The sequence below is a fragment of the Aquarana catesbeiana genome, linkage group LG03, assembly GCF_042186555.1.
Source record: "Aquarana catesbeiana isolate 2022-GZ linkage group LG03, ASM4218655v1, whole genome shotgun sequence".
In the NCBI taxonomy this organism is placed as follows: Eukaryota; Metazoa; Chordata; class Amphibia; order Anura; family Ranidae; genus Aquarana; species Aquarana catesbeiana.
This window is the reverse complement of record NC_133326.1, coordinates 190595329-190797627: the sequence shown is the minus strand read 5'-3', so window position 1 is coordinate 190797627 and position 202299 is coordinate 190595329. Positions and strand designations below refer to the sequence as shown.

At 43.3% G+C, this 202299-nt stretch overlaps 1 protein-coding gene across 3 annotated transcripts; it reads right to left on the bottom strand.

Moving 5' to 3' along the window:
* Positions 1 to 24859: 24859 nt before the first annotated feature.
* LOC141131876 (pendrin-like) lies at positions 24860 to 173265 on the bottom strand. 3 transcript variants are annotated; one of them, XM_073619663.1, is made up of 21 exons: positions 173061 to 173265; positions 115278 to 115429; positions 112908 to 113047; positions 104812 to 104922; positions 103971 to 104149; positions 84181 to 84345; positions 76650 to 76802; positions 71824 to 71906; positions 66291 to 66438; positions 66032 to 66145; positions 65772 to 65849; positions 65139 to 65234; positions 57644 to 57750; positions 56469 to 56538; positions 53068 to 53160; positions 52884 to 52979; positions 52541 to 52756; positions 40810 to 40864; positions 36937 to 37079; positions 36072 to 36164; positions 24860 to 32663 (listed from the first exon to the last, which is right to left on the bottom strand). In XM_073619663.1, exons 1-21 carry the CDS (start codon positions 173226 to 173228, stop codon positions 32604 to 32606), a joined length of 2520 nt encoding a protein of 839 aa, XP_073475764.1. In that variant the 5' UTR covers positions 173229 to 173265; the 3' UTR covers positions 24860 to 32603. The 3 variants fall into 3 exon arrangements, with proteins under 3 accessions (XP_073475764.1, XP_073475766.1, XP_073475765.1); XM_073619665.1 differs by lacking the exon at positions 173061 to 173265 and adding an exon at positions 126108 to 126441; XM_073619664.1 differs by lacking the exon at positions 36072 to 36164.
* Positions 173266 to 202299: the final 29034 nt, after the last annotated feature.

Below are 202299 nucleotides of genomic sequence, written 5' to 3'. Positions count from 1 at the left end.
CTTCCGTACTAGGAGTGTGGGCGTCCAAACTTCCGTACTAGGAGTGTGGGCGTCCAAACTTCCGTACTAGGAGTGTCAGCACCCAAACTGCTGAGGCTTGAGTGTGGGCGTCCAAACTTCCGTACTAGGAGTGTGGGCGTCCAAACTTCCGTACTAGGAGTGTGGGCGTCCAAACTTCCGTACTAGGAGTGTCAGCACCCAAACTGCTGAGGCTTGAGTGTGGGCGTCCAAACTTCCGTACTAGGAGTGTGGGCGTCCAAACTTCAGTACTAGGAGTGTGGGCGTCCAAACTTCCGTACTAGGAGTGTGGGCGTCCAAACTTCCGTACTAGGAGTGTGGGCGTCCAAACTTCCGTACTAGGAGTGTGGGCGTCCAAACTTCCGTACTAGGAGTGTGGGCGTCCAAACTTCCGTACTAGGAGTGTGGGCGTCCAAACTTCCGTACTAGGAGTGTGGGCGTCCAAACTTCCGTACTAGGAGTGTGGGCGTCCAAACTTCCGTACTAGGAGTGTCAGCACCCAAACTGCTGAGGCTTGAGTGTGGGCGTCCAAACTTCCGTACTAGGAGTGTGGGCGTCCAAACTTCCGTACTAGGAGTGTGGGCGTCCAAACTTCCGTACTAGGAGTGTGGGCGTCCAAACTTCCGTACTAGGAGTGTGGGCGTCCAAACTTCCGTACTAGGAGTGTGGGCGTCCAAACTTCCGTACTAGGAGTGTCAGCACCCAAACTGCTGAGGCTTGAGTGTGGGCGTCCAAACTTCCGTACTAGGAGTGTGGGCGTCCAAACTTCCGTACTAGGAGTGTGGGCGTCCAAACTTCCGTACTAGGAGTGTGGGCGTCCAAACTTCCGTACTAGGAGTGTGGGCGTCCAAACTTCCGTACTAGGAGTGTGGGCGTCCAAACTTCCGTACTAGGAGTGTGGGCGTCCAAACTTCCGTACTAGGAGTGTGGGCGTCCAAACTTCCGTACTAGGAGTGTGGGCGTCCAAACTTCCGTACTAGGAGTGTGGGCGTCCAAACTTCCGTACTAGGAGTGTGGGCGTCCAAACTTCCGTACTAGGACAGTGGGCGTCCAAACTTCCGTACTAGGAGTGTGGGCCTCCAAACTGACATACTAGGAGTGTCGGTGCCCAAACGGCTGGTAATGGGGGGGGACCACCCCGTTTTTTTCAACGATTTTTATTTATATTGCTGGGATCCGACAATACACCCAAACTGATGAGGCTTGAGTGTGGGCGTCCAAACTTCCGTACTAGGAGTGTGGGCGTCCAAACTTCAGTACTAGGAGTGTGGGCGTCCAAACTTCCGTACTAGGAGTGTGGGCGTCCAAACTTCCGTACTAGGAGTGTGGGCGTCCAAACTTCCGTACTAGGAGTGTGGGCGTCCAAACTTCCGTACTAGGAGTGTGGGCGTCCAAACTTCCGTACTAGGAGTGTGGGCGTCCAAACTTCCGTACTAGGAGTGTGGGCGTCCAAACTTCCGTACTAGGAGTGTGGGCGTCCAAACTTCCGTACTAGGAGTGTGGGCGTCCAAACTTCCGTACTAGGAGTGTGGGCATCCAAACTTCCGTACTAGGAGTGTGGGCGTCCAAACTTCCGTACTAGGAGTGTCAGCACCCAAACTGCTGAGGCTTGAGTGTGGGCGTCCAAACTTCAGTACTAGGAGTGTGGGCGTCCAAACTTCCGTACTAGGAGTGTGGGCGTCCAAACTTCCGTACTAGGAGTGTGGGCGTCCAAACTTCCGTACTAGGAGTGTGGGCGTCCAAACTTCCGTACTAGGAGTGTGGGCGTCCAAACTTCCGTACTAGGAGTGTGGGCGTCCAAACTTCCGTACTAGGAGTGTGGGCGTCCAAACTTCCGTACTAGGAGTGTGGGCGTCCAAACTTCCGTACTAGGAGTGTGGGCGTCCAAACTTCCGTACTAGGAGTGTCAGCACCCAAACTGCTGAGGCTTGAGTGTGGGCGTCCAAACTTCCGTACTAGGAGTGTGGGCGTCCAAACTTCCGTACTAGGAGTGTGGGCGTCCAAACTTCCGTACTAGGAGTGTGGGCGTCCAAACTTCCGTACTAGGAGTGTGGGCGTCCAAACTTCCGTACTAGGAGTGTGGGCGTCCAAACTTCCGTACTAGGAGTGTGGGCGTCCAAACTTCCGTACTAGGAGTGTGGGCGTCCAAACTTCCGTACTAGGAGTGTGGGCGTCCAAACTTCCGTACTAGGAGTGTGGGCGTCCAAACTTCCGTACTAGGACAGTGGGCATCCAAACTTCCGTACTAGGACAGTGGGCGTCCAAACTTCCGTACTAGGAGTGTGGGCCTCCAAACTGACATACTAGGAGTGTCGGTGCCCAAACGGCTGGTAATGGGGGGGGACCAACCCGTCTTTTTCAACGATTTTTATTTATATTGCTGGGATCCGACAATACATTACAGCCGTGAGTAGTTTTAGATTACATTTTTTCCTTTAGAAATGTAATTTTGCTGTGGTATTGTTATAAACATGGGAAAGATGCGCTACTTTACAGGCAGACTAAGTAGACCCCCCAGGCACAATATTTAAAGCAATTTAATTTTTATTGTTTCACTTTAAGCATTATTAAAATCACTGCTCCCGAAAAAAAATGTCCATTTTTAAAACTTTTTTTTTGTATTGATACATGTCCACAAACACTTTTTATGGCAATCGCTTGCATATAAGCCTTTAAAATGAGCACTTAATTTTTCACGTTCGCGTCCCATAGACTTTAACAGTGTGGGCATGTTCGCACAAATTTTTTGCCTGTTCGTATGTTCTGCTGCGAACCGAATCGGGGGGTGTTCGGCTCATCCCTAGTGTGGAGGTCCTTTAGATCTGTTTTTTTAATGCAAACTACATCTCTATGGCAGTGAGGATGAATTAGAATAGAAAAAATGTAAGTAGTCGTTTGTTTTATCTTCAAACAATGTTAAAAGACTCTGCTAATAATTTCTGTGGAGAGTTTCTTGTCTTTCAGATCTATTGAAAGCGTGCAGATCCATGCGGCTAGAAATTCTCGTTTGCAATTGAATTACAGAAGTACAAGATGTCTATATATTTTGCCTGAAAATGTTTGCTAGTATGGGAGTATAAGATGTCCTGGATAGATAAACAAATAAGTAATTTGTGATGATACCACTCAAAAATTAATGACAAGGGCCTTCAGAATATTTTGATTTTATTTTCATTACATTATATTTATCTTAAAACCAGAGAAAAGCATTTAAACGCCATAATCATCATCGAACTATCTCTATATACAGTATGTAACATCAGTGGTGAGATGCTACACAATAGCTATGTATAGCTAACTTAGGGTGACTTGAGTATTTATATTTATGATACTCAGCCTGGGTAGAATAGCATAAACTGAGGATATAAAACTTTGGGTTCTCCCTAAATTTCTAAGCGGGTTGGGTTAAATGAATAACTCTAGTTGTAATTTATATTTTGTTGAATCAGCTGTTTAGAATATGCTGAAGAACTTTCTTAGTCTCGGTTCATACTAATGTAGTGCAGGAAATCGCATGTGATTGGGAAAGGAATCGCACCGCATTCCTGTTCAAATCACATGCCATTCTTTGAAGTGCGATTTGAGCCCATTCATTTTGTATGGCCCAAATCACACCCACACGGATAAGTTGCATGTACCTGAGGGGCGTGGCCTGGACATGGCTGAGTGAGGCAGCTTTTCTTTGGAGCTCCCGGCCTGTCCCGAAAAACCCCGGCTAAATACACCTCGCCAGAGGCATGCTATCGACCAAACGACACAGGACAAGAGCATCTACCCGGGATACACCCGTTGGAAGGAGCCCAGGAGAAATCCGTCACTATTTCCAGCAATTACAAGGCGCATCTCCGGAAGCCACTGTAACCGCGCCGCGAGGCCTAACACGTGGTGGGAAGCAGAAGGCCTCTAGACAGAGTGGACCACCAGTTCCATCTTACTCCCGGGACACTATTAACACAACCCCAGGATATTGGCGGAGGTCCTACGAGGGGCACGATGGCATCCCCACAACCCCCTGAACCCATTATGCTCGATCAGGACATTCGGGCCCTGCTTCAGGCCCTCCCTACCCGCTCCGACATTGAGGCGCTCATCCTCAAGTTGGAAGAGACCCACCGGAGGGATATGCAGGAAGTGCGAGGTGAGGTGGCTACATTGGCGGATTGAATGTCCACAGGCGAAGCCTCGGTGTCCTCTTTAGAGGGAAGAGTAGCAGCGCTCGAGCAAGAGAGAGATCTACACCGAGGCTCCGCCGTTGCCTTACAGCTGCACCTGGAGGACATCGAGGACCGGAGCCGCAGGAACAATCTGCGGCTCCGGGGGATCCTGGAAGAAACAACGGTGGAGAACCTGGGAGAGACGGTCAAGGACATATTCCGCACTGTACTGGATGACCCTGAACTCAACATCGAGCTAGACAGAGTGCATAGAGCTCTGGGCCCCAGATCTGAAGACCCGAGCAGACCGCGAGACGTAGTATGCAGACTGCACCGCTACACTCAAAAGGAGACTATCCTCCGCCGAGCCTGGGAATACGGGGAGGTGGAGGTGGGAGGCCAGCAGGCAAGAATACTGCCAGACTTATCGAGGGCCACACTGAGACGCAGAGCCCTCCTCCGCCCTCTCCTGGATCTCGCTAAGCAAAAAGGCTTGACATATAGATGGGGATACCCGTTGTCAGTAACGTTCCGCAATGACACAGGCTCGTTCTCCCTGCAAAGAGCCGCGGACCTCCCGGCTCTCTTCAGGTTCATGGAAGCAGAACCAATACAAGTACCAGACTGGCTCCAGTTCCTACCACGTCCACAAGGCCGATCGGGCCCCCTCAGGCAGTGTGGACCCCTCCCTCCTCGCCACCAAAGGAACAGAAGGAGACGCAGGACGGCTTCAGAGGGAGAACCGCGTGAGTAGGCCTGTGGCCACCCCTTCCCTATCCAGCTTTACTTACTCAGGACAGATCGAGAGGAACTTAATCCCCCGCACACAAGGAATTGTAACTTGGGCACTTTCATCGGTTAGAGGGGGAGAGAATCAGACAAACTTTACCTTTACTTCCCCCCTACCCAATCTCCCCCCCCCTCCCTCCAGCCTCAGTGAGCATACCGGGCCTGAGAGGGGTCAGGGCTGAGAGCCGGAAGATCCCCGGAAATGCTAGAGGGGGAAAATCAAAGATTGATATCTAACGGCATCGCTCCTCCCCTGGACATAAGCCGCAGCAGAACTTGCAAGACTTAGGGCACGGAACCTTTCCTCTCCTGTCCACTGAAACTGGTCCTATCCCGCCAACCTGAACAAGCTCATCTAAGACGCTCAGAACCAATTTCCCTTGTAAGGGTTGGAAACCATGCAAACTGTACAGACGCAGAATGTTGTGTGACATGGGAAACACAGGGGATGAGACCCCACCAACACTCACTACTTCACGCCTTGCATTTGGGGGAAGGCATACCATGGAACTACCAAGGTGACAGGAGCCATGCACAGTAAGAGGTCCCAGTATCAATCAGCGGTTTCTGATATTTATCATACCGCTAGTACACAAGCCGGTATTTCAGATCTGATGCCTGGTGTTATGGGGGGGGGAGGGGGGATCCCCCATATGTTAACCAGTTGTAGGTTATTGACCACGAGTAAGCTTGATCATTCTATTATGGCCCTGTGCGGGACTGAACACCCACGAACTTGATGTCTTGTCCTGTACATAGAACGGATGAGCTCAAGCTGGCTAGGCGCCTTACCATACAGTTCACTCTCAGTACACTCCATTTGGTTCAATTATCTTACATGCCGCTGGATGGGGAGGGAAATGTCTCTTACCTTATTGCACTTACTGAGTTACTATGTTTATTCAACTAGGTTCTTTGGGCTCTAGATATGAGAGCTCCACTGTATCACACTTCAATTTTCCTTTTTTTTTTTTTGTTTTTTTGTAGTTTTGTGTTGTTATACCGTGCCTCTTATAATGGTTATGTTTAGAACGCTAGTCCGTCTGCAATGTTATGACTTATTAGACTGATATGTAGCTGCTAATGGCACTATGCACACATATAAAAACAAAAGGAAAAAAAAAAAAAAAAAACATAGATAGCCGGGGGATGGAGGGGGAGGTCCGGGAGCTCACTCCCCGGCCCTGTCTATCCTCTGTCCCACATAGGACAACGCTCCAGTCCCGGTATATAGTCTGGGGAGCGTAATAGCCTCATTGGCTAATTTAGTATTCGCACTAAGCTGTACTATCTAGTGACAGCCTTTCAATTTTCTTCTCCACTCTTTCTTAAGCTCACTTTGTTTTTTCTTACCTAACCTGCTCTTTACCCCCCTTACTCACCCCTTACTCTCCCCCCCCCCCTCAACTCCCCACCCCTTTTTTGTGACTCAGAACTGAAACATCAACAAACCCACTACCCACGATCATGACCCCCATAAACATAAACTCTCACAATGTTAAGGGACTAAACACGCCTGAGAAAAGACGCATGCTAACTAATGATATGAGACGCATGGGGGCTGATATTGTTTTTTTGCAGGAAACCCACTTCAGGGAAGGTTCTCTACCGACTCTCCAGAATAAATTTTATCCGGTAGTATACCACTCAAAGTACACAGAAGCTAATCTAGAGGGGTCTCCATTCTAATCTCATCTAAAATCCCATGGTCACTCACGGAAGTAAAGTATGACAGGGAAGGCAGATACCTCTTTGTAAAGGGGAAGATAGGAGACTCAAAAGTAACTTTAGCTAACCTGTACGTTCCCAACACACAACAGGACAGATTCCTCAAATGACACCTAGACCTACTATCGCAATTCATAGACGGACACTTGATTCTGGGAGGAGACCTTAATGTTCCCCTCATCCCTATGGAGGATACTTCCACTGGAACCTCCTCGACCTCACGAGATCTACGAAAGCGTATCGGTACGACGTTACACAATTCACAACTGATCGACGCCTGGCGCCTTTTCCACCCGGGGGAAAAGGACTACACTTTCTTTTCTAAACCACACCAGACATACTCCAGGATCAATTATTTCCTGATCCCCCACAGGGACTTACAAGCAATTAAAGAGACCTCTATAGGTTCAATTACATGGTCGGACCATGCCCCGATTACACTACGATATGTTCTACCAGACTTGAGGTCGACACAGAGACCACCATGGAGACTAAATGAGGGACTACTGAAAGACCCAGAAGTTCTAGCCGATGTAACTAAAGAAATAGGACACTATTTCACCACTAATTCTACCCCTGACTGTGACACAGGACTAGTGTGGGAGGCGCACAAAACCGTTATTAGGGGGATACTCATCAAACACGGCTCATGACTCAAACAGCAAAGAGTTGCACAATTGAACACTTTGCTACACAAATTAGACACACTAGAGGTACGCCATAAACAGACACCCACCAGACAACTGGAAATAGAGTTAGACACGGTCCGTACACAGATCACCGACCTACTACGTTATAAAGCGAAAGCGGCAATACAAGTCAGCAAAAGAAAACATTACGAATCGGGTAACAAATGCGGGAAACTGTTAGCCCAATCATTAAGAGATCAGAAAAGGGCCTCATATATACCCCACATTATGTCCCCTAAGGGCCAAAAAGCCTCTCTGCCACAGCACATTGTTCAGGAATTTAGCTCCTTCTATTCATCTCTATACAATCTAAAGGAGACACAAACTCCCCTTGAAAAAACGACAGAATACATAACATCCTCCCTTATGTCGACCCTCCCTGACGAAGCAAAATCATTACTAGAAGACCCCATCACGTTGAACGAGCTGCAAATCGCTTTAAAAAATTCTAAATCGGGTAAAGCGCCAGGCCCGGATGGGCTCACAATACCTTACTATAAGACCCTTCTCCCCTCCCTCGGTCAACACATGGTTAGACTTTATAACAATCTAGGCTCAGGGGGAAAGTTTCATAAATCCACACTACAGGCACAAATCTCCGTTATACTTAAAGAGGGCAAAGATCCAGGCCAATGCGGCTCCTATTGCCCGATCTCTCTTTTAAACACGGACCTAAAACTTTTCACAAAGATCATCGCCACCAGATTGCAGCACCACCTCACCTCACTAATTCACCTAGATCAAGTTGGATTCGTCCCAACCAGGGAAGCTAGGGACAATACGATTAAGGTCCTTAACCTACTTCATATAGCTAACAGTTCTAAATCTCCATGCATTTTTTTAGGCACAGACGCCAAAAAAGCGTTCGACCGGGTCAGCTGGAGGTTCATGTTTGCAACGCTGAAACACATAGGACTAGGTGATAAAATGATACATTGGATCTCCGCAGTTTATTCAGACCCAACGGCTAGGGTAAGAGCGAACGGGGTAATCTCGGAAGCTTTCGCAATTTCTAATGGGACCCGTCAAGGCTGCCCCTTATCACCACTGCTCTTTGCATTATCCCTAGAACCTTTCCTGTGCCACATTAGATTAAACCCAGACATTTCAGGAGTAGAAGTGAATAAAAAACTATTTAAAGTCTCTGCATACGCGGATGACTTGATGTTCTCCCTCACGAACCCAACCATCTCTCTACCCAACCTTATGAAAGAATTTCAAATTTATGGTCAACTAGCCAATCTGAAAATTAACTTTAGTAAGTCCGAAGCGATGGGACTAGGAATTCCACAACCACAACTCATACAACTCCAAAATAGTTTCCACCTGAAATGGACCACTACAGCTTTAAAATACCTTGGTACACACATACCCCCGATTTTCTCCCAATTGTTTAAGCTTAACTTCCCTCCCCTATTAAAAAAAGTGCAACAAATGCTAGATAAATGGAATGGGGGGCTTCACTCATGGTTTGGACGTTGCAATATCCTCAAGATGACAATCCTACCCAAATTCCTGTACCTTCTACAGACCATCCCAATACATATACCAGTAGACTATTTCAACCAAATACGATCAATATTTATCAAATTCCTCTGGGCAGGGAAAAAACCACGACTACACAGGAAGACCCTTTCGTTGCCCAAACGTTACGGAGGACTGGCAATGCCTGAACTCCAGACCTACTATAGAGCAACACACCTAGGAAGACTCATTGACTGGTGCCGACATACAACCACCAAACTATGGACGCAACTGGAACAAGCGCAATGCGCGACCCCTATACATAGGATCCCATGGTGTTACACTGCACTCCCAACAGACCTTAAACGCCACCCGTTAATAGGGAACACGGCACGCATCTGCGCACATCTGATTGGCTCGTCCTCACTCTTTTCCCGTGATTCACCACTCAGGCCCATACTGGGAAACCCTTTATTCGATCCAGGAATGGGTGATGGGAGGTTTCAGGAACTGAGGGAAGCGGGACTATACCAAGCCTCACATTTCAGTGGGGGAGGTAGGTGGAAGACCATCATAGAGTTGTCCGATCCAGAGGGACAGTTCCGTCTGGATTTTTGGAGATCATTACAGCTCCACCACTTCCTCAGTAGTATGTCATCCCCCCAATGATACTGATCAATCCCTTACACCTATGGAAGATCTATGCTCGGGTACAGAGCCCTTACTACACTCGCTCTCTCTAACCTATAGTATGCTAATCACTCCAACAGAAGATTATAAATTACGGGGCCTCTCCAAATGGGAGAAAGAACTAAATTGTCAGTTTTCCACCAACAAAAAACAAAACATCCTACAGTTCACCCACAAATCCTCCTTATGCACCAAGATCCAAGAAACGAACTATAAAAACCTTACTCATTGGTACAAAACCCCAGCATTGCTTAGCACAATATACCCCTCGTCATCAGATGTATGCTGGAGATGTCAAGAGGGAAAAGGCATGCTTCTCCATATTTTCTGGTCCTGTCCTAAGGTCCAGGACTTCTGGAGAGAAGTCCGCCAGTTAACGCAAAAATTCACAGACCGGGTTGTTCCAGAAGACCCGACGTACTTCCTATTGCATGCCAATGACACCCCCGCAAAGGCATACAAGAAATCTGTGGTACGTCACTTGCTAGATGCGGCGAAAACTTGCATCCCAATCCTTTGGAAATCCACCCACTCACCAACCATAACCCTCTGGCTCCAAAAAGTGGAGGAAATAAATCAGATGGAGGATTTAATCCTCACAAGCCAAAACAGACAGGAAATATACACCAAAACTTGGCAGTTATGGAATATGTTCAAGTATTCAGAAGAAGGTCAGGCACTCCGAGGCAGATGAGGGTATTATACATTCTGTTCCTAGGAGCAATCGCAGTTAGATGCAGGCAAATACACATACTTGTGAATCACTATTCAAATTCCCTACCCCCCACCCCCACCCCCCATGTGTACACCCCCCCCCCCGCTCTTACCTCCCCCCCCCTTTCCTTTCTAACTATATCTATTCCCACTCCAACTTACTAATCTGTTCTTCGTTTCATCAGATTCTCTCTTTTTTCTTTTAAAATAATAAAATAAATGGGGAGCCGCTCAACCCGGGATTAAGTTTCACTACGGTACTGAAACCACGTACAAGACACACTGACAGACGGAGGATTAGAGGAAAGGATGTGATAGATAGTTTCATAATTGATTGCCATTAACTGGGAAATAGATCTGAAACTAGGCGGTAGTAAAACCTGTCGATCACCACCATTGTGAAATCTTCCTGTGCCTCCAAAAATTTATAGAAAAGTGATGTTATGTTTTCCATTTTATACCAGTATACGGCATACACTGTTCCAATACCTATGTATGTGTTGTTGTTGACTACAGTCATATATTGATGTATGTCCCGGTGAACTGGTTTTCTTATATAAATAAACAATTAAAAAAAAAAAAAAGGTGCATGTACATTTTTTTGCCACACTGGAATCCGATTTAGCCAATTGCATTGCTTTCTGTGACCCATTTTTAGGGTGTCGTTAACATTCACAGCTGTCCGCAATTATGTTGCGGTGCAGGAAACGCAGCAAGACTTAGGCTGGGTTCACACTGGTGCGACACGACAGCCGTCCTACTTTGGATCCGACTTTGCCCTGCGACATGAAGCCGGCATGTGTCCGACTTTCAATGAACGGGGATCCGACTTGGATCCCCGCCAATGCCGGCACTGTGTTTGGTATGAATCTTTAGGGGGGAACTCCGCGCCAAATTTTAAATAAAAAACCGGCATGGGTTCCCCCTCCAGAGGCATACCAGGCCCTTGGGTCTGGTATGGACCTTGAGGGGAACCCCCTACGCCGAAAAAACGGCGTGGGGGGTCGCCCCCAATCCATACCAGACCCTTATCCGAGCACGCAGCCCGGCCGGACAGGAATGGGAGTGGGGACGAGCGAGCGCCCCCCCCCCCTCCTGAACCGTACCAGGCCGCATGCCCTCAACATGGGGGGTGGTGCCTTGGGGGAGGGGGGCGCGCTGCGGCCCCCCCCACCCCAAAGCACCTTGTCCCCATGTCGATGAGGACAAGGGCCTCTTCCCGACAACCCTGGCCGTTGGTTGTCGGGGTCTGCGGGCGGGGGGCTTATCGGAATCCGGGAGCCCCCTTTAATAAGGGAGCCCCCAGATCCCGGCCCCCCACCCTATGTGAATGAGTATGGGGTACAGCGTACCCCTACCCATTCACCTAGGAAAAAAGTGTCAATTTAAAAAAAAACACTACACAGATTTTTAAAGCATTTTATTAGACAGCTCCGGGGGTCTTCTTCCGACTTCGGGGGTCTCTCTGGTTCTTCTCCACGCTCTCCGGATCTTCTGCCGGGCTCCTCCGCTCTCTTCTGCTCTTTTGCCGCTCTTTTGCTAAAGCGGAGGAGCCCGGTCTTCAATCTTCTGCCTTCTGCCCTCTTCTCCTGATGTTGACACGACGCTCTCTGGGGCTAGAATGCTCTCTGTGCGCTCTGCTCTGACTTATATAGGCGGTGACCCCGCCCCCTTATGCCGTCACAGTCCCTGGGCATGCTGGGACTGTGACGGCATAAGGGGGCGTGGTCATCGGGTGATGACCACGCCCCCTAAAACGTCACAGTCCCAGCATGCCCAGGGACTGTGACGGCATAAGGGGGCGGGGTCACCGCCTATATAAGTCAGAGCAGAGCGCACAGAGAGCATTCTAGCCCCAGAGAGCGTCGTGTCAACATCAGGAGAAGAGGGCAGAAGGCAGAAGGCAGAAGGCAGAAGATTGAAGACCGGGCTCCTCCGCTTTAGCAAAAGAGCGGCAAAAGAGCAGAAGAGAGCGGAGGAGCCCGGCAGAAGATCCGGAGAGCGTGGAGAAGAACCGGAGAGACCCCCGAAGTCGGAAGAAGACCCCCGGAGCTGTCTAATAAAATGCTTTAAAAATCTGTGTAGTGTTTTTTTTTTAAATTGACACTTTTCCTAGGTGAATGGGTAGGGGTACGCTGTACCCCATACTCATTCACATAGGGTGGGGGGCCGGGATCTGGGGGCTCCCTTATTAAAGGGGGCTCCCGGATTCCGATAAGCCCCCCGCCCGCAGACCCCGACAACCAACGGCCAGGGTTGTCGGGAAGAGGCCCTTGTCCTCATCAACATGGGGACAAGGTGCTTTGGGGTGGGGGGCCGCAGCGCGCCCCCTCCCCCAAAGCACCAACCCCCCATGTTGAGGGCATGCGGCCTGGTACGGCTCAGGAGGGGGGGGGGCGCTCGCTCGTCCCCACCCCCATTCCTGTCCGGCCGGGCTGCGTGCTCGGATAAGGGTCTGGTATGGATTGGGGGGGACCCCCACGCCGTTTTTATCGGCGTAGGGGGTTCCCCTCAAGGTCCATACCAGACCCAAGGGCCTGGTATGCTCCTGGAGGGGGAACCCATGCCGGTTTTTTATTTAAAATTTGGCGCGGAGTTCCCCCTCAAGAACATCTGAGCACAAGTCGCGTGCCAAAGTCGGATCATGCAAGACGGCAATCCGACTTTGATCCGACTTCAATGATAGTCAATAGACTGAAGTAGGATCAAAGTCGGACCAAAGTAGTACAGGGAGCATTTCTAAAGTCGGAACGACTTGTGTCGGACCAGTTAGGACGGCTCCCATAGGGAAACATTAAATTTCACACGTCATGCGACATGAGCTCCCAATGTCGGAGCGTTTGTCGGACCAGTGTGAACCCAGCCTGAATGGTTAAGATTGTGAAAAAAGATTCTACTGTTGTTTCTTCTGGAAAGATGACTGGATAATACTAATGGTAAGCTGACAAAACCATCTTATGATCATGTTCAGTTGAAGTATATATTGAATGATCTGAGTAACTGCTCTATTAAAGGCTGTGAGATGAAAAGGGTATATAGCAAATGAAAAAAGCAAATCACTGCTAGCAGAAGTTTCATTTTGAACTTGTAATGAAGTTTGCTGAAGTGAAATAATTGGCTTTTAAAGATGATCCCCTGAGCCTGGGGTTGGAAAGGATCCTGGACATGTGGACTGGACCTCCTAGAGCAGCATAGGTGTGCACAGCCCGGTGGCGTATAATCCATGTGTGCAGGGTGTTCACTGCACATGGGCCCCGGGCCCTGACCCACCCTGCACGCATGGGTGACATGATGGGGATGATCGGTGCCCTGGGTGCCGCATCATTGAAGGTGGTGGGGTGGGTGCTGCTACTGAGAGGATAAGTGACAGCGGTATGACTGCTACTGTGGCCGGGCTGGCACACCTGGAGGGATGCTGGGGATCCCAGTGCAGTGACAGCTCAGACAAGTAATCTCAAAGCCATAACAAAGGAAGACTTCCACATCTGACTTCCTCTGCTGGGCTCTGCAGTAGATGAGTCCGGCAGAGCCTGAGCCTGTCAGAGGAGTGAGCCAGTGTTAATTTTGTCGACTAAAACATTTTAGTCGACTAAATACTATTTTAGTCGACTAAAATACGACTAAAACAATTGAGATGACTAAAATACGACTAAAACTAAAATGTAATTTTAGTAAAAAGACTAAAATGGGACTCAAACTAAAATGGCATTTTAGTCAAAAGACTAATACTAAAACTAAATTGAAATTTGACTTCAAAATTAACACTGGTCTTTAGTGCATGTTCATACCTCAATACCTTAAATAATAACATATGAGATTTTTCACTCCAGCAGTATATAATGAGTTTGGAAATTGTAGAGAAATGTTAACTAATGCATTACAATTTAATTACACCCATTCGATTTTAGACGACTAAAATGAGTTTTAGTCGACTAAAATGTGCAGAGGATCAGGATTCCATCAGGAATCCAGATGGATCAATTAGCCAGGTAAAGAGCACTAGTGCCCCCTCCCCCACTGCCCCCCAATCTGCCCCCACTAAGCACCAGGACCCCCATCTCTCCCTACTAAGCACACATGTACAGTATCTCACAAAAGTGAGTACAACCCTCACATTTTTGTAAATATTTTAGTATATCATTTCATGTGACAACACTGAAGAAATGACACTTTGCTACAATGTAAAGTAGTGAGTGTACAGCTTGTATAACAGTGTAAATTTTCTGTCCCCCGCGACTACATGGCAAATGAGGTTCAATGTAGAAAAATGTAAAATAATGCATTTGGGTGGCAAAAATATGAATGCAATCTATACACTGGGGGGAGAACCTCTGGGGGAATCTAGGATGGAAAAGGACTTGGGGGTCCTAGTGGATGATAGGCTCAGCAATGGCATGCAATGCCAAGCTGCTGCTAATAAAGCAAACAGAATATTGGCATGCATTAAAAGGGGGATCAACTGCAGAGATAAAACGATAATTCTCCCGCTCTACAAGACTCTGGTCCGGCCGCACCTGGAGTATGCTGTCCAGTTCTGGGCACCAGTCCTCAGGAGGGACGTACTGGAAATGGAGCGAGTACAAAGAAGGGCAACAAAGCTAATAAAGGGTCTGGAGGATCTTAGTTATGAGGAAAGGTTGCGAGCACTGAACTTATTCTCTCTGGAGAAGAGACGCTTGAGAGGGGATATTATTTCAATTTACAAATACTGTACTGGTGACCCCACAATAGGGATAAAACTTTTTCGCAGAAGAGAGTTTAATAAGACTCGTGGCCACTCATTACAATTAGAAGAAAAGAGGTTTAACCTTAAACTACGTAGAGGGTTCTTTACTGTAAGAGCGGCAAGGATGTGGAATTCCCTTCCACAGGCGGTGGTCTCAGCGGGGAGCATTGATAGCTTCAAGAAACTATTAGATAATCACCTGAATGACCGCAATATACAGGGATATGTAATGTAATACTGACACATAATCACACACATAGGTTGGACTTGATGGACTTGTGTCTTTTTTCAACCTCACCTACTATGTAACTATACTATGTAACTATGTAACTATGTAACTATGTAACACACAGCCATTAATGTCTAAACCGCTGGCAACAAAAGTGAGTACACCCCTAAGTGAAAATGTCCAAATTGAGCCCAAAGTGTCAATATTTTGTGTGTCCACCATTATTTTCCAGCACTGCCTTAACCATCTTGGGCATGGAGTTTACCAGAGCTTCACAGGTTGCCACTGGAGTCCTCTTCCACTCCTCCATGACGACATCACGGAGCTGGTGGATGTTGGAGACCTTGCCCTCCTCCACCTTTCGTTTGAGGATGCCCCACAGATGCTCAATAGGGTTTAGGTCTGGAGACATTCTTGGCCAGTCCATCACCTTTATCCTCAGCTTCTTCAGCAAGGCAGTGGTGATCTTGGAGGTGTGTTTGGAGTCATTATCATGTTGGAATACTGCCCTGCGGCCCAGTCTCTGAAGGGCGGGGATCATGCTCTGCTTCAGTATGTCACAGAACATTTTGGCATTCATGGTTCCCTCAATGAACTGTAGTTCCCCAGTGTCGGCAGCACTCATGCAGCCCCAGACCATGACACTCCCACCACCATGCTTGACTGTAGGCAAGACACACTTGTTATTGTTCTCCTCACCTGGTTGCCGCCACACACGCTTGACACCATCTGAACCAAATAAGTTTATCTTGGTCTCATCAGACCACAGGACATGGTTCCAGTAATCCATGTCGTTAGTCTGCTTGTCTTCAGCAAACTGTTTGGGGCCTTTCTTGTACATCATCTTTAGAAGAGGCTTCCTTCGGGGCAACAGCCATGCAGACCAATTTGATGCAGTGTGCGTCATAAATTCTGAGCACTGACAGGCTGACACCCCCACCCCTTCAACCTGTGCAGCAATGCTGGCAGCACTCATACATCTATTTCCCAAAGACAACCTCTGGATATGACGCTGAGCACATGCACTCAACATCTTTGGTCGAGCATGGTGAGGCCTGTTCTGAGTGGAACCTGTCCTGTAAAACCGCTGTATGGTCCTAGCCACCGTGCTGCAGCTCAGTTTCAGGGTCTTGGCAATCTTCTTATAGCCTTGGCCATCTTTATGTAGAGCAACAATTCTTTTTTTTCAGGTTCCTCAGAGAGTTCTTTGCCAGGAGGTGCCATGTTGAACTTCCAGTGACCAGTAAGAGTGTGAGAGCGATAACACCAAATTTAACACACCTGCTCCCCATTAACACCTGAGACCTTGTAACACTAACAAGTCACATGACTCCGGGAAGGGGAAATGGCTAATTGGGCCCAATTTGGACATTTTCACTTAGGGGTGTACTCACTTTTGTTGCCAGTGGTTTAGACATTAATGGCTGTGTGTTGAGTTATTTTGAGGGGACAGCAAATTTACACTGTTATACTGTTAAACTGTACACTCACTACTTTACATTGTAGAAAAGTGTAATTTCTTCAGTGTTGTCACATGAAAAGATAGAATAAAATATTTACATAAATGTAAGGGGTGTACTCACTTTTGTGAGATACTGTATTTGTGGATTGTTGTATAGTCATTGTTTGACCAATGAACGTCTCCCTACAGTTAAGTATATGTGTTCCCTTGGAAACATACACCATATTACCAAAAGTATTGGGACGCCTGCCTTCACACGCACATTAACCTCAATGGCATCTCAGTCTTAGTTTGTAGTATTCAATATTGAGTTGGCCCACCCTTTGCATCTATAACAGCTTCAACTCTTCTAAGAAGGCTGTCCACAAGGTTTACGAGTGTGTCTATTGGAATGTTTGACCATTCTTCCAGAAGCGCATTTGTGAGGTCAGGCGCTGATGTTGGATGAGAAGGCCTGGATCGCAGTCTCCACTCTAATTCATTCCAAGGGTGTTCTATCGGGTGGAGGTCAGGAGGACTCTGTGCAGGCCAGTCAAGTTCCTCCAGCCCAAACTCACTCATCCATGTCTTTATGGACCTTGGTTTGTGCACTGGTTCAAACCATTTGGTGGAGGGAGGATTATGGTGTGGGGTTATTTTTCAGGAGTTGGGCTTGTCCCCTTAGTTCCAGTGAAGGGAACTCTTAAGTAGTCAGCATACCAAGACATTTTGGACAATTTCATGCCCCGAACTTTGTGCAAACAGTTTGGGGATGGTCCCTTCCTGTTTCAACATGACAGTGCACAAAACAAGGTCTTTAACCACTAGGCGTCCGTGCTATAGCCGAAAGACGGCTATAGCGCGGACACCAATTGCCGGGAGGGCGTCCCTGGACGTCCTCCTGTTCACTTCCGCGTTGCGCGCTCCCGCAGGTGCGCATCGGGGAAGTTTTGTGCTGCCCGTGTCCCTCGGACACAGCCAGTCACAGATCGCCGTAAACGGCCAATGACAGCGGTCGTTTACAGTGCGATCGCTCTGCCAATGAGAGAGGATCTCATATGTAAACATATGAGATCATCTCTCATCGCCGGCTCTCCCTCCTCACACAGAGACAGCGTGTGAGGAGGGAGAGCGAACCGCTGCGGCGGTAAGTAAACAGAAAAAAAACAAACGGAAAAAAAAGTGTCAGCACTGTTATCTGTCCTGCCATCTGCCCCTGCCATCTGTCCTGCCATCTGTGCTGCCATCTGCCTCTGCCATCTGTCCTGCCATCTGCCCCTGCCATCTGCCCTGCCATCTGTCCCTGCTGTCATGTCCCTGCCATCTGTCCCCACTGCCATCTGTCCCCAGTGCCACATAGTGCCATCTGTCATCAGTGTCACGTGTCATCAGTGCCACATATCAGTGCCATCTGTCATCAGTGTCATCAGTGCCACGTGTCAGTGCCATCTGTCATCAGTGTCATCAGTGCCACGTATTAGTGCCATCTGTCATCAGTGCCACGTATTAGTGCCATCTGTCATCAGTGCCACGTGTCATCAGTGCCACATATTAGTGCCATCTTTTATCAGTGCCATTTGTCATCAGCGCCACGTGTCATCAGTGCCACATATTAGTGCCATCTGTCAGTGCCATGTATTAGTGCCATTTGTCATCAGTGCCATGTATTAGTGCCATCTGTCATCAGTGCCACGTATCACTGCCATTTGTCATCAGTGTCACGTGTCATTGTCCTGGTTCTCCAGGGCCTTCAAAAGTGTAATAGGTAGCCAACAAGTTAGATGTGTAATTTATGCTCCTAGAACACCTGATGTTGCTCTCTGCATGTTGGGACTCTGTATGTGGCCAGGCTGTGAAAAAGTCCCACACATGTGGTATCGTAATACTCAGGAGGATTAGCAGAATGTATTTTGGGGTGTCATTTGTGGTATACAAATGCCATGTGAGCGAAATAACCTATTACAATGACAATTTTGTGGGGAAAAAAAAAAAAAATCTTCATTTTGCAAAGAATTGTGGGAAAAAATGACAACATCAAAAACCTCCCCATGCATCTAACTAAATACCTTGGAATGTCTACTTTCAAAAAAGGGGTCATTTGGGGGGTATTAGTACTTTCCTGACTTGTTCGGGTCGCAAGAAATGAGATAAGCCACCAGTACGTCAGGTGTTATCAATTTTTTATGATTTGCACCACAGCTTGTAGACTCTTTAACTTTCACACAGACCAAATAATATCCACTAATTTGGGTTATTTTTACCAAAGATATGTAGCAGTATAAATTGTTGCCAAAATGTATGAAGAAAAATTACTAATTTGCAAAATTTTATCACAGAAACAAAGAAAAATGCGTTTTTTTTTCAAAATTTTTGGTCTTTTTTCATTTATAGCGCAAAAAATAAAAAACCCAGAGGTCATCAAATACCACCAAAATAAAGCTCTATTTGTATGAAAAAAAGGACAAAAAATTCATTTGGGTACAGTATTACATGACTGAGTAATTGTCATTCAAAGTGTGAGAGCGCTGAAAGCTGAAAATTGGTCTGGTCACGAGAGGGGTTTAAGTGCCCAGTTGTCAAGTGGTTAAAGACTAGACACGTGCAATTTGTTTTGTTCCAAATTCTTTTTCATACGAAATTCAGTATATTCGTTTATTCGGATGCTTCTTTTGACGAATGCTTAGGAAAAGGAATTTTCAGAAAGAACGTAAATACTAAAGAACGAAAATACGAAAAACGATTGAACATACGAGTTAATAATTTAATTATAATAGAAAATACAAAAAACTTTTAACTATAATTATAGTTTTTATTATTATTATAAACTATAGGTATTGGAATTTCCTTTCAAATTTGGCTAAAGTAACTGTTAGCGAACGTAATGAATACGAATGCATCCGAAATTACGAATTATCTGAAGTAACGAATGCTGCATCTAAATGAATGGAACTAAACGAATACGAATGCATCCCAAGTTACGAATAATCCGAAGCATTGAATGCCGATCATAACAAATGACCTGATAAACAAAAAAACAAAAATGAAAATAAACAGATTTTTCAGTAGTGCACATGTCTAATAAAGACATGAATGAGCGAGTTTGGGGTGGATGAACTTGACTTGGCTGCACAGAGTCCTGACCTCAACCTGACGAAACACCTTTGGGATGAATTAAAATGGAGACTGCGAGCCAGGCCTTCTCGTCCAACATCAGTGCCTGACCTCACAAATTCGCTTCTGGAAGAATAGTCAAACATTCCCATAGACACACTCCTAAATCTTGTGGACAGCCTTCCCAGAAAAGTTGAAGCTCTTATAGCTGCAAAAGGTGGGTCAACTCAATATTGAACCCTACGGACTTATGCCCCGTACACACGGTCGGATTTTCCGATGGAAAATGTCCGATCGGAGCGTGTTGTCGGATATTCCGACCGTGTGTGGGCTCCATCGGACATTTTCCATCGGATTTTCTGACACACAAAGTTGGAGAGCAGGAGATAAAATTTTCCGACAACAAAATCCGTTGTCGGAAATTCCGATCGTGTGTACACAAATCCAACGGACAAAGTGCCACGCATGCTCAGAATAAATAAAGAGATGAAAGCTATTGGCCACTGCCCCGTTTATAGTCCCGACGTACGTGTTTTACGTCACCGCGTTTAAAACGATCGGATTTTCCGACAACTTTGTGTGACCGTGTGTATGCAAGACAAGTTTGAGCCCACATCCGTCGGAAAAAATCCATGGATTTTGTTGTCGGAATGTCTGAACAAAGTCCGACCGTGTGTACAGGGCATAAGACTGGGATGCCATTAAAGTTCATATGAGTGTAAAGGCAGGCGTCCTAATACTTTTGGTAATATAGTGTATATCCTTTTTTTTTTTTACAAATAGGCATCTGACTGCCACAGCACCATTCAGCTCTGTGCAGCCACATGCTAAAGAAGTTAAAATATAAATGCGACAGCGCTGCATCAGTACATGACAAATGCACAATAAATAATAATAATAATGCTGTGAAAAACTTAATAAGCTGAAAATGTAAGTCCAATGATAAAGTGATAATAATACTGTGCAAAACTTACTGTGCTAAAATAAAAGTCCTATAATAAAGTGATGATTTCCTCTATTGTCACACAGAGAGATCCAAAGTATTTCTTTACTTAACACAACCTCCATGTGTATAGTGCTCCCGACACCATATGCAGTAGTTGCTCACCTCCTTGCAAGACCCTGAGGGGGTCAAACACACCTTGCACTATGTGCAGTAATCCTTTCAGGAAAAACTCCACTGCTCCTTGCTGACTTCTAGTTTGACCTTCAAAAACCCAGATAATGGTACAGAACTGATAGAGATTCCTTTCACTGAGCTAGTTCCAACTCAGATCCAATTCAATCCACAGTGGCCATCGATGGTTGCAACAGTACATGGAAAAAAGGAAAGTGCCTCCAATAGTGCAGTATCCTAGAGATTATAAATGAGCCTCTCCACCCCAGCAAGTATACAACTCACATTTATTTAAAAAGTTAAAAGCATATATGATACATCATAAGATCTTACTCGTTTGTGATAAGGTTCCACCAACAGGCTCCACCTCTTATCCAAAAGTGGGTCTAAGTTTGGAGATGGAAGTAAATTTTAACGGGGGTCAAAAGTTAACAGGCAGTGTGTTTGGTTGTCAGAATATGCTTTTCACATTGATTAAATTTACAGGAAGTGCTTTGTCAGTAGATTTGCATTACATACAAATTATGCTGTTAACATATCTCATTTTGATTGTAAGCTCTTCATAATTTACATGAAAATAAGGGATTCTTCCAGCACATTTCTAAAAATAAACAGGTAAATAACGATAGATATGAGGACAACACAAAATGATGGCAATACCATTCAATATGAAAGTTTGAAAAGTGGTATTGACATAATAGTATATAGCAAATAATTAATAAACCCCCAACTATTATGATTTGTAAAAAAAGAAAAAAGAAATTTTGTTTCAGAAAAATAGGTGCCTGTGGGATGCCAGCTATAAACTATTCCCAGCTCCCATGATCTTCCACTGTGAAACTAGAAAATGTGTGTTATTGCTGTAGAGGTTTTCGCTTCTAATACTCTAATAAAAGAACAGCAGTATGCAGCTCACTGCTATTGCCATTTTATGCCTTGTGACAGGACATTTAACATATAATAATTGTCCGACTCATAGAGAAAAACAAGCAGTTCTGTCAAGTTGTACATAAAATGGCATATGAATTCTAAACTTTCACTAGGGCAGATAAAAGTATATATATTTTATATCATTTTGAAATGCAATTTTCAATATGTAAAAATATGCAGCTTTATTTAAAATAAAAAATAATGAGAGATTACATCACTAAGGGAGCTAGGGAGGAGGTGGAATCTTTATAGGTAACGCTCCAAAGGGATGAAGCTAAGGGGAAAATAATACTGGGAGTATGCTATAGGCCCCCTAACCTGAGGGAGGAGGGGAAGAGGGACCTTCTATCATAATTTGGATTAGCAGCAAGGGTGGGAAGTGTTATCATAATGGGGGATTTTAATTATCCAGACATAGACTGGACAGAGGGAACCACGCATTCGTCTAAGGCTCGCCAGTTAGTAAATGTCTTGCAGGACAATTTCATGGGTCAGATGGTAGATGCACCAACTAGAAATAAAGCGTTACTAGATCTACTGATTACCAACAATACAGACCTGAGCACAGATGTGGAAATACGGGGCAAATTAGGAAACAGCGATCACAGGTCAATAAGCTTCAGTATAAATCACACAAACAGGAAACATAAGGGAAATACAAAGACACTGAATTTCAAAAGAGCCAACTTCCCTAAACTATGAACCTTGTTAGAAGATATAAATTGGGATAAAATCTTAGGAACAAAGAACACGGAGGAGAGATGGGTTCGCTTTAAGAGCATATTAAATAAGGGCATTAGCCAGTGCATCCCATTGGGTAATAAATTTAAAAGTCCTGGATGGCTTCATGCCAATGTAAAAATGCATATAAAAGCAAAAGAGAAAGTATTCAAAAAATACAAGGTTGAGGGATCATCATCAACATGCAAACTTTATAAAGAATGCAACAAGAAATGTAAGGGTGTAATAAGGACGGCTAAGAGAACACGAAAGACATATCGTGGAGGAGAGCAAAAATAATTCCAAGAAATTCTTTAAGTATGTAAACAGTAAAAAAAAGGGAGGACAGACCATATTGGCACCATAAAGAATGAGGAAGGACATCTGGATGGGGAGATGGCGAAGGTATTGAATTTATTCTTCTCCTCAGTCTTCACAAGGGAATCGGGGGGCTTCAGTAACCAAAACTGCAGTGTTTATCCTCGTGACACATCACAGGAAGCACCCTCATGGTTAACAGAGGACATAATTAGACTTGGGAAACTTAACATTAATAAATCACCGGGACCAGATGACTTGCACCCGAGGGTACTTAGGGAACTCAGTCAAATAATTGCCAGACCAGTGTTCCTAATATTTACTGACAGTCTACTGACTGGAATGGTACCAGCGGATTGGAGAAAACCCAATGTAGCACCAATATTTAAAAAGGGCCCAAAATACATCCCTGGGAATTACAGATCAGTTAGCCTAACATCAATAGCATGCAAGCTCTTGGAGGGGATGATAATGGACTATATACAAGATTTTAGTAACGAGAACTGTATCATTAGCAGTAATCAGCATGCATTCATGAAGAATTGTTTTTGCCAAACCAATCTATTAACCTTCTATGAGGAGGTGATTTGCCACCTAGATAATGGAAGGCCCGTAGACGTGGTGTATCTGGATTTTGCAAAAGCATTTGACACAGTTCCCCATAAACGTTTACTATACAAAATAAGGTCCATTGGCTCGGACCATAGGGTGAGTACATGGATTAAATATTGGCTCCAAGGGGAGTTCAGAGGGTGGTGATAAATGGGGAATACTCAGAATGGTCAGGGGTGGGTGGTAGGGTCCCACAGGGTTCTGTGCTGGGACCAATCCTATATAATTTGTTCATAAACGGCCTGGAGGACGGGGTAAATAGTTCAATCTCTGTATTTGCGGACGATACTAAGGGCAATAACTTCTCCGCAGGATGTGGAAACCTTGCGAAAACATCTGAACAAATTAATGGGGTGGGCAACTACATGGCAAATGAGATTTAATGTAGAAAAATGTAAAATAATGCATTTGGGTGGCAAAAATATGAATGCAATCTATACAGTCGGGGGAAAACCTCTGGGGGAATCTAGGATGGAAAAAGGCCTGGGGGTCCTAGTAGATGATAGGCTCAGCAATGGCATGCAATGCCAAGTTGCTGCTAACAAAGCAAACAGAATATTGGCATTCATTATAAAAGGGATTAATTCCAGGGATAAAGCGATAATTCTCCCACTCTACAAGACTCTGGTCCGGCCTCACCTGGAGTATGCTGTCCAGTTCTGGGCACCAGTCCTCAGGAAGACTGTACTGGAAATGGAGCAAGTACAAAGAAGAGCAACAAAGCTAATAAAGGGTCTGGAGGACATTAGTTATGAAGAAAGGTTGCGAGCACTGAGCGAGCACTCTCTGGAGAAGAGACGCTTGAGAGGGGATATGAAACAATTTACAAATACTATACTGGTGACCCCACAATAGGGATAAAACTTTTTTGCGGAAGGGAATTTAAGACACATGGCCACTCATTAAAATTAGAACAAAAGAGGTTTAAACTTAAACTACGTAGAGGGTTCTTTAATGTAAGAGTGACAAGGATGTGGAATTCCCTTCCACAGGCGGTGGTCTCAGCGGGGGGCATTGATTAGTTTAAAAAAACTATTAGATAAGCACCTGAGCGACTGCAACATACAGGGATATACAATGTTATACCAACATATAATCACACACATAGGTTGGACTTGATGGACTTGTGTCTTTTTTCAACCTCACCTACTATGTAACTATATGTCACTGTCCTATGGGCTTCCAATAGAGACTACAAGTGACCATTTCAACATATATTACACTTGGCATGGTCCATTGTTCACATCAGGAAACCTGCCCTAAAAAATGACATAGTAAAATATAAATTGCAATTATTTATAATACAGGGTGCTTTAGCAAGGTGAATTTAGTCTAGGGTTATATCTGTTTTAAGTGGAGACCATTTGTAATAATGACAATAAAGATAAAATGACTAACAAGACAAAGAATTGTTAAAAAATACCAGCTTTTATTATAGGCATATATTTTTGTACAATATAGGTTTTTCCATTTTGTGATTAGCAGCCATCAACAATCTAAAGAATTCCACAGTTGAGCAAAATATTCAAGTATAATTTGCAAAAATATTAAGCCATCACATAAGTCTAGATACACGAATCTGCAGCAACCCATGACCTATGTAACTACCTAGAATTTTAAATTTTCTGCTTTTCAACCATGGAAAATGAATTATAGATCAATATCAGAATTATCATCAGTCTACAAGGTCATTGACTCGCTGCCTGTCCCCAAAGTCTGCATAAAGCTTGAGGTGAAATTACAGACTGTTGAATGGAATAATGAAAGCTTTCACCGTTTGGTAAGAGATTTTTAGCCATGTTATTGTGGTAACAACAATACCTCCCCAATTGGACCTCATTTTGAAACACTGTAGGGAATGCTACAGAATATCTACAAAACAGAAGCAAGAAGTAATTTGCAATTAAGTTTGGTAAAATCCTTGCAGCTTACTTAACTGACCAAAAGCATTCTTTCCCCTCAACTAATCTGCAGTTTCTCAAATATAAGTGTCCAATGCCAAACTGCCCAAAAGTGTCCAAATCTTACCAACTGAGCAACTAAAAATGTTGTTCTAAGTACATCCATAAATTATTCAAAATATAAATAAAATAATTATTTTATGTAATCTTAGTGATCAATTGGTCTCAACATCAAAGGTTGGATTGCTATTCTTTGACCACATTGTGGGCTACAGTTCACTTGACTTGTTATATACTGTGTAACCAATTCAAGGTTACGGCCTTTGTGGTGTAATCTCTGTTCCAGAAAGTTAAGCCGGCCATAGATGGATCAAAATTTGTCCGCTTCCTACTGAATTTCAATCCATGTATGGGCAGGCTGGGTGTACTGAAGTCAATCTATCGATTGACTTCAGTACACCCAGCCTGTCAGGTTTTTTTTGTTCCATCACTGTTGGCCGCTATAGCTGCTGCTAGTGATCATTGTATGCTGAGGGTTGAGAAACCTCTTGCTTTCAAAATACAATAGTTTAGCGGGAAAGATTTCCCCATCAACACAGTCAGTGGTTGAAGGAAAGAAAATTGCATGTATGGCCTGCCTTAAAGAAGTTGTAAACCCCCAAGGTTTTTCACCTTAATGCATTCTATGCATTAAGGTGAAAAACCTCCTGTGCTGCAGCTGCCACCCAGACCCCCCTTTTTCTTACCTGAGCCAGTTTTTTTGCAGCGACAGGGACAAGCACAGCAGCTCCAGCCGCTTCCTCGGTCCTCATTGGATAGATTGAGAGCAGCGGGAGCCATTGGCTCCGCTGCTGTCAATCAAATCCAATGAGGACCGAGCCAGGAGGCGGGGCCGAGTCCTGCTGTCTGTGTCAATGGACGCAGCAGCAGGACTCAGGAGCGTGCTCGCACGAGTGCCCCCATGAAAAGCAGCTCTCCGTGGGGGCACTCGAGAAGAAGAGCCAGGAGCGCCACCGGGGGGACCCCAGAAGAGGAGGATCGGGGTCACTCTGTGCAAAACCCTTGCACAGTGGAGGTAAGTATAACATGTTTGTTATTTTAACCACTTGCTTACCGAGCACTTAAACCCCCCTCCTATCCAGACCAATTTTTAGCTTTCAGCGCTAACGCATTTTGAATGACAATTGCGCGGTCATACAACGCTGTACCCAAATGAAATTTTTATCATTTTTTTCCCACAAATAGAGCTTTCTTTTAGTGGTATTTGATCACCTCTGCGGTTTTTACTTTTTGTTAAAAAAATTTAAAAACCTGAATTTTTTTTAAAAAAAAAAATTTTTTTTTTTATATTTTGTTATAAAAAAATTTTAACGGGTAATTTTTCTCCTTCATTGATGTACGTTGATGAGGCGGCAGTGATGGGCACTGATGGGTGGCAGTGATGGGCACTGATGGGTGGCAGTGATGGGCAGCACTGACAGGTGGCACTGATTGGCACTACAGGTGGGCATTGGTAGGTGGCACTTGTGAGCATTGATAGGTGGCACTTGTTGGCATTGATAGGTGGCACTGTGGGCACTGTTAGGTGGCACTGTGGGCACTGTTAGGTGGCACTGTGGGCACTGTTAGGTGGCACTGTTAAGTGGCACTTTTGGGTGGCACTGATGAGAATGTTTTGTGCTCTTACTTTGGGACTGATGTCCCTGGCATCTGAGCCGGTCGATCGGCTTTTTTCTTTACTCGCGCTGTCAGCGCGAGTAAAAAAAAAACCGATTACCGATCTTCCTGTTTACATCATGTGATCAGCTGTCATTGGCTGACAGCTGATCACATGGTAAGGGGCCGGGACCGGCCCCTTACTCAGATCGGTGATCAGCCGAGTCTCAGTGACTCGGTGATCACACCGCGCCCGGCGCGCGCCCTGTAGGGCGCGCGCAGGGAGCGTGCACAGGGGAGGCCGTCATATGACGGCCTCCCGGGAATGTAGGTCCGCGCTGTGGCCGTCATTCGGCCATAGCGCGGATGTCAAGTGGTTAAAAAAAAGAAACCTTTACAATCACTTTAATGTTGGCTAAATAAGGGCACAATGAGGAGTAGATGTCTAAGAGGTAGTTCAATATATATCACCAAATAGGATGCATCTATAGAAAGCTTTCCTATACACCACATACACAAACATGTTTTGAAGTAAAGAGACCCTGTCACCAACCTAAAAAAGTGCAGGTAAAAGCACTGGAAAAATCAGTTATTTAAATGTTTACTACCAGTGTTTCTACATAAATTATTTATATTGACTTGTAATGTGCCTCTAAATTTGCTAAGGAATTTGACTACACTAGAAAGTCTACCCCCCCCCCATGTCATAGCCCTCGCCTCTTCTGGCAGTTTCTAAGTATTCTTTGTGCTGACCCAGCTCCTCCTCTCCACCTAACCTTTTATGTAGGAGTGATGCGGAGAAGCATAGCGAAGTGAGATGTGAGTGACAGCTCTGAGTCTGCAAGGGCTGCTGACATCACATCCAAGATGGTGGTGCCCAGCAGCAGGTTGGGGCTTTTGGATGTCTATAAAAGGAAGCTTTTCATAGGTAATTTGCATGCCAAAATACCTAAAATGCATATATAATATTATGGTAAGATTGTTCTTGAAATGGATGGTCTGACAATAGAGTCTCTTTAGTCAATACATTACCTGTAAATTTTAAGTTTATAGTGTACATTTCAAAGCCACTTTCTGTTAGGTAATCACAACGTAAACCAATGCATTATACGTGATTCATTATTGTGGTGTAAAAATTAAATAGCCAATGATATTACTGTATTACAAAAAAAAAAAAACATTTATGCTGAACCAAAGCACTCTCATGCATCGACCTCCAACAGAAAATATCTTGTGGGTCAGTATAATGGGAATATAATTTTCAGCATAAGATAGCAAAACAATAAGAACAAACACATACTGTACATCAAATTCCTCTATTCATGCCACATGGCATTCTGAGATGGTACAAGCACCATCTCAGAATGCCTCCCTGCGCCACACTGTGTATGTATCAAGGCATCAGTGTCCATAAAAATACTTCTTTATTTACTGCATTATGAACATACCATACTGTATATACAAATACCTGAAAACAAGTCATTGCTACCATATACTTTACACAATATAATTCACATTACATATACAGTGCCTTGCAAAAGTAATCACCCCCCTTGGCATTTTTCGTGTTTTGTTGCCTCACAACCTGGAATCAACATGGATTGTTTGAAGATTTGCATAATTTACAGAACATGCCCACAACTTTGAAGATTTTTTTTTTATTATTATTGTGAAGCAAACAACAAATAGGACAAAATAACAGAAAAAAAATCAATGTGTGTTACTATTCACTCCCCTAAAGTCAATACTTTGTAGAGCCACCTTTTTGCCTATCACAGCTCCAAATCGCTTTGGATAAGTCTCTATGAGCTTGCCACATCTTACCACTGGGATTTTTGCCCATTCCTCCTTGCAAAACTGCTGGGTTTTGACTAGGCCATTGCAACACATTTATGTTTCCCCTTAAACTACTTAAGTGTTGCTTTAGCAGTGTGTTTGGGGTTTGGGGTCATTGTCCTGCTGGAAGGTGAACCTCCGTCCTAGCCTCAAATCACACACATAACAAAAACATCCCCACAGTATGATGTTGCCACTGCCATGTTTCACTGTGGGGATGGTGTTCTTTGGGTGATGTGATGTGTTGGGTTTGCGCCAGACATAGCGTTTTCTTTGATGGCCAAAAAGTTAAATTTTAGTCTCATCAGACCAGAGCACCTTCCTCCATACATTTTGGGAGTCTCCCACATGCCTTTTCGCAAACTCAAAGCCTGCCATTTTGTTTTTTGCTAAAATGAATGGCTTTCTTCTGGCCACTCTGCCATAAAGCCCAACTCTATGGAGCGTATGGCTTATTGTCGTCCTATGTACAGATATTCCAGTCTCTGCTGTGGAACTCTGCAGCTCCTCCAGGGTTACCTTAGGTCTCTGTGCTGCCTCTCTGATTAATGCCCTCCTTGCCCGGTCCGTGTGTTTTGGTGTGCGGCCATCTCTTGGCAGGTTTGCTGTTGTGCCATGTGGATATTTGGATTTCCATTTGGATATGACAGATTTGATGGTGCCCCTAGGGATAATCAAAGATTTGGATATTTTTTTATAACCTAACCCTGACTTGTACTTCTCAACAACATTGTCCCTTACTTGTTTGGAGAGTTCCTTGGTCTTCATGGCAGTGTTTGGTTAGTGGTGCCTCTTGCTTAGGTGTTGCAGCCTCTGGGGCCTTTCAAAAAGGTGTGTATATGTAATGACAGATCATGTGACACTTAGATTGCACACAGGTGGACATCATTTCACTAATTATGTGACTTCTGAAGGTAATTGGTTGCACAAGAGCTTTTTATGGGCTTCATAACAAAGGGTGTGAATACATACGCACATGCCAATTATCATTTTTTTATTTCTGAAAAATAGTTTTATGTATATATTTTTCTAATTTTACTTCACCAACTTAGACTATTGTGTTCTGATCCATCACATATAATTCAGATTAAAAACATTGAACTAAAGGCTGTAATGTAACAAAATAGGTAAAAAGCCAAGGGGGTGAATACTTTTTCAAGGCACTGTATAATCCCCTAAAACCAATTACATTTGTATACTATATAGCTAAATTATATAATTTATTCCTTTCTCAGTGCTTAATATTAGGCATAATAGGCGCTGGCTGTGCAAAACACTGCAGATTACACAACATATTAAAATTATACAATACGCCTAAACATACAGATATAACATTATCTCCAGTTTCCATTGACACACAATATAATTCACCAAAAAGGAGCTAGGGTAATATATTTCCATAACACAGTATTCATTTCGAGTTCTAATGATTGATCCCAGGTACATTATAGTGAATTGCCAGCACACACTATAATACACAGAGAAAAAATAATGACAAGTAAAGTTGTAAGGCTCAGGTACAATCTAGTGTTACAATTTACTAGCTGTAACAGGGATGTATCTGACTTTGGACCACTCAAGTTGCTGGACTCAGTAGTGGTTGAATCCACTGCATCCCATGTAATGATGACCCTAATCTCATAACCTAATATATAGTATAGCCTGTTATATAGCCTGTTATATTGCTTTACTTCTCTTGGCTGGCCCTCTGTGGGAAGTTATATAGAAGAAAGAAAAAAACGGGGATGCGCTTAACCCACCATTAAAAAAACCTTCACCATAACTGACGATAGCTGCATGGTACCTGCACATCCCTATGAGTAAGGCTGGATTCACACCTATGCATGTTTAGTGCTTTTTGCATATTTGCACCATATAACATGGTTTCCTATGGAACATGTTCTGTAGTGCAAATCTGCAAAATGCAAAAAGCACTAAAAATGCATAGGTGTGAATATAGCCTAGGTCATACACTTGTCTTTTTGACTTCAGTATATATATATATATATATATATAAAATTTTACTTTATATATACATCTAATAAACATGAAGTTTTAGGCTGTAGTGGGTTTGATGCAAAGGTTAAGTGCATCCCCGTTTTTTGCTTTTGAACCTCTCAACTAAATATGCAAGTCTAAATATATCATATATATCTATATCTAGATATATCTAGATATATCTAGATATAGATATAGATCTATCTATCTATCTATCTATCTATCTATCTATCTATCTATCTATCTATCTATCTATCTATCTATCTATCTATCTATCTATCTATCTATAACATATACATACAAAAGTAAGTACTCTTTGTTTGGAACATATCTAGATACCTCTACAAGTGTCAACAATAATACAGAATACATGTAAGACGTACTGTGTCATTGCGTTAATACTAAATAGTCCATGGTGCCTGCACAAAGCTTTAAAGCCAATATGCAATTGCCCACAATTCCTGTTTTTTTTGGACACTGCCCCCAACCCCAATTTCCTGCACATTTTTACTGTTCCATCACCATGATGTGTGGCCTTGCTGCCCAACAGGAAGCTGTGCAAACATGGACAAGGTCATCCAGTTCTTAAAAAAGTTAGGATTTCCATTTTAGTGTGGACCATGATTGGGGTACTTGAGGCACTCCAAGAAGATATCCAAATTAGGTTCCTGAATTATAGTACTGCAGCCTATTAGAATGACAGGTTGACAGGTTTACTTTAACATCCATTAATGTTTGCAATGTGTTTTTGTGGAAGGACCCCATTTAATCAATGTGAATTATAAAATACAGCATGTATTTTTTTATGTGCACGGCTAGTTTAAATGAAGCCAATAAAAATATAATTTTTGCCATAATCTGCAAAAGTGAGGTACATTGTGTCAGTTAGACTTGAGAGTAGTCAGATATGCAGACATGATCTAACCACCTTCAAGAAAAAGGAAAAGAGGTAGGAACAGACATGCAAGCTCACCTTGGTCAAGCTTATAGTGTATCTCTACAGAGAATGGAGGGGTGAGGGGCGAGGAGAAGACAACAGAATGGTTGGTCGGGGCACCACAGACATCTAACGTCTATGGGTAACTTTCCCAGGTGAAAACCCAGATGCCCATGTTGCATTATTTCTGCTCAGATTGTAACTTCACCTCCAACATTGCAGTTCTATTTTGTTTAGTTTATATCTATGTATCACAATTCTGAAACCAAAACACATCTAATTTTATATTTTCCATTTATGGTGAGCTTGCTCTACACTGCACAGTCAAAAATGTTTCAATAACCTAACACATTTCCACAGGCTAGCTATTCTTGGTCCCCTGTACTATGTCATCAGCGAGGTCTATACATAAACATTATTGCTTTACTAGGCTTAGCACACTTTGGTCAAGACCAAAAATAAAAAATGGCACATGCCAAGGCCGCTTCTTAGTCCCAGTCCAGCTAATTTTAAGCTGGAACTAACTAAGCCTGATTTAGTAGCCAGGAGAATTCTGCAAAAAACCTGAGGTTTGTGGTATGTTGCCTGTAGGTTTTTCATACTGTATATATTTCCTGAGATGTATGACCAACAAAATTTATTTTCACTGTGGTTTCGTAAGAGCTTATTGCACATGACTTTTAAATTGATGTATTCCAGCTTCTATAACAGTAGCATTAATTTCCATAACCCACACTCTGTGGATTTTCATTGATATATTACTGATTGCTGCATACTGGTCCTTATTTTTAGATTGCAAAATCTTCTTAGGTTGCAAATCTTCTTTTAGCTTCTGTTGTTGGGATATAAATTGGAGAGATTGCCACCACTGGAGTCTTCGAGTTTCTGTTTTGTAAGAAATAAATAATCAAATATAATAATTAATCATGCACTATAAAAAGGTTATTCAGGCAGTGTAATGAACAATACTAAAGTAAATAGTGCAGTAGGGCAAAGAAAGCAGCCTGATGACTTTTTAATATTTTCTGATCAGTAAAAATGTTTTCTGTTTGAGTGCTTTGTGCTACCATGCTGCTCTTCCGAACAAGCCTTTCAAGTGTATGAGAAACCAAAACTTTTGTTTTTGACCCCTGTTACAGGAGATCTCTCTATAGTGAGGGAATTTTCACTCTTCAGTTGTTGACAGAGCATGTTAACTCTTTGGAAGATTTTCTATCACCTTTTTTCCTTTTGTGACAACTCAAACATTTTGGAATTCCCATCACTTTCAGTACCAGAAAGTGGTCACCACAGGACAAATACAGAGGGTGAATCTCCCCAGTGGAGATGCAGACACCAACAAAGACCAAAAAGGCTCTACCCTTCCAAATTTCTATCCAACCCAAAAGTAAAGGGGTTTTACGCAGACTTTAAAAAACAATTACCGGTAATCATTACATTTTAAAAGCATGGTACACAAATACGGTGTGCAAGTTTTTCTAGCATTAGTTAAGTGTAGGTCAAAAATTGTACAATCACTACCACAACCACTGTGGGGAAAATGACACATAAGGTTAATAGAGAAATTTCTCTGCTCCCCTTTAAGTTTAAATCAAAGTATATCTAAAATTCTGATTAAGCAAGTAGAACCCGAACACCCACCCTGTTTGGGGAAATGGGAAGAGGAAATAGGCCCCGCTTAGAAATGAGGAACACAGGAAAAAAAAAATCTTAACGATAGCTTGTTTTTCCTCAAGTGACACTAGGACAGTGGAAATGTGCTATAAACTATTGGCAAGATGGTACGTGACCCCTCAGAGAGCGCATAGACTCGGGGCTGATGGCTCTCCAACTTGATGGAGAGGCTGTAACACCCCGGGGACCTTTTGCGCATCTGTGGTGGGAATACATAAAGATACAATCTTATTGGGAGGGAATTATAGAAGCGGTTTATAAAATAACAGAAGAACGTATTCAGAAGGATCCCTGGAAATGTCTATCCCACATTACGAGAAAAACGGTTTCCCAATATAAGAACACCTTAGTCCCATATCTCCTAAATGCAGCTAAAAGCTTGATTCCGAGTCTATGGAGAACCCAAGAAGCCCCGAAGATGGAGTGGGTAGCAAGGGTGGAATGGGTGAGATCCATAGAGGAAACAATACACACAGTAGAGGATTTACTGGAGGTATACCATAATATATGGGGAGAATGGATGGAGTTCAAAAAATCCTGTGGATATATGTCCATAATGGAGGCTTAGGGGGATCGGGGGGGGGGGTGAGAGGAGAGAGGGGGGGGATTGTATGGGAGGTGGTAATAAATTTATTATGGGAGGTGGTTTATGAATAAACGTTTGAGACAGGAGACCCCTAGGAGAACTACTGTTAGGGAGATCGTGGAGCGGACTGGATTGCTACCATTTGCTAATAAGGCTGTTATCGCTCAGCCCTGAGGTGAGAGGCTGGGGGAGTTACATCTTTACATACACTTAAGATTGATTGCTGGCACCGGGAATCTTTGATGAACCAATTTTTCACTTGTTTCAATCAAGATTGTCACAATTTGGATTGTATCGTCTATGGGATCCCCTTTCTTTGAGGACACTTATATTTCACTATTTAAGCACATTTATTGGACTTATACTGGATCCTAACTATTATTCCATAATTTTTTCTGCACATTTATGAAGTGTTGCATGTTACTACACCTATTTGTAATTTGTATTTATATTGATGTTGCAGTTTGCACTTTTTGCACTTTACTTTTGATACTTAGTGTATACCTATAGGGTGTATAATTTTTAGTCTCAGTTTATTTATGTTACTATTTATTTGCACAAAATATCATTAATTTTGGGTAGGCACCTGATTTATTTGCTGGGCTTTTAGAAATTAATTTGTATCAGAAGATATTTTCTCCCGGGTATTATATATCTCCCTTTGTGAGGCTCCATTAATGGTCATTTTGGGAATAGGATATTTCAGATCCATTTATTGAAGTAACAATGATTTGCTTTTATCCTTGATTACACAATATGATGGAAGATTAATGGTGAAAACACAATTATTAATTGGAAGTTCTGTTATTGGATTTTCATTTATATTTAGTTGTTTTACATTTTAATTGATTTGATTGAGCGCCGCTTATTCTATTAATTTACTAATCGTCTTTAAAACTGCAGTGCTTTTTTCCCACAGATTTACTGTATCTAAAAGTTCTGCAGTCTTTGCACTAGAGAAAGTTTGCATCTGATGGTGGAAAAAAGACTTATCTACCAAACGAGTCATTTTCATCTAAACCTGAGACTTTTAATGCCTAGTCAGCTTTACTATTGGGGCATGGGGCCCATGTTTACCATGTTTATATCCCACAATAGAGTGGGGTAGCAAGCAGGTTTAATAGATGGTATGCAGGTCTGTATGAGCATGGAGGGGGTCATAGCCCTGTGCAAGTACCAACTGTTAAAAACATTTTAAAAAAATTAAAATGTCAGGTGTTTCCCCTGCTTGAGTGGATTAGCCCCCTTGCCTTGCAATGTTTCGGTTCATATAAAATGCCCATTACCTGCATGAAGTCTGTACAACAACCAGTCAAAGATTTGTGCTTACTGTGTTTACTTACTGCCTAATATATCCCACCCACTTTCAGATGCCATCGTAATGAGATAACCAATGCTTTTCACATAACCTGTTAGTGGTAGTAAAATTATGGCTGATCGGTGTAAATTCTCCCAGTGTTTCTGTTGCTTTCCTACCAAATCAAAGCAGTAGATTTACGTGCTTCTGACCAAACTGGTTCTATAGTGTGTTCGACAGAGGCGCTAGATGAAGATTTTTGTATGTACCCTAAATTATGTAACACATTCAGAGGAAGTGAGATCACTTTGTAAAGGCTACAGAGAAATGGTGTATATGAGAAGTCCCCAAGACTAAGAAGAAGTCAAAAATATAAATTCTAGGTAAATGATGTTGGCTATAATTGTTCTAATAAAAGTAAGTGGTGCTAACGATTTTGTGTTTTATTTACATTTGGCCCATTTCTGTTGTCCTGCAGGGTGATACTAAGCATTCTTTATCCTACATGGATACTTTTCAGATTGTGAAGCTGGTCCTGATTTTACCCTCTAAGATAAGAGTTAGGCATTATTACTGCATCAGCCCCACCGGCAGTGGTGGTCAAGCACTGCAACATGCAGGTTCATACTGGAACAAATTGCTGGCATATGGGCAGATAGCTCTATTCCCATCATTCTGGGGGCAGTATCTGCCCTTTTTAAGGCCATACTAGCTTTAGGATTAATGAAAAGATCACCTCTTCCTGACGATTTAACTTGATCTGTGCTGTCTTGTACCCTGTCAGTTCTTTCATTTCCACCAACTGGTCAGAGTCCTGCATGCATAATGTCTAGAAAGGTGGGAAAAAAAAGAAAACTATTTTTTTTTTTTTTTTTTTTTTTACAGATTGGATACATAACAACTTGCATACATCTCAGCTACATGATCTCATTAAATTTAGTCAGTTCAGGAACCACCCTCCTCCTCCTTCAGGATGACTCCTTCCTGTTCCAACATGACTGCGCACCAGTGCACAAAGCAAGGTCCATAGAGACATGGATTAGCGAGTCTGGCGTGGAGGAACTTGACTGGCCTGCACAGAGTCCTGACCTCAACCCGATAGAACACCTTTGGAATGAATTAGAGCGGAGACTGCGAGCCAGGTCTTCTCGTCCAACATCAGTGCCTGACCTCACAAATGTCTTCTGGAAGAATGGTCAAACATTCCCATAGACACAAGCCTAAACCTTGTGGACAGCCTTCCCAGAAGAGTTGAAGCTGTTATAGCTGCAAAGAGTGGGCCAACTCAATATTAAACCCTATGGACTAAGAATGGGATGCCATTAAAGTTCATGTGTGTGTAAAGGCAGGCGCCCCAATACTTTTGACAATATAGTATATATATACACTTACGTGTGTGTGTTCCCATTTTTAAACACTCCTAACCTAAGAAAAGATGTTCGCTTAGTAGAAAAATCAAAAGTAAAGTCAATGTAATCTGCTATGCTGTACAAAAATTATAAATGTATGACCACTAAATTCAACATTTTCCTACTCTAAAATTATAATAATTTCAAATAAACACACAATCATGTGTACAGAATATTTGGAAAATATCATACCAGATCAAGTAGACCATTGCTACGGGGACGCTTCTTTTGCTTCTGTATGTGTAGAACAGCATCATGAATTGTCAGGAAACAAATGTCTGGTTTTATAGTGTCTTGGAAGAAACCACATGATTCCAGTTGTCCAAATACTTTGTCTGCGCAGAGTAAAATATGTCACATTAAACAGATAGCTTAATCTATTCACATTAGGGTTGATTTGCTAAAAGCATGTGCAAATGCTTCAGAACTTAGTAAATGAGCAGAAGCTCTGCTGACTTCCATCATCCAATCATGTGCAAACAAAAATGCTGTTTTTTAAATTTTCCTTGCACATGATTGGGTATGCTTTGCAAAGTGAAGCTTTACCTTATTTACTACTCTCTGGAGAAACTGCACACGGAGAGTGTAACTGCACTTTGTAAAGTGCACAGCCTATTTGCCTTTAGTAATTCAACCCCTTTATGTCAGCAATTCTCAACCAGGGTTCTGTAAAACCCTAGGGTTCCTCCAGAGGTTGCTGGGGGTTCCTTGAGCTGTGGCTAATTAACAATCCCCTTTGATAGTGCCTCCATAGTTTCAGGACCAACACCACTTGGCAGAGCCATTTGCATGACACCAATGATCCTTTTAGTTGTCTGTAAATGTGGCATTCTGACCACCACTGTAAGGAGGCTTTTTTCCCACTAACCACCAATGAATTGCTTTAACAGGGATTCCCTGACACCTGAAAACCATTTCAAGGGTTCCTCTAGGTAAGATAGGTTGAGAAAGGCTGGGCCATGTTGCATTCTTCAGTAAAATGTAATTAAAAAAATACACACAGTTATGCATACTTATATAAAATAATATAAAAAATATATTTTTATAAATATAAAATAAAAAAATAAAAAAAAACGATTCAAAATGGAAGAAAAAGCTGCTTGTTGGGAAGAGATTTTCTTCTCTTTCGTCTTCTTATGTTTTACACATGTTCCTCTGTTTTGCAGAAGATTAGCAGTATGAGGATTTCCATGCATATAAATAGAACTATTTATTTTATTTATATATTATTTCCCCTGATTATCTTAAGCATTATTGTTGTTGCAGGGCACAGATGTCTGCACATCAGGTCAGTTTTTCAAAACAGCTCCCCCCCCCAGCCTTCCAAATCCAGAGCACTGTGGTATACAACTATCAACCCAATTTATGGATGACAATCTTTCCCTACTCCTCAGAGTTCCTCAGCCATACCATTGAGCAGTGAGCTCAACTATCATAGTGACGCAGCGGCGTAGCGTGGGGGGGTGTGGAGGGGGCTGTGGCCCCGAGCGCGACATTTAGGGGGGGTGAAAATTTGCACCAGTGTAAATCACTACTGGATGCCTCCTCCTAATTTTATTTCCTGTGTCCCCCATGATCCCCATGATCAGTGTCCGGCGCCCTGTGATTGGGCGTATGGGGGTCATGTGTGGTGTGGGGCTGGCCTGTCCATGATCGTGGTTGCGCCAGACACTAAACATGGTGGCCAGAGCGCGGGGGAGACAAGTAATGAAAAGCCGCCGCGGCCGCTGTCTTCACCTCCTCCTATCCTCCAGATTCCGGACGGATCATGCAGGACAGGAAGGTGAGGATGAACACAGACTGTGGAGAGGCAGGGCAGAGAGAGAGAGAGAGTTACTGTAGGCAGGACAGTATAGGGGTCAGTGTAGAGGTTAGTGTAGTGGTCAGTGCAGTAGAGTGGTCAGTGTAGAGGACAGTGTAGTAGAGTGGTCTGTGTAGTGTAGTGGTTAGTGTAGTGGACAGTTTAGCGGACAGTGTAGTATAGTGGTTAGTGTAGTGTACAGTCAGTATAGTGGTCAGTGTAGTATAGTGGTTAGTGTAGTGTACAGTATAGTGGTCAGTGCAGTGTAGCGGTCAGTGTAGTATAGCGGTCAGTGTAGTATAGTGGTCAGTGTAGTATAGTGAACAGTATAGTGGTCAGTGCAGTGGAGTGGTCAGTGTAGTGTAGTGGACAGTATAGTGGTCAGGGTAGTGTAGTGGACAGTATAGTGGTCAGGGTAGTGTAGTAGACAGTATAGTAGTCCGTGCAGTGGACAATATAGTATGGTGGTCAGTGTAGTGTAGTGGACAGTATAGTGGTTAGTGTAGTGTAGTGGACAGTAAAGTGGTCAGTGTAGTGTAGTGTATAGTATAGTGGTCAGTGCAGTGTAGTGGACAGTATAGTATAGTGATCAGTGTAGTGTAGTGGACAGTATAGTGATCATTGTAATATAGTGGTCAGTGTACTGTAGTTTAGTGGACAGTATAGTTGTCAGTGTAGTGTAGTGGACAGTATAGTGGTCAGTGTAGTGTAGTGGACAGTATAGTGGTCAGTATAGTATAGTGGTCAGTGTAATGTAGTGTAGTGGACAGAAGAGTGGTCAGTGTAGTGTAGTGTAGTGGACAGTATAGTGGTCAGTGTAGTGTAGTGGACAGTATAGTGGTCAGTGTAGTATAGTGGTCAGTGTAGTGGACAGTATAGTATAGTGGTCAGTGTATTTCTCAAGTGTAGTGAAGAGTATAGTCGTCAGTGTAGTGGACAGTATAGTATAGTGGTCAGTATAGTTCTCAGTGTAGTTGGCAGTATAGTACAGTGGTCAGTGTACTGGACAGTATAGTATAGTGGTCAGTGTAGTTCTCAGTGTAGTGTAGTGGTCAGTGTAGTGGACAGTATAGTAGTCAGTGTAGTGGACAGTATAGTGGTCAGTGTAGTGTAGTGGTCAGTGTAGTATAGTATAGTGGTTAGTGTAGTGTAGTGGACAGTATAGTGGTTAGTGTAGTGTAGTGGACAGTATAGTGGTCAGTGTAGTGTAGTGGTCAGTATAGTGGACAGTATAATATAGTGGTCAGTGTAGTGTGTAATGGTCAGTAAAATAATCAGGTTGGTCATTGTTGAAATCAAGTAGGTTAGTGTAATGGTCAGTATACAAATCAGGTAGGTCTGTGTTGAAATCAGGTTGGTCAGTACTATTGTATTTGAAGGGACTCGGGGAGTACTAAAAGTTTGCAGGTTAGGGGCGCAAATTACTTGCCTTGCCCCAGTTGTTGACAACCCACGCTACGCCACTGCAGTGACGGGCTAGTAGGTTCATATACAGTATATTTAAATATAATTCTTCTTTTTAGTTCAGTATGCTTGTGTTTCACCTTTTTTCTGTTTCTAAAATGAAAATTCATCAAAATTCATTTCATAGAAAGGTTGGAATTTTAAAGTGAATACATGTAACTATGCTCTTCAAACTGGACTGATGTTAAAGCGGTAGTAAAAAAAAAAAAATCTTCCAAGCCCCCAGCAAATGTAATAGCATAATGTGCTAGTATGCATCACATACTAGCACGTTATGAAAGACTTACCTGTAAAATTAAGCCCTCCAGCTGTGAGCTGTCACTGCTGACAGGGCTTCCATCTTCACCCAGTCTTGCTTCCGGGTTCACGGGCTTTGCTTTTTGAATGGCTGAGCCGCGATGATGTCACTGGGACTCGGCACAGCTCTTTTAATAGATGGCATGCCCTCCATTGAGAGCAGAGTGTGTGTGCACCAGTGACCTAACCGGTTGTTCATTGGAATATCTCCTATAACAAAGCTTACCTGTAGGTAAAGTTGCAAAGCAGACTTTACTACCACTTTAAATGTCTAACCCATAAGAGAAGAGAATTGTTCTTATAGGCATATATGTTGATTCACAATGTTATGTAGTTGCTGTGCAATAATCATATTTCTAGATTTTATTATTTGGGACTAGTTACATCCTTGTAAATGAAAAACCGAAAACTTCAAGCCAAGTTAATAATTGTTGGATAAATTATAACTAAGAAAAAAGCAGTAAAAAAAAAAATCACTAAGAACCAAGCAACAGTCAACTTACCCTCACATCCTGCAATATATACATCTACATCAATCCTTTGGAATTCTTTATAAAGCTAAAACACAGAAGAAATTTCCATGGAATAAAGATTATTAAAAAAACAAAAAAAAACATGCAGAACACTCACAACTGAAAGTGGATTTAAACCCTTACAGACCACTTTGTGCTACAGGTAAGCCTATAATAAAGCTTACCTGTAGCTACCCCGCATATCTCCTAAACCTGAACGGTTTAGGAGATATCCCTGTATTTGCATGTGCCAACGTCATCGGCACATGCGTACTGAAACAAACTGAAGCAATGGCACGTGCTGTGTTAGCCTGTGTGTAAATATATTGTGAACTGAAAAAAAATATTATAATAAAAATGGAGTTTATATTTTTGATATTAGTAGGCATTATAAAGAGAAGTTCCTTCTTATTATATTTATATCCTGAAAAAGATTCAAGCAAAACACATTCTTAAATGAGAAGTATGGGAATCAAAAAAAAAAAAGCTGTGATGCTGCAGCTGTCCTACGTCGGCTTTAATGCCGCGTACACACGGTCGGACTTTTCGTCTACAAAAGTCCAACGGACGCTGACGGACTAAAGCTGGCTGGTAATCCGATCGTGTGTGGGCTTCTCCGGACTTTCAACGGACTTTTTCAGCCTCAAATCCGACGGACTTTAGATTTGAAACATGCTTCAAATCTTTCCGACGGACTCGAGTCCGGTCGAAAAATCCGCTCGTCTGTATGCTAGTCTGACGGACAAAAACCCACGCTAGGGCAGCTATTGGCTACTGGCTATCAACTTCCTTATTTTAGTCCGGTGTACGTCATCACGTAAGAATTCGACGGACTTTTGTGTGATCGTGTGTAGACAAGTCTGTTCGTTAGAAAGTCCACCGCAAGTCCGCCGCAAGTCCGTCGAAAGTCCGTCGAAAGTCTGTCGGACAGGCTGTCGGACTTTTGTAGCTGAAAAGTCCGACCGTGTGTACGCCCCATTAGACTGAGAACTGAGAATCACAAGACCACTGATCGCTCGGCTCTCGGACTTCTCAGAGTGGGGAGCAGTGACTGTCAGATAGAAGTGCATGGTACTGTTAAGTATAGAGCACTAGTGAGGCAGCAACGATGCCCCACACTGTATAAGAAAAGACAATTGGTGCACCCTAGTGATTTAAACATCGGCAAGAGAGGTCTGACACTGCTAGAGTATACAATACACATTGGGTTATCACAGTTTTCCAGGGAGATGGCAGTCCAAGAAACAGAAAATAGTAACTGTTCAAAAATATGTAAAAAAAAAAACGCAAATAGTGCATCTTTAATAAAGTTAAAAACAATGGTTCCTCCCACATGCTAGGGAAGTGTTTTTAGCTTGTGTGTGGCCTATGGTTGGTGTAACTAGACTGCCATGGCCAATGGTCAGGCTGTAGACCAGGTACTGTCCTCTTGCTCTCAGTGGAAATTTAATTGCCAGCAACCCCCAAGAGATCAGGGACGTGCGGTGAGGTCAGTGGCTGGTGAGGCACTGTTGTAAACGGCGTTGTAAGTTAACACATGTAAGTTAACGCTGCGAACGTTAGACCCCTTTCACACTGGGGCAGTGTTCAGGCGTTTTAGCGCTAGAAATAGCTGGAGCGGTGCACTTGCAGGACGTTAGAAAAAGTCCTGCAAGCAGCATCTTTGGGGAGGTTTATGAGCGGTGTATACACCGCTCCCAGACCACCCCTGGCCATTGGAATAAATGGGCAGCGCTTCTGAAGTAGCTGAAAACCGCTTCGGAATCGCCACAACACTGGCGCTTTCAACCCCTTTTTAACCCCTTCTTGGGGGTTAAAAGTGCCTCGCTACCACCCGAATAGCGGCACCAAAGCGCCGCCATAACAGTGGTAAAGCGCCACTAAAACGAGCGGTGCTTTACCGCTAACACTCAGGCGGCTACAGTATGAAAGCAGCCCTAGAGTGAGAGCAATAATTCTAGCACTAGACCTCCTCTGTAACTCTACATAATGTAAGTTTCGCCTATGGAGATTTCTAAGTACTGAAGTTTGGCGCCATTCCATAAGTGTGAGCAATTTTAAAGCGTGACATGTTAGGTATCTATTTACTCAACGTAACATCATCTTTCACATTATACAAAAAAAAAAAATTGGGCTAACTTTAGTGTTTTTTTTTTTATTCACATTTGAAAAAATTGCTGCACAAATACCGTGTGACATAAAAAGTTGCAATGACCACCATTTTTTTCTCTAGGGTGTCTTCTAAAAAAATATATATATATTATGTTATGTTTGGGACTTCTGAGTAACTTTTTAGCAAAAAAAATTATGATTTTTACATGTAGCAGAGAAGTGTCGGAATTGGCCTGGGTGGCAAGGGGTTAATTGCCATAAGTAAATAATATACAAATAATTATATATTGTTTTTAAGATAATTTACTATATTTTCAAAATCTGTACTCAAGCAGGTGGCTTAATGGACAAATTACTGAAATTTGAAGTTATACCTTCAAACAAGTAATTTCACAGTAAATAGATAAATAATGCATGATTATGTTATAACATATAGCATAATAATATTTGATTTAGCTTAATTTAAAAAAGTACATTTTCAGCAGCAGCAGATTCTTCATCTTAGCTGTGTGAGAAAAACATAGGATTATGGGTAAATCTTATACCCATAAACCCATGTTTTTTCCTTGTAGTTAAAGCGATTGTATACCCTCAAATGAAAGAAGAAAAAACAAAACCTGTAAGGCAAAGGCAAAATGAGCTAATATGCACCGCATACTAGCTCACTATGAAATACTTACCTTAGAACTAAGCGTCAGCATCGCATCCCGGTCACTGCCGAGGAAGCTGACATTTTCCCCTCTGTGCTTCTTCTGGGTTTGCGGCTCCGGTGCGCGGGAGTCCTCCATTTTGGCAAGTTCCGGCACGATATGCCGGACCTTCAATGCGCATGCACTGCTGATGGTGAGGGTGAATATCTCCATGTAGGTTTAGAAGATATTCATTTTACCTACAGGTAAGCCTTATTATAGGCTTACCTGTAGGTAAAAATGTAAAAAAAAAGGGGGGTATACAACCTCTTTAAGGTGGCTGGGCTAGAAGGGAGCATTTGTCTTTTAGACACAAATCATTTTTCTATGACACTGCAGTCAGAGGAGAGCCTCCACTGCAGCATTTTTATTGGACAGCTTGCTGAGCTTGGACCAATAGTGCTTTAAATTACCATTGGTCCAAGGCTCCAAGCTGTCCATTAGACTCAGTGCTTCTGATAAGAAGTCAGAGGCACTGTGAACTCATCCTCTCAGTCTGCTGCAAACAGCGTGTGCCACCTTGTATTTAAACTGGCCGTGCTGTATGTAGCTCCTGACAGGAGCCCCGTATTTTAGAAACCATAGGTGCCAGAAGCACCACATTTTGATCAGTGGCGAGGTAAGACTTTGTCTACCTACCCCCCTAAATTTGGGGGGCTCTGCCTCACCTGACTGCACGTCCCTGCAAGAGATGGTATGGCAGCAGCGCCTTCCAAAGCTGTGAAGTTGTAGAAAGAAAATCGTTCTGGGCCTGTGTGAAGTTGCAAAGCACTAGGCAATGTGTATTGGGGTTTCCCTTTTTGTCTAGCCTCCACTGGGATATGTTACTAATGTATTTAGAGCATGCTGGGGCATAATAACAAGGTGTTAAAAAAATAATAATGCTCTTCTGCATAGTAACCAGCCTAAATACCCCTAAAGATACTCATTCTTGTGAATAGTTTATATACAGTACATACAGTATAGTAAACTGTATATACTGTAGAAACATGTGCACTCATACAACCCTAATTCCAAAAACGTTTAAAATCTACATAAAAACCGAACGCAACGATTTGCAAATCTCATAAACCCATATTTTATTCACAATAGAAAATATATCAAATGATTAAACTTGGAAAATGTACCATTTGAGGAAAAAACATAAGGTCATTTTGGAATTGATGGCAGTAACACTTCTCAAAAAAGTTGTGACAGGGCCATGTTTACCATAATGTAGCATCCCCTCTTCTTTTAACAATACTCTGTAAACATCTGGGAATGCTTGCCCATTCTCGCCCAATTTCAGATTTTAAGTGCTCAATAGTTTCTGGGTCTTCTTTGTAATATTTTTTGTTTCAGGATGCGCCAAATTATTTCAATTGGTGGTCTAGACCAGTGTTTCTCAACTCCAGTCCTCAAGGCACCAACAGGTCGTCATGTTTTCAGGCTTTCCTTTATTTTGCACTGGTGATTTGATCAGTTTCAGTGCATTAGTACCACAGCCGTTTCATCTGAAGGAAATCCTGAAAACATGACCTGTTGGAGTGCCTTGAGGACTGGAGTTGAGAAACACTGGTCTAGACCACAGGCAGGCCAAAAACTAAAACAATTTTGTGCTCAGATTATGTCAAATTACAAAGAGCAGCTAGCACAAAGTTTTTTTATGCCAAACTCACAAATAATTTAAGGCAAAATAGGGCAGCACTATATCATAGTTATCCTATCCAATCTAACTATTTAATTCTTAGATTTATATTTGATAAGATTATTATAATATAGCTCTGCACTACTTTGCCTTATAATATCTGCAGGCAGGCCAGTACTGCAGGCAGACCAGTTAAAGAGGAAGTAAACCCATCCATTTAACCATTTCAAATAAGTTACATTTCCGGCACGTGCCAAGAATGTAACCCTCCCATTGGTTGTGCTCTCAACCAGACTGCCAAACCATCCAATGGCTGGTGTCATAACTGATCACATGTGCAGCATGGCAGTTGTAGATTAAACAAAGCCCAAGATGGCAGCTTCCTTGGCTGAAAACGGTAGGAAGGTTTACTTCCACTTTAAACTCCCAGACTCTTCTACTACAAAGCCATGCTGTTGTGATGTAGTATGCAGTTTAGCATTGTCCTGCTAAAGTATGCAAGGCCTTCTCCGAAAAAGACATCTGAATGGGGGCACATGCTGCTCTAAATCCTGGATATATCTTTCAGCATTGATGGTGCGTTTCCCAATGTGCCAGCTGCCTATCCATATGCACTAATGCTCCCCCATACCATCAGAGATGCAGGTTTTTAAACTGAAAGCCAACAAGTTGGAAGGTCCACCCTCATCTCATTAGTCAGAAGGTGCCCATGGTTGCCAGAAAGAATGTCAAATTTCGATTCATCTGACCACAACAGTTTTCCACTTTGCAAAAGATCATTTTAAATGAGCTTTGGCCCAAAGAAGATGGTGGCGTTTCTAAATCATGTTCAGATATGACTTCTTCTTTGCATGTTAGAGCTTTTCCTTGCATTTTTGGATGACACAGTGAACTGTGTTCACAGACAGTGATTTTTGGAAATATTCCTGAGCCCATGCAGTGATGTCCAATACAGAATCATGCCTGTTATTAATGCATTGCCGTCTGAGGTCCAGGAGATGACAGGCATCCAATATTGTATTTCGACCTTGTCCTTTGCGCACAGAGATTTCTCCAGATTCTCTGAATCTTTTGATGATTTTATATACTGTAGATGATAATACACTATATTTAAAGTCTTTGTCATTCCACAGAGAGGAACATTATTCTGAAATTGCTCGACAATTTTTAGACACAGCTTTTCAGAGGTTGGGGAACCTCTGCCCATCTTTACTGCTGAGGCACTCTGACTCTTTAACCACTTGACCTCGAAGGAAGATTTACCCCCTTCATGACCAGGTCATGTTTTGTGATACGGAACTACTTTACTTTAACTGACAATTGCTTTCTTTTGGTGGTGTTTGATCACCACTGTGCTATAAAACAAAAAAAGATCGACAATTTTGAAAAAAAAAAACAATATTTTTTACTTTCTGCTCTAAAACATATCCAATAAAAAATGTCAAATAAAAATCTAATTTCTTCATAAGTTTAGGCCAATATGTATTCTGCTACATGTTTTGGAAAAAAAATCCCAATGAGCATATATTGATTGGTTTACGTGAACATTATAGCGCCTACAAAATATTGGAAATATTTATGGAATTATTATATATTTTTTTAATAGTAGTAATGGTGGCGATTAGCAACTTATAGTGGGACTGCGATACTGTGATGTTGCAGCCAACAGTTGGAGGTTAACTGACACTTTGAAGGAATCAGTGACATTAATACAGTTATCAGGGCTAATATGCACTGTCACTGTACTAATGACACTGGCTGGGAAGGGGTTAAACATCTAGGGTGATGAAAGGGTTAACTGTGTGTCTAGCCAGTGTTTTTGTGTACTGTTAGGTTCTTTTACTGAGGGAAGAACCGGGTGGGCGCTTCCTCCTTCTGAGTAGATGTTCAGGAACATCCTGCAGAAAGAGCGAGATCGCGCGCGCATGCCCGCGCAGCAGTGCGATCCTGATGCGCTCATGTCACCTGGACACGGCGCATCTCCGATCGGCAGGAGGGCTCTGTGATTGGCCCTCCTGATCACATGAAGGCTGTGTCACAGCCATCATGTGACGTAAATAGAGAGCCGGTTGCTAGGCGATCGGCTCTCCTCTCCTCACATGGAAGTTGTCAGTAAGGAGAAAAGTGCGGATTGCTTCACCCAGCCGGTGATCAGTGAGTATGAGTTATTTTTACAGCTTTTTACAAACCAATCACCGGCCCAGTGTCCCCACACATGTCCCCAAAATAGTGTCCCCAAAACACTGTCACCACACTCCTGTCCCCCACATATGTAACAGTCAAATCATGTCCAAATGATCATCTGCACACATATGTCCGAATTTTGTGGGTTTAACCAATTTTGTTTTTTTGTACAATTCTCCTTTAAGGGGGCATGGTCAGGGGTTTGTCCTATACCTGCATACTTTTGCTGATAGGTGTCCCTCATTCCCATGCCAAAAAGTTGGGAGGTATGCATTCCTGTGTGATTCAGCCCGTAAATCTAATCTTACCATTATAACTGAGTGAAAGTGAAATTATGGGTTGTCACCAAAACAGAATTGGAGGGGAACTCTTCCAATTGGGACTTTGGTGACAACCAGGGATTCCCTCACTTTTAGGAATTTCCTCTTCCTGTTGTGCATATGGAGCAGTAAGTGAAGGAAAATCTGCCCAATGGTGGCACACACACACACACACACTTGTGGGGTCAGATAGAGTGTCATGCAGGCATAAGGTTTCAAGGAACTGTAAGACAGTAAATTATATATTTGAAACAGCAGTTAAGAATGTAATATGGAATATTCTCTGCCTCTGTTTTCCCTAAATTACTTCTTCCCATTTTTAATAAAGTTGCAGACAAGATATTTTCTTTGTATTGCCAGAAGATGCCTTTAAGTCATTATATTTTAATAACAGGCTTAGTCTAAAGCTGACTATAGATTGAATGAATATTAGCCGGTTCAGCAGGGACCAGCCGAGATTCGATCCATCTATGGGCAGATTGTACCCAAGTTGATTCCATCGAGCGACCTGGGTACAAACAGCATGTCAGATTTTTAGCATGCGATTATTGCCAGCGGCTATAGCCACTAGCAGTAATCACTGTGTTCTCCCACCAGGGACAGCTTTCTGCGCATGCTATAAATACGTGTTAGTAGTATATCCCAGTGGGGGCTTGAAAAAGGTGAGGAAACCTCACCAAAGCCCTAACAGTATTTGCTTTCTACAGCCCAATAGCTCAGGAAGACACTGCTGCCATACTATTTTTGGCCAGTAGCTGGCAATTTGAGAGCAGGAGGACAGTGCTGAATACTGGCCAGAGCAGGCTGGTTACACCAATCAGAAGTCATGTAAAGCCAAAAACACTTCCCTAGCATGTCAATGAAACCATTGATTTTAACTTTTTTTTTTTAAAGATTGTTACATTTAATGTACAACTTGCTTTCTCTTTTGCTTTTTGAGCAGTGTGAAGCTTCCCATTTGCTGATTCTTGGACTGTCATCTCCCAGGGCAAAAGTGACGAGCCAATGTGTATTGTAATTATAGCAACGCCATACCTCCAGCTTAAAGTGTCACTAAACCCATATCATAAAAAACTATCATGCTGTTCATACTCAGTCACTATGAGATTTGTTTTCTGTATTTTTCAAAAAAACTGGTTGATCCTGCTGCTCTCTATCTCCACCTTCTGTTCATGTCCCCAATTCAGCTAGGGATTTTACAGCTGTAGTGGCAACTCTGCTCAGTTTTCAGTGAGTTTCTATGCTGAGCATTTCCTCCCTATCGCATCTGAGCAACCCATGTGACTATAGAGTCACACATGTGGACGTATACACAGTGGTAAATGACAGCCCACTCCCTACTTCCTCCTCCGTGCCCACTAACCAGCTAAACACAATGAGGGCGAAATATTACATATAGATTAATGGAGGCTTCACCTCCCTCTTAATCTAAGACACAGGCTGGAGGGGCGTGACATCCTGTGACTGGCAGAAATCCACCCACACCATGTTATTGCCAAAAAATAATAAAGTTTTGATTATATATATATATATATATATCTATCAATTTAAAACAGTTTATTAATATTAATTATTTATTTTGACTCTGTATTCCAAAGGCTGTTTTTTTATTTTGAACATGTGACCAGCAGCAGGGGACTAGAAGCTCCTCCTGCTCATTTTTCCCTGCAGACAGGCTGGGAAATAGCTGGGTCATGTGACAGCTGTATATCGATTAGGAAAAATGTACCTGGATTTTTTTTTTCTATTAAAATAAATTACAGTGCCATCTTCCAGATACAGAAAGGGAAAGGGTAAAGTAAATTAAACAGTGTGGGGTTTATTTACCAAAACTGGAGAGTGCAAAAATCTGGTGCAGCTGTGTATGGTAGCCAATCAGTTTCCAACTTCAGCTTGTTCAATTAAGGTTTTACAATAAGCCTCTGTTCACATCGGGCCAATTTGACATGCGATTTGACATGTCTTTGTGGCGCTGCACAGATTCCAAAAGGTCCTTCCTGCACTACTTTTGGTGAGTTTTCAATAGACATCTGTGCATGAGCCCGCACAGATGTCTTTCAAATCGCCAACGAAATCGCACTGAAATGCGGGTTTGAAATCGTGCGGGTTTAGCTGAACTCGCAAGATTTCAAACCCGCCCTCAGTGTGAATGAGGGCTTAAGCCTGGAAGTTGATTGGTTTCAATGGAGAGCTGCAGTAGATTTTGCAATCTCAAGTTTTAGTAAATCCCCCTGTGTGTTTAGTAACACTTTAATGACTGTCTAAATGCCAATATCCAGGTGAAATTGGGAGGAGTCTATGTGTGTTGTAAAATCATGCAACACCCCCAGCAAGCTAAATCCTGTCTTTACCTTCTTATTTCTAGAAGAAACATTGTCCTGCATAAAACCGTTAATGATTATTTGCAATATGCACTTGTGTTGCACACATTGCAATAGCTGATATTTTAAAAAAGCTTAAAGCGGAGGTCCGCCCACCCTATGAAAAATTAAGAGTCACCGGTAAGGCTTCACAGGCCGGTTCTCTACTGCGCATGCGAGAAGCACGCTGCGCTTTCTAATTTGCCCAGCGCCGGAGGAAGGAGGAGGAGGGCTGAGCTTTGCCGCGGCACCATCTCCAGACATGGGGAAGGGGACCACTTAAAAACAGGTCCCTGTCCCCAATCCCCCCTCCCCCCCCTCCCCTGAAAGATGCCAAATATAGCACCGGAGGGGGGGGATGAATAAGCAGAAGCTCCACTTATGGGTGGAACTCCACTTTAATACTATAACTGCTTAATGATACAGCTTCAGTGACTAGGTATCTAGTGTCCAGCACAAAAATTCTAATGTTTTTAAACCTCATTCAATAATTTAGTTTGGTCTAAAGTATTATGTTGCACATTGCATGTTATCAGGGTTTTGTTGTCCTTGTTTCATGCTTTGTCATGTAATTGTTTGATAGTACACCTAAGGCTGTAAAAGATGTAATTACCAATGTCTTTATTTTTTTAGTAGAGCTGTCTAAAACGGCAGATATAAAAGACAAAAAATAATGCTGCTCTGTATCTACTAATCCAATGTACAGCAGAGCTCAAACAGGGAGGGAAAAAAGATCAGTTTTTGCAGTGATAATGTGATAATAAAAGCATGCTGATAGGAGGATAAAGCAGTAGAGCAAGTTCAAACATTGGGGTTGATTTACTAAAGACAAATCCAATTTGCACGGCATGTGCACACTTGGAGGTGCAGTCGCTTTAGATCCGAGGGGAAGGTCTGAAATGAGGGGAATCTCTGCTGAATTTATCATCCAATCATGTGCAAGCAAAAATGCTGTTTTTGTATTTTCCTTGCATGTTCCCTTCAGATCTACAGTGACAGCACTTCCAAGTGCACTTGTAGTGCAAAGTGGATTTGCCTTTAGTAAATAAACCCCATTGTCTATTCACAGGCTGGGGGAGAGGTTAAGTAAGTTTTACTTAAAGCGTTTGTTACCCCAACATTTCATATTCCTGATATGTGGCTGCTGTACCATGTACTTGTATGAGAAAGTATTCTATTCTCTTTGTATTGCTTCCTTTGTGTGAAATCCCTGGTGTTCCTGCTAGTCCCCTTGCTTTCCTATTAAAAACTGACCACACTAAGCAGGAGAGCACACTGTGGTCAGTTCCTTAGCTATGCTAGAAACTCAGCCTGCTCTCCTCCAATGATCAAACTTGTCCTGAAACGCCCCTGTACAGCCTGTCACTGGGAAGCTCAGTATACTGTTGCGTCTCCTCCCTCCAGCTCTTCTGCAGCTGAGAACGGAGGGAATTTGATCACTTAGAAAAAAGGGGAAAAAGGGATTTATAATGTTTTTTTTATATCTATACAAAAATGTTTTGCCTTTCATTTCTATTTTAAACTGAATGGGCTGTTTTACAAGGTGATCATTTACAATCAGTTTAACTGCTGGAGAGAAACATTAGGTTGATTGCCCTGCCAAAAAGGATTGTGCTATGTGGCAGAATGTTGTACATATCTGAACTAGATGGACAGAAATACAGAAACAGATCCCATATGTGTATCTCATCTGTATAAATATCTGTTTCCCCAGAGTTCCACCTTAATTGCTAGCCCACATAAAAAAAAAAAAAAAACAGTCCTTTGGCGCAGCAAGTGATGTCATCACAAGGCACTGCCCCGCACGGTGTTCACTGCAGGGAGATCCAACAGCCCCCGGCTGGTCACACACCACTCCTGGAACGGCTCAGAGGCTCCCCATCCATTCATCCACTTCACCTCTGGATTTAACAAGCCTTATCATCCTCGGCATTTGGCTAGCACAGCGACACACCTAAGACCCTTCCATGTGAGGACAGGCATGGTCTTACGGCCAGTGAGCTCAGCGGTAGAACAATTGGCTTTCTGGATTGGTAGTCATCTTGTAAGTTTTTAATATCATTTTTCAATAAACTAATTTTTAACTGTGGAACTCATAGAAGTTAATTCCCATATGTAATATTGAGAGACTGATCCTTCTGTGTCATCTACACTGAGCAATATTCTAGAGTCCAAGCGCTTTATGGAAATTCTTGTTGCAGTTTTCAATACTCTCCTTCCCAGGAGTTCTTCCCAGCAGCTAAGAGTACTAGAGACTGTTACCAATCCCCTGACATAGGTCTCCCTAGCAGACGCCTAATCTTTTTTGTTGTTTTTATAGGGCAAGGAAAGCAGCCAAAACACATTAGGTACAATTTATTTTTACCAGTGTATTACTTTATGCTTTTACATTACAGCTTTTAATATACAGTATTAAGCAAACTCACTTACCCCCTTTAAAGTATCCACTGCTACCACATCAAGGAAGATTACTTGCCCAAAATCAAAAATGAGGCTGTGAATGGTGACCACAGGGACGGACACACTGACAGGGAGTTCTGTATTCCAATCTATATGCAGCTTTATGTCGTTGGTCTCTTTGTTTTCTGCATCATCCAAGTCATCATCAGTCTCTGAATCAGTAGATGAGTCTCTCCCGATCCCATTCTGGAATAAAGTATCATAACACATACAGTATACACTATATGCATGCGGTCACTGGGTGCATTCATTTCATTAAAAATAAAATGTATTTTTTTTCATTACATTAGTTAAAAAGTAACATGTAAGGTACCTCATTTGCTGAAATTTTCTTTTTCTTGAGAAGCTTATTAATCTTCTGTTGAGCCTTTGTTCTCTTGGTAAAAACTCTAACAGCATCAAACCCAACCTATGAAAAATATCTGTGTATGTTACCTTCTCACAGTGTGTTAGCATTTAAGAAATGAACACTTTCTGTGCTTACAAAATATACTTACAATAGATTTAACTCCATCTTTCAGAACATCAATATTTCCATAGAAAATGGCACTGGAAAAGCGGACAATTTTTATCCCTTCTGGCTCTTCAACCTATGAATTACCAAGAAGAAACATAGGTTAGCCAGCAAACACTTTCAGGTAAACTTTAATAGTTATTTGAAAGGATTTCTACCTGTAATAAACATTGATTTAATCTAGATGCTTAGGAGCAGAACTACACATGCAGTTTTAGAAAAGTTCTGTATCAGTTGGCTGCGTTTGACATACAGTATATGCTGTGCTGCGCACAATTCTTATTACATTTTTCCTATTTTCTTTGTATTCCAAATGCTTTTAAACAATACAGTTAATTTGTTGGATGACTATTCTTATAAATATTATTATAACTAGATAAATAGAAAGATTCTTTATGACAAAGGAGTCACCATCCTACTCTTAACAGGACTAACACACGACATAATATACAACCTCAAATAAAAAAAATTTAAAAAAATGGGGCATTGTGTAAAATCTACATAAAAAAGAATGTAATGATTTGCGAATCTCAAACCCATATTTTATTCACAATAGAAAAGAGAAAATATATCAAATGTTTAAACTGAGAAAATGTACCATTTTAAGAAAAAATAAGGTTATTTTGAAATGAATGGCAGCATTGCATCTCAAAAAATGTTGGGGCAGGGCAACAAAAAGCTGGCAAAGTACAACCCAAATTCCAAAAAAGCTGGGACAGGGCTATGTTTACCATGGTGTGGCATCCCCTCTTCTATTAAGAACACTCTGAAAACATCTGGGAACTGAGGAGACCAGTTGCTGTAGTTCTGGAAGAAGAATGTTGTCTCATTCTGTTTTGAGCATATGCTACTCTAAAACCTGGATATATCCTTCAGCATTGATGGGGCCTTTCCAGGTATGAAAGTTGCAAATCCCATACACGCTAATGCACTCCCCATACCATCAGAGATGCAGACTTTTGAACTGAGAGCTGATATCAAGCTGGAAGGTCCCTCTCCTCTTTAGCTCAGAGGATGTGGGACCCATGGATGCCTAAAAGAATGTTACATTTCGATTTGTCTAACCACAGAAAAGTTTTCCACTTTGCAATAGACCATTTAAAATGAACTTTGGCCCATGTTTCAATATGGATTCTTCTTTGCATGATACAACTTTAACTTACATTTCTGGATGGCACAGCAAACTGTGTTCAGAGACAGTGATTTTTTTTATTTCTGAGCCCATGCAGTGATGTCCATCACAGGATCATGCCTGTTTTATTGCAGTAGGCATCCAATATTGCGTTCTGGCTTTGTCCCTTGTGCACAGAGATTTCTCCAGATTCTCTGAATCTTTTGATATTATGTACTGAAGATGATGATATATTTAAAGTCTTTGCAATTTTATGTTGAGGAACATTATTCTGAAATTTGTCGACAATTTTTAGATGCAGCTTTTCACAGATTGGTGAACCTCTGCCCATCTTTACTTCCGACTCTGACTCTTTAGGATGCTCTTTTTATACCCAATGCTGTAACTGACCTGTGGTCAGTTTCAAAATTACCTTTTTTTTTTTTTTTTTTTTTTCAAAATTACCTTTTTTTTCATAAAATGGTACATTTTCTCAGTTTAAACATTTGATATGTTTTCTATTTTCTATTGTGAATACATTATGAGTTTAAGAGATTTGCAGATCATTGCATTCTGTTTTTATGTAGATTTTACACAGTGTCCTAACTGTTTTTGAATTGGGATTCTACCCTGTTTCCCCGAAAATAAGACCTAGCGTGATTGTCGGTGATGGCTTCAATATAAGCCCTACCCCCAAAATAAGCCCTAGTTAAAGTCCTTGTAGGTCTTATTTTCAGGGTAGGGCTTATTTTTGGGGAAACAGGGTAGGGCTTATTTGGGGGGTAGGGCTTATATTGCAGCCATCACTGACAATCACACTAGGTCTTATTTTCGGGGAAACAGGGTAGTAGTTCACTAGTAGATCACTAGTTTTCATCTATAAAGCCTGCCTTGTTTTCAAAGTGTATCTCTAGTGTATTTTTTTTTTCTAGCTTTGCTTAGAGCGGGGAAAGGGTTAGGTATTAAAGCGGAGTTCCACCTAAAAGGGGAAGTTCCCTTTTAAGCACTCCTCCCCCCTCCCCTGCCACATTTGGCATGTAATTTTTTTTTTGGGAAAGCGGGTTTCCATAGTTCTGACAGGTACCCGCTTCCACCTCCACTCAGATCTCCTAGGCGATCCGAGCGGAAGTTCTCCTCTCGCTCTCCCTCCCTGCAGTCTTCTGGGACATGTCACAGGTCCCAGAAGGCTGCAGGACCATTCAGCAGGCGCAGCATGACTCATGCACACACAGTGCACATCTGGCTGTGAAGCCGCAAGCTGTCACAGCAGGGTGCTCACAGCTGAAATGCCAACACCGGGGAGAGAAGAGAAAGAGGAGCGAAGGTTCAGGTGACCAGGTCGCTGGATCATGGGACAGGTGAGTGTGTATTTAATAAAAATGTCAGCAGCTACACTTTTTGTAGCTGCTGACTTTTAAAAAACACAAAAACTACTGGAGCTCCTCTTTAAAAGATGTGTGTCCTCAATGTTACCAAGACTAAAAGTGAGGGGAATTCAAAAAATTTTACAGTTGTCACCAAGAAAAAGACGAAATTTCCCTGTTTTGGTGTCACTGTCAAGGCACTGTTCCCTTATTACTTTGGAGAGATTTCCTCTTCCAGTCGCTGTTTTAGAACAGGAATTGAAGGGAGATCTTCCCAATGGGCGCATAGACAGCAATAAAAACCTGATCAAGGTTTTGATTCTTCCACACTATTCAAAGGTAGAAAAAAAGGCTTGGCATTCCAAGAGATCTAGTGAGGTGTAGATGTGTTTAATTCCAGAACTGTTAATTGTTAAATTATGGTTCTGCAACTTAAAATAGGCTTAAATATAATATAAAATATTTGTGGCAACTATAATTTAGCCACCCCATGCACTAGTTTAAAATTATCCTATGAGGGCAGATATATGAAAATAGACACAGTAGACAATGGAGGTGTAAGCATTAAAATTGCCATTATCACCCTTTCATTTCTTTCACCTACTGAGTCATTGACCTGGAACAAACACACAGCCAAAAAAATCTGTTTCCATCCTGTATGTCCAGGTCAGTGAAGTAAAGCCAAGATTACAATGACAACTTAATTTTTTGATTTTTAAAGACCAAGCAATGGACACTTCCATATTTCTGTACCCAAGTGTTCCTTTAAATAGTTAAGGTCTGAATACCATTTGAGACAAACATGTTAGCTGTTAGTTAAAAAGAAAAAAAAAAAGAAGGGCTGGTGCCACAGGCTGAACAAGTTTAATAATAGGTCAAGATTTTTTTATAGTGCTATTTCATACATACATTTTTGTATTTTTCAATATCTTTGTAGATATCTGTACCAGAGATATTTCCAAGAGAACTGTATGATGGACTGAAAAATAAATAAATGAAAGTACAGTTGAAACATATTCTCTATATTCGCTAATATATTAGCTAATTATAATGATCAGTTAATAAAGCATAATATCACTGATTATAAAACGTATTTATTAACAAAAGATATACCCCTTTGCATAATAACTTAAGTCAGATACAATTAATAATTTAACAGAGTGTGCTAGTCCCATTAGTATGACCTGCCAAATAAGCTATACAATATAGGGACACTGCACAACTACAGCTCATCGTGTGATCATAGAAGGAAACGGCCTCACTCTCAGCTCCTCCTTGACTATGCTTCTGATGTGTTTTGCCCCACTCCAGGGCTTAATGCTAAATGGGTGTAGTCAAGGAGGAGTTAGTACTGAGGCCATTTCCATCCACCATCACATGCTGAGCTGTGGGTGTGTGGCATCTCTATATTGTATAGCTACTTTGCTGTCTTGATGAAGCATTCTTGGATGCCTGCACCCTCTTTTCTTAGAGGGTCACTGGATCGGTAATTTAAGACACTTAGAGTGGCGCTACAAGTAGGTTTTACCTGCCAAATAAGCTAGACGTTTTTTCTGCTTAGCAAACTAACAGGGGAGAAGAGGAGGAATTTATCAATATTAAGTTGAATGCAGTGATCAACACTGCCCCCCACCAGTCAGAATCCATCCCACTATTAGGTGTAGCAGAATGCTGCTTTCTTTAGAGCTGCAAAGACTTGGAACACCAAATTACATCTCTAATAAATGCATTCTTAGCTCTATCTGTAGCATCACTGCAGGTGTAAAAGCTATGGTCTGGCTTAATAAAAGGAGGAAGAGGTCAGATCCAGAGTTTTTGTAATTCTAATCAGCATTTTAAGGGGGCTTTAAGGATTACAAAGCAGCCATTCCCCAAACTTTTTGCTGCATTTTGGTTCAAAAACGGGTAATGTTTTAAGTCTCTATACCAGAATTAAAATGCAATATATTTGTAAAAAAAAAAAAGGCTTTTTTTTGTAATGCATGTTTTTGCTTTGTGAAAGTGTCCCTTTAACTCCAGTATTGGTCATCCTGGCTGTGAAATATTCAATAATGGTGGTTCTAGAAGCAAAATATCATACTTACTACTGGACACGAAGGAAAATGGTAAACAGTCCAAAGATGATACCAGCCAATAATCCTAAATCAATGTCCAAGAGCAGAGATGAAAAACATGTGAAGAGCCAGATAGCCTGAAATGAAACACATATAGAAGTTTCGTAAAAAAAACATTCAGTGCATAAAAGGCCATTTAATGATTTTATCAGAGTACATATTGCTGTGCAAAAGACAACAGGCTTCATATACACCATTAAAGTGCGTATCTTCGGGGGGGGGCGTGTCCGGATGTGAGTGCAAGCAGACGTGCTGGTGAGGGGCTCCAAGCATCCGAATCTAAATCCTTTGCCATCTGCATATAATACCAGCTAAAAACACAGAAATACCTGCCTGCTGCCTCCTGGCTATTCCCTGCTCCAGCCTGTGGGACTATTGTGGGGGTTCGGCCGAGGATCAGCCAGAAAACAACCGGGCCTTCACATCCGCGGCCGCCGCCATTTTCCCGGCCTGTGCCCTGCCAGAGTGAACTGCTCCTGGACTCAATCCGCGAGGTAAGGGGCTCCTCTCATCCCCCGGCTTGCCCCTCTGTGTGTCTGGTGGGGTCCGGTGCTCCGTGGGGCCGCTGGGATCATCCGGCGCGGCCGCGGCCTAGTGCGGCCTAGTGCAGCCTCCAGTCCACCGCACTTTCCTGAGCCGCCGGCCGGCCGGGGAGCATAGCAACCGGCCTGGTTCCAACTCGGGAGCGCGGACTCTGCCGCTCACGGCCCCCTGCCAGCCCTCCACCTTCTGCTGAGCCATCTGGGGTACCTAACTGGGTGGGCAGGCTGGAGTGATCGGGGTCCAGCATCCTTCTTACCCCCCTACATCCATCCAGCTCCCTGGGCCTTTTGCAGGGTTCATCTGGCCGGTCCTCCTCATTGGACAGTCTTTGTCTACAGGCCAGTGAAGGACTGTTGGAGATTACTGCCCACCTCTGCTCAATGGGCCCTAGGAGCCGGCCCAAGAGCTCATCCACGCCGGGTCGCCCGGCCCCTCCCCCGGTTACACAACTATCTTCACCAGCTGCACAACCAGATCCTTCTCTTATAGGGAGACTGCAAACCTTGCTGACAGAATTAGCCATGGAGCCCGAGGCGCCGAGTGCGGCTCTCTCTACCCCACCCTCTCAGGATAGTACTGCAGTGATCCTCGCCGCCATTGAACAAAGTAAAACCTCCATGCTAGTGAGAATAGATCGCCTTGCAGAGGAGTGTAATCTCATTAGAAATGACCTGGATAAGATCAGGGGTAGGCTGACTGAATCAGAATCTAGAATTTCTGCCACTGAAGACCTTACAACTACCCACACCAACACTATCGCGGAATTACAGCGTACAGTACAACTGCTTGCCGCTAAGTCTGATGACGCAGAAAACAGAGCGAGACGCAACAACGTCCGCGTCTTGGGTCTCCCGGAGGGGGAGGAGGGTGACCGACCGGCGGAATTCGCGGAAGAATTCTTCAAAAAACTGCTGGACCTCGCGGATACCTCTCCAACCTATGTCGTCGAACGTGCCCATCGTGTACCCACGGGACGCAGTATCCCTGGTGCAAATCCCCGACCTTTCTTGGTCCGCTTCCTCAACTTCAGGGACCGTGACAGGATCCTTTCCGCAGCTCGCAAACACTCCTCGCTTCCATACGGCGGTGGTTCAGTTCTTTTGTTCCCGGATTTCTCGGCAGAATTGCAGCGCAAGAGGAAGTCCTTTAATGATGTCCGTAAGCGCCTACGTGAAAAGGACATAAAATACAGCATGTTGTATCCCAGCCGTCTTCGGGTCCCTCACAATGGCACAGTCAGATTCTTTGATTCTCCGACTGACGTGGATGACTGGCTGAACAACCTACGGTAAACGCAACCATGAGTCGCTATCCGAAATTAGCACAAAGTTCCCATTTTCCTTCTGGATCCATGTTCGAGGGGGTAGTTCATCCAGCTAACAGTTTCTGTTGTATAGCTTCTTAGTCCTCATCATCGGATGTTGTTGCTCGTTGGCTCCTGTGCCCCTTGAGCAGAATTGTACATGTTACTCTCTGGGAACATTAATCACCAAAGATCCTTCTAGTTCAAGAACAGATGTGCCTTCAGTATACATTCTTCTACTACGGAGTCACCTTATTAGAAGTAACTCGCTGTAGTATCAGACCCCCCCCCACTCCCCAGTTTTTTGGGGGGTTTTTTTTCTCTTTTTTCTCTTTTTGTTTTTTTTCTCTTTTTTCCCCCGGCAATTGAAGAGGCATCGGCGATACTGAGTCGCTACACTTTGGAACTTTTTCTTTTTTCAGAAGTCTGAAGATCTAGAAGTTTGAGTTCAGGTTTTGGGTATTAAACTGACCATAGTTCTTATTGTGTTCTGTTCTGTTTTTTTCTCTTTAGGGGTACTTCATGGTCAGTAGGGAGTTCACAGGCTATCGTTTGTTTTTTTCTTTTTTGTACGCTCAGCATCCACTGACTGATACTTACATGTCATGTGTCCTATTAGTGCTCACTGTGTCCAGTGCAAAATTTGTTATCCTTTTGACACTCCCCCTTGGTCCAATGGGGGCTGACCCCCTATATGTAGTAATCATTATGTTTAATTATAATCTGCCACTGCATTAATGGAGTTGAAACTGATATCATGGAATGTAAGGGGTCTTAATGACAAGGTAAAAAGGGCATTAATGTTCAAATATCTGAATAATCACAAACCCCATATCTTGTTCCTCCAGGAGACTCATCTTCTGGGGAACAAGATCCTGGCGCTACGCAGACCCTGGGTACGGCAATCTTTCCATGCAACGTATTCCAGTTATGCAAGGGGAGTGGCCATTCTATTGAACAAATCCCTTCCATACAAAGTCGTGCATTTGCAGACTGATCAAGAGGGCCGATTCATAATTCTATTACTGGAGATCAGGGCGGTGGTCTATGCTTTAGTGAACATTTATGTACCTCCTCCCTTTAACCAACGGGTACTCTATAAGGTATATGAGCTTTTAGCTGCATTACAATTCTCCAGATTATATATAGCTGGAGATTTCAACTCTACCCTAGATCCGTCCCTGGACTCGTCCAATCCAAATAGGGCATATTCGCCAGACCTGCTCCATTGGGCACAAGCTTTTAATTATACTGAGATTTGGAGATGGAAGCACCAAACCACTAGGGCTTACTCCTTTCACTCCACTACCTACAAATCTGGTTCCAGGATCGATCTGGTCTTTGGCAACATCTGTGCCCTGGCGGCGGTGAGAGGGGTCTCGTACTTACCGGCGGGCCTCTCTGATCATGCACCTCTGGAGGTCACCTTGGAGTTGTCGAACACCAGGAGTCGAGACTGCTGGCGTTTAGCACCCAAATGGGTGCAGGACTCGAGAGTGGGGGAGGAGGTTTCTCCCAAACTACAACAATACTGGGAGATTAATGAGGACTCAGCCTCAGCGCAGATAGTCTGGGACGCTTTTAAGGCCAACACTAGAGGAGAATACATTTCCGCTATTAAAGCGGTCCGTTCTGAGATGTCCGGTCGGGTCCAGGTACTTGAGGAGGGAGAGGCTAGAGCGGCGGAGGCTTTTTCTGACTCCCCGACTCCGGATCACTTTAGCCGGTTAGCCGAGGCAAGAAGAGCATTGTCTCTACATCTCGTCTCGGCCACACATTTAGATTTAAATTCCTTGGCAGGGAAGATATTTGAATCTGGAGACAAAAACAGCAGACTCCTAGCGAACTTAGTGGCGAATTCTAAAACGCAGACGGTGGTGTCAGAAATCCATGGTTCGGAGGGTCAGGTTATCTCTACCCCCGAACTAATTATAGATGAATTCAGATCCTTCTACGAAAACCTATATAAGGCGGTCCCTGGATGGCCGGAAGATCGGTGTAGGGAATTTTTGCAGTCCCTACGCCTACCCACTCTTTCGCAGGAGGATTTAGAATTTTTGGACAGAGAGTTTACCACTGAGGAGATAGAAGAGGCGATTTGCTCATTTCCCAGTGGTAAGACACCAGGGCCCGATGGCCTACCTGGTGAATGGTACAGAACGTACGCTTCATTACTTGCACCAAAATTGTTAAAAGTCTTCTCCGAAAGTAAAAAACAGATGTCCTTACCCCCTTCAATGTATCAGGCACATATAGTCCTCATCCCTAAGCCCGGTAAAGACATATCCCTCTGTGCTTCTTATAGGCCAATATCCCTCCTAAACTATGACCTTAAGATTTTGACAAAAATACTAGCGACCAGACTGCGGACGATTCTTCCATCCCTGATTAATATAGACCAGACTGGTTTCATGCCAGGAAAATCAACAGATATAAATTTGCGTAGAGTGTTCACCCATCTTCAGCTGCCTCCCACTGAATCCTCTACGAGAGTAATGGTGACACTGGACATTGAAAAGGCGTTCGACTCAGTTTCATGGCCTTTTATGTCCACGGTCCTAGAAGTTATGGATTTTGGAGAGGTATTCTGCAGATGGATTGATATTTTATATAAAAATCCAACGGCGCAGATTAAGCTTGGTGGTGCTCTGTCGGCACCCTTTTCTGTTCGAAGAGGCACGAGGCAAGGTTGTCCACTGTCACCGGCCCTTTTTGCCTTGGTGATGGAGCCACTTGCCTCGGCCCTCAGACAGGCAGACGGGGTTAGGGGCATACAGGTGGGATCCATTCATGAGAAAGTGGCTTTATATGCAGATGATCTTATCCTTTTCTTGAATGACCCTGCCCAATCCCTTCGGGAGACGTTGACCATTCTCTCCAGTTTCACTAGCTGTTCCGGGCTTAAAGTAAACTGGGATAAATCCCAAATTTTGCCGATAGATGGGGCCGCAAAAGATATAGCAGATCCTAATCTACCATTATTATGGACAGACAAAATTAAATATCTAGGTATTCACATCTCAACATCTACCTCTGATTATTATACCCTTAACTTAGAACCACTGGTGCAGAGGATGAGAAGGGGGCTGAAGGCGTGGGCGAATCTTCCCCTCTCTTTAATCGGGAGGATTAATTTATTTAAAATGAAGCTTCTGCCTGCCTTTCTCTATGCTCTCAGACACGCACCTGTCTGGATCCCCAAAAAGATATTTCGCCTAATAAATACTGTTCTATTATCTTTTCTTTGGGGATCTGGTCAGCCGAGATTTAAGCTGACGGTGCTGCAGAGACCTTGGGGAGAGGGGGGCTTGGCTTGTCCTGACCTACACTCTTATTTTGTGGCAGCCATGCTATCACACGCCCACAACTGGCTGATCTCTGACGAGTCCAACGCAGCAGTGGTTCTGGAAGCAGCACGATTGGGGTCTTATGAGGCGCTAAGGAACCTACTTTACCGGGGCTCTAGAGCTCCCTTCCCTCTTACATCAGCAATGAAAGCAGTAATACGGGCGTGGACAGTGGCAAATTCATTACGCCCCATCCCCTCTGGACACATCTCCCCTTATAGCCCTCTTTGGTTCAATCCGCAATTACCAGAATTCGGGTCCATTCCCGACCCTGGGGTATGGGCATGCAAGGGCATTAAATACATAAATCAAATCTGTCTTGAAGGCAAACTACAGACTTTTGATAGGTTGAAACAACAATATAATTTACCTAACTCACACCTGTTTAGATTCCTGCAGCTTAGGCACGCTTTCAACACTCAGTTTGCAAATGCTTCCGTGGCCTTTTACACTTCAAATCTAGAGACTCTGCTCAGAGATGAAGCTCTGTCTAAACCTTTATCTTCCATATATAAGGCACTACTCCCTAACGTACACACGGGACTAGAAAACCTTAAGGCAAAGTGGGAGGTAGACTTCCCTGCATTGGACACAGAAGATTGGGAAGAAATGTGGGAATACCCCTTCTCACAGCTAGTATCAGCCAGAGATAGATTGGTCCAATTTAAAATAATACATAAGGTATATTACACGCCTGAACGCTTACATAGAATCTATCCATCTGTTTCTGCCTCTTGCTGGAGGTGTAACTCAGCCTCAGCGGATTTCATTCATATTTTTTGGAATTGTCCTCAGATTGAAATTTTTTGGGTTGAGGTAACCAAAGTTATTTTGACTGTCACCACTGTTCCTGTGCCATTGTCTGTAGAGGTATGTCTGCTGGGACTCGTTAGGCCACTGGCCCCACGCCGGGCAATCAGAACCCTGCTAGGATTATTACTTTACTATGCCCGTAAATCTATAGTACTCAGATGGAAGGCCTCATGTGCACCTTCAATAAATTTCTGGAAGAGGTTGGTGAATGCGGCCCTACCATTGTACAAAGCTACTTACCTGTCACGTGGTTGTGAAAAAAAATTCCACAAAATATGGGATATTTGGACGGAATCCCGGTCTACTAATTCAGACTCGATTGATGATTAGTTCATTCTATTGAGTAACCGGGAAGGGCTCAAATGGCGTCCCTGATCGCATAAAAGTCCCTGGGCTTTTCAGTCGATAGGTATGGGATGGGGGGGAATTGAACAGGTTGTTATTATATTGCACATTTTATTACATAAATGAATATAGTGGGTATGGCAGTCTACACATGGAATTGGAAGACTACTTTAAATAGTCGCAAGGTGGTTGAGCGTACAATGGTTTAGTTAGGAACATAGATATAGACTCTATGTGTATGTTTATTGTTTTGTTTTTGTTGGTTTTTATTTTATGTAGTTGTTGATCGAGCCTGGGTATGCCCAATAGGCTCTGTTTTGTTCGGTACTTACATTGAAAATCTAATAAAAATAATTTACAAAAAAAAAAAAAGTGCGTATCTTCAGCTGGTAAGACCTCCACCACAACTATTTTTTTTGAGAGGCTTGACAAAGGCGTTTGGCAGGGCAACATTCTGTAATATCGTTCATAGTTATCCAACTGAACTGTGAAGAAGGCACACAAGCACGTGTGCGAGTTGACTGACCGAATGCCAGCGATACCATAGTAGAGGGAAGAAAGCCCCCTTTGCTGGTTCTCAAAGAACAGGGTGCTTAACAAGTAGCCCAGCTAAGGCCAGGAGGAGCCACTCACCCCTGAAATAATGGTCTTTTATTTGGGGCGGGAGAATTCAGTTTGTTTTAGTATGATTTAAAACTTGTTACATGGAGAACCTTTCTAAAATAATTTCTAGCTAAATATAACCAAATTGTGTATCATCTTTAAATGCATTTGTATTGTCATGAAAGAGGATGCTCTAAATGCTCTAAGATAGGTTGATTGTCTTATATGGTAGGTAACGATTAAATGGCTGCTAATTTACTGCAATTGCAGCTATGAAATGATTACCAGGGCACATCTGATTTAATATATAACATATCGTGCCATTTAGTTATGTACAGTAATATATTGCATTATTTTTGCCAGTGAAATTACAAGTTATCTGTAAACAAATTATGACATCACCCTTCAGAATCCAGCGATAGCGATGATATAGACATCTACATTGAATAGTTTGAACTTTTTTTTAATAAAAAATGCTTGCGAAAAGGATAATATTAGCATTAATGCTTACTGTGTCCCATTTGCTTTGTCTCCACAAGCGAGGAACATCCACCACCTGCCAGAACATCCCCTTTAGGTTGGATACAACTATGGCAGCCAAAACAGACTATAAAGAAAACACATGTGCGCATTTTACAATATTTTAGTAAATTATTATAACAAAAACATTACCTAACACAAAATGTATTGGGGGAACTGTATTTCTGACGTGTGCTCATAATCAGTCACAGAGGTCATCTGGGACTCAGGGAGGTCTTTGGCTGCATACTTCTAACCAGCATTGATGGAAGATGGCTTAACCTGGAAGCAACTGTATATGATCCTATGCATGCTTCAGTTGCAGGAGATTATTGCCTCTGAAAGAAATGCGTTGATTACCAGTTTCCATGGGTCACTTATCTGTGTGGAGGTTCAATGATTTTGCTTCATCCTCATTTGGGGCCCCCAAAATACATACAGCACGTGAATATATCAGGCACTCTACCTCTTCCTATCTACATAGGTATGATTCAATTTCTTAAATGTTTTAGCTTTCCTTCACATAATAATGCAAGATGAAAGATTAATTCTGAGACAGTCTGTACCAATATACTACAATGCAACCTGTCCATTTTTTGTGAGCCTTCCCACAGCTATCAATTACCTTTTGCAGAGGCTCCAGATATGTACCAACAGACAGCAAGGATATCATGACAATGGCTGCAGTAATCAAACCAGCAATCTGAATAAAACAGATCAAATATCTTAGTATTAGGTACCAAAACTGGAATAGATAATTCTGTAATAGCAAAATTTGTTTAGGGTATGTAAATTTAAAAGGGGGGGGGGGAGAAGGCAGAATGGATCCAGACTATAGAATGGTCAAGGACAACTAAACAACTAAAATCTGTTGTACTTCCTCACCTGTGTTTTACCACCAGTACTTTCTTGCACTGCAGAACGGGACAGAGCCGTTGTAGCACAAAAGCAAGAGAAACATCCACTGAATATATTGCTGACGCCAAATGCAATAAATTCCTATAAAGGAAATCATAGAATATAAAGTATTTTCCATTGGAAGATAACATTTTTGTTAATTTGATTTTCTTTCACTAAATATATTTTACATATCTGTCTATGTACAGAAGGGGCTATGACATTTTTACATGTTCCTGTACTGTACCTGGTTTCCATCAATTTCATAGTTGTACTTTATGGCATACACTTTCCCCAAAGAGACAGCTAGGGCATAAGCCAATATTCCAATGGAAAAGGCTGGTACAAGCATCTGAGAGAACAAGCTTACATCTGGTGCCACAGGTGGAATAAAGCTGTATTTAAAATAAAGAACACATTTATAAGTTCTATACTTTATGAAAACTCTACAAACTTCTGTGACAATACTATTCCACAGCAAGAACATTACAAGGAAGAGGTACATTTTGTAAATTGTAGAATGACCATAACATAAGAGTTAAAAGTGTTGGCTCTGTTGATTTAAATTCTCCCACCCCAACATGCATATGTTTCTAGAATTGTAACTATTGCCACAGCCCCAACTACTCTATAGCTGTATGATCAACATGACCCAATACTATTATAGTCCAAGTGAAGAAATTAAGTTATTTCATGCATTTTTATAGTAAGATACATTCACAACTGAGAGAAAGAAGCAACTGCAGCCTGGCTTTAGTGAGTATACATAGTATTAGAAAGGGGTAGTGATACGAGAAACATGGCCGTGGTCATAAAACATAACCCCTTTAATAGTATGTGTAAGCCTACCACAGATTTACCATGATCTATTTATTAGTATGTTTTAGTAGTATTTTTATGAAAAAAGCATGTCAGTAGCAGATAAAGTATTGCATAAAAGGGAAACTTTACAAATATGAATTGGCCATAACATATATTTTTCAATGACACTAATATCTGAAGTAATTTAAGGTTTACAATTCATCAACAGTAACACATGTAGGCAGGTGACATTCTTGACCAGCCCACATGCCCTGAAAAACCTAATGTTAATATTTTGGGCTTATCCACCATTCCAATAGCTCTTGGGCCGCATTTACCAGCAAATCTTGGCTGTAATTTTGACAGGCTGGACTTGTTCTATAACACAGGTGCAGCTCTCATGTGTTAATTGACACTAACAGACCAGTGTCTGTAATCATGGGCTAATTTACAATGGAGAGCAGATATTTCTATACACCTTATCCCATTCTCATGACAGCCATACCACTGCTTCATAAATACAGTCCTCAGTGTCATTTAAGCAGTTGTAAAAGCGTTTTTTATTAAATAACAAACATGTTATACTTTCTTGCTCTGTGCAATGGTATTGCACAAAGCGGCCCCTACCTCCTCTTCTGGGGTCCCCTGCTGGCACTTTCAGCTCCTCCTCTTCTCAGTGTGCCACCACAGGAAGCTGCTTCTTATGGTAGTGCACCTGTGGGCTCACTCCTGAGTCGGGCTGAAAGGAGGGGCTTGCTCCCTCCTCACAGCATTTGACTGACAATAGCAGGAGCCAATAGCTGTGAGAGGGGAGAGAGAAAAAAAGCGCTGCTGCAGACGGGCAAAACACTGGATGGATACAGGACTCAGGTAAGTAATTAGGGAGTTGGGTGTTTTAAAACCTTCTGGCTTTAGATCCACATTTAAAAATTATGATATAGCAATGTTATTATTGCTAAACTGAAATTACTCTGGTTCATGTATTGCAGAACTAGTGACCTTTGACCTGTATGTGATGTCACTTAATGGAACCTAATTTTTTTTCAAAAAATAAATAAAGTGTGTTCCTAGTTAACCCTATCATAACTGTTAGTAAACCATAATCAGTTCTACCTTAAGTGATTGTAAGTGCCGGTTCACACAGGGGCGGCACGACTTGCAGGTCGCCTCAGCGAGGCGACCTGCAAACGACTTCTGAGGCGACTTGCAAAACGACTTCTGTATAGAAGTCTATGCAAGTCGCCCCAAGTCGCCCCCAAAGTAGTACAGGAACCTTTTTCTAAGTCGGAGCGACTTGCGTCGCTCCTATTAGAACGGTTCCGTAGCACAGAACGGGAGGCGACTTGTCAGGCGACTAGGTCGCCTGACAAGTCGCCCCTATGTGAACCGAGCCTAAAGGCTATTGTTTTTTTTGTTTTTAAATAACAAATGTGTATTATTTTACAGCCCTGAACCTCTTTTTTCTGAGGTCCCCCACTAGTTCTCTAGGCTCCTCCTCCTCTCCAAATGCCCCCATAGCAAGCTGTTTGTTATGGAGGCACTAGCATAGCACAGGTTGGCCCCACCCTTCACTCCCTCCTCACTGGATCTGACTGACAGCAGTGGGAGCCAATGGCTCCTGCTGCTCTCGGCCAAGCCTGTGAATCCAGGAAGAGAGCAGAGTGAGGCTGACAGTGGGGATGACGCTGGATCAAGAGTGGTACCAGCTAAGTGTTTAGGGAAGGGGGGATGCAAAGAAGGTGTTTTACCCTAATGCAGAGCATGAATTAAGGTAAAAAAAAAAAAAAAAACCTTCTGTCTTTAGAACCACCTTAACTCCATTCTCTTCTAATATATATATATATATATATATATATATATATATATACATACCGTATTTATCGGCGTTTAACACACGCCGGCGTATAACACGCACCCCAAGTTTAGGAGGGAATTGTAAGGAAAAAAATGTTTTAAGGAAAAAAAACTTACATTTAAATGCCCATCAATGCAGCCTTATCAGTGTCCATCTGCAGCCTTGCACAGCGTCCATTCGCATGCTTGTCCAGTGTCATTTGCAGCCTTGCAGTCATTTGCAGCCTTGGTGTCATTTGCAGCCATGCAGTCATTTGCAGCCTTGCTGTCATTTGCAGCCTTATCAGTGTCCATTTGCAGCCTTGCAGCTTTGTCAGTGCCCATCTGCAGCTTTGTCAGTGTCCATTTGCAGCCTTGCCCAGGCTGCAGTTAAACTGCAGTGACTTGTCAGTGTCACTGCAGTTTGAAAATGGCGCCGCTGGCGCCGAGATACACAGAGCCGTGACTTGCGGCGGCTCTCGGCCACTTTCAGCTCCACTCGTAGTCCCGCCCGGGATGGGCGTGACTGTGAGCGGAGCCGAGCGCCGCCCACATACAGATAGCTGAGTGTACTTGGCTAGGTTCAGCTAGCTCCACTCACAGTCACACCCAGTCCCTGTGTCCATCATAGGACGGGACTGGGCGTGACTGTGAGCGGAGCTAGCCGAACCTAGCCAAATACACTCGGCTATCTATGTATATCGTCGGCCGGCGATCGCTCCGCTCACAGTCAGCGGGGGATCGCAGGGGATCGCAGGGGATCGACGTATAACACGCTCCCACGATTTTCCCCTGAATTTAAGGGGAAAAAAGTGCGTGTTATACGCCGATAAATACGGTATATATATATATATATATATATATATATATATATATAATTTTTTTTTTTTATTACTTTTATTATTTTAACCTTTTTTAATTTGTTTAGTTTGTTTCATTTTTCTGTCAGTGATGCATTTTAAATAATACAGAAAACTTAAAAAATGTTGACATTAATGTCATTAATGGGACAATTTATAGAAAAAAGTGCACTCTTTATCTACAGAAACGCTAGTTATAAAACTACCACTGATCAAAAAAAAAAAAAAAAACACCTTTGGTTCATAGATTGCATCGAACATAAATCATTTTTGCAAGTCAATAATGCAAGAGAAAGTTTTGATTGTATACATGAAATAATATATATATATATATATATATATATATATATATATATATATATATATATATATACACACACATACACACGTACACACATTTTTGTAAATATTTTATTATATCTTTTCAAATGACACTTTGCTACAATGTAAAGTAGTGAGTGTACAGCTTGTATAACAGTGTACATTAGCTGTCCTCTCAAAATAACTCAACACACAGCCTTTGATGTCTAAACCGCTGGCAACAAAAATGAGTACACCCCTAATTGAAAATGTCCAAATTGGGCCCAATTAGCCATTTTCCCTCCCCGGTGTCATGTGACTCATTAGTGTTACAAGGTCTCAGGTGTGAACGGGGGGAGCAGGTGTGTTAAATTTGGTGTTATCACTCTCACTCTTTCATACTGGTCACTGGAAGTTCAACTTGGCACTTCATGGCAACGAACTCTCTGAGGATCTGAAAAAAATTATTGTTGCTCTACGTAAAGATGGCCTAGGCTATAAGAAGATTGCCAAGACTCTGAAACTGAGCTGCAGCACGGTGGCCAAGACCATACAGCAGTTTAAGGACAGGTTCCACTCAGACCAGGCCTCTTTATGGTCGACCAAAGAAGTTGAGTGCACGTGCTCAGCGTCATATCCAGAGGTTGTCTTTGGGAAATAGACGTATGAGTCCTGCCAGCATTGATGCAGAGGGGTCAGCCTGTCAGTGCTCAGACCATACGTCGCACACTACATCAAATTGGTCTGCATGGTTGTCATCCCAGAAGGAAGCCTCTTCTAAAGATGATGCACAAGAAAGCCCGCAGTTTGCTGAAGACAAGCAGACTAAGGACATGGATTACTGGAACCATGTCCTGTGGTCTGATGAGACCAAGATAAACTTATTTGGTTCAGATGGTGTCAAGCGTGTGTGGCGCAACCAGGTAAAGAATAAAAAGACAGTCAAGCATGGTGGTGGGAGTGTCATGGTCTGGGGCTGCATGAGTGCTGCTGGCACTGGGGAGCTACAGTTCATTGAGGGAACCATGAATGCCAACATGTACTGTGACATACAGAAGCAGATCCCCTCCCTTTGAAGAGTGGTCCACAGGGCAGTATTCCAACATGATAATGACCCTAAACACACCTCCAAGACGACCACTGCCTTGCTAAAGAAGCTGAGGGTAAAGGTGATGGACTGGCCAAGCAAGTCTCCAGACCTAAACCCTATTGAGCATCTGTGGGGCATCCTCAAACAGAAGGTGGAGGAGCGCAAGGTCTCCAACATCCACCAGCTCCGTGATGTCATCATGGAGGAGTGGAAGAGGACTCCAGTGGCCACCGGTGAAGCTTTGGTGAACTCCATGCACAAGAGGGTTAAGGCAGTGCTGGCAAATAATGGTGGCCACACAAAATATTGACACATTGGGACCAATTTGGACATTTTTACTTAAGGGTGTACTCACTTTCGTTGCCAGCGGTTTAGACATTAATGGCTGTGTGTTGAGTTATTTTGAGGGGACAGAAAATTTACACTGTTATACAAGCTGTACACTCACTACTTTACATTGTAGCAAAGTGTAATTTCTTCAGTGTTGTCATATGAAAAGATATAATAAAATATTTAGAAAAATGTGAGGGGTGTACTCACTTTTGTGAGATATTGTATATACCAATCTCTCCAGCAGCCCATGCCTTCTACCTTTTCTTATTTTAAAGACTGCAGCTTCTGTTAGGCAGAGGATGGAACCTCAGCACAACTTGGAAGACACAGGCAACTGACATTCCTGGAAGCATCTAATACGGAAGGGTCTGATGGAGATGCAACAGTGGAGTGGAAGGTAGGAAACACAGTCCATCAGAGAAGGGAATATACAGTAAAAGCTCATCTACTGTGGGAAACTGATATACATTTTTTTTTGAGTCAACTCATAGCCCCGCTTGAAGGAATATGACTAATCCTATAAAAATATAACACAAACAAATGGATATATTGGCCACACTTACCCACTTGGAACATTTTTCACAATAGCAGCATTATAGTTCTCCTCCAAGTTAACTCCATATGAAATCCCTGTTGCAACTATTGCCTACAAATAAAGTAAAATATATGGAAATAATCAAGTACAGGCACATATTAAACAGAATGCATGATGCAATATACCCAAAGTATTATGTTTAACATACATAATATGTATAACATTTCTACAACAGGTCAGGACCTACAAGCCCAATTCCCCAAAATTTGGAAAGCTGTGTAAAATCTACACAAAAACAGAATGCAACAATTTACAAATCTCATAAATCCATACTTTATTCACAAACATAACATATCAAAACATATCAAATGCCTAAACTGTGGAAATGTACCATTTTAAGAAAAAAATGAGTAATTTTGAAATTGAGGGCAGCAATACATCTCAAAAAAGTTAGGAAAGAGCAATAAAAACCTGGCAAATTAAAACCCCAATTGCAAAGAATTTGGGGAAAGGCCATATTTCCCCTCCTCTTTTAACAACACTCTGTACATGTCTGGGAATTGAGGAGAGCAGTGGCTTGCATTTTGGGGGAGGAATGTTGTTCTGCTCCTAGATATATATCTTTCAGTATTGATGGTGCCTTTCCAGATGTGGCAGCTGCACAATCCATACACACTAATGCACTGCACACTATCAGAGATTCAGGCTTTTGACTGCTCATAACAAGCAGGAAGGTCCCTCACTTAGTCCAGACGACGTGGCACTCATGGTTGGCAAAAAGGATGTCAAATTTTAATCAGTCTGACCACAAAACAGTTTCCACTTTGCAACAGACCAGTTAAAATGAGCTTTGGCCCACAGAAGATGATGGCGTTTCTGAATCAAGCTCAGATATGGGTTCTTCTTTGCATGATAGAGCTTTAACTTGCATTTTTGCACGGCGCAGCAAACTGTTCATAAACAGTGATTTTTGGAAGTATTCTTGAGCCCCTGCAGTGATGTCCATCACAGAATCATGCCCATTTTTAATGCAGTGCCATCTGAGGGTCCAAAGATCAGGGGCATGTACTATTGCATTTCGGCCTTGTCCCAGAGATTTCTCTAGATTCTCCGAATCATTTGATGATATTATGTACTGTAGATGATGATATAATTAAAGGCTTTGCAATTTTATATTGCGGAACATTATTCTGAAATTGTTCAACAATTTTTAGATGCAGTTTTTCATGGATTGGTGAACGTCTGTCTATGTGTAAGGTAAACCGGGTTCCTAGCACCAGAAAACCAGAGTGGATTTGTTCTGGTGCTCATGCGTGTGCACATTGCACATGCTAATTTTTCAGAGCGAAGGGGCAAAGTTAGAAGTACTGTGCTAGGTCGTCGCATGCATGTCTTGTGTGAGTGCGTGTGCATACCAATTAGCATGTGCACTTGGCGCCCAGTGGCCTATTTAAACAGGTCTGTCACTATGAGCAGTTGCTGAAAGGTCTTCAGCTTGTTCCTGTGACCTGATCCGCTGTACCTGCCTACCTGTCCATGACCCGGCTCCCCCTTGGACTTCGCTTCCATTCCCACCTCAACTCTGTTTATCCAAATACTCTGACTTCCGCATGTCTATCGGACTTGTCTTTGCCTGCTGATTCTGCACCGCTTGCCCAGCTGTTACTGACTTTGGCCTGTCTTCTGTACTTGCTTTGCCTGCTGATTCGGACCATTGCTGCCCAGTTGTTGCTGACTGCTGCCCATCTCCTGATCCTGCGTCCGTCTCCTGCTCTGGTGCCAAGCTGCTCCTGCATCCTGTTCCAAGGATTGCTACCAGCTCTACCCACCTGCAAAGTGGACATCACCAGCCAGCTACTATGGCACTAGTGACACTTATTGCCACTACACTCTCTGTTTCCACCTTCAGGAGGTGCAAGAGAGGCCTCCACAACCTTCCAGTCTTCACCAGGTATGTGATACCATCTTTACTTCTGACTCTATGGTGCTCCTTTTATAACCAATCATGTTAATGACATTTTTTTAGTTTAAACATTTGATATGTTTTCGATTTTCTATTGTGAATTGAATATATGTTTATGAAATCTGCAAATCATTGCATTCTGTTTTTATGTAGACTTTACAAAGTGTCCCAACTTTTTGGGAATTGGGATTGTATTATAGGCATCAAGTTTCACAACTATGGTGCACACAACTGCTTTTAAATCATTTCTCTTTCATGGTCTATGGTTGTCTTTATTACCACGGATGGGACTGGACTATATATGAAAAATGTATCAATATAAATATAAACCATAACTATTACACAAATATTTGATTACGGCCCTAGGAATAGGAGGTATGTAGTGTACAATAATACACAAAAAATTCACACAAGAAAAAATGTGTCTGCCCTAGTCTTTAACTGCTTTTCACCCACCATATAGTGAAATGATGGATGGGCAGGAGCATGCTTGTTTCGAGAGGACATCGTATGACGTCCTCCTACTGTTGTCACGTATGTGCGCTCACAGGGGCGTGCAACGATCGGTGCTGTGTCCCTTGGACACAGCGCATTGCCGATCACGGTAAAGAGCCTATGACATAGGCTCTTTACTATGTGATCAGCTGTGCCCAATCACAGCTGATCACAGAGTAAACTGGAAATGCTGGTTATCGCCATTCCTCTCCTCGCGCTGACAGCGGGTGAGGAGAGCCGGTAAACAGCATTCCTCAGTGGGAATATCTGCACTGATCAGTGCAGCCCCATCAGTGCTGCCCTTCAGTGCCCACCAGTGCTGCCAATGAGTGCCCATCAGTACTGACTTTCAGTGCCCATCAGTGCTGCCTATCTGTCCTGCCTATCAGTGCTGCATATTAGTGTGCCTATCAGTGCCCATCAGTGCTACATTTAAGTGCATCGTCATCAGTGCCCATCAGTGCCGCCTCATCAGTGCCCATTAGTGCAGCCTCATCAGTACCCATCAGTGCAGCCTATTAGTACCCATCAGTGCAGCCTCATCAGCGCACATGAGTAAAAGAGAAAAATTAAGTATTTACAAAATTTTATAGCAGAAACTAAGAAAAACCTTTTTCCAAATGTTTTTGTCTTTTTTAGTTTGTTTAGCAAAAAATAAAAACCCCAGTGATGATATAAATACCACTAAAAGAAAGCTCTGTCTCAAAAAATGCAAAAAATGTTGTTTGGGTACAGTGTTGCCTGACCGCGCAATTGTCATTCAAAGTGCGACAGCCCTGAAAGCTGAAAATTGGCCTGGGCAGGAAGGAGGGTGAAAGTACCATGTAGGCAAGTGGTTAAACCAGTAGTTAACAACTTCACCCTTCAAATACCAATAATATTCAATGAATTTTCTAATTCCTGATGAGAGCACAATTAGCAATTAAATAGTAATATTTTGAGACAGCTGCACCTTTATTTAAAAAAAAAATTCCCTATGTGACCCCCCCCTCCTCAAATAGTGAGCACAGTAATCAGACCTCAAATGCAGCACAGTATCAGTCTATACTGCCTGGCTTTCAATGGTACCAGACAGTAATTACTTTCGGTTTTCTTCCTGATTGCAAGTGTAACAACATTGGTCATAAAAGGTAAATTAATGAATAAATGGGAGAGCCTAACTCTTTCACTTATATGGAGCTTGCATGCTTGCCTGAACAGTGGAGCACAACAGCCAGGGAGAAAATAGAAAGTAAACATGTAGAGGAGTACAACTCAATATTGGAGGTCTGATTCTTTTGCTTGCCACCTTACATGGGCAAGGGGCATATAGGGAGTGTGTTGTATAAGGGTGTTGTTACACTTTAAAGTGTTACTAAACCTAAAAATGTTTTTTACATTAATGCATTGTTTGCATTAATGTAAAAAAACATTTTCAGTTTCTGTGCCCCCCTTCCCCTGTGTGAAGGGGAAGAGAGGGGAGAAGAGATCAGTGCTGTGCACGGCTGCATCTATTCTCCTCTCTTTTCCTCTTTACACAGCACCCAAGCAGGAGCCATTGGCTCTTGCTGCTGTCAATCAGATGCATTGAAGAGGAAGTGGGGGGCGGGCTTAAGTACTGCTGTGTAAGTCTATGGAGCGTGGCTCCATAGACACACAGGTCGGGAGTGTGCAGATTATGCTCTCCCCATAACCAGCGGCTGGCTATGGTAGACCCAAGAACAAGAGGAGGAGCCGAGATCGCCGCCGGGGATCCGAAAAGAGGAGGATCGGGGGAAACTCTGTGCAATACCACTGCACAGAGCAGGTAAGTATAACATATTTGTTATTTAAAGTTAAAGAAAAAATGTTTACTTCAGTAACACTTTAATGTTGTCATACTTCTTAAATGACCTGTGAATTATGAATAACTCATTGTCAGTTGTACTTGAAGGCCACTTTAAGAACTACTGCTTCATAACATACACAACTAATAAAAAGAAACTACTGCAGAACAATATTGCACACCCTTTTCTACTATGCACAATACTGAAAAAGTTAATTGGAAGAATATAACCGTTGGAGCTATAAAACATTTCTTTTGCATAGTAAACTACAGCTTATAGCATTGATAAAAAAAAAAAAAGGATTATAAAGCAAAAATTAAACAATTTTAAATTCGTATCGATATTTAAAATCTTATTTAAATCAGAATATCAGACAGTCTTTATGAGTTTATTTGAACATAGTATTTACTGGTATATAAACCTAAAAAACATGTTTTTCAAAAGATACAGATGACTCATGTCACATTGTTTAAACAAGAATTATATATATTTTTAACTAAAATAGGTTTTACTTACACATTGGAATGACTGAATATGAACCCAAGGCTTTACATCTATATAGCTATTAACATATTCAGGGACTTAACCTACCACAATTACTTCAATAGGAACTGGAATACGTAGAATATGTTTATATCTCTCATTTAAGTCTTTCACCACCAAACATAACACTAAAGTTATGAGTCCAGCAGTTAGATCAGCGAAGTTGGTTTTACCAATGTTTGCAAAAATGTCCATTGTTGTCTAAATAAAATAAATAAAATAATAAATAAATAAATATAAATAAAATAAAAAAACACATGGTTATGCTTTTAGCATAAAATTAATACAAAATGTCCCCCCCCCCCAACCCCCCACCCCCCCAGGAAATACACATAAAAACATCAACATAATGTACATTATACAGTTCCAAATTATGCTACAACATTTCAGACATCTATCTTGTCTCCAAATGCCCTGATTAAACTCCATCCCTGGATTCCTTTGATTACAAGGCTGCAGTAAATAATGAATTTTGCTATATCATTGACCCGGGAGAAAGGCAGATTTTCTTCAAGTAAGATAGAAAATAAAATACACTGAATGGAATGAACTACTAGCATGTCACTGCTCTAAAGAGCACTTCCTTGGCATTTGTAGTTTTTTTTTTTGTTCATTAATAGAAGATTTGAGCAGTACTGGAAAAGCAGTAGACCGCTTAGAAACTTTGTTTGATTTGTTGGCCTCTATAAGTACAACTAATGAAAGGAAACCTATAGTGAGAAAGTAATGGGGTAGCGATTGCTGATCCCACCTTCTTTGGCCTTAAAGCTGGACCACAGGGAAAGAAAAAAAATGTTCCCTTAAAGTGGAGCTGCCCCTGCACTGCAATGGTTAAATGCTCATTTAGCTTTAGCAGGCCACAATATTCAGTCACAGGCTCCCTCTAGGCCAGTGGTTCTCAACCTGGGGGTCGGGACCCCCTCGGGGGTCGAATGACGATTTGCCAGGGGTCACCAAATCCTGGGCTGTTCCTGAAGCCCGCACAGCTCTCCCAGCCTTTTTGTGGCCGCCCAGCAGGGCTGTCCCTGGAGCCTGTGTCCACCCAGCTGGGCTATTCTTGGAGCCCGCGGCCGCCCACTCAGCCTCTTCGCAGCCTTCCATTCAGTTCACGGCATGGCTGGGGGGCAGAGACTAGAGGTCAGCTGACTGGTGAGGAATGTGAAGTGGGAGGGGCTGAAGGAGACCCTGTCTCCTGATTTCGGCAGAGTGTGTCACTGCTACGAGACACCACAAAGTTGGAGACACAGTGAAGCCGGAGACACGAGTAACACTACCTGTGATTATAGTTGCCATTAAAAGTCCCCACTACAGTTCTCAGATCAGCAGATGACCTTGATCAAGAGCACCTAAGTTGGCTGATCAGAACTTCCCCCAACACTGCCACTGATCCCACCTCCCACCAGCACTGCCACTCATCCCAACTCCCCGCCAGCACTGCCACTCATCCCAACTCCCCGCCAGCACTGCCACTCACCCCCCCACCAAGGAGTAAGAGAAGAAATAAAAATAGAGAATACATGGAAGGGAGAGGAAAAGAGGGGGAGGAACAAAGAAAAAGGGAGAGAAAGAATAAGAGAAAGAACAAGAAAGACGGCTAGAGAGAGGGATGGGGAAAAAAAAAACAAGAAATTAGGATAGAGAGGGATACAAGGGAAAGAAAGGAGAACAAAGGGAAAGAGAGATACATCCTAAAATGTACCATAAGGGTTTTTAATATTGTACGAATGGAAGGGACTCAGGAAGCGCTAAATGTCCGTGGGTTAGGGGCGCAAATGACTTATCTTGCCTTGGGTGCTGACAATCCACGCTACGAAAATAATTTTACTGTTAGGGGTCCCCACAACTTGGGAAATTTTATCAAGGGGTCACGGCACTAGGAAGGTTGAGAACCACTGTTCTAGGCTGTAAGACAGGTTCCTAAAGCGTTTTCTCCCCTATGTTCTGGCAGTCACAGATCCTCTGATGTCATCAAGTCCAATGCAGAGCCCACAGCCTTACACTGGATGGGAGGATGCAGAGGGGCAGTTCATTGCAGGAATGTAGGAGAGTAGGGTAAAACACTGGTTATCAGGTGATCTGGTAAGTACAAATCCTTTTTGTGCCCCCTTAGACTTAAACAAGCATTTAACCCTTACAATGTGGGGACAAGCCTAACTGCAAGTGAGTATAAAGTGGACTTTAATACTGGTCTGAAGTAGCTCAACAATGGAAACCATCATATTTTTTTCCTTCAAAGGAAGAGAAGCAAATACAGTATGTGGTCCAATGTCTGATACCCCAAAAACAGGTACCACCATCACTACTGCATCAAGCTGAATGACAGCAGAGCTCACAATTACAGTATCTCACAAAAGTCAGTGCACCTCTCACATTTTTGTAAATATTTTATTATATCTTTTCATGTGACAACACTGAAGAAATTACACGTTGCTACAATGTAAAGTAGTGAGTGTATACAGCTTGTATAACAGTGTAAATTTGCTGTCCCCGCAAAATAACTCAACACACAGCCATTAATGTCTAAACCGCTGGAAACAAAAGTGAGTACACCCCTGAGTGAAAATGTCCAAATTGGGCCCAAAGTGTCAATATTTTGTGTGGCCACCCTTTTCCAGCACTGCCTTAACCCTCTTGGGCATGGAGTTCATCGGAGCTTCGCAGTCTGCCACGGGAGTCCTCTTCCACTCCTCCATGACGACAACACGGAGCCGATGGATGTTAGAGACCTTCCGCTCCTCTACCTTCCGCTTGAGGATGCCCCACAGAAGCTTAATAGGGTTTAGGTCTGGAGAAATGCTTGGCCAGTCCATCAACAAATGGCCCCTGCCCCCAACTATAACTGCCCTTCACAGCAAGGAGCACATGGAAGGGCTATCACATGAAAGACAAAAACAGAACATTCCATAGCTCAAATCACCAACCAGTCTGCCAACTGACCAAATTAACCTATCTAACAGTCTGTGTTAAAAACAGGGGTTTAGTTAGCACGCATTTGCAAATGCATGCATAAGCTGCAAGGCCTCTTCACGGCACCCTGTGTATGCTTGCAGTCCTAACGCTACTGAATTTATAAGCGTTAGGACTGCAAGCATACACAGGGTGCCGTGAAGAGGCCTTGCAGCTTATGCATGCGTTTGCAAATGCGTGCTAACTAAACCCCTGTTTTTAACACAGACTGTTAGACAGGTTAATTTGGTCAGTTGGCAGACTGGTTGGTGAGTTGAGCTATGGAATGTTCTGTTTTTGTCTTTCATGGCCAGTCCATCACCTTTACCCTCAGCTTCTTTAGCAAGGCAGTGGTCATCTTGGAGGTGTGTTTGGGGTCGTTATGTTGGAATACTGCTCTGTGGCTCAGTCTCCGAAGGGAGGGGGTCATGCTTTGCTTCAGTATGTCTCAGTACATGTTTGCATTCATGGTTCCCTCAATGAACTGTAGCTCCCCAGTGTCACCACACACGTTTGACACCATCTGAACCAAATAAGTTTATCTTGGTCTCATCAGACCACAGGACATGGTTCCAATAATCCATGTCCTTAGTCTGCTTGTCTTCAGCAAACTGTTTGCGGGCTTTCTTGTGCATCATCTTTAGAGGGGGCTTCCTTCTGGGATGACAGCCACGCAGACCAATTTGATGCAGTGTGCGGTGTATGGTCTGAGCACTGACAGGCTGCCCCCTACCCCTTCAACCTCCACAGCAATGCTGGCAGCACTCATACGTCTATTTCACAAAGACAACTTCTGGACATGATGCTGAGCACGTGCACTCAACTTCTTTGGTCGACCATGTCGAGGCCTGTTCTGAGAGGAAACCTGTCCTGTTAAACTGCTGTATGGTATTGGCCACGGTGTTGCAGCTCAGTTTCAGGGTCTTGGCAATCTTCTTAGCCTAGGCTATCTTTATGTCGAGCAACAATTCTTTTTTTCCAGATCCTCAGTGAGTTCTTTGCCATGAGGTGCCATGTTGAACTTCCAGTGACCAGTATGACAGAGTGAGAGATAACACCAAATCACACACCTGCTCCCCATTCACACCTGAGACCTTGTAACACTAACAAGTCACATGAGACCGGGGAGGGAAAATGGCTAATTGGGCCGAATTTGGACATTTTCACTTAGGAGTGTAGTCACTTTTGTTGCAAGAGGTTTAGACATTAATGGCTGTGTGTTGAGTTATTTTGAGGGGACAGCAAATTTACACTGTTATAAAAGCTGTACACTCACTACTTTACATTGTAGCAAAGTGTCATTTCTTCAGTGTTGTCACATGAAAAGATAGAATAAAACATTTACAAAAATGTCAGGGGTGTACTCACTTTTGTGAGAAACTGAACATATCCCATTGTGTTACCAGTATAAGATGTATTTTCCTATCTTAAACTTACTAGACAGGAGGGGAAAAGAAAGTCCAGCGCTTTTACGTTTTTTATTAAGCAAATTTTATTTTTTGCAAGAAAATCAGATTTTTTTTTTTACTTTTTATACTTTTCTATAGTAGTTGTTTAAAGGGACACATGATTCAATCCATTATGCATGGGTATAGCTGTTGCCTGGAGGAAACTAGACCCTAGTGGCTATAACACTGCATGTACAGCACAAGCTCAGAAGTAGCAAGAAGTGAGCTGTAGAAATGGAAGAATATCTGGGCCATAGCAACAGGCCAACAATGTAAAAAGACAACTATATGAAGGGAGGGTGCTGTGTCTCCTAATGAATTAATGGAGGAAGTGATTCCTTAGGGAGTACATAAAATCCTATTTTCTCCCAGCGTTCATTGAAGGACACAGGATTTAATCCTCTACATTTGGGATGTTCTTAAGCAGTCCCTTTGAAATGAAATGGGGTAGGCAGAACAAAACAAGTGCCAAGATAACCCTCAAGGAGAATAGTGTGACCACAGCCATAAGCAGGACTTTACATTCAAAGCTAGCATCAGCCAACGCATTCACATCTACACAATAAAAATTAGTGAACTAAAGACCAGAGAAGAGCCTTGCATACCTTGAAGTCCGATGCCTGGTGCCAGAAGACCCAGAAGGTACGTCCTGATAGCCTTCACCACAAATAAAGGGTGTAAAGGGAAAGCATGATAAGTATTTGTAGCTGCTGACTTTTATTTTTGTTTAAATAATCATAGTTCTTTAAGGTAGAAAGAAGACATTTTAGGCAACAAGGAATGCCTCAAAATGACTATCTCTGGGGAGGATAGGAAAAATGGCCCTGCAAGACAAGGCTGTCAGCTGATCCTCCTTGATGAAGTACTGTTGAAAAGAAAAAGCCCCTTTCTAAATCAATGGGAGAAAAAAAAATGCTGAAATTGCTATGCCATATGCACCAGAAAGAGCGCCTTCCTAAGAACAACAGAGCTGGACGGTTCCAGTGTGACATGCAGTTAGCCTGTACCAAAATGGTGGCAAATACGATGGAAAAACTGAAAGGACTTTACATTAAGGGCCCAGAGTATACAGTATAAAAATAGGAAACATGTTCCAGCGAAAATGCCCCCCCCCCCCTACAGGAAGTGCCTCAGTGAACAACCATGCTCAGCCGTGCATGAAGTCTTTAGTGAAAGCCTGTAATCTGTGCACTAAAGCCAGGTGTGAGTGCTGCAGTACATTTCCAGATCTGGGGGTCAGGTATGATACCATATAGGCAGTAGGGTCCAGCAGGTTGTGCAGTGACTGTGTGTCAAAGAATAGCATACCACTACAATGAAATCACGCATTTTGGAGCCCGGAAAGACACTGCAAGCCTTTGGTTGTTGGGAGGAATATCCAGTATCTGGGGTTCTAGTATGATACTGCCAGCAGCTGCTTGATAGGAAAATCTTTACAGTTGGAAAGAGACATACCCTGGGGAAATTTACAAACCATCAATAACACTTTTCAGGTGGTAGCGCCTTTAAAAACAATTCAGGCAAGAATTTGCACCAGAGTAACATTACTGACACGTAGCACAAATTCAGGCATTTCTTAATACTACCATTTTAAGAAACTGTTGCTACCACAGCAAAACATTCTTTAAAAAAATGACCGCCAATTTGCAGATTAGGCTACTGGAGGTATACAAAGACCAGCTCTGAGCTGGCATACAGAGGTACTCCAGTGTGATGGGAAGCTATCATGAACGTGACAACTTCCTGCACAGGGCTCTATCCCTAGGCCCATTCAGCTATTGGTTCCTTAGTCAAAAGCAGAATGCAAACAAATGGGCAGGGAAAACTGATGACATTACCCAAATAGAGCAATGCCCTAATTTGGGAAATGACAAGCTCACAGGGATGGTAGACCTGATGGGGACCTAGTCTCCGCAGTATCTGGTGGGTTCCTGACAGGGAACTGAGAAACTATTTTTCCATTAGGTCCACCTTGCTTTTGACTGGCAGTGGGTGGATTTAAAAGCCGATATTGAATTAAATAGAGGCTATAGATCCACCCACTGCCATGCACAATCAATCAAAAAAGTTGGTGGACCTGTTGAGTAACTAGTCTTGCAGTTCCCGATTAGGCTTTGCCCACACCATTATAAAACTCCCTGGCCATGCGTTGTCTAACAATCGCAGTGGCTGGGAAAGGAGAACACTGATGAAGGAGTGTTCAGTGTGAATTCAGTGCTGGCCTCTGAGAAATTTATGTTTCTGACAGGTAACTAAATCTGGTCATTTTGGTGCAAAGGCCCAAATAAATTCTAAATTATGTCTATGATATCCTTTACGAATTTCCCCCAACTCCTCGGGATGGCTAAGCTAAACTGAGCTTTTGCTGTGCATGCAACGCTATAGCCACTAGATGTGGCTGTGCCTTTTGCTTTGTCTAGTGTCCAATGTCGTAGAGGCAGCAGCTATATGCAGGACTAAATCCTGGATACCCCAATAAATGCTGGAAAGAATGGGTTTTTTTGATGAAGTACATTGAGTTTATGTAATATAAAATACTCTAGATACAAGCTAAAATTTACATTTTTTAATCAAGACTCCATTTTCAGTGCATGATAAAAATATCACATGTGTATGTAAGTTAATAAGTAATCTCATTTATTGCCTTTCCATCATCAATATCATAACCTAATAACAGGATTAATAACTCTGTGAGAAGACTGAATGCTACATACATTACAATTTGACATCGACATCATAATTTACCTTTTTGTGGCCATGGTATTATGGAGAATCAAAGGGGGTTCATGACACCATAATTAAACATTATAATGGTTGCACAAAATTGGATGGAACTAGAATTCCCAGAAGCTTTTTGGTCACTAGCTTGGCTGATGTGTAAGTAGCCAGCATGAGAAACAGTTTGCCAATAACCACACACAAAAAAAAAAAACAAAAAAAAAAAAAACTAAGGTTTCAGAGTAAAATATTATTCAATGAAGCTGGTACAATGATAAGCAACAATTTCAAGGACACAACTGGCTTCCTTTCCAGTAGTCACAGAGACAAACCTTCCAGCTCATAAATTCCATAAATGTGACATTTCTTTTTGTACAGGTGAGCATACTTTTACCTACATATTTGTGAATATCAGTAGCTCTATCAAGTGTGTGTGATATCAATAAAGCTCAGTTTTACATACTTACATAGACCATTGAGAGGATTCCACTGTAGTTTTTTGAGGGTACATTTAGTATCAATTTGATCTGTGAGATAAGAACTTGAACTGCAGCAGCTGTGGTAAATCCACGAACTAATGGATCCCCCAAATACCTAACAACGAAGCCAAACTGGAGAGCACCCAATATAAGCTAAAGGGAAAGACAATGACAAGACTGTTAAACTGTCCATGCAAAATTGAATATATACTATATAAAAGTTTACAGTACTCTGCAAATTTAGTTTCATGCCATTACAAGTATAATGATAAGTTAAGTTGCACACTGAGAGCCAAGGTATGTAATCTAAGTATGTTTACATGCACAAGCAAAACTTATTTCCCTAGTTTGGAATAGCATGGACGGGATCGAACCCCCCTTCAGGATTCTTTTGCTGTCTGTGCCTCCAATGGGGAGATTAAACGCCCTTTTTTGTTCTAGTGACCATTGTCACCAAGACAGAAAGTTATGGGAAATTTAAACTATAATTGTCAACAGAACAAGAGATGAAATTAAATCTTCTGAAAAAGACACCCGTTTTGCTGACAGTTGTTTAGGAAGGGAAAATCTCTAAATCTGAAGTGATTTTCTTTTCACTTTCGCCTCTATGAATGGATATTTGTATAAGTAGCCATAAGCAACAAATGTAACTGCTGAAGCTACAATTATTATTATTATTATTATAAGGCAGCCCTAAACATTTTCACTTGCCAGCCAGCATTTGGCGAATAGAAATTCAGCTAAGGGCAAGTGTTCTGGCTTGGCTTGGGCGGGGAGGCAGGCAAGGGGGGTCCACTCGGCTCGTACAGGGAGGCAGGCCGGCCGGCCGGCTGGCTCAGCTCCGGCAGGTCCGCTTAGTCATGGAGGTGGGGAGGCCAGGGCAGAGGGCAGGTCAGCTCGGGCAGCGAGGTGGGCTGGCCGGCTCGCCTCAGGCGGGGGTAGGTCCGCTCGGCTTGGGGAGTATGATTGAAGATGTATGCTCTACTATGCATCTAGAGGATCAACCAGCTACTGTATATACAATAAAGGGGGCATTTTTGGCTTGTGTTAGCACAAAGAGCTTCCCCATATCCTATTTTCTAGAACAGTTCCTGCTGATAATATGAATACAAAAGGTAGGTCTCTATCTTTTGTGGACACTTCTTCATCTTAATGGACATCTCATCATTTTGGTTGATAGTGCATTTGTAAATAAGAACAGTTCAATTTGTTTTAGTTATAGAAAGCAGTTTTACAGCTTGAGTAATGTAGATCTGGTCAATTTGATCAGTCTGTGGAAAGGATAGAAGGTTGTAGAAACCAAAGGATCTAGAATCTCATATAGGGCAGAGATTCCTGTATATAAGGGCTGTTATGGGGAGAGGTTCTGGCAGTGTGGGACAAGAAAAGGAAAAACAGGCATATACAAAGTGTAGTGAAGACTCTGTACTTAGCGCACCTTTCATCCCTGCACTCGGTACATAGCGCATCCCTCATCCCTGCACTCGGTACATAGCGCATCCCTCAACCCCGCACTCGGTATGTAGCGCACCTTTCAACCCTGCACTCGGTACGTAGCGCATATTTACTTAACAAGGCAGTAATGATCTGTACAGTGCCTATAGTAGCCAATTATATTTTATAATTTTTTATCCTTATTTTATTTATAACAGTCGGATCAATGAAATATGCTTTATGTTAATATTGTTAAAGTTGTTAATATTTATTTTTGTAACTTAATTCTGTATAAAACATTTAACAGTGTCATTTTTATGAGATAATTTATGATGGTGTGTTTAGGGGCTAAATTAGGGGTGGGACAGGGTAGGGGTTGGGTGGGGCAACTGGTGGTGAGTAACTCCTAAGGCCTTGCTAGTAGCTCAGGACTTGAAATTTTGAGCCCTGTTATAAGGTATCTGAAAACAACGTTAAATGAGGTTTGTAGCTGCAAGTTCAAAGTCTCAAAATAAACAATATTTTAACACCACTCATTGTTAAAGAGAATGTAACAATGCAGACCAATCTGACAGTGTCTTTGCACAGGCCACCCCCAACCTTCTTATACTCACCTTACCAGAGCCCTCCACTGCACCTTTTTCCATCACAGCCGTTGCGCCTAGATAGCATTGCTTAAAGCTTAGCAGTCAATTGCTAGGCCTAAGCACTGTTACGTAACTGAAGTAGTTTCATCACCTCTTCTGCAATATAGAGAAGAATGGATTGGCGAGGGAACACAGGCAAGCTGAGTATAACAGGGTAGGGGATAGGGTTGCCACCTGTCTGGGATTCACCTGGACAGTTCGGGTTCGGAATCATGCGTCCAGGTTTCAGACTGCCTAAAACCCGGACACATTATTCAGACCGGACTATGGCTTCCAGATACATCTGGATGAGAGGTACTGACTGCCAAGGGATGAGTGAGCTCACCATCCATCCCTGTCTGTGACTGAAGTCTCCCTCCTTCTCTCTCCTGCTTCTGGGTAAGTACACTAAGGTAATTCAGGGTTCTCAGGGTTCCCCTTTACACCAGAGGCCACAGTGTTCCCCCTTACATCAGAGTCCTATCCGTACATCACAGTTCCCAATGTTCCCCCTTACATCAGAGTCCTCTCTGTACATCAGAGTTCTCAGTGTTCCCCCTTACATCAGAGTTTCCAGGGCATCCCTTATGTTAGAGTCCCCAGAGTTCTCCCTTACATCAGAGTCTGCAGAGTCACCCCTTACAGTGAAAGGGAACTCTGCAAGTTCAGATGTAAAAGGGGAATTCTGTGGACTCTGATGTAAAGGGGGACACTTGTTATTAACTTCATATGATTAGAAATGTTATATAATAGCAAAATATATGTATAGTTTCTACTATAAAAAAAAAACATTTCTGTGTGACGCTAAAGTATTCGGGGGGGCGTGGCCGAACGGAGATCTGAGCAGACGTGCCTGGGGTGAGCTCCTCCAGGCATAGAGCACACCTGGAGATATACCCACCCACAGACCAGCACCGACCCTGCTTGTGCCTCAGACAGCGGTGCAGACAAGGAGGGAGCTGTTTGACGCCGAGATCGCGGCGTCCGCGGCGATCGCGGAGCTCCGGGCCGACTGTTAGGAAAGGCCGCGGCTCCGGCCTACTCACGGGGAACGGCGGCCATCTTGCTGCACCCAGAGACCGTGCCGGCCCTGTCCCCGGCCGCTACACATGCCCTACCTCCTCCACAAACATTGGGAACATCCAGCCTGCTACTGGGGGCCTGTGATCCCCTTCATATCGCTCTAGGAGGCCTGCCAGAGGGACCTGGTAAGTGCCGGCGGCCATTTTACTACACCCAGCGGCCTATCTAACTCTCCTAGGCCCAATCTGAGCCCCCGCCAACCACAGAAATACCTTGGCCTGGCTAATTGAGACCCCCGACAGGGTATTTAGTGAACAATCACCCCAGCATGTACTTGTGGTGCTGCCCTGGCTCCAGAGACTGATTGTGGCGGCCATCTTGCTACACCCTGGCAGCCCCCTGTCTCCTTTGGGCCTAATCTTAGCCTCACCCACCACCTGGGGACACCCTGATCTGACAGACTGTGGCCGTAGAAGGGGTACTAGCAAGCATATACCCCCATAAGTACATGAACTGTCACCACGGCCCTGAACACAAGTGGCGGCCATCTTGCTCCACCCAAGCTGCTGTATCTACATAGGCTCCTGGTATTCTTACCCCTCTGAGCCTGGATCGCTCTCTACACAGCCACAAGAGAGGCCCAGCGGGATCGGCGCCCACCAGTGGTCCCCATCCATACAACTTTGCAAAGAAGCAGGACAGACCATGTATGGCTAAGCAATGAGCTGCTGAGCTCCGTGACTGCCCGGAGCTGACAGGCTATTTTTCAGTCGTCGCACATCTTTGAAAAGCATGTCCACACACAGTGCTCGATCTACTGAGTCCACGGACCTACAACAGGGCACAATCCAACGATACCTGCTCCGCACATCCCAGTCTGATTCCCGCACTCCCAAAGATAAGATGACGTCCGCTCGAAACCCGGGGAAAAGCAAGCCTCCTCCTCCCACTCAGCCGGCGACAGACAGCAGCGAGGATTCGGATGGTTCTTCCGTCCTGCAATCGGACCTATCAGCTGTGGCATCCAGGTCTGAGACCCCTGCTGCCCCTCTTTCGGACACGGGTCCTAGAGATGTGGCCCCTCAAGCTTCAGGAGGAGCGAATAGATCCGAGACCTCGACCCTTCTGGCAGCCTTCAGAGCGGAGTTTGAGTCCTGGGCGATCAAAATGGAGACTTCACTCCACAAAGACCTCCAGGCCCTCCAACAGCAGGTCTCGACTAATAAGACCGCAGTGTCTGCCTTAACTGACATTCAATCTGATCATGCAGCTCGCATCACATCCCTTGAACAGGCCTCCAGGGAGCACTTGCACCGTATAAGACAACATCAATTACGCATAGAAGACGGAGAAAATAGGAGCCGCAGGAATAATATACGGTTACAGGGCATACCGGAGGCCACAGCGGGTACAGACTTAAAACCTTCCGTCATTGCCATCCTCAACATAGTCCTGGGCAGAGAGGTTTCATCTCCCATTGAATTAGACCGGGTGCACAGAGTGGGGGGGCCGAGGAGAGAACAAAGTGACCGCCCACGCGATGTCCTCTGCAGGGTTCATTATTACACCCTTAAAGAAGAACTTATGCGCAAGGCATGGCGTTTGGGTCCCGTGGACTTCGATGGTTCTACTATCAACTTATATCCAGACCTCTCTCGCAACACTCTCCACATGCGCCGAATGGTCCGCCCACTACTAGATCTGATACGCCAAACCGGAGCAACTTATACGTGGGGACACCCCTTCAGTATTAAGGTGACCAGAGCTGAGCACAAATTTATCCTCTCCGACCCGGATCAACTCCCAGCCTTTTTCAGCTTTCTGGAACAAGACCCAATTGAGGTACCGAACTGGCTGGACCCGCCGGATGACCGCATTAGGGTGCAAATACGGGACCCTCTCCCACAACGACGCAGGCAGCCGAGGTCCAGATCACATTCTATAGGCCCCAGAATACGTCGGCCTACCTCCCCAGAAGCTTAAGGTACCTTTAAGACGTTACTTGAAGCCATTTCAACGTTCCCCACATGACTAGCACCCTCTAAGTGTGCTGCTCCTCTCTTGTCTCTTGATCAGGTCAAGGTTTGGAAACCCCACCACCTCTCTACAGAATTTTTGGAGTTTTTGTTGTTGTTTGTTTTTTGTTTTTCCCTTTTTACATTTTTACATTTTTCCTCCTTTGTTCCACCGGATTTCAGCAAGCTATGTTACACTAAGAGACAAGATGACCTGCTCCGTAACCCAATGTCTCAGGATAGAGGGAGCAATACATAGGCAGGCCTTCTCCCTGCCCTTCGCTAGTGTATTGTACCTGGCTGGGGTTCGGGAGAGGCTAAAGGACTGCAAATTTCTGATGTTTGATTTAGTTAGGCTATTATTGAGTTTCTAACATATTTTACCACAATGGCCTTATATTTAGGTACCTAGGGGAAATGTTCCACCTGGATACAGGGAGAGGGGCCGATGGATGGACTGGATGGGTCCACGGTCTCTTGCCATTATCCACATGGACACCTCTAGCTCTCCGTATACGGTTTCTCATACACTGCTTACTCTCACCTTAAAATGTTATTACACATTGTTACTGATTTCAGTATTATTACACAGAGTTGTTTCCGGGACCCCTGTTGGGGTCTATGGATAGCATATGTTGAAAATGTTTACCTCCCCCTTCCCAGGAGGTTATTTTGCGGATTGATGTCTCCTCTGTGAAGGAGGGAGGGTGGGCTTGTGCGGAGTCATTTGCCCGCGCGGACCGCCACCCTCCTTCACAGACGATCTGATGTGTGTTCTGCTGTTTAAATGTTTGTTACACTGATGTGCCTCAAGTAAGCTACATATGCCTGTCATGCTACTGGGCTCACGGCTCAGACTCTCCACTTCGACCTCCCACCCTCAATAGGCCGGGCACGGATAGTGCCTTTATACGTGATTTTTCACGTGGTGTCCCGTTTTCGTGGACCCCTTAGACTTGTTAGGCTCCTTATTTAGGTGTCCCCCCTACCTAGTTCTGTCCTGGTATATTTTTGCCACCGTATAATCCCCCCCCCATCCCTCCTCCTCCCTCTGCTGTCTCTAAGCTGACTCTCTTCTTCTCATTCCACTATGGCCCACACAGTACTATCCCATCCTCGCCTGAAATTTTGCTCCTATAATGTAAATGGCCTCAATATAGCATCCAAGAGAGGACAAATCCTCTACCAAATGCATAAACAACAGGTCAATGTGTTACTGTTACAGGAAACTCATTTCCACACAAACTCCACCCCTTCCTGCTCCAACAGGTACTTTAACAGATGGTTTCACAGTACAAACCCATCTCAGAAAACCAAAGGCGTTTCTGTTGCCTTCCACAAAACGCTTCCGATTGACCTGATAGACCAGGTCTCGGACCCCCAGGGAAGGTATGTGTTCGTAAAGTTCTCCTTATGGGGCACGAAATTCACTATTGCCAATCTCTACCTACCAAATACTAATCAAATATCGTCTGCTCTGCGGTACATGAGGATCTTGTCGGAATTTGCAGAGGGTAAAATAATCATAGGCGGAGATTTTAACGCCCCCCTGGATCCACTCTTAGACTCATCAACATCTCGCTCATCCATCTCTTTTACTAAATTAAGGGCATTTAAACGCGCTATATATGATTTACGTCTAATTGACATATGGCGGGTTCTGTTCCCCAAAAACCGCAACTATACCCACTTCTCACAGGTCCATCACTCTTATAGTCGTATAGACTATTTTCTTCTTGACCACAGCTGTTTAGATTGGTCACCTGAATGTGAGATAGACTCAATGGTCTGGTCCGACCACTCGCCTATATATCTGACACTAATGATTCCCTCCACACCGGTGAGGGAGTGGACGTGGAGACTGAATGACTCCATCCTCACAAACTCTGACTGCTCCCAAAAGGTCTCAGAAACCATTTCTAATTTTTTAAAAGATCATGCATCAGACACTACCTCGCTACCCATACAATGGGAGGCACTTAAAGCTGTCCTGCGAGGAACCTTTATTCAGATGGGGACCCGCTTGAAAAAGGTTCGCTCAGCCGCAATAACCTCAGCAATGCAAAAGCTTCGAGACCTTGAGACCCAACATAAACGAGCTCCAACGGTGGGGACTCTTACAGAGGTCTCAACGGCTCGATCCCAACTCAAGGACTTATATGAGGCTTCGGCTCGCACCTATGCGGACAGACTTGCATTACATCAATACCGATTCCAAGATAAATGCGGTAGACCGTTAGCTCGCACCCTTCACCCAAACACGTCTTCCACATTTATACCTCAGATTCGGGCCCCCTCTGGACAAATGCTCAGTGAGCCCTCCAAGATATCACAAACATTCCGAGATTTCTACCACACACTATACAATCTTTCGCCCGGCGTCTCTTCTAGCCCTACCCTTACACCTGACACCGATAGACAGTCTTATGTTGAGGAGACGGAGCTCCCTACATTGGACGGCGATACTGTAGAAGAGCTAGAACAGGTAATTACAACAGATGAGGTCTTGGGGGCGATAGCGGCCACCCCGTCCGGTAAAAGCCCGGGGCCAGACGGCTTCACCCCTAAATTTTACAAGACATTTGCTCCCCTATTGACCCCCTTCTTGGCTAGAGTATTCAACTCTATATCAGAAGGCTTGGCGTTTCCTCCACAAACGCTTGAAGCCCACATTACTATTATCCCAAAACCAGATAAGGACCCTACTGTGTGCGCTAATTATAGGCCCATATCGTTAATTGGAGTGGACTTGAAAATATACGCCAAAATTTTAGCCACTAGGTTGAAGCCGCTTCTCCCCCGCCTCATACACCTGGACCAGGTGGGCTTTGTAAGTGGTCGTGAGGCAAAAGATAACACCCTGAAAACTCTGCTTCTTACCGACTATGCACGCACCCATGATGTCCCTCTATGTCTTTTGACGGTCGATGCGGAAAAGGCATTTGACCGGGTGGACTGGAAATTCCTCCAGATGTCTTTGAAACAGATAGGTCTAGGCCCCAAAATGCTATCCCGAATTATGTCCCTTTACTCCTCTCCTTCTGCTAGAATACGGGTGAACGGCTCATTATCACCCTCATTTCCCATCCATAACGGGACACGACAAGGCTGTCCTTTATCTCCCCTTCTATATGTCCTTGTTATGGAACACTTGGCAATTGCCTTGCGCAATAACCCTAACATCTCTGGTGTATCGATAGGCCCTATTCATTCCAAACTGGCTCTCTTTGCGGATGACCTACTAATGTTTGTAACCCAACCCCACCTATCTTTAACACATATTATGCAGGAATTCACGAGGTTTGGGAAGATGAGCAATTTCAAAGTGAATCATACTAAGTCAGAAATACTGAACATTTCTTTATCACAGGAGGCCCTCCGCCAAGTCTCCATCAAGTTTCCCTTTAAAACAGGCTCCACTTCCATCCGTTACCTCGGAATCCAAATACCCACAGAAAGGTCCCAATTGTTCTCTCTGAACTATGCTACCCTTCTGCTTAGAACCAAGACCGTTCTATCAAACTACACGAAAAAACGCCTATCGTGGCTAGGTAGAGTGAATGCTCTAAAAATGGACGTCCTCCCTCGGTTTCTTTACTTGTTCCAGACAATTCCCATTTCAATACCCTCCTGGTTCTTTAAGAAACTCCGCCAACTGTTCTCCTCCTTTATCTGGGCGGGGGCTCGTCCTCGGATACGCTATGAGACGCTGTCGCTTCCCAAGATTCGTGGTGGAGCTGGAGCTCCGGATGCCTCTATATATTATAGAGCAGCAGTACTAACACGTATAGTTAACTGGTTCCATCATTCCTCCACCAAATTATGGGTACAAATAGAGAGCCATCTCAATTCAATAGATCTCCGCGCACTACCGTGGACGCCTACTGAATTCCTAAAAGGGGGATTACCCCTGAGCGACCTCACCCGACAAACTATACAAATTTGGACCCGAATGAATTCCTCCAAGACCCTATCTCCTCTGAAAGGACCCATGACTCCACTGTTTGGAACTCCGGCTTTTCCACCAGCCCTACAAGTAGAGAGTTTTGGCCCTTGGTGCAAGAAGGACCACAGACGACTTGCCCAAGTTCTGCGTTCAGATCCTTCTCTGACTCAAGACGTTCCCACCGGCCCACCTTCCCATGCTTCGACGCACTGGCTGCAGAGGCAACAGGTGCTATCTTTTATTCGAACCTTCCCATCCTTACCTGATGTACTTACTGATACAACAGACTTGGAGAACATGCTGCTCCAGATTGACCCTCCTACGCATGTGGTCTCTCAACTATACTCTCTCATACATATAGTCTATAATCCTGACCTCCCCCCATACACACAGGCCTGGAGGGAAGAATTGGGTCACCCCATCTCACCTGTAGATTGGCAAAAATGCTTCATTTTGACTCACAAAATATCCTTAGCCTCCAAATCGCAAGAAAAGGGATTCAAATTACTGACCCGTTGGTATAGATGCCCCTCAACATTACGATGGATAAACCCGACACTCCCGGATACCTGCTGGCGTTGTTTGTCATCAAAGGGAACCCTACTCCACATTTGGTGGGAGTGCCCCCCTGTGCGGAGGTTCTGGCAAAAGATCCTCGATCTGTACTGCAGACTCATGGCGACCTCGGTTGCATCCTCTCCTGAGGTGGCCCTGCTATCTATGCTCCCTGGCCCGCTTAAATCGGTCAAAAAAGACGTTCTGTGTCACTTTTTAGCGGCAGCTAGAACGGTACTGCCCAGACATTGGAAGTCGACGAGCATGCCTTCCCTGGGAGATTGGGCAATTGAAGTGGACCAAATTAATAGTCTGGAACGGATGTTGTCGCGGGAAACGGGTAAGGAGGAACAATTTTCCAAGACCTGGACCTCGTGGTCTATCTTCCGCTATTCCGCTGAATTTATTCCATGGGTTACAGAGGACTCCACCAATGCAACTGTGTGACCAGGGTGGAATGTCTTTCTCTTAATATCTGTATTCCCTTTCTCCCTTGTCCCCTCTATTCCCACCCCTCTTTCTCTCTTTCTCCCCTTATATGTTACAACGCTATACGATTACCTAAATCATTCTCTCTAATCTCATCAGACAAGTAATGTGACACACACTGAGCTTCCCCATCAGAGAAAAAACATTTAGCACAGCAACAATAGCCCTAGCTTGTTTGCAATAGGTGGACGCCACTCAGTGAGTGGATAGTGGTGCTCACCTGCACTCTACTCAGTTTAGACGGTATAGCTACGCAGGCTAAATATCACACCAAATCAATAAAAGCTCACAAATTGCTTAAGACATAAGATGATATGTTACCAATATCGCAATGATATCTATTTCTACTTTTATGTGTTTTTGTATTACATTACTGTATACTGTACACTTTTTCTTTCTCAATAAAATAAGATTGAATTAAAGTATTCGGGTTTGACTTAAAGAAAAGATGGCAACCCTAGTATGGGACCCCCTTTGCAGAGACATTGACACTTTGCTCTGCACGGGCAAATCAACAGTGTCTCTTCTAGGTAAAAATTAGGAAACAGTGAAGCTGTATTACCCAACACAATATCTGAAAACACAGCTATATTACTAAGATTTTATGGACAGAACTCTACTGATTACAGATACTACAAACAAACCATAAAGATATTGCCTGCCTCAATTACCTGTTTAATAGACTTAAAGATTGCCTAGATTAATAATTACCGTATTTATCAGTGTATAACATGCAAAGGCGTATAACACTTTATGAGGGAAGTTTCAGGGAAAAAAAAACTTACATTTTAAAATAAAGAACTTTGAAACAAAATAAGGGTCAGTGCCCATCAATGCAGCCTTATCAGTGCTCATCTGCAGCCTCCCCAGCAGTGTTGCCAACCGCCTGTTAATTTACAGGCAGCCCATAAATTTAAGCACATTTTTGGGATGCCCGTAAATGTCTTTTACAGGCACCGTTGCCAGTAAAAAAGATGGTCGCGAGCCGACAATGCAACCTCACATGCACCGTTCCGAAGCTGATCAGGCTTGGGAAAGTTCGTACACTCTCGGTTGGGCGGCGCATGCGCAACAAAGTAATGGGGGGATAGCAAAAAGGGGGCAGAGGAGGTCATTACTGGAGGGGGGGTGAAGTCATGCAGGAACAGAGAAGGACACTGATGTGCTGCCCTGTGGAGAAGTGAAAGGGGCACAGGAGGAGGACACGCTGATGTGGAGAGGTAATATGAAGGTGGACAGAGGAGAAAGCTACTGTGATGGGGTGAGGAGAACACCACCATGTCCGCAGCCTCTGTCCACCTCCTGTATCATGTCTGCAGCCTATGTCCACCTCCTGTATCGTGTCCGCTGCCTCTGTCCACCTCCTGTATCGTGTCCGCGGCCTCTGTCCCCCTTCTGTATCACGTCCGCGGCCACTGTCCACCGCCTGTATCACGTCCGCAGCCTTTGCCCACCTCCTGTATCATGTCCGCAGCCTCTGTCCACCTCCTGTATCACATCCGCAGCCTTTGTCCACCTCCTGTACCATGTCCGCAGCCTCTGTTCACCTCCTGTATCACGCCCACAGCCTCTGTTCACCTCCTGTATCATGTCCGCAGCCTCTTTCCACCTCCTGTACCATGTCCGCAGCCTCTGTCCACCTCCTGTACCATGTCCACAGCCTCTGACCATCTCTTGTCTTTTATCAAGTCTGTGGTCTCTGAGGGGGAGTCTGGAGAGGAGAGCGCCTCTGAGATGGGGGTTATAGGAGGAGTCAGATGTGTGTGGACTGTGGAGAGGAGACTATAGAATAAAACCAGACCCGCTAAGCTGGAGCCGTCTGACTGAGCCCTGCATGGTGCACCTGAGAGGAGGTCAGTGACAGCGCCGCCAGGCCAGTCTGGGGGGGGGTGCTGATGTTAGGGGCGAGTAAATACAATAATGTAAGGGGCACTTATATAAAGGTTTCCCCCTATATTAGTAACTCCCCCCTCCCTTATCTTAGTGTATTCACTCTGCGGAAGGTGGTCTCTAGTTACCAGAGCCCTCCCCCCTTACATCAGAGTTCCCCCTTAGATCATGATCTGCAGGGTTCCCCATTTACTTTCACTGTTACGGGGAATCCTGGAGACTCTGATGTTAGGGGGAACTTTGTGCTGGCTGGGTTATAGTAAGCTGACCTTCATGTCAATAGAGAAATATGGGTTTTGACTTTTGTTTAACTTAAAGACATTGCTAATAGCACTAGCTATGTGTTTATAGTTTAAATATTGATATTTGCACTGTTTAGCACTGAAAACTGTGATTTTAGGTACCTTTTTGTAGTGTCAGTAAAAAATGTGGCTCCGCCAGTAAATGTCATGATTTTTGTCAGTAAATATATGGTGTGGTTTGTAAATTTTGGCGTCCTGCCAGTAAACTTCACTTCGGGGGAGTTGGCAACACTGCTCACCAGTGCCCATCAATGCAGCCTGATCAGTGCCCATCTGCAGCCTCACCATTGCCCATCATTGCAGCCTGATCTGTGCCCATATGCAGCCTCGCCATTGCCCATCAATGCAGCCTGATCTGTGCCCATATGCAGCCTCACCAGTACCCATCTGCAGCTCACCATTGCCCATCATTGCAGCCTGATCTGTGCCGGATTACACAGAGCCGGGATCTCCTGTGCACCCCGTGGCCGCAGTCACAGGCAGTCCCACCTCCTTGGCCGGTGTCCTATCAAATACTGCCTCCGACTGGTCAATGCAACATCACTCCAGCTAATATGTTGATCAGCTGGCGTGACGTCAACACAGAGCATGCGCAGATCGTTGACGTCATTATCCGATGCTCTGCGCCAAGGTAATTGTCAGATTCTGCCTCGCTGTTTTGGCTGGGTTGAAGGGTGGGTTTTTTGTGTGTTGCAGGGCAGATTCAGTGTGTTGAATGTCGGGTTTTGGCTGTGTCTAAGGGCGGATTGCAACATATACAAAACCCATCCTTCAACACAGCCAAAACCTGCCCCGAAACAGCGAGGCAGAATCTGACAATTACATTCTCTCTCAGCACTTCTGCGCATGTAATGTACTACAGTACTTATGCTGTCTATATAGTACATGTCAAGCTAATCTCACAGTAATTTAGCATGTTAACAGTCACCGAGGTACAAAAAGAATTGTGAAAAACATGTTGCTGTAAAATGTAATTAAAGAGCCTAATATGTCCCTCACTAGTTAAAGGAACTCAGAACCATGATCTCTTATTATTCGCTTTGTTTGTCATTGCTTTAATACATTGTGCTTAAGAGAAAGCTGGAATGACTGAACAAGAGACTTAATGCCACACACACACTGAACATTGACCTAATTTATAAGGTTGTTAGGTACCAATCAGTTTTTGACCTTGGTACTGCATATGTACTGTACGGTGTCCAGAGATTGTTGCTTGCACACTTGATGAGGATAACTTCTACATGTAGTCTTAAATCTTTCATGAGGTCACTGAAACCTAGATACCCAGACCAATTTTTAGCAGTGTTAGTATAAGGCTACTTTCACACTGGAGCGGGCGGGCGTCGGCGGTAAAGTGGCGCTATTTTTAGCTGCGCTTTACCGTCGTTTTAGCGCTGCTGTTCGGCCGCTTTTAACCCCCCGCTAGCGGCCTGGAAAAGGGTTAAAACCGCAGCGGCGCTTTGCCGGGGTTTGGTGGCGCTGCCCCATGGGTGTATTCACCGCTCCTACAGCGCTGCAAAGATGATGCTTGCAGGACTTTTTTTACCGTCCTGCAAGCACACCGCTCTAGTGTGAAAGCACTCAGGCTTTCACACTGGAGAGACAGGAGAGGCTCTTTACAGGCGCTATGCAGAGGCTATTTTTAGCAATGTAGTGCCTGTAAAGTGCCTCAGTGTGAAAGCAGTCTAAGTCAGTTAAATCTATGACTAATCTGCCTAAATGGTTTTTACATTGTCATTTTAAGAACATACAGTATAAGGCTTTATTTTGTACACTGTATTAATAAATACTCGGCCTATGTTTTTAATTAGGCCTCATGCACACTGAGCGCTTAGCCCTTGTGCATGAGATCCCAGCGTTTTCGTACAGGTGGAAGGCACAGTTGCACCATCCAGCCCTTCTAGCAGCAGCCTGCAAAACTCTACGAGAGGCTGAAAACTGCTGTAGTGGGATGGTGCACCAAATAGTACTAATATTTAGGGCAGTATGCAACCAGGGATAAATGGCCAGAAAGCGGGCATTCACCGACTCTCCTAAATGTTAGTGCCACTTGTTGCACTGTCCAGCCCCATCCAGACACAGCAACTTTCAGCCTCTCATAGAGTTTTACAGGCAGCCAGTACAGGGTTCAATAATTTACCTGTGGCTTCCGCTTTCACAAAAACACCAGAATCTCATGCACAGCGACTAAACACTCAGTGAGCATGAGGCCTTATAAGTTGACAAATAGACTTGCGTTTCTCATTTGTTAGTGTGAGACTGTCAGTGACAGTCTTGGTACTAAGAGCTTGCACAGCTGACCTTAGTTGCGATTCCCTCAGCACAAGATATCATGCTGAGGAAGGCTATTTTTCAGATTGTGAGTGGGAATCAGTTAAGCCCATCTACCCACTTTGAGAAAAGAACTGGGAAAGCTAATTCAGCTGTGGACGTTGTGTGCTCCTGAAAAGCTGATCCAATCAAGCCTCATTATGCTACTGCTGTGGTTATACAGTGCATCCGGAAAGTATTCACAGCGCTTCACTTTTTCCACATTTTTAAGTTACAGCCTTATTCCAAAATGGATTAAATTCATTATTTTCCTCAAAATTCTACAAATACCCCATAATGACAACATGAAAAAAAGTTTGTTTGAAATCTTTGCAAATTTATTAAAAATAAAAAATGGGGGCCGTGGCTTAGCGCATTGCGGGATAGGATGTGTCCTCTCTGAGCTCCCTCTCTGGCCACTCTGAATCGCTGCTCTACCGACATCCAGACCCACTTCTTCACTCAACAATGGGCAGGCGCAGCAGCAGTGCTGGGCCCTGACCCAGTGGGGAACAGAAGACACGTGAGATCGGCTGGTTCTTCCAGAGAAACATCCCGGAAACCAGGGGCTCTCCGGGCCTCCAAGATGGCGCCGGCCTCCTTTCAGCAGGCATGCAGGCTGCATCACAGGTGCACACTAGACAGCACCCACGTTCTCCCCAGGACTCGGAGCATGGCTCCACGCAGCCCAGGAGCCCCTCTCCCATATCCCAAAGCTCAAGAGAGGGATGGGACTTAGAGTCCTAAATAAAGGCATTGCCGACCAGACAGGACATAGAAGGCTATATTAACAGGCTGGAAAGGTCCTATAAAAACAGGAACTAACTGACCTCCGCAGGGATCTGGGGCACCGCATGGAGGATATTGAAAGTACAGTGGAGAGCTCAGTCACTAAAATGAATGCACATGAGGCGATCCTTCAGGAGCACACAATATAGATACAGCAATTATTTTATGGCTTAGATCAAGAGAACAGAAGCCATCACAACAATATCCGTATTCAAGGTTTACCTGAATCTGTAGAAACCAAAGACCGGGTGACTGCGGCTAGCGCCATATTTAAATCAACTTCTGGATCAACCTAAAGACTCCCCAATAGAAATAGACTGAATCCACAGGTCCCTGGACCCTGTAGCCTTAACCCAGCATTTCCAAGGGATGTGATTTGCAGAATCCATTTCTTTAAAATCAAAGCTGACATCATGCAAGCAGCAGGGTCACAGGATTCCATTCTCTTCAATGAGACCCCAGTCATGCTGCTAGCTGACCTATCCAAACAGACTCTAGCAACGCGAAAAGCTCTTAAGCCCCTTACAGACGCCCTGCAAGCCAAAAGAATCAAATACAGATGAGGTTTCCCGTTTCAACTTCTTACAACATCAAGTCTGCTACCTTTCGCACACTTGGTGATCTGGTCAGTTTCTTAGGAACATTTGAACTACCCCAAATTAGCATCCCAGATTGGCCTCTTAAGACTGCAGCACCTGGCCTACCCCTGACTTTGGATGGGAAACTCAAGCTAAGAAAAAATGCTCTTGCTCTAATGCATCCAAATCCCCTGCTGGATGAATTCTCCATGCTTCCCACCTGAAGATGGTGTCCTTTTTCTAATAGCCCTAGGAGGGACCAGAGACTCCTGTTTGGTTTTAACCTAGTTCTTATTGGGTCCGTTGAGCCCTGCTTTTTCCTGGGCAGCTGATGTGTTCTGCCTTTTTTCATATCAACGGCATAGCAATGTTCTTTTATTGTACTGTTACTGTCATGTTCTAATATATGCTGTTGGTATTGAGCTTCTCTGCGCTGTGCGCGAGTGAATCCTCGGGAAATGTATCCCCTTATCAGGGTCTTTAGAATTTTGGTATCATTTGATATCTCCTGCTCCTAGAGACTCCCTCCACACTACAAGTTACAGCAAGTATTTGCTATAGTACATTTTTTGCATAGGTCGAGGCGGGTAGCCCTGTGTGTGTGTGTTTCCCACGTTCCCCACTTTAGGGTTTGCAGAGCCTTTACTGACTTAGAGGTTTGCACAGCCAATTTTATACTGACCACTGCAATTCCACCGCATGGTCACTAGAGGGTGTAGTTCTCCCTCCTATACGAGTACAGTTTTCATCAGCTCACTAATGAGTCACATTGTAATACCCTCAATGACTTGCTCACACCACGATATACGTTTGCCTGGAATTTTGGTTTATGCTGCTATTGTGGGAGGGTTTTGTTTTTCTTATAGGTAACTGCAGGATGGATTTCCTTATAACTGATGTGGACTATGCTTGGAAGTTGTTGCAGCTCTGATTATTGACATAAAATCGATCTGCCTGTTGAGTACAATATTGAAAGGAAATACGGAACACTGTATCTATCTTTCTTCCCCCCCTTCCCCCTTACCTTTTACCCTCCCACTCTCTTTCTTACACTTTGTTTCTACGCACACTAGAGCTCACTCCACCTAAACTTAGCCACCTGTTAAGTTTTTGTGGTATTTTACAGCTGGTAAAGATGTTTAGGTTATATATTTAAGATAATGTTGATCTCTGGTATTTGTTTACTGCAATCCCCCCTTCCTTTTCTTCTCTTTTGTACCCTACACTGCTCTTTCTGCAAAAATACTTGAATAAAACATATTCAACCTAAAAATAAAAAATGAAAAAATTACATGTACATAAAAGGCTGTCAAGCCTTTGCCATGACACTCAAAATTGAGCTCAGGTGCATCCTGTTTCCACTGATCATCCTTGATATGTTTTTACAACTTGATTGGAGTCCACCTGTGGTAAATTCAGTTGATTGGACATAATTTGGAAAGGCACACACCTGTCTATATAAGATTCTACAGTTAACAGTGCATGCCAGAGTACAAACCAAGCCATGAAGTCCAAGGAATTGTTTGTAGACCTCCAGGACAGGATTATATTGAGGCACAGATCTGGGGAAATGTACAGAACAATTTCTGCAGCATTGAAGGTCCCAATGAGCAAAGTGGCCTCCATCAAATGGAAGAAGTTTGGAACCACAAGGACTCTTCCTTGAGCAGGCTGCCCGGCCAAACTGAGTAATCGGAGAAGGGTCTTAGTCAGGGAGGTGACCAAGAACCAGATGGTCACTCTGACAGAACTCCAGCATTTCTCTGTGGAGAGAGGAGAACTTTCCAGAAGAACAACCATCTCTGTACTCCACCAATCAGGCCTGTAGGGTAGAGTGGCCAGATGGAAGCCAAGCCTCAGAAAAGGCACATGACATCCCGCCTGGAGTTTGCCAAAAGGCACCTGAAGAACTCTCAGGCCACGAGAAACAAAATTCTCTGGTCTGATGAAACAAAGATTGAGCTCTTTGGCCTGAATGGTAAGTGTCATGTCTGTAGGAAACCAAGCACCTCTCATCACCTGGCCAATACCATCCCTACAGTGAAGCATGGCGGTGGCAGCATTATGCTGTGGGGATGTTTTTAAGCGGCAGGAACAGGGAGACTAGTCAGGATTAAGGGAAAGATGAATGCAGAAATGTACAGAGATATCCTTGATGAAAACCTGCTCCAGAGCGCTCTGGACCTCAGACTGGGGTGAAAGTTCATCTTCCATCAGGACAATGACCCTAAGCACACAGCCAAGATAACAAAGGAGTGGCTATGTTACAACTCTGCGAATGTCCTTGAGTGACCCAGCCAGAGCCCTGACTTTAACCCAATTGAACATCTCTGGAGAGATCTGAAAATGGCTGTGCACCGACGCTCCCCATCCAACCTGATGGAGCTTGAAAGGTCCTGCAAAGAAGAATGGGAGAAACTGTCCAAAAATAGGTGTGCCAAGCTTGTAGCATCATATTCAAAAAGACTCGAGGCTGTAATTGGTGCCAAAGGTTCTTCAACAAAGTATTGAGCAAAGGCTGTGAATACTTATATATATGGGATTATTTTCGGTTTTTATCTTTAATAAATTTGCAAAGATTTCAAACAAACTTTTTCACATTGTCATTATAGGGTATTGTTTGTAGAATTTTGAGGAAAATAATGAATTTAATCCATTTTGGAATAAGGCTGTAACATAACAAAATGTATTAAAAGTGAAGCAATGTGAATACTTTCCGGATGCACTGTATTTTATGTATGAAAAATATACCTGAACTGGAGGTCTCTAAATCAGCCTTTTCAACCAGGGTGCCCAAGCACCCTGGGGCACCTCGAGGTTTCTTCAGAAGTGCCTTGGCAAAATGCCTAAAAATTGTATACAAACCAGCGTGTGGGTGAAGGCTGCCTTTTAATTACACTACATCACAGGTTTTCATTGTGCACCATTACAACCTTCTAGCTGCTGGCATTCTAATGACCAATGGCGTCATCAGTTGATAAGGAGGGTGTCAATCGCCTGCATAGCATCCTTGTCTGACCCTCCCCAGCCTTTCTCCATCAGTGTTGGGGTCACATTAGCTGAGTGATAGAGAAAAACTGAGGGAGAAGAGAAACTTTGGAATACTAGTCAGTACCATTTAGCAAAAGTGTATTTGCTTTGGAAGAATAAATCACCTCAAACGTTGGGTGTCCTACTTGTGGATGTTGATGCAATATATAAAACTATTAGAATAGATTTCACATTTTAGAATGAGATGTCTCGAGGCTGTCCATAATTTTTAAAGGGTGCCTCAAGATTGTCCATAATTTTTCAAGGGTGCCTTGACTGAAAAAAGGTTGAAAAACATTGCTCTAAATATTTATTGGGAAAAAGAGGGAGACACCATGTGCTGGAGGTCTTGCAAGAGCAAAGGCTTTGTTTTTTTCTGTAACTATCTATTTTTTAAAAAACAAACTACCAGATGAAGGTTATTAAAGGTTAAGGATAAAGGTTTTTAAAAAGGCTAAGGTTAAAAGTTTTTAAAAGGTTATGGTTAAAAAGGGTTTTAAGAAGTTATTTGGTAAATTGATGCATACCAAAACTTAGAAATTTGGTCTGGTCACAAAGGTTTTGTTTACCCCATGACTTGTAAGGGGTAATGCTGTAAACGTAACACAACTGATTGACATAGATTACAATTTTAACTGCTGTGTGGGATTTCGCTGTAAATACAAAAGTTCCTATAGTTGAAGCTGTCTACCCCAAGACACAGTGGAAGCACGGCTGCTATTATCACACTACCTAAAAACAGAGCACAGGAAATACCTGTTCTATAGTATAAGAAATACGATGTGCTTTACCTGGATGATTCCAATCAAGAAGCTCAGTGTACTTGAAATGACAACTCTTGCAGCATCTCGAGCTTCAAAATCTATCATTGTTCCATTTGAGTCCGTGGAATTAGTAATTATATATTTTTCATCTGGAGCCATGGCCAGCACGACTTGTCCCACCATCAAACAGATAACTGGAAATGGTCCTAATGGGAAAGAATGAGTGCCCATAATGAATAACCCATCAAAGTAGATCCCTAACCAAATAACATATAATTTGATAAAGCACTGTGTAACATCATCTCATTCTAGCATTAGTCTGGATAGGTTTCCTTATAGTCACAAAGGAGGAACATGTCTGTGAAACGTGTGGCCGCATGGCCACCTATAGTCTCATAGAAGAAGTACAGTTGAGAGACATTTGTCATCCCATAAAAGATAAAGCCTGAACAAGCACCTTCATGGTAAGAGCAACAGGTATTATTTTAATGAAATCACAGATTTAAAAACAACTTTAGAAATTACATCAACATGGTAAAGCTAATAAAAGATTTTAGTGATTATGTTTGGATCTACTTTAAATAGTTGATATAGATACTTTAGATTCTGCAGTGGTAGAACATTAATAATTGTGGGCACTGTACTGAATTGAAACATCATTAAGCTGGCCGGCTGATATAAAAGGAAGTGCTTTATGCATTTCCAGTAAAGACCAATATGATTCTAGCTGTAATTTTGGAACTGGCAAGGATATTTCAGTAAGAATCAGACTGGCTGCTTTGGGCAACACAGAGACCTTTTCTTTCCCATAGTCTTTATACACAAGAAATCACTAGAACTGAAGAGTGCTGTTGGCTATGTTACCTACCAACTGCGATGTGCCGGGATGTTCCCAAGAAAAAGTAAGTAAGGATGGGGAAGAATGAAGAATAAAGGCCATATCCGACAGGCACCTCAGTAAGTAATGCAAAAGCCAGACCTGCAATCAGACAAAATATATCATAATTTTAGTTGTCATAGATTCCTGCTAGTGTCCAATCCATCCTGCTGGATAAGACAAACCTCTACAGTATTAGAAGCATTAAAGGAAACATGTTATAAAAAGAAATGTGCCTGCTGCCATCATTGTGCACCTAAAAAATACTAGTGACCTGGCCGTCTTGCAGATCTTGAATTAGTGACTACATAGCTGCTGAGAGTGGTGGGGGGCGATGTGGTGACCATATAACTGCTGAGAGTGTTGAGGGTGCAGGGTTGATGTGGTGATTATATGGCTGCCGATATGGGGGGTGGGAATAAGATTACTATATAAGAGTGGAAGTGGTTATGTGGTGGCTTTATGCCTGCTGAGAGTGGGGTGGGTGGGGGGGTAGCAATGACTACATGGCTGCTGAGGGGGGGGGTGATTTAGTGACTATATGGCTGCTGAGAGTGGAGGGGTGATGTAGTGACCATATGACTACTGAGAGTGTTGGGGTGGGGTGATGTGGTGATTATATGGCTGCTGAGGGTGAGGGGGAGGGGTGATGCGGTGTCTCTATGCCTGCTGAGAGTGGGGGGGGGGGGGCGATATAGTCACTATATGACTGCTGAGGGTGGAGGGGTATATCACACCACTTCCTCAAACTCAAAAAAAAACCATTGCACAGAGCAGATAAGTATATTATGTTAGTTATTTTTAAAAAAATTAAATGCCTTTATTATTACTTGAATGCTGTTGCCAAACTGATCCACCTTACCAAGCTTTCAGTGTCTGCTCCCCCCCCCCGCTAATTCCTCCTCTGGCTTCCGCTCTCCCAATTAATTCAAGTCAATTCAACACCTTACAAAGCCATCCACAACTCGGCCCCCAGCTACATCACTAACCTAGTCTCAAAATACCAACCAAATTGTTCTCTTCGTTCCTTCCAAGGCCTCTTGCTCGCTAGTTCCATTGTCACCTCCTCCCATGCTCACCTCCAGGACTTCTCCCAAGTCTCTTTGAAACTTCTGGATGTTCTGGAATCCCCTACCCCAATTTGTCCAACTATCTCTAAAGCCTCGTACACACGATCGGATTTTCCGCACACAAAACCTCTTACTTTTGTCCGAAGGTGTGTGCCTGGATTTTGTCTTGCATACACACGACAAAGAATTGTCGGCCAACAAACATGAACGTAGTGACGTACTACGTGGTTTTTCAGCTCTTTAGCGCCACCCTTTGGGCTCCTTCTGCTCATTTTGTGTTAGTAGAAGTCTGGTGAGTGTTCATTTGTGCTTTTCATTTCGCGCTTTTCAGTTTGCGCTTTTCAGTTTGTTTCTGAACGGCCGTTCGTCAACCAGACATGTTGCGGAATCGGAGGAGATAACATTATTTATTATTATATTATTCTTTATTATTTAGTATTGGCCTTGGAGTTATTGCTTTGACACAAACCCAGTCCAGAAACAGGAGGAGGAGGAGTTCTTGGACCAAAAATTGGTTGCTTTATTAATCGTGACCAATGATGTCATATGCCTTTTCTGCAGAAGCTCCAGGAGAATAATCCAGATGATTTTCGGAATTATCTCCGGATGACGGACCCCTGCTTTCACCACATGCATGAGGCTTTTATTTTATTTTTTAGTTGAATTATAATGATTTGATTTGGTATATTTTCTATATTTCTGGTTGCATAGAATGCACCTTTTGGTTAAGTTCTATTGGCAGATAGCATGTCTAATTTTATTTGTTTTCTTTTTTAATGCACAATAAAAAAAAATTGTGGAAAATAATACTTGTGTTTTACTTCAAGTGACAGTTTGGGAGTAGGAAGTTACATTTAAGAAAATACAATGTAAAATTGACAAGGTACACCAACATAGTTGTATCTTTGATCTTAAAAACTACAGAATAATGGTGTTGTGGTAACTTGCACAAATAAAAAAAAAAAAAGGCATAATAATATTCTTCTTGATATCACTAGAAAAAAAAAAAGCCTTTGAAAAATAGTTTTCAATAACTCCATCAGTATTACCAGCAAAGCAGCTTCATTATTATCCCAATAAAGAAGAAGAGAATGTGCGCTGCATTTCGAGATTTCATAATTTGCCACGTCACGAATGTTAATTCTCCATTACGAATGTAGTTTATAAAACTGACCGCTTCTGGCTCGTCCTTGCTTCCGAGCATGCGTGTACTTGGAGTGTGTTGGACTTTTGTCCGATGGACTTTTGTACACACGCTCGGAAAATTCGACAACAGACACTTGTCCGCGGAAAATTTTAAAACCTACTATCCAACATTTGTCTGCGGAAAATCCGACAACAATTGTCCGATGGAGCATACACACGGTCCAATTTACCGCCAACAGCCTGTCATCACACATTTCCCGTCGGAAAATCAGATTGTGTGTACGAGGCTTTAACTCTGTCCACTTTTAGGTGATCCCTGAATACCCTTCTCTTTAGAGAAGCCTATCTTGCTTGCATCTAACAATTGTACTTTTATCTTCTCCATCAGCTCATCCTCCACAATTATTACCTTTTGATGTCACTTGAACCTCCCTTTTAGGTTGTAAGCTCTAATAAGCAGAGTCCTCTGACAGAGTCCTCTGATTTCTCCTGAATTGAATTGTATTGTAGCTGTACTGTCTTCCCTCATGTTGTAAAGTAAACTGTTGGTGCTATATAAATCATGTATAATAATAATAATAATAATAATAATAATAATAAGTTAATGTGTCAAGCTTATTTATGTAAGATTATGCAATCAATGTCTGTTTGCAGCAATCTGGTGTAACTGAGGGCAGCCACAATCTCTATTTGTACATTCTATCTAATCAAAAGGTGAAAGGTGAAAACGTCCTTAGTTGTGAGAAACAGTTATATTTTAAGGATGTATCCTACAAGGCTAAGAGAGTTCAAGGTGCATTGTGAGATTCACTTTGTAGGTATCTGAAAACACAGATAAACAATAAAAATATCATGTAGTGAGACTGATATAAAAAAAAAGTTACAGATAAAATATCATGGCCATGCTGACATATCTTGAAGCCCTTTGAATTCTTCAAACACTTATCATGGTACAAGCATGCAAAAAAGTGATAAGATTCACCCCGATCAATGTAAGAAGTGCACAGAATGTGCAAGACTAGCTTTTTACTTATTTTTGTAGGAATGTTGTAAATATTCTATTTGTATAATTCTGTCAGGGAGCACAATACATCCTATACAACAAAATACTCCATCTTATGTTTGCAGATATGGACATAAGTTAGTTACCTAAAAGGTATATGAGTATACAAAGTTCAAATAGATGGGGATGGCGTCAGGCACTACAGGGTTGATTTACTAAAGGCAAATAGACTGTGCTCTTTGCAAAGTGCAGTTGCTCCAGAGCTTAAACTCTGCTGACTTCCATCATCCAGTCAAGTACAAGCAAAAATGCTGTTTTTTTCATTTTCCTTGCATGTGTTTGGGTATAGTTACATGGTAGGTGAGGTTGAAAAAAAACACAAGTCCATCCTATGTGTGATTATATGTCAGTACTCTTTGCAAAGTGGAGCTTTACCTCATTTACTAAGCTCTGGAGCAACTGCACTTGCAAAGGGCATCTGCACAATCTATTTGCCTTTAGAAAATCAACCCCTAAATGTCACCAGGTAGATGTGTATAGCACAAAACCAAATAGATCTGCAAAGGAACCAATAGGCTAAGAATACAAATCATTCAATGACTATGATCCCAACTTTCAGAATCCATAGTCAGTAAGGCACCTGCAACTACAACAGATAACCTTGGTTCACTAAATACATTTGTTAGGTTGGACATTTTTGGCCAAAATCTTGTTACTCTCTAGAATACATACTTTCTTAACCTTGTGGCACTTTTTAACACCATTTAAAACCTTTTTTTTATTTCTTTCTCTCGGTTATTTTTGTATTTACTATACCATCTCTTGTGTACAATAATTAAGGAGAGAGGTTAAAGTAGAGCTGGACGGGTGATTTTAATCTCAATTCAGTGTTTACACCAAACAATTTCACCAATTACTGACAGCTACACTAGCTCAACCGTACTACTAAAAAAATCGCTAGCAACAGGTCGCGCTATATGGAGTAAGCTACAAAATCTGCTGGTCTCTTATAAAACTGTATAAAAATATTTTTTAAAGAAACTGAACCTCCATACACCCACACAGCTAGGATGCATGGGCAGCACAGTGACTAAGTGGTTAGCACTTCCACCTAGCAGCACTAGGATCATCGGTTCCAATCCCAACCACGGGACTACCTGCTTGGAGTTTGCATGTTGTGCCTGTGTGGGTTTCTTCTGGGTACTCCGGTTTCCCCCCACACTCCAAAAGAAATGCTGGTAGGTAAATTGGGCCTAGTATGTGTATGGATGTGAGTTAGGGATCCCAGACTGAAAGCTCCTGAGGTGAATGTACAATAGCTGTTAAACGCTGTGTAAATTGTTGTCACTGTATAAGTACCTGTAATAAATGCATGTACATAAACATCTACTATGCAGCATTTTATATTCTGTCTCCCACACACCAGAGGTAGAAAAAAATATTTGGGGCCAGCCATTATTTAGTTTTAACTCAAAACTGATGAGCTGTAATTGTCTTTAAAACATTCCTAAATTAACAATTGTTGGTATCATAGTTTTTCACAGAATCTCAAGAACATTTGAATTTGAGGCGAGATATCTTTGATATTTATTAACCCAGTAGTCTCATCTTTTTAAAAATGTTGAACATTTGAAAAATATATTGTTTTTGTGTGCACTAAAAAAATGCAGTGTATTTTAATTGAAAATAATTTATGACACATTACAATAATGACAATGACATTACACATGACCATTATTTTTTGAGACACTTATGCAAATATTGTGTGATATTCCATTCTGCTTAAAGAAATAAACAAGTAAAAATGTGTCCTTCCTTAAACAGGAAGAATACGGAAGTGAACATCGGTGCAATAACAGAAAGGGAAGAGGTGTGCAATGGTGCAGTGGGAAATGAATGTTGGTTGAGTGGTAGGGAGTAAGGAAGTGAGGGGTTGATTTACTAAAATTGGAGCATGCAAAATCTGGCGCAGCTCTTCACAGAAACCAATCAGCTTCCAGGTTTTATCGTCAAAGCTTAATTGAACAAGCCAAAAGGAAGAAGCTGATTGGCTACCATGCATGGCTGCACCAGATTTTGCACTCTTCAGTTGTAGCAAATCAACCCCTGTATGTCATAAGTGTGAGTCAATGCAGTGAAGACAAGTGAAGTAGTGCGCACCAGTGCAGTGGCAGACAGTGAGGAGGTGTGCGATGGCAGAGAGAGAAGTGTGTTTGGGTGCAGTGGTGGGGAATGAAGAAATGTGCATCTGTGCAGTGGTGGAGAGTGAAGAAATTAATTTCAGTCCAGTTGTGAAGATCAGGGTAGTGTGTGTTGGTTTGGTGACGACAGAGAGTACGGAAGTGCATGTGTCTGTGCAGTGATAGCAAGAGAAGAGGTGCGTGTCTGTGTAGTGTGTTTGTTCCTCTTTTAATATTAGGATGCTTACCTGTCCAGGGATCCCACGATGTCAGCACCTCAGCAGATTTTTCAATCGGCTCTCGGGTGCTGCCGCCGCCATTCCTTGTAAGGGAAGCTGGCAGTGAAGCCTTGCTGCTTCACAGCCGGTTCTGTACTGCGCATGCACAAAGCGCACAGCGCTTTGTGAATGGCCCAGCAGCAGGGAAGGAGGAGGGGGGGCGAACTTCTGGGGGACCTTGGTGAGGTCGTCCCCAGAAATGGGGACGGGTACCTGACAAAAACAGGTACCCACCCCCCCCTCAAGGTGTCAAATGTGGCAGCGGAGGGGGGGGGGGAGAAAACAAGCAGAGCTTCCCCTTTTGAGTGGAGCTCCGCTTTAATATTCAAAGATTAAAGCGTAACTCCACTTTTGTTGAGAAAAAAACATTTCCCCCTGGATGAAATGTGTGCATTGAAAAGATTATAACAAACTTTGGTGCAGATTCCTACTGTACCTTTTGTTATTCTGAAAAAAAAAAATCACTGTTTGTTCCTCTGTGCCCATGTGCTTAGTGGGTCTAATGGAAGTGGTTTCATTATTATCAATCAGCTGTGCAGCTGCAGGGCACTAATGGGGAAAGCTGCTGGGCCTGCATCCCTTTAGACGTGTTCCTATTGGGAGTATCTCACCAAAAATGACATTTTTGGTGCAGGGGATGCCTGAAATCTGACTTGTATCTTAGGCAGACTTCTGTGAAAATTAGTGAGCCAATCACAAAAGCAGGAAATTATGTCTCTAGGGGACATTCTGTATACATTCTATGTACAGAACAACTCGAGGTAGCCATATTGCATTGCATTTTCAGAAAATTACAGCGGCTGCAGATTGAAAAGGAAAGGTGATTTTTAGTAACATTCAATTACAAAATGACTTGTGTTGCAATTGTATACACTATATTATTTTTTCTTGATTTGCTATTTTTTTCCACGAAAGTGGAGTTACCCTTTAACTAAACAAGCAGAAGCTAGAATCTGAGGCTACTATACACAGCTCCTCCACATTCTGTCTGCTCCCGTTTTAGTAAATTCCCCCTAGGGCTGGCTGTGAAAGTAGTATACTGGACATGCTAAAGCAGTTTACAAAGGTCCTCAAAGAAAGGTAAAAGTGTAAATTAAGGTCTACAAGTTTTGAAAATTCAAAATGCTCTGAATTGAAGGTAAATATTGCAGCCAAAGTTGTTTTTATGTTTTATCTTTTAGCCTAGGTTTACACATATGTGGTGCAGGAAACAATACAATCCCTGCACTTTTCAGACACTGCATAGCAATTGCACTGTGTTTGCGATCCGCTGCAAGTGTTCATGCAAAGTTAAGGACACCCCAAACGCATCGCAAACACAGTGAGGTTTGCCTGCACCGAATCGCATGCTACAACCCAACCATGCGTTCCAGTTGAGCTGCGGCTCCAAAAAAGGTGCCTTCACTTCTTTGGTGCGATTTAAGCCCATTCAAGCTTAATAGGCTCAAATCACACTGCAATGTATACGGGTTATAGTGTGAACCGGGGCTTAATGAGCTATTCGTTTTCATCTTCTTTCTTGAGTTCTGCTTTAACTGAACTGAATTTCAAACTGAATAGCGCCACATTTTGGGTTCCTTCTGCTAATTTCGTGTTAGTAGAAGTTTGGTGAATGTCGATTTGTGCTTTTCAGTTAGTTTCTGAACGGCCGTTCGTCAACCAGCCATGTTGTGGAATCAGAGGAGATAACGTGTTATTTATTATTGGCCTTGGACTTATTGCTTTGACATTATTTTTTTGGTTGAATAATGATTTGATTTGGTATATTTTCTATATTTCTGGTTGCATAGAATGCACCTTTTGGTTAAGTTCTATTGGCAGATAACATGTCTAATTTTATTTGTTTTCTTTTTTTAATGCACAATAAAAAAAATGTGGAGAATAATACTTGGCTATGTGTTTTATATGTTGGGAGTAGGCAGTTACATTTAAAAAAATACAATGTCAAAAGGACACCAACATAGTTGTATCTTTGATCTTATAAACTACAGGATAATGGTGCTGTGATAACTTGCCCAAATTAAAAAAAAACATAATATTATTCTTGATATCACTAGAAAAAAAAGCCTTTGAAAATTTGTTTGCAATAACTCCACCAGTATCACCAGCAAAGCAGCTTCATTATTATCCCAATAAAGAAGAAGAGAATTGTGCGCTGCATTTCGAGATTTCAAAATTTGCCACGTCACGAATGTTAATTCTCCATTACAAACACTAGTTTACAAGACCGACCGCTTCTGCTTCTGAGCATGCGTGTTTGTACTTTGGACTTTTGTCCGATGGAGCGTACACACAGTTGGACTTTCAGCCAACCAGCTCACATCCAACATTTGTTCCAGGAAAATCGGATCGTGTGTACGCCGCATAAATGTTTCACAATGAACAAAACTTGTATGAGGAAAAAGCTTACCTTGTAAAGTGGCAACGAGTCCTGTGCAAAGTCCTGAGACAAGGTCATGTACAAACCATTCTTTCCATCGGTACTTGGGCAGCCAGTTAAGGACAGGGAAAAATTTCTTAAGTTTATGGCGAGCTGTGACAGGTGTGCAACTGTATATCAAACAACAAGACTTTAGTCATAACAATCACACAATTCATATTTCTTTAATACTTTAAATGCAGCAAAAAAAAAAAAAAGTATACAATTAAATGGGTAAAAAACAAAAAAATAGAGTATTATACAGAACACCCAGTGGCTGTTTGTTCTCTTACACTGTGTGTAAATGAGAATTAATCCAAAGAAAATAACTATGCTTTTCAAAATTTGTAGGAGTATTAATACAGGTGCATGACAAGATACAGTATATTGTCAAAAGTATTGGGACGCCTGCATTTACACTCATGTGAACTTTAATGGCATCCCAGTCTTAGTCTTAGAGTTCAATATTGAGTTGGCCCACCCTTTGCAGCTATAACAGCTTCAACTCTTCTGGGAAGGCTGTCCACAAGGTTTAGGAGTGTGTCTATGGGAAAGTTTGACCATTCTTCCAGAAGTGCATTTGTGAGGTTAGGCGCTGATGTTGGACGAGAAGGCCTGGCTCTGCTCTAATTCATCCCAAAGGTGTTCTGTCAGGTTGAGGTCAGGACTCTGTGCAGGCTAGTCAAGTTCCTCCACCCCAACTCACTCATCCATGTCTTTATGGACCTTGCTTTGTGCACTGGTGCGCAGTCATGTTGGAACAGGAAGGGGCCATCCCCAAACTGTTCCCACAAAGTTGGGAGCATGAAATTGTCCAAAATGTCTTTGTATGCTGACGCCTTAAGAGTTCCCTTCACTGGAACTAAGGGGCCAAGCCCAACCCCTGAAAAACAACCCCGCATCATAATCCCCCCTCCACCAAATGATTTGGACCAGTGTACAAAGCAAGGTCCATAAAGACATGGATGAGCGAGTTTGGGGTGGAGGAACTTGACTGGCCTGCACAAAGCCCTGACCTCAACTTAACAGAACACTTTGGGATGAATAAGAGCAGAGACTGTGAGCCAGGCCTTCTCATCCAACATCAGCGTCTGACCTCACAAATGCGCTTCTGGAAGAATGGTCAAACATTCCCATAGACACACTCCTAAACCTTGTGGACAGTCTTCCCAGAAGAGTTGAAGCTGTTATAGCTGCAAAGAGTGGGCCAACTCAATATTGAACCCTACGGACTAAGACTGGGATGCATTAAAGTTCATGTGCGTGTAAAGGCAGGTGTGCCAATACTTTTGACAATACAGTGTATGTTTCCAATTTGAATAAGGCTTATGCTAGTAAGGTTGCCTTTATGTAAAATTCTCACCAACTCACAGACAAATACAGCGTGTCACTTCTGGATTTTCATTCAGATTCCATACTCATTGTTTCTGTCCAGCCATGGGTAATGACAAGGAAAGCATAACAGGGACATCTAAAGTGTAATAGGATTGATGGCTACCTTAGAGATCCTATCAGGATATCCTTAGTTAATCATTATATCCATTCATGAATAAGACTGGTGTACTGTAGAAAAGTATGTGAAATCTATGTATGAGTCGCCAACAGTCCAACAGTAGAGTGATTTTTTAAATGCTTAAATTATATGTGAACCCCCTCCTTTTAAAACAGTTAATTACATTTAAAATAGAAGTAAAAGGCAAAATGTTTTGTGTTTGTTTTCTTTTCTTTTTTTGTTGTTTTTGTTGTTTAGCTAGAGATGGAGGCTGTAGGGGGAGAATGTTAGCAGGAGGCAGAGAAACAGCAGGACAGCGATCTTCCCAATGAAGAGCTGTGCAGGGAGTTGTGCCAGCACAAGTCTAACCACTGGAGTACAGGCAGACTGTGCTCCCAAGTAGAATGCAAAGAAGGAAACTGACCAGGCTGGGATGGATATGCTTCCATGCCTAGCGTGGTCAGTTTGAAATAGGAAAGCAGGGGGACTGACAGGAACACCAGGTATTTTACACAAAGGAAGCAATGCAAAGAGAACAGAATACTTTTTCATACAAGTACTGTACATGGTATTACAGACACATATCAAAAACACAAAATGTTGGGGTAACACATTTTAAAGTGGTATTAAACCTCCTTTTTTTAAATTGCTATCAGGTAGGGCTTTAATGACAGAAGAGACCCTATCGATCACATTGACATGTATCATGGTAGGAAGGAAAGCACACACTGGGATCAATACCAGTATAAATGTCCACATCACCTATCTGGATTTGTAGATAAACTGTCTCCTCACAATTAGAAATTGTAAATAAGCACAATGGATCTGTTTTCTTTCTAAATGCACAGATTATGTGAAATATTACCCACCTGCAGCTGTCTTTCAGTCTTTTTGGAATACTTTTCCTTATAGTTTCTTTTTTTTCATTTTCTTGCTGGAAGTTGAGTTCGGAGTAAATTGATCGAGATACAAGATACTCATCATATGCAAGAAGAGGCACATCCATCCTTTCTGTTGTTATCTGATAATCAGAGGGAACAATTCAATAGTTACTGAGAAGATAATTGACGCAACACAGCAATGTGTCCTTATAAACTAGGATGTCATCTCCTTCTTGTACAGCAATGATCTCCAAACTACGGCCCGGGGGTCAGATGGGGCATTTTGCTTGCTTTTATCTGGCCCTTGGGGCATTATTCCCTCATCTGTGAGCAACAGTGGGGCATAGTTCCTCCCACTGACACCAATGATGGAGCACTAATCCTCCCATTGACACCAATGATGGGGCACTATTCCTCTCACTGACACCAATGATGGAGCACTAATCCTCCCATTGACACCAATGATGGGGCACTATTCCTCTCACTGACACCAATGATGGGGCACTAATCCTCCCACTGACACCAATGATGGGGCACTAATCCTCCCACTGACACCAATGATGGGGCACTAATCCTCCCACTGACACCAATGATGGGGCACTAATCCTCCCACTGACACCAGTGATGGGGCACTATTCCTCCCACTGACACCAATGATGGGGCACTATTCCTCCCACTGACACCAATGATGGGGCACTATTCCTCCCACTGACACCAATGATGGGGCACTATTCCTCCCACTGACACCAATGATGGGGCACTATTCCTCCCACTGACACCAACACCAATGATGGGGCACTATTCCTCCCACTGACACCAATGATGGGGCACGATTCCTTCCACTGACACCAATGATGGGGCACTATTCCTCCCACTGACACCAATGATGGGGCACTATACCTTCCACTAATACCAACAAGGGGACACTGTTTACTCCCACTGACACCGGGACATTTTCTATTCATGCTGACCACAGTCTGACCCCCCTAAAGTATGAAGGACAGTAAACAGGCCCTTTGCTTAAAAAGTTTAGAGACCCCTGACTTATAGCAAGTTTTCAGTTAAAGGACTACTAGTCCAGAAAGTATCAGCTGGAAGTGGTAAATAACAGTAGTAATAAAAGGCACAAGACAGATCAAAGCATATACCCCTATTATTTATTGTACTACAAACTTGACAGATGTTTTCACACTTTTTTACATTATGCAAAAAGTTTGTGTTCAAAAGTAGAAGTGAGGGCTGATTTACACCAGATGCTTGACTGAAGGGATTTCTCTCACTTTTTGTTGTGGATAAGGGTTATAACTCTTCTTTACCTTATCCAAAAAGGAAAAATATATTTTGCCTTCAGTTCAATTCGGCCTATAAAGTGGGGAAGGGTTAGACTGTCTGGTGTTTACTGCTGCCTGGAAACCCATTAGGAAGATTCTTTTTTTTTTGTAGAGTGAGGAAGGGTTAGAACCTCTGTTTTGTTTTGTGTTTGCTGTCCTTGTTGGGGAGATTCCTCTGACTTCTTGCATGATCACTGGACTAAAAAGTGACTCCCAAGGTGGATGCAGGCAGTAAATATAACAAAGGTTGTAACTTTCCAACACTCTACTTAAAGTGGTTTTAAACTCCTCAAAGGCATAATGAGCTAGTATGCTTTGCTAGCTCATTATGAAATACTTACCTTAGGTCGAAGCTGTTGCAGCGGTCCCCACACACCACTGTGACCAGCAACATGTCTCCCTGAGTTATTTCTGGGTTCATGGGCTCCAGCGCTGTGATTGCCCGGAGCCGCGATGATGTCACTCTCGTGCATGCGTGTGGGAGCCGCCGGTCATGGCACAGTTCCTGAAGAAACGGCACAAGCGAGCCGTTTCTTCAGTGCGCATGTGCCAATGACGTCAGCATATGTGGATACAGGGGATATCTCCTAAACTGTGCAAGTTTAGGAGATATTCACGGTACCTACAGGTAAGCCTTGTTATAGGCTCACCTGTAGGTAAAAATGGTGTAACAAGGTTTACAACCACTTTAAAACACACCATTGTTTCCGCCAGAGAGAAACTCCTTTTCAGGGTGGTCGGACAACAGTTGAAGGATCGGTCTCTGACACAAAAACAGACACCACATCATCCTCAAGGGCCCCTGCAATTAGAAAATGCTGCAACATTCATCTAGAGGTATCTCTATTAATTAATTATTGTGGTCATTGGGAGGAATCTTCTTCTTCTGCCTCATGTACATTACAGCTGGTAAATAGATGTTTAGGAGCATTTGGGTGTTTTTTTTCAGCAGCCCCACAATGTTATCTTATGGGTACATGTACACTCAGGCGTTTACAAGACCCCTTTCACACTGAGGCGCTTTACAGGCGCTACAGCGCTAAAAATAGTGCATGCATAGCGCCTGTAAAGCGCCGCTCCTGTCTCTCCAGTGTGCCCGAGGGCTTTCACACTGGAGCGGTGCGCTGGCAGGACGGTAAAAAAACTCCTGCAAGCAGCATTTTTGGAGCACTGTATACACCGCTCCTTCACCGCTCCTGCCCATTGAACTGAGCAGGCACCACTGCCGAACCACCGGCAAAGCGCCATTTTGCAGGTCGTTTTAACCTGTTTTCAGCTGCTACCGGGGGTTAAAAGCACCGCGCTATCAGACGAAAACCCCCGCAAAAACGATGGTAAAGCGCCGCTAAAAATAGCGGCACTTTACCGCTGATGCCCCAGTGTGAAAGGGGCCTAATAGTTTAGAAGCAGTTGAGGTTAGAAGCATTTTTTTTTAACCCCTTCCCGCCAACCGTACGCAGATGTGCGTACTTGGCTTTTCCGGGGGTTATACAGGCATCATCCCGGTACTGTTGTTTAGAGCCAGCGATTGGCTATCAGAGTATAACAACCGATGCGGCTAAAAGCCGCTCGGCTGTTATACCAGAGGAGCGGGAGGGGACATCCCCCCTCCCGCCGCTCTTACCGGCCCTCCCGTGCGATCGGGAGGCCCGGTGTCCAATCGGCTGCCTTCGGTAGCTGGGGGCGGGCTGTAACGAAGCTGTGGGTGGCTTCGTTCCAGCTTTCTCATTGTAAACGCGGAAGCGACATCATGACGTCACACCGTCACTTCCCATTTACTCGGCTGCCAATGGCGCCGGTTTTAAAAAAACATACAGTGTTCAGAATCGCCGTTTTTGGCGATCTGAATATTTTGAAGTGCAAAGTTAGACCCCCGATCCCTCCATAAAAAGTACCTGTCACCACCTATTACTGTCACAAGGGATGTTTACATTCCTTGTGACAGCAATAAAAGTAAAAAAAAATTTTTTTTGAAACATAATTTTAAGTATAAAAATAAATAAAATTAAAAAAAATTTTTATAGCGCCCCCGTCCCCGTGAGCTCGCGCAGCGAAGAAAACGCATATGGTAGTCGCGCCCGCATATGTAAACGGTATTCAAATCACACATGTGAGATATCGCCGCGATCGTCAGAGTGAGAGCAATAATTCTAGCCCTAGACCTCCTCTGTAACTCAAACCTGGTAACCGTAAAAAAAATGTAAGGCTTAGTCATGAAAGGGTTAAAGCAGAAAATGCTTGTAACAGTGTGTAAACGCATCTTCAATGGGCGTTTTCAATGAGGAAAATTTTCTGAACATTTTCAGTGTGGAAAAAAAACGGACTTTCCAGAACCCATGTTGTTGACTTCAAGGAGGGAGGGAGAGACAGAGAGGGAGAGATTTTTCCTGCATTGTGGGCATTTGGGAGAGTCTACTGAGGTTATCTGTAAAAAGATGCTTCTAAATGCAGCACGAAAAAGTGTCAAAACGCCATATCCAACGATAACATACCTAAATTTGAGAAAATTTGGAGTCCTTGGGTGACCCACTTTCTTTCTTCTAATTTTGACACTTCTTTACTAAGACCTTGGTAACTATATAACTTTGTTTTGAATAGCTGATAAAAAGATACTATGTACATATTGTTACTAAGAAATCCCCGGAAAACTCTACTAATCCAGCCTTTTTTTTTTTCTTCTTCTTATCTTTACTTTCCTTGAATTCTTTTCTTTTCTCCTTATTCTATCCTGTCTTCTCCTATTTATTTTTACATAACCAAATGGTAGCGAAACATTCACTTTTATAATGTTCAATTATAATACAATAATAGATAGTAAGCTCTAATGTCCTATTATAAATAACTGAATCTCATAGTAATTAATATTATTTATTACATATTACTCAAAGTTAAAAGTTTAACAACTTTTTCATTTTTTGTTGCTCTTGATTATATAATTGTTAAAATTGATTGTAACACCTTAGTCTTTCTAAAACATATAGCCTTTCATTGCTTGTAACTACAAGAAATACTAATATCTGATATGTAAATTAAACTAATGCTACCATTTAATGTAATCAATATTTTGTACCAATGTTTATATTTTCAAAATCAATAAATAAAATTTGACAAGAAAAAGTGTCAAAACAGACACTTTTAACCGTCGGTAAGGCCTCATGTACACTGCTGCTGGTAAATGGACGTTTAGGAACAGTTGGGCGCTTTTTTTTTTCAGCTGCCCCTGATTTCTCCTCTGTTATCTTATCAGTACATATACACAGGGTCCTTTATAGTCATTTCTAGGTAGTTGAGTTTAGAAGCTTTTTTGGAACGCAAAAAAACACGTTCAGGACGGATGTTCAGAGGTATTTGAAACACCAAATGCCTGTAACAGCTTTTAAACGCTGTAACTCAAGTTTAGCCGCGTTTCGTTTACAGGCGTTTTACATTTTTTGCCTATTTAAAAAAAAAAAAAATCTTTTTTTAAAAAGTGCTTCTAAATACAAATGTGGCAAAACGGACGTTTTAAACGTGGGTTACTATCTGTCAAGTTAAATCGTACAGGAGAGGTTGTAAAAACGTCCTGTGCACATAAAGCCCTACAGTTCACTAAAACAATCATGGCCAGTGGTTACGTATCTAAGAGGAAGAAACTGCTCAAGGAAACCCTAATAAACTCTTATGGAAAATGGCTGGTTTCATTCCTCTTTTCCTTTAAGCAGTTCCTGGAATGGTGTGGGGGTGTGGGGGTGTGGGGGTGTAGGGGGGGGGGCAGGGATGTAATTTGTATGCAACTCCATGCATTAAAATTCATGTGTAGTGTATTATAGATGCACTTGTTTCAAACTGAACTAAGGATGCAGCAAGCAAGATTTTTTTTTTTAAATGCACCATTTGTAATTTTGTCTCTTTAGGATTTGGTCTTTATATTTATTATAACTTTAGATTTTTGTATGGTTGTTTGAAATGGATAAAAAGGTCTTTAAAAAAAAGTGCATAGATGAGTTCTGTATTATCTGCATAATGGTGAATTTTAATCCTTGATGCAGTTACACTAATGCCCTGTACACACAATAGGATTTTCAGTATAAATTAAGAGACGAAAGCTATTGGCTACTGCCCTGTTTATAGTCCCGACACATGTGTTTTACGTCACCGTGTTCAGAACGATCGGATTTTCTGACAACTTTGTGTGACCGTGTGCTATTTTTTTAGATACGGCACTGCGTTACTTTAACTGACAACTGGGCGGTCGTGCAAAACTGTATCCAAATAAAAGTTATGTCCTTTTTTCTTCAAAAATGTAGCTTTCTTTTGGTGGTATTTGATCACCTCTGCGTTTTTTGGGGTTTTTTTGCGCTATAAACATTTCAATTTTGAAAAAGAATTTTCGAAAGCCCACACACGATCGGAATATTCGATGGATTGATTTCATCGGACATTTTCTGCCGGAAAGTCCGGTCGTGTGTACGCGGCAATACAGTGATCAGTGCTAAAAATATGCACTTTACTAATGACACTGGCAAGGAAGGGGTTAACTGTGTGTCTAGCCAGTGGGTTTTTTTTAGTGTGTGGGAGGTGCTTTTACTAGGGGAAGTCATGGATACAAGTCCCTGCTTTGCAGGAACACAGGATCCATGCCTTCCTCCCTGACAGAATGGCAAGCTGCCTTGTTTACATAGGCAGACTGCCATTCTGCCTTTGTACCGAATGATCGGCGGGTGCCAGCGAACATAGAGTCCGTGGTACCCACCCATCGGCTCCCGCTGGAGCGAGCCACCGGCAGCATGCATTCGTGGCTGCTACCTGAAAGTGCAGGATCATGTATATATACACGTGATCCTGTGCACAGCAGCCACCCTGAAGCAGTAAAACTGCTATAGGGCGGTCTGCAAGTGGTTAAAAATTATGTTTTTGTCTTGTCCCCACTGGAGAGGTCTCCCATCCCGACAGGAAAAGTGAGGATAATCTCCCCAATAGCGACACAATCAGAAATACAAACCTGACAGGGGTGCTTATCTTTCCCCAATTCTACCAAAAAATAATATATAGCGTTTTGCCTATAACAGGGCTTTTAGCCCCCATTCACACCAGTGCAACTTGTCATGCGGTTTGATATGTCAAAATCACATGACAAGTCGCACCCTACTGTCGCCAATGGAACTGTTCAAATTGGTGCGACTCCAACTTTGCTGTGCTGCACCGATTTTAAAAAAGGTTTTTGCACTACTTTTTGCGATTTCAGGTTCGACTTACATAGACATCTGTGCGTGTAGTTGCACAAATGTCAGCCAAGTCGCACCTGAAGTTGCACTGACCTGCTGCTTTGAAATTGTGCGATTTCAAGGAAAGTCGCATGATTTCAAAGTCGGATTCAGGGTGAATGGAGCTTTATGGGCATTAAAATATATCTAAAGCACAGAAGTGTAAATGGTTTCCTGGCCTTTTCAGCATCTGGGGCAGTTTATTCTTAATGAAATATTGGCTGCTAGAAAGTACGTCGTTACCAGTTAATGTTCCTTGAAAGATTTATAGGCTTAGAATGACCTGCCGGTGCCAGAGATTTCAGGAGTCTCATGCAGTATTACAAAGGTAGAAAGTGCTGTTAACAACTTTTTATTGTTTTCAAAGTATTCCAAGTGGTATTAACATAATAATCAACTTGATAAGAGTTCATGAATGAAGCTCCTTTCTTATTTTTTTACTTTTCTCTGAATCCCGCAAGGACAACCACCACATACAGTATATCAGCGGCAGGGCTGTTACCCGGACCTTTGAAGGGCACAGGAAAAAATCCATCCATTGCTTTAGCAGTGCCCCATACAGATGTGCTATGGGGTCAATTCACTAAAGGACTCCGCATGTGCTATGACAGTCACGTGACTCAATTTTTGAAAACAATGCATGAGATAATAAGAGAGTCAATTTATCAAATTAAAATATCAAATGTGAGGTAAATACCGCAAAAAAATGAGATAAATCGTTAAAGGGATAGATCACCTTTACCATAAAACTGTGTAGCTCTGACTAAAGTTGAATAAAGCCCTTGCTATAGATGTAGGCCATTTACATACCTTATGAAGCCTGACTGGAATACTCCCAGGATGTTTCTACTCTAAGTTGTCTTTTCATAAGTTATGTAAATGGCCTACACTTATAGCAAGGGTATTATTCATCTTTAGTCAGAGCTGCTCAGTTTGTTTTAAAGTACAAACATCCCTTACCTAAATCGGCAGTTTTTTTGTAAAGGTGAACTATGCTTTTAGCCCGGGTTCACACTGTAGCAATGTCAGACATCACATGTGATTCACACCAGCAGTGCGCTGCCGATCACATGCGATGTCTGTGCAGTTTTTAATGCAAATCCAATGCAAGTTCCGCCATGTATGGCTGAACTCGCATTGGATTTGCATTAAAAAAAAAAAAAAAAAAAAAGGTGCAGGGACTTTTTTTCCCCGCATGCGAATCCACAATTCGCACACTGCGATCTGTGAACCGATCTGGGGGTGTCATTAACATTAACATTGTATTGACACCCACAGCAGTTCACAGAAGGCAGTGTGAATTGCCTGCGGGAGAGATGCCATGGAATTGCACTGGTTCCTGCATCATTATAGTGTGCACGCAGGCTTAAAGTCAATTCACTAAAGAGCACACATCCGTTATTTATGGCCTGACAGTAAGCAGTCGGTATTTTAGCAAAGTACAAAATAACAATGAGGGGAACTCAGCATCGGCCAGTACGTTAAAAGTATTCAATGTATCAGTGTGAAAATGTTCTTTTCCAAGCCCGGGAATAAAAATAAATTGTAACATTTCACCAGTGGGAGATCGCTCCATGAATGAAAGGAGTATTTTCACAGTTTAATAATATGTTCTGTGTGCATTTATTTACAGAGCTATCTTCCTCTGGTGCAGTGTTAGCATGTAAAAAAAAAAAAAAAAATACAAAAACATAAACATTAAAACGCATTAGGTAAATAATTCTCTTTTTTTTTGTGAATTGACTACTTTTGAGGTAAATACCGCATGAGTTGTTTTAACTCCAAAATGTATGGGGTATTTATCGCGTCAGCCATTAGCGGTAAAACGCCGCTTGTTTTAGTGGCGCTTTACCGTTGTGTAAGCCGCACTTTTGCTCCGCTTTTCGACCGCTAGCGGGGCGCTTTTAACCCCAAAGAAGGGGTTAGAAACGCCCGTGTTGCGGCAATTCTGAAGCACTTTTCAGGCGCTTTGGAAGCGCTGCCCATTCATTTCAAATGGACAGGGCGTTTTTGGGTGCACTGTATACAGAGCTCGCAAACCGCCCCAAAGATGCTGCTTGCAGGACTTTTCCTAATTTTCCCAGGTGTACAAAGAAAATTACATTTCTGTCCTGACTTGCAAGTCATCGCACAGGCTCACAAAACTAAAGAAAACATTAAAAAAGTAAATATGGGGCCGCCATTTCTGCTTGTCCCTGCGTTAAATGCTAGTTTACCAAATCATCCTGATTCATTGGCTTTAAGGCTAGGTTCACACTTATGCGAATTGGATGCAGATATTTGTCCACATCCAATTCGCATGACAGGAGAGTGTACCTGGCTCTCTATGGAGTCGGTTCACACATCTCCTGGATGGCTGCAGAGCGGATTGCACAGAGGTCCTGTGCGTCTTTGGCTCTGTTCCGGGTCTGAATTCAGCCCAAAATTCAACCTGATTTGTCCCTGAAACAGAGAACAGGGATGCACTGGACCCTCTGCTGTGAGCCGCATCCGAATAAAGTGTGAACCCAGCAACTTTGAGTCACTGACCTGGAAGGAATATCCAGAAACTTTACTAGTTGCTTGCCTTTTGCAGCTCACTGACTCAGAGAAGGACTGAAGCAAGACGCACCCAGCAGCTAGAATTCTCAGAACTACACCCGTTTTCATATCTCAGTACAGGTTTTGTTTCATAGAAACATGAATTCACATACAGAATTGTAGGCTTCATAAGGACCATAAAAACCATTACAGTGACAAGCTATTAAATCCTCACATTTCTATGGGGACACTTTATAGGGAGGAACTTGCTCCTGGGTAACTTTGGTAGACTGACAAAAGCATTTTAACTGTCTACCTATTAAAAACTGTCCTATAAATATGATATATACACACATACACACCCATATACAATCATATGTAAAGGTTTGGGCTTTTATGATCTTCTTAGTGAAAAGAAGCTAATGGCTAGTACACATGATCCGAAAATCTGACAAAAAAATACCACTTTCGGCGCAATCGTATGATAATCGGATCGTTAGTACAGAGCTTTCGAGAGACGAACATGACAATTCATCTGATATTATTTGATCAGACAAGCACGGAAATCTTCCTCGTACAACACCAGATCATATGATTTTCTTTTAGTCAGTAGAGTTGTCGTCTGAAAATACAATACAAATACATAACACATGACATCACTTCTCATTTTTTTTTCTGTCATACGAGAAATTGTGACTTTAGTAACCTATTCAATTTCTACTTGCAAGGAAAGAGGCACCTCTGAATATGTATCAATATAACGTTTATTACAAAAAGCAATATCCACTCACATGAAAGACTGCAAATTTGCGTTCAAGCACATCTCTGGACTGGAAGAGAGGAGGGGGACTGCAGGTCTCAGCAAGTCCAGTAAGGATGGTGTGAGGTGGTGGGGCACAACAGTTTCTCCTTAAACTCGTCCAAGTAGTCCAAGTAGAGATGAAGTGATGAAGTCACTGGTGAGATCGTCAGGCCAGGTACTCGATCTCACCAGTGACTTCATCTCTACTTGGTGTGCTACTTGGATGAGTTTAAGGAGAAACCGCTGTGCCCCAACACCTCACACCATCCTTACTGGACTTGCAGTCCCCCTCCTCTCTTCCAGTCCAGAGATGTGCTTGAACGCAGATTTGCAGTCTTTCATGTGAGTGGATATTGTTTTTTGTAATAAACGTTATATTGATACATATTCAGAGGCGCCCCTTTCCTTGTTTCTTCTCAGTTTTTTTTGGACCTTGCTTCTGGTCTTCTTGGTGGCAGCCCTGACAGACTCGCATATATCATTTCCATTCTTGCCCCCCTGGACTATTAAGGAACATTTTATGGAGGCATTGTTGCATTGCGCCTGTTTTACTTGTTAAACAATTTCTACTTGCGACTATTAAGCGAAAAAAGTCATACGATCTGTCGTGCATGTGTCGGCATGTGGAAAAGCCTGGGCATCCTGCCAGTTGCTGACACCCATGCTGGTAAGATCCTAGCCTCCAAACAGATATATAGCCAGTTTAAAATCTGCCACCAATTTCCCACGAAATTGAAACATTTATTTTCTCACTACAGTAACTTCAAATTATTCCATGCAAGTTCAAAACATTTGCAGGCTGGTTAATGTCTTGATTCATTTTCTAAAATTCAGTATATACAAGAAGGATAATACGCAATATTGATTAACGTAAAAAATTTCCATTACAACCACATAAGCCACATAATAGAAATGTTGGTACCTGCAGGTTGTCGTCCCCTTCCAGCAATAAAAGGAAGAATCTGGCACAGCAATGTATAGGAATCAGAATATATAGACCCTGTAGCTCGGGGGAAGCTGTGATTTGGGTAAAACCAGTTGACGTGAGAATGAACCTGCTAGCTGACACATGCATACTGATCCTCGGAGATTTCATCCATGCTAGTTAATCTTTCAGTCATTAATGTCAGGCCATGTGTGTGTAAGAGCAGTAGCTACACTTTCCATAGGAAACAAACCTGCTGCAATGTCATGTTCTTATAATGCCATTGTGTATTCAGCTATTTCTATATAATATATACAGAGCAAAATATAATAATGCCAAATTCCTTTTTTTATGACAATTAAATACATCTAAGCTTCTTTGCATATTTATTTTTCCTAATTGTACTACTGACATACTACAATTGCCTTCCTCATTCAGTGACGTGATAAAGCTGTTGAAAGGAAGTGCGATCAGTTGCTAAGGGTTGTGTCATGGTAAATCCAAAAAGAGAGTGTAGGTTTGTAGAGAATATACATTATTTTTCTTTTGCTTTTTGTCATAATCAAAACAATCAGTTTTTTTTCATGATTAACCACTTCAGCCCTGGAAGATTTTACCCCCTTCCTGACCAGAGGACTTTTTGCTATTCAGCACTGCGTCGCTTTAACTGACAATTATGCGGTCGTGCGATGTTGCACCCAAACAAAATTGAAGCCCTTTTTTTCCCACAAATAGAGCTTTCTTTTGGTGGTATTTGATCACCCCTGTGGTTATTTTTTACGCTATAAACAAAATAAAATTTTGAAGAAAAAACAATATTTTTTACTATTTGTTATAATAAATATCCCCCAAAAATATAAACAATTATATATAAACTATAAAAAATATAAACAATTTTTTCCTCAGTATAGGCCGATATGTATTCTTCTACATATTTTTGGTAAAAAAAAAAAAAAGCATATATTGATTGGTTTGCGCAAAAGTTATCACGTCTACAAAATAGGGGATTTTTATTATTCATTTTTTTTTTTTAACCACTTCACGACTGCTCACTGTATATATACGTCATTTTTTTAAAGATGGATATCTCGGTAACGGCAGCAGCTGCTGCCACAACCGATATATCCATCTTTACAGCGAGCGGTTCTGTACACGATAATGGTGGTCTCAGCGGCGGGTCCGCCGCGAGATCACCGTTATCGGCGGCGGGAGAGGTGCCACTCCCGCCGCTCTCCCGCACCCTCCGCCGCTTACCGGAGCCGTCGGTAGCGGCGGAGGAGATCGGGACCTGTCACCGCTGAGGTACTGAGACGAGTGAGGCCAAGATGGCCCCCACCCGTCTCTATACCATGTGACGGCCGGAGCGACGTCATTACGACGGCTCCGCCCACTTCTCTTAAAGGCACAATTTTTTTTGTGTCATTTTTTTTAAACGACTTTTTTTTTTTTTTTTTTCTTTTTTTTGCATTTTAGTCTAAATATGAGATCTGAGGACTTTTTGACCCCAGATCTCATATTTAAGAGGTCCTGTCATGCTTTTTTCTATTACAAGGGATGTTTACATTCCTTGTAATAGGAATAAAAGTGATCCAAATTTTTTTTTTTTTAAAACAGTGAAAAAATAAATAAAATAAAGTAAAATAAATAATAAAAAAAAAAAAAAAAAAAATTTAAAGCGCCCTGTCCCGACGAGCTCGCGCACAGAAGCGAACGCATACGTGAGTAGCGCCCGCATATGAAAACGGTGGTCAAACCACACATGTGAGGTATCGCCGCGACCGGTATTGCGAGAGCAATAATTCTAGCCCTAGACCTCCTCTGTAACTCCAAACATGCAACCTGTAGAATTTTTTTAAACGTCGCCTATGGAGATTTTTAAGGGTAAAAGTTTGACGCTATTCCACGAGCGGGCGCAATTTTGAAGCGTGACATGTTGGGTATCAATTTACTTGGCATAACATTATCTTTCAGAATATAAAAAAAAATTGGGCTAACTTTACTGTTGTCTTATTTTTTTATTCAAAAAAGTGATTTTTTTCCAAAAAAAGTGCGCTTATAAGACCGCTGCGCAAATACGGTGCAAAAAAAAGTATTGCAATGACCGCCATTTTATTCTCTAGGGTGTTAGAAAAAAAACAATATATAATGTTTGGGGGTTCTAAGTAATTTTCTAGCAAAAAAACCTGTTTTAAACATGTAAACACCTAAAATCCAAAACGAGGCTGGTCTTTAAGTGGTTAATTAGTAATGGCAGCGATCTACGATTTTTATCGTGACTGCGACATTATGGCGGACACATCGGTCACACTTTTGACACTATTTTGGGACCATTGTCATTTATACAGCAATCAGTGCTATGTAAATGACACTTGCAGGGAAGGGGTTAAACACTCGGGGTGGCGATCAAGGGGTTAAGTGTGTCCTAGGGAGTGATTGTAACTGTGGGGGGGGGGTGGGCTACAACTCACATGAGAGCGATCACTGCTCCCGATGACAGGGAGCAGTGAACTCTGTCATGACACTAGGCAGAACGGGGAAATGCCTTGTTTATATAGGCATCTCCCCGTTCTGAGGCCCTGTGACACAATCGCCGGGACACCGTTCCGCGGGCACGGTCACGCTGTCCGATAGCCCCAATTAAATGGGGCGTACAGGTACGCCCATTTGCCTACAGCTGCCATTGTGCCGACGTATATTGGCGTGCGGCGGTCGGCAAGTGGTTAAGCAAGGACAAGGTTAAAGTGATTTTAAATGAGAAGTCCAGCCTGAGCTTGTTTAGCTGGGCTTCTCCTAAGAGCCCATTCACACAGGGGCAACTTTGGATCCGACTTCAAGTCGCCCCAAGTCGCCCCTAGTCGCCTCAAGTCGCGCTACACGAAAAAATCAATGTAAGTGAATGGATCTGTCTTAATGCACACTACTGCAGTCGTTCTGACTTCAGAAAAGGTTCCTGTACTACTTCAATCCGACTTGAAGGCAACTTGTACCCATTGATTTCAATGGAAGTTGCCTCCAAGTCTGATCACTGTTCATACTGAGGCAACTTTACAGGAAGCAGAAAAGAAACAAAGTAATTTCCTCCACTAAACAGCCAGCCCCCTCCTTCTCACACACAGCTGATAAGCTCTGATTGGCCACTTGTAAAGTTCCTGTCCTGGAGGCGACTTCAAGTTGTGTTGTAAGTTGCCCCAAGTCGTGCTGTGATTCATACTCAAGTCGTGTCCAAGTTGCCTCCCAAAAGTCGTGCTGGAAGTCGTGTTGCCCCTGTGTGAATGGGCTCTAAGGGTCACAGGAGTGCAATTCGTTTTGCAATCCTGTGGCCTGTTTTCAGCAGAGAGCAGTCTGAAGTCCGCTGTCTGCTGACATCACACAGATCAGTCCAGGCACCGCATCATCCCCACTCTGGGAGTCTGGATCCACCAGGTGATGGACTGATGGCGGCCTGGACTGATGGCCGTCTCAGCCTCTCAGCAAGGTGTTGAGAGCCTGAGACAGCCTCTCCCCACCCCTCCACAGCTCAGCGCTCCAATGAGTGTGGAGGAGCAGAGAGGAGAGCTGCTGATTGACAGTCAGCAGCTCTCTGCTTGGGGAGCTGTGAGAACTGAGTCATCGGCGATGTTCGGTGGCTCGGTTCTCAGTGCAGAGGCGGCGGGGGACAGATGCAGCACCGGACTGATGCTGCATCCACCTAGGTAATTGTGATTATGGGAAAAAGAAACATTCACATACTTCTCTTTTAAAGAGAAAATTTTTTTGTTTTTTGTTTTTTAAATGAGAAACATGCAATAGTTTTGCACAGAGCAGCCCTGATTCTTCTCTTCTTGGGTCCCCGGCTCCTCCTCCCTGCTGAGTGTCCTCATAGCAAGCCGCTTGCTATGTGGGCACTTGTGCAGGCTCACTTTTGAGCTGCTCTGTTCATTGACACACACAGTGTGGCTCTGCCCCGCCCCCATTCCCTGCGCACTAGCCGTGATTGACTGTGATAGACATCAGCAGTAATGACTCCTGCGGTTGTGTCTGAGCCAGTGAAGAAAGAGAAAGAACAGTGATCCTGCTCTCATGCACATTGCTGGATCGACATAGTGCTCAAGTGTAAGGGGGGGCTGGAGGGGGTAGCTGCACACAACGTATTAGAGCTGGTTCACACAGAAGCGGCTTCAATGTCCCCCGACTTTGAAGTCGCCCCGTACAGCGCAACTTCAGCGCGGCTTGCAAAACGACTTCTGTATAGAAATCAATGCAAGCCGCTCTGAAGTCGCCCCAAAGTAGTACAGGAACTTTTTTCTAAGTCAGAGGGACTTGAGCCACTCACTACTATTAGAACAGTTCCATTATACAGAATGGAGCGCAACTTGTCAGGCGGCTAAGTTGTATGGCAGGTTGCCTCTGTGTGAACCGGGTCTTTAGGTAAAACACCTTCTGACTTTTAAAACCATTTGATCCAGGGCAATTTTTTCATTTTTCATACACATTAAAATGAGTGGAAAGCAGACCCTGCAGAATAAAATGGTGTTTGTCACGGAACACCCCACACTCCGCTTGAGTGCTTCCGTCATATACCGCTTCCTAAGTTCTGGAACACGAGTCCAATGGATCTGGCTATAGGAACCCCAAGAACTAGACAACACCAGTCTTGGAGTACATCAGAACTGTCTTTATTTTGAGATCTCACAGACCTTTATACAGCAGGGATGACTCGAAGCTAACCTAATTAACATGACCTAATTTACTACAAAATGTACCCAGACCAGATGACAGTCTTGTGGGCACCGAGCTTCACACATTAATACAATTAACAATACAAACAACAATCTCCCCCCTCCTCAGCCTAGACCATTCGTCTATTAGCCAGGGCTGGTGGCTAATGTGATCAGCTCTCTCAATTAACATAAACACATGTTGATAACACCAGCATCTCCTCACAGGATGTGTCCCAACAGAATGAATCAGTCTTATCAGCAGGGGGCTGCTGGAGGAATCCCCCCTCCCTCTTCAGGGACACAAATATACAGTAAGGAGTCCCCATACAATATATACATGACTGAGTCCGATTAATACAGTTCAGACTGGATTTCTCATTCACCTCAAATGCTAGGGCCCATAATCGGTGGGCAACAGGCTTGCATACAGTCCTCTCCAACATCCTCCGCTCTGGCCATGCCCGTGACATTTCTCCCCTTTCGGCAGGAGACTAACACAGGAGGAGACCCCAGACGGGTTGACTCCGAAGTTAGTCCACAGCTCCAGTCCTCTACTGCCTGTACCCACACAATACCCCAAACAAATCATCCCAAACAGTGCATTACTCACCCAGCCATCCTCTGCCTCTCTCAGAGAACATATCTGCCGCTGGGGAGAGGCCCGGACTGGCTCTTCTCCCTGGAATCCTTTCTGCCGCTGGAGAGAAGACAGGGGGACTGGGCTCACTCCATCCTGCTGTTGGGGATCTGGGCCGACTGCCCAGCATCCCTGGGGTATACAGGTGGGGACTGAAGTCCCATCAACCGACACCAGATCAAGCTGCAGTTGTGAGGTGATGACTGCATTCTCTCCTTGGATCCTGATCTGCAGCTCGCGATAGACTGCAACCTCCTCACCTTGGGCCTCCACAATTGCTGCAGGTGTGGGGCAGAGGTCTTGGACCCTCTGTCTGGTTGCCAGCACTTCTGCTGGGGGTTTGCCAGGTGGTTCCTCCTCTACAGAAACGTCTATTAAATCCCCAGTCTCTGGAATTGGTAAAAGTGTGGGACAGAGGTCTTGGACCCTCTGTTCAGTTACCAGATCTTCAGCTGGAGAAGTTTGTTTTAACTCCATAGATGCTGCTGGCAGAAAATCACATGTCCCTGTCATTGTTGTGGGAGAAAGGCTGACTACCTCTTCTCTCAGGAAGGCTGAAGCCACTGTTGGTGCTGGGCAGAACACAGTGAACTTTGGCCCTGATAGCAGCTCTTCAGCTGGAGGCTCATCAGGTTGTTCTTCCTCAGCAGAAAAGTCTATTAAATCCTCTACCTCTATAACTGGTGTCTGTGGATAGAGGTTCACCATCTCCTGTCCGTGGAACTCAGAAGATGCCATCAGTGCTGGGCAGAGGTTAGCAGAGCTCTGCCCTGTTGTCAGCACTTCAGTTTTGGGGATGGCAATCTCCAGATTTTCCACTGCAGATTCTCTGGCATGCTGCTGGACAGGCACATTCCTCCATCCAAGATCATCCCATGCAGAAACAGGATCATCAAGGTCAGTCAGCACTTGCTGCATCCGCCATAAGACCTCCGCCTCCATAGCTGTGGGGGCAGGTTGGCAAAGCACACTATCGCTCTGCCACATTGCCGACTCTTCAGCCAGGATTTCAGGGTTGTCAGCTGGTATTTCCTGATAGTCCCAGGCAAAGGGAGCCCAGCCCTGGCACTGAGCAATGTCTAGCAGCCGTCTGTAGGCGATCTCTAGCTCCCATTCCTGAACGGCCAGAAACTCCAAATCTTCCTGTGCCCAGTGCACTTCCGAAATGTTCAGTAGCCCTTCTCTGAAATCCATGATTTCGTCCACCCGCCGCTCCAAATCACTCCCAAAGTTAGGGTCCCCTGTCAGCTTCACAAACAACAGTCCCAAGCCGCCGTAGCTTAAGCCTTCCATTGGGCTGTCATCCGCTATCCAGGGACATGCTTGGGATACATGCCACCGGAGGGCTCTGTAGCTCTCATCCAGCTTCATCTCTGCCCAGACCAGCCTGCTTAATTCAGCTGTCTGCTTCTTGTGTGGTTTTTCTCCCAAAAACCGCACCCGCAGTCCGTACTGCGACCAGTACCTTTTCTCGATGGAGGGGAGAACTTTTCCCTGGTGTCGCTGCTCACGGGCTAGCGCTTCCTTCCAGAGTTTGCAGCGAATAGAATCACACCATCCCAGCAGGACCTGCTCCGATACTGGTCCTCTGTGCTGTATCTGCATCTCTCGCAACCTCCTTCTGAATTCCTCATCCATGGCGGCTGGTATCTGTACCTCTCCTCTTCTGCTATCTGGACCTTGGATCCAGATGGAAGTTTGGATGTCCCAGACTTCAGGAAGCTTTCCCGCTGCTTGCCACCAATGTCACGGAACGCCCCACACTCCGCTTGAGTGCTTCCGTCATATACCGCTTCCTAAGTTCTGGAACACGAGTCCAATGGATCTGGCTATAGGAACCCCAAGAACTAGACAACACCAGTCTTGGAGTACATCAGAACTGTCTTTATTTTGAGATCTCACAGACCTTTATACAGCAGGGATGACTCGAAGCTAACCTAATTAACATGACCTAATTTACTACAAAATGTACCCAGACCAGATGACAGTCTTGTGGGCACCGAGCTTCACACATTAATACAATTAACAATACAAACAACAATCTCCCCCCTCCTCAGCCTAGACCATTCGTCTATTAGCCAGGGCTGGTGGCTAATGTGATCAGCTCTCTCAATTAACATAAACACATGTTGATAACACCAGCATCTCCTCACAGGATGTGTCCCAACAGAATGAATCAGTCTTATCAGCAGGGGGCTGCTGGAGGAATCCCCCCTCCCTCTTCAGGGACACAAATATACAGTAAGGAGTCCCCATACAATATATACATGACTGAGTCCGATTAATACAGTTCAGACTGGATTTCTCATTCACCTCAAATGCTAGGGCCCATAATCGGTGGGCAACAGGCTTGCATACAGTCCTCTCCAACATCCTCCGCTCTGGCCATGCCCGTGACATTTCTCCCCTTTCGGCAGGAGACTAACACAGGAGGAGACCCCAGACGGGTTGACTCCGAAGTTAGTCCACAGCTCCAGTCCTCTACTGCCTGTACCCACACAATACCCCAAACAAATCATCCCAAACAGTGCATTACTCACCCAGCCATCCTCTGCCTCTCTCAGAGAACATATCTGCCGCTGGGGAGAGGCCCGGACTGGCTCTTCTCCCTGGAATCCTTTCTGCCGCTGGAGAGAAGACAGGGGGACTGGGCTCACTCCATCCTGCTGTTGGGGATCTGGGCCGACTGCCCAGCATCCCTGGGGTATACAGGTGGGGACTGAAGTCCCATCAACCGACACCAGATCAAGCTGCAGTTGTGAGGTGATGACTGCATTCTCTCCTTGGATCCTGATCTGCAGCTCGCGATAGACTGCAACCTCCTCACCTTGGGCCTCCACAATTGCTGCAGGTGTGGGGCAGAGGTCTTGGACCCTCTGTCTGGTTGCCAGCACTTCTGCTGGGGGTTTGCCAGGTGGTTCCTCCTCTACAGAAACGTCTATTAAATCCCCAGTCTCTGGAATTGGTAAAAGTGTGGGACAGAGGTCTTGGACCCTCTGTTCAGTTACCAGATCTTCAGCTGGAGAAGTTTGTTTTAACTCCATAGATGCTGCTGGCAGAAAATCACATGTCCCTGTCATTGTTGTGGGAGAAAGGCTGACTACCTCTTCTCTCAGGAAGGCTGAAGCCACTGTTGGTGCTGGGCAGAACACAGTGAACTTTGGCCCTGATAGCAGCTCTTCAGCTGGAGGCTCATCAGGTTGTTCTTCCTCAGCAGAAAAGTCTATTAAATCCTCTACCTCTATAACTGGTGTCTGTGGATAGAGGTTCACCATCTCCTGTCCGTGGAACTCAGAAGATGCCATCAGTGCTGGGCAGAGGTTAGCAGAGCTCTGCCCTGTTGTCAGCACTTCAGTTTTGGGGATGGCAATCTCCAGATTTTCCACTGCAGATTCTCTGGCATGCTGCTGGACAGGCACATTCCTCCATCCAAGATCATCCCATGCAGAAACAGGATCATCAAGGTCAGTCAGCACTTGCTGCATCCGCCATAAGACCTCCGCCTCCATAGCTGTGGGGGCAGGTTGGCAAAGCACACTATCGCTCTGCCACATTGCCGACTCTTCAGCCAGGATTTCAGGGTTGTCAGCTGGTATTTCCTGATAGTCCCAGGCAAAGGGAGCCCAGCCCTGGCACTGAGCAATGTCTAGCAGCCGTCTGTAGGCGATCTCTAGCTCCCATTCCTGAACGGCCAGAAACTCCAAATCTTCCTGTGCCCAGTGCACTTCCGAAATGTTCAGTAGCCCTTCTCTGAAATCCATGATTTCGTCCACCCGCCGCTCCAAATCACTCCCAAAGTTAGGGTCCCCTGTCAGCTTCACAAACAACAGTCCCAAGCCGCCGTAGCTTAAGCCTTCCATTGGGCTGTCATCCGCTATCCAGGGACATGCTTGGGATACATGCCACCGGAGGGCTCTGTAGCTCTCATCCAGCTTCATCTCTGCCCAGACCAGCCTGCTTAATTCAGCTGTCTGCTTCTTGTGTGGTTTTTCTCCCAAAAACCGCACCCGCAGTCCGTACTGCGACCAGTACCTTTTCTCGATGGAGGGGAGAACTTTTCCCTGGTGTCGCTGCTCACGGGCTAGCGCTTCCTTCCAGAGTTTGCAGCGAATAGAATCACACCATCCCAGCAGGACCTGCTCCGATACTGGTCCTCTGTGCTGTATCTGCATCTCTCGCAACCTCCTTCTGAATTCCTCATCCATGGCGGCTGGTATCTGTACCTCTCCTCTTCTGCTATCTGGACCTTGGATCCAGATGGAAGTTTGGATGTCCCAGACTTCAGGAAGCTTTCCCGCTGCTTGCCACCAATGTCACGGAACGCCCCACACTCCGCTTGAGTGCTTCCGTCATATACCGCTTCCTAAGTTCTGGAACACGAGTCCAATGGATCTGGCTATAGGAACCCCAAGAACTAGACAACACCAGTCTTGGAGTACATCAGAACTGTCTTTATTTTGAGATCTCACAGACCTTTATACAGCAGGGATGACTCGAAGCTAACCTAATTAACATGACCTAATTTACTACAAAATGTACCCAGACCAGATGACAGTCTTGTGGGCACCGAGCTTCACACATTAATACAATTAACAATACAAACAACAATCTCCCCCCTCCTCAGCCTAGACCATTCGTCTATTAGCCAGGGCTGGTGGCTAATGTGATCAGCTCTCTCAATTAACATAAACACATGTTGATAACACCAGCATCTCCTCACAGGATGTGTCCCAACAGAATGAATCAGTCTTATCAGCAGGGGGCTGCTGGAGGAATCCCCCCTCCCTCTTCAGGGACACAAATATACAGTAAGGAGTCCCCATACAATATATACATGACTGAGTCCGATTAATACAGTTCAGACTGGATTTCTCATTCACCTCAAATGCTAGGGCCCATAATCGGTGGGCAACAGGCTTGCATACAGTCCTCTCCAACATCCTCCGCTCTGGCCATGCCCGTGACAGTGTTCATGCAATTTTTTATGTCACACGATGTTTGTGCACCAAACATAATATAATACCCAATTAGCTGCTTCCTTAGCTGTATTAGCCAGGGAACGATAGCTCTGAAACCAGAAGTCATGAAATCATCATCGCTTCTGGCTTCATTTTTCACAGAGGAGATTGTTCCTCCATTTCCTCTGTGTATTTGTGTATGAATGGCATCCCAGTCTTAGTCCATAGGGTTCAATATTGAGTTGGCCCACCCTTTGCAGCTATAACAGCTTCAACTCTTCTGGGAAGACTGTCCACAAGGTTTAGGAGTGTGTCTATGGGAATGTTTGATCATTCTTCCAGAAGTACATTTGTGAGGTCAGGCACTGATGTTATGAGGAACGGCTGCAAACACTAAATTTATTCTGTCTGGAGAAAAGACGCTTGAGAAGGGACATGATGGCGATCTATAAATATCTCAATGGGGATCCCAACATAGGAAATAAACTATTCAGTCCCAGGGAGTGTAAAAGGACACAGGGCCACACAATGAGACTGGAGAAGAAGCGGTTTAACCTTAAACTGCGTAGGGGGTTCTTCACTGTTAGGGCAAAAGGATGCGGAACTCTCTCCCACAATTGGTGGTGGCTGCAGGAAGTATGGATATCTTTAAAAGACTCTTAGATACACATCTTAAAGGACACAACATACAGGGATATGGGAAATCAGCATAGACACTGACACATGTGCACCTACACTGGTTGAACTGGATGGACTATTGCCTTTTTTCAGCCTTCCGACTATGTAACTATGTTGAATGAGAAGGCTTGACTTGCAGTCTCTGCTCTAATTCATCCCAAAGGTGTTCTATCAGGTTGAGGTCAGGACTGTCAAGTTCCTCCACCCCAAACTCGCTCATCCTTGTCTTTATGGACCTTGCTTTGTGCTCTGGTCCAAATCATTTGGTGGAGAGGTGATTATAGTGTGGGGTTGTTTTTCAGGGCTTGGGCTTGGCCCCTTTGTTCCAGTGAAGGGAACTTATAAGGCGTCAGCATACCAAGACATTTTGGATAATTTCATGCTCCCAACTTTGTGGGAACAGTTTGGAGATGGCCCCTTCCTGTTCCAACATGACTGAGCATCATTGCACAAGAAAAGTCCATAAAGACATGGATGAGTGAGTTTTGTGTGAAGGAACTTGACTGGCCTGCACAGAGTCCTGACCTCAACCCAATAGAACATCTTTGGAATTAATTAAAGCAGAGACTGTGAGCCAAGCCTTCTCGTCCAACATCAGTGCCTGACCTCACAAATGCGCTTCTGGAAGAATGGTCAAACATTCCCATAGACAATACTTTTGACAATATAGTGTATATACACACACATACAGCTGTCACCAAGTGGTTAAAATGCATAACTTCTTACAATACAGTGTCCATAAGTTAATTTAGGATATGCAAAGGTTCTTAGCAATACAGTGTTAAAGTATATGTCAACATTCACCTTGTAAAATAAACAATTCAGTTTAAAATAGAAATGAAAGGCAAAACATTTGTGCATACATATAAAAAAAAAAAAAATGTGAAATACCTTTTTCCCTGTGTTCTCAGCGGCATAAGGAGCTCGGAGAGCTGGGGGGGGGGGGGGGGGGGGAGACAACAGCACACTGCATTTCCCAGTGAATGGCTCTGCGGGGGAATGGGCTGAATTCCCAGCATAGCTAGAAAACTGATCTCCCTGTGTTTTTATGCCTGGCGTGGTCAGTGTTTACTAGGAAAGCAGAGGGACTAGCAGGGACACCAGGGATTTCACACAAAAGAAGCAATACAAAGAGAACACTTTTTCATGCATGTACATGGTACAGCGGGCACATAGGAAGGTGAAATGTTAAAATATTCTTCAGCCCCGGAAAGATTTGCCCCCCTAATGACCAGGCTATTTTTTGCGATACGGCACTGCGTCGCTTTAACTGACAATTGCGCGGTTGTACCCAAACAAAATTGATGTCCTTTTCTTCCCACAATTAGAGCTTTCTTTTGGTGGTATTTGATCATGTCTGTGGTTTTTATTTTTTGCGCTATAAACAAAGAGCGACAATTTTGAAAAAAAAAAAAAAATCTTTTTTTTTTTACTTTTTGCTATAATACATATCCCAAAAAAATATAAAAAAAAAACTAATTTATTCATCAGTTTAGGCAGATATATATTCTTCTACATATTTTTGGTAAAAAAAAAAAAAAAAAAAAATCGCAATAGGCGTATATTGATTGGTTTGCGCAAAAGTTGTAGTGTCTACAAAATAGGGGATTTTTTAAATTATTTCTATTAGTAATGGCAGCGATCTGTGATTTGCGAAACACCTTCCTTCCCATGCAGCACAAGATCATAACAACACCTATAAAAGTGTGATGGTGAAAACACAAGCTATTTGACACCAAACATGCGGGTTTTATGATAGGCTACTACACTTCTGAACTCTTTCTTGCCATAATGAAATAAACCTTTGAATACATATATGGAAATGTATTCAAAGTAATAAACTTTACATTTATACAATTAAAAGTACTTTATAGATTACTACTCTTTTAGGGCCCATTCACACTTACATGTAGATTTTTGTGTGTTTTTTGGTGTGTCATGGTGCGTTGCTTTGAGTTAGCCCATTCATTTTGAATGACCCCCTAACGCGTGTCCATATACCAAAAAACTGTCTCATTTTTGCCTTGCAAGGAACAGAGCTACAAGAAAACACGAGGAATGTAGCAGCCGGTAGATAGAACTGACAACATGCAGCTAGATGCTGAAAATTTTAGTGACGTGTTTAACTCTGCAAGACAGTGATGACTAGATTCACTAGACCACTAAGTGTTAGTAATGTACTTTTACCAGAACGCTTTAAATCAAAACTTAACAAATTTCGATTAAAAAAAAAAAAAATAATTATGAATCAAACAATATTATTAATACATTTACTATTAGACTGCATGCCCATGGACACTTCTGAGTATCCAACATCAATTTTGGCTTCTTTCCTTGCCTGGGAGAGACAGGTGCAGGTTACTGCTGTCCATAGTAATGAATGGCTGTACAATGCAAGTTTACCCATGCATGGTGTATACCGGTGTACAGCCAGTCATTATTCTGGCCGGTGCAGCTTTCTCTCCCGAAGATAGAAATATGCCAGTAATTTACGCTGAGTGCCCAAAAGTGCTCTAGTGCTTAAGGCTATAAAGCGTTTGTTACCCCAATGCTTCATATTCCTGATATATGCTTGGTGTACCATGTAATGTAATTGTATGGGAAAGTATCATGTTCTCTTTGTATTGCTTCCTTTGTGTGGAATCCCTGGTGTTCATGCTAGTCCCTCTGCTATCCTAATAAAAACTGACCACACTAAGCACTGTGGTCAGTTCTCTAGCTATGCTGGGAACTCAGTATGCTCTCCTCCAATGATCAGACTTGCCCCAAGACGCTCTCCCCTGCACACTGCACAGCCTATCCCTGGGAAGCCCAGCATGCTGCTGCTTCTCCACTCCCCAGCTGTTATGCAGCTGAGAACAGAGGGAATGTGATCACTTATAAAAAAGGTATCTATAATGTTTTTTGTTTTTTTTTTGTTTTTTTTTTTTTGTTTTTTTTATCTATGCAAAAATGTTTTGCCTGTCATCTCTATTTTAAACTGAATGGGCTTTTTTACAAGGTGATCGTTTACAATCACTTTAAAGTGATTGTAAACCTTTGTGTTTTATTTTTTTTAAATAACAAACATGTCATGTCATACTTACCTCCACTGTGCAGCTCGTTTTGCACAGAGTGGCCCCGAGCCATCTCTTCTGGGGACCGTTCCGTTCTGTCAGGAGAGAGGAGACAGATCTGCTGTTCATACTGATTATGAACAGCGATATGTCTCCTCCTCCAGGCAGTCCCATCCCCCCACAGTTAGAAACACTCCCTAGGACACACATTTAACCCCTTGATTGCCCGCTAGTGTAAACCCCATCCCTGCCAATGACATTTATACAGTAATCAGTGGCTATTTTTAGCTCTGATCGCTGTATACATGCCAACTGTCCCAAAAAAGTGTCAAAAGTGTCTGATGTGTCTGCCGCAATGTCACAGTCCTGCTAAAAATCGCAGACCACCGCCATTACTAATTAAAAAAAAAAGACTAATAAAAATGCCCCTATTTTGCAGATACTATAACTTTTGTGCAAACCAATGAATATACGCTTATTGCGATTTTTTTTTACCAAACATATGTAGAAGAATACATATCGGCCTAAACTGAGTGAAACATTTTTTTTTTTTTAATATTTATTATAGCAAAAAGTAAAAAATATAGTTTTTTTTTCAAAATTGTCAGGCTTTTTTTGTTTATAGCGCAAAAATCAAAACTGCAGAGGTGATTAAATACCACCAAAAGAAAGCTCTATTTGCGGGAAAAAAAAAGGACATACATTTTGTTTGGGTACAGTGTCGCACGACTGCGCAATTGTCAGTTAAAGCAACGCAGTGCCATGTCATGAAAAATGGCCTATTCATTAATGGGGCAAAATCCTTCCGGTCCTTAAGTGGTTAATGCAACAGAACTTCATATAAAATTCTTTCAATGGAAATATGATAATGACCCACAAAAACTATGTAAGTATACTGTATGTTCAACCAAAACATAGTAAAACGTGCTGTCAATTTTATGACCCCCTGAAGGTCATTTACCTCTGTTTCTTTATGTAGTGCTCAGATGTATTTAAATAGCTAGCCGTATGCAGCTGGCACAAACTGGCTCAATCACCCACCAGTCAATATGGGGCAGATCACAGAAACCCTGACACAAGCAATCATTCCTTTTTTAATTTTACAGCTAAAACATACATTAAATCATTTTTTATAAAGAAGTATATTAAATATAATGTAATTACTCTTGCTCTCTCTCCATACTATAACTTAGCAGTATGTAATGCTGTCATTAATAAAACCGTTCCTTCTTGCCATCCCAACCTATAGGAGGTGTTTGCGCATATCTGATCTACTGGAACATTACAGTGGAGGAGATTTCCTAAAACTGGAGAATGCACAATCTGATGCAGCTGTGCATGGTAGCCAATCAGCTTCTAACTTCAGTTTGTTCATGTAAGCTTTGACAAAAAAAAACCTGGAAGCAGATTGGTTTCTATGCAGAGCTGCACCAGATTTTGCACTCTCCAGTTTTAGTAAATCAACCCCTGTGTGTATTACATAAGCCACAACTTAATACACAAGCCAGTGCCCATACCTAGAAAACAATATTGAAAACCATAATAAATTGGAGAATGTGTCTTATCATGTAGTGCAGGTGCAGTTTGTAGGTACAGATCTCCGTTGTATGGGAAATGCTCCAGTGTACCTCCTACCTTAAATTGTCCCCGTTAAGTGTCCTGTCAGTAGAAGTACAGTTATCAGCCAGGAGAAGATTGAGATGGACAGCTGAAGTCAGTCTGTCTCAGCTGTCACTGCCACAAAAAGCAGATGCAACCACCAGCACAACAGAAGGTCAATATGACGTCTTACCATGTTATCCAGTAACTTACTAATTCACTGTTATTATGTTATATATTATCAAAGACTCATTATAATATGTGAGAAGAGAACAGAGTTGTGCTCAAAGATCTCTCAGGACATCCTTTTCTGGTAAGATTCTAGCAGATTATTTGGCTTTTATGGATCTGACATATTCTTTCCAGTAAACACAGTCTAGGTAGGCGGTTCTCAACCTTAATGAGACCGGGGCTCAGTAAATTCTCCTAAAACCTTGCATGCATGCCCCAACAGTAAAAAAATATAAATATATACACACACCATACCATACCATACAAGTATGGGAACGCTAAATATATATTTAAAAGGTTTGATCAGTCAAAAAAATGATACTGTAATTAGAATAGACATTGGTGTCAGTGGGATAGTTGTCCCCTTTGGGACAATAGCACCCAAATTGATGATGTCAGTGAGATCATGGCCCCCTGGGGAAAATAGCCCTCATATCATTGGATTCAGTTGGATTGTAGCCCCCAGTGGAGACTACCCCCAAATCATTGATGTTAGTGGGATTGTGGCCACCAGTGGGAGAATACACACACAAATCATTGGTGTCAGTGGGAGAAAACAGGCCCCAAATGATTGGTGTCAATGGGATAGTGATCCCCAGGGTAGAATAGCCCCCCATTGGTGCCAGTGGGATTTTGGCCACAAGTGAGAGAACAGTCCCCTAAATCATTGGTATCAGTGGGATCATGGTCCCTTGGTGTCAGTGGGATAGAGCCCTCCAGGAGAGCTCAACTCATCAAATCATTGATGTCAGTGGGATAGTGTGCCCCAAGGGAGAATAACCCCTCAAATCACTTGTGTCATTGGAATAGTGGGCCCCAGGGGAGGATGCTATCCCAAATCATTGGTGTCAATGGAATAGTTCAGGCTTTAAATTACTATGCTTAACCCCCCCACCCCAAACAGTTATACTAACTACCCTGTGGAAGGAAGATCTGTATTTCAGGCCACTCCAGTCCAGTCACATGTTCAGCCCCCCTATGTCAGGCAATGGTCGCAGCAAGGGGGGGAGGCAGCAACAGCAATTAAGCCCAGGGCCCAGGTGGTGGGCAGGAGGGGTGGCTGCTCTGGGTGCTGTGGCATCATGTGAGGTGGGGGGGGGGGGGGGGCGCTGCATAGAGAGTGCCTACCTACAAACTGGCAAGAATACTGGAAAAGGAGGAATTTTTGTTTGGGGAAAATTGTGGCTTGCAAAAGGGAATTAATGCTTGGGGTAATCCTGTAGATTAGTGCTGACATTTTTTTGGAGGAGAGGGAGGGGATTTTTGCTGACAGAAAATGCTCATACATTTTGGGGAGGGGGCGCCATTTGGCATCTTTGCCCTGGACGCTAGATGACCTTGTTCTGGCACTGGATGGGCCACAGTAGGCATCATGGCTCAGGCATTACCAGCCATTGTTGAGCACTCTCTCCCCTGTTGTCAGCACTGGCTAACATGGGAGAGATCACGTGACTGGACTGGAACAGCCTGAGAATAGGTAAGAATATACTTTTTTTTTTTTTTTTTTTTTTTTTTACACAGGTTAGTTAGTATTGGTGAGTGCAGCTCCCCCACCATTCCCCCTTATACTTACCTGAGCCCGATCTCGATCCAGCAATGTGCAGGAGAGCAGAGGCCCTCTCTCTCCTCATAGGCTCAAAGACAGCAGCGGGAGGCTCAATTACACCCATAGGCATGCGCAAGGGGTGTGTCGGGTGTGCCTGGGCACACCCTAATTACCCCGTGCTGCACAGATTCCCTCTGCTGATATTTCACCAAAGCTCCCCAACAGGGCTCCTAAAAAAAACTGTAATAAATAATAGAAAATAAAATAATAAAAATAAATAACTGACACTGTCCACTGTCCTACTGACACCATCCACTGCCCCACCAATGTCCATGGGCGTCCACAGAACTTTTTTTTGGGGGGGGGGGGTATCATTTTAAGGTTGGAGGCTGCGGAGTGCCATCATGGTAAAAGAGGTGGTTGGAGGCTGCAGACATGATACAGGAGGTGGTTAGAGGCTGCGGACATGATACAGGAGGTGGTTAGAGGCTGCGGACATGATACAGGAGGTGGTTAGAGGCTGCGGACATGGTACAGGAGGTGGTTAGAGGCTGCGGACATGGTACAGGAGGTGGTTGGAGGCTACATAGTGCGGTCATGGTACAAGAGGTGGTTAGAGGCTGCAACATGATACAGGAGCTGGTTGAAGGCTGCGGAGTGCAGACATGGTACAAGAGGTGGTTAGAGGCTGTGGACATGATACAGGAGGTGGTTTGAGGATGAGGACATCACATCCTGTAGATATAGCAGCCATGGATGGATGGGTGGTGCAGGGGTCTGGTCTCCAGGACTCAGTGTGGCTGTGCTTACAGTGGAGTGGTGGGAGTCTACCCCCAGGAGCCATGGATGAATGGTGCAGTGGTTCAGTCTCTGTGTGGCCATGCTTACAGTTGTGTAGCTTGGACGGTCGGGAGGCATGTCCACTGATATGCTGCTGACTCCGAGGCAGCCGAGTGCCAACTGCTGTCCATTCAAAATGGGGCCAGGCAGTGCCATTAAGCCATTAACTCACTAGGCATTTGCATGTACGAGCTTGCCCGAACCTGCCAGGCTTTGGAACTGCGCATACGCATCACTCATAGTGACTGAGTTAGAATGAACTGCATGTAATACAGCATTTATTGATAGTTTTTTTTATGTGTGGGGCTAGTGACACTTTAAGACTGATGATCCCCCATGCTGCCCACTGGTGCCTCTTAATGATGTCTTTCTGTATGTATGTACAGCAGCACCATAACTATTTCAGACCCACTGGGTGCAAATTAACCCGCACATGAAGTCATTTCAGCCAGGGTACTTTCATTCATAGACAGTAGTAGCAGTACTCTGGCATTTTTCAGTTACACGGTAGGTGGGGACTCAACAGAAAATCCTCTGGTTCTTCCTCAGTCTGAACCTGGTGGGGCAGCAGAAACTTTCGGAGAAGAAAATAAGCTTCGGCCCAGCAAGAGGGAGACTTGTTTACTGAAAACCACTGTTTACTGCTACTAGCTACCGACTTGGACTGCCTTCTGTTGTCATACTTACACTAATACAAGTTATGCTCCCCTGACCTACTGTAAGCATGTTTGCTTTTCAGCACTTTATGTCTTGGCTAACTCTGTGATTTATTGGTTTCCATGGTGCATTCCGTTACTAAGCTCTTTTCAACTCTAAAAAAAAAAAGACACCAGACGGCTGGTGTCTGGTTCACTAATGTTACTGTTTTGTTGTTGTTTGAACCTGAGGACTTTTACCGATCATAAAATAGCAATATCACTTCTTGCCATGGAATGTAAATATACCAAACACAGCACTGAAGTAACTAAAATGCCCAAATTAAAGGGACAATAAATGATATCCTTAGGGCTCGTTCTGCTTTCAGATCTGCACACCTGCTTGTGCCTGCATGTCAAATTTTTGACATGCGAATGTGTCCGTGCGTTTAATGCGTCCGCATCCACCTTTGTGGGCTACCCGCATGCAGCTCCAAGGTGGATGCAGACACAACAAACGGCGGCTCAGCCCAGTGCATGAATGAGCCCTTGTTTTCCAAAAATAATCCACATGCATGCACTATTTAATGCCCCTGTAAGCTATTTTTCATTATAGTGTTTGTAAACCTAAAAATAAAATTGAAAACATCTATCTCTTTAAGGATTTTATATATGATTGTTCTATTTATAGGTTATTTGTGCTTGTACTATTTCTATATTGTAGCACTGATAACTGTATTGGTGTCACTGGTCCCCAAAAAGTGTCACTTAGGGTCAGATTTGGCAATTTCGCAATCCCACTAAAAATCGCAGATCCCCGCCATTACCAGTAAAAACAATTTTAAATAGGTGATCAAATACCACCAAAAGAGAGTGTCCGCGGCTCTTTAACCATGTGATTGGCTGGTGTGATTGGCTGTGTCCCACCAGTGGAAGCAATCAGTGTCCACCACTGCCTGCAAGTGCCACCAATCAGTGCCCATTAGCGATGCCAGTCAGTGCTAGCAATCAGTGCCGTCTATCAGTGCTGCCCATCAATATTGTCAATGCCCATCAGTGCCACCCATCAATGCCCATCAGTACCGCCTATCTGTGCTGCCTATCAGTGCCCACGATTGCCGCCTATTAGTGCCCATCAGTGCCGCCTAACAGTGCCCATCAGTGCCACATATCAGTGCCATTTATCAGTGCCCATAAGTGCGGCATATTAGTGCCTCCTCATCAGTGCCACCTAATCAGTGCCCATAGGTGCCGCCTCATCAGTGCCCACCAGTTCACCCTATCAGTGCCCATCAGTCCCGCCTCATCAGCGCACATCAGTGAAGGCAAAAAATTACTTAGTTACAAAATTTACTGACAGAAAAAAAGTAAAAAACTGTTTTTTTTTTAAATGTTTGGTCTTTTTTTTTTGTTGTAAAAAATAAAAAACCCAGCAGTGATTAAATACCACCAAAAGAAAGCTCTATTTGTGTGAAGAAAATGATAAAAAAAAACTTTTTGGGTACATTGTAGCATGACCGCGCAATTGTCATTCAAAGTGCAACAGCACTGAAAGCTGAAAAATGGCCTGGGCAGGAAGGGGGTGGAAGTGCCCGGTAGGCAAGTGGTTAAGGGGGTAAATCCTTCCGGGGCTTAAGTGGTTAAATTGTTTCATTTTTCCCCGCCGACTTTGTAAACAAGCCCTTAGACATTTAACACCAGAGTAGAGTATTTTGAAAAAGAATTAAATATTTGTATTCAATATTAGCAAATATAGCAGATGAACAAAATTACAAATCATTTGGTGGGAAAACAAGTTCACACATATAAGAAACGGAAAAGCTGCGCTAATACATTATAACTAAGAGAGTGAGTATTCAATAAAATTATGTGAAAATTATAAAAATAAGATCACCCAATTTTGTTTTTTGGGGTGTTCTAATCACCTTCTTATTTTTATAATTTTCTCATAATTTTATTGAATACTCACTCTTTTAGGTATAATGTATTAGCGCAGCTTTTCCATTTCTTATTTTGTTTTGTGTTATCCCACAATAAGCTGCTGCTTTATTTTATTTAATTTGTCCTAGCGCAGTTTTTTTCTTTTAAGTTCACACATATGAAGGGCGACACTATATTTAGCAGTTTTCGTCATTTCTTCTCATGTGGATCAGACCTGGAAAAGCCATAGGGGGCATTCATGGAGCACAGCATCCATCGCTGCTTTGTGATGAACACGGCTCCCATCCAGTAAATAGCTGCTCACATATAAATCAATCCTTCCACTGACTTTCTTCAGCACTGGACTGCGATGGCAGCCAAGTCAACTGTTTGTGAGTTCCAGCCAGACCTGCTTGATGCTAATCAGTGTGAGCTATCAACAGCATCCTCCATTACATAGCTATATAAATGTGTTAATCTTCCAACTGAATCCTCCCCGGCTGTATGCTGGAAATAGACTACGCATGCCACCAGATCCTACACTGTCTATATTTAGATCATTGTAGTTACAAAAGCACTTGTATCTCATAGCCTGACAGTCATGTGATAAATCTGTGACAACCTAAAGAAGCATGAACATTTTCCCATGCAGTGGGCTGCATCTGCACTGCAAGGGTTAGCTACTCCTAAGCCTCGTACACACAATCGAATTGTTGGCCAACCAAGCGTCAGTCTTCTGTCCGAAGGGCGTGTGCCTGGATCTTGTCTTGCATACTAACGGTACACAATTGTCAGCCAACAAACACACAAACGTAGTGACGTACTACATGGAATTTCAGCTCTTGAGCGCCACCCTTTAGGCACCTTCTGCTTATGTTGTGTTTAGTGGGCATTGATTCCGAGCATGCATGTTTGTACTTTGGACTTTTGTGTGACGGACTTGTGTACAGACGATACGAAAATCTGACAACAGACCTTTGTACGCCTAAAATTTAACAGCCTGCCATCATTTGTTGGCGGAACGTTGGACAACAATTGTCTGATGGAGTGTACTAACGGTGGGATTATAGGCAAACAGTCTGTCATCACACAATTCCCGGACGAAAATCCGATCGTGTGTACGAGGCTTAAGGCTGCATTCAAACTACAGCGTTTTGAATCGGGGGCAGATCTGCCCGTGATTCACAACGCTGAAGTATAAATGCAGCCTAAGGCTCGATTCACACCTATGCATGTTGCTTTTGAGCGTTTTTGGAGGTTTTTTTTTCATGCTTGCCACGTTTTTGAGCAGCGTTTTTGCCGCGTTTTTGCCGCGTTTTTGCCGCGATTTGCGGTTTGCGTTTTTTTTTTTTTTTTTTTTTTCTTTTTTTTTTACAGTCTTAAAAAAAAATAAAAAAAAAAAATAAATAAAAAAAATAAAAAAAAAAACGGCAAAAACGCACCAAAAACGCACCAAAAACGCTGCAAAAACGCTGCAAAAACGGTGCAAAAACGGTGCACTTGCGTTTTTGATGCTTGTCCATTGAAATCCATTACATGCAAAACGCTGCTTTTTGCATGAAAAAAAGTCCCCGACCCTTTCCAAAAACGCAGAGATACAAAAAAGCATTGATGTGAACATGTTCCATAGGAACCCATGTTAAAAAATTCCCATGCATTTCTGCAAAATGCAAAATGCATCAAAAAACGCGCTAGTGTGAATGGGGCCTTAGGCCCCATTCACACCTGAGCGATTATCTGCTTGAAGCTTGAAGCTCAAAAACGCTGGTGGAGAAAAAAATCTATTATTCTCTATGGAGATGGTTCACATGGTTCAAGTCACCTGAAGCCAAATAAGTTCTGGAGCTTTTTCTGTCTCTCGAATCGGGCAGATTTGAGCGTTTTTGGCGCATTTGCATTCCCATAGAAATTAATGGAAAATTGGCGAATTGCACGTTTCTGCGCGATTTTCTGCTCAAATGAAAAAAAGTTAAGAATAAAATAGCAATAATATATAAATAAATAATTGTAAAATAAATACACAAATAACTAAAAATCATCATAAATAAGTATAATAAATGAATAATATGTAATAATACATTAATAATGAATAATTAACCTCTGACCTTAGAGTAAATAAATAATAATTATTATTATTAATAAAACAAACACCCAAACTCGAACAAAAAAATTAATTATTAATAATAATAATAATATGTTTTTTTGTGTTTGGGTTAGGGTGTTTGGTTATTTATTATTTTATTTTTTTAAGGGGTAAGGGTTAAAGTTAAGGGTTAACTATTTATTTCTGATAAACATGAAAAATAAAAACAAATAGACACTACACACCAATATGAGTTAACTACTAATTGAGCAGTAGGCTCAGATGATGCAAGCATAATCACCCAAACTATCCCCATGAATCCTAACAACCACCTGAGTACCCCAAGAGACCCCTCCCAGACCAGAACCTAGGACCACCCTTACCAAAAGGGAAAGGATACAGTCCCAGAGCAGAGCTGAGCCCACCCTCCCCTAAACAAAAACCTCTCCCACACACCAAAGGACCCTAAACCACCCCACCAAAACTCAAAGGTAGCACTTGTAAACACCAAGTGCGGTGTTCCACCTTAAAACCGCAGTGGGCGAATGAGACACCTGCGCTAGGTGGAACAGAAATGCATACCTACCCAGGTGAGGCCACCAACATATAGCACATACCTACTAAACCAGTCACAAAGGTCAGTCAATGGCAGGGAGAAATAGCCCTATGGCTGCATTAGGACTGAGATTTCAAAGGTCAGTATCCAGCTACTGTGCTGGTAACATAAGGTGTATGAAAGAGCCTTGCATATGACAGTCATTGGACTAAAACTATAAGATGATCCATGATGGTATGTGTGAGAGACCAGCTATTCAGCAGTTAAATCAGCATAAGGCCTGGTTCACACCTAACGCAGTTTTTAGTGCATTTAGAGTTTTGCAGAAACACACTACAGTCCATTTAACATGGTTTCCTAGGGATGTAGTTCACATCTGTGCATTTTATGGAAAGAGACAGGGACTTTTTTCTGGTTTCATAGACTTCAATGGATGAAAAGCATGTATTGAAAAACGCAAAATGCACCCGGAATATGCAAACTGCAGCCTGCATAGGGGTGAATCAGGTCTAAAGCATTACTGGGGAGCATACTGATAACAGAGGATGGAGGGCTAACAGAGGAGAGTGATAAAACAGGGAGTTTTCCAACAAAAAACAGGTAATCTCAACCTGTCAGTAGTACCGCCAGTAAACACTCAATCCCACATGTAGATGTCATAAGTACTCACAGTCCTCCATTAATGCTCCCCTCCAGGTGAGTAATGTCCGCTCTGCTGTTCCCAAAGAACACAGCTTTCCTTTATATAATGGAATCCTGCCTGGATTCACTTGCTGTACGCTGATCGACTGTTCCGGTCGTGTATCACTGGTCTATCAAATCTTCTGTGTATGACCGAGTCCTGCTAGATTCCAGATACTCTGCTGCTATGCGCCATGCGCTGTTCAGCTGATCCAATCATAGGTGGCTGGTTCAATACACAGTAAGCTGATTAAGCTACGATGGAAATGCTCGAGGGGAGAGTTTGGGTGATTATGCTTGTATCATCTGAGCCTACTGCTCAATAAATTTGAAGTTAACTCATATTGGTGTGTAGTGTCTATTTGTTTTTTATTTTTCATGTTTATCAGTAGTTATCCCTAGACAACACCCCCCTTACTTATAGCGTGAGTACTACTCTTTTATATCAGTGGGATTTCCATTTTTCTTGTTTTGGTATTATTTATTTATTTATTGTTACTTAGTATTAAATTTATAAATTTTTTTATTTGTGTATTTATTTATTATTATTCATATAATAATATTAAATTAAATAAAACATAAATAAAATAATAATAAATAACCCTAACCCTAATTAAATCCCTTACCCTAACAAGAAACATTATAATAAATTAATAATAAAACAAGAAATAAAAGCTAATGGAGAAGCTAAAAAAGCGGAAATACCTATCAACAAATGATGCGAAAAATAATAGGTTTTCTCTATTGGCTAATGAAAAAACGCCAAAGCCCAAAAACGCTGCATACAAACGCGCAAAAAAAAGCCAGAAAAAACACGTGCAAAACCGTGGGAAAAAACGTCAGAAAAGTGCTCAAAGACGCTCCGGTGTGAATGCAGCAGAAGTCTAGGAGGTGCGAAAATAACTTATTTACTTGATCCTTCACTCCCCCAGCAGACAGCATGGTTCCAAGCTCCGGCAGTGGACTATCCCTCAGTGACCTTGTGTCCAATGCACCCCTGGGGGGGGGGGGGGACCCTGCAGGGACTAGTCTAGCAGAGTGCAGGATCTGGTAATCAAGCGATAGATTGGCTTCAGTACAACCAGCCTGCCCATAGATGGATCGATGGATAGATGGCCAATCCTTGCTAAACCAGCTGAGATTCGATCCATCTATGACTGGCTTTAATCAAGAAGTGTAGGCACAGCCCCACTGCAATAGAGAATTTGCATGCTTCTTGGAGTTTAGCTTTAAAGTGGAACCTCTGCTTATTTGTGTCCTCTCCCCCTCCGACACCACATTTGGCACATTTCAGGGGGGGGGGGAGATGTTTTTTACAGGCCCCCATCCCCACTTCCAGGAGACAGCGCCATCCCTTGGAAGTTCGGCCCCCCTCCTCCTTCCTCCACCTTCCTGGGCCAGTTAGAAAACGCAGCGCTTTTCCCGCATGCACAGTGGGGAACTGACTGTGAAGCCGAAAGGCTTCACTGCTGGTTTCCCCTAGTTGAGATGGCAGCGGCAGCACCCAACAGCCGATCCGAAAATAGGCTGGGGTGCCAACATCGCAGGCTCCCTGGACAGGTAAGTGTCCATATATTAAAAGTCAGCAGCTATAGTATTTGTAGCTGCTGACTTTTATTTATTTTTTTCCCCAGGCGGAACTCCTCTTTAAGTATTTGCGTTGCTAAATCTTTTTATTTTAATAAGATCGAGAGAAAATGACAGTTAATAATGCCCTAAGTGTAAGATCACTTTTCCTCATCACTTGCATGTAGTGGAGTAATCCTCTCTTTAAGGGCTTGCAGCTAATGGAGTAGGACGCACAGGGCTCTAGCTCCACCGTACATCCGCTCATTACTCCTGATAACCTGCTCCTGAGACCGCTCCAAAGGCTACCCTTTGGCTATGCAAGCTCCGTGCACCCTGCCCTACAATCCGGTGCCCATATCTCCAGCAGAGCTATGTCCCGGCGGGGAAAAGACACACCAACAGCGGCAGACCATGTGGGGCAAGATGGCACCCGCTCCCTGCGCTCTGCAAAGGAGGTGGCTATGAAGCTTATTTCCATGCCTGGGACCAAAGATAATCCTCCCAAGATCGCTTCCCTAATCCTGGATCAGGCAGAGCAGGATAAGATGGATATCCCAGGGGCAGCTTGGTGGGAGGATCCCACAGAAACGTCTGTCTGGGACACAGTAAGTACACAGCCCGCTCTTCCTGCAGCTATGAGCACAGTTAGCCCAGCAGAGCCTGTCACAGAACCTACACTGCGGGACATTGTCTGCAGTTATCTCCTGCAATACTGCAATTACTGCTCTGACCACTGAAATTAAGGGAGTTAAACTGAAGATTAACCTAGCCAGACATGATATGCAGAAGCTGCGTGACCGTACCACAGCATTGGAGGGGAGGATGAGTAATGTGAAAGATGAAGTGGGGTCATTGCTGAGGGAATTACATCACGTGCAGTCGCACTCCTCTGACAATACTGCTCGTTTAGAAGACATGGAGAAAAGACTCCGACGAAACAATGTGAGAGCAGTAGGGATACCGGAGAAAGCAGAAGGGAAAAATCCAGTAGCTTTCATAGAAAACTGGCTTACTAATACCTTTGGTGACAAATCATTCTCAAAAATGTTTGCAGTTGAGAGGGCTCACAGAGTCCCTGCTAAGCCGCCCAGAACCGGGGAACCTCCACATCCATTCCTCTTTAACCACATGCCGACCGGGCCATAGCCGAAAGACGGCTACAGCGTGGTCGGCATCCATGGACGTCCTCTGGAACCCTCGCTCCCCGCGAAGTGTCCGTGCTCGCCGGGTTCACGGGACCCGGCTCAACACGGATCGTGGTAAAGGGCCAATGACAGCAGCCCTTTACCATGTGATCGCTCCCTCCAATGAGGGAGCTATCACAATGTCAACAAACTGGGGTCCCAGCAAAGGTCCCAGCAAAGGTCCCAGCTCTCTTCTCTCCTCACACCAATACAGCGTGAGAGGAGAGAAGAGAGATCAAGTGTGAAACAGTGAGTGACAAGTTTTTGAAAGTACTACAGTGCCCAGCAGTGCCATACAAGTGCCACTACAGTGCTAATTTGTGCCCTACAGTGCCATCAGTGCCACTAAAGTACCCATCTGTGCCACTACAGTACCCATCTGTGCCACTACAGTACCCATCTGTGCCACTACAGTACCCAGTGCCACTACAGTACCCATCAGTGCCACTACAGTGATCATCTGTGCCATCAGTGCCACTATAGTGCTCATCAGTGCCACTTCAGTGTACATCTGTGCTGCCAGTGCCACGTCAGTGCCACATCGGTGCCACCAGTGCCCATCAGTGCCACGCCAGTGCTCCATCAGTGCCACACCAGTGCTCCATCAGTGCCACTAAAGTGCCAATACAGTGCTCATTTGTGCCATCAGTACCACATCAGTGTCACTACAGTGCTCATCAGCACCACCAGGCTTTCAGGAAAAAACTAAAGACCTTCCTTTTCTAGAAGCTGGCTACAGAGAACACATCTAGCGCCTTGAGGCGATTCAGTTCGCAATTGCAGCGCTTTACAAATCATTCATTCATTCATTCATTCACCACTATAGCGCTCATCTGTGCCACTACAGTACCCAATAGTGCACATCAGTGCCCATAAGTGAGTGCTCATCAGTGCCACCATATCAGTGGATCCTCATTAGCACTCATCAGTGCTACCTTATCAGTGCACATCAGTGCCAGATAATCAGTGCATCCTCAGTGTGGTGCATTAGTGTGCATCAGTGCACCCTCATCAGTACCCAGCAGTGCACCCTCATCAGTACCCAGCAGTGCACCCTCATCAGAACCCAGTAGTGCACCCTTCTCAGAACCCAGCAGTGCACCCTCCTAAGAACCCAGCAGTGCACCCTCCTAAGAACCCAGCAGTGCACCCTCCTAAGAACCCAGCAGTGCACCCTCCTCAGAACCCAGCAGTGCACCCTCCTCAGAACCCAGCAGTGCACCCTCATCAGTACCCAGCAGTGCACCCTCATCAGTACCCAGCAGTGCAGCCTCATTAGACCAGCCTCATCAGCACCCATCAGTTCAGCCATATCTGTCCAAGTGTCCCTACCACAGCAGTTTGTCACCACAGCCCACAGTCACCAGTATGGCAAAAAAAAAAAATTCCGCTGAGGAGGCATACCAACAGCTTAGCTTGACCGATGAGAGCAGCAGGGAGCTCTCTGAGTCTGCATCTGATTCTGGTTCAGAATATGAACCCATTGTAAGCAGTGGGTCTGATACAGAATTGGAGGAAGAGCAAAGTGTGCCCATGAAACGAAGGCATTCTAGCACGGAGTAGCAGGCTACCACAAGTAGTGCAGTGGCATCAACCAGCAGCTCAGTGTCATCCACCAGAAATGCAGTGGCATCAACTAGCAGCTCAGTGCCATCCACCATTAGCACAGTGCCATCCAGAAGAAATTAAGTACCACTGCAGCAAAGGCCAAGAACTAGCGGGGTGTCATCTCAGCCCCAAAGCCTTAGGACTCATGCCGGCCTTCCCTATGCCTTTGAAAGCCCTCTGTGGCTTCCCCCTAATTCAAGAACAGCAAACATCCCCCCTTTCACCGCCCAGCCAGGTGTTCAGGTGAACACATAGAATTTTGCCCCTATTGATTTTTTTTTATTTAATTTTTCCCAAGACCTATTATCCTATTATAACAAGCAACCCTGGTTCAAGTTATGCCCGTCCTTATGAATGGAGAGCATTGACAGTGGAGAAACGTCCACATGCTCACAATGATCCACAACGACACCTACGTGTAAATCCCCCGGAAGAAACGGCCAAATCCAGAAACCAAAATGTGTCCATGACTATAATTTGTTCATGGGGGGAGTCGACTTCAATGATCAGATGATCGAACCCTACCTTCCCACAAGAAAAAGACGCTTTTGGTATAAAAAAAGTCTCTATATATCTTTTCAGTTTGGTCATTTACAATAGTTTTGTTATTTATCGTATATCTACAGAGAGCCCCGTATCTTATCTTCAGTGCCAAGAAGAAATTATCTCCACCCTTTTGTACCCTGAAGGCGCACCAGAAAGCATTCACTCGGATTCAGTGAGCAGACTCCACGAACGCCACTATCCTAAAAGACTCCCCCACCATGAAACAGGCCGGAAACGTCAGAAGAAATGCCGAGCGTGCTCCAGAGGAGGAACTAGAAGAGACACCGTGTATTATCGTCCTGATTATCCTTCCCAACCAGGCCTTTGTATTGATGAATGTTTCCGGCGTTACCATACTTCTCTACGTTATTAGGAAAGTATGGTAAACGTAATTGTCATTTACCGCTACACCCCTTTATGCCACTGTACATATCGCTTCCTCCTCCAGAACTGACCCTGACCTGCTAAATAACCACGCTTCTGCCTAATACTAAACTGTACCTACCTCTGCCTTCTCCGGAACTGACCCTGGCCTGTCAAACGACCATGCTTCTGCCTAACGCTAAACTGTACCTACCTCTGCCTGCTCTGGAACTGACCCTGGCCTGTTATACGACCATGCTTCTGCCTAACGCTAAACTGTACCTACCTCTGCCTGCTCTGGAACTGACCCTGGACTGTTTGACCATGTTTTTTGCCTGCCTCTTGGACTGGTCTTTTACTCTGCTACTGGAGTAGTGGGCTTCATAACACAGGGGTCTCACATGTGAGGGGCTCCAGAATTGTTTTCCTGGATGAAGAAAACAAATGTTTTAGTTCTCATTCCCGATTAGGGTCTGGAGACTCGGAGGCTTCAAAGAGATTTGGGTGGGAGAAGCCTCTACCCCTGTCCCCATTCTTCCCTGGCCTGCTACTTGGACATGTTCCTGCTTACTACCAGGACCAATATTTTGGCACTGCTGGCAATGTCTCTACTTGCACTGACCCTGGACTGTATATGGGCAGTATCCCTGCCTGTACTGACTATGGACAATATTCCTGCCTGCTGCCTAGACAATTCCATTCACTGACACTGACCACGTCCCCGCCTGCTGCCTGGATCAGGGCTCTCCTCCTGTGGACAACTGCACTACTAAAACTACAGGTAATCTTTTGTTTACCCTTTGCTCAGCAGAATGTATTTTAGGGTGCAATTCTTGGTATGTTCATGCTATGTGTTAGAAATAGGAAGGGCCTTCAAAAATGTGATAGATTGTAAGGAAATTAGGTGTGTAATTTATGCTCCTAGAACGCCTGAATGTGCTACTTCAATGTTGGGCTTCTGTATGTGGCCAGAAAATAAAAAACCCAGAGGTGATCAAATACCACTAAAAGAAAGCTCTATTTGTGTGAAAAAAAGGACAAAAATTTCATATGGGTACAGTGTTGCATGACTGAGAAATTGTCATTCAAAGTGTGAGAGCACCAAAAGCTGAAAATTGGTCTGGTTAGGAAGGGGGTTTAAGTGCCCAGTGGTCAAGTGGTTAAACTGCTCAACTTCAAAGACAGAGATGCAGTATTACACCAAGCCAGAAACAAAGGAGACCTCATGAAAATTGATAATGTAAGAATATCCTTTTATACTGATTTTCCTGCGGAAGTGCGGCGCCGGAGGGCTAAATTCACAGAGGTGAAAAAGTGCCTCAGAAAGTATGCTGTTACCTATGAAGCGCTTTACCCAGCCAAACTTCGTGTCGCAACTAATGATAACACTTTTTTGAAAAGCCTGCAACTGCCTCTGCCTGGCTGGACAGAGTGGAACTCTTTGACGAGAGCAACCACCTCTGCAGTTTAAACGCTGAAGTTACTTTAATGTGGGTCAGGGACAACCAGAATGGAGCTTTGGTCCTATAATCATCTGGTCTACAGTTTGATCATTATTTCTGTAAGGCGATATGGCAAGATGCAAGAAAACAATGCTATGCAGCGTCCTAAATGGGATTACAAAAGTTGCAAGTTCCTTCGGATTGTAGTTTGAACCGAGACGTTGGGGCCCCCCTTGTCCCCCTTTTGTCCTACGAGGACGAGTTCCTGTTGAACTCTGCATCTGATACAGTGCAAACAATATTTTTTTCACATTTTTTTTTCACTCTGATTTATTTTAGGTTTTTTCTAACCCTTGCCTGTTGCAGAGGGCGAAACGTTCTGTCCTATATTTGTTTGCCTGACATGTACCTTCTCTAGAGATACCTATACGCTAGATGTATATTCATGATGGGAAGTCTGCTGTTGCCTATTACAGAAGTTCTTAATGATTGGGGTCCTAGGAGAATCTTTCTGCCTCTTTACTGATTGCAGCAATGCCGCCATGGCCCTGCTGCAATGAATATACCATATTGTACTTATTGAATTTTTTAATATAACTATTGGCTACGGTATTTAATTTCCTCTCATGGAATGTACGAGGGCTGGGCAATGGAGTGAAACGAGTGGCCTTATACTCTATTAAAAGCATACCTCAGCAGTGGTATGTTTACAAGAAACACACTTGCAACCCAACACTTTGTCCATCCTTAAACATGACCATTATACTCAGTTCCACTCCACTCACACTGCCTAATCCAGGGACATTAGCATCTTGATAGCTAATGTGACACCTTTTACATTATTGCATTCCTTTTCTTTTCTTTTTTTTCTTTTTTTTTTCCTTTTTTTTTCTACATCAGTGTTTACATTGAGAGGATTTAAATCACCTTTTATGGCTCATTTTTTTCACGTCTCATTATCATCAAATCATAGTAGCAGAAACATGGCTTTTTTATTCTATTTTGTTCGTTTTAAGAAAACTTTATTTATTATTTACAAAAGTTTAAAAAACCCTAAACAAACACTAAGCCCCAATATGCAGCTTAAATTCCCATGCCCTGACCCCCTCTCTCCCCCCAACCCTCCCCCCACCCCCACCCCCAACCTGCAGACTAGCTTCCGGTAAAGCGAGCATTCATTACATGAACTTCTCGGTGAATCTCCCTGTTTTTTTGAAGGATATCCACTTCACCCACTTTGCTCCATCCAGATCCTCTTCTATCTCTAGCCTAATATCTTCAACCTCGCCTGCCTCTACGATATAGGATTCATTGACCCTTATTAACCAATCACGAATGCTTGGGTCCTCAACCTCTTGCCATTTTTTTGGTATTAAACTTTTTGCCGCATTTAGTAGAACCGGAGTTAAAGATACATTATACTTGCTAATATGACCTTCAGTCCCATGAAACAAACACACCCAGGGGTCCTCTTTGATCTCAGTACCCATTATCTCCTGTATTATCTTTAGCACATCCTGCCAGAATTTTTTACTAATTGGGCACTCCCACCAGAGGTGGGCCATTGTTCCCCTGATGGAGCACCCCCTCCAACAATTTCCAGAAATTTCCGGTAGCATCTTATTTATTCTATCTGGTGTCATGTACCATCTGGCTAGGCATTCGCCGATGATGTATTGTTCTACATCATTAAACCGAGGATTTCACTTCCCAACCTTTTGGTTACTCTGAGGAGATACGGGGAGCTATCGAATTATAAGGTCAACCTTAGTAAATCAGTTGTTCTAAACATCAATATTGATGGACAAGAAGCAACTAAACTTAAGGAAAATTCCATTTTCCGTGGAGCAAAAAAATTAGCTATCTGGGAGTTACATTAGCAAATTCCTTAAGGAAATTGTACCTATTTAACTTCATTCCTCTCCTCGACGAGATTAAGCAGGAAACGAGAAAAAGTATGCATCTTCCGATCTCTTGGATCAGACAAGTAAATACTGTTAAAATGACCCTGGCCCCGAAGATCCTGTATAAAATGCAGCTACTCCCAATCCCGTTAGCGCAGACTTTTTTTAGGTTATTGAACAATATTCTTACTAGATTCATATGGAAAAATAAGAAGCCACGAATTGTCTACAAGGTCCTGAGTAGGGATAAAGCACAGGGTGGTTTGGCTCTCCCAGACTTTAAAAAATACCACAGAGCGATTGTACTATCATGGGTGTTAGATTGGGGAAAGGAACCGATAGATAAAAGATGGGTAAGCTTAGAAAAAGATATGAGTAATGCAAAACTTCACCAATTAATTTGGAATCCCCCACACTTTAGGAAGCTAGGCCCAAATGCACATAACATAACACGTTACACTTTAAAGATTTGGGATCAGTTACATAAACATAATGCTTGGGAGTTTAATTCACTATTTATTTATTTAAAAGATAATGAGTTTTTTCCGCCAGGGTTGAGGGAAGTGGGGGGGAATTGGATAAAAAATAATGATACACAATTGATGGATATTATGAAAAACTGTAAAATTGTCACTTTTCAGGAGTTAAACCTACTCAAGGACCTAATGAAAATAGATACATGGCGATATAACCAGCTGGTACTTTTTATTAAAAGCCTCCCCGGTCCCATTAGAGATAAGAAGAACCCTAGGTCTTTGGAGAAATTGTTCTGGAAGAATAGAGTTACAAGGAAAACAAAAGAATTATACAAAATAGTGCGGGATGAGGGTGAAGCAGCGAAACCGTTATATTTCAATAAATGGGAATCTGAATTGGGATCTTTATCCAGCAGAGTGACTTGGGAGGTCATCCTAAACGCAACACATAAATCAGCAGTAGACACGAGAATGATAGAATCAAATTTCAAACATTATTGCATTCCTTAACCACTTTAAGACCGGGCCTCTTTTTTAGATGTGGTGTTTACCACAAGTAGGTAAAGTTAAGTTAGGTTAAAAACTGTTTTTTTTTTACTAGAAAAATTACTTAGAACCCCAAACATTATACATTTTTCTCCTAACATCCTAGAGAATAAAATGGCGGTCGTTGCACCGTATTTGCGCAGCGGCCTTACAAGCGCACTTTTTTTAAAAAAAAATACACTTTTTTGAATTAAAAAATAAGACAACAGTAAAGTTAGCCCAATTTTTTTTTATATTGTGAAAGATAATGTTACACCGAGTAAATTGATACCAAACATGTCACGCTTCAAAATTGCGCCCGATGGTGGAATGGCGACAAACTTTTACCCTTAAAAACCTCCATAGGCGACATTTAAAAAATTCTACCGGTTGCATGTTTTGGGCTACAGAGGAGGTCTAGGGCTAGAATTATTGCTCTCGCTCTACTGATCGTGGCAATACCTCACATGTGTGGTTTGAACACCATTTTCATATGCAGGTGCTACTCACGTATGCATTCGCTTCTGCACACAAGCTCGACGGGATGGGGCGCATTTAAAATGTTACTTTTTTTTTTTACACGTTTTAAAAAAAATAAAAATCTGTCACTTTTATTCCTATTACAAGGAATGTAAACATTCCTTGTAATAGAAAAAAAAGGCATGACAGGACCTCTTAAATATGAGATCTGGGGTCAAAAAGACCTCAGATCTCATATTTACACTAAAATGCAATAAAAAAAAAAAATTTGTCATTTAAAAAAATTTAAAAATAAAATGCTAAAAATAAAGAGCTATGGGCGGAAGTGACGTTATGATGTCGCTTCCACCCTGCAGTGTCATGGAGATGGGTGGCCATCTTCCCCTCACTCATCTCCATGTCAGCCAAGGGGACAGACGCGATCGCCTCCGCCGCTGCCGACAGCTTTGGTAAGCGGAGGAGGAAGGGGGGGGGCCCTCTCCTGCCATAGATAAAAGTGATCTCGCGGCGATTCCGCCGCAGAAACTACTTTTATCTTTTACCGGACCGCTGGCCGAACATGGGGATACTGTGCGGCCATAACATAACAACGATATCCGTCCCCAAAGTAGGGACGTACATCGGCGTGCGGCGGTCCGGAAGTGGTTAATTGATGACCAAGGGAGATATATCTTTTTACTTTGCAAAGTGGCGGGTGTCTCCTGCATCATTGCACATATGTATATCCCTCCACCATTCTGCCCTGATAGCTTAAATAAATTGGCCCAATTTATGGCCCAGCACTCTCTGTTCCTCTCTGGTTACTGGGAGACTTTAACACAGTGGTGGATAGGAGGTTGGATAGATTCTCGTCACACTCCAGAGGTGGTGCGATCTCGGGTGGCCCAAACCCGTTTGCTAAACTGATCTGTGAACTGTTTGAGAGATGTATGGAGGGAAAGAAATCCCACGGTGCAGAGCTTCTCGTGCTATTCAGCTTCATACCACTGTTTGTCACGCATAGATATGTGCCTGGGAAATGCTGAGGCACAGGGTAGGATTGACTCTGCAGCATATGCCTCTAGGAATATATCGGATCACTCGCCCTTCATTCTTGGAGTTAACTTTTCTCAAAAGAAAACAGAATAGACTTTGGAAAGTTAATCCTTTTTGGTTCACATTGTTCCCAAAATGGACCCCATCCCCAAGGCGATCACAGAGTTTCTTCATGTTAACCGCGGTACAGCCAACCCCACAGTTGTGTGGGGTGCCCTCAAGGCTCATATGTGGGGACTTATCATTAGACAAATTTCAGGCATCAAAACTAAAACCAAGGAATGGGAAAACATTGTGCTGCGTAAAGCTAGAGAGGCAGAAGCCCAATATGTACAGGCTCCCACAGCAGACACAGAGTGCAGATGGGTAGATCCCCAGGCCCTGTATCAACAGGTTTCTCTCAATGCGGCTGAAAATAAGACATTCTTTATTAAACAAAACTACTTTAATGAAGGGGAAAACACGGGCCATCTCCTAGCAGTGATAGCAAGAGCACAGCAAGGCAATACCCATATAGATGCCATACAGACCCCACTTGGGGACACAGTCAGTGAACAGGCTCACATCGCCTTGGTGTTCACGTATTTCTTTAAAGATGTATATACATCTAAAGTGAATGCAACAGAGGAGGCACTTTCCCAATTCCTGGACCAATGCCTTATATCAAAGGCTACGGGACAGGAAGTTGAAATTTTGAATGCTCCAATCAAAATGGATGAACTTTCACTGGCTTTGTCACAAAAGGCGAACAGTAAGGCCCCTGGTACTGATGGGCTACCAATAGAAACCTATAACAGTATAGTGAAACCATAATGCCAGGCCTGCTAGAAACACTTAACGATTCATTCAGAACTGGTTGTCTACCAGAATCCATGGTGGAGGCTGTTGTGGTGGTGCTTCCTAAGCCAGGTAAGGACCCTCTACAGCCTGACTCATAAAGACCCATTTCGCTACTCAACTCGGACGTCAAACTATTGGCCCGAGTGTTGTCAACTAGACTGGCAAAGGTTATTTCTGGATTGGTTCATACAGACCAGTCTGGCTTTATCCCAGAACGATCTACAGCACTGAATATCAGGAGGCTCTTCCTGAATAGTCAACTTCCAATAGAGAACCGAGGAAATAGAGCAATTCTCTCCCTCGATGCTGCCAAAGCTTTTGACAGCGTGGAGTGGAAGTATTTGTGGGCAGTACTGACTAGATTCGGACCAACAGCAAGGATCAGAATAAATGACTCCCTATCAGAGGCCTTTCCACTATTTCGAGGTACTAGATAGGGGTGTCCATTGTCACCCCTGCTCTTTGCCCTAGCATTGGAGCCTTTAGTGGCTATGATCAGAGCGTCCCCTGATATAGTGGGTTTTAGATGGGGATACAGGGAAGATAAAATATTACTATATGCGGATAACGCCTTATTATATTTGGGGGATACGGCTGGCTCTTTAACTGCTGCCATGCGGCTCATCGAGTTGTTTGGCGAGTTCAGGCTTCGCCAATAATTGGCACAACTCGGTGCTCCTCCCACTGGATGAACTGCCTGCGGCGCTGCCTGAAAGTGTGTCCCAGATACAGGTGGTCACGTTCTTTGGTATTTAGGAATAGTAGTGACGAAAGACCCTAAGGATTACATAACCCTTAATCTGAAACCATTGCTACAGAAATGTAAAAATAAGTGTATAACCTGGTGTAACTTGCCATTGTCAGTCATAGGGAGAGTTAACTTAAGATAATCGGGACCCCACAATTGTTGTATATACTTCACAATGCCCCTGTTTGGATACCAAAGTACTGGTTCCTACATATAGATTCCCAGTTTAGATCTTTAATTTGGAAAAATAAGGTGGCCCGAATAAAACTTACTACCCTACAGTACCCTAAGGATCAAGGAGGAATGGCTGTCCCTCATGCTCAAACCTATTTTTTCGCTGCACAAATACAACATTTCACAGGATAGAATCTGCCTAATGCACCGGATCCCTCTAAAAATGTACTTATTAATCCTATTACCATGTACTCTGCCCTATCCCATATGGAGATGGGCTTCCCCACAGCCCCTCTCAATGCCCTACAGTTTGTTTCTTTAAAAAACTATGGAACAGTATCAAGCGAAGATTAGGAATAAATGGCTTTCTTTCCAGCACACCGATTTGGCAGAATAGATTTTACACCGAGATAGCCAAACTTAATGGTCATGCACGGTGGGAGGCTGCAGGGGTTAAATATTTGTACCACATTTTTGATGAGACGGGCCTGAAATCTTATGGTAAACTGAGAGAGGAATTTCCATTATTAGGTAATTTCCACTACCAGTATATCCAGCTGAGCTATGCAGTTAGATGTCAGAGCAATTATTCGTCCCTACGTCTGGTGGCTCATACAGGCACCTGATCTTCTGCCTTGCAGAGAGAAGTGGGAAAGAGACATTGGTCCTATTGGTGAAGAACAATGGGAGCAAATACTAAAAGCTGGGCACCTAGTGTCAGTGTCTGCAGCACAAAAGCTATCACACCTGTTTATTTTACATAGAGTGTATAGGACCCCAGTACAATTGCACCAATGGGGAAGAAGAGACTCACCCATATGCCCTAAGAGTCAGGCTCACCCGGGAGACCTCATATATATGCTGTGGAAATGCCCCAAACTTGTTATATATTGGAATAACGTTGTCATGAACATTAACACTATTGGTTAACTACCCAGATTCCGGCGAGCAAGCAATGGTTCCAAACAGTAAACATTCTTATTCATGAAAAGAATACCTATTATCATAGAAAATCACCTAAGAAGTTCAAAAAAATATGGCAATGTTGGTTGGGTGCCCCAGAAGTAGCTCCTCCACAACTGGTCCTCACCAGGCTACTACAATGTTGATAGCGCCATGAAGATGTGCTTACAGTTTAAAGAGGCATGCAATGGTTGACACACATTATGGCGAGATGCAGTGGACAAGCTGCTTTCGTGGTAGACGGTATATAGTTATAGGGTCTTATATTGGGATTAGAGTATACTGGTATTGTTGTTAGGTTGAAATGTTTTTTCTTTTCTTTTTTCCCTTTTTGAAGTTTCTGCAAAAGGCAATATGGAAGATGTACTGTGAATTTTTATAAGATACAGCATAAAGACAAAATAAATACTCTCTGTATATGTAAAGCTGTTTCTGTTTTTTGTATGGACTGTATATTTACATATCTGTATTGGAAGTGCCTTTTGCTTTTGTCACAATAAAAGCCTTTGGATTTTAAAAAAAAAATCCTCTCTAAAGAATTTTGCAGAACTGTCAATTATAAAAGTGTCTGAAATAAGGATTGTTTGATTGCTATTCATCAACTTATCAGATTCAAAAGCAGCAGAAGACAACAAGCTGGAAATGACAGTTTGAATCTGATAGGATGATATGGATAAATATAGAACAGTGTTTCTAAACCATTTTTCAGTCAAGGCACCGTTTAAAATTATGGACAATCTCAAGGCACTTGAGGTCTTGAGGCGCACCATTCTAAAATGTAAAAACTATTTTGATAGTTTTACATAATGCAGTAACATCGACACACGTAAGACACATTAACCACTTCCATACAGGACATTTTCACCCCCTTCCTGCCCAGGCCAATTTTCGCCTTTCAGTGCTGTCGCACTTTGAATAACAATTGCGCAGTCATGCAACACTGTACCCAAATGAAATTTTTATCACTTTTTTCCCCACTAATAGAGCTTTCTTTTGGTGGTATTTGATCACCCCTGCGGTTTTTATTTCTTGCGCTATAAACAAAGCAAGCATGACAAGTTTGAAAAAAAAAACACAATATTTTTTACTTTTTGCTATAATAAATATCCAAATTTTTTTTTTTTTTAAACAAATTTTTTCCTCAGTATAGGCCGATACGTATTCGTCTACATATTTTTGGTAAAAAATATCGCAATAAGCGTATATTTATTGGTTTGCGCAAAAGTTATAGCGCCTACAAAATAAGGGGATAGATTTATAGCATTTTTATTTTTATGGGTTTTTTTTTTACTAGTAATGGCGGCGATCTGCGATTTTTATCATGACTGCGATACACATCGGACACTTTTGACACATTTTTGGGACCATTCACGTTTATACAGCGATCCGTGCTATAAAAATGCATTGATTACTGTATAAATGTGACTGGCAATGAAGGGGTTAACCAGGAGGGGGCGCTGTAGGGGTTAATTATGTTCCTAAGGAGTGATTCTAACTGTGGGGGGGAGGGGACTCACAAGGGGAGGAGACCGATCGGTGTTCCTCTGTACAAGGAACACACCATCGGTCTCCTCTCACCTGACCGGACGTGGATCTGTGTGTTTACACACACAGATCCACGGTCCTGCTCAGTTACCGGGCAATCACGGGTGCCCGGCGGACATCGCGGCCGCCGGGCACACGCACCGAGACCTGGAAGGCCGTCACGTCATATGATGGCGGCCCAGGATAGCAGCTGCACCGTCCCGCCGTCATATGACGGTGGGCGGGCAGCAGGTGGTTAAAGGTGATTTATTCTTCCAAAGCAAATACACTTTTGCAAGCTGGTACTGACTAGTATTCCAATGTTTCTCTTCTCCCTCAGTTTTTCTCCATCACTTAGCTAATGAGACCCCAAAGCTGATAGAGAAAGGCAAGGGAGAGTCAAACAAGGATGATACGATATGTAGGCAACTGACATCCTCCTTATCAACCTATGATGTCATTGGTCGTTAGGAGGTTGGCAGCTAGAAGGTTGTAATGGTGTACAATGAAAACCTGTGGCTTTGTGTAACTAAAAGGCAGTTTTCATCCACTCACCAGATTGTGTACAATTTTGAGCAATTTTTAGGCATTTTGCCAGGGTACCCCTGAAGAAACCTCAAGGCACCCTGGTTGAAAAAGGCTGATATAGAGAGCCCTACTTTCTGTAAAGTATCTCTACTTCATGCATGGCTAGATATGGGGGTACAGGCAATCACAATGATCAATCATTGTCACAAAAACACACAAAAGAAGGGACAAGATAGCTCTAATCCTGATGAAAACAATACAACTACACTGCAGACTGCACAGCCCCATCATCATAAGGCTATTGCCTCAGAATTGCAAATCATTAAAATAAATGAGAGCACATAGATGTATTCTGGAAAACAGCACCATGCAATACATTTGGCTCTATGGTACTTAAAGGATGCCCCCCAGGGTTACTATCCTGATGAGACATTTACAGTTTTTGCTCAATACGTGGCAACTGATTTTAAGAGAAATAAATGATATAAAGACTGCTGTACCATCAATAATAAACATTAACATTACTAACTGAGGAACGCAGCTCCTAACATTTGAAATGTGTTCCCACACCTATGAAAATGAATATACCAATACGCATCTAAAACGTCATCATGTGATGTAACGCGTAGGGCGGACAAGGACTAGAAGTGACGTAGGAGGGAGCGAGTCCCGATACCTCTTGGTTTTGTGTAAGTTTTGAAATTGTGAGTGTTCTTCTTTTACAATAAACAAGGTTATTTTAATATACTACACAATGGGAGGCTTTTTGTATACTTTTTCTTAACATGAGTATGGCCGCATAAGCAATCTGGAGTTTTACATATACTGTATATATTGTACATTCACATCAGCCCCTGCTCTTGAGGAGCTTACAATCTAAGGTCCCAACTTACACACTAGGGCCAATTTAGACAGAAGCCAATTAACCTATCAGCATATCTTTGGCGTGTGGGAGGAAACTGGAATACCCTCAGGAAACCCACTCAGGCGCAGGGAGAACATGCGTCCCTAGTGCTGCTAGGCAGAAGTGCTAACCACTTAGCCACTGGTGACACTGGTCACTGGAAAAAATAGAGATCTCCCTAACGGGCACAGTTAGCAACTGAAACTAGACAGGGGTTCAAACCCTCTCCACGCTATCCAAAACTTTAAAAAAAGTTTTGTCTTTTGTTATACTTTAAGAGGAAACTTTTGTCCAAAAGCTCATGTAAAAAATTATGGTCGTGAAGTGTAAATATTTGGTGACATGTATGTTGCTCAGAAATTCTCTCCCACTTGAGTAGTATAATCAACATTTGGAGCATTGGTTAGAATGATTCCAGTGTGTATGAATTCCCATTGCCTGGATCATATATCCTCTCAGACAGACTGCAAAGTATAGAGAAGACTGAGGCTAGAGAGGAAAATGTATCTATATGAATGACACATTAGTATAAACATTGTAACATAAAAATGTATTTTACTGCTTTAATTCAGCAGACATTATTTAAATTTAGGGAGAGGTAAAAAGCAGAAGCACTGTCAGGTTCAAGCCAAAGGCCTTACTAGGAAAACAGAAATTAAGGTTTATTAGAGAGCAAAGTCAAGAGAACTGAAAGCAGAAAGGTTGTTGGGGTCATAGACGGGCTTGAAATATCTGCAGCCTAATCACAACAGAGTTCAGATGAAGATCAAGAAAACAAACATTGCATCAAGATCTTTCCACCTGTACATCTAACATGAAATATGTCTATAGACGTGGGCTGACTTGATTACATAGATATATGGGCACACACTCCTAGAATCACCTACAAAGCCTGGACCAAGTGTCTGTACCAGTACTTGGGTCCCTGGCCGCAGAAAATAACTTTGGTAACAGTAGTTCCTAGATGTGCAAAACACTTCCAGATCAAGATCACTGGGCTGAAGTTCCCAAGTGACCTGATGCTGGTGAAGATCCTGATGAATGTAAAGATCCTGGTAAAGATGCTGGTAAAAGTGAAGATCCTGGTGAAATCCTTGTGAAGGTAAAGATCCTGGTAAAGATGCTGGTGACGATGAAGATTTTGGTGAAGGTGAAGATTCTGGTAAAAGTGAAGATCCTGGTAAAGATGCCAGGGAAGGTGACGATCCTAGTAACGATGCTGATGAGTGTGAAGATCCTGTTAAAGATTCTGGTGAATGTGACGATCCTGGTAAAATCCTGGTGCAGATCCTGTTAAAGATGCTGTTGAAGATGAAGATCTTGGTGAAGCTCCTGAAAGAGATGATGGGTGAAGGTGAAGATCTTAGTAAAATCCTGGTGTAGATCCTGGTGAAAATCCAGGTAAAGATGCTGGAGAAGGTGAAGATCCTGGTAACATGCTGGTGAAGGTGAAGATCCTGGTAAAGATGATGGAGAAGGTGAAGATCCTGGTAACATGCTGGTGAAGGTGAAGATCCTAGTAAAGATGCTGATGAAGATCCTGGTAAAGATGCTGGTGAATTTGACAATCCTAGTAAAGATGTTGGTGAAGGTGATTTTCCCGGTGAAATCCTGATGAAGGTGAGGATCCTGGTAAAGATGCTGTTTAAAGTGAAGATCCTGGTGAAGGTGAGGATCCTGGAAAAGATGCTGGTGAAGGTGAAGAAGCTGGTCTAGGGGGTTCTTTACTGATTCTCACTTCAAGCCTCCCAGTCACACTATCTGCAGAGCATAATGTCCATGTGTGTGTGGGTGCTTTATGCAACCCCTAGTGTACAACCTTGTACAGCCGCATCTTCTAATCCACCTCAATGGTTAGTTTCAAGGAGAGGCTGTGGGGCCCTGGAGAGTAGTTGTGAAGGCTCTGTATTGCCATGCATAAAGGTTCATTCAATGTACACACACACACACATATATATATATATATATATATATATATATATATATATATATATATATATATATATATATATATATACACACACACACACATATACACACACACTATCCCAGAAAAGTGAGTACACCCCTCACATTTTTGTAAATATTTTATTCTATCGTTTCATGAGACAACACTGAAGAAATGACTTTGCTACAATGTAAAGTAGTGAGTGTACAGCTTATATAACAGTGTAAATTTACTGTCCCCTCAAAAAAACTCAACAGCCATTAATGTCTAAACCACTGGAAACAAAATGGAGTACACCCCTAAGTGAAAATGTCCAAATTGGGCCCAAAGTGTCAATATTTTGTGTGGCCACCATTATTTTCCAGCACTGCCTTAACCATCTTGGGCATGGAGTTCACCAGTGCTTCACAGGTTGCCACTGGAGTCCTCTTTCACTCCTTCATGATGACATCACGGAGCTGGTGGATGTTAGAGACCTTGTGCTCCTCCACCTTCCGTTTGAGGATGCCCCACAGATGCTCAATAGGGTTTAGGTCTGGAGACATGCTTGGCCAGTCCATTACCTTTACCCTCAGCTTCTTTAGCAAGGCAGTGGTCATCTTGGAGGGGTGTTTGGGGTTGTTATCATGTTGGAATACCGTCCTGTGGCCCAGTCTCTGAAAGCAGGGGATCATGCTCTGCTTCAGTATGTCACAGTACATGTTGGCATTTATGGTTCCCTCAATGAACTATAGCTCCCCTGTGCCGGCAGCACTCATGCAGCCCCAGACCATGACACTCCCACCACCATGCTTGACTGTAGGCAAGACACACTTGTCTTTGTACTCCTCACCTGGTTGCCGCCACACACGCTTGACCAAATAAGTTTATCTTGGTCTCATCAGACTACAGGACATGGTTCCAGTAATCCATGTCCTTAGTCTGCTTGTCTTCAGCAAACTGTTTGTGGGCTTTCTTATGCATCATCTTTAGAAGAGGCTTCCTTCTGGGACAACAGCCATGCAGACCAATTTGATGCAGTGTGTGGCGTATGGTCTGAGCACTGACAGGCTGACCCCCCACCCCCTTCAACCTCTGCAGCAATGCTGGCAGCACTCATTTGTCTATTTCCCAAAGACAATCTCTGGATATGACGCTAAGCACGTGCACTCAACTTCTTTGGTCGGCCATGGTGAGGCCTGTTCTGAGTGGAACCTATCCTGTTAAACCGCTGTATGGTCTTGGCCACCGTGCTGCAGCTCAGTTTCAGGGTCTTGGCAATCTTCTTATAGCCTAGGCCATCTTTATGTAGAGCAACAATTCTTTTTTTCCGATCCTCAGAGAGTTCTTTGCCATGAGGTGCCATGTTGAACTTCCAGTGACCAGTATGAGAGAGTGAGAGCGATAACACCAAATTTAACACACCTGCTCCCCATTCACACCTGAGACCTTGTAACACTAACGAGTCACATGACACCAGGGAGGGAAAATGGCTAGTTGGGTCAAATTTGAACATTTTCACTTAGGGGTGTACTCACTTTTGTTGCCAGCTGTTTAGACATTAATGGCTGTGTGTTGAGTTATTTTGCGGGGACAGCAAATTTACACTGTTATACAAGCTGTACACTCACTACTTTACATTGTAGCAAAGTGTCATTTCTTCAGTGTTGTCACATGAAAAGATAGAATAAAATATTTACAAAAATGTGAGGGGTGCACTCACTTTTGTGAGATACTGTATATTTATTTATTTATTTATATAGCGCTGTCAATTTACGCAGCGCTTTACATATGTACATTCACATCAGTCCCTACCCTCAAGGAGCTTACACTCTAAGGTCCCTAACTCACATTCATACATACTAGGGACAATTTAGACAGGATCCAATTAACCTACCAGCATGTCTTTGGAGTGTGAGAGGAAACCGGAGTACCCAGAGGAAACCCACGCAGGCACAGGGAGAACATGCAAACTCCAGGTAGGTAGTGTTGTGGTTGGGATTCGAACCAGGGACCCTTCTTACTGCTAGGTGAAAGTGCTACCCACTACACCACTGTGCCGCCCATATATACATAAATATATATATTACACACACACAGTTGTACTCATAAGTTTACATACCCTGGCAGACTTTATGATTTCTTGGCCATTTTTCAGAGAATATGAATGATTTGAATGAAGTGTTTGGTTGAAGTAATTTATTATTAATCAACTGTGTTTAGTCTTTTTAAATCATAATGACAACAGAAACTACCCAAATGACCCTGATCAAAAGTTTACATACCCCAGTTCTTAATACCATGTATTGCCCCCTTTAACATCAATGACAGCTTGAAGTCTTTTGTGGTATTTGTGGATGAGGCTCTTTATCTTCTCAAATGGTAAAGCTGCCCGTTCCTCTTGGCAAAAAGCCTACAGTTTCTGTAAATTCTTGGGCTGTCTTGCATGAACTGCACGTTTGAGATCTCCCCAGAGTGGCTCAATGATATTGAGGTCAGGAGACTGACATGGCCACTCCAGAACCTTCACTTTATTCTGCCGTAGCCAATAACAGGTCGACTTGGCCTTGTGTTTTGGATCATTGTCATACTGGAATGCCCAAGTACATCCCATGCGCTGCTTCCTGGCTAATGAATGCAAATGTTCCTCCAGTATTGTTTTATCAAATTTCCTGTGCCTTTGTAGCTCACACAACCACAAAACATCAGGGATCCACCACCATGTTTCACAGTAGGAATGGTGTACCTTTCATCATTGGCCTTGTTGACTCCTCTCCAAATGTAGCGTTTATGGTTGTGGCCAAAAATCTCAGTTTTGGTCTTATCACTCCAAAGGACTTTGTGCCAGAAGGTTTGAGTCTTGTCTCTGTGCTCTTTGGCGAATTGTAAGCGGGATAATTTGTGGCACTTGTGTAGTAATGCTTTTTCTGGTGACTCGACCATGCAGCCCATCTTTCTTCAAGTGCCTCCTTATTGTGCATCTTGAAAACAGCCACACCACATGTTTTCAGAGAGTCCTGTATTTCACCTGAAGTTATTTGTGGGTTTTTCTTTGCATCCCAAACAATTTTCCTGGCAGTTGTGGCTGAAATTTAGTTGGTCTACCTGACCGTGGTTTGGTTTCAACAACACCCCTCATTTTCCACTTCTTGATTAGAGTTTTAACACTGCTGATTGGCGTTCTTAATTCCTTGGATATTTTTTTTATATCCCTTTCCTGTTTTATACAGTTCAACTACCTTTATGATCCTTTGACAATTCTTTTGCTTTCCCCATGACTCAGAATCCAGAAAGGTCAGTGCAGCACTGGATGAAAGATGTAAGGGTCTGTCAAGAGTCCAGAAACTCATTGACCTTTTATACACACACACTAATTACAAGCAAACAGACCACAGGTGAGGATGGTTACCTTTAATAGCCATTCAAAGCCCTTTGTGTCAACTTGTGTGCATGTTATCAGGCCAAAATCACCAGGGTATGTAAACTTTTGGTCAGGGCCATTTGGGTAGTTTCTGTTGTGATTATGATTTAAAAAGAGTAAACACAGCTGATTGATAATTAATGGGTCAGCCAAACACTAACCATGAGTGAAAGAAATGTTTTTGTGTTATCATTCATATTCTCTGAACTTATGAGCACAACTGTGTGTGATAGATAGATAGATAGATAGATAGATAGATAGATAGATAGATAGATAGATAGATCTAACAGAACTGGAGCAGACAGTATTCAGAGCAGACAGAATTTGGAGCAGTTGTGCATGCCATCCAATCAGCTTCTGTTTTCTGCTTGTTCAGTTGAGCTTTGAAAATAAATGGTTGGCAGCAGCATGGTTGCCATGCTGCTATTCGGAGAACCCCCCCTCCTTGTATGCAGTGACAACACATATATGGGTTCTCATGCTTGCCCCGGGACTGCCTATAGAAGGAGGTAAGTGATGGGGGAGCACCAATCAGCGTGCAGTCTCAGTGTTGTCACCATATATCTCCAGGAGACCAGGCAGACTATATCAGTCTGTATAATGATCGTTACCTGCAGACTGAACCTCAGCATCCCCTGTAGATATGACAATAAAGGAGAATCCTCTTACCCGGTACTGGTCTCCTCCGGTGCTGTCCCTCTCATCTGGTGACACCTGCCATTCTGCAGTCATGCTTCCAGCGTCAGGGGGGTCACTGATAAAGCTCCGAGCTCCTACTCCCCCCGCCGGAACTTCTCCTCCCCCCCAGCCGGCATTGTACAGTATTGGAGGAGGCATCCTCTCTGCGATGACATTTGTCTGACGTCATCGGCCCGCCCCTCTCATTATCGATACCCGGGAGCCCGCCCCTCTCATTATCAATACCCGGGAGCCCGCCCCTCTAGCCGGCTTGTATGTACAGGGGTGCGGGGTGAGATGGACTCGTACTGGGCAGGGGGGATCTCCATTACAGAGGATCGCCTGTACTCAGCTCCATTCACCGGATCAGATCGGGAGGATACAGGACACTCAGTCACCTCAATGCAGAGCTCTGGAGGGAGAGAACGATCGATGATCAACAAAACTCGTGTATAATGGGCTCCTTCCATTTTATATCTACTTACATAAAAGGGGCGGGGTCACAATGACATCCAGCTGCAGCCTGTAAGTGTGCAGCACTCTGATCTCACTGTACATAATGTATACATCACCCCCCACCTATCCAAAATCAAATGTAAAATCCCTAAAACTTGGCCATCTATAATATGATCAAATGATGTATTATTGAAAAGACACATGATAGTGTCATCCATCAATTTCATGCATAATCAATCAATTCCATCTGATCAGTCGGCACAGAAAATCCGGCCATAAGAAAAGTAGATAGATCAGTACTATTGTTAAGTATATTGCACTTCAAATAATCTTTTCATGCAATTCTGATTATTAAAAACTTTATTTATTACTTTGTAGGACTCTCTGGTCTGTGTGTTAGATGTTAGAGTAGGTACATGTATTGGCTCTGAGCTGTGAATCTGGGTCAGGGTTTCAGTGACTCAGGGCTGGATGACTCACACTAGCAGCCTCTCTGGTGCCTCCCCCTGTTCTCTGGGACATTGGAGAGTGTTCTAGATATACAGTAGTGGGTGGAGTTTAGGAGGAGCTGCTTGGAATATAGGCCAATCCCCAGTAAAGGGCTGGCAGGGGGCAGGTCACCTCATAAAAGGCATAAGTCATGCCAGAAGGGGAAGCTGGGTGGAAGATGGAGTGCTGAGGAGGCTGTTGGTGGCCCTCAGGGGTACCCCCTAGCTGGAGAGGGTGACCTTAGGCCGGGGCTCAGGTCCTGGAAGAATTCTGCCAAAACACACGGAGGAAGTCCCTTCCGGAGGTACGGGAGCAAAGAGAGAGGACAGCAGGAGCAGGTCAGCACTACTGGGAGATCTCCTGAGAGTCAGCCGGGTGGGCTGGTGAGTGTCAGTCTGGAGGACTGTGAAGAGCGTGTCAGTCTGGAGGACTGTGGGGAGAAGTTAGCCTGGAGGGCTAGTGAAAGGGGCAGCTGCAGCCAGGTGGGTTGGCAGTGCCTAAAGAGGTGGTGCTGGGATCAGTAGCCATAGGAGTGATGCAAGCTGGACACAGTGGTTTGTGCTACACAACTAAGGGGCCTTGAGTTCTTGCCTGTAATGGGCCATTGCTTTTAATCTGACTGACTGTCAAATCTTCACAGTGATCCAGCACATTCCAAAGGTGCTCTATTGGATTGAGATCTGGTGACTATGGAGACCATTGGAGTACAGTGAACTCATTGTCATGTTTAAGAAACCATTTTGAGATAATCTGAGCTTTATGACATGTTGCATTATCCTGCTGGAACTAGCCATCAGAAGATGGGTACACTGTAGTCATAAAGGTTGGACATGGTCAGTAACAACACTCAGGTAGGCCATGGCATTTAAACAATGCTCAGTTAAACTTTTCTGTTAAAAAAAAACAATGCTCAATTGGTACTAAGGGGCCCAAAGTGTGCCAAGAAAATATCCCCCACACCATTACACCACCAGCCTGAACCGTTACTACAAGGCAGAATGGATCCATGCTTTCATGTTGTTTATGCCAAATTCTGACCCTGCCATCTGAATGTCGCAGCTGAAATTGAGACTCATCAGACCAGGCAATGTTTTTCCAATCTTCTATTGTCCCATTTTGATGAGCCTGTGCGAATTGTAGCCTCAGTTTCCTGTTCTTAGCTGACAGGAGTGGCACCTGGTGAGGTCTTCTGCTGCTGTAGCCCATCTGCTTCAAGGTTTGATGTGTTGTGCCCTCAGAGATGGCATTCTGCATACCTTGGTTGTAACCAAGTTTGGTTGTGCGTGAAAAACCCAGTAGATCAGCAGTTTTTGAAATACTCAGACCAGCCCATCTGGCACTGACAACCATGCTTAATTCAAAGTCACTTCAATCCCTTTTCTTCCCCATTCTGATGCTTGGTTTGAACTTCAGCAAGTCGTCTTCACCAAGTCTAGATGCCTAAATGCATTGAGTTGCTGCCATGTGATTGGCTGATTTGTGTTACCAAGCAATTGAACAGGTGTACCACAATAAAGTGGCCTGTGAGTATATTTTGTAAAAAAATGAATTCACACTTTAGCTCAAAAACGCTGCTTTTACAGGCATTTGAGCCCCTTGTTTGCATGCATGTAGGAACAAGCCCTAACACAAGCACTGTCATTCATTCATCTAGTGTCCTTTATTAGGTGATACAAGGTAGGGAGCAGGAACTCCTTGTTTACTTTATGGTGCCAAAGTGCATAGTGATCTGACCGGCCTACAATTGAATGGCTTGTTTATGGGTTCTCCCTGCATTTACTTGCAGTAAAACACACGGAAATAAAGACAAGTTGGACACTGCAGAATATTACACAATTGTGAATGGGCCATAAACAAGAGATTATCATATAAAGCTTCCTTCTTTATAAAGTATAGTGGAACTAAACAGCTGATCTGTGCAGCCAGTTGCTGAACATATGTAAATTACTAACTTACTTTTGATGTCAGACCTTAATAAAATGTGCATTCAGCCAAAGTGAGGAGATTTTGGATACGTACGTATAGTCTCATATATTCCCTCACGCAAGTGAATCTAATTAAATCACCTCTGCACGCGCTGTTGGGACGCCCAGTGGAGGGGGCATCAAAGCCAATGCGTAGACTCATCACATTCATATTTGTGGCGGCTAGAATTTCGATAGCCAAGTCTTGGAGGTCCCATACGGTTCCTTTTTACCTACTAAAAGCTAAACTTTCATGGATAATGGTAAAAGAACGCCTTTCGGCAATTTTGAAGGATAAGATCACTGGATTCAATAAAATATGGGATCCCTGGATCAGGTACCTTGCCAATACGTAGGATACCTGGTAATTGAAGCATATGCTACGTGACAGGAGCGCATCCACACCACCTCCCTACCCCTTACCCCTCTCTATCTCCCACATCCCCCCTCTTTTTCTTTTCTCTCCCTTTTTCTCTTTCTCTTCTCAGGTCTCTTTCTAACAATGTAAATTGGGAAGTACATAAGATACAATACTTTTATAATTCACCAGTAGAGTTTTAAATAGATACAAAATCCTTTATACCGGTGTCTTGTCGAATACAGTCCCCTATCCAGAAGTGTCCGCCCTGTACTGCGCAGGCGCAGTACGGAGGACAAACGAGACGCCGAAAGTCTCCGAAGTTCAACAGCTGATCGTCAGCTGTACACGGCGCCTGCGCATTTATTCTTACCCTATGTCCAGGATCATTCCCTACTATCCAAGTGGACAAAGAGTTAGAATAAATAGTTGCCGAGCGCAGCGAGGCCGTGCCCGAAGCGTGGCGAGCGAAGCGAGCCCGCAAGGGGCCCTCTTACATAGCCATCGCTAACAGGTGCCCGAGCGCCGTGTACAGCTGATGGTCAGCTGATCAACTTCGGACATTTTCGGCATCTCCTGCTGCTCCGTACAGCACAGGCGCTGCGCCTGCGCAGTACGGGGCGGACACTATCTGATAGGAGGACACTATATGTCAGAACACCGGCAAAGACACTGGTATTTCCTTATCTTTGGTTTGGTTTGTGGGTTTAGTTGATAACATGAATAAAATACTGGTAGATAAATAAGTATTGACTTGTAGGGACTGCACCTCCGCCAAGTCACAGCAAGCTCTCATGGGGGTGACGGGTGGAGGAAGACAGTGCCTCCTGCACAAGGTACAATTCCTACGAACCAAACAAATGTGATATAACTGTAAGTTAATGTACTACCTTGATAGTTGTTACAATTTTTTTTTTTTATCACAGTATATGATACCTGTTGTAGTATGCCAAATACTGTTCACTCTTTTGTATATTCAAAATTAAATAAACATTATTGATTAAAAAAAAAAATTGCATTCAGGGGCATTGCTTGGCATGTCTGGGGCACTCTGAAGGAAGTAATGAGCATATCCAGCATGTGACGACGAATGATGGGTGTGTTCACATTGTATTAACAGCAACATGAATAAATAGAGATTAAGCCTTTTCACACTTATGTTTGTAGGCAGGTAGCCTACCATGTATGTAGTTAGCTGCCCAGGTCAGGGGAAAAGGGTTAAAGTGGAGTGAGGGTTCAGGATCTACAACCTGGAGATAAAGTGTTGTTGCACAATCTAGGGGTGCCTCGGAAACATAAGCTGGCTGATCGATGGCACTCTCAACCCTACATTGTCTGTAAACGATTACCTGGGCTCCCTGTGTACCAGTTACAGCCTGAAGGGAAGATTGGCCTTTAGGAGGAAGACACTTCTTCCCTTGCCGGAGATTGAAACACTAGATCTTCACTCACTAAGAGAAGACGAGGAGACGATGGAATCTAATGAAGCATCTGATGTGTTGGAGACCCCCACTCCTCCTACTAATGAAGCAGAGAGAGGGAGAGTGAGAGATTGTTCTTGAACCAGCACCTGAACCAGAGCTTGGACCAGAACCTGAACCAGAGCCTGATTCAAAACCTTAGCCTGTATTTAGATGTAGTTTCTGTGGAACAGATCGAGGTCCCCAGCCGCTGAAAAGTATCTACTCCAGGTCAAGACAGAAAATATGCCCTCCAAAAAGACTGACGTATGATACCTTTGGAGAGAATTCTGAAGAACTTATCCCTACCGCTCAACGCTCTAGTCAAGCACTTGCCTCCTTTATTAAACCTTTAGTAAAGGATGACATTGATCTGTCTCCTGACACTACTGGGAGGGCCACTAACTTGTTATTGGCCTGTCACAAAATTAACATGACTTTGCCTGACAATGTATATCATTTACTGTTAGAAGATCCTTCTTTGGATCAGTTGGCTGTTACAACTTCTGGTTTGTCATATGATTAACCATTTACTTTCTTATGATACAGTAAGGTGATTCCACAGGTCCTGTGTCTTCAGGGACTAAAGACTTTCAAGTGGGGGGAGGGTGTAGCATTGTGGACTACAATTGCACCGTACGGCGATTCCTGATCATCTCCATGTATCGTATTGCACCACTAACTGACATCATATTTGAGAGGCAAATCAAAGGGATTGTGGGATTGGTAGTTCCTTGGAATGGCATTTGCCTTGCATGCATATACAACTGGACTACATATCCCATGGATCTTTGCTACCATCCGCGAGATTGCTGGGAAGAGCTATTAAAGAGGCCAGAGACTCACCCCACGCTCTCTTCCTCCTGGGCCTTGTGTGTGACGGACCTCTCCGTACAGGGAGAGTGGGGTCACGGCCTACCACGCAGTGTTCAACATCCCAACCCAGCCAAGCAGGGCCTAGCACTGCTTGCTGTTCGACAGACATCTATCCAGCACCACCTCGGCAGTCTAACAAACCTGCGCTTCATGCTCTGCATCTGACGATTGTCGCAAGTAAGGTGGCTGGATTCAAATGTATGCATTTTTCATTGTTAGATTTGTACATAAACAAACTCATATTTTAAACCTTTCATTAGACAAAAATTTAGTTAGCTGTATATTTGCTGCGCAGAATGTCGGACCATTAAAAATTAAATGTTTGACCAAAACAATATCTAACTTTGTCTAATAGTACCTTTGCATAAAAGCTACAGCTCTGATATATCGGGGTGAACCCTTCATTACTGGGTCCAGCTTCCATAAATATATTACAATGGCTTGTTTTCTATCATGCTGTTTGTGTAAGAACTCCAGTTTCATGTTTCAAAAAGACAACTTTTTCCTGGCAATATTATAATAAACGATAACAATACCCTGTGGTCATGCAGAGATGTCCATAAATCCAAAATATTCTTCTGCTTATACCACTGCACATACAAGGAAAAAGGGGCACATCATTTCACAATCCACACATTCTGCTTTGGATTTCAAAAATAAAAATAAATAAAACAAAAAGGACCAACAATCTGTATGATGGACCAGAAAGCATCAAAAACTAAGACCCCTTTCACACCGAGGGCGTTTTGCAGGCGCTATAGCGTTAAAAATAGCACCTGCAATCCGCCCTCAAACAGCTGCAGCATTGTCTCCAGTGTGAAAGCCCTCGGGCTTTCACACCGGAGCTCTGCGCTGGCAGGACTTCAAGAAAAGTCCTGCCAGCAGCTTCTTTGGAGCGGTGAAGGAGCGGTGTGTTTACCGCTGCTCCCCATTGAAATCAATGGGGCAGCGCTGGGATACCGCCGGCAAAACGCTGCTATTGCGGCGCATTGCGGACGGTTTCAACCTTTTCTCGGCCGCTAGCGGGGGGTAAAAGTGCCCCGCTAGCGGCCGAAATGCGCCGCTAATCCGACGGTAAAACGCCACTAACAATATCTGCGTTTTACCGCCGACGCTATGGGCGGCCCGGTGTGAAAGGGCTCTTAAAAACAATTGGCTGCAGGTGGCATCTATCATAACAGGGTGTGTGGACTTGATGTGATGGGTCTGTTATATTTATATTGTATTTATTATAACTCTCACATCATGGACCGCACATCAAGTTATTATCAAAAACCTTAAAATTTTTTTTCATTTTTGTAGGAAAACTTCTTATGTAACCCATCCATCTTGGGTTTGTTAAATATTATGGCAGCTGTATTCCAAATAACAACCTCATCTTAATCTAAACTAATCCCATTCATTACAAATTTCCCCATTAACCTGGATTTCATTTCCAACCAGAGGTTGTCCAAACCAGTTTCAATATATCTATATTATTAATAAAATTGTTAAACTCATATTAGAAATTAATACTCATTATTACTTAATTTTACTTAATTTCCCTTTTTAAATGAAATCCACTATCAAAGGATATTCAATTTGTGTAATACAAATGTAACCTTCATTTTACCATGTCTGGAAAACAGATTCAAAAAATAATTGTGATCACATTGTTTACCATTAGATTTGTTAACCCGGCACATTTTGTTATAAATGTTTTGTCTAAAAAACTGGAATTGGCATGGTGTCCTTCCAGTTTATCACTGATCTCTCATCCCAGCCACATTCTTTCATGAGAACACAAAGGAGGGGGTCACATCTGCATACATGACACACACAAGCAATAGAACTAAAGGTCCCAGCATTCACACACATACACCAATATATCTCTCTTAAATCACTTACTTTTTCCCATTTGTACACAACACATGCATATCATTCTCTCACTTTCTTTTAACTCTTTAATATTTCCCTGCTTCTTGACTTTACTAGTTGTAGTGCCTGGCCCCAAATTCATCCCACAACTTAACATGAAAATGTCCCTTTCTGTCTAGTGTTAATTGTCACCCTTGATCCATCCTGCTCACATAGATAGCTGTTTCTCTAGCTGTTTACTCTGCATGATTCTTAGTTCCTGTGGATCTTGGTGGTAACCCAGTTACCCATTGTGGATCCATGTCCACTTTAACCAATTATCTAGGGGCTCAGTATAGGCAAAACTGCACCTTCGGTTCATATATAGTGCTCCTCTTGCGCTGGGCATTTTTGAGGGTCTCTTACCCTTCATTCCCTTACTTAATTCAATGCCCCAAATGACTGGCTAGTCTTCTCTATGTGTGCCTATACCCTCTTGCCTCTAAACTACTTTATCTAGCAGATGTACTACATATACCTGTGAACAGCACTATTCTTCCCTTTCTTATCTATAACACTCCGATGGACAGTAGACAGTGACAACATAACATATAACCACCAATCAATACAGTTGGATTAAGGGGAGTAAAATAGGTACCCTTTGTCTCGAAAATTCCTTACCGATCAAGGAAGTCTGATAACTCAAATGTAAGCAAAAGGCTTACCTCAGCAGGCTGATTATCAGAAATTCCCGGATCGTCTCAAGCTCCTCGTTTTGGATACTCAGGGTCACCTGGAAACCCCTCCTGGCTGGCTCGCCACGTGACTTGGTTAAATTGATGATAGGCAACTCCTATCCTCATATTGATTAGTGGTTCCAAATTAATAATAACTACTGCAGTAGGGAACAGGCACCAAAGATACTCTCAGCATCTTTCCAAATAACTGTTCTCCTTTATTATGACGCAATTGAAGGTTTTTATACACATGATTACGTAGGTATCACATTAATATTACAATTGTACATTTATGGTAACAAGGGGCGTTACATAGGCAGGCTAATTCTAATCAGGACTCGAAAGAATGTAAACATGTACTGAAAACATTATTAGTGCCGTGTGCACAGTGAGGGCAGTGTGCAATACATACAAAATAAAATACAATTATTACAGAACTTACAAATTTCCAATACACAAGTAATCCACTGCAAGGACGCCTCTCCGGGAGCCGCTGTCCAGAAGGCATTGTATCAGCCTGTGTCAGGGACGTGCCGGTGCCCGTCAGGCGAATATGCGTGCGCGCATGCGCACGCGGGGACTGTCCAGGGCAACACAGTTGAATTCCCCCACTAGTGGGCGCCGGCGCGCGCCCGTGCGCGCTAACGCTGTTTAGCACCAGGGGCCCTTTAAAAGAATGTCAGCTGCACTCATGTGGTGCTGTTCGTCTGCAGCTCTGCACCTGTGTTCCTGAATCTGCCTGCTGATTGTTAGTACTGTTATCGACCCGGCTACGTCTGACCCTCCTACTATCTCCAATCTGACCCGGCCTGCCTGACTCTGCTATCTTCTTGTGACCCGTTGCCGAACTCCTGCTTGCCTGACTACTCTGTGATTATCCATTTGCCAAATACCTGCCTGATCTCCTGCTAAACGGACTGTCTGACTTTGCCTTTGCCTGTGTCCTGTACCGCTGCATTCCAGCCTTCTCATCCAGCTCTAGGTTCTGCTGCTGCTACACCTTCTACCTGCCTGCCTGCTGATCCGCTTCTGCCTGCCAGCATCCGCAGCTCAGCCATCCCTAAAGGATTTCTACCCAGCTCCTGTGCCGGCCTCTGCAAGAACCTTCACCAGGCACTCCTACCCACTCTGCTCACGAGACCACTGTTTCCACTCCAGTGGCTCCTGAACCAGCGCTGTAAGAGAGGTCTTCTCCTACCAGTCGGGCTCAACTACCAGGTACCTAACAGTACGAACAGCCATGACTGAGCCTGCAGGAGAGACCTCCCCCATTAAGGAGATCTGCACGCACCTAGCGGCGCTCACCCAGGCCGTGAAGACTTTGCAGGATAGCTACACCAGACTGGAGGGACAAGTCCTGAACCTTACTGGTCTTGGAAGCGTGGCCTCTGCCTCAGCGGCTGCCCCAACACAGACTGTCTCATCTCCCTCTGTGGTAATGCTTCCACCTGAACCAAGGGTCCCCATCCCTGAAAGGTTTTCTGGGGACCGAACCAAGTTCCGGGCCTTCCGCAGCGCTTGTCAGCTTTACTTTGCCCTGCAGCCACAAACCTTTTCTCTAGAAGCTACTAAAGTGGGGTTTGTTATATCCCTCTTACAAGGTGAACCCCAGACTTGGGCTCATCGTTTACTTGAAACAGACTCTGTACAGATCCAGTCTTTACCTTCCTTCTTCGAGGCTATGGCCCAGTTGTACGAAGATCCTCAGCGGACTGCCACAGCTCTGTTCACGCTCCAGCAAGGCCGCAGACCGGCCGAGTACTATGTCACGGACTTCAGACGCTGGAGCGCGGACACTCAATGGAACAACGCAGCCTTACGCCACCAATTCCGCATGGGTTTGTCCGAGGGCCTGAAGGATGAGCTTGCTCAGGTTGGTATGCCTGATAACCTTGAGGAACTTATCACCCTAACAATTCAGATTGATCGACGCCTCCGTGAACGTCGGTCTGAACATTTTTCCCAGCAAGCACACCCAGTGCAGATGACCACAAGAGTTCCAGCTCCTGCTTCCCGTTGCTCACCTCCCACCTGCTCAAACTCAGTCAACACCTGATGTTCCTGAACCCATGCAGCTAGGACTAATCCGATCTACTCTGTCTCCAGAAGAACGAGCACGCCGACGCCAGCTAAACCTTTGTCTTTACTGTGGTGGAGCAGGCCATTATGTGCACAACTGCCCGCCCAAGACCCGTAAGTGTTCCCCTTCTGCTCCGGCCAGTTTGTCTGCTTTGACCGCTAATGCAACTCAACTTGCTCTCCCTCTCTCGTTACAGCTCCAGGGAAGGACAATACAAGTCAACGCCATTATTGACTCCGGGGCATGTAGTTGCTTTATTGACTCTGTTTTTGCCACTCAACAAAATCTTCCCCTGAAAGACAAGACGCATAAACTTTCAGTTTTCTTGGCTGATGGGTCCCACAGTCTGGACAAGTCTCTCAGGAAACCCTTCCTCTGCCTGTCATCAGTTCGTCTCAGCATAAAGAGATTCTAACCTTGGACGTTATCTCCTCTCCGCTGTTTCCGATCATTTTGGGAATGCCCTGGCTCCAGGCCCATAACCCCCACGTCAATTGGACCACCGGTAAAGTCAAGTTCTTGTCATCCTAATGTCAAGAACATTGCTTACATGAACCCTCCAGATCTTCTGCCACCTTACTGTGTATGGACATAGATCAGGATCTACTTCAAACCATACCAGAGGCCTATCGGGAGTTTGCGGACGTGTTCAGTGAGAAGGGGGCAGACTCCCTGCCACCCCATCGCCCTTACGACTGTCCAATTGAGCTTCTTCCTGGAGCCAAGATTCCTTTTGGGCGCATCTTTCCGTTATCTGAAAAAGAGCAAGAAGCACTTAAGTTATACATCAACGAGAATCTAGAAAAAGGATTCATTCGACCTTCTACTTCCCCAGCTGGTGCCGGAATATTTTTTGTCTCTAAAAAAGATCAGACTCTTCGTCCATGTGTGGACTATCGGGAGCTAAACAAAGTCACGGTTAAGAACCGCTACCCGTTGCCCTTGATACCTGAACTGTTTCAGAAGTTGAGATCTGCCGTCATCTTTACCAAACTGGATTTAAGAGGAGCCTACAATCTGGTCCGCATCCGGGCCGGGGATGAATGGAAAACGGCTTTCCGGACTCGTTTTGGGCATTATGAGTATTTAGTCATGCCCTTTGGCCTATGTAATGCTCCTGCCACATTTCAGCATCTTATCAACGATGTATTCAGAGACTTCTTGGACATCTTTGTAATCGTCTATCTGGACGATATTTTAATGTTCTCTGGGTCACTTAATCAACACCAGGAACATGTTCGCAGAGTCTTGGGCCGTCTTGGTCTGCACGGGCTATACGCTAAAGCAGAGAAATGCGAATTTGAACAGAAGGACATCTAGTTTTTGGGGTTAGTGATCTCCCCAACTGGTATCAAAATGGATCCTCAGAAGGTTTCCGCCGTGCTAGACTGGCCAGTTCCCCTGGACAAGAAGGGCGTGCAACGCTTCATTGGGTTCGCAAACTTTTACAGAAAATTCATCAAGGGGTTTTCCGCCATCATCTCACCCATCACACAACTAACCAAACCTGATCCTTTTCCTGATAGGGGTACCAGGGTCCCCGAACCTGTCCTGGTGGATGGAAGTGAGGAGTATGAGGTGGAGGCCATCCTCGATTGCAGAAAAAGACTGGGGCAAGTACAATTTTTAATAAAATGGAAGGGGTATGGTCCAGAGAATAATTCATGGGAACCTGACAGCAATATCAATGCTAAACGCTTAATCCATGCTTATTTTTCTGCCCACCCTAAAAAGAACAGTTACCTGGGCATCCGGAGGCTGCCCGTTGGGAGGGGGCAATGTCAGGGACGTGCCGGTGCCCGTCAGGCGAATACGCGTGCGCGCATGCGCACGCGGGGACTGTCCAGGGCAACACAGTTGAATTCCCCCACTAGTGGGCGCCAGCGCGCGCTGTGCACGCTAGCGCTGTTTGGCGCCAAGGGCCCTTTAAAAGAATGTCAGCTGCACTCATGTGGTGCTGTTCGTCTGCAGCTCTGCACCTGTGTTCCTGAATTTGCCTGCTGATTGTTAGTACTGTTATCGACCCGGCTACGTCTGACCCTCCTACTATCTCCAATCCGAACCGGCCTGCCTGACTCTGCTATCTTCTTGTGACCCGTTGACGAACTCCTGCTTGCCTGACTACTCTGTGATTATCCATTTGCCAAATACCTGCCTGATCTCCTGCTAAACGGACTGTCTGAATCTGCCTTTACCTGTGTCCTGTACCGCTGCATTCCAGCCTTCTCATCCAGCTCTAGGTTCTGCTGCTGCTTCACCTTCTACCTGCCTGCCTGCTGATCCGCTTCTGCCTGCCAGCATCCGCAGCTCAGCCATCCCTGAAGGATTTCTACCCAGCTCCTGTGCCGGCCTCTGCAAGAACCTTCACCAGGCACACCTACCCACTCTGCTCACGAGACCATTGTTTCCACTCCAGTGGCTCCTGAACCAGCGCTGTAAGAGAGGTCTTCTCCTACCAGTCAGGCTCAACTACCAGGTACCTAACAGCCTGGTCATTGGTGAGAGGGCAATTGCCCACCTTTACAAACCCTCCTTTGTTGCTCTGTTGGGACACCCTGGGGAAACACTTTACTGCACTTCTATTTGAAAAAATGTACATAGACACCTATAGCATCAACCATTCCAAGGAATACCATTACCTTGTTACTGCACCTTATTGGATACAGTTAATGAGCTCCGACTGCCAGCGAAGGCCATCATGCCTGCAACTGGGTCATTACTGTCATTACTACTTAAAGGGCCCTCATACCATTCTTGTTTGATTGATCTCTCATTAGGATTAAAGGTTAAATAGGCCAGCCTGGGTTCCCCATTTAGAAGTCTTCCCAGTATTAATGCTAAACTCTTGCTTATCCTTTCAGGTCATGTTCAAGTGGTAATTCATGGTACATATAGTGCCTTGCAAAAGTATTCACCCCCTTGGCTTTTTGCCTATTTTGTTACATTACAGCCTTTAGTTCAATGTATTTCTAATCTGAATTATATGTGATGGGTCAGAACACAATAGTCTAAGTTGGTGAAGTAAAATTAGAAAAACATATACATAAAACTATTTTTCAGAAATAAAAAACTGATAATTGGCATCTGCGTATGTATTCACCCCCTTTGTTATGAAGCCCATAAAAAGCTCTGGTTCAACCAATTACCTTCAGAAGTCACATAATTAGTGAAATTATGTCCACCTGTGTGCAATCTAAGTGTCACATGATCTGTCATTACATATACACACCTTTTGGAAAGGCCCCAGAGGCTGCAACACCTAAGCAAGTGACACCAATAACCAAACACTGCCATGAAGACCAAGGAACCCGCCAAACAAGTAAGGAACAGTGTTATTGAGAAGTACAAGTCGGGGTTAGGTAAAAAAAAAAATATCCAAATCTTTGATGATCCATAGGAGTACCATCAAATCTATCATAACCAAATGGAAAGAATATGGCACAACAGCAAACCTGCCAGAAGACGACCACACACCAAAACTCATGGACCGGGCAAGGAGGGAATTAATCAGAGAGGCAGCACAGAGACCTAAGGTAACCCTGGAGGAGCTGCAGAGTTCAACAGCAGAGACTGGAGTATCTGTACATAGGACGACAATAATCCGTACTCTCCATAGAGTTGGGCTTTATGGCAGAGTGGCCAGAAGAAAGCCATTACTTTCAGCAAAAAACAAAATGGCACGTTTTGAGTTTGCGAAAAGGCATGTGGGAGACTCCCAAAATGTATGGAGGAAGGTGCTCTGATCTGATGAAACTAAAATTGAACTTTTTGGCCATCAAAGAAAACGCTGTGTCTGGCGCAAACCCAACATATCACATCACCCAAATAACACCATCCCCACAGTGAAACATGGTGGTGGCAGCATCATGCTGTGGGGATGTTCTTCAGCAGGTGGGACTGGGAAACTGGTCAGAGTTGAGGGAAAGATGGATGGTGCTAAATTCTGGGATATTCTTGAGCAAAACCTGTACAACTCTGTGTGTGATTTGAGGTTAGGACGGAGGTTCACCTTCCAGCAGGACAATGACCCCAAACACACTGCTAAAGCAACACTTGAGTGGTTTAAGGGGAAACATGTAAATGTGTTGGAATGGCCTAGTCAAAGCCCAGATCTCAATCTAATAGGAAATCTGTGGTCAGGCTCTAAGATTGCTGTTCACAAGGGCAAACCATCCAACTTGAAGGAGCTGGAGCAGTTTAGCAAGGAGGAATGGGCAAAAATCCCAGTGGTAAGATGTGGCAAGCTCATAAAGACTTATCCAAAGCGACTTGTGATAGCCGCAGAAGGTGGCTCTACAAAGTATTGACTTTAGGGGGTAAATAGTTATGCACATTGACTTTTTCTGTTATTTTCCCCTATTTGTTGTTTGCTTCACAATGAGAAAAAAAATCTTCAAAGTTGTGGGCATGTTCTGTAAATTAAATGATGCAAATCCTCAAACAATCCATGTTAATTCCAGGTTCTGAGGCAACAAAACACGAAAAATGCCAAGGGGGGTGAATACTTTTGCAAGGCACTGTAAGTGTATATAACATACTGTATCGCTAAATTGTCTTAACTTGTATTATTATAGAGGAATTCTTCCGCTGAGCGAGGACTGTTATCCAAATATCTATTACCTCCTCTGTGCAACAAGATCTTCTTTGTGTTATTTCAGTAAACGTTAATACTGCATATACTCACTGAGTTGTTTGACTTATTACTTTAAGGTGGTGCACAGATGTCTAAACCCAGAGTGTCAGGTGGGTTGGAATGTTCACAGGGTCATGGTGGTGCAGATGAGCAAGTAAATTTGTCCCCAAGAGGGTTGTGCTACATACACACTGATTTTACTGTTGTGGGTTCAGTAAGGCCCCTTTCACACGGGACGGATCCGTGTTGATCCGCCCCGTGTTTATCCGCTGCTCAGCGGAGATCGCTCCGCTTTCCCCAGCTGAGCAGGCAGATGACAGGGCGGGACCCGCACACTGTGCAGGGACCGCCCTGTCAGATCTCCGCTCTCCCCTATGGGGGATCGGAGGAATACGGACCGTCTGTCCGTGTTCCTCCGATCCGCTCTGCAGACGGATAGAAAAATAGGATTTTCTTCCGTCCGCAGAATCGGACGAGAGCGGAGGTGGACGACATCGGGTGTTAGCAGATGTACATCCGCTGACACCCGCTATCCCATAGGGATGCATGTATGTCCGTATTTCATCCGAAAGCGGATGGATGAAATACGGACATACTGTCCGCATGTGTGAAAGGGGCCTAAGACTTTAATTAAACAAGCTGAAGTTAGACGCAGATTGACTACCATGCACAGCTGCACCAGATTTTGCACTCTCCAGTTTTAATAAATCAACCCCAATGTTTCAGGCTTGGTGGCTCGTGAAGGTAAATAAATTACATATTTCCTGTGTTCAGAACAAAGAGGAATAGTGTCCCACCATTGGTATCTTTTGGAGGAATAGTGCCCCATCGTCTGTGCCAGTGAGAGAAATAGTATCTCATCTAGGGTTGCCACCTCATGCCTTTAAAACCAAGCACATATTAATTACACAGGTTCTGTGGCTGATTAAGGTGGTCATTACACTCACTTAGTGCCTTATCTGCATTAAATTAGCCTCAGAACCTGTGTAATTAATATGTGTTTGGGTTTAAAGGGATGAGGTGGCAACCCTAATCCCATCGTTATTGTCAGTGGAAGAAATTATGTCCCATTGTTGGTGTCAGTGGAAGAAATAATGAACCATTGTTGGTGTCAATGGAAGGAATGGTGTCTCATCATTGGTGTAACACTAATGCCGCGTACACACGGTCGGACTTTTCGTCTACAAAAGTCCAACGGACGCTGACGGACTAAAGCTGGCTGGTAATCCGATCGTGTGTGGGCTTCTCCGGACTTTCAACGGACTTTTTTAGCCTCAAATCCGACGGACTTTAGATTTGAAACATGCTTCAAATCTTTACGTCGTAAGTACGACGGACCCCGAAATCCGCTCGTCTGTGTGCTAGTCCGACGGACAAAAACCCATGCTAGGGCAGCTATTGGCTACTGGCTATGAACTTCCTTATTTTAGTCCGGTGTACGTCATCACGTACGAATCCGTCGGACTTTTGTGTGGTCGTGTGTAGGCAAGTCCGTTCGTAAGAAAGTCTGCCGCAAGTCCGCCGAAGGTACGTCGGAAGTCTGTCGGACAGGCTGTCGGACTTTTGTAGACGAAAAGTCCGACCGTGTGTACGCGGCATAAGGGCTTGATGAAGGCAAGCAAAGGGCTGCATCTGGCCTGCAGGCCAAAGTTTGGAAATCACTGATTTAGATACTGGATGGACAATTTAGTGTGGTAAAACACTTTTGATAGTTGATAGTTTGATAGTTAAATAATACATTTCTGCATAGATGTCTATACATCACACCAAAGAGAAGAGAAGAACAACTGAGGAGGAAAGAGGGACACAAGGATTTGGTTCTGAAAGAGGGGCAGTCTCAGTGAGCCATGCTTCTGCATTATTGTACTACAAATATGTAAGTAGTCAAACAGTTGAATATACTGAAGACAAATACATTGCTAGTGAAATTGCACTTTGCAAGGGAATTTTTCGCAGAGTGAATGTGGTGAAATTTTACCTTGAAAAGAATACCAAATTGTGTGTAAAATCATATGCTTGTTTACCTGCACATAACTGAATGAGGAAAGTCAACAGAATTTTACTGCATTCACTAAGCTCTGGGAATATTTCCCTTGCAAAGTGAACGGCCTATTTGTCTATAGTAAATCAACACTTAAGAATGCATAATACTAGTAGATTTCTCTTCTTTATAATACTACACATGGTAAGAATATATTACTGCACTGTCCTGGTGTGACTCCTAGAGTGGAATCAAAAATGTGAAAAAAACTGCTGCAACTTAATGCGAGACACACACAATAAACAGAATGAGAAATAAAAAAGCTGTGCTGAATGAATAGTGTGATAAAACTATTGTGACATATAAGTATTAAATGTGCATCAGATAAAATGAAGGTAATGAATACTCCATATGACCCAATGCTATGTCAATGTGACAACACAATGCTGATATAACGTGCATACAAAAGAAAACAATAAAAGGCTACAAGAGCTCTCTAAGTGTCCAATTGACTCTGATGGATTGCTGAACAAGTATTCCACAAATATATAGTTCACCAGTGATAATACTGCCACTTACCAGCTTGCTAGATCTCTTGTTTACGAAGATCACATATGCCTGTGGCTTGTTCCCCAGCCCCGGGTCTCCGTGCTTAGATAGCAAGATGTTTCCAGATACTCCACTCACGATATCCACAGTGTGAATGGTATTCACTCATTCCCCATGTAAGGATAGAAAGGCCTCCATAGCGTAATTCTTTAAAAACATTTATACAACAATATTGCACTTACAATGTTGCCGTGGGTATAAAAGCATTTTCAAATAGTACTCGAGCTGGCCGGCTCTTTATCGATGCCCAGTGCTTCAGGGACAAGCGTGGTTCGTGGTGACGTTGACGTCACCACGAATGTGCCCCTGGAAGACGTCATCTGTGACGAAACGGCATAGAGAGGAGCGACGTGCTGACGTCACCACGAAGCACGCTTGTCCCAGAAGCAACGGGCAGCGATCGAGAGCCGGCCGGCTTGAGTACTATTTGAAAACGTTTTATACCCACGGCAACACTGTAAGTGCAATGTTGTTTTTTTTAAACAATAAATGTTTTAAAAGAATTACACTATGGAAGCCTTTCTATCCTTACGTGGGGAATGAGTGAATACCATTCACACTGTGGATATCTTGAGTGGAGTATCTGGAAACATCTTGCTATCTAAGCACAGAGACCCGGGGCTGGGGAACAAGCCACTGGCACATGTGATCTCCTTAAATAAGAGATCTAGCAAGCTGGTAAGCGGCAGTATTATCATTGGTGGAGGATCTTTCCTGTTGTACCCTGTCACATCTTCTTGGGTGTCCTGTTTTTATGTCACTATGGAATAGAGGGCCGAGGAATCATTGCTTAAACTCTTACTTTGAACTATATATCTTGTGGAATACATGTTTAGCAATCCATCAGAGTCAATTGGACACTTAGAGAGCTCTTGTAGCCTTTTATTGTTTTCTTTTGTATACACGTTATATCAACATTGTGTTGTCACATTGACATAGCATTGGGTCATATGGAGTATTCATTACCTTCATTTTATCTGATGCACAGTTAATACTTATATGTCACAATAGTTTTATCACACTATTCATTCACCGCAGCTTTTTTATTTCTCATTCTGTTTATTGTGTGTGTCTCGCTGACATGAACATCAAAAATATATCTATTACCATTGCAATTCCAGTTAGTTTGACATTAAAGTATAACTATAGGCAAAACATTTTTTTAATTATGGATAGAGTGAGAGAGGGTTAAAACCAGTGGTGGCCTGTCCATAAGGTGCGCAGGGGCGCCCCCTAATCCATGCGCCCAGCCCCGAATCTCCATGCAGGGCGCCGGACGCATGGATTTCAATGGGGTTTTCTTTTTAAAGCACATGATTAGAACCTGAGGCTCTAAATGGCTTCAAAAAAGGGTAGGCTCGGGGCACTCAGCACTGCGCCCCGAGCCCACCCACTTGTGTGACATTAGCAAATTAATTTTCGCTAATGTCATCCTGCTTCTCCTAAATCCTAAGACCCGATTGGCCAGAAGGAGAAGCGACTGACTGGACTCGGGCGGGGTTGGGCGAGCGAAGCAGCGATTGAGCAGGCCAACGATCGAGCAATGGGGGGGGGGGAGTGGGTGTAGTGAGGGGGGCAGGTGTGTTTTTTTCCATCTGTGTCCTATTATGGAGATTTCCCTTCACTTCCTGTCCCATAGCCAAAACAAGACATGAGAGGACATCCCTGCAAATTAAGGGAATCTCTTGGGGCCCTCCAGGTCACCAGAAGTAGTGTCCCCAATGGAAGATTTTCCCTCTATTACTTTTCTGGGGACAACCCAAAATTTGAGATTTTCTTTTACTTTTTGGTCCCAGGGGAGACGAGGCGGCTTGTCTGGTTGGAACTGTGAGCTGGACTGGCCTATTTTCACCATGATTGCTGCTCCTCCAGCTTCCCTTGAGCAGAGAGAACAGGCGTGCAGGGCAAGGAGAGCTGTCAGATCGGCAGGAACAATAAAGGAGTTAAAGATCGGGATGGAGCGATAAAATTCCACTGCTCACATCCCGGAAGTCGGCCATGCCCCCTTTATATTTCTTTGACTTTCAATGATAATGGTAAACAACGGCAAACCCCCTAACGGGGGCACAGACAGCAATCAAAACCTGACAGGTATTCTAATCCATCTCCACTGCAAAATTAACAAAAAAAGTTTTGCCTTTTGTTACACTTAAAGTTTCTCTAAATAAATGGTATCTAAATAAATAATAAGTAATAAATAATAATAATAAAAAAAAAAAATCAATAATAATAAATAAATAATAATAATAAATAATATGTTTCTCTAAATAAAGTTTCTCTAAATACTTTGCACATCTTGATTCAACACATTTACAATAAGTATAACTTAGGCAAGCCATAGATGATGTGATTTTCTTTCCTGCAACCATGGGTCATATCAGTCGGGGACTTGACCAGAGACGAGAAGTTACACATAAACTTCCGATAATAGTTGGCAAAGCCAAGAAAATGCTGCAGAGGACATAAACCCACAGGTCGGGCCACTGTAGGACTGCTGAAAGTTTCTCTGGGTCCATTGAAAAACCAGCAGTGGAAATGCCATAACCCAGCAATTTAACCTGTTCACAATGGAACTCGCACTTCTCCAACTTACAATAGAGATTGTTCTCTCTTAGTTTCAGAAGCACACAACAGACATCTGTGTGGTGACTCTCCAGGGACTTGGAAAATATGAGGACATCGTTAAGACAAACCACCACACATAACTGAAACAAATGTCGGAGGACATCGTTAATAAATTCCTGGAAAACTACCAGGGCGTTACAAAGGCCAAAAGGCATTACGAGGTACTCATAATGGCCTGTTCTGGTATTAAATGCAGTTTTCCACTCGTCGCCCTCCTTAATCCTCACGAGATTGTATGCCCCTTTCAAATCAAGCTTTGTGAAAACCGTTGCTCCCTTGAGGCGGGCAAATAACTCTGTAATCAACGGAATCGGATAGGCATTCTTACTCGTGAAACGATGGAGACCCCTATAATCAATACAAGGTCTCAGTTCACCACTCTTCTTCTTCACAAAGAACAAACCAGCACCAGCAGCAGACAAGGATTTCCAGATGAAACCTCGAGAAAGTGCGTCTGCAACATACTTCTCCATGGCCTCATCCTCCAAGACCGACTCGGTAGCTGGAGGCATGGGAGGTGAGGAAGGCACGGGTGGGACTGCAAAGCTCGGAGACAAATGTACAGGAGGCTTCCGCAAGCGCTCTTTAAAAGAGAGCCTTTCTCTGAGTCTGGAGTCAATGAGGATGGCAAACGTGTTCAACTTCTCCAGCTTAGTGGGTAAATCTCGGGCTGCTATCTCATCCTTGATGGTATCCGAGAGACCATGGGAAAAAGCAGCCACGAGGGCCTCATTGCTCCAAGCAACCTCTGCTGCCAGAGTACAGAATTCAATGGCAACAGTTCTTGTACTCTGTTTGATGGACATGAGGCACTTGGCAGCAGAAGTGGAGCATGCAGGAACGTCAAATACCCTTTTAAAGGAAGCCACATACTCAGGGTGACTCAAGACAACAGGTTTTTGCGTCTCTTATAGAGGGTTTGCCCAGGCCAAGGCTCTCTCAGAAAGCAAAGATACTCAAAATTGTCGCTCTTTTTTTGTTTATAGCGCAAAAAATAAAAACCGCAGAGGTGATCAAATACCACCAAAAGAAAGCTCTATTTGTGGGAAAAAAAGGACATCAATTTTGTTTGGGTACAGCTTTGCATGACCGCGCAATTGTCAGTTAAAGTAAGGCAGTGCGGTATTGCAAAAAATTGCCTGGTCATTAGGGGGTAAATCCTTCCAGGGCTGAAGTGGTTAAAGTCTTACTCCAATTTCTTTTTCATGGAATAATTTTTTTTTGTTTATGTAGTGCACTGTTTTCTTACCTATGTATTTTGCACACCATTTATAAACAAATAATCAATAAGTAAAACCAATACAGTTAGCTTCTCTCATTTGTTTTCTCTAGGACTGATCTGAAAAATAATGTTTTTAGTACTGTATTTAAATGCTGAAATGTCAGAGGAACCCTCTCCAGGGATTAAAATTGATAACCATCTTTTAATGAGAATATTAACTTTTCTGGCATTAAACAGTTTTTTATGCACATTCCCATATCAATAATTAGGAAATTTACTCAATGAATATACCAACACGGAATAATAAGACTTAAAATACACTCTGTTTTCAGAGTATTTTGTCAGTTAATATATATATATTCCATAATAAAGAAACTATTTACTAAATGTTCCATTAGCTCAGGGAATTTATATTTGTTTGAGGAACACAGTAATGGTAAAAGAAAATTCTCACATATTATGGAAAGATATTGTACAGGTATATTGTTCAGTAAATAATATGCTGAGATGTGCACATAAAAACAAGGCATCCATAACATAGCAAAATAAAACCTTTAACATAAGGTAAACTGAGATTCAGAACCTAGTATTTCAATATATTATATAAGAATGTGGTAAAGTGATCAAAATCTAACTGTGTAAAAAAAGTATACATGGTTTTACTATAATTTAATTGTTTCCAGAAAGAAATGTATATAAAACAGAATAGTATCTGAAGATAGTGACTAAACCAACGTTTTAAAAGCTATTCCTTTATATATATATATATATATATATATATATATATATATATATATATATATATATATATACACATTATATATAAATTCTTGTTCTTCTAATGTAATAAGTTGAATTTCTACTTACAGTGCTGCCGGCAAATGATGTGATAGCTACGCCAAGAACAACTGAAGTTGATCTCCACAATCAGTTTCAAGTCCAAAAGTTAGTTCAGCAATAGGTAAGAAAAATGTAACCAGAAATAAGATAGCAGGTCACTTATAAGGATTTGTGTCATAAATGCTAGCTTATCATAGACTGCTAATGCATGAACAATTCTATGTATGAATGTACAGGCAGGTTCACTGGTCCAAAATCATAGCATGAGCAGATTATACACAACTGTGCCATTATGTAAAACTGAAGTACACTGGAGCTACAAAGACAAATAAAACTGAATGCCACTGAGCATCCTAATACAAGCTAATACAAAAACCTTAGAATCAATAAAGGTAAAAGTCTGCACTAGTATAATATTAATCAGCAGTGCACGGAAGACCAATATGTGTAGTCCTCAAGTAGATAAACTACAACTAGAAAATGTTGGACTTTACTGGCATGACAAGGAGCACAAGCAAACGTATAAAAAGTAAAATTTTCTAACACATTGTTTAAAAACATTTATGAAACATGTTTCCAAAAATCAGTCAATAAGGCTCCATTCACACTAGCGCGTTTTTTGATGCATTTTGCATTTTGCAGAAATGCATGGGAATTTTTTAACATGGGTTCCTATGGAACATGTTCACATCAATGCCTTTTTGTATCTCTGCATTTTTGGAAAGGGTCAGGGACTTTTTTTCATGCAAAATGCAGCGTTTTGCATGTAATACAATTCAATGGACAAGCATCAAAAACGCATGTGCACCGTTTTTGCAGTGTTTTTACAACGTTTTTGATGTGTTTTTGATGCGTTTTGCCGTTTTTTTTTATTTTTTTTAAGACTGTAAAAAAAAACTGTAAAAAAAAAAAAAAAAAACGCAAAACGCAAATCGCAGCAAAAACGCGGCAAAAACGCTGCTCAAAAACGTGGCAAGCATGAAAAAAAAACCTCCAAAAACGCTCAAAAGCAACATGCATAGGTGTGAATCGAGCCTAAAAAACAATCTTGTATTTGCTGTGCATGGTGTTTTTGCATTTTGCAGATCTGCACTACAGAACGTTTTCCATAGGAAACCATGTTTAATAGACTGTAGCGCAAATCTGCAAAATGCAAAAAGCACTAAAACTGCATAGGTGTGAATCCAGCCTCAGGCCTGATTCACACCTATGCAGGTTGCAGTTTGCATATTGCAGGTGCATTTTGTGTTTTTCAATACATGCTTTTTATCAATTAAAGTCTATGGAACAAAAATCTGAAAAAAACTAGCTGGCCCTTTCCATAAAATGCACAGATGTGAACTACATCCATAGGAAACCATGTTAAATGGACTGTAGTTTGTTTCTGCAAAACTGAAAATGCACTAAATAATGCATAGGTGTAAACCAGGCCTTAAAGGAATTGTTTGGAACTTCTTTCCTGCTATTCCTACCCATGGATTTTTAGATCAATAGTGAGGAGGAACACTGCTCCAGGTGAGGCGTAAACAGCCTTGTACTGTCCTCACATGGGTGCTCGCCATGGCCTGCCACTGCAACACAAATGGGTTGATTTATAAAAGGCAAATAGACTGTGCACTTTGCAAAGTGCAGTTGCACTTTGTAAGAGCAGTTGCTCCAGAGCTTAGTAAATAAGCAGTAGCTCTGCTGACTTCCATCATCCAATCGTGCAAGCAAAAAAGTAGTTTTCTTCTTTTTCCTTGCACGTTATTGGATAATCTTTGCAAAGTGAAGCTTTACCTCATTTACTAAGCTCTGGAGCAACTACCCTTGCAGAGTGCAACTGCACTTTGCAAAGTGCAGAGTCTTTTTGCCTTTAGAGCCCTTTCACACTGGGGCGGGGGGCGGCGTCGGCGGTAAACCGGCGCTATTATTAGCGGCGTTTTACCGTCGGTATGCGGCCGCTAGCGGGGCGGTTTTACCCCCCGCTAGCGGCGGAGAAAGGGTTAAATACCACCGCGAAGCGCCTCTGCAGAGGCGCTTTGCCGGCGGTATAGCCGCGCCGTCCCATTGATTTCAATGGGCAGGAGCGGTAAAGGAGTGGTATACACACCGCTCCTTCACCGCTCCGAAGATGCTGCTGGCAGGACTTTTTTTACCGTCCTGCCAGCGCATCGCTCCAGTGTGAAAGCCCTCGGGGCTTTCACACTGGAATGCAAGCAGCGGCACTTTCGGGTCGGTTTGCAGGCGCTATTATTCGCACAATAGCGCCTGCAAACCGCCCCAGTGTGAAAGGGCTCTTAGTAAATCAACCCCAATACATCCAGTAGAAATGGCCACACACCACTGCCAATCTGTATGAACTATTTATTGTGTAATCTTCAAGAGCAGATAGCGCATAAAAGGACACAAAGTAGCTCCTGTTAATACATCTCTCACCAAATTGTGCTTAAAGCAAAGCTCCACCAAAAAGGGGAAGCTCCACTTGCCTGCCTCCTCCCCCTCTCCGCTGCCACATTTGACATCTTTTGGGGGGGGAGCGGGTACCTGGTTTTGACAGTTCAGCCCCCTCCTCCTTCCCCCGCAGCTGGCCCGTTCACAGAGCGCAGCGGAAGATGGCAGCGGCAGCAATGAACAGCCAATTGAAAAATCAGCTCGGATGAGGACACTGCTGGATTCCTGGACATTTAAGTGTTCTAATATTAAAAGTCAGCAGCTACAGTATTTGTAGCTGCTGACTTTGATTTTTTTCTGAAGGAGCCTGGAGCCTTCTCTTTATTCATAACCCGATTAAGCACAATTTGTGTGAAACATGTTAACAGCAGCTACTTTGTGTCCTTTTATGTGTTATCTGCTCTTGAGGATTACACAATAAATAGTTCTTATGGATTGGCAGTGGTGTGCGGCCATTTCTTCTGGATATGTTGGATTTTTAGATGCTAGGCTTATTCATCCACATGCGCCATCTACAGTTGTGCTCATAAGTTTACATACCCTGGCAGAATTTATGATTTCTTGGCCATTTTTCAGAGAATATGAATGATAACACAAAAACTTTTCTTTCACTCATGGTTAGTGTTTGGCTGAAGCCATTTATTATCAATCAACTGTGTTTACTCTTTTTAAATCATAATGACAACAGAAACTACCCAAATTACCCTGATAAAAAGTTTACATACCCCAGTTCTTAATACCGTATATTGCCCCCTTTAACATCAATGACAGCTTGAAGTCTTTTGTGGTATTTGTGGATGAGGATCTTTATCTTCTCAGATGGTAAAGCTGCCCATTCCTCTTGGCAAAAAGCCTCCAGTTCCTGTAAATTCTTGGGCTGTCTTGCATGAACTGCACGTTTTGAGATCTCCCCAGAGTGGCTCAATGATATTGAGGTCAGGAGACTGAGATGGTCACTCCAGAACCTTCACTTTATTCTGCTGTCGCCAATGACAGGTCGACTTGGCCTTGTGTTTTGGATCATTGTCATGTTGGAATGTCCAAGTACGTCCCATGCGCAGCTTCCTGGCTGATGAATGCAAATGTTCCTCCAGTATTTTTTGATAACATACTGCATTCATCTTGCCATCAATTTTGACCAAATTTTCTGTGCCTTTGTAGCTCACACATCCCCAAAACATCAACGATCCACCTCTGTGTTTCACAGTAGGAATGGTGTACCTTTCATCATAGGCCTTGTTGACTCCTTCATTTTGGTTTCATCACTCCAAATGACTTTGTGACAGAAGGTTTGAGGCTTGTCTCTGTTTGGCATATTGTAAACGGGATACTTTGTGGCATTTTCGTAGTAATTGCTTTGTTCTGGCGACTCGACCCTGCAGCCAATCTTTCTTCAAGTGCCTCCTTATTGTGCATCTTGAAACAGCCACACCACATGTTTTCAGAGAGTCCTGTATTTCACCTGAAATTATTTGTGGGTTTTTCTTTGCATCCCGAACAATTTTCCTGGCAGTTGTGGCTGAAATTTTAGTTGGTCTACCTGGTTTGGTTTCAACAGAACCCCTCGTTTTCCACTTCTTGATTAGAGTTTGAACACTGCTGATTTGCATTCTCAATTCCTTGGATATCTTTTTATACCCCTTTCCTGTTTTATACAGTTTAACTACCTTTTCCCGCAGATCCTTTGACAATTATTTTGCTTTCCGTATGACTCAGAATCCAGAAAGGTCAGTGCAGCACTGGATGAAAGATGCAAGGGTCTGTCAGGAGTCCAGAAACTCATTGACCTTTTATACACACACACTAATTACAAGCAAACAGATCTCAGGTGAGGATGGTTACCTTTAATAGCCATTCAAACCCCTTTCTGTCAACTTGTGTGCATGTTATCAGGCCAAAATCACCAGGGTATGTAAACTTTTGATCAGGGTCATTTGGGTAGTTTCTGTTGCCATTATGATTTAAAAAGAGTAAACACAGTTGATTGATAATAAATGGCTTCAGCCAAACACTAACCATGAGTGAAAGAAATGTTTTTGTGTTATCATTCATATTCTCTGAAAAATGGCCAAGAAATCATAAATTCTGCCAGGGTACGTAAACTTATGAGCACAACTGTAAATATGTTTACTTGCCAGGCTTCTTCAGGACTCATGAAGATAATTGTAGTGATAGATAGTATGTAGGAAACAGAACATAAAACATGATTATGCAATACGTCGTGTAGTGGTTAGCACTTTCACCTAGCAGCAAAAAGGGTTGTTGGTTTGAATCCCGACCATGACACCATCTGCCTGGAGTTTGCATGTTCTCCCTGTGCCTGTGTGGGTTTCCTCCCAGACTCAAAAGACATGCTGGTAGGTAAATCGGATCCTGTCTAAATTGGCCCTAGTATGTATGTATGTATGTATGCGAGTTATGGACCTTAGATTGTAAGCTCCTTGAGGGTAGGGACTGATGTGAATGTACAATGTATATGTAAAGGGCTGTGTAAATGGACGGCGCTGTATAAGTAACTGAAATTAATAAAATAAAAATAAATACATATTTGCATAAATATGCATATGGCTCAAGTTAAATATCTATGGGCTGCACCTCAATGCCTATGCACCAAACGTTCTTTGTATTATCCAGATGTGGCTGTGAGAGCTCTTGTTTTATATTCAAGTAGATGCTTTAATCAAGGTAACAGGTGTTCACCACTTTGAAGGTAGACTTTTAGCATGAATTCTACCCAAAACTAAAAGAGGATTGACTGGACCGCAGATATCAAAGAGGTCAATATGTGCTTCGCAAGATAACTTCCTGCTAAACTTCTATAACAACTGCCGCGCTGTATACTGCTCAAGGTCACAAAGTGTGACTATATCCTGTGGAATGGTTTGATCAGTTCACTGAGAGCTATCTCATGTAACAAAAACTGAGAAAAGGGACTTTGTGCAAGTATTGTCTACAACCATAAAAGCTGATAAGCACTAACAATATTAACAATAATATTAACAATCCAACGTTAGTACAGTGATCTTCCCTGCTGAGTTATTGTGTTCTGATGGGGGGGCGCCAGCGCTCTCGGCCAATGGCTGAGAGCGCTGATCAGGAGCCGGTCGGCTGCTGGTTTTCCAGCTGCCATACACACGAGCCAAATGTCGCCCAGTTTTTATTGAACCGGCCGATGTAGGCCGGCATTTGGCCCGTGTGTACAGGGCTTAAGACAACTAAAGTTTGCAATGCAAACATTTTGTTAACCCGGATAAATATGATAAAGTAAAGAATAATTCGGTTGATTATAGAATTCACTAAAATCTACAGACATGATGCAAGCCATATCCCATATCGGTACAGACTCAATTAAAAAATGTACATAACATGCTTTATTTCACTTTGTAAATAGTATTGCTATTATAACACTGTCAACAGGCCCTGGGGATGGGACAGGATGTGATGTGACGTGCCGAGGTTAGGGGAGGAGCCTGACGGTGGGGAGGTAGAGGTGAGCTGAGGAGCGGAGACGATGGCGGGAGAGACAGTGTGGGGTGAGAGCCTGCGCTAGTCCCGTTAACAGCTCACAGCGGGGGTGACCACCCGAAGAGGAGGTCGGCGGATGCGCCTGGAGACAGAAAAAGAACAGGTGGGAGGTCTTTTCGTATAACTCCCGGCTTCCCTCGGGGAGGACCATCACCTTTGCTGATATATCCTCCGGAACACGGCCCCTGGTCCCCGCTCACGCTCCGGCTCCTTGTCTACGTGGGTGTCCGCGTCCCCTCCCCCTCTCTCTCTCACTCTTGGACTCTGAGAATCCAGACCTGGGGGACTGCTTCCAGTTGCTGCAGTGAAGGCAGAAAGCAGAGAGGAGATCAAGCAGAATCCCACGGAGCCCCAAGTCGCCGCAGAGAGCGCCCCCGCCTGCCCGTTTGCACCTATGATAAGTGGGTATTGACGGCTAGCAGTACAAGGCAACCGAAGGTAGTACTTGTTGATGATGAACTGTTGCTGAATTTAATTTCAAATAATATATACCTGTATACCATGTAGGTCGCATGCTGTGAGTAGTATACTAGACAAAGGTCCCAGAAGTAAAGAGCAAATGAGAGGTGCTGAGCGAGGGGGGCGGAGAATATGAAAGGATGCTCACAGAAGGCTGGGGAAGCTAAAAAACCTAGAGACAGCTTAAATTCAAGTACTATTCAAAAATATTTAAAAGAAGTGCAACCTAAAAGCCCGATTATGGATAGCAGGCAACAAAGCACAAAAGACAAGAAAAAAGATTCCACAAAACAAAAAGGCATGCTAGGGGGGACCCCCAGAGGCGAGATCTATTCGGGACATGATCCAGACTTAAAGGGGTTGTAAAGATGTTTTTTTTTTTTTTTAAAAATAACAAACATGTTATACTTACCTTCACTGTGCAGCTCGTTCTGCACAGAGTGGCCCCGAACCTGGTCTTCTGGGGTCCCTCGGCGGCTGTTTCAGCTCCTCCCCGCAAGCATTTACCACCTTCATGCGAGCTCCCTCGCACGGTGGTGAGTGCTTGCGGGCGCGCTCCCGTGATACAGCCGGCGGCTATAGCCGCTCGCTGTATCACTCGGCCCCGCCCCCCGGCGCGCCGCGTCATCGGATGTGATTGACAGCAG

Coding starts and splice junctions, on each gene's coding strand:
- LOC141131876 (XM_073619665.1), bottom strand. CDS start 126,281: ATGAAATCTCCGAGGATCAGTATGCATGTGTCAGCTAGCAGGTTCATT. Junction 57,751..65,138: donor GACAAAGCAAATGGGACACA/GTAAGCATTAAT, acceptor GTTTCATTTCAG/GCTATCTGGCTCTTCACATG. Junction 36,165..36,936: donor GCAATGGTCTACTTGATCTG/GTATGATATTTT, acceptor CCACCTTTCTAG/ACATTATGCATGCAGGACTC.